General features: G+C 41.1%; 1 protein-coding gene across 6 annotated transcripts; it reads left to right on the top strand.

Annotated features, from left to right (window-relative positions):
* The first annotated feature begins 5210 nt into the window (after positions 1–5210).
* On the top strand, positions 5211–233680 carry LYPD6B (LY6/PLAUR domain containing 6B). Of its 6 annotated transcripts, XM_061135274.1 has the most exons (7): positions 5212–5296; positions 119934–120004; positions 200491–200549; positions 216742–216894; positions 219576–219674; positions 223640–223770; positions 229022–233680. In XM_061135274.1, the coding sequence occupies exons 4-7, from the start codon at positions 216780–216782 to the stop codon at positions 229184–229186; spliced, it is 510 nt and encodes a 169-aa protein (XP_060991257.1). In that variant the 5' UTR covers positions 5212–5296; positions 119934–120004; positions 200491–200549; positions 216742–216779; the 3' UTR covers positions 229187–233680. The 6 variants fall into 6 exon arrangements, with proteins under 6 accessions (XP_060991258.1, XP_060991257.1, XP_060991260.1 ...); XM_061135275.1 differs by lacking the exon at positions 119934–120004 and having other exon boundaries at positions 5211–5296; XM_061135277.1 differs by lacking the exons at positions 5212–5296; positions 119934–120004 and adding an exon at positions 99441–99459.
* Positions 233681–246108: the final 12428 nt, after the last annotated feature.

Below are 246108 nucleotides of genomic sequence, written 5' to 3'. Positions count from 1 at the left end.
CTCACTTTTCCTACTGCTCCACCCTCTTTTTCTTTTGGGGAAAGTCTGCTCTTAGGCTATTTCATGGGGAGAGAACCTCCTGAGAACTGCAGTGAGGGGGGTTTGAGGCTAGTTTCAATCTCTGTGCCTGACGGCTGTTCCTAGGACTCCTGTAAGTATTCCACACGCAATGTCCTGACACTAGATCATGAGTCAAGTCTATTCAGATTCTCAGCAATTATAGCTAGTGCTAAGAGCCTACAACCCAGAAGCATCTTTGTAGGAGCAACATATAGGAGCAGCTGACACCTCCATGCGATGTACTCAGAGCCTGCTGCAAAAATGTGAGCATTCATCAAGTTTTCTGCAAAGATTTAAGCACCTACTTTGTACTCAGCATTGTTTTCAGAGCTGGACAGAGGTGGTATATTACACAAAAATCTTCATTTTCTTAGAGGTACATTATAAACCAGTGAACAGCACTTTCTAAAATGATTTGGTACATTTAAATGCTATGAAGAAAACAGAACAGGGTGCTGTGATACTACATGGCTTGGGTGGTCAGGGATGGTTCTGTGCATGAGGGAAGGAGCCAGCCTTGCAAAGATCTGGAGACAAATCCAAACAGAAGAAACAGTAAGTGCAAAGGTCCTGAAGCAGATTTTGCTTGGTGTGTTCATGGTACTAGAATTCTGATTTTACACTAAGAATTTTCTCCACACTGGTATTTCAGTTCCTTATTTAGCAAATTAAAAAGATAAGTATGTTTGTGTCAACTTCAGAAGTAAGAAGTAAATTTAGAATAATCAAGATCCTCTTTGCTTAGTTTACAAATACAACAACAAAGGCATTTGGGCATTTTTGTAGCCAACAACTCTGTAAGCAGACACATGCATTTGTGGTCCACGCTTCAGTGCTCGCTCTGAAACCAAGCCAAAGAGGGCGAGCTCATCCCCAGCTGATACGTTTTAGACAGCCAAGCGGATTCACACTGATCCACAGTCCTCCAGAGGGTATAAGACAATACTGAGGGACATATACGTAAGAGCTGACTTGCTGCCCAGCCTCAGGGTCTAGCAGAGGCCTGAGGGGCCAGCTCCGTCTTTGTACAGTCTTCTCCGGGAAATGGCACAGCCACAGCCAGCCATGTGGGAGATTTTTCCTGCTTGCCTTGTATTTGAGAGGTGTGCTCAGCTCACTTTGGGAAGGTTATTTCAACTTTTTGCTACATCAGGACTTTGTGATTGGTGAACATCAAAACCCCAAAGACATGCATGCATCCTTGGCTGCCCTTGGTAAGCACAGAGAGCAGCTCACCGGTCAGGACGAGAATATCCTGGGTTTTGTCTGATCCTTGTTGGGCTGACCTTTTTGGGCATTCCTGAAACATAGCCACTCTTGTTGCAGCTGCCGCCTGCCCTGTCCTTGCTTCAGACTCAGTCCTTGCCAAGATCAGTCCCCAAAGAAGCATGTCCCCTGTGGGCCTCACACACTGAAATGGCACCAGACTGAAGTCCTCTGTTTCAGGGTCTGATTAGCCTGTGGCTTTAGGAAATGGGACAAAACATAGACATTTTTGTAGGATGTCACTTGGAAGTGTTAGCTGAATAGCCTCAGCTGTTCAAATAGTAGCGCTAGATACTTCTTGTGTGGAGGGGGTGTGTGGAGGGGGATGGCTGGACTGAGGGATGTGGGTGCTGGAGGGGGTTGTCCTGGCAAGACAGGTTTAGGCTCCTTTAATATTTAAAGGGCTAGCCCTCAGGTAGTTGCACATGTTGTTTGTTCCCTGAGTGCTCCTTGTGCAAAGCTGGGTTGTGCAGGGAGAAGCATTTCTTTCCCTTGGTTTGGGTGGGGTGAGGGTTTGGCTGCCTGGCAGATGCGGGCTGAAAGGTGATTCCAAGGGAGCTGATCCCTGGGGCTGCTTCTCACCTGAGAGATGAAAAGGTTGGATGCTCTCAGTTTCCTAGGCTCACCTGTTGGTAAGTAGCACCTGAACTGCTTATCCCACAACCTCTCGGCCCTCCTGAATCGGACTCCTCGGGCGCAGTGATTTGCACCTTGAGCAGGCCTCCTGGTGAACCTCCTTCTCAAGGATGTCTGCCCTTTGTGAGCGTTCACAAGTCTTCCAGTCCTAAAACCGCTGGCTAAGTTTGGAAGTCAGTGATTCCTAACTGTTCTTGAAACCCAAGGCTTTTTGCAAATATAAGGACAGTTGTGGATACTCTCTTAAGGAAAAACTGTAAGACATAGAATACTGAGTCCAGGTTCAAGGTTTGTGATTCCTTGATGAATTCCCACTCTGAAGTCAAATGTCAGAAGAAAATCTAAGCACCTAACTAACATCATGACCAGCACAGAGTAGCTGCTCACTGAAGGTTAGCTATTCTTTTCATGTCTCCAGCTTCTTCCTATGATCTACTAGTATTATCTTTATTTCATAGATGAAGAAGTTGGAGCATAGTGAGATTCATAAACCATGACTGGATTTTAACCTAAATGGTCTGATTCCAGAACCAGTGAACTTAAAACTCTGGGTTACCTATTAAACTGATTCTCAGATTTGCCTGTTTGAATCCATGGTTCTTTCCGATCCTAGTAATTCTGATCACTTCAACACCTCGCCCATGTTAGTTGTAATTAATCGAGCAGTTATTATGTGCCGGGAATTATCCTAGGTACTTTATATGCATTGTTTCTTTGAAAAACGTGCACAGAAAATGGTGTACATGTTAATATACACACTGAGTGCTATATAAAAGTAGGAAAAATTAGGAAGGTAAATATATCCCAAGGTTCAGAAAATTGGAATTATTTCCTCTTTGGATAGTTTCTCTTCCATTATACTATCAAAGATCTAGAGATGGAAAAGAACCTGAAGATTTCCTAGTTCAGGTATCATTTTCCTGGGGATCACAGCTATTCGTAAGGATTAATTTAGTTTAGATTCTCCAGGAGTCCATCAATGGTCTGGTCTTTCTTTTCAGCACTATAATGGCTAGCGGATATCAGCTGGCTCTCTTGGCACTGCCAGGCTGAGCACCATTTATTGAGCAGGTGCTTTTGTGGGCCCCGTGCTCATGTACTTCATATACGTTCTTTCATTTAACCTTACAATGGTATCAGCTTGTCATATTTTGGATACCCCTTTCAAGTAAAGAATTTAAAGCAGAGAGCACGTCTGATTTCATGCATACACATTTCCCAAGTAGAAATGCATAACTGAGGAAGATGCCTAGGGCTCCTCAGCAAGCCCAGAGGGGTGAGAGAGAGAGAACAGGAACACCAGAGTACAACTTGCATTTACTTTCCTGATGATTCTCAGGTTAGCCCGGGTGGCATCACCTACCAGGTTGGCCCGGCCAAGATCACACACACAGTGGGAGGATCCTAAATCACAGGGGATCACACGCTCCACTGACTGAAACTGACATGCAAGAAGGGCTGGGTCCATGTCACGTGGCTGAGACCCAGAGGGAATCCTGGGCTCAGCCTCACCTAATAGGGCCAGTGGCTGTCCCAAGGGCAGGACCATTCACAGTCCCGGGAGGGACACCAGCCTCCCCACCCACCACGGAGGGAGTGCAGCTGGGGGAGAGCCCACTGGGTGGGCCATCCTCTGTGACTTTTTTCTGGGTTGGGCTTGCCCAGTGTGAAGTGGCCAGCCAGGCCATACCACATCTTAAACACCCATCTGTGCAGGACTCACTGATGAAGGGACATGGGGTCCAAGCCTTGAGAGTGTTGAGCTTATTGTTCCGGGGAGGGGTGGCCTTGACCTCATCTTAACAGCCTCCAGTTATGGCTTCTGAGGTTTAATGTGCAGTCATTGAAGAATATTGAAATAGTTACAGGGAGGAATAGTCTCTATACAACTTTAAAGTTGTACAGTGTTTCCTGTAGTGGGCTTGAAATGGATTTCTTTAATGAGTCTGGAAATTAACATGTTAGTAGCAGCATCACACATCATCTCCTGTGTGTTTGTGTGTGAGAAGACTATTCATTTGTTCAATGAAACACTTAAGAAATATACCACATTATTTCTATCCTATTCTGACATGTCTTTGTTTTTGAAATTGTCAGGGCCTCAGTAAATACAAATGGCTCAGGTCACACCTGACCTTTGAGAAGCCAGGAAAGGCCATGGATTGGAGAACTCAGAGCAAACCCAAGCCCCCATTTCTGCAGAAGGTCAAGACTTCCCATCCACAGGTCTCTGTAGCCCATCAGGGCCCCCCGACTCAGCTCTGCTATCAGCTGTGGGATGTCAGGTCAGTCGCCCAAACTGAACAGGGCGGGCCTGGCAAGACAGCATTGTATGTCCGAGTTCCTCTGCCTGTAACATCTTCAGGGGGTAAAGATTTTCTCGACAGCTTCCAAAAGTGCCCCTAGGACCTTTGCAGACCTCCCACAAGTCAGCTTCTGGACTGGCACTGGGAGGGAGGTAAGCAGTACAGAGAGGATGGGTGGTCTGGAAGCCAGGCATCTTGATTCTGGGCTCTCTGACAAAGTGGGAGGGGGGACGCTGGAGCAGACTCTGGCCTGGGGGGACCAGTGAGAGGCTGGTCACGCCTCAGTTATTCATCAGCCATTAACTGAGCACTTGCTCTGCCCTTGGTTTGTTCACCTCTTAATGATTCATCATGGACAGGAGAGTTTGCTGCCCCACCTGGGGCTTACAGTCTCCAGGTGGGGAGGACATCACTATCTGAAATGACCTTATTTATAGTTTAAAGCCATTATTTAAAAAGGGGGGAGAATCATTTGAAGTGGGGATGGGAGGGCAGAACGGTTAGAAAAGGCCTTTCTGAGCTCTTCCAGTTCTGAACTTGCCCTTGGCCCCCATCAATTTCACCCTGAGGCTCTTGGTTCTTGATTTCTACAGCCCACAAGAGAAGGACTGGCCTCTCCTTTTCATGTTTAGGGGGTTCCGGCTCCCACGCTCCGTGATCCATTTCCCCAGAGGGCCAGGCTGTGTGGAAACGGGCCGGGTCCTGGCTCCCCGCCCCTCCCAAGCACTAACTGTCCCAGGAGTCACTTATTACGCGGCCGCCCGGGCCCCCTTTCCACCTCGCGGAGGATCTCCAAGGAGCCCACGTCCCGGGCTGCCGGCAGCGGGCGGGGCCCACCTGTCCCGGCCCTGCCCCGCCCCTTCCCGGGCGCCCCAGGTGGCTCGGGGCGGGGAGGAGCCGCACCCGCCGCGTCCCTCCTGCGCGGCCACACCAAGGCCGGCCCGCCGCGAGCGCGCTCTGCGCTAGGACTGGGATCAGAGCCGGGAGCCGGGCCGGCGCGCGGAGGCCCGGCGAGCGCCGCGGCGCAGGTGAGCGGGACAGGCGCAGCGCGCTGGGGGCGACGGGCCCCCAGCCTGGTCCCTGCGCGGCCGCGGTGGGCGATGCGGGCGCCCCTCCCCGGCGCGCTGGGGGAGCGAGGGCGCCGGGGTCGCGGCACAGCTGAGGCGTCGGGGTCGCGTCGCTGCCTGGGGGCGAACAGCTGCGAATATCTGCCCGGGACCCGGGCTGGGGTGGGCGCGGGGACAGGATCGGGGCTGCGCGGGTCTCTGAGCGGCCCAGGCGGCGCGGAGGCAGGGTTTGCAGGGTGCTGGTGGGAAGAGCAGAGGGGCCGGCTGATGCGGAGAGCGCGGAGCTGGGCGGGGGGTTCGGGCCGCGGGGGAGCCCGCCTCTCCCTCTGCGGCGCTTCTCGGGCCCGCTCAGGTGCCGCTGCTCCTTCTGCCCGGGTCTTTACTTCTGGCGCTGGTGTTGAGAATCCGACAGACAACTGGGTTAGTTACCTGCGGCTTCCAAAAAAACTGGGTATGCGAGGCTGCTCTGACTGCAGGGGGCCGAGGTTGTCAGGGTCCATCCAGGTCTGTGTCCTGGGGCGCTGCCGGTGTTGGGGTGGAGGCGGAGGGTTGCGCTCCATCTCCCAGGCCCTGGCCATCAGAGTGATAAAGTGGACAAAGTATAGAATTTAAGTTCTAGTTACTAGCAGTATGACCTCGAGCAAGTTACTTAATTTCGCTGATTCTGTTTGCTCAGAGGTAAGAAGGGTATAATCATCACAACAGTGAAGTTGTAAGATATTTCTAAAATCCATAGTAGGTTGCTTGATGAGAATTCTCTCCATTTTTTCCTGTATCTAGTTAATGTAACACTTTGTGCCTCCCAGAGGTTCAAATTCATTTCTGAACAGAAGAGAAACAGAGAAGGTTCAGATTACCCTCCTTTAGGAGGAAAGGCGGTGATGATGGTGTGTATTTTGTTCATGGCTAGGCCTCCTCCAGGCTATCTTAGTTCCCACCACCATCCTAGAAGCCAAGTTTTGAGAAGTGACAGCGCACAGGTCCTGAATGTAGAAGGGATGGAAACAGTTTGCTTTCAACATTATTGACTGTATTTGTCAGAATTCTTTTCTTTGGGTTGTGTTTTAGTCACTTGAAAATTGCCTATGCTATATTGGAATTGATTGGGTCACATAAATGAAAAGGCTGAGGGTTTCATCTGCAGGCATAGCTTGATCCAGGGCACACATAAGGTGGCATGGCTTTCTCGTTCTTTCCTACATATCTTAGCTCTTTTCCCCCCTGTGTTGACTGCTTCTTAGTATGGAGTGATTAAAAGCACTAGCACCTTCAGGCTTATCTCTTCTTTTGTGGGAGGGGTGGGGGGGATGTCTTTCTCTTCTTCCATCTCCTCCATCCTAACAGCAGGTCTTACCGATATACTAAACTAAAACTGGGCCAAGCCATCTCCATGGACAGGGAGTGGGTTTTCACGATAAGAGTGGGTACTTAGCTCAGGTGCCACTATGATAGACAGCTCCACCCCAGCTGCCCGGGATTGGGCAAGGATAGTTTCCAATGAGATGTCTGACTTCCAGGCAGATAAAAATAGGACCTGTTCATTGTAGAGTCTCAGCCTTTGCTCACCACCACCTAAAGGAAGTCTTTGGTAGAATATAGACAGCCTGTGTGCTATATTCCATCTGTCAGTTGTCAAGGCTTATCCAAGGCGTGGAAGGCATCCTGCATATTCATCCTTTGATTTCTTATTTTGTTGTTTGCTTGTTGGTTCGTTCATTCATTCAGCATTTAGTAAGTGCCCAGTGTATGGCAGGGCCTCTGCCAAGGGTGAAAATGTTTGCTTTTGAGAATTTCACAGTTTAGTTGGAGAGGCAGATGTGCAGATAACAGAGTCTGTGACTGTTTAACTATCTGGGGACAACCAAAGCCTTCCCAAGGAAACAGTAGTTGAGCTCTGAATCGGAGATAAGTAGAGCTGCTCTAGGAGGAAAAGTTGGAGGGACTTCCCAGGCCAAGTGGTGGGTACTCTCTGTTGTAAGTAACATTGTTTAGGTTATGTGACTGTTTGCTTAAGAAGTCTAGAGGTGGGTGGTTCAAAACAGCCACAGTGTTGGGTTGGCTTCTTGAAGATTCTCTAGGTTTCTGCCCTGCCACAGGGTGATTGGAGCGCCATCATGCCTTCACATGCTAATGTCTAAAACAAAAAGGGACAGAGAGGGCTTGCTTCTCAGTGATTAGACAACGGAAGTCATAATTTCTCAGAAGTTCCCTATGTCGCTGGCCAGAATGGTCATATGTCCTTGCTCAACCATCAATGGAAAAGGAGGCGAGGGTGGCTGTGATTGTCGTGGCCAAGCTGTGCTCTGGAGCTGGAGGAGGGTCACCTTCCCTGAGCACATCGGTGCCCATATCTGAAAATCAGAATTCTGTTAGCCAGGCAGAAAATGAAACTGCCTGTCAGGCTGTTAGGTAGGCAGTCATCTGAGTCTCCCAGAGGTGGTGACAGATGATGAAAGACATGGCCTTGTGGGCAGACAGGAGAAGCTCAGGACAATAGGAGGCGTCTAGGGTGTGGCCGAGGGAGGGAAGGGGCTGAGGTTGGAGGCGCAGGTAGAGACAGGAGAACCACTCTGGCCATCACTAAGAAGCCTAAATCTCGGTCCCATCCCTCAAAGAACTTAGGCTTAGAACCTGGTGAAGTGTTTGAATCTTTCATGCTTTCACAGTGACGGCACCGGTGGCTCACTCTATGGGGTAACTGGGTGGCTTAGGGTGGAGGAGTTTAGGGAGGGGCTGAGTACAGTTAGAAAAAGCCTCACAGCTGGTTCTGCTGTGCCTCCCACCCCCCAGCACCCTGTCACCCTCTCCGCATCCCATATTGGGGCCATCTGCTCTCAATCATGACTTTTCAGTGTTGCTACCTGTCTTCCAACTAACAGCTGGTATTTGGTGAAGATGAAGTTAGCGGTAGGTCCTGGATTAGAGAACGATTCTCTTGATGATAGTCCAGTGAGTAGATACTCTATAACTCTGTTCAGTAGGAAACCAGCCTCTACTCTCCACTTCTTTTGGAGCATTTCACCTGTTTTTGAAGCTTGAAGTGAGCTGCTGTTTGTTTCATTTGACACGGTGGACACGGTGGGCGTTTGGTGTTAGATTGGGCCACCGGGGTGCTCTTTTCATGATCCTTCATCCTCAGTATCTACTTAGCATAGAACTTGACAGAAAGATCTAGTCACTAATCCTGAAAGAAAGGAGGGAATGGAAGGCAGCATATTTTGTTGTTTCCATCAGCAGTCCTGCCCAGGATCCCTGAAAGAGTGTGAGGGGATGAAGTAGAGAGATGCCTTGGGCAGTCAATTCATTCACACATATTTATTGAACACCCACGGTAAGGCAGACACTGCTCTGGGGATAAAAAAGAAAAGGAAGTATATGAGAAGGACAAAGTCTCTGTTCTCGTGGAGCTCACACTTTACTGGACTGAGATATATTTGTTTTGTCTCCTGTGTCAGATGATGAGAAGTCCTAAAATGAAAAATAAGTTATGGGAAGACTGCAGTAGTAGTTGGCACCAAGCTGTGCAACAGTGCTGGAACTCATCAAGGTTTAGTATCTCTCTGGTTTCCGGCAGAGAAATACGACTTGCGCAGGTATGGTGTTGGGAAAAAAGACCTTCAAGTGGAGGAAGAGGATTATATATTGAATAACTTGATCTTAAAGAATTTCTTTCATGCAGAATCTCTTTGTTTGCTATACCTCACATTATCCCCAAAACGTGATTTTTTAATGACTTACAAAACATGGTGCCAAGTGACGAAATAAGTGAAGAAATATGAGCAAAGGGAAAATAAGGGTCATTTCTTTCATCATTGTGTTCCATAATTGTTTAGATTTGGTAGCAGGGGAAGAAAGAAGTAGGGTGATTAAAAATGATTCATACTCAGGGTTCATTATTTAAAAGGTGACAGTGTAAAGTTTTGATGTCCCAACGTTATAACTCATTTGGGTGTGTGTGAAAAGAGCTAGTTTTATTTGATAGGAAAAAAACAGTCTCTTTATTAAAGTTGTGCATGCAAATTATCTTCTGAGTTCAAAGAAAATTAATAGAATTGTTTTTAAGGCCAGTTTAAAGTGCCCAAAGGTTAACAGAGATCAAAAGCATAATTCCAAAATTAAAGCAATATAGTATAAAAAATTAGTGAGAAGTTGAGTTTAGTCTGATTACTAGCTGGGAAAAGTATACAAATTCAAATAAAAATTTATAAAATAGAAGTGTTATGCAAAGGTAATTTTGATTACCTATTTTTATTGGATTGTTTGTTTTCTTATTGAGTTTTGAGAGTTCTTTACATAATCTTGGCTTCCCTAGTGGCTCAGATGGTAAAGAATCTGCCTGCAATGCGGGAGACCAGAGTTCAATCCCTGGGTCAGGAAGATCCCCTGGAGAACGAAATGGCAACCCACTCCAGTGTTCTTGCCTGGAGAATTCAATGGACAGAGGAGCCTGATGGCTACAGTCCATTGGGTCACAAAGAGTCAGACGTGACTGAGTGACTAATACTAATACTACATAATCTGGATATATATCTTGTGTCAGAAACGATTTTCAGAGATATTCTCTCATCCTGTGCCGATCTTTTTATTCCTATAACAGTGTCTTTGTTAGGCAAAAGTTTTTAAACTTTGGTAAACCAATTTATTAGTCTTTTCTTCTGGAAGTTTTCTACTACATTTTCTTCACAGTTCTGTGATTTACATTTAGGTGTAGGATTCATTTTGGGTTAATTTTTGTGTAGCATGTGAACTGTGAGTCAAGCAATTTTCTTTCATAGCACATGGAATTCTAGTTCTTTCAGCATCATTTGTTGAAAAGACTATTTTTTCCCTATTGAGTTGTCTTGATATTTTGTTGATAATCAGTAAGGTATAATCAAAGGTTTATTTTTGGATTACCAGTTTTATGCCATTGATCTTAATACCTACTTTATACCACCACTACACTGTCTTGATACTGTGATTTTATAATAAATTTTGAAAGCAGGTAGTATAAGTCCTCCGATTTTATTCCTTTTCAAACTCATTACGGCTCTCCTAGTTCCTTTACCTTTTCATGTAAGTTGCAGAGATCTACAAAAAATCCTGCTGGGATTTTGAGTGGGATTGTGTTGTATCTGTAGATTCATTTAGGAGGACATCTTTAGAATATTGAGTGTTCCAGTTCATGAACACAGTATGGCCTATCTCTTTATTTCTGTTTTTATTTTTCTATCAGCATTCAGTAGTTTTCAGGATATAGATCTTTCACATGTTTTGTTAGATTTATACTTTGTTTCACTTTTGATATTGTTTTTGTTGCTCATATACAGAAATACAATAGATTTTTGTATGTTGACATTGTATTCTGTTACCTTGCTAAAGTCAATTATTGTAGGAGGTTTATTTGTAAATTCTTTGGGATTTTTTACATATGAAGTCATATCAACTGTGAATAAAGACAGCTTTATTTCTTCCTTTCCAGTCTGGTTGCCTTTTATTTCTTTTTCTTGACTTAATCAACTGGTTAAGAATTCTAGTTGAATGTTGAATAGGAGTGATGAGAGAGAATATCCTTGTTTTGTTTCTTATAATAAGGGTGAAATAAATTTTCATGATGAAATATGGTGTTAGCTGAGTTTTCCACCTGAGGTTAAGGAATTTCCCTTTTATTCTAGTTTACTGAGTTTTTATTATGATGGATTTTGAATTTTGTTGAATACTTTTTTTCCCAACTGTTGACAGGATCATGTGATTTATTCATATTCACTGTGGTGAGTTACACTGATTGCTTTTCAACTGTTGAAACAGCTTTGTGTTCCTAGGATAAATTCTACTTGATTGTGATGTATTTTTGGAAGAGACTCTGTAGGACTGCTATTTCTTCCTTCAGTGTTTGGTAGAATTTATTAGTGAAACCATCTTGGCCTAGAGTTTTCTCTGATGGAAGGTTTTTAAACTACAAATTTAACTTCGTTAGTAGATATAGGACAATTCTGGCTACTCAGTTTTTCTTGATAAGTCTCAATAGTTTTTATTTTCCAAGGAATTGGTCTTCTTCACCTAAGTTGTCAAACTTATGGATATAGAATTGTTTGTGGTATTCTCCTATTATCCATTTAATGTCTTTGGGGTCTGTAGTGATGTTCCCCATTTCATTTCTGATATTGATAATTTGTGTCTTCAATAATTTTCTTAGTCTGTCTAGAAGTTTATTAACTTTATTGATCTTTCAAAGATCCAGACTTTTTTTTTTTTGGAGGCTAATTACTTCACAACATTTCAGTGGGTTTTGTCATACATTGATATGAATCAGCCATAGATTTACACGTATTCCCCATCCCGATCCCCCCTCCCACCTCCCTCTCCACCCGATTCCTCTGGGTCTTCCCAGTGCACCAGGCCCGAGCACTTGTCTCATGCATCCCACCTGGGCTGGTGAAGATCCAGACTTTTATTTCATTGATTTTGTATCTTTTTCTGTTTTCTTTTTTTCCTCCAAGCTTATTTATTTTTAATTGAAGGAAATTTTATTTTCAATTTTATTGATTTCTCTTCTAGTTTATTTCCTTCCTTCACCTTGCTTTGGGTTTAATTTATACTCCTGTTTTCTTAAGGGGTAGGCTCTTATTACTGATCTGAGACTTTTCCTCTGTTTTAATATAAGCATTTAGTGCTATAAATTTCCCTTTAACCACTGCTCTAGCTGCATTCCACAATTTTGATATGTGTATTTTCATTTATTTAAGTTAAAATATTTAAAAATTTTCTTTGAGAGTTCCTCTTGACTCATGTGTTATTTTAAAGTATGTCATTTAATTTTCAAGTGCTTGGGAATTTTCCCAAAGTCTTCCTGTTACTGATTTCTAGTTTAATTCTATTATTATCTCATAATATAATTTGTGTGATTTTTATTCTAAGTTTGTTCACATTATTTTATGGCCCACAATATGGTTTATGGTGAATGTTCAGTTGAAAATAATCTGCATTCTTATTGCTGGTTAGAATATTTGGGAAATATTAAGTTGTCTGATAAGGTTGTTCAGGTCTCTTATGTCCTTATTGACTGTCTACTACTTTTATCGATAAGAGAAGCATGTTAGAATCTCCAACTACAGTTGTGGATTTTAAAATTTCTTTCAGTTCTATCACTTTTTGATTCATATATCTTGACCATTTGTTCTTAAGTGCAACTTTAATAATATAATAGCCAGTTATTTTACCAGTGGAAGCAAGTTTATTCAGAAATAGCCTGAGGAATTGCAGTTCAGGATATGTGAACTATGGTGGGTCATATGCAAATACAAAGAACATGGAAAGGGAACTTGCTTTTATAGGAAAAAGCAGAAACTTGGAAGGGGCTGTAATTACCAAAGAATTTTTTTGTTGTAAGCTGAGAGTCAGTTGTATGGAGGCTTCTCATTGGTTGTATTGCTATAGTCCCTGACTGGGCTGTCCTCCAGAGCAAAGTTTTCTTGTCTCTGCTGTATAGTAGTCAACACCTTCCTGTTTGGAGTTAATTTATGATGCATGGTAGGGAGTGAAAGTTCCCCCTACAGGTCTGTCTCAACTCCAGTTTTAGCTGTGCATGCTAAGTCTCTTTGTGGCCCCATGAACTGTAACCTACCAGACTTCTCTGTCCATGGGATTTCCCAGGCAAGAATACTGGAGTGGGTTGTCATGCCCTCCTTCAGGGAATCTTCCCCACCCAGGGATTGAACCTGCATCTCTTATGTCTCCTGCATTGGCAGGTGGTTTCTTTACCTCTAGTGCCCCCTGGGAAGTCAGGTTTCTTTAATTCCATAGTGGAAACACTCTTAGGATTATGTCCTCTTGGAAAAGTGATCCTGTCCTCATTATGTAATATTCCTCTTTATTCATGTTATAACTCCTTGTTCTGGGATCTACTTTGGGTGTTGATAATATAGCTACTCCTGCTTTCTTTTGCTTAGTGTTTGCATCCATATCTTTTCATGTTCTTTTTTTTTTAAATATATTTTTTATTTGGAGGAAAACTGCTTTACAGTGTTGTGTTGGTTTCTGCCATACAACAACTCGAATCAGCTGTAATTATACACATATACTTCTTGGCCTCCCCACCTCCCTGCCCCTGTCCCACACCTCTAGGTCATCACAGGGCACTAGGCTAGGCTCCCTGTGTTATAAAACAACTTCTTACCAGCTATCTATTTTACACATGATAGTGTGTGTATATATATATATCTATGCTACTTTTTCTATTCATTCCACTCTCTCCTTCCCCTACTGTGTCCACAAATCCACTCTCTATATCTGCATCTCCATTCCTTTCCTGCAAGTAGATTAATCAATGCCATTTTCTAGATACCATATATTAATATATGTGCTAATATATGATATTTGTTTTTCTCTTTCTGACTTACTTCACTCTGAATAACAGACTCTAGGTTCATCCACCCTACTATAACTGCCTCAAATTCATTCTTTTTTATGGCTGAGTAATATTCCATTGTATATATGTGCAACATCTTCATCCATTCATCTATCAATGGATGTCTAGGTTGCTTCCATGATGTTTTCTTAATTTTAACCTGCCTGTGTCTGTATATTTAGACCTCTGATAGTTGGATCTTCCTTTTTAAATGAATCTAACAGTATCTGTCTTTTAGTTGGTGTGTTAGACTCTTCATATTTACTGTGGTGTTAATATGGCTTAATTAAAAACTTACCACCTTGTTAGTTATTTTTCCATTTGTTCCATTTTTCCCTACAACTTGAGCATTTATGTTTCTCTTTTATCTCTACTTCTTTTTTATGCTTCTTCAACATTTTTAGTGATTGCTTTGGAGTGTTTATATTTGTATATCCTTAATTAGAGTCTACTTTCAAGTAATATTACACTCTTTCACATGTAGTCTAAGGACCTTGCAGCAGTATATTCTGAATCCTTCTTTTCCATCCTTTGTGCTATTATCATCATCATTTTTCTTCTATGTGTGCTGTAAGCAAAACATTGCTACTATTTTTGCTTTAGACTAGGTGTCAGCAACCTTTTTTGTAAAGGTCCAGAAAGTAAATATATTGGTCTGAGGTCATATCTGGTCCATATTCTGTGTTCCTCTTTTCTTCTTAAATAACACTTTGAAAATATAAAAATCATTCTTTGCTCATAGGTCATACTAAAACAGACTTTGGTTGCCATTTCCTTTTCCAGGGGCTCTCCCCAACCCGGGGATCAAATCTACATCTCCTGTGTCTCTGGCATTGGCAGGTGGGTTTGTTATCTCTGAGCTACCAGGGAATCCCTAAAATAGACTTTGGGCTGGATTTGGTTTGCAGGTTGTAGTTTTCTGACTCTTGCTTAAAACATTCAGTTACCTTTTATAGCAGTTAAAAATAAAGAAGAATTGTATTTGACTTTTGTTTATTCTATTTCTAGCACTTTAAAATAGATCCAAGTTTCTGTCTGACATCATACTCCTTCTGCCTATAAAACCTCAGTATTTATTGTAGTGTAAGTCTCTTGGCAATAAATTCTCTCAATTTCTGTTGGCCTATTGCAGTTATTTCTTGTTCATTTTGGAAAGATATTTTCCCTAGGTAAAGAATTCTGGGATGACACTTTTTATACCTTTCAGCACTTTGGAGATGTTGCTTCATTTTCTTACCTGCATACCTTCTGACAAAGTGTCTTCTGTAATTCTTGTCTTTGTTCCTTTGTATATAATGTTTCATTCCCCCCCACTTTGAGATTTTGTTTTGTGTTTAGTTGTCAGCTGCTTTAATACAGTATGCCTGTGTGTGTGTATGTGTACACATGCATGCACATGCTTGGTATTTATCCTCCACAGTGTTTTTGAGCTGCTTGTTTCTGTGGTTTTGTATCTGTCATTAATTTTAGAAAATTCTCAGCAATTATTTCTTCAAATATTTCTTCTTCTTTCTCCTTCTGAAATTTTGACTACACCTACATTAGGACTTTTGGTATTAGTCCACAGCTATTGGACACTTTGTCTTGTTTCTACTGTTGAGAGCATTCTTCATTTCTGTTACTGTGTTTAGCATTCCAAGCATTTCCATTTGATTATTTCTTACAGTTTCTGTGTTAAAATTATACATTTGATCTTTCATGTTGTCTACCCTCTTTTCCATTAGAATCTTTGACCATTGATTATGGTTATTTTAAATTTGGTGTGTCTGAGAAAAAGAGACACAGATGTATAGAACAGACTTTTGGGGTCTATGGGAGAAGGCGAGGGTGGGATGATCTGAGAGAACAGCATCGAAACATGTATATTATCAAGTGTGAAACAGATCGCCAGTCCAGGTTGGATGCATGAAGACAAGTGCTCGGGGCTGGTGCACTGGGATGACCCAGAGGGATGGGATGGGGAGGGAGGTGGGAGGGGGGTTCGGAATGGGGAACACATGTAAATCCATGGCTGATTCATGTCAATGTATGGCAAAAACCACGACAATATTGTAAAGTAATTAGCCTCCAACTAATAAAAATAATTGGAAAAATAAAAAAAAAATAAATTTGGTGTGTCTGATAACTTCCCCATCTGGTTGGGAGTTGACTGGATTCGAAATTTGTTGTGGGTGCACTTCTCCTCAATGCCCCATAGACTCCAGCTTCCTCTAGTGACACCTTGAGTTTAGAGTTGGGGCTGGTTTGCTGCAGGGCTTGTCTCCCTGTTTCAGCATCAGCCTCAGGTCTTCCTTGTGCCCTGTGTCTCAGAGCGGTCCCTGTCTATGCTCTTTCGTCTCCCTCAGTAGGTCCCCATTGGTATTTGGTACTTGTGTCCAGGTGCATCTGCCTCGGGTAAGCAAGTGCTCGTCCTATCTCCTTCTTCAGGTGCCTGGTTCTCAGGTTCTGGGCTAGTTTGTTACCCTGTGACCTCAGCTGTCTAATAGACTCAAGAGAGTCGTGAACTTGCAGTTTATCTGTTTTATTTGTAAGCATGGGAGTAATGCTCTTTTCAGCTTTCTGTACCTGGAGAAGAATCTAAACCCTTGATTTGATGTTTTCTGTCCACTTGTTTTTATGATCTTCATGTACAATCTTGGTGCTGTTTTCCTTCCCTCTGTGCTTTATAAAATGTAATTTTTACATTTTACACATATAAATCAGTAGTTTGCAACTTTTACCTGCGGAACGTGACACAAAATACAAATGTTGGGCCCCAGTGTTTTAGTTGAGATATGTTGGGATCCAAGCGTGGGTATCTTTTACAAGTTCCCCAGGTGATTCTGATGTACACCTAGGCTGAGAGCCCTCAGTCCAAGTACCATTTACAATGTTTCCTTTCACAGAGGTACTGTTGCAATAAAAATAACCAAATGGAATTTCACCTCTGTGACTTCATGGAGTTGTTTCCCTTCTAACTGTTCCTTCAGTGGTAATTAAGGGCCTGTGATCTAGACTTGACAGTCTCATACATGGGGCGGATACTTAGAATTCTTCACATTTAACTTTCCACCAACGTGAATATCCTCCTTGACAATCTATGGCTTTGGCGCTGCTTGGAGTCTTGCAGAGGCTGGAAGCTGTCTGCCATTCGCAATAATAAACCCTCTTGTGAGGCAGTTTCACTTGTTTGAGGTTTTCCTTCTTTTGAAATGTGTCTTTCTAATAATATTTGTCTAATTCAGACTTTGCAAACTGTTAAGAAATCCATTTGTGTGACCCAGTGCACATACCTTTGTGTACGTACACACATGCGCACTCACATTTATGACAAGCATTTTATGAAACAGCACTTACTGCAAGTGTTCTACCTCTAAATTGACCTCATGGCCCCACTATGGGTTGTTTCTTGTAGTATGAAAAATGCTTACTGAGCCCATCTTCCATTAGACAAGCTTCCAAAACTTCCATGACCACTCTTCTGGCTCCCCAAAAGTTTTCATGTGCCCGGTGTAGTACTGGTTCTCTCAGCTGTGTTCAGCTTCCTCACTGCCCTGGCCAGTGTCCCACACTAGGTGGACTTCAGTGTGTGGTGTCTTCTGCAAATGAATGGCCTAGTTCAAAGGTCAGGGCTGTGCAAGTGCCAGATCAGTTCAGAGTAGAGAAGGTCCCTTGTTGTTCCATAGATAGCATTTCACTCCCATGGCCCAAATTCACTGGGATGTAAATTGAAGCCATCTCTTGAGGAACGTTGTTGATGGCTTTTCTTTGGAGCTTATCCAAAGTCTTACTTTCTTTTTTTTTAATGTTAATTACATGTTATTCTACATATGGGTCTTTAATTTCCAAGAGACTGTGAACTCCTTAGATTTCAAGAAGAATATTTCCTTCTTTTTCTCCATAGTGAACAGCACACAAAATTTCGTTTGTTCAATTATTCTTAGAAAACTGTGTTCCCAGTCAAGAAATTTTGGCCTTTAGCACTATTGCTTTGCTCACAATTATGCTACCAATTTTATCTTAACTTACCAAGGGGTCTGTGGACAAAGTGGGAATTAGATAAACTTGTCACCTTGGTACTCATGCACGAGACACTGTAGCAAGTCTTGGGTGAGATGCCCAATATGTCACAGCCTACAGCCTGACTGGGGCCACATGCCATGCATGATGTGTCAGTGAGCTGTCTAGGGTTATGTTCTCTTGGAGGTCACAGGTGAAAGAAAGGTCACACTACTGGTCAGGAAAGTCTTGATTTTGACCTTGAAGATAAGCATCAGGCATATGGAATGGACAGTATTTGGAGGTGGGGAGGATTTGGAGGGAGAAGAACACGATGTTAATAGTCTCCCAAATTCTATAACATCTTAGCTGTTTCATGGGGTGACTTGGATCTGTAGGATCTGGGAGAAACTGTAGGTAAGATACAGAGGGAAATCTATTTTACATTGTTTCTGTACGAAGGATAGACAGCAACAGAAGGTAACAGGCTCAACTTCCCTCACCCTTGTCCCCAGTGTCTGAATCCTCAGGGACACTGACGCTGACAGATGTAGTGTGGAGGGGCTTCTTGTGTTCATCTTTCCAGGGGCCACCTCAGGCCTGGTAGTTCAGCTCTGTCTCTCTGTGGCTTCCATCAGCTTTTGGAGCAAGCATCCACAGCCACTGACCTAATTTTTTCTACTTTATCTTCTCAGAGGGCTCTTAAGAAACGTACATTCTTAAAGTACATCACATGTACCACTGTTTGTGATCCACTGCACCCATGAGACAGTCTTATGGGTATTCTTGTGAAAGTGACACCATCAGCATACTGCCTAAAAGCTGGATATTCATCATTGATGCCTTATTGAAAACATCTCATTCATCTTGAGACTATTTTGCTATGGTAGATAAATAGAGATGGGAGTACATTATGAAGAAACAGGCACTGTGTGTGTGGTATTTGTCCCTTAGTGAGCAGTGAGAAGTTCAGTTCTTAAGCAACTACAGGAGTCATTAGAACAAAGTGTACATCATACATTTCTCCTAGAATCCAGTGCCAAGATGGTAGTTTATATCCTGGGAAGAACTGATAAATCAAGCAGTGAAGACTTATATAAGTCTTCATTTCTTTCTGTGCCTTGGCAGTCAGGAGGCCTAGAGCTAAATGTGAAAATACTCAACTATCATGATAATTTTATTTCAAGTTCTCAGGACAAAAATTTCCTGTATTAAATCATATTTCATCTTTTTAAAAACAGTAACTTTTTTTTCTTATTACCCCAGTCATACATGTTTATTATAGAAAATGTGGAAAATAACAGATTTACCTCCCTCATCAGATATTTTTCTGCCCTATAGTAGCTGACTTTGTTTTAATCTTTTTCATTTTTGCTAGGCATATGTGTGTCTGTATTTTTTTCTTAAAAAATGAAATGATACCTCTTGGTGGTGGTTTCATTGCTAAGTCATGTCCGACTCTTGCCATCCCATGGACTGTAACCCACAAGGCTCCTCTGTCTATAAGATTTTCCAGGCAAGTATTTTGGAGTGGTTGCCATTCCCTTCTCCAGGGATCTTCCTGACCCAGGGATTGAAGCCGGGTCTCCTGTACTGCAGGCAGATCCTTTACCAGCTGAACTACTAGTGAAGCCCAAGCATATGTATGTATGTATTTTTTCCTTAAAAAATGAAATGATCCCTCTTACACTCTATTAAAGCTTTAAAAGATGTAACCTTTGTAAACAGCTTCCATGTCATTAAATACTCCTGCACAGCCTTATTTTTAACAGCTGGTGTAATACTCCACCATAAGGCCACATTTTGGACTTTTAGCTTAAAGTTAGCCTTCTACTCTCATAAACAACTCTGTCATGTATGTTCTTGTAGGTAAACCTCTGAGCATATCCACAATTATTTCCGTAAGGTATTTTCAAGAAATGACATGGTTGCTTTAAGGGCTGTAATATTCTTAAGGCTTTAGATATGTATTTCCATGTTGTTGTCCAGAAAGCATGAGCTAATCACCTAAAATTTGAGAATGCCTCTTCCCTAAGTCTCTTGCAGTTCCAAGGTGATGATTTTTTTTCAGAATTTGTCAGGAGGCAGAATTCTGGCTATGGCCACATGAGGAAGCTGCACATCTTCTTCCCCAGAAAGCAACTCTACATCTGGACAAAATTAGCAGAAACAGCCATTCTCATCCCTCTGGTACCCATCCATCACACCACATCCATCTGCGAAGCTGCCCCGCCCTGTGGTGCAGAGGCGTTGTCTCAGCAGCGGAGGGTCAGCAGGGGAGGGCCCGCCCTTTGCTGCCCAGATCAGAGGGACTTGCTCCATCTGTGGTGGGTGATGCCTGCTCCCAGCGAGGGTTTCTCCAGATCCCTTCTCCCTGTCAGTTTACTTTGAATCTTAAAAAAAAACAAACAAACAAAAAACCCAACCAACAGTATTCTTTTATCTAAACATTTTTATTTATTACCGGAAAAGTGGAAAATAAACACAAAGAAATGTAAAAGCATCTCTAAGGCCTCTTGGTGTGTATTCTTCTGTATCGGCTCATTTCAGTGGAACTTTCTGCAGTGAAGGAAATGTTCTATGCCGTCCAGTACAGTAGCCACTGTTGTATGTGCTTACTGAGCCCCTGATGTGGCCAGTATAACTGAGGATCTGGATTCTTAACTTTTGTTAATCTTATGAATTTAAATATGCACATGGACTAGTGGCTATAGTTTGGGCTGTCTAGTTCTATTATTTCTATAATATGGGGGCATGAATACATACATATATAGTTTAAAAGCTGGAATCAAGATTGCAGGGAGAAATATCAACAACCTCAGATATGCAGATGATACCACTCTAATGGCAGAAATTGAAGAGAAACTAAAGAACCTGTTGATGAGGGTGAAGGAGGAGAGTGGAAAAAACTGGCTTAAAACTCAGTATTAAAAAATTAAGATCATGGCATCCAGCCCCATCACTTCATGTCTAATAGAAGAGGAAAAGGTGGAAGCAGTGACAGATTTCCTCTTCTTGCCCTCTAAAATCACTGCAGATGGTGACTGCAGCCATGGAATTAGAAGATGATTGCTTCTTGTCAGGAAAGCTGTGACAAACCTAGACAGTGTGTTAAAAAGCAAAGGCATCACTTTGCTGACAAAGGTCCATATAGTCAAGGCTATGGTCTTTCCAGTAGTCAGTACGGATGTGAGAGCTGGGCTATAAAGAAGGCAGAGTGCAGAAGAGTTGATGCTTTTGAATTACTGTGCTGGAGAAGACTTTGAGAGTCCTTTGGACTGCAAGGAGATAAAACTAGTTGATCTTAAGGGAGATCAACCCTGAAAACTCACTGGAAGGACTGATGCTGAAGCTTCAGTACTTTAGCCACCTGATGCCAAGAGCTGACTCATTGGAAAAGACCCTGATGCTGGGAAAGAGTGAAGGTAGAGGAGGGTGATAGAGGATGAGATGTTTGGATGGCATCACTGACTCAATGGACATGAGTTTGAGCAAACTCAAGGAGATATTGAAGGACAGGAAATCCTGGAATGCTGCAGTCCATGGAGTCGAGAAGAGCTGGACATGACTTGGTGACTGAACTGCAGCAGCAGCAGCTACGTAGTTTAAAAAAACAAAAATACGATCATACTTCATATTGTATTTTGTATCCCTCTTTTTTCAGTTAACAGTTTATCAATAAACATCATTTTCACAGGTGACTCCTTAAACTGAATGAATGTGCCATAGTTGGCTTAACAAAATCTCTGTTGTGCCTTCAGGGTATTTCCAGTAATTTGACACTGTAAACAACATTACAGATAAACTTTAGAGCTAAAGTTGTGATTTCATAATTATTTATGGAGGATAAATTCTGAGAATTTATCAGGTAAATTTTGATACTCTTTTCCAGACCCCTCTTCTAAGAAATTCTGCCAGTGAACATTCTCACCAGCATGAAAATATGTGAAAATATCTCACTGTTATTACTGTTAATTGTAAATTGAGATAAATACACGTGCCATAAAATCCACCCTTTTGAAATATATACACTTCAGTGGTTTTTAATACATTCACAGAGTTGTGCAGCCATCACCACTATCTAATTCCGGTATGTTTCTAAGACTCCACAAAGACATCTCATACCTATTAACAATCACTCCCATTCCCTCCATCCCTCAGCCCCTGGAAATCTCTGATCTACTCTCTAGCATATGGATTTGCATATTCTGGACATTTCATATAAATGGAATCATCCAACTCAATATTCAGAAAACTAAAATCATGGCGTCTGATCCCATCACTTCATGGCAAATAGATGGGGAAACAATGGAAACAGTGACAGACTTTATTTTCTTGGGCTCCAAAATCACTGCAGTTGGTGACTGCAGCCATGAAATTAGCAAATGCTTGCTCCTTGGAAGAAAAGCTATGACCAACCTAGACAGCATATTAAATAGCATATTAAAAAGCTATGACCAACCTAGACAGCATATTAAATAGCATACAAAATAGCATATTAATAGAGAGATTACTTTGCTGACAAAGGCCCGTTTAGTCAAAGCTATGGTTTTTTCAATAGTCATGTATGGATGTGAGAGTCAGACCATAAAGAAGGCTGAGCACTGAAGAATTGATGCGTTTGAACTGTGGTGCTGGAGAAGACTCTTGGGAGTCCCTTGGACTACAAGGAGATCAAATCAGTCAATCCTCAAGGAAACCAGTCCTGAATATTGACTGCTGCTGAAGCTGTAATACTTTGGCCACCTGATGTGAAGAGCTGACTCATTTGAAAAGACCCTGATGCTGGGAAAAATTGAAGGTGGGAGGAGAAGGGGATGACAGAGGATGAGATGGTTGGAGGGCATCACTGACTCAATGGCCATGAATTTGAGCAAACCGCGGGAGATGGTAAAGGACAGGGAAATCTGGCATGCTGCAGTCCAAGGGGTCACAGAGTTGGACACTATTGAGTGACAGAACAATAAATATGCAGCCTTTTGTGTCTAACTTTCTTAGCATAATGTCTTCAAGATTTAAGGTTCATAAACCAGTACTTCATTTTTTTTATGACTGGAAAATATTCTATTGCATGGATAGACCATGTTTTGTGTATTCATTCATCTTGATGGAGCTTTGGGTTGTTTTCATTTTTTTTTTCCACTATTGTAAATAATGCTTCTACGAACATCCATGTACAGATTTTTGTGTGGACATGTTTTCATTTTTGTTGGGATATATGCCTAGGCGTAGAACTGCTGGATTATGTGGTTAAGTCTATATTTGACTGTTTGAGGAACTGCCAGACTGTATCCAAAGCAGCTGTCATTTTGCATTCCCACCAGCAATGTGTGATGGTTCCAACTTCTTTACATCCTCCTCCACACTTTTTATTGTCCATGTTTTTGCTTATAGCCATCTTAGTGCATGTGAAATAGTATCTCTTTCTGGTTTCAATTTGCATTTTTTCTGCTAATGATGTTGAGTATCTTTTATGTGCTTATTGGCCATTTATTTATCTTCTTTGAAGAAATGTCTATTAAAATAACTTTGCCAAATTTATTTGGGTTATTTGTCTTTTTATTTTAGAGTTGAGAGAGGTCTTTATATATTCTGGATACCATACCCTCATCAGATGTATGATTTACAAATATTTTCTCTCCTTCTGTAGGTTATCTTTTCATTTCCTTGCTAATATACTTTGAAACACAAAAGTTTTAATTTTTATAACATCCTATTTATGTTTTGTTTTCCATTGTGCTTTTGTTGTCATATCTAAGAAACCACTGCCTAATCCGAAGTCACAAAAGTTTACTTCTAATAGTTTTATAATTTTAGCTTTTCCATTTAGATATTTGACCTGTTGTTATTCAGTCACTAAGTTGTGTCTGACTCTTTGTGACCCCATGGACTGTAGCCCATCAGCCTCCTCTGTCCTCCACTATATCCCAGAGTTTGCTCAAATTCATGTCCATTAAGTTGGTGATGCTATCTAACCATCCCATCTTCTGTTGCCCCCTTCTTTTGCCTTCAATTTTCTCAGCATCAGGGTCTTTTCTAATGAGTTAGCTCCTCACATCAGGTGGCAAAGACTTTAGAACTTCAGCATCAGTATTCAGGGTTGATTTCCTTTAGGATTGATTTGGTTTGATCTCCTTGCAGTCCAAGGGACTCTCAAGAGTCTTCTCTAACACCACAGTTCAAAAGCATCAATTCTTTGGTGCTTACCCTCCAGTATGATCCAGCTTTCACATCTGTACGTGACTACTGGAAAAACCATACCTTTGACTAGACAGACCTTTGCCAGCAAATTGATGTCTCTGCTTTATAATGCGCTGTCTAGGTTTGTCATAGCTTTTCTTCCATGGAGCAAGTGTCTTTAATTTTATGTTTGCTGTCACCATCTGCCATGATTTGGGAGCCCAAGAAAATAAAATCTGTCACTGCTTCCACTGTTTCCTCTTCTATTTGCCAAGAAGTGATGGGACCAGATGCCATGATCTTAGTTTTTTAAATATTGAGTTATAAGCCAGCTTTTTCACTCTCCTCTTTCACCTTCATCAAGAGGCTCTTTATTTCTTCTTCACTTTCTGCCATTAGCATGGTATCATCTGCTTATCTGAGATTGACGATATTTCTCCTGACAACTTTGATTCCAGCTTGTGATTCATCCTGCCTGGGATTTCACTTGATGTACTCTGTATATAAGTTAAATAATCAGGTTGACAAAATACAGCCTTGTACTCCTTTCCCAATTTTGAAAGAGTCCATTGTTCCATGTCTAGTTCTTACTGTTCCTTCTTGACCAGCATATACAGGTTTCTCAGGAGACAGGTAAGGTGGTCTGGTATTCCCATCTCTTTGCAAATTTGCCACAGTTTGTTGTGATCCACACAGTCAAAAGCTTTAGTGTAGTCAATGAAGCTGAGGTAGATGTTTTTCTGGAATTCCCTTGCTTTCTACATGATCCAGTGAATCTTGGCAATTTGATCTCTGGTTCTCCTGCCTCTTTGAAGCCCAGATCATACATTTGAAAGTTCTTGGATTCACGTACTGCTGAATCCTGACTTGAATAATTTTGAGCATTACCTTACTAGCATATGAAATGAGCACAATTGTACAAAACTTGAACATTCTTTGGCGTTGCCCTTCTTTGAGATTGGAATGAAAAACTGACCTTTTCCAGTCCTGTGGCCACTGCTGAGTTTTCTAAATTTGCTGGTGTATTGAGTGCAGCACTTTAATGGCATTGTCTTTTAGGATTTGAATAGCTCAGCTGGAATAATTAAGCTGGAATTCCATCCCTTCCATTAGCTTTGTTTGAAGTAATGTGTCCTAAGGTCCACTAGCATTCACACTCCAAGATGTCTGGCTCTAGATGAATGACCACACTATCGTGGTTATTGGGTCATTAAGGCCTTTCTTATATAGTTTTTCTGTGTATTCTTGACACTTTTACTTAATCTCTTCTGCTTCTGTTAGGTTGTTACCATTTCTGTCCTTTATTGTGCCCATCCTTGCATGAATATCCCCTTGATATCTCCAATTTTCTCAAAAAGATCTCTAGTCTTTCTGCTTCTATTGTTTTCCTCTATTTCTTTGCATGTTCATTGAAGGCCTGCTTATATCTCCTTGCTATTCTCTGGAACTCTGCATTCCATTGGGCATATTTTCCTCTTTCTCCCTTGCCTTTTGGGTCTCTTCTTTTCTCAGCTATTAAGCCTCCTCAGACAACCACTTTGGCTTCTTGCATTTCTTTTTGTTTGGGATGGTTTTGGTCACTTCCTCCTACATGTGTTATGAACCTCTGTCCATAGTTCTTCAGGTACTTTGTCTACCATATCTAATCCCTTGCTTGAATCTATTCATCACTTCCACTGTATAATCATAAGGGATTTGATTTAGGTCATACCTGAATGACCTAGTGGTTTTCCCTACTTTCTTCAATAAGCCTGAATTTTGCAATAAGGAGCACATAACCTGAGCTACAGTCAGCTCCAAGTCTTGTTTTTACTGACTAGGTAGAGTTTCCTCATCTTTCACTGCAAATAACATAATCAATCTGACTTTGATATTGACCATCTGGTTATGTCCATGTTTAGAGTCATCTCTTGTGTTGTAATTGTATACATTTATTATCAACTAATTTTTTGTAGAGTTCTATTCAGATGGTGACTGCAGCCATGAAATTAAAAGACGCTTGCTCCTTGGAAGAAAAGCTATGACCAACCTAGACATTACTAGAAAAAAGCAGAGACATTACTTTACCAACAAAGGTCCATCTGGTCAAAGCTATGGTTTTTCTAGTAGTCATGTACGGATGTGAGAGTTGGACTATAAAGAAAGCCGAGCACCAAAGAATTGATTCTTTTGAATTGTGGTGTTGGAGAAGACTCTTGAGAGTCCCTTGGACTGCAAGGAGATCCAACCAGTCCATCCTAAAGGAAATCAGTCCTGAATATTATTGGAAAGACTGATGCTGAAGCTGAAACTCCAGTACTTTGGCCACCTGATACGAAGAACTGACTCATTGGGAAAGCCCCTGATGATGGGAAAGGTTGAAGGTGGGAGGAGAAGGGGACAACAGAGAATGAGATGGTTGGACGGCATCACTGACTCAATGGACATGAGTTTGAGTAGGCTCTGGGAGTTGGTGATGGACAGGGAAGCCTGGTGTGCTGCAGTCCATGGTGTCGCAGAGTCAGACACAACTGAGCAACTGAACTGAACTGATGACAGTCAACAGAGGAAAGAATACACTTGTCCACAGATGGTGCTGGGACATGCAAAAGAATAAATTTGGATCTCTAACTCACATTGTATACAAAAAGGTCTATTTTGAGGTAATTTTTGTATATGGTGTGAGTTAGGGATCCAAATTTGTCCTTTGTGCATGTAACTATCCAGTTGTCCCAGCACCATTTGTGGACAAGTGTATTGTTTCCCCCATTGATTTTCATAGCACTCTTATAAAAAATCATTTGATCATAAATATATGCAATTACTTCCATGTTCTAAATTCTACTCTGTTGATCCCTATGATCTATCCTTATGTCACTGACACACGGTTTTGATTGTTCTTGTTTTGTAGTAGTTTTGAATTCTGAAAATATAAGTCTTCTAACTTTGTTCTTTTCTCCCCCCCCAAGATGCCTTTGGCTATTCTAGACCTTATATTGCTATACAAATTTTGGGATTATTTTGTTAATTTTGGCATTAAATCCAGTGGGGATTTTGATATTGATTACATTGAATCTGGAGATGAATTTGGGGATTAATGCATTTTAACAATATTATCTTCTCGACATGAACATAGGATGTTTTTCCAGTTATTTAGGTCTTCTTTAATTTCTTTCAATGATGCTGTTAATTTTCAGTGTTCAAGTATTGCACTTCTTTTGTTAAATTTATTACTGAGAATATTATTCTTTCTGCTGCAGTGTAAATGAAATTGTCCTAGTTTTATTTTTGGATTTTCTATTGGTATTGCATAGAAATACAATTGATTCTTATGTTTTGATTGTGTATCCTGAAACCTTGCTGAAGGTTTTCTTATTTATGGGCTCTAATGATTTTTTAGTGAATTCATTAGAATTTTTATATACAAGATCATCTAAAAATGGAGATAGTTGTACTTATTTCCGGCAGAGATTCCTTTTCTTTCTTTTTCTTGCCCAGCTACCTTGGCTAGAAGTGACAGTACAATGTTGAATAGTAGTGATGAGAGGAGACATCTTTGTTTTGTTCCTGTCTAATGTTCCTGGTTAATGAGATGGTTAATGGTTAATGAGTATTATTTATGCTTGTTTTTGATAATTGTTTTTATGTTCTAAGATTCTGAGTGATGGAGCAGGAGTTGCTGCTTGGTTCCTCCAAGGGGAGGAAGAATAATAGATAATCAAAACAATAAAATCACACAATAAACATTCCCTTTGTCCTGTGCATTGGAAGGCTTGGCATAGTAGTTGCTAGAAAAGAAGCGTTTTAATTGAGGTGTTTATTCATGTAACATCTAGGTACCAAGGCGTTTGATTAAATTTTTTATTTATTATTATGTATGCATTCAATATTTTAAAATAAAACTTAAATTTTCCTATGATATTTTCTACCCTATATTTCTGCAGTTTTGGTTTCCCACTGTGAACTTCAGGTACCGTGTGGGATCACAGGGATGAATTAAACACAGGCTGTGCCCCTAGGGTGCTTGTGGAAAAGTTTTTTGAGGGAAGACAGGAAACAGGAAGTTTAATATTCTGGCAAGTGGTTTCTATCGCAGGGTAACCTGTCGGAAGAGGTGAGCTTCACCGTTAGTATTTTTGGATCTTAGTTTTCTGATGGAACATTCACTTTCTACCCTATAGAATCAAAGAATTTTGGAACTAGAGGCTTGTAAACCCTTTTAGTAATATCTGACCTCATATTTTTTTAATAGGAAGAACCTCTTACCTTATTCCACAATTCCTGTTTTCTCTTATCAGCAGTGAGCAACTCTTCTCCCTCTGAAATGTTTTATCGCATACACAGACACACACGAACGTACACGGGCATGCTAAGTTACTTTAGTTGTGTCCAATTCTTGGTGACCCCATGGACTGTAGCCTGCCAGTTTCCTCTGTCCATGGAATTTTCTGGGCAAGGATAGTGGAGTGGGTTGTCATTCCCTTCTCCAGGGGATCTTCCTGGCCTAGGGAAGGTCTCTTATGTTTCCTGCGTTGGCAGGCAGGTTCTTTACCACCGTGCCACCTGGGAAACCCCACCGATGTATACGTGCACAATAGTTTCCATAGAGAGGCAATTCTTGTTCAGTCCACTTCCTGGCTCCATCTGTTGTGTCTGGTTGGGGTAATATAACACCAGCCCCCATGTTCATCTTCAGGGTGACTTGTCTAGGATTCCTGCTTCACTTTGCCCTTGAAGACTACTCAGCATTGTCCTTCTGATAGGTGTTGATGACGTGGAATTGACAAGGACAGGGACGTTATCTGACTCCAAATCTGAATGACCCAGAGGTTATGGGAGGTTTCCTGTCCTGTTTAATTGTACATTCAACATTTTTTTGTAAAGAGCATACTCCATCCATTTTAAACTTGTCAATTCGGAGGATTAACTAGGACACATATAAAGACATACCCATTTGCTTACTGTAAAGTCATCTTTCTAGAAAAGGATGCAAGTGGTATTAACAAAAGCAATTAAATAGACACATGCCTTAAAAATGTTTACAGAGGCTTTTAAAAAATGTCAATTCAGAATGGTAGGGAACATGTGTTTCCACTTGGCTATTTAAAAGAAACTTTTAATCTAACTTATTATATATTATTTATTATTACAATTAAAATAACGTGTGGTTACTTTTTATCATTCCTCTGGTAAAATGGAATGTGAAGCTAATGGTCTTAGACTACAAAAGGAAATGAATTGTCCCTACAAACCTTTCAAGTTTAATTAACTTTCAAGCAAATATGAAGTTCTGGTTTCCTCTTTTCTTTTCTATTACAGTGTGTTTCTTTTTTTTCTTTTTGATTATGTTAGGGTAAGATAAGGATGCAGGAGTGCTTTCTTGTTCACACTGTTACTGTGTATGATACAGTAGCCATTTCCATCAAAAGGGAAGTAAGAAAATAACTACTCTGTTTGTGCCTCCTAAGCAGTTTGTAAAGTCCCCTCTAGTCCCTGTGATTAAATATTGGCATCTCTCCTTGCAGGCTTCTAAAATGAAATTTAAAAGTGGAGCAAACAGCATTTTAAAACCTAGCACATATACTGTGTAGGGACAAATCCAGTAAAGAGAAGAGTCACAGCACTGCAGGCAGTCCTTTGATTCAGTGCTGTAGGAAATGCTACTGAGAGGGAAATGGATGGGGCAGGGGAGCTTGGGAAGTTTCAGGCCATTGAAAGGCTCTGATGACTTGCCTATGTTGGGGGCAGTTGGGCGGGGGAGTAGCAGCATGGGATGGTAAAAACAGAGCTTTGCCTCTTGTGTGTGACAAATGCATCAGTAAGGCATGTTGTCACTGAGTCCCTCTTTACCTCAATCTAAGCCCTGGAGTGGTCTGGATCTTGCTCTGGGGAGGGTGTGGAGGGCCCTTCCTAGAAAAGGGACCGTGTGGAGGAAGGAGTGGTTGGTCGGGAGTCAGGAACTGGAGTCCTGAGCTTTGTCCTTCTGGCTTCCATGGCCCTGGATGAGTCACCTTACTCTCTGAGCTGTGGTTTCCATATTGCAACGTGCAGGGCTGATCTAAGTTCGTGATTCTCAAACCAGGTCCCCAAGCTGCCATCAGCCAGCTCCGAGGCTGTTCCTGGGCCAACACTGGGGTTCCTGGCCCTGCCCGCGGAAAGGAGCAGCCTTCGCTTCCTCTCTCGTAGCTGTGCTTCTGTAAGCTGTTGTTTGAACAAAGCCGTGACTGGAAAGTGAAAATTATTAGGTAGTCTGATCTCGAGGATCTTCTTGTTCTTACATTCCAGCTGTCTCTGTGACACCCTGTCCCTGCTGAATGTGACGGGGGTCAGGAACACCCATTATCCTGGCCTCCGCCGTCTTTGCCAGGAAACACCAGGGACATGTATCTTCAGCAACAGAAACACAGCTCATTAGTGAACGTGAAGCTGCAATGAAGAAAGGAGTCTGTGTTTGCGGGATTTCAGCCTCTGACTCGCGGACAGAGTAGTTCACTCTCAGTGGATTTAGTTTTCCCCTTTTCTCCAAGTTTGGGGCCCGGCTCCTGGACGTGGCCACATGGTGTTGAGGGCAGCTGCAACCTGTACCCCTCTATCCTAGTCAGCTTTCTGCAGGTGCTGTCTGGGTGCTGAGTCCTGGCCTTTACTGGTGTCTCTGAGGTTAAGGCAATGACAGCCACCTACATGTCAGCTGCAAGTTGGGGGTCTGAGCGCTGGGCCTCTCTCAGGAGTCACTTGCTTTTCTTCCCTTGTGTCAAGTCATCACTTATCTGGTTTTGTCTTGAGATCATTCTCCTTTCACATATTCATTATGTGACTCCCTCTGCAACAGACTTTCCTTTCTTTCTTTTGAAATGATAGTACGTGTGCTCTTGTGTTGCCAGGACTGAACGTCTAGGGACTAGGCCTTCAATTTCCCTGCTGTTTCAAGCAAATATCATGCCTTTTGTTACTTATCCCAAGACAACCTGATGAGAAGAGAAGCCTATGAGGAAGGTTTGGCAGAGGAGACCATCATGATAGACCTATTTTAATTGACAAATATGTAGCTGGAGACCCAGGGGTTTTGAGCAGTTTGACTAATGTTTATGAGGAATGAAGACGTGTTGTTCAAGAATGAAAATTTGGACATTGTGTCTCCATATCCATTTCTCCATCATGTTGTGTTCCTTTCACTGTTTTGTAACTTAGCAGACTCTCCTTAAGTTCCCTGATGAGAGCATGGGGCTTGCTGAGCATGGGGCTGTCAGAAGTGAATGAACCCAGGCGCTGCCCTCAAGGGGCATGTGGCCAGGCTCGGGCAGGAGCTGAGTGGTGACAGCCCACAGTGGTCACTGCACTTTCAAGAAGGTCCTTGGTGTTGGGGACACTCAGGATGGGCAGTCACATGCTCCTGGCTGGGGCAGGAAGTGTTCTTACAGGAGGTGCCCCAGAGGGATGACCTTGAGGTGCTCCAGAAAGTGGGGGATTCAAGGGGAGGCAAAGGACTTGGTAGGCTTGGTCAAGTGTAGGAGCCCAGAGTTGTCATTGGGCCAACCTTGAGGGAGAGATGAGGAGGGGGCAAGAACCTGGATGGGATGAGCAGAATCAGGCTGGGAAGGATCTTGGATACTTGACTCTTCTGCCTGTCAGTTTGGGTTTTACCCCTAGGGCATGGGAACCCAGAGCAGAATGTCAGGCAGACTGGAAAGTATGGGAGGAGGTTTGCAAGGTCATTGAGCATCAAGTTAATAAGCAAGGGCTCTTGGTGCAGGTGACTGGGGTTTGACACCTGCCTTTACTACCTTCCAACCATGGGCAGGTTACTTAACTGTGTCTCTGTTGCCTCATCTGTCAAATAGGAACAATAGTCCTTTTTGTCTGATAGGGTTCTTGTGAGGAAAAAATAAATACATCCACCTTTTGGGGCTGCCCTGGTGGCTCAGTCAGTAAAGAATTCGCCTGCAGTGCAGGAGATGCACATTCAATTCCTGGTTTGGTAAGATCCCCTGGAGAAGGAAATGGCAACTCCAGTATTGTTGCCTTGGAAATCCCATGGACAGAGGAGCCTGGTGGGCTACAGTCCATGGGGTCACAAGAGCTGGACAGGACTTAATGACTCAACCACCACTAAACCACAATACTCTTACCAAAATGGGCCCTTCAGTTCAGTTCAGTTCAGTTCAGTCACTCAGTCAGGTCCTACTCTTTGCAACCCCATGAATCGCAGCATGCCAGGCCTTCCTGTCCATCACCAACTCCCGGAGTTTACTCAAACTCATGTCCATCAAGTCGGTGATGCCATCCAGCCATCTCATCCTCTGTCGTGCCCTCCTTCTCCTGCCCCCAATCCCTTCCAGCATCAGGGTCTTTCCCAATGAGTCAACTCTTTGCATGAAGTGGCCAAAGTATTGGAGTTTCCAGCTTCAGCATCCGTCCTTCCAATGAACACTCAGGACTGATCTCCTTTAGGATGGACTGGTTGGATCTCCTTGCAGTACCAATACTGTTACCAAAATGGGCCCATAGTAAGAACTTATTAAAATGTAGTCATCATATTTTGGGCAAGGGGACATACCATATTTGCCATGAGCAGTTTCTTAGACTGTGTATCAGTTAGCTGTTGGCATAATAATGCTGGGTAACAAACATAACACAGCAGCTGACAACGGTGATTTACTGTGACTTTTGCAGTGGTGGGTTGGCGGTGGAGCTTGGCGGCTCCACCTTGGACTTCACTTAGTGGCCAAACCTCAAGCCGTGGCCCTGACTGGGCCTGCAGGTTGGTTCATGTCTGCTCCATGTGGGGTCCAGGCTGAGGGCAGCTGTGGTCCCAGGGTAGCTCCTGTCAAGGCTGTGGCAGAGCTAGAAAGGCTGAGAGGAATCCTGCGAGACTGCTTAAGGCCTGGGCTACCTGCATCAACAGCGAGTCCAGGCCAGCAAGCCCAAGGTCAAAGGGCCAGGGATTCTGATCCTTGTTGGTGGGAGGAGCTGCAGGGTCTCTTGGGAAAGGCCATGCCCACAAGGTCTGGGGGCCAACAGTGAGGAGCCATCGGTGGTGCTGGCATTTCCTCCTAATGCAGCTTCTAGAGGGGAGTTTCCCTGCAGGGTGAAGCAACACTCCCTTGGACAGGGTGACCCCAGGGGCCTGACTTCAATTACTGTCCTTCCTGCGCCTGTCCCAGCTGCAACCTTCAGGCTTTGCAAATGCCTGCTTTCTCCTGCTTCTCAGAGTCTCAAGGAAGCCTGCACATTTCAGAGAAAATGTACTGATGTGGGTTTGAATCTTCAAAGTGGGGATGAGCACAGGCTGCAGTGACCCTTACTGGAAGGAGCACTGGGCAGCCTCTTGCAGACTCACCAGGCTGTGATGACCTCCACCAGAAGACTTACTGCTTAGACCCAAGAATAAAATGTCTTCGCTTACATATGTTTTTAGATGTCTTTCTCCCAGTACAGTTGAGGAATTGCGTCTTTTTCTGGTGTCCCTGGCATTTGCTTTCTACTCCCTGGGGACCTCCTGGGGGGCGTGCCTGGCTCTCCAGTGTCCAGCCCTGGGCAAGTGCTAGGAGGCAGGCAGGGAGAGGCAGCACAGGCAGGATGGGTTAGTAGGTAACTCTGCCTCTTTCTCCAGTCTCCTCGGGGCTTGGGAGGAGGATGGGGACAGTGGTGGGAGGAGCTGAATGTGATTGCTTTGCCAGTTTGTAAGATAATCCCTCCTCTTCCCTGGCCTCCTTATGCTGCATGACAAAAGTGTCCATTCTTCTCCGACAGAAAAGAGAGAAGCAGAGAGGACAGTGTTATAGTTGGAGTTTCCTATTTTATATATGAGACAGTATCGTAAAGTGGAATATCACATTTCTTAATATGCTGTTCACTTATTAGATAAAAAAATTAAGCAAGATCTCTAAAACTACACTTAATAGTTAAGCGTAATGTTAAATTGAGCAATTTTTTCAAAGATGTGGAAGAAATACATCCTAGGATTTTTTTTTTTTTTTTTTGGTAAGAAAAACAGCACCAGGTATATTATAACAGGTGACATATTTAATAGTGAGCTTGGAGAACATTAGATGGTCAGTAACTGTACTTTTGATGGTGATGCTGTCTCTAGTTCATTTTTGGTGGAGAAGATTAAAAGCAGAGAATGGCAGGCTGAGCACTGCCATCCAGTGCCTTGGTCCAGAGGAACCTCCCAGCCATTTCTTTTCTGGTTGGAAAAGCAGCAGGGAATTGAACCAGGAAAGCTCAGATTCTAAAACCAAGCCATGTATGAACCTTCAAGGTTATAATTTTTTTTTTTTTTCATACAGTGGTTGCTTCTAAAAGACCCAATTCAAAATAGTTACTGCAAGAATAGACATGCTGAAATCCTAATGGTGCAATTCTGTTTTGTTGAGTCAAAAAAATAGGGCTGGATAATGACGAGTCCTAGCTATGCAAATGGAAAGAAAGATCATCATGGCTTGTGCTTCAGGGTGTGAACTGATGGCAAAAATCTGTCCACATTACTGTGTAGGGGAGATGAATTCAGATGAAAGCTGTCAATGATAATATGTTGTTTTTCTTTTTTTCTTCAAGCATCACTTATGACTGAGATGCTAAGATAGTTGATCCATTGGCAGCCTTTCCTGAGTGTCCACTGTGGGTAAAGCTCACATAGAGGTCTCTGCAATGATTGTACTTGAGTCCCTCCTTCCTTCATTGGCGAGTAGATTCAGGCTTGGCTTTCCAGAAGCCGTGTCCTGATGGGAATGGCAAGGTGCAGATGTTAGAACCTAAAACACAAGAGCCGATTTACATAGTACACACTATGTATGGTAGGTTTCTACTAGATCTGGAGGAAAAATCAATAGAATAAAAATCCATGATTCGGAATCTTGACCAGTTAAACAATGAATTCTTGGGCTTCTTTTATTTTTCTCAGGGCAAGGGTATTATTTCCAGGTGTGTCAGGGTTAGAATAACATTGCCACCCAAGAAGTAACCCCTTCCCATAAAATAAGCAGAGAATTCAAACAGTTGGTGACTCAGCTGCCATATACTTATATACCCCACAATTACATACTCAAAGCCTTGTACTGAATGGGAAGAACTGATTTTAGACAGAAATTATGGCTCAGTTGACTGATGCCCCACTGAAGATGAAATGGCTTGATGATGTCTTGATTTGCTCATAATCTCTTACTGAGATTTCTTATAAAACTCTTATGTATATTTGGATTTTTACTTTGAGGTTCTTGTACTTTAAAAAGTAAATTGGAATAATTTCCTGACTATAACTCAAATATGCTAAAATTTCAAAATAAGGCAATGAGGAAGAATTATTTAATAGATTATTTAATAAATGGTTTGGATATAGTAAGATATCAATTGGACCTTCGCCAAATGTAAGCTCTGGAGAGTTGAATATTGCAAATCAAATGATGGAAGCACTAGCAGAGAATAGAATGTTTATTAGTTCTGCACAGGAGTAACAATTTTCATGGCTTTAAAGCAAAAGAAGCAACCTGTGAAGAAAAAATGAGCAAATTTGAATATGTTAAAATTTAAAACTTCTGTACAAATGAAGAGACAACATACTGGGAACATTGACATTACATTTTTGACATACCTATACTCAAATGTACTAAAAAACAATTGGAATTCTAATAGATGTAAAATACAATTGGTCCCATTTGTTCAATATTTTTCTATGCCCACATAGATTTACAAAAAATCAGGTTGTAATGAAATTTTTTTTTTTTTTGTAATGAATGTTTTGTAACCAGCTTTTCTCTTACTAACTAGTCTTCACAGTTTCCAGGGGTTGCAAAATGTTGCATTGGTCAGGAAGTAACAAATCAGTTTTACTTCATTGTTTTCAGGGCTGGATGTGAAGGTTACAGAAATCTAATTGAAGGTGACTTTTCTATTGTCTCTTCTATTTATGAAGCTCTTGTCTGCTATGGGAATGTTAGTTATGGAAAAATACATCCCCTTGTACTGTACAAAGAAGCACACTTGATACTGTTTTTATCAACAGTTTTTAGGAAGTGTTTGCCACTGAGATCTGTTTTAGCGAAAGAGGAAGTATCATTTGAGGTCCCATGCTTTTCACAACATATCATCAGCTGTCTTTAAAGGCCGTGGTAAAAGGAACATGTTAATTACCGTTCCTGTGAGCGTTTCTAGGGTAGTGATGACTGTAGTGTTATATTAGGGCTGTCTGTCAAGCATGTCATTCCCTTATCTTGCTTTTATAGCAGAGGAAATAAAGGCACTAGAGAAATGTCTTTGAGGTCACACAACAAGTTAGCAGCAGATAAACATTAGAACCGGCAGCTCCAGAATTCCCACTGTGTGTAATTAGTTCACTGCAGGCAGGAAATGGCAGCATGGGGAATAAATGGCAAGTGTGGTGTTTGGGGACCTGGAGGCCGCTGGGAATTCTCTGTGCTCTTCTGAATGGTTAATTAAGTTAGTTTCTTTCTGAGGTTCTCACTGCGTTGAACTGGGAGGCCTCTCAGGCAGGCGCTTTACTCCTTAGGGTGAAAGGAAACACTAGTAACCCTCTAGTGTCTTGATGGCAATGGCAACCCACTCCAGAACTCTTGCCTGGAAAATCCCAAGGATGGAGGAGCCTGGCAGGCTGCAGTCCATGGGGTCTCGAAGAGTCGGACATGACTGAGCGACTTCACTTTCACTTTTCACTTTCATGCATTGGAGAAGGAAATGGCAACCCACTCCAGTGTTCTTGCCTGGAGAATCCCAGGGATGAGGGAGCCTGGTGGGCTGCCGTCTGTGGGGTCGCACAGAGTCAGACACGACTGAAGCGACGCAGCAGTGTCTTGATGAGCTAGCCAGGTGGAGCATATTGACTGTGGGGTTGGGAGGCTCAGTAGTTTCTTGGGCCTTTCAGTCTCCTCCTGAGGCCTTTTGGAGTTTCTCAGTGTGGTTTTGTTCTGGAGCTCCTAATGGAGCGTGAAGATGGGAGTGAAAGGGCAGAAACTGTTCTCTTTACAAGTTCCCTCTCCTTCCCACAACTCCAGGATCCAGAGCATCTGGTAAGCACTTGGTTGGCTTGTGGAGGGAATGCTTGTCTTTTTTCTTTTTTTTTTTTTTTGTCTCCTTAAGGAGAGAGAGATTCAAAATCGGTGTTCTTTGTCCTATTCTTAGGCCTGTGACAAATCATTGTAGGAGACAGTGTGGTGTTTGGAACCTCCACCAAGAAGTTTGGTATGGAGAATTCTAGGGAGTCCAGAGGCAGTCTACCAAGTTGGAGTCAGAGGCTGGCTCCATCAGATGCTCTAAAAAAAGCTCCTCAGATTTTGGGAGTCATGATGGTGTTAATTTCATTGGCCCCCTTTTAAGGCCATGACTAAGTATTTAATCAGCAAGGGCTGACTGGAGAGAGAGAAATCTGTGCCCCTGCTTTAAAACTTTGAAGGAAGGTGGTATTCAGAGTTCATTTCTCTTCTGTCCACTCTGAAAGGAGCTTGGCAGGCTTCCTGAGGCTCTGCTAGCTTCGCATTGCACCCACCTCGGCTGCTCAGAGCGAGGCCGAGTGATTGGCAGATTAGTATCACCTGACAGCTCCTTTGACCTGCTCTCACACATCATCTAGGTGGTTATTCTGTCTCCTCAAGTTTGAGAAGCACTGGTATGTATGGTGTTAAGTTGTTTGACTTGGAAATGTAATTTGATTAGTGGCCAAACCTTTCTTCCTGATTTTATTATGTATTTATACACTTATAAGTCTTAATAAATAGTCCTTTGACATTTTGGTAATTTAAGCATCTTTTTGTAAAAAGTTGTTTTTTATTTTAAATTACTACATTCATTTTAAAAGCTTCAGAAAATACAGAAAAGTGAAAAGGGCAACTTACCCTCAAATATACTTACTCAGAACATTTTATAAAGGTAGGTTTTCTTTCTGTTTTTTTCTGTGCACAATTTTGAATAACTTGTTTTTCATGGTAGACATAATACATAATCCTTGAAGAAAATCAAGAAACTAGGAACAAGCATAAAACAGAATGGAAGGCATCCTGTTTATTAGGTTTTGGAGTTTTGTATAGTGTAATCAAGAGGTGCTTCCTAGTCTTTGCCTCTATCCTTTGGTTTTAGAGGATCTTTTCAGAAAATGTTTTTAGTTCTTACGCTACTTAAAGGTTCAGTTTCTTATTTCAATTTGATAAAATTTTAGAAGATGCTGGGGTAATCACCAGTGTCTCAAATACTTATTTTTATGGTCAGAACAGAGAACTTTTTTGTGCAAATGAAAAGCTTACTTGACTCTTCATCCGGGGGTGGGGGTGGGGGGGGGCGTGCTCTTTGGTATATGTGAATCTTTGACCAGAAACTTCCCTGTGGGTGGAAAAGCCTTCACTGTTGAAGGATTCATAATCACACTGGAGGATAAAGGATGGACCAGTTAGATTGCTGATCCCTAGAGAAAGTTCTTCTTTCTTGAGTCAACTGATTAGAGCCTTCTAGATGACTGGAGAACACTACTGCAAGGAAGCAGATTTTTGTTACCCGGACTTTTGGCTGAGACTGGAAAAATGCAAGAAAATGAATCTTTGCCCAAATCTCTACCTTTTTCGGTAGTTTGAGAGAAATCTAGGGTATGATTTTGAATGTCTGTAGAGTAACTGGCTTCAGTGCTTGAGGTAGGCAGGGGACATCTGGTGGTGATTTTCTCTGTAACATCTTTGCCACACTTGATTTTGGAATACGTCATTGCCCTCGGTCATGCAGACTGCATTGTGTCAAGTGAAGAATTCACTGCATTTTAAACAGTTTTATTTTTATTTGTTATTGGAGTATAACCGCTTTACAGTGTTGTGTTAATTTCTGCTATACAAGGAAGTGAAGCAGCTATATTTTACACATATCCCCTCGCTCTGGAGCCTCCCTCCCATTCCCCAGGGCCCCTTCTAGGTCGTCACAGAGCTCTGAGCTGAGCTCACTGTGATAGACAGCAGCTTCCCACTAGCTGTCTGTTTCACACATGGCGGTGTATATATGTCACTCCTAATCTCCTAATTCATCCCACCTCCCTCTCCCCTGCATGTGTCTGTTCCCTACATCTGTCTCCATTCCTGCTTTTCAGATAGATTCATCTGTACATTTTCCTAAATTCCACATGTATGCATTACTTTATTTGTTTTTCTCTTTCTGACTTACTGCATTTTTTTTTTTATGTCTGTGAACTAGACTATTTGCTCAAGTCTGGTTGTTCCATGAATAGTTGATACAATATACACCCAGAGGAACACAGTGCTGAAACTGAAAGTAACAAGTGTTTCTAAATCTCAAACTTTACTTCTTTCAGAGAACATTAAAAAGAGATTCAGTGTTTATTTTTTAAAATTCCAAGTAACATCTCTCAAAGTTCTCTCCCTTCTCTCCTGCCTCACACTTCCCTTTCATCTCTCCTCAACACTCATTTTCACTCCTCTGATCCACACCTTTCTGGAGTTCTTAGTCACTTCTTCCCTGTAGTTTTTCACTCTATAGATCACTTTAGCCCCAATGACTGCTTTACTTTGAAAGAAGTTCTTCTGAAAACTTCCAACCAAGAAGAGTTATGAAATAACCCAGCGACAGGAATTTGTCCTTTTTTGTGGGCGGGGCAGTGGTTGTGGCCTCAGCAGAACCTGAATGGGAAGGATTGTGACTACTTAGTTATTAATAATAATAGCTTTAAAAAAAATTTGTTGCTGTTATACAGGTTCCAGGTATGCCCTCTAGTCCATACTTGTTGCCTTGGCCAAACTGTGTGTTCTTAAGAACAGTGGAGTCACTGCAGTGAGTTGTGTAGAATTTCTTATGAATATTTGTCCATTAGAAAACTAAAGAATTTGAAAAAGAATAGATACAGGTATATGTATAACGGAATCACTTTGCTATATACCTGAAACAAATGCAACTTTATTAATCAATTGTACTCCAATATAAAATAAAATTGAAAATGAGAAAACTGTGTATATGATGCCTGAAACTGGGCTGGTCAGGACTGAGTGGAATTGGAAGATAGCAGATCTGAAGGTCCCACCCCCAAACCCTGTTGCCACAGATCTTAGCTGATAGCATCTTATTCTTGTTGAGAAGCTGGTTGGGCAGGAAAGGGGTGTGGCCTGGATACTGCATTAGCCAGCTTGGCATTTAAATTTGCCAAAGAGTTTGATGTATTGCAACATTTAAAAACATGTCCCTGTGGTAAATTTCAATGCTTCAGTCTCCTGTAATTCCGCATGTTATTCTTTTTAACCAGTTTGACTTCTTTCCATAGCATTGGTGCATGTCCCGTCACTCATGGCGCTGAGCTGTATTCTCTGTTGTGATGCCTGGTCCCAATCCTATAAAAGCTCACACTCAGAGCCGCAGACCGTTTCCATTTTTATTAATAGGAGCTTAAGATTTTTCCCTAGGCATATGTTGGCTTGCTGTATAATTTTTTTCTTTTTATAGAGGGCAGGCTGCTCTCTTGAATTATGCAGATACAGATTCTTGAAGAAATAACCACTGGAGAGTTTTGAGGAAGTGAAAATTAGATGGAAGGGTGGTCTTTCTGTGATTGATAAAAAGGCCTATGTGTGAAAGCAGGGTTCAGAATGGTGCTGTTCCTGCTCCTCTGGCATCTTATTTCCTCGTCTCTCCCTGTGAATGTCAGTCTCCAGCCACACTGGCCTCTGTGGTGCCCGCAACATGTTGCCCATGCCCTGTCATAGAACCTGGCATTTGCTCACTTCTGCCGGAAATGCTCTTCCCCATTGACTGTGAGCCTGTCCCCCTCACTCTCTTCAGATTTAAATATGAGCCTCTCATTGAGGACATCACCAGTTGTGCATCCGTTAATTTCACTCCCTCCCTTTGGCCCTTTGACAGTTCATATCCAGCCTCCTTGTTTTGTTTTCCGGGTTTTTTCCCCCCTTATCACTTATCAATACCTAACACGATATACATGTTGCTTATTTCTCTTGTTGATCTCTCTCTCTGTCACTGGATTAACCTTTCTGAGGGCATGGTAGGGTGTATCTCTCTGCTGTTCCTGGTGCTTAGATTCCTGCCTGGACCATCATATAAATACAATGCCATATGAAGTGCTCAATAAATAATGGCTGATAGGAGGTGGGAAGGAAGAAAGGTTGTGAATAGCTCTTGCTGGCTTCTGCCTGTCATAACTGTCCTCCCCACACCTTAGACAGCCCAGTGTCAGCTAGCCCACTCCCCACACAGGACAGTGTGTGATTTCCAGGTGCATTGGGAGGCTCCTGGGTTCTGGCAGGCTTCAGGGTCAGTAACCATAGGAAGTAAACTTTCCTTAGTGTTTGGTGTACGGAGGCGCGTCTGTGACACTGGTTCTGCTGTTTCATACATTTCCAGGAAGTCGACAGTTGGTAACAGAGGCAACCTGATCGATTTCTTGGAAGTAAAGACAGCATATTTGCTATGGGATAGGTGAATGGACTCTTTGGCACTGGGATTCCTTTATCTTTTGTCCAAGGATAAAAAGTGTGTGACGTACTTATCATTTAATCCCACACCTGGCATTAGCGGTGGTGATAGGTGAGGGGGTATGAGGAGAGGGACTTGTAAACAGTGATAAGATGATGGGAGTGTAAAACTCGGCTTTTTACCTCACAGGAGGGTCTGCTGGGGTTTTGCTGATTCCAGAGTGATATTAATTAACTGCGCAAACATTCTGTTCCAGATAAGACTGTAATAGTTGCCTGGGGGAAAATTCTTTTGAGTCAATATTTGTTTGATCTTGTAGAGAGTATTTTGGCTCTACTCTAGCAAAGTTCCCATAATAGATGCCATTTTTAGGGATTTGCCATATTTGCACACAAGGTCAGTCCTGGAAGAGGTTAAAGGATTGAATCACTGTCTAAATAGAGGGTCTCAAGGGTTTCAAATGAAACTTTAAACATGGAAATCCTTTGTTTCCATCACTTGACAATAATTATTAAAAACTAGTGGTAAGTACTCTGGAGGAAAATTTAAAAATCCAGACGTAAGATGTTGGCCCTCAATTTGCTTATACCCTGGCTGTGGGAATAAGAGTTTAATTAGTATATGTGGTACAAGATACTTAAACTAAATAACAGGAATAATGGCTCTGATTTATTGGCTAATAAACAGCACCGCACCATCCTAGTACTTCCCTAAGCATGAGCTGACCCGCTGAGTCCTCCCACTGAGGCAGGTGCTGTTGGTCAGTATGGAGTTCGCGTGGAATAGACAATGCTGAGGGGTCTGGAGGAAGGGGAGAGTGGGGAGCAGAGACGTGAAGGAGAACCTTCGGGAAGAGGTCTCTCAATGACTGGGAAACAGATGGCTGTGGCATGGGAAGAAGGAAAAGCGCTTGATGGACTTTTGTTGGTTTTCTCTTTTATTAATACCTTCTTTCTCTCTGGGAGGTTGTCTTACCCTTCCATGACTCTCAGCACATGTGCTTCTGGTGAAGGGCACATGAAAGGCACACAAATATAGAACGCAAACATACAGAATGTCAGTGTGATAAGTGCTGTGAAGAAGAAATACAGGAAAAAGGAGAGCATTTGAGATTTAAAAAGGGTGGTCAGGGAAGGCTAACTAAGACATTTTGGTGAAGTTTGAAGGAGGAGAGAGAAAGAGCTATGAAGGCACCTGTAGGCAGAGCCTTCTAGGCAGAGGGAATAGCAAGTGCAAAGGCCCTGGGGTGGCCACTTACTCAGGATCATCAGAGGCCAGAGACTCAGGAGAATGGCAGCAAGCAAAGCCTTTAAAGGCAATGCACGCCTGGCTCCTTCTGGTTTTGGTAATGAAAACACATATGCTGGACCGTTGCCAGAGTCCTCGGGCCAGGGCTATGATGTGTGGACTCCTTTCAGCCTGGGTTTGCCTGTGTCTGATCGTTCCCTTTGGTCCCTGAGGCTGACCCACTCAGTTATAAGCAGAGGCTGTTTCCGGGAGGATGGGGAACTGGGCTGGGGGATGGGGATCCAGACCAGGCAGGGCGAATGGAGGAGGAGGCAGATGTCAGGGATCTGAAGAAGCCTCGATGGAACACGAAGCAGCCTGCTCTAAGGAGACTCAGTAAAGAGCAGAACCAGAACAAGCATTTAAGGGCTTAGGGATGAATATTAATTAACAAGTTGCAAAGGCAACAAGCGTTTTCCAAGTCTTATAGCTGAGACGTGACCAAGTTAAGTAAAGAAGAACGTGTCTGCCTTGGAGACCCCGTGAGGGCACAGGTGGGGCTGGGTCCATGTGGGTTAAGTTCAGGTCAGGTGGTCAAGCTAATGTTTGCTCTAAGGGTCAGCCACAGGGTCACCAGTGTGAGGACACACCCATGCACACACTCATGTACACACATTCTCACCTGTTCAGTCTTTTGGTTTCTGTTTTCAGTTGTTGTCACTTCTGTGTCGATCTGAAACACCAACTTGAGTGCTGTTAAAAGGAACCATTTCAGTGCCAAGGGGCCCAGTTCTCAAACTTACAAGAGGTTGAGGTACTGGAAAGTTTTCTGCAATGAGAACCTACTCACTAGGGGTACATATACCACGTGGAAGCTTTTCTGAGTCTTCTGTGAATCAAAGCATGCTATTGGGCCCCTGTGGTGCTGGAGAAGAGTAGCGGGGTTGAAAAATGTTATTTCAATAAAAATATAATATTGGTATGATCATAGAAGGCGATTAAACTGAGGCATGTTCCTTCTTTGAAGATAAATGCTAACAAAGTAAGTGGTCTCCCCGGCTTAACCACTTAGTTTCTTGGGAAATGGATAAATTTAACATTCTGTCAGCTTCCAGAATATCCTATGCAATGCTTTAAACTTTTATAATATAATTTATTTTCTGAATAGGTAATTGACTCATGTGATTCAACATTTAAAAACTACAAAAGTATATCATTAAAAACCTTTCCTCCACTCCCTCCTTCTTGCAGATTGATTGGTTCCTTTCTCAAGGCAATTCATGTTACCAGTTTCTGATCTATTTTGTTAATAAAGAATAGAATGTGCTCAACCTGTGTTAATATTAAGGAAGAACAAGGTGACTTTTCTCTTGTTAAGAACCTTCTACTGAATAAAACAAAGTGTGTCAATCAATCATTTATAGTTGTGTTTTTGAAACTTTTATTGTAAGTCCAATAATGACAAAGTCCTTATGTGCTGAAGTCTGTATTTGTTACTCAGATTTTTTGTTCCTCAGGGCTTCCCTGGTGGCTCAGAGGGTAAAAAATCTGCCTTTAATGCAGGAGACCAGGGTTTGATACCTGGGTTGGGAAGCTCCCCTGGAGAAGGAAATGGCTTACCCACTCCAGTATTCTTACCTGGAGAATCCCATGGACAGAGTAGCCTGGCGGACTACAATCCCTGGAGTCGCAAAGAACCAGACATGACTGAGTGACTAACACTTTCACTTTTTTCACTGTTTTGTTCCTCAAACCAGCAGCGGTAACAAGCACCTGAGAGCTTGTGAGAAAGCAGAATCTCAGGTTCCGCTCCAAACCTCTTTGGTGAGAGTCAGTGTTTCATACATGCAAAGTGATTTTGAAGCATCTGAAGGTTTGAGAAGCCTCTGCTGTGTCTCATTGTCCCAGCATTGGCCTCAGGTAGCAGGGTAAGAAGAGGTCTATGTTTGAGTGAAGAAAGGGCTCATGTCTTCATGGCTGATTCATGTCAATGTATGACAAAAACCACTACAATATTGTAAAGTAATTAGCCTCCAACTAATAAAAGTAAATGAAAAAAACAAAAGAAAGGGGAGAGATGGTCCTCATGTAGAGCTCTGTCTTCACCTTATTCTGAGGGCTCTGTTTTTTTTTTTTTTTTTTTGCTTAAGTTATAGTGGCTGATCTTTTCTTAATTTGCCACAAGATTAAGTTACTATGTAAACTTTTTGTGCTTTGATTTTTAAATTCAGAAGTCTTTCTTCCTCCTTTTCTCACCGGCTCCTCCCTTATGAAGGGATTATGTTCTTAATCCTTGGCATTTGCTGTTTACTTCCTTCTGGGGCCTTGCTGAGCTAAGTGAGTAAGTAATAAGTGAATGTTAATGGGAAAATGTAGAAACAGCCAATCAGATAGAGATTGGCATGTTCTGGTTTGATGGGTACATGTTTATGGTTGTGGTTTTATGTTAGGCTTTGCAGTGTGTTTGTATACTTTATTAATTTTCACAATTGTGAGCACCTTAGACTTCATGTATATGTGCTAATCTCAGTGTGATGGAGCTAGTTAATGGGATTCTGAAAAAACAATTTAAATTCCTTGAAGGTTGTCAACCTTCTCTTGGAGGAAAGAAAGGAGGAAACTCTTTCGTGTAAACGGAGGAGTTCTTGTTCACTTGCTCAGTCGTGTCTGACTCTTTGCAACCCCATGGACTGCAGCATGCTGGGCTTCCCTGTCCTTCACCATCTCCTGGAGTTCAAACTTATGTCCATCAAGTTGGTGATGACATCCAACTATCTTGTCCTCTGTCATCCCCTTCTCCTCCTGCCTTCAATTTTCCCAGCATCAGGGTCTTTTTCAGTGAGTCAACTCTTCACATCAAGGTGGCCAAAGTACTACAGCTTCAGCTTTGGCATCAGTCCTTCCAATGAATATCCAGGACTGATTTCCTTTAGGATTGACTGACTTGATCTTGAAGCTCAAGGGTCTCTCAAGAGTCTTCTCCAACACCACAGTTCAAAAGCATCAATTCTTTGGTGCTCATCCTTCTTTCTGGTCCAACTCTCACATCCATACATGCCTACTGGAAAAATCACAGCTTTGACTATATGGACCTTTTTTGGCAAAGTAATGTCTCTGCCTTTTAATACACTGTCTAGGTTTGTCATAGCTTTTGTTCCAAGGAGCAAAGGTCTTTTAATTTCATGGCTACAGTCACCTTTGCCCCCCCACCCCACCCCTACCCAGGATGATTTTGGAGACCAAGAAAATAAAATCTGTCACTGTTTCCATTGTTTCCCCATCTATTTGCCCTGAAGTGATGGGACCAGATGCTTTGATCTTAGTTTTTTGAATGTTGGGTTTTAAGCCAGCTTTTTCACTCTCCTCTTTCACCTTCATCAAGAGGCTCTTTAGTTCCTCTTCACTTTCTGCCATAAGGGTGGTGTCATCTGCATATCTGAGGTTATTGATATTTCTCCTGGCAGTCTTGATTCCAGCTTCTGCTTCATTCAGTCCCACATTTAACATGATGTACTCTGCATATAAGTTAAATAAGCAGGGTTACAATATACAGCCTTGACGTACTCCTTTCCTAATTTGGAACCAGTCCATTGTTCATGTCTGTTCTAACTGTTGCTTCTTGACCTGCATACAGATTTCTCAGGAGGCAGGTAAGGTGGTCTGGTATTCTTATCTCTTTAAGAATGTGCCACAGTTTGTTGTGATCTGCCCAGTCAAAGGCTTTAGCACAGTTGGTGAAGCAGGAGTGTTTTTCTGGAATTCTCTTGCTCTTTCTATGATCCAGTGGATGTTGGCAATTTGATCTCTGGTTCCTCTGCCTTTTCTGAATCTAGCCTATACATCTGAAAGTTCTCAGTTCACATACGGTAGAAGCCTAGCTTGAAGGATTTTGAGCATTACCTTGCGAGCATGTGAAATGAGTGCAGTTGTACATAGTTTGAACATTTTTTGACATTGCCCCTTCTTTGGGATTGGAAATGAAACTGACCTTTTTCCAGTCCTGTGGCCACTGCTGAGTTTTCCAAATTTGCTGATGCATTGAGTGCAGCACTTTAACAGCATCATCTTTTAAGATTTGAAATAGCTCAGCTGGAATTCCATCACCTTCATTAGCTTTGTTCGTAGTGATGCTGCCTAAGACCCACTTGACTTTGCACTTCAGGATGTCTGGCTCTAGGTGAGTGCCAGACAACCATCATGGTTATCTGAGTCATTAAGATCTTTTTTGTATAGTTCTTCTGTGTATTTTTGCCATCTCTTCTTAATATTGTCTGCTTCTGTTAGGCCCATACCGTTTCTGTCCTTTATTGTGCCCATCTTTGGATAAAATGTTCCCTTGGTATCTCTAATTTTCTTGACGAGATCTCTAGTCTTTCTCGTTCTATTGTTTTCCTCTATTTCTTTGCATTGTTCATTTAGGAAGGCTCTTTTATCTCTTCTTGCTGTTCTTTGGAACTCTGCATTCAGAAAGATATATCTTTACTTTTCTCCTTTGCCTTTCGATTGGAGTAGAGAGCAGAAATGAAAATTTCTTAAAAAAAAAAAAAAAAGATTAAAAAAAAGAAAATTTCTATGATGGGTGAATCTGTAAACTAGTGCAAATAATTTGAAATTCGCTCAAAACTTGTGGAAAATTTATAAAAAGAATATTAGAAAGTAGGTCGTAGGACTATATTGTTGTTAAATGCTTTAAAAATGTTTCTAATCACTAAAGGTTTTACCTTCTAAAAAATAGGTAAGATAAATTTGTGACGTCATTTAAAAGCTAATGCTAGAGTGGAGGATGATCATCTGATACACCATCCAGACCTTGGATTGGGGCTGAAAACTTGACATCCTAGAAATACTTAGGACTTATAAATAAAATAATTTTCATACAGAAAAAAAGCTAATGCTAATGGGATACTTTTTTGAATGTGTTATGGCAGAGTTGGAGGATGAGTGATGTAGAAATAAAGTAAATACCTAACAAACCCTGACTTGTTAAAAGTGAGACAATTAAGCCTAAAACTTCCAGGGCAGTTCTACTACTGATGTGGGCAGGAGGTGTAAGGGAGGAAGGAAGCCAATTCAGGAGAGAAGTTTCCAGAGAAGAGTGGTTGAGGGGAAGAAAGTTTTCTGAATATGGGAGAGAACCCCTGAGACAGTGTGATGGTGAAAACTTAAGTTATTTGAGCATTTGGATGATTACTCACACCTGCAATAATTCTAACACTAGAAATCTATTTTCAAGGAACTCTCTGAAATTAAAAATTTTTGGCATAAAAATGTTCTTTAAAGTATAATTCATAATAAAAATGGAAAGTGAGTTTTCTAGCAGAGAGGGAATGGATGAGTGAATTTTAATATATCCATAGGATGGGATGTTTTACAGCTAAAATAATGATTATGGCATATTCTAAATTAGGTAAGAAACAAGATAAAAACAGTTTGGAAAAATGACAGAAAGGAGGTTTGATGGTGGTTGTATATTTGTTACAGGGTTAAAAAACCCATTCTGGATCTAAAAATAGGCCATAATAAGCATATATTACTTGAAAAAGTGTTGGAAAAAATCCTTTTTCTAATTTTTAAAAAAGAGCAAAGATTGAAATGAACAGAAATTTGTTGCCTTTATTTAGTGAGGATATTATGATGATTTAAATTTGAGGTATTGAAGGCGTTTCTGTATATTCCTTAGCAATGTCATGTCAAGGTTAAGGTGTGCTGGGGTTGGAGTTGGTCATACAGGGAGGAGAGGGAAGGAAGGAATTCTTCGTGGGGAGAAGTAACACATTCCTAACCTAGAGTTCACACAGTTTGCAGGCTTCCCTGACCCTGTATGTGAGGCACTCACACTTTGTGGAGATGACAATCAGTGCCTCTGGCTACAGGTGGCCAAGTGGCTGGCTGCCTGGAATGCATGGACGGCCATGGACTACTTGGTGACCAGTGTTCTGTTAAATGCCACAGGACATTTCTAATTCTCCTGAAGTCCCTTGCAACTTTGTAAAGATAAGGCAAGAGGTCCTGCTGCGGCTGCACCCAGACATAAGCAGCCCCAGTGACGTCTGCAGGAAGCTCTGGGGACTCTGAAACCTACCAGCCTTCCAGCAGCGCAGGGAGGTGCGGGCTTGGATCTCTGGCTTGCTTTAAATAGCCATCTGGACATAACAGATGAACCCTGAAAAATATGTTCCCTTCATGTTTGGAAACTATCATATTTCTGTGTGTTTGGATTTTTCTTAAAGACAGTGTGACATATAGTAAGAAGTGGTAACTATAATTAAAAAAAAAAATTTTCCCAGGACTGCACTAGAGCCGGAGAAGGCAATGGCACCTCACTCCAGTACTCTTGCCTGGAAAATCCCATGGACGGAGGAGCCTGGTGGGCTGCAGTCTATGGGGTCGCACAGAGTCGGACACTACTGAAGCGACTTAGTAGCAGCAGCAGCACTAGAGCAGCTTCTCAAAGGAGGTTTTAAAAGTGATTTTGAAGGGAGTGGCTTTTAAGGTTTTCATCCTTTTTCATGTATCTTATTCTTTAAAGTCGGTGAGTTGAGCACATCCACATGAACACACGCAACTATAATTGCTCCGTTTCTGAGCTCACCTGAGCCGCAGTGAAAGATCAGCACCATTAGCACAGCGTGTAAGCCTCTGTCGTCAAAGTGCTGGATGTCTTTTTAGTGGATAAAATGCAAGTTTAATAATGTAGAAACTGAAGTTAGTCACACTGATGTCTAGCTTTCAATTCATCATTTGGCTGAAAGTGACTGGATTTCATTGAGAAAGAAGAAAAGGTGGAATGGCATGAAGTCCCAGCAGGGTAGCTTTGGGCTAAAACTTGAGTTGCTGCTCCAAGAAGAGCTGAAGAGGCTGTTAAAGAGGCTGCTCTGAACTGCTGAGTCCTCACCTGGAGCAGGAAACCCTGGAATTCACATGAGGATGTGACTGTCAGCACTGTTAGTTTGCTGGTGGGCTGATGCTATCAGGTCACAGTACCACAAGGTCAGGCCAGAGGAGGGTCCTTGAAAGCCACAGGGTATCTCAAGTATAGAGTGGCAGGAATGCTGCTGGCATCTCTACTTCCCCTGGGAAGGTGTCAGCATGCCTGGATGGAGGCCTGTTTCCTGTCATAACCCGATCTTCATCTCTGTTGGCTTTGCTTCCCTCTCTGTTCATGACATGCTTTACTCAGATCCCCTCTGAGCTTGCTGGAGGGCATACTCCTTTCTGTAAACCAGTAATTTGAAATATGGACTTGTCAGCCAAGATATTGGGCTTCCCTGGTAGCGCTAGTGGTAAAGAATCCTCCTGCCAATGAAGGACACATAAGAGACGTGGGTTCGATCCCTGGGTCAGAAAGATCCCCTGGAGGAGGGCATGGCAACCGACTCCAGCGTTCTTGCCTGGAGAATCCCCATGGACAGAGGAGCCAGGTGGGCGTTAGTCCAGGGGGTCACAGAGAGTCAGACACAACTGAAGGAACTTAGCATGCATGCACGCAGCCAAGATAATAAGTGCTGTTTCTGGAAGTAATCTGGTCCTGTGAAGAGTAAGTCAGTGACCCTGGTTTTCTCAGTCCACCCACTGGTCCTCTTTTGAAGTTGGTGCACACGTGAAGGGGAACGCTCCTCCCAGTCCATACACCATACCCAAGAGGAGCCAGAGCCCAGCCTCTGGTGCTGACTTCAGTGATAGTCATGGAGGTCTGGCTAATTTCAAGACTCAGAAGAACAAATAGAAATTTCTAAGATGGTTGTCACTAAAATTTCTCCTTTAAAGACCAGCAGACTATCACCACCGTGAGTTAACTCTGAACTCTGGTTTGAGAGCTTCACTCTAAAATCTGTGAGGGCTTTTAGACAGGGCTGGTGTCTATTTTGTTCACCCTGGATCTGACTTTGAATGGGTGGACTGCATCCAGCATGTGGCACGTGCTCAAATGTGTGACTTTCTATTTCATAAAATCTGACTCTAGCCATATTTTTCCAGCTACTATTAAATACAATCTAGATATTACTGATATTTGTTGTAGTTTGAATTTTAGCCATAACTGGCACACACCAGAGATCTATTAGTAAACTATACCCTAACATTGATTGCTTTTAGAGGGTCATTTTTATTTTCTGTGGTTGCATTTGAAATGAACACCATTGTGCAAGCTCTTTGCTGGACTGATGCTTTTGGAACATGATGTAGATTAATTCTATATGAAAGTTCAGAGGTGATTCTGAACTGCTAGGCTCCCTGGAAGTCATAATACTTATTAAAATGCCATTTCTATTCACTTTTTTTTCTTGCATCATTTTCAGTCCCTACATTCTTTTTAGCAGATTCAGCCCTTTGAAAAGTAATTCATTCCCTCCTTGGAGATTACAAGTCTCAGCACAGGTATGCTGTGTTGGCTTAGATTTGCAGGGGGCGGGGGTGGTGGTCACCTTTGGGGACACATTAGGCCCCTTTCTCTGTACACAGGAGCCCCCCTCGGCCCTCCCAGACAGGAGTTAGCAAGCCTTTAGGAAAAGACAGTTCGCCATTTTTTCATGCCTTTACTTATTACGACTTTTTGGATCACTTTTCCTCTTGATTCCTGAGTTCTCATCCTGGCCAGTGAGGGCCAATACAGCATTCTGCATTATTTCTCTGTACTTGTTTCTTCATCTCCAATATAAGGATAAAAGTGCCTTGTTCACCAACATTACCAGACCTGGGCTCTGTAGATGTGTTAGTTGGCTAGGGCTGCCAGAACAAAGCCCTAACCCAGACTCAGGACTTTAAACAGCTCACAGTTCTGGAGGCTGGAAATCTGAGGTGGAGGGGTCAGCAGTTCCATGCTCCCTTGGAAGACACCAAGGAAGGATGTGTTCCAGGACTCTCCCCAGCTTATCATGGCACTTCTCTTGGTACTTCTCATGGCACTGTGACTCCAGTCTTTACATGGCATTCCCTGTGTATGTGTCCACGTTTTTCTATTTATTTATGTTTTTTTAAAGAAACTTTTTTATATTGGAGTAAAGTTGATTAACAATGCTGTGTTAGTTTCAGGTGTATAGCAAAGTAATTCAGTTACGTACATATCAATACATATATCTATTTATCAAATTCTTTTCCCATTTAGGTTGTTATTAATACATACTATTGAGCAGCACTCCCTGTGCTATACAGTAGGTCCTTATTGGTTATCCATTTTAATGTAGCAGTGTGTACATGTCAGTCCCAAATTCCCTAACCATCCCTTCCCTCCACCCTTCCCGCCAGTAACCATAAATTCATTCTCTGTGAGTCTGTTTTGTAAATAAGTTCATTTGTAGCATTTCTTTTTAGATTCCACATATAAGTGATACCAAATGATACTTCTGTCTCTGTCTGATTTCACTCAGTATGAGGATCTCCAGGTGCATCTATGTTGCTGCAAATGACATTATTTCATTCTTTTTAATGGCTGAGTAATATTCCATTGTGTATATGTACCTTCTTTATCCATTCCTCTGTCTATGGACATTTAGGTTGCTTTCTTGTCTTGGCTATTGTAAAGAGTGTTGAAATAAACATTGTGATTCATGCATCCTTTCAGACCATGTTTTTCTCCAAATATATGCCCAGGAGTGGGATTGCTAGATCATATGGTACTATGATTAGTTTTTTAAGGTATCTCATACTGTTCTTCACAGTGTCTGTGCCAATTTACATTCCCATCAACAGTGTTGGAGAGTTTTTTATATTTTTTTCTTTTTATAAGAATGCCACTTGTTATTGTACTCAGGTCCATCCTACTCCAGTATGTGAAAGTGAAAGGTGAATTTCGCTCAGTCATGTCCTACTCTTTGTGACCCCATGGACTATCCAGTCCATGGAATTCTCCAGGCCAGAATACTGGAGTGGGTAGCCTTTCCCTTCTCCAGGGGATCTTCCCAACCCAGGGATCGAACGCAGGTCTCCCACATTGCAGGTGGATTCTTTACTAGCTGAGCCACCAGGGAAGCCCAAGAATGCTGGAGTGGGTAGCCTATCCCTTCTCCAGTGGATCTTCCCGACCCAAGAATCGAACCAGGGTCTCCTGCATTGCAGGCAGATTCTTTACTAGTTGAGCTACCAGGGAAGCTTAAAGTGAAAGTGAAAGTCGCTTGGTCATGTCCAACTCTTTGCGACCCCATGGCCTGTAGCCCACCAGGCTCCTCTGTCCTTGGAATTCTCCAGGCAAGAATACGGGAGTGGGTAGCTGTTCCCTTCTCCAGGGGATCTTCCCAATCCAGGGATCGAAATCAGTCTCCTGCACTGCAGGCAGATTCTTTACTGTCTGAGCCACCAAGGAAGCCAAAGAGACATATTTTCACGAAGGAACTGGGCAAAGTTGTGAATATTTTGGTGGTGGTGGTTTTTTTGCTGAGTTGTGTCTGATTCTTTTACCCCTTGGCCTGTAGCCTGCCATGCTCCTCTGTGCATGTGATTTCCCAGGCAAGAATACTGGAGTGGGTTGCCATTTCTGTCTCCAGGGGATCTTCCCAACCCAGGGGTCAAACCGGAGTCTCCTGTACTGTTGGCAGATTCTTTACTGACTCAGCTACCTTTTGACTGCGCCGGATTCTGGTCACTCCAGTGTATAACCTCATCTTAACTAATAACATCCACAATGGCACTATTTCCAAATAAGATCACATTCTGAGGGCTAGGGGTTAGGATTCCAGCATACAAATTATGGAGGGAGACAGGACAACCATAACAGTAGCGTTAGATATGATTGTGAATAGTGAAAGGTCAGATAGGTCAGATAGGATTGTGAATAGTGAAAGTCTCTCAGTCGTGTCCTACTCTTTGCGACCCCATGGACTATGTAGTCCATGGAATTCTCCAGGCCAGAATACTGGAATGGGTGGCCTTTCCCTTCTCCAGGGGATCTTCTCAACCCAGGGATCGAACCCAGGTTTCTGGCATTGCAGGTGGATTCTTTACCAGCTGAGCCACAAGGGAAGCAGATAGGATTGGGAGGTTTGAAGTAACAGATCTTTCTTGCTTTTATAGAATCTGATATATTAGGAAAAAATGCCAACCTGGGACACACAGGTTTGCTTTCTGATTGGGACCTTTCTTATAAAGACCAGACAGAAATGAACTTACGTGGAATTTTTTTGATTTAATCCTATTTTCATGTCAGAACCTTAGTACCATCTTGGTCCTTCCCTGAATTCAGCAGCTGCCATGCAAAGGTGCAGGGGCTGGGGTTGGTGCGGTACACAGATGATGACACAGGGGCTTTGGCAGCATGCTGCTGGGCCTTGTTTGCTTGCTGGCTTTTTGGAGATCCCAGATAGACGATATAATAGAGGATCAAAGGCCTTTGATCCTCGCCCCAGTAGTTCTTGCTAATGCCTGCAGATACTTGTATAGCTATTGCAGGAACTGTGTCTCATTTCACTTTACACATGGACTTGAGATTAATTCCTAATTGCCTTGAGCTCTCACTTTCTTTGAGTGGATGATTTTACATAACACCATTTCTGAGGTTGTTTCAAAAGTAGGAGTCAGAGATCTCTTGGTATAGGAATATTCAATTGTCTTCATATTTGTTTATGAAAAATATAATTGACATACAACTTTGTATTAGCTTCAGGTGTGCAACATGATGATTTGATATTTGCAAATATATAAAAAATGATTTTGTATATATTGCAAAAATGATCACCATGGTAGGTCTAACATCTGTCCCCATACATAGTTACAGAATTGCTTCCTGTGATGAGAAACTTTTAAGATTTACTTTCAGTGACTTTTAAATATACCCTATACTATTATTAATTACAGTCACCATGCTGTACATTACATCCCCATGACATTTTTGCTGGAAATTTCTATCTTTTGACTCCCTTTAACTCATTTCACTCTTGCCCTACCTCTGGCAACCACCAGTCTGTTGTCTGTATCTGTCAGCTTGCTTGCTTGTTTTTTTTTTTTTTTTTCGCTTGCTTGTTTTTTAAATTCCACATGTAAGTGAGATCATAGAGTGGTTTTCTTTCTCTAACTTACTTCACTTAGCATAGTGCTCTTGAGTTTCGTCCATGTCACAAATGGCAAAATTTCATTCTTTTTTAGTGCTGAATAGCATTCCATTATATATGTATATATGTATGTATGTACATGTATGTGTGTGTGTGTTTGTGTATGTATAATCTCACATTTTGTTTGTCCATTCATCCATCAGTGACTGCATAGGTTATTTTCGTATCTTGAAAGAAAGTGAAAGTGAAGTCTCTCAGTCATGTCTGACTCTTTGCGACCCCATGGACTGGAGCCTGTCTTCTCTGTCCATGGGATTTTCCAGGCATGAGTACTGGAGTGGATTGCCATTTCCTTCTCTTGGGGATCTTCCCGACCCAGGGATCAAACCCAGGTCTCCTGCATTGCAGGCGGATGCCCTACCCTCTGAGCCACCAGGGAAGCCCCAGAACCAATTCAACTGTCATCAATCCCTTCCCTGCAAGTTTCAACAACTGGTGAAGATTGACTTGTCACTGGATAGGAGACGGGAAGTCAACCCAAGCTTCATCCCAAACTCTCATACCTCTCACCTACTCTTCAAGGCCCCTTTCATTCTTCCTACAAAGCACTCACTCTCTAAGAGCTTAGATCTCTCTCCCCTTTCCCTATGAAGTTGGTCTAATCCTGAATTCCTTGCCACCTGGGGGAGTTACTAAGCTTCTCTGATAGCTCAGTTGGTAAAGAATCCGCCTGCCATGCAGGAGACACTGGTTTGATTCCTGGGTTGGGAAGATCCGCTGGAGAAGGGATAGGCTATCCAGTCCAGTATTCTTGGGCTTCCTTTGTGACTCAGCTGGTAAAGAATCTGCCTGCAATGCGGGAGACCTGTGTCTGATCCTTGGGTTGGGAAGATATCCTGGAGATGGGAAAGGCTACCCACTCCAGTATTCTGGCCTGGAGGATTCCATGGACTATATAGTCCATGGAGTCACAAAGAGTTAGACAGGACTGAGTGCCTTTCATTTTCATATTTTGGCTGTTGTTAATAATGCTGCATTTAACATGGGGGTGAGTGTTGGTATCTCTTTGAGTAGCAATTTCACTTACTTTGGATATGGAGATATACCCAGAATGGAATTGCTGGATGTACAGTAGTTCTATTTCAAATTTTTTGAGGGACCTCCATTTTGTTTTCCATAGTGGCTGCACAAATTTACATTCCCACCAGTGTTGGAGGAGGGCTCCCTTCTCTCCAAATCTTCTCCAACACTTGCTACATCATTTGTTTTCTTTTTTCTTTTATAATAGCCTCACATCTAATGGATGTGAGGTGATATCTCATTGTGGTTGATTGTTTTCACATTTTGAATTAAACTTTTGAAGTCTTACATACATACGAAAGTACACACAGAAGAACACAGTCAGTGGATTTTCACGTGCAGAACATTTCTATGTAGCCAGCACCCATATGAGGAAATGGAGCCTCACCAGCCTCTAGTGACAGTCCTTGTCCATGGTGCCCCTTCCTAGTTACTATTCTCTTCAAAAGTTACCACTGTTACATATGGTAACAGGTTACCATTTGGTAGAATAACTAGTGGAAATTTGCTATATGACACGGGGAGCTCAACCCAGTGCTCCGTGACAACCTAGAGGGATGGGATGGGGTGGGAGGTGGAAGGGGAGGTTCAGGAGGGAGGGGCCATATGTATACCTATGGCTGATTCATGCTGATGTATGGCAGAAACAAACACATTATTGTAAAGTAATTATCCTTTAATTAAAAATAAATGAAAAAGTTATGAGAAAGAGAAAAAGAAAGTCACCACTATTCTGAATTCTAACAGCCATTAGTTATTTTTGCTTGGTTTGAATTTTATTATATATACATATTTTAAATATATTTAAAAATTAAAATCCAAATGAATAAAGTATACAAGTAAATTGTATCAATATATAGCCACATTATATACTCTTTTAGTGTCTGGCTTCTTGTTTTCATCATATGAGATTTCATCCATGCTGTTGCCTGTAGTTTGCATTTATTCTGTAGGGGAAGAAGAAGAATTTTCCTTCAGTTCTTAGCTGAGACCCCTGTATATAAAAGACAGGTTAACAAGAGAAAAACAACTTAACATGTGTCCCTCACATATATATGGGTGATACCAGGGAAAATCTAGTAACTCCCCCAGGTGGCAAAAAACTCAGGATTCGACCATCTTCATAGGAAAAAGGGAGAGAGATCTAAGCTCTTAGTGGAGAGTGAGTGCTTTTTAGGAAGAATGAAAGGGGCCTTGGAGAGTAGACGGGAGGTATGAGAGTTTGGGATGAAGTTTGTTTTGACTTCCAGTCTCCTCTCCTGTGATAAGTCAGTCTTCCCCAGTTGTTGAAACTTGCGGGAAAGGAATTGATGACAGCTGAATAGGTTTTGGAAACTCTTTCTTTAGGCAGATAAGGGAGTTGGAGGAAACGTCTCTGTGCATTTTCTCTTTTCCAAGTGCCTACAGCTCAAAATTACCAATATACCCAAGTGACACCTTTGGAGTGGCATATCCTGAACGCCTGTGGTCCTGTTTTGGCATGCTGTATTCTGCTCCTCTTCAGTTCTAATGGGTGTCTTATAGTCCAGGGTTCCTTCTTATTAGTAAAATATACTGTCTTCTGTGTAGTTACCAGGTAGTTAAATATTAGAGTCAGTCACTAAAGCCATCCTTCTTGTTTTTGTCCATGTTCATGTGATTCAGCTGCCGACCTCCAAGATTCGATATGCCTTCCTAACTTCCTTGATGTTTGTAGGTCTTTTCCCTCCTGTATTCTATCCCGCAGGATGTTTGAGGCTTAGTTTTCTCCACCCTCAGTAACCACCTGCAGTAATGGTGAAGTGAAGTGAAGTCGCTCAGTTGTGTCCGACTCTTTGCGATCCCATGAACTGTAGCCCACTAGGCTCCTCCGTCCATGTTGAGGAGGGAACAAATGCTCTAGTCTTTAGAAGTTTCTAGAGCCAGTGTGTGAAGAGAGTTGTGAATGATGGCAAGTGACTGATGAGGGGTGACCTGGGAGGAACAGCTAGGTTGATGATAGGTATTTGCTTACCTGCTTTGATTGCTGGATGTCAGGAAGTCAGCTGTGATGTTTGACGGTGGTACATTCTTCCTCATGATAAATGGTTATGGAGGCTGAGACCTGAAAGACTGAGGGGTGATTCACAGTAACGGTTTTTAGGAAAGAAATACTGAACCTCCTCCCACCTCCAATATCAATTCCCATTTTTTCAAGCAAAGAAGACTCAGCCTTATGAATGTGAGTACTATTGCAAATTACTTTTAGCCTTTGCCTATGCTGAAGGTTTCAGTCAGTCCTGGATAGTAGTACTTAATGATGATGTGATAAAGTTTGATGGCTCCTGTAAATCCACACATCAGGGTACATAAGGCACTTGGTGTCCGGCACTTAGTAAGTACTCAAGAACTGTGGTTGTTGTAACAATTATTGGCAATGATTTGGCCTTTTTCTTGTGCCAGCTGAGGGCCCATGCTCGCTGGATTCTGTTGCGTGGTTAATCATTACCAGCTTGTTAGGCAGCCGGAAAAGCTTGTCAGCTGAACCTGGCTGGATTCAGCCATAACTCAGGCCTCCCTTTCTGCCTCACTGCTTGTAGGAAATAAGGAGCTCAGGGTGTGGAGCAGCGTTCTCCCTGGCTGCCCGCGTGCTCCCAGCTGCACCTCCGGAGAGGAAAGCCAGCGCCGCACACACAGCAGAGGCTCCTGCCGTCAGATGAGAAAGCTGCTGAGAACTCGGGTCCCCACGCCGGAGTCTGGAGACGCTGGACCAAGCGCCCTTGAGTGGGGGTCCTGTGGCTCTGTAGGGCGTGACTGCAGAGCAGTTCTCTTACAAAGAGAAAGAGCTTCTGTGTTCCCTGCCAGTATGCTGCCCCACAAACAGCATTCTCCTCTATCTTCTCTTCTCAAGTTTCAGACATTAGAGCATCTCACCCCTGAAAACTTCAGAATGCATCTCCTAAAAATAGGGACATTTCTCCTTCCTTTCAGTAGGACAATAGAACACCTAAGAAAATGAACAGTGATTGTTTTGCCATCAAATATCCAGTATTTTCAAATTTCTGTGTTTATTTAAAAAATGTCTTATAGTGTTTTTTCAACATTGGGATCTAATCGAGGTTTATGAGTTACATTTGCTTATATCTTTTTTAATAGTCTCCACACCTCCTCCTTTAATGTTTTAGGGAGTCTAGGCTAGTTGTTTTGGAGAAGGTCCCATATTATGGGTTTCTTGATGATTTCCTCATGTATCATGGATTTATTCTTTAGTATGTATATATAGGTGGCACAGTGGTAAAGAAGACGCCTGCCAATGCAGGAGACATAAGAGAGGCCTGGATTGGGAAGATCCCCTGGAGAAGGAAATAGCAACTCACTCCAGTATTCTTGCTTGGGAAATCCCATAAACAGAGCAGCCTGGCAGACTACAGTCCGTGGGGTCACAGAGTCAGTCACAGCTGAGCATACACACACACACACACACACAGGGTGTGTATTTCTTTTAAACAGGAAGTTAGTTTTAAAAGTGTGAGTAGATTTCAGGTTAAACATTACCTTAGTCCGCTTGCATGCTAAATCACTTCAATTGTGTCTGACTCTTCGCGACCCCATGGACTGTAGCCCACCATGCTCCTCTGTCCATGGGATTTCCCAAGCAACAATACTGGAGCTAGGTTGCTCTAACAAAATTACTGTAGACTGAGTGGCTTATAAACAACGAAATTTCTCATAGATCTGGAGGCTGGAAGTCTGAGATCAGGGTTCCCCCATGGTTGGGTGGGCATCCCCTTCTGGGTTGCAGTAGGCCTGCTTGTACCCTACATGGCAGAAGGGGCAGTGAACTCTGAAGGGTCTCTTTTGGAAGGGCACTAATCCCACTGTGCCCTTGTGATCTAATCATCTCCCAAAGGCCCCACCTCCAGATACCATCACCCTGAGGAGGAGGTCTCAACATAGGAATTTTGGGTGTGGGTAGAGACATTCAGTCTATAGCAAATGGCCACCAGAACTATTTCATAGATGATGCTGTGAGTTTCATATCACATACCTGTCTTGCTGTCTCAGTATTACTGATGCAGAGCTGGTGACTGCAGGGTCTTTCCACCAGAAAAGTGTATTTTCCTTTGTAATTGGAATTTGTGGGCTGATTTTTGTGCAAACATCCTGTTTCCTAAAAATTTTTAAACCAAATTTTTACCTTCCTTTGATTCCTGCCTCAGCCAGCTGTTACACTGAAAGTATTAATGCTAAATGGAGATTTGATATTCTTTTGTTGTTTCTATATTGAGCTGCTGGCATTCAGCGGTAACGAGTTTTCCTTACTCACCATTTTCCTGAGTATCACTGTAGATTTGTGGATTTCTGATGGCCATTCTTTTTGATCCTCTGGATGACCTTCATGTTGAAAGGTTCATGGGAAATTGAGGTTGTTAGTTGACAAGTTCTGCTTGTGTAAGAATGATAGTGTTGTGGTTTAGTTTCCTAACTTCAGGCAACTGGCTTAACAGTTGGTTAGGTTCAGAGGATTTAGGATGCTCCAGCAATGGGGGTGGGTTTGTGGGGTGGGAAAACGTTAGTTCTCTTTATGAACCAGCTCTGTTTGGGGTGGTTCTAAAACTGTAGAGCCTAAGAAGGGATTTAATGCTGAGTATTGCTAGAGCAAGGAGGACAGTGAGGCATTCATTTAGTAACTCTTATGTTAAGGTAACTGAAGCTTTTTTCTGATTTGAAGCATTATCCTTTGCTCCAGCTTTTCTGTCACTAACGTGGAAGAAGAATGACCCAGGACTAGAAGGCAGTGCTGTCCAGAAGGCTCATCAGTGAGGACTGGAATCACCAAAGGCGTAAAGTTAGACCATCAGTGCCTCTCGGTTACTGCAGGCAGCCAGAGAAAGGCCCATTAAAAACAGCTCCATCAAAGTCTAGGAGGTTGCCAAGGAGCTGTGCTCAGATGGAGGTCTGGGCCTTTTGAATGCACAGATGCACCTTAGGGGAGGTGTTTTGATGAGGGTGGAATGTAGCTCATTTTCCTTCCAAAATGAAATGTTTCCAGAATATACTCCCCTGCCTCCATACACATAAGCACTTCTCCATTGTTAAACAGTCTGCCCATGTATGGGTATATTTAATGATTTTAAAGCCAGAGGAGGCTCCATCTAGAAAATGGAAAGGAGCCATCAGTTCTCTCCCTAACAAGAGAGGCAAGGATGAGGCAAGTTAGTTTGGGGTTTGTGGATGTTGAACTTCTTTGTTCGCAGCCCTTCCCTCCCCAGTTGGCTCCTCCAGACCCAGGAGGGGAAGAGGAGTCACAGGAAGTGAGCAGAGTGGTACCATGCGTGTCAGGGTATCACAAAGTGATAACTTGTTGAGAATCTGGCTCTTCTTTCTCTCTCTATTTTTTCTTAGAGTGTTGACTCTGACCATGGCTGGCCTCCTTTCAGAACTAGGACAAGTACCCTGTCCTAAGGAAGGTATTGGTTGAGATAGGAGTGCCTTGCTGTTTATACAAGTATGTGTATGAGTTTGTGAAGCCTGCCATCACAAAGTACTGCAGGTTGAGTGGAGTGAACACCTACCCAGGGTTCTTCTGAGACCTCTCTCCATGATTTGCAGGTGACCGCCTTCGCCCTATGTCTTTATGTCATCTTCTGTTTCTGTGTTTAAATTTCCTCCTCTTATAAGGACACCAGTTATACTGGGTTAACACCTACCCCGATGATCTTGTTTTAACTTAAGTGAAGTGAAGTGAAGTTGCTCAGTTGTGTCCGACTCTGGGGCCCCATGGACTGTAGTCTACCAGACTCCCCTGTCCATGGGATTTTCCAGGCAAGAGTACTGGATTGGGTTACCATTTCCTTCTCCAGGGGATCTTCCCCACTCAGGGATTTAACCCGGGTCTCCCGCACTGTAGGCAGACGCTTTACTCTCTGAGCCACCAGGGATAGTCCTTGTTTTAACTTAATTACCTCTTTAAAGACCGTATTTCCAAATACAGTCACATTCTGAGGGACTGGGGGTTTGGACTTCAACCTATGAATTCATATATGAATTTTATATCCCATAACAGTAGATATAGAAACACATCCTAATATCTGACTTGAATATTAAAAATCATCAATATATTTGTAATTTAAAAGCAAGCTTCCTGGATGCTGCTTTAGCATATGACTTGTCCTTTTCCCTTCCCCCAACAAAAAATGCCAGAAGTAAGAACAAGAGCACAGTCATCTACAATAATTGAGTTTAGTGGAGGAAAGTACTTAAGTGATGCTTTCCTTTATGTCTGCATCTCTTATTCTGAATTCAAGTTTTAGGTCTGTAAGGAAAGGAGCAATCAGTCATGATAGACACTACTCTGTCATAGTCCTCATATACTTCTTTGAGCAGATTGTACATTGTTGTACAGGTACTCCATACCTGTGCAAGTCTTGCTACAGTTTGCTCACTCACTAACACATCTTCAAAGTCACGTGGTGGCAGCTGTCAGCATTGGAACCTTGGGCCCAAAGGAGATTCTGTAGTCTCTCTATCTGGTGCCACCTTTGTCAGAATCACATGTGGAGCTTTAAACATGCTCATCATGGGCCCTCCACTGTATCTGGTACATCAGTGTCTTTGGAAATAGGGCCTGGGAACATGCATTTTAAACACATGCATCAGGAAATAATCAGGCAGGTAGAATTGGAGAACTACTGTGCTGTTGGCCGGACTTGCAAATCTGCACCACCATGAAGTGCTCACAGTCATTTCATTTGTTAGAAGCCACTGTTTCTAGGTAAATAAGTTAATGCTGTGGCTTCTGGCCCCTGCCATCTTCCTTCCACGTTTGGTCTCATTAGAACAGAGTCGAAATCTCCTTGTCCTCAAGTCCCCTACTCTGCGCGTTTGGAATTATTATGTTTAATTTGGTGTCAGGTGTCTCCTGGGATCATGCTTCTTTGTGATGGTGGGTAGCTTATAGAACCTTGTATGACATCTAGGAAACAGACTAACCATATGACACAGAGGTTTTGTTTGAAATGCTTAGGACCAAGGTCATTTGGAGACATTTGTCTAATTATCTGTGGTCTGTGTTCAGTGTAGACTAGATTATACCATCCCAGAATATGCTTAACGTGGCAGGGGAGTAAAACATGAACAGATAAATTAGCAAGTGTTCTTTTGTTGAAAGCTGATCTTTTAGTTTCCAATTCTAATTATGTGAGCATGTCGTCTTTTCAGTTTGAGAATTTCTTCTTTGGACCATTGATTCCTTGGAAAATCCTGATGTCCAGGAGCAAACCCCAGCCGCCTTGCCTTCTCTCCTGCTGCTTGCTGGTGGCACCCATCCCCCTGTTTACAGCCTAAGAACATGATCACTGTGGTCAGCTTGACCACACACGTCTCTCTTAAAAGTTTGTCTTCTAGGTGGAAGAATTTTTTTAAGCAGTGTTCCACTTTGCACAATGCATGAAATAATATTAATAAGTTATAAATTGAACCTTTGATGTTTAGAACCATAAGCAGTGGTTATACAAAGTGTAGTGGAGTTGGCAATTTAGCAAATTTTCATGGTAGTCATAAACTGTCAGGGCTGTCACAGAAAGATGAAGACTGTGATATTCTCCTATTGAAAGAAAGTTAGTCACATCAAATAGATAGTTTGAGCCTTTGAAAAGACTTGGAGAAACATTATAGTGTGAGTGGTTAAGAGCACAGTTTTAGCAGTGAGAACTGAACAGACCTATGACATACTTCCTGGGTGTTTTTAGAGGAGTTGTTTACCCTCTTAAAGGCTGTTTCCTCTCCTTAAAATGATGATAATAACAGTTTCTAACATAATAAGGATCAAAAGATACAATTAATGCATGTAGTATAGTGCCTGCCATGTTATTAGGGTATTTGTGTGCATTTCATGATCCTATGAAGGTTATTTTTAATACTGAGATAGTTACTTGGCATGATGCATAACAAAAATAGAGAACACTGTAGTCTATTAGTTCACCTTCAGTTGTATATAAATCTAATAGTAATCCAACTTGGAGTTGGTTATTGTATTTTGTTACAGGTTGAAAGTGGCTAATTGTCAAGCTGCATTGAGGATGGTGAGGCTGTGTCTGAATGCCAGGGTACTTGCTGGGGTGTTTATACAGGTTCTAGAGGGAAGATTGGAGACATCCATGCTGTGCATTTGCCATACGTCATAGCTAAGCTCTTTCATCAGTACTATTTTCTTCCATACCTTTCTATACTAGACAGAAACAACTGGTTCTATAAGATAATTAAAATAGTTAAATCTGATGTTAATATTTTTTCCTGTGTGACCATCCATACTGTATGTATTTATGGTTTGGATATATTATACTTCACCAGATAGAGGAGAAAATTTAAGGAAAGCTTCATTTTGCATAAGTATAGAGGAACTAAATTAACTTCTGCTGTTTATTAACAGTTCCTTTTTTTTTTGTTAGTTTTTAATTGTTGCTGTGCAGTCTTGCCTGTCCTGCAGCTTCTAATACTTTTAAATTATGTGTTTCAAATATTTGAGTTGTTTAACAAAGCAATAAAAAATAAATCTATTTAAAAATCAAAATTGCTTAATTGTACAGAGGCTAGATGAGTGCATATTTTTAAAAAAAATTTTAATTTTGGCTACACTGGGTCTTTGTTGCTGCATGCAGGCTGTCTCTAGTCGTGGTGAGTGGGGGCTGCTATCTAGTTGTGGTGCATGGGCTTCTCATTGCTGTGGCTTCTCTTGGTGCAGAACACAGGCTACAGAATGTGGGCTCAACAGTTCTGGTGCTTGGGCTTAGTTGCCCTGTGGCAGGTGGAATCTTCCTGGACTGCAGATGGAACCTGTGTCCCCTGCATTGGCAGTCGGGTTCTTAACCACTGGGCCACCTGGGAAGTCCGATGGGTGCATATTTGGAACACTGTTGCAGCCAATCACATTTATCTTTTATAGGTGGGGGTAGAAATCTCGATCCTTTATGCACATATCCTACCTCACTTTCTTCCTCCACAAAATGCACCTAATGGTGTGTGGTGGGGCGTGGAGATGACTTGATTCCATCAACAGAAAATCTGTGAGTCTGCATTGATATGTATATTGCATTGATATGTATATTGATATGTATATTGATATGTATATTGTGGTGAAGATTTTGTGTCATCATAAGATGTTGAATTAATAATAACAGGTGACATCCTGAGAAAAAGGACTTTATGTTTCAGAGATTCATGTCCTTCAAAGGATGAATTCATATAACCAACCTAAGGTACTAAAATAGCATAGACTTACATGCAATTAAATAGGCATTTTTAGCAAATGGACTGATTTTCTGAGAATGGTTCAGATATAATTTCCAACTGTCTAGTGGGTCATAATGATTTACATGGCAAGTGAAATTATTGTGGGCTTAAGTAGTATGATTAAACCAGTCTTTCTGGATCACTCTTTTTCATTTTAAACTGCACCCCTCCAACCAACCACACCCCACCCCCCCACAAGCCAGAAGTGAGAGGTATTTACAGAATTTTAGGAGTAGAAATGATCCTTACTAATGTTGTTGGTACTTGTTCATACAGAATTGTTCATATTAAACAGACTTAAATTCTACATACATGACTTCCACAGAGGAGCTCAACAAGGCAGAGTAGAGGGATGTGGAGCTCACTTCCCTCTTCAAATATATATATATAAAACATATATCTACATGTGGAGCAATTCTCACAGAATACCTACTGAAAGCTTACAGATCTCATACAACCAAAGCTGTAAGAAAGATCTCCACATTACTGAGTAGGATGAAGGGGAAAAAAAGAGGAAGAATGGGGAGGGAAACGGTGCCCCTGGGTGGGAGCTGTGATGTAAGAAATGTTCCATCACTCTGGCTGGGAGATCTGCTGAGACAGTAAGGGGGCTTCCGAGCCTGGAGAGGAGAGTGTGCGAGCTTGTCTGCAGTCCTTCAGGGTAGAGGAACACCAACACAGATGGTCCTGGCCTCATCGAAGCTCTTCCCCAGCCTGAGACGCATGCTTGCTGATGTGTGCAGTGACAGGGAGCTGAAACTCAGGCTTCAGTGGATAGATGGTGGCGGGGGTGGGGGGGGGGGCGACTTGATTTGGCTGTGCAGAGACAGCCCAAAGTGCCTACAGTGTAGTGCAGACTGCAGCTGGGCGCACATGCAGGATGGGGTGCAGGTCTGTTGTAAGAATCCCATCGTCAGCATGGAAGGGACCGGACGTGGTCTGCCATGGCTTCATTGTTGGTGTGCTTGTAGCGGGGCATGGGTCTGGCCCCAAGGGTTCTGTGAAGTTTGTGGGCTCACACACACATACACACGTGTGGAGGGGGACCTGAAATCTGAACAAGTTACTGGCAGTCCCACTGTGGGTGCCAGGATGTGGCTACAGTGGGTTCTTGCTCTGGTGAATTTGGAGACTGGGATCATACACCCACATGTCTAAGGCCCTTTTGAGTCAATTGTCTGCAGGTCGGGGACATGGCTTCTGTGGGTTTCTGTGCCAGTGGTTTTGTGAGTGCCATGTGTGCCTAAGGGGCTTCCTAGCCAATTACAAGGGACCACAAGCAGAGGTCACCAGTGAGGGTGGTGCTGGCAGCAGTAATCTTTGTGGGCAAGCACAGCAGGTGGCAGGTGTCATCAGAGAACCGCATGTCCCAGTGGACACCTCCTATGGAAGAACGTGCAGCAACTTCTTTCTCAGTGGAGTCCTCCAGGTGTGTCTGCCTCACACCACAGCTTAGAATCAGATCTTCGGCTTTTACTCCAGCAAACAGAGAGCAGAGTCTGCCTCTGATAGGGTGATGATAACTGGAGAGCAAAGAGGAGGACCTGCCCAATATCCAGTGTAGGATCTGGTCACCATAGCACCTCTGTCAAGGGGAAAATGGCCAGGACACCCTTAAGAAAGAAATGGCATACATCTATACCAAATTCATTGGACTCAAGCAGGCTATGCAGGGATGTTCTCACATAAAAACAGCCCTTCAAGGTGAAAGTAGATAACTATTTATCATAGAAAAATTGAAGAAAAGTGAAAATGCAGAGGAACCACTCCCAATTACAAGAACAACAGAAATCCTTTGAAGAAACATGGAATGAGACAGACCTTTCCAGTCTACCAGATTTTGAGTTCAAAAAGGAGGTGATAAAAATACTGAAGGGATTAAGAAAGGCTATTCTGTAAAGAGGAGCTAATCAAAGTTAGACAAATCAATCACTGAGATAAAGTGATCTAAAGACTATAAATAGCAAACTAAATAATGCAGAAGAATGAATAAGTAGTCTGAAGGGTAGAATAATGGAAATCACCCAGTTAGAGGGGCAAACAGAAAGACAGATGAAAAAAACTTACAGACATATGGATCAATGGAACAGAATAGAGAGCTCAGAAATACACACACACACCTACATAAATTAATCTTCAACAAAGGAGTCAAGAATATACCATGAAGAAAAGATAGTCTTTCAGCAACTGGTGTTGGAAAAGCTGGACAGCTATATGTAAATCAGTAAACTTAGAACACTCCCTCACGCCATACACAAAAATAAACTCAAAATTGCTTAAAGACTTATATAAAAAACAAATCATCATGAAACTCCTAGAAGAGAACATAGGTAAAACGTTTTTTGGCATAAATCCTAACTGTTTTCTTAGCTCATTCTCCCAAGGCAATAGAAATAAAAGTAGTAATAAATGAATAGGGTATAATCAAACTTAAAAGCTTTTGCACAGCAAAGGAAACATCAAAAAAGTGAAAAGACAACCCGTGGAAAGGGAGAAAATGTATTTGCAAACAATTCAATCTACAACATTTTAATTTCCAATAATATACAAACAACTCATACAGCTCAATAACAACAATTAAAAAAATGGGCAGAAGACCTAAATAGACAGTTCTCCAAAGAAGACATACAGATGGCTGATAGGCACATGAAAGATTTTCAGTGTCACTAATTATTAGTGAAATGCAAATCAATCAAAACTGCAATGAGGTATCATGTCACACCAGTCAGGGTGGCCATCATCAAGAAGTCTACAGAAAAATTCTGGAGAGGGTATGGAAAGAAAGGAACTGTCCTACCCTGTTGGTGGGAATGTAAATTGATAATAGCTACTAGAGAGAATAGTATGGAGTTGGGCTTCTCTTGCAGCTCAGTCAGTAAAGAATCTGCCTGCAATGCAAGAATCTGCCTGCAGTGCAGGAGACCCAGGTTCAATTCCTGGGTCCAGAAGATCCCCTGGAGAAGGAAATGGCAACCCACTCCAGTATTCTTGCCTGGAAATTCCTGTGGACAGAGGAGCCTGGTGGGCTACAGTCCATAGAGTTGCAAGAGCTGGACACGACTAAGTGACTAAACCACCACCACCACCATAAAAAAACTAAAAACAGAGTTACCATATGATCCAGCAATTCCACTCCTGGGCATATATCCAGAAAAGACAAAAGCTCTAATTTAAAAAGATACATGTACCTCAGTGTTCATGGTAGCACTATTTACAATAGCCAAGACATGGAAGCAACCCAAGTGTCCATCAACATGCATGGAGAAAGAAGATAATGGCATGTGTGTGTGTATATACACACACGCCATGGAATGATCAGGATTCGGTTCAGTCACATAGTAGTGTCTGACTCTTTGTAACCTCATGGACTGCCATACTGGCATATATGGTATTCCATACACACCATGGACTATTAGTCAGCTATAAAAAAGGAAATCATGCCATTTGCTGCAACATGGATGGACCTAGAGATTATCATACTAAGTGAAGTAAGACAGAGAAAGACATGATATCACTTATACATGGAATATTAAAAAGTATACAAATGAATTTATTTACAAAAAGACTCACAGGCGCAGAATGCATGTATATGGTTATCAAACAGGAAATGGATATATTGGGAGTATGGGATTAACAGATGTACACTACCATATATAAAACAGATTAACAAGGATTTGCTATATAGCACAGGGAATTATGTTCAATATGTTGAAATAACCTGTAACAGAAAAGATTCTGTAACAGAAAATGTATATATGTATAACTGAATCATTTTGCTGCATACCAGAAACTAACACTACATTGTAAATCAACTATACTTCAATGGAAAAAAATTTTTTCTTTTTTTTAAAAAGGAATGAAGGTCTACTGTGTATTATTCTGGGATAATCTCCATTGGTTCCTGATGATCCCCATGCTTTAAGTGCTGTGGGTCATTTCTTTAAAGATCAAGTTTAGGTTCTTTTCCTTGGATTTGATATTTTGAGTTGCACATGGCTAGTGAGGATTCATTATCTAGATAAGACTGGGTCTCTTTCTTTTTCTGTCTCTTTCTGCATTTATATTCTAACATTTTCTTCATTATTCCAGGCTCCTACAATTTGTAATTTTCTCTTTCCCATAGAACATTTTTACACTTCTTGTATTTATTGTGAATTTGCATTTTGTTTTACTTCTTCAGCTGTCTGTGAATAAGTAGATTTTTCCCAACTTACGGTGGCTACTTAATTTTTTCACAACTTTTTTCTCAGCTACACTAGTTTGGTGATGCATTTTATCCTTCTCTTACTATTTTGAGACTCCTTTACATCAACTTTGTCTTTCTAATTATATTAAAACAAGAGTTTTCTTGACTTGTTTTTGCTCCTATTGTATTCTAATGCAATATTACTTTGGTCTGGAAAAGTTGATAGAAAGTTGTAGAGCAATAAATAGGTAATATAAATATGTGTAATGAATAAGATTTCCTCTAGCAAATAAGAAAACAATTATCTACTTAGTTATCTAATTTAATTATTTTTGGTCCCTCTGTGTAAATGAATAGACATAGTAAAATAGTACATAGATCAAATCTCTTTTGTCTTCCTTTTTAAATATTCAAGCAAAGATCTGAATGCCAGCATGCAATTTCACTAAATATATATGAAATATGTTTGGACATAGGAATGATTGGACTCTGGCTCCCATGAGGAAAAATTGAATAAAGCCTTGTAATTTCACTTCTGGAATGCCAGGGACATAAGATAATCTGGGGAGCATATTTTGCCTGTAAAGATCATAATTAGATTTGCCGAACCAACTGTGTATCCAAAAGATTGCCTGAAAAGTACTCCTGAACCTCAGGCAAGAAGAAATGAATAGTTAGACTGCTACCCTGGGGTTAACCACTTAGGGAGTGAGTTTTGTACATGCTGCATATTAGAACAGGAGAGTCATTACACATTTCCCAAAAGACTGGAATTCTTTGAGAATACTCGTTAATTCTCAGATTCTTCTTTGAAAAGAAGAATGAATAAAAGTAGATTTTACTTTAAACTTAAATTATTTAAGATGAAACATTTATAGACAATAAGAACATCGGTACCATTTGCATCCCTATTTTCATGTCTTATCCTTCAGTTCAGGTCAGTTCAGTCATTCAGTCGGGTCCGAATCTTTGCGACCCCATGGACTGCAGCACACCAGGCCTCCCTGTCCATCACCAACTCCCAGAGTTTACTCAAGCTCATGTCCATCGAGTCAGTGATGTCATCCAGCCATCTCATCCTCTGTCGTGCCCTTCTCCTCCTGCCCTCAATCCCTCCCAGCATCAGGGTCTTTTCAAATGAGTCAACTCTTTGCGTGAGATGGCCAAAGTATTGGAGTTTCCAGCTTCAGCATCAGTCCTTCCAATGCATACCCAGGACTGATCTCCTTTAGGATGGGCTGGTTGGATCTCCTTGCAGTCCAAGGGACTCTCAAGAGTCTTCTCCAACACCACAGTTCAAAAGCATCAATTCTTTGACACTCAGCTTTCTTTATGGTCCAACTCACATCCATACACAACTACTGGAAAAACTACAGCTTTGAGTATATGGACCTTTTCTGCTAAAGTAATGTCTCTACTTTTTAATATGCTATCTAGGTTTGTTGTAGCTTTTCTTCCAAGGAGCAAGTGTCTTTTGATTTCATGGATGCAGTCACCATCTACAGTGATTTTGGAGCCAAAGAAAATAAAGTCTGTCACTGTTTCCATTGTTTCCCCATCTATTTGCCATGAAGTGATGGGACCAGATGCCATGATCGTAGTTTTCTGAATGTTGAGTTTTAAGCCAACTTTTTCACTCTCCTCTTTTACCTGCATCAAGAGGTTCTTTAGTTCCTCTTCACTCTCTGCCATAAAGGTGGTGTCATCTGCATATCTGAGGTTATTGATACTTCTCCTAGCAATCTTAATTCCAGCTTGTGCTTCATCCAGGCTGGCATTTCGCATGATATACTATGCATAGAAGTTAAATAAGCAGGGGGACAATATACAGCCTTGACGTCCTCCTTTCCCAATTTGAAACCAGTTCATTGTTCCACGTCTGGTTCTATCTATTGCTTCTTGACCTGCATACAGGATTCTCAGGAGGCAGGTAAGGTGGTCTGGTATTTCTCTCTCCTTAAGAATTTTCCACGATTTTTTGTGATCCACACAGTCAAAGGCTTTGGCATAGTCAATAAAGCAGAAATAGATGTTTTTCTGGAATTCTCTTGCTTTTTCAATGATCTGACAGATGTTGGCAATTTGATCTCTGGTTACTCGGCTTTTTCTAAATCCATCTTGAATATTTGGAAGTTCATGGTTCACTGCTGAAACCTGGCTTGGAGAATTTTGAGCATTATTTTGCTTGTGTGTGAGATGAGTGCAATTTTGCAGTAGTTTGAGCATTCTTTGGCATTGCCTTTCTTTGGGATTGGAATGAAAACTGACCTTTTCCAGTCCCGTGGCCACTGCTGAGTTTTCCAAATTTGTTGACATATTGAGTGCAGCACTTTCACAGCATCATCTTTTAGGATTTGCAATAGCTCAGCTGGTATTCCATCACCTCCACTAGCTTTGTTCATAGTGATGCTTCTTAAAGCCCACTTTACTTCGCATTCCAGGATGTCTGACTCTAGGTGAGTGATCACACCATTGTGATTATCTGGGTCGTGAAGATCTTTTTTGTATAGTTCTTCTGTGGATTCTTGCCACCTCTTCTTACTATCTTCTGCTTCTGTTAGGTCCATACCATTTCTGTCCTTTATTGAGTCCATCTTTGCATGAAACATTCTCTTGGTATCTCTAATTTTCTTGAACAGATCTCTAGTCTTTCTCATTCTATTATTTTCCTCTATTTCTTTGCACTGATCTCTGAGGAAGGCTGATCCTTGCCAGTAGATAAATAGAACTTAGTTACAATGAGGGGGCTTTAGACCACTACTATGTTGTGGTTGCTTTATTTGCTTGGCATTGCTTAGGTATACTTGTCAAAGGACTTTTAAGGAGGATGGCCATTATCAAGTAGCAATTCCAAAAGAACCTACCAGACGATGAGAAATTAATCATATCTTTTTTTTTTAAATTTTTAAAAAAATTTATTCATTCATTTATTTATTTTTGACTGCACTGGGTCTTTGCTGCTGCACGAAGGCTTTCCCCAGTTGCAGTGACTGGGTTACTCTCTAGCTGCAGCAAGCAGGCTTCTCATTGCAGTGATGTCTCTTGTTGCAGAGCATAGGTTCTAGGGCACATGGGCTCAGTAGTTGCAGTACACGGGCTTAGTCGCTCGGAGGCATTTGGGATCTTCCTAGACCAGGGACTGAACTCACGTTTCCTGCACTGGCAGGCAAATTCTTTACCACTGAGCCACCAGGGAAGCCCGAGAAATTAATAATATCTTATGTCATTATCCTGGCTGCTTCTACAACTTTTAATGCTCAAGAATTTGTTTTAGAAGATTATGGCATAACACCATAGCTGATCTATTAAGATAAAGACTGAAGTTGAGGACTTCCCTCGTGGTCCAGTGGTTAAGACTCTGTACTTCGCATGTAGAAGGTGCAGGTTTTATCCCTGGTCAGGGAATGAAGATCCCACATGCTGCACAGGGTGGCCAAAGAAAAATACAAAAGTTGGAAGGACCTTTTCCTTTTTTATGACATTCCATATGATTCCATTTTTGTTGTTCTGTCACTAAGTCATGTCTGACCGTTTGCTACCCCATGGATGCAGCACACCAGACTTCCTTGTCCTTTACCTTCTCCCAGGGTTTGCTCAAACTCATGTCCATTGAGTCAGTGATGCCATCCAACTGTCTCATTCTCTGTCTTCCCCTTCTTCTCCTGCCTTCAATCTTTCCCAGCATCAGGGTCTTTTTCAATGAGTTGGCTCTTCACATCAGGTGGCTGAAGTATTGGAGCTTCAGCGTCAGTCCTTCCAATGCATATTCAGGGTTGATTTCCTTTAGGATTGATTGGTTTGATCTTACAGTCCAGGAACTCACAAGAGTCTTATCCAGCACTACAACTAAAAGACATCAACTTTTTGGTGCTCAGCCTTATTTATGATCTACCTCTGACTTCCATACATGATTACTGGAAAAACTGTAGCTTTGACTAGATGGACCTTTGTCAGCAAAGTGATGTCTCTGCTTTTTAATACTCTGTCTAGGTTTGTCATAGCTTTCCTTCCAAGGAGCAAGCATCTTTTAATTTCATGGCTACAGTCACTGTCTGCAGTGATTTGGGAACCCCAGAAAATGAAATCTGTCACTGCTTCCACTTTTTCCCTATCTATTTGCCATGAAGTGATGGGATTGGACGCCATGATCTTAGTTTTTTGAATGTTGAGGTTTAAACCAGCTATTTCACTCTCCTCTTTCACCCTCATCAAGAGGCTCTTTCTTCACTTTCTGCTGTTAGAGTGGTATCATCTACGTATCTGAGATGCATATCATCTGCATCATCTGAGGTTGTTGATATTTCTCCCAGCAATCTTGATTCTAGCTTGTGCTTCATCCAGCCCGCCATTTCGCATGATGTACTGTGCATATTAGTTAAATAAACAGGGTGGCAATGTACAGCCTTGTCATACTCCTCCAATTTTGAACCAGTTAGTTGTTCCATATAAGGTTCTGACTGTTGCTTCTTGACCTACATACAGCTTTCTTAGGAGACAGGTAAGGTGGTCTGGTATTCCCATCTCTCTAAGAATTTTCCACAGTTTGTTGTGGAATCCACACAAAGGCTTTCACCCTGTCAATGAGGCAGAAGTAGATGAGTTTCTGAAATTCTCTTGCTTTCTCTATGATCCTATGAATCGTTGGCAATCTGATCTCTAGTTCCTTTGCCTTTTCTAAAGCTAGCTTATACATCTGGAAGTTCTCAGTTCATGGACGGTTGAAACAGCTTGAAGGATCTTGAGTAATACCTTGCTAGCTTGTGAAATGAGTGCAATTGTGTGGCAGTTTGAACACTCTTTGGCATTGCCCTTCTTTGGGATTGAAATGAAAACTGTCCTTTTTCCAGTCCTGTGGCCACTGCTGAGTTTTCCAAATTTGCTGATGTGTTAAGTGCAACACTTTTACAGCATCATCTTTCAGGAATTGAAACAGATCAGCTGGAATTCCATCAGCTCCGCTGGCTTTGTTCTTAGTAATGCTTCCTATGGCCCACTTGACTTCACACTCCAGGTTGTCTGGCTCTAAGTGGGTGACCACACCATTGTGGTTATCTGGGTCATTAAGACCTTTTTTGTATAGTCCTTCTGTATATTCTTGCCTCCTCATTTTAATCTCTTCTGCTTCTGTTAGGTCCTTACCATTTTTGTCCTTTATCATGCCCATTCTTGCATGAAATGATTCCATGCTCCCAGATAAATACAGTTGAAGGCATTTCATTCACAGTGAAAATTAATGTGTGTGTGTGTATCTCTAGCTGGGCTTTTACCCACCAGTTGGGAATGTGGTTAAGCACAGTCGTGCTTTAGTGATTTGTATGCCCTTGGGTTGAATATTGAAAATGATTTACTTTTAGCTAATCTGGTTAATTATTGCTCTGTGTTTGATGTTGCAGGCATTAGATTCCGTGAGGTGGCAGAGAGAGACTGAGAGCCAAAACATGAATGCGGTGATGTGAGAGAGCCCAAGTCAGAGACGTCGGGGTTGTTAGCAGGAGAAAGAGGCACACACAGATGCGAGGAGGGGAAGGGAAAAAGAGGGAAGGAGGAAGAGAGAGAGAATATGCAAAAACAAGCATCAGCAGGGAGGGAACAGAGAGAGAGAAATGGAAGGTTGGGAATCTGGTGGAGGAGGTCTTTGTTACCAATACAGCTTGCTAACTTCCTGTATTCCCTCTTGGTGAGTGATTATGGAGCAAATATAAAAGTCTGTTATATGCTGTTTCATAAGCAGAAAACCATTTGAGTGAGAAGTGGCAAACTTACCCCTACGGGTTAAATTTCTTTGGTTTCCACTTAGTCCATGCTTTCAGATTCTGAACTCGGGTCCTGAGCTGTGTTAATCATTACTTAATATTTATATGGGAAATAGGGTTACCCTGATGCAAGTCCCAGTTTCAATCAGTAAGTAATTATGAAAATTAGTCTTAAAAATATTGTGAAGGGGTCTTGCTTTCTAGGCAATAATTAAGCCTCTCAGCCATCCCTGGGTGGTTTTTTTTTTTTTTTTCTTCTAGTTATTTTTTTTTGTCCCAAACTTAGTTTCTGCAGGTGGGAAGAGAGAGCAGGTTGCTGCTGAATGAGGGATTCATTAGTTGAGGTAGGTAAAGTTTCTATCAAGAGAAGGAATGAATGATCAGGATATTTTAAAGCTAAAGAAAATAAAAAGAATATCCTACTTTCTTCTGATGAAAAGAAAGTTTTTTTTTTTTTTCATGTGAACAGAACTTTTAAAACTCCAGGTGTTTTCATGGGAGTGTTTTTGATCTCAAAACATGGAGATAAATCTCCATCTTCAGTGGGAGCCAATTAAAAATGCTTGGCAACTTTAGTTTCTGGCATTTAGCAGGCAGGTGCTCAGAAATAGTACCAATAATAATAATAGTAATAATAATAATTAGCAGCATCTATAAAGTGCCATGGTGGCTGATCATTATTATATAAGCAGAGCCGATAAGTCTTATAGGCATGCTGCTCTGGTGGCACCAGGCGTCATTGCCATCTGTTCCCCCCGGGGAACCTGGGGTTTTAAAGGTTCTGTTGACACTTTAAAAAAAATTAAACTTCCCCAAATCATTGGCTGTTGATCCATCAGTGAGAAATACAAGTGAGCTTGAATCTAAATATCAGTAGCTTTCTTGGGCTCCTCGATTATTTAATTATGTACCCTATATGATTTTTAATGCACAGCCACAAAATTTATTTAATGAGGAAAGAAAAAGGAGTCTAATATTTTTAAATTCTTGAGAAAAGTACTGCATTTTCATTACTTTGAGGCAGTATTGTTTAAAGATCTTGCAAATAAAAATTGTTTTATTTGTTGCATTTTATTTATTTTGCTGTAACTTTGCCTTTTGTTTGCTTTTTGAGGGTGTTAGCATAGGAGGGTGGAAACTCCTAGGAGTTAAAAGACCCAGTCTTTTTTTTTTTTAATTTATTTTTTTATTGAAGGATAATTGCTTTACAGAATTTTGTTGTTTTCTGTCAAACCTCAACATGAATCAGCCGTAGGTATACATATGTCCCCTCCCTTATGAACCTCCCTCTCATCTCCTGCCCCATCCCACCTCTCTAGATTGATACAGAGCCCCTGTTTGAGTTTCCTTAGCCATATAGCAAATTCCCATTGGCTATCTATTTTACATATGGTAATGTAAGTTTCCATGTTATTCTTTTATTTTATGTTATTCTTTCCATACATCTCACCCTCTTCTCCCCTCTCCCCATGTCCGTAAGCCTAGTCTCTATGTCTGTTTCTCCATTGCTTCCCTGAAAATAAATTCTTCAGTACTATTTTTCTAGATTCTGTCTATATGCATTAGAATATGATATTTTTCTTTCTCTTTCTGACTCACTTCACTCTGTATAATAGGTTCAAGGTTCACTCACCTCATTAGAACTGACTCAAATACATTCCTCTTTATGGCTGAGTAATATTCCATTGTGTATATGTACCACTTCTTTATCCATTCATCTGTCCATGGACATCTAGGTTGCTTCCATGTTCTAGATATTGTAAATAGTGCTGCAATGAACAATGGGATACATGTGTCTTTTTCAATTTTGGTTTCCTCAGGGTATATGCCTAGGAGTGGGATTGCTGGGTCATATGGTGATTTTATTTCTAGTTTTTTAAGGAATCTCCATACTGTCTTCCATTGTGGCTGTTAATTTACATTCCCACCAAGAGTGCAAGAGTGTTCCTTTTTCTTCACATCCTCTCCAACACTTACTGTATGTAGACTTTTTGATGAGGCCTGACCGGTATGAGGTGATATCTCATTGTAGTCTTGATTTCCTTTTCTCTAATAATAAGCAATGTTGATCATCTGAGCTAAAAGACCCAGTCTTGATGCTGTCCCTCAGTTATTTCCTTTGTGAGCAGGTGCCAGTGTTTGTACATCCTGAGTTTCATTTTGAATTCTTGCTACATAGATTTTCAGAGGTTTCCTTAACGTTTATGTTCTCAAACTGATATGGATCCATGTTGTTCCTTGCGTGAGTCATATGGCACATGACCAAAGGGAATTTTAAAATGAGTTTGATTTCTTGCATTGCTTCTGTAAATTAAGCTTATCTATTGTAAGAGTATGAGCTGAAGAAATGAAGCTTTTGAACTGTGATGCTGGCGAAGACTCTTGAGAGTCCCTTGGACAGCATGGAGATCAAATCAGTCCATCCTAAAGGAAATCAACCCTGAATATTCGTTGGAAGGACTGATGCTGAAGCTGAAGCTCCAGTACTTTGGCCACCTGATGTGAAGAGCCAACTCACTGGAAAAGACCCTGATGCTGGGAAAGCTTGAGGGCAGGAGGAGAAGGGGATGACAGAGGATGAGATGGTTGGATGGCATCACTGACTCAATGGACATGAATTTGAGCAAACTCCAGGAGATAGTGAAGCCTGGTGTAATGCAGTCTATGAGGTCACAAAGAGTCAGACACGACTGAGTAATTGTACAATAACAATGATATTTTATTATTGTAACAACTCATACAATAACAACAATAGTATGAGTGCTTGAAACTTGGAGATACCTATGGATTGATCATTGATATATACGCAGACGTACATATATCTAGTGTTTTTCTAGTGTTTTTTTTTTTAATCATGCTGTTTTCAAAGTGGAATGTTTAAGACAAGTATGAGATGACGGGATGTTGATGTACTGCCAAATCCTGCACTTTAACAAGGCCTTAATGCCTTTCCCACATATTGAACTGTCAGAGCAATGATCAGTGACTTAGAATGCCTCCTGAATTCCTGACCAGCTGCCAAAACAAGTGCTTAAGTAAATGTTTCCTGATGTCTGATGACCATCAGTGTCCCCCGTATCCAATGGTTATGAGCTGAGATTTGAAAGATGTAACTGTTTGTACTTCAGTGAAATCTATGAAGAAGCTTTGTTGTTGTAGTCCACTGGATGAGGGAGAGCAAGTAAAGCCCTTCAGAGGGACAGATGCACTTATCTTTACATCTGTTTCTTTAGAGACCACAGTGGGTCTCTGAACTGCCTGATGACTGTCATGGTAGCATCATACCAGTACCAGGAGGAGATATGCCCTGTTCTAAGATCCCTCCAAGCTTGGAACCCCCCAGTAGAATCCTAAGACTGTTGGATACCATATCTCTGAATAACGATGTGAGCCCTGGTAACCTGGATGTAGTGGAGCCCATCTCAGACTTTCCCCAGTTCTCCAAAGCTCTGTGTGTGGCACCAGGGGCAGTGCCTGGTCTAGGACTGCTTGTTTCTTGTTATGGTGGCTGATCTGCAGGAATACAAGTCTTCAACCTCAGTCAGTTCAGTTCATTTCAGTCGTTCAGTCGTGTCCAACTCTTTGCAACCCCATGGACCGTAGCTTGTCAGGCCTCCCTGTCCATTGAGTCAGTGATGCCATCCAACCATCTTATACTCTGTTGTCCCCTTCTCCTCCCGCCTTCAATCTTTCCCAGCATCAGGGTCTTTTCAAATGAGTCAGTTCTTTGCATCAGGTGGCCAAAGTATTGGAGTTTCAGCTTCAACATCAGTCCTTCCAATGAACACTCAGGACTGATCTCCTTTAGGATGGACTGGTTGGATCTCTTTGCAGTCCAGGGGACTCTCAAGAATCTTCACCAGCACCACAGTTCAAAACCATCAATTCTTCAGCACTCAGCTTTCTTTATAGTCCAACTCTCACATCCATACATGACTAACGGAAAAGCTATAGCCTTGAGTAGACAGACCTTTGCTGGCAAAGTAATGTCTCTGCTAGGTTGTCTAGGTTGGTCATAACTTTTCTTTCAAGGAGTAAGTGTTTTTCAATTTCATGGCTTCAGTCACTATCTGAAGTGATTTTGGAGCCCAAAAAAATAAAATCCGCCACTGTTTGCACTGTTTTTCCATCTATTTGCCATGAAGTGATGGGACCAGATGCCATGATCTTAGTTTTCTGAATGTTAAGCTTTAAGCCAACTTTTTCACTCTCCTCTTTCACTTTCATCAAGAGGCTTTTTAGTTCCTCTTCACTTTCTGCCATAAGGGTGGTGTCGTCTGCATATCTGAGGTTATTGACATTTCTCCCAGCAATCTTGATTCCAGCTTGTGCTTCTTCCAGCCCAGCGTTTCTCATGATGTACTCTGCATATAAGTTAGATAAGCAGGGTGACAATATACAGCCTTGACGTACTCCTTTTCCTATTTGGAACCAGTCTGTTGTTCCATGTCCAGTTCTAGCTGTTGCTTCCTGACCAGCATACAGGTTTCTCAAGAGGCAGGTCAGGTGGTCCGGTATTCCCATCTCTTTCAGAATTTTCCACAGTTTATTGTGATCTCCACAGTCAAAGGCTTGTGGCATAGTCAGTAAAGCAGAAATAGATGTTTTTCTGGAACTCTCTTGCTTTTTCGATGATCCAGCGGATGTTGGCAATTTGATCTCTGGTTCCTTTGCCTTTTCTAAAACCAACTTGTACATCTGGAAGTTAACGGCTGAAGCCTGGCTTGGAGAATTTTGAGCATTACTTTACTAGCATCTGAGATGAGTGCAATTGTGTGGTAGTTTGAGCATTCTTTGGCATTGCCTTTCTTTGGGATTGGAATGAAAACTGACCTTTTCCAGTCCTGTGGCCACTGCTGAGTTTTCCAAATTTGCTGACCTATTGAGTGCAGCACTTTCACAGCATCATCTTTTAGGATTTGAAATCTAGGCACTTGTAAAACTTTATTTTCCCAGAGACTGAAAAGAGAGCTAGCATTCAAGGTGAGATCACCCTTGCTGGCCCAGCATTAAAGTTAGACCACTTGTAAGCTTGTTAGCACAGCAGCATGATAGTTAATAGATAAGTGGCTACAGGTTTTGATCGCGGACTGCCTGCTCAATTCATGCAGGCTGTGTAGAGCCATTCTCAGCAGGAGTGGTCCTCTGTTACCGAGTCCAAGCTCGTTCTACTCATCGCACAATAAGCCAATAAATCCCAGAGACTGAGGTATTGAGACACGGAATATGACTTTATTCAGAAGGCTGGCTGACCGAGAAGATGGCACATTAGTGTTTCTGAATAACCATGTTGTCGGGGACTGAATGCCATATTCTTTTATGGATCAGAGTTGAGGGAGGTGAGGAAACAAAGTAAAAAGATCGTTTAATTCTTGCAGATATCTCCTTGAATGGTGAACCTTGGGCCGGGGGATGTGTTCGTTTCACTTCCTCACAGTCCTCTACAGGTGGGCAGGCTCAGGTTATCTCCTGAGTCAGGCCATTATGTTTGCCCCTAACAACAAAAGGGGCAAGATAAGGGTTAAGGTCACAGAAGCAGATCCAGTATGAATTCAGAATTAACGCTTACATCTCCACTGTTTCAGTGCTGTTCTGAATGAGGGTTTGTCCTCATTTTGTTCAGTGTGAGGAATTTCACATTTTTGCTCTAAAGAGAACCATTTATACCTGTTCTATTTCCTGTTAGGAAAAGATTGACTGTTGATGTCTGCTAGGGGCTACTGGGGAGGGATGGGGTGTGGTGGAGTAATTCATAGTCTAAACTGGATGATACTATATTTTAAAGTTACATTAAAGTTTAAAGTTATAGGGCTTCCCTCGTAGCTCAGCTGGTAAAGAATCTGCCTGCAATGCGGGAGACCCTGGTTTGATTCCTGGGTTGGGAAGATCCCCTGGAGAAAGGATAGGCTACCCACACAGTATTCTTGGGCTTCACTGGTATCTCAGGTGGTAAAGAATCTGCCTGCAATGTGGGAGACCTGGGTTCGATCCCTGGGTTGGGAAGATCCCTTGGAGGAGGGCATGACAACCCACTCCAGTATTCTTGCCTGGAGAGTTCCATGGACAGAGGAGCCTAGTGGACTACAGTATACGGGGTCACAAAGAGTCGGAAATGACTGAGCAATTAAGTACAGCACAGCACCTAAAGTTATAGCCTCTTTTCCTGGGGTTCATGTATAATGCCAGAATGTTTCTCAACTCAGTGTTCCAAATTGTCTCTTTCAGTTCTGGTTTCCTCAGTGTGTATGCCCAGAAGTGGTATTGCTGGGTCATATGGCAGTTCTATGTCCAGTTTTTTAAGAAATCTCCACACTGTTCTCCTTAAGCCAGCCTTTTCACTCTTTTCTTTCACCTTCATAAAAAGGCTCTTTAGTTCCTCTTAGCTTTCCACCATAAAGGTGGTGTCATCTGCATATCTGAGGTTACTGATATTTCTTCCAGCAGTCTTGATTCCGGCTTGTTCTTCATCCAGCCTGGCATTTCACATGATGTACTCTGTATACAAGTTAAATAAGCAGGGTGACAGTATGCAGCCTTGACATACTCCTTTCCCAATTTTGAGCCAGTCCGTTGTTCCATGTTCAGTTCTAAATGTTGCTTCTTGACCTGCATACAGGTTTCTCAGGAGGCAGGAAAGGTGGGTGGTATTCCCTTCTGTCTTTCTTTTTAAAATTTTAAAAAATGTATTTATTTCAATTGGAGGCTAATTACTTAACAATATTGTAGTGGTTTCACCACACATTGACATGAATCAACCATTGGTGTACATGTGTCCCCCATCCCGAACCCCCCTCCCATCTCCTTCCCTATCCCATCCCTCAGGGTCATCCCAGTGCACCAGCCTTGAATCATGTATCATGCATCAAACCTGGAATGGTGATCTATTTCACGTATTGTAATGTATATGTTTCAATGCTATTCTCTCAAATCATCCCATCCTTGCCTTCTCCCACAGAGTCCAAAAGTCTGTTGTTTACATCTGTGTCTCTTTTGCTGTCTTGCATATAGGGTCATCGTTACCATCTTTCTAAATTCCATATATATGCGTTAATATCCTGTATTGGTGTTTTTCTTTCTGACTGACTTCACTCTGTATAATAGGCTCCTGTTTCATCCACCTCATTAGAACTGATTCAAATGCATTCTTTTTAATGGCTGAGTAGTCTTTCATTATGTATATGTAGGTATTCCCATCTCTTTAAGCATTTTCCGCAGTTGGTTGTTCCAGGTCTTCACTGCTACTCATTTTCCTTGATTCACGAGCTGATGCAAGTTTGCTACTTCTATTTTAGCTGAATTAGTTTCTCTGCTTCCTTCTCTAGAAATTTGTATTCAAAAGTGGCCTTTTGGGTCTTTTAAAAGCAGGTCGCAGTTGGTGTCCCTTGGCTTTGGCAGAAAAAAATGCCAGGACTGGAGACATCAGGGGTTTGGCATCGGAGTCCTTGCTTTTTCCCAGTACGTCTCCCTACCCTGTCACCAATGCGGAGTGTGTCCTTGGACTAGGCTAGAGGACCTCATAAGAGACTTACCCTTCAAGGACAGTGAACTTGTTAATATGCCTTCTTCTTGGACAAGCTTAATTCCTTCTTACTACCCTCTCCCATGGGACTTTATGGACCTTTATTTATATGGACTTTAAAAATAGTGGCTTTGTGTAAGCTATTGTAAAGTGAAAGTGTTAGTCACTCAGTCATGTCCCACTCTTTGCAACCCCATGGACTGTAGCCTCTGTCCACGGAATTCTTCAGGCAAGAATACTTGAGTAGGTAGCCATTTCCTTCTCCCGGGATCTTCCCCACTCAGGGATCAAATCTGGGTCTCCCACATTGTGCAGATTCTTTACCGTCTGACCCACCAGGGAAGCCCAAACTATTGTAAAAGGCTAAATGAATTCATCTTTGAACTTAACATTTTAGAATCTTCCTTTTAGAATCATCATGCAGGCTTGGCTGTGAGTTACCCAGAATTTGGAGTGTAAATAGTGAAACAAATATAGATCTGCTGCCTGTCTGTGCCAGTACTAACTGAGGCCCCTCTGGCCACCCAGCTCTTTGTAGCATTTTTAATCGGCACTCTCATTGCTGGAACCAGCCCTTGTCAGTGTTCTAATTTTTCAGGGCAGAGCTGTGTCTTCAGAAAGAATCCATTGACTTAAACAATAGACCTTCTTGTCAGTTCTGCTGCTTTCAATAATTTACCTTGACTTGAAGTTCATTAGTGTGTGCCGTTGGCAAAAGAGGCATACCTCCAAACTCAGCTAATTACTCAGCTATTCAGTAGCAGCATGACTAAGTAGAGCCTAACCATCTCCACAAAGGGGGCTTCTCTGCCAGAGCCAGCCTCAAATGTAGTAGGTGAGTGAGACAGGGCTAGCATCGATGAGCCCAAACAAGAGGAAATGTAAAAGTTTGAAGGCAAATGTTAGTACATCCATTCCCCCCCCAGTATATTCCCCTTCCACATTGCTGTGGAAGTACTGCTGAGCCACTGCCCAGCCCAGAAGCTGGAAATGCAACGGAATTGGGGTGGAGTGGGGAGCGGACACCAGAGAGCCCTAGAAAGTCAGGTACTGAATTTCGAGTTTAGTAGTGACTGGTGAAAGTGCTGAGGCTTAGCGCACGCTTGGCAAACCAGCAAGTATAGTCGTGCCTGTTGTTCACTGCACAAGGGCGCTGAGCCAGAGGGTTAAGTGGGGTCAAAATCCAACCCTGGCTCTGTCTGGCAGAAGGCTGTACTGGCCTGGAGAAAGGGAGGCCTTGTTCAAAGGCTGGCATAGACACTGTCCTCTTACCACGGCGTGCGCACACGGGGCTCATCTGCTTTCCCTAATCTGCTTCACGGTGCTCGGTGGGCTAGTAGGAGCTGCACTGCTCATCCACAGTCCTCAGAGCGCGCCAGACTTGTGTGAGCTCTGAGTCCATCTTGACCTCAGGGGTCTCCCGAGGAGAGGGGTTCTCAGAGATCCTCGAGGGCACGAGGAGATCTCAGGTGCACACGGCAGCACATGTGAGAGGTCATGTGTGCTGAGTCGCTCAGTCGTGTCCAACTCCCTGCGACCCCGTGGACTGTAGCCCACTAGGCTCCTCCGTCCATGGGATTCTCCATGCAGGAATGCGGGAGCGGGTTGCCATTTCCTCCTCCAGGGGAGCTTCCCCAACCAGGGATCCAACCCAGGTCTCCTGCTTCGGCAGGTCAGTTCTTTGCTGCTGGGCCACGAGGGACTACACATGTAAGAGATCATTCCCTTTGGACTCTCAGTCCTGCTCACTACTCAGGAAGAAGATATCAGGGTGTTGAAGAGGACTGTCAGCAGGCTTCCTTGAGGGCTCAGCAATAAAGAATCAACTTGCCAATGTAGGAGACACAGGTTCAATCCTTGATTCGAGAAGATCCCACATGCTGTGGAGCAGCTAAGCCTGTGTACCACAACCAGTGAGCCTGTGTGCCTAGAACTTGTGCTCTGCGATAAGAGAAGCCGCTGCCACTGGGGAGTAGTCCCCGCTCGCTGCAACTAGAGAAAAGGCCACGCAGCATCAAAGACACAGGACAGCCATAAATAAGTAAATTATAAAAAGATAAAGCGCTGTCGGCAAGTGCTGGAGATGCCAGGCTAGCCACCCAGCCCCATGAGAGCTAAACTTAGACCCGGAGACCTTTATGCATGTTGATAGCATTTGTTGTATTTATGTTTAGAATATTCCTTTATCTATGCCATGGGACCCTGGTTTCCTAAAGAAGTGAAGTAATGCTTAAAATATAAGTAAATATATAAAGAAATTGCTTTCTTCATTATTTTAGTCAAATCTAAGTTGTCACTGGCATGGACTGAATTTAGGAAACAGATTTAGTGTGATGAGACCAAATATGAGAGCGAAGAAGAGAGGCCTTTTCAGAAACAATAATATAGGTTTCTGACAGATTCTAACAAGAGAGTAGAAGGAAGCATTTGCACTGTTGCTGGGGCGATTTGGGTTCACATGTGCAATGTGTGTTAGCGTGTACTTGTTCCACAAACGAAAGTTGAGAGATTGTAGACTGAATTTCAGAGGGTGGGACTGGAATATGTAGGAGAGCCTGGAGCTATTTTGAAGTCAAGCAATTGACCCAACATTTTTTTCTGAATGGAAGAAAGCCAGAAAGTTCCAGAAGGGAAACACAGCTATTAATTGAGATTTGATTCAAAGGTCTCCCTTCCTGTGTCCCTCACCTTCAGTCTCTCTCAGTCTTTCTCACACACAAGTGCACTCACATTTATACACACACCCCAACCCACCAAAAATTCAAATCTGCCATTTCCCTGGTAGGAGAATTTCCTGTAGAAGCGACAATGTAAAGTAACAGGCGTGCCGTGGGGAACTACAAAAGCATGGTTCTTAGACTTCTTCAGGTGAAAAACCATTCAGCTCTTGGCATGAGCATGACTGAGATAACTGCAGTAAAAGCATTGTTTGGTATCCAGTGGCAACCATAATTTATGTTTACATAAAGGGAAAAAAGTATCCTCTGATATAATCTCAGAAAACTGCTGCCACAGGCTTTTGAAACAATTAGACTATTTCACAGAGCATTAAGCTTAACAATGTCAGTCTGTTCCTAAGAGCTCTTCAAGAAAATTTTTGCAATGAGGTCAAAATTTAGCTTGGCAAAAAAGAAACCTCAAAAGGCAATCTCATCCTTCTTAAATTTTTTTTTAAACGGCTTTTTTGAGATATAATCAATCTAAAATAAACTATTTAAAGTATGTACTTTGCTCATTTGACATGTGTATTGGTGAAACAGTCACCATAGTCAAGAAAATGAACACATTCATCTCCCCTAGATGCTTTCTCTTATACCTTGGTAATCCCTACCTCCCACCTGCCTCTGTCCATCCCCTTCACAGGCAAGAAAGTGCCTCTGTCACTGCAGATTAGTTTGTCCTTCCTGGAGTTTTATATTAAGAGCACTTATATACTCACTTTTATCTGGCTTCTTTCAGCATAATTATTTTGAGATTCATATACATTGTATCTTAGTTCATTCCATTTTAACTACTGAATAACATTCCATTCAGTAGTATGTATGGGTATGCCACAATCTATTTATCCATTCATGTATTGATGGTCATCTGTTGGGTTGTTTGTAGCTTTGGGCTATTACAAATAAAGCTACTATGAACATTTGTGTACAAGTTTTCGTATGGATATATATTTTCTTTTGAGTATAAGGCTAGAAGTGCAGTGGCTGGATCATGTGGTAGTTGTATGACTGAGTAATAAATTATTGAATGTTTTCCAAAGAGTTATACCATTTTACATCCTAAACAAATGAGAGTTCTGCTATTTCCCATGTAAGAGAGTTCCAGTTCTTCTACATCCTCGTAAACCCTTGGCATATTAGCCATTTTCTCTCTTTGTGGTTTTAATTTGCATTTTCTGAGTAATGACACTGAAAAGTGAAAGTGTTAGTTGCTCAGGTGTGTCTGAGTCTTTGTGACCCCATGGACTGTATAGTCCACAGGCTCCTCTGTCCACAGGATTCTCCAGGCAAGAATACTCGAGTGGGTAGCCATTCCCTTCTCCAAGGGATCTTCCTGACCCAGGGATTGAGCCTGAGTCTCCCACACTGCAGGCAGATTCTTTAATGTCTGAGCTACCAGGGAAGCCTATTGAGAATATCCTTTATGTATTATATAGCATTTATGTATCTTCTTTCATGAGGTGTCTGCATATTTTAAAAAATTGGGCAGTTTCCTCATTCATTTTTGAATCTTTTTATATATTCTGAATGTGCTTTAAAAATCTTTCGAAGAACTGAAGTTTTAAATTTTATGAAATCCAATTTAATTTTTTTGGTTTAGGTGTTACATCTAAGAATGTCATCTTTGCTTAACCCAAAGTCACAATTATTTTTCCTACCTTTTTTTCTAGAAGTTTTATAATTTCAAGTTTTACATTTTGATCTATGATCTATTTTGAGCTCACTTTTCTCATATGGTGCATGATATGGATCAAAATTCAACTGTTTGCAAATAGGTACCAGATGGTTACAGCATCATTTGCTAAAAAGTCTGTCCTTTTCTCCATGGAATAGCCATTGCATATTTGTCAAAAATTGCTTGTTTATATTTCTGTCAGTATGTCTATTTAACTCTGTTTCATTGATCTGTGTGCCTATGCTGTTGTGATTACTGCAGCTAAGTCTTTAAATCAAGCAGTTGTTTTTGTTTTACTGGGTACTTTTTATTTACATATGAATTACACAATCAGCCTGTCACTTTCTATAACAAGGCTGTTGAGGTTTTAATTGGGTTGTATTAAGTCTATACCCTGGAGAAGGAACTGGCAACCCACTCCAGTATTCAGCCTGGAAAATCTCATGAACAGAGGATCCTGGTGGACTACAGTCCATGGGATTGCAAGGAGTCAGAAATGACTGAGCACGCACACACGTGTGCACACACACACACACACCACACACACACACACACACACACACACACACACACACACCCAAGTTTATAGACTGATTAGTGGAAAATTACAGATTTAATAATATGGGCTTCTCAAGTGGCTATGAACAAAGCTAGTGGATGTGATGGAATTCCAGTTGAGCTATTTCACATCCTGAAAAATGATGCTGTGAAAGTGCTGCACTCAATATGCCAGCAAATTTGGAAAACTCAGCAGTGGCCACAGGACTGGAAAATGTCAGTTTTCATTCTAATCCCTAAGAAAGGCAATCCCAAAGAATGCTCAAACTACCGCACAATTGTACTCATCTCAGACGCTAGTAAAGAAATGCTTAAAATTCTCCAAGCCAGGCTTCAGCAATGCGTGAACCGTTAACTTCCAGATGTTCAAGCTGGATTTAGAAAAGGCAGAGGAACCAAAGATCAAATTGCCAACATCTGCTGGATCATCGAAAAAGCAAGAGAGTTCCAGAAAAACATCTATTTCTGCTTATTGACTACACCAAAGCCTTCAACTGTGTGGATCACAATAAACTGTGGAAAATTCTGAAAGAGATGGGAATACCAGACCACCTGACCTGCCTCTTGAGAAACCTGTATGCAGGTCAGGAAGCAACAGTTAGAACTGGACATGGAACAACAGACTGGTTCCAAATAGGAAAAGGAGTATGTCAAGGCTGTATATTGTCACCCTGCTTATTTAACTTATGTGCAGAGTACATCATGAGAAATGCTGGGCTGGAAGAAGCACAAGCTGGAATCAAGATTGCCGGGAGAAATATCAATAACCTCAGATATGCAGATGACACCACCCTTATGGCAGAAAGTGAAGAGGAACTAAAAAGCCTCTTGATGAAAGTGAAAGAGGAGAGTGAAAAAGTTGGCTTAAAGCTCAACATTCAGAAAACTAAGATCATGGCATCTGGTCTCATCACTTCATGGAAAATAGATGGGGAGACAGTGGAAACAGTGTCAGACTATTTTTCTGGGCTCCAAAATCACTGCAGATGGTGATTGCAGCCATGAAATTAAAAGACACTTACTCCTTGGAAGGAAAGTGATGACCAACCTGAATAGCATATTAAAAAGCAGAGACATTACTTTGCCAACAAAAGTCCATCTGGTCAAGGCTATGGTTTTTCCAGTGGTCATGTATGGATGTGAGAGTTGGACTGTGAAGAAAGCTGAGCACCGAAAAACCAATGCTTTTGAACTGTGGTGTTGGAGAAGGCTCTTGAGAGTCCCTTGGACTGCAAGGAGATCCAACCAGTCCATCTTAAAGGAGATCAGTCCTGGGTGTTCATCGGAAGGACTGATGCTGAAGCTGAAACTCCAGTACTTTGGCCACCTGATGCGAAGAGTTGACTCATTGGAAAAGACCCTGATGCTGGGAGGGATTGGGGGCAGGAGGAGAAGGGGACGACAGAGGATGAGATGGCTGGATGGCATCACTGACTCGATGGGCATGAGTTTGAGTAAACTCTGGGAGTTTGTGATGGACAGGGTGGCCTGGCGTGCTGCGATTCATGGGGTCCCAAAGAGTCGGACATGACTGAGCAACTGAACTGAACTGAACTGAAGTGGCTCAGACAGTAAAGAATCTGCCTGCAATGTGGGAGACCCAGGTTCAATCCCTGGGTTGGGCAGATTCCCTGGAGAAAGAAATGGGAACCCACTCCAGTATTCTTGCCTAGAGAATCCCATGGACAGAGAAGCCTGGTGAGCTGCAGTCTGTGGGGTTGCAAAGAATTGCACACGACTGGGCGACTGAACTGAATTTTATTTGTAATGTCTTGATCCATGCTTTATGTAGAAATGTTTAGTTCCCAAGCATTTGTTTAGTTTATAAATATTTGGGGGTTTCCCAGAGATCTGATTTCTACTCTAATTCCATTGTAGTCAAAACTATGACTTGAAGTATTTTAAATCTGTTTAGGCTTGTTTTATGGCCCAGAATATGTTCTATCTTGATAAATGTCCCATGAGCTTGTGAAAAAGTGTGTATTCTACTTTTGATTGGTGGAGTATTCTATAATTGCCAGTTAGATCAAGTTAGTTGATAGTATATCCTTACTGATTTTCTGTCTACTTGTTCTACCAATTAATGAGAGAAGAGTATTGAAATCTCTGGTTATAACTATAGATTTGTCTGTTTTCTGTTGCATTCCAATGAGTTTCTGTTTCATATATTTTGTAGCTCTGTTAATAGGTTCATAAACATTTAGGATTCTTATGTCATCTTGACTAATGACCACTTTATCAAATGGCCATTTTTAATCTTGGAAATATTTCTTTGTTCTGAAATGTTCACTATTTGTTAACACTGTCACTCCAGTTATTTATTTATTTATTTATTTTAAATACTGGGGCTGGCATGGTATATCTTTCCCCATTATTTTGTCTTTAATCTGTTTGTTTTTACATCTGAAGTGTGTTTCTTATAAGCAACATGTTGTTGGGTCTGTCTTTTTCATCTGGCTGACAACCTTTGACTTTAATTTGGGCTGTTGAACCACCTATATTGAATGTGATTATTAATATGGGTCAGTTTAAGTTTTTGATCTTATTGTTTGTTTTCTAGTAATACCTTTTTTCCTTGTTCCCCTTTCCTGATTTTTATGGATTCTTTTGAAGTTTTAAAAAAACACTGCATTTTACTCACTTTGCTGACTAATTAGATATATCTGTTTTATTTTAATGGTTGCTTTAGAGATTATTATATGTCTTCAACTTAGCCTAAAGTGGTATTTTTCACTTACTGTATAATGATCCTACAGTAGTATACTTTCATTTTTACTTATTGCCCCAGCTTTTATGCTACTTTTTCATGCATTTTATTTATCTGTGCAAGTAAAGAAATGTATATGTATATATAAGAAACCCCACAATCCATTTGATATTGTTGTTTAAATAGTTATTTATTAAAGAGATTTAAATAATAAAAAATATAGACAGCAGTGCTGTATTATAATCATGAAACTTGGTAAGAGATGAGAACTTAAGTATCCCAACCACTAAAATAAATGGTAATTATGGGAACTTTGCTGGCAGTCCAGTGGTTAAGACTCTTGTTTCCACTGCAGGAGGTGGGGTTCAATCCCTGATTGAGGAACTAAGTTATCACATGTGGCACAGTGTGGGGGGAAAAAGATATGTGATATGATAGTGGTACTAATTATTGCTACAGTGGTAATCATATCACAATATACAAATGTATCAAACTAACATATTATATGTCTTAAATTTAACAGTGCTGTATGTCAAATATATTTCAATTTAAAAAAAAGAAAAATTTTGGATAATGTATTTAGCCATATACTTCTGGAATCTTTAATACATCTGTGCAGATCTATACTTCTGCTTGTTTTCACTTTTCTTCTGTTTAAAAGACTTCCTTTGACAATTTTTTAGTGCTTTTGTATGTCTGAAAAAGTTTTTATTTCCCCTTTGTTTTTGAAATATATTATTGCTATGTATACAATTTTCTAGGTTGATAATATTTTTCCTTTCAGAACTTTAAAAATACTCAGTTATCGTCACACTTGCATGGTTCCTGATGAGAAATCTACTGTCTTGATCTTTGTTCCTGTGTACATAATGCAGCTTTCTTCTTCTGGCTACTTTTAAGATTTTCTTTTATTATTTATTTTGAGTTTGATCATTATGTGTCTTGCTATAGTTAGTATTCATGTATCCTGTCCTTGAGGTTAATTGAGTGTCTTAGAGCTGTCAGCTTATAGTTTGCATCAAAACTGGAAAATTTTTAGCCTATATTTCCTCAAATATTTTCTCTGTCCCCTACCCTCATTTCTTAAGGGAACTTCAATTACATACATCTTAGATAACGAAGTTGTTTTTCAGTTTATCAATGGTCTTTCCATTTTAAAAAATTATTTTTTCTACCTTTGTTTCATTTCAGGCAGTTTTAATTACTTTGTTGTCAAGTTCCTTAATTACCTATAGGGAATCTCAGACTTAGCTTGTCAAAACTGAACTCTTACAGGTGAGAGATGGGGAGGAGAGATGAAATTAAGAATGGCATCAAAGTTTTTTTTTTGCTAGTGCTTGCCCCTCCCTCCCCCCTTACCAATAAGAGAAATGAAGTTGTCATTTACTGGAATGGAAAAGACTGGGAGAAGAGAATCAAGAGTTCAAGTCTGAGTGTTTGAGGTTTTCTTTAAGTTGTCATGAAGGCAGTTGGACATGTAGGTCTGGAGTTCATGGGAGAAGTATGAGCTGAAACCTGGGTTGAGAGTCATCAGCATATAGGAAACATTTAAAGCAAAGCCTGGATGAGATCACCTAGGGGTAAGTATAGATGGAGAATGAAAAAAGGCTGGGAATTGGGGTTATCCAACATTTAGAGGTCAGGGTAGATGAGGAAGAGGCGTTAAAGGAGATTGAGCTCTGGGATCCTTGGGGCCTGCAGCCAGACTCTATGAACCAGCTTTGCCTTCCGGTAGTCTGGGATTGGAGAAGACAATGGCAACCCACTCCAGTACTCTTGCCTGGAAAATCTCATGGGCAGAGGAGCTGAGTGGGTTGCAGTCCATGGGGTTGCGAAGAGTCAGACACAATTGAGCGACTTCATTTTCACTTTTCACTTTCATGCATTGGAGAAGGAAATGGCAACCCACTCCAGTGTTCTGGCCTGGAGAATCCCAGGGATGGTGGAGCCTGGTGGGCTGCCGTCTATGGGGTCGCACAGAGTCGGACACAACTGAAGTGACTTAGCAGTAGCAGCAGTCTGGGATTAGCCCCAGAATCTGGCTTCACCTGCCAGTGGTGGGCAACAGCCAGAGCCTTCTGGACTCTGACTTCACCCAAACATGAGCCAGCACTAGCTCTTGGGCCTTCTCAGGTTCTACAATGAGCTACCTCATGTTTGGCCCCACTAAACTGCAGCCAGCAGCATCTGTACAAGGCAGGGCCTGGAAACCAATCAGATGAGGGGCCAACCAAACCTACCAGACCATCCACATAGTCTGCCACAACAGAGAGACCCATGTAGCCTCTTGGGGAAAACCCCTAGAGCTTGGGTGATGAGAGGGGAGTGCATTACTGGGATGCATAGGACATGTCCCAGAGAAGGCCACTTCTCCAGGATTGAGAAACATGACTAAATTTCCACACACATAACCATACAAATAGCAACTTAGACAAAATGAGGCAGTGGAGGAACATGTTCCAGTTGAAGGAAAAAGAAAAACCCCTAGAAGAACTAAGCAAAGTGGATAGGCAATCTACCCGAGAAAGAGTTCTGAGTAATGATAGTAAAGATGATCAAAGAACTAGGAAGGAGTGAATGTATAGAATGAGAAGTTAGAAGTTTTTAAAGAAGAGTTAAAAAGGTATAAACAATAACCAAACAGGGATGAAGAACACAACAACTGAAATGAAAAATATACTTGAGGAATCAATAGTAGACTAAATGATACAGAAGAATGTATCCGTGAGCTGGAAGACAAGAGTAGTGGAAATCACTGCTGCTGAACAGAAGAAAAGAAAACAGAATGAAAAGAAATGAGGACAGTTTGGAGACCTCTGGGACAATGTCAAATGCTCCGATATTCACATCATAGTGTGATCTCAGAAGGAGAAGAGACAGAGAAAGGGCCTGAGAAAATAGTTGAAGAGATAATAGTTGGCAACTTCCTTAACCTGGAAAAGTTAAAGTCAGCCAAATATAGGAAGTTCAGAGTCCCACCCACCCAAAGGAAAACACACCAAGACACATTGTAATCAAAATGAGAAAAATTAAAGAAAGAATACTGAAAGCAGCAAGGGAAAAGCAGCAAATACCATACAAAGGATCTCCTATAAGGTTTGTTGTTGTGTTTTGTTTAGTTGCTAAGTTGTGTCCGACTTTTTGCAACCCTATGTAGCCTGCCAGGCTCTTCTGTCCATGGGATATCCCAGGCAAGAATATTGGAGTGGGTTGCCATTTTCTTTTCCAGGGGATCTTCCTGACCCAGGGATCAAACTCATGTCTCCTGTGTTGGCTGGTGGAGTCTTTCACCACTGAGCTATCAGAGAAGCCCTCCTATAAAGCTATCAATTGACTTTTCATCAAAAACTCTGCAGTCCAGAAGGGAGTGGCATGATATGTTTAAAGTGATGAAAGGGAAAACCTTTTGATACAATCAAGAATACTCTACCTGGCAAGGCTCTAGTTCAGATTTGACAGAGAAATCAAAAGCTTTATAGACAAGCAAAAGCTAGAAGAATTGAGCACCATCAAACCAGCTTTAGAATAGTTGTTAAAGGAACTTCTCTAGGAGAAAAGAAAAGGTCACAATTAGAGATAAGAAAATTAAGAAATAAAAAAGCTCATCAGTAAAGGCAAATATACAGTAAATGTAGAAAACTGTCCGCACCCAAAGTTAGTAGGGAAGTTAGAAGATAAAAATAGTAAAATCATCTATATCTACAATAAGCAGTTAAGAGATACACAGAACAATTAGATATAAAATATGATACCAGAAACAGTAATCATGAGTGGAGGAGAGTACAAATGCAGGGTTTTAAAAATGCATTTGCTATCAAGACATCAGAAACTTAAAACAATTATATATATATACTATTTATATATATAGTATAAAAACTCCACAAACCAAAAATCTGTAATAAACACTCAAAAAAGAGATCCAAACATAACACTAAAAATAATAAATCACAAGAGGACAGAAGAAAAACCTTTGACAAATTCAACATCCATTTATGATAAAACCTGTCAACAGAGTGGGTGTAGAGGACACCTACCTCAACATAATAAAAGCCATTTATGACAGACTCACAAGTAACATCATAGTGAATGGTGAAAAGCTGAAATCATTTCTCTATGACCAGGAAGAAGGTAAGGATACATACTCTAACCATGTTTATTCAACATAGTATTGAAAGTTCTATGTTTAAAAATTAAACAAGGAAAAGAAAAGAAATCCAAATTGGACAGTAAGAAGTAAAACTGGCACTTTTTATGGATGATATGATATTATACATAGAAAATCCTTAATACACCACCAGAAAACTACTAAACTCATTAAAAAATTCAGTAAGGTTGCAGGATATAAAATTAATATACAGAAACCCATTGCATTTCTATATACTAACAACAAACTATTAGAAAGTAAGAAAGTAATTCCTTTTACCAATTCATCAAAAAGAATAAAATACCTACAAATCATTCTAAGGAGATGAATGAAAACTATAAGACACTGATGAAAGATAGCAAGGACAACATAAACAGATGGAAAGAAACCACATAGATTAGATTGTGTTCATAGATTAGAAGAATTAATGTTGTTAAAATGACCATATTAACCAAGACGGTTTATAGATTTAATGCAATTCCTATCAAAATATCAATGGCATTTTTTTTTATAGAACTAGAACAAAGAATTCTAAAATTTGTATGGAAACACAAAACTCCCCAAATAACCGAAACAATCTTAAGAAAGAACAAAACTGGAGATTTTGCACACCCTGATTTCAAACTATATTATAAAACTACAATAATCCAAAAAGTATGATACTGCCACAGAAATAGACAAATCAGTGGAACAGATCAGGGTTTGTTTCTGGGCTCTCTTTTCTGAGAGAATAGAGAGAGTTTAATTCTGAGAGAATAGAGAGCCCAGAAATGAACCCTCATTTACATAGGTGATATATGATGAAGGAAGTGAAAATAAAATATTGAAAGTATAGCCTCTTTAGTAAATTTTAATGGGGAAACTGGGACAGTTACATGCAAAGGAATCAAATTGAACTACTTTCTCTAAACAAAAATAAACTCAAAATAGATTAACTAATGTAAGGCCCACAACCATAAAGTTTCTAGAAGAAAATACAGGCAATATACATCAGTCTTAGCAATATATTTTTATACATGTCTCCTCAGGTGAGGGAAATAAAAATAAAATTAAATGAATGAGGCTACATCAAACTCAAAAACCTTTTGCACAGCGAAGGAATTGCTCAACAAGATGGAAAGGCTTTCATTGAGTGGGAGATTTTTGCAAGTGATATATCCAGTGTATCCCATAGTGGGTTAATATCCAAAATATGCAAAAAGCTCATACTATTCGGCATTAAAAAGAAAAATCCCCCAAAGCAACCAGATGGCCAACAGGTACATGAGAATATGTTTTTCATCACTTAATAAGGAGGGAAATGCAAATCAAAACCCCAGTGACATACTGCCTCACACCTGTCAGAATGGTTGTCATCAAAAAGATAGCAAATAATAAGTGCTGGTAATGATGTGAAGAAAAGGGAACCCTTGTGCATTGGTGGTGGAAAAATAAATGATGCAGTTTCTGCGGAAAACAGTATGGAGATTCCTTTACAAAATACAAATAGAGCTACTTGTCATCCAGCAAGTCCACTCCTGGATATTTATCCTAAGAAAACAAAAACACTAGTTAGAGAAGATACATGTACCCTTGCATTCAGCATTATTTACAATAGTGAAGAAATGGAAGCCACCTAAGTGTCCATTGACCGATGAATGAAGTTGTGATATGTGTGTGTGTGTATGCAGAATAGAATATTACTCAGCCATAAAATGATATCTTTTCCTAATTTTCCTTGTTATGACTTCTTAGATACAACCATCATTTAAAAGTGGACATTTAATTACCAAATACACGAGTTCTTAAGGTATCTTTGATATTAATTTCTCATTTTGCTATTTCTCACTTAAGTGCTTTCTTCTCTGCAAACACCCTCTGTTGAGTTTTCAGCCTTCTTACTTGACCAAGGCTTTTAATGGCTAAGTCAAAGATCTCTCTTGGTAAGTGTCACATTGCACTTGAAAATATGTGGGTTATTTTCAAATATCTTTTGATATTGATTTCTGACATAATTCCACAGTGATACAAGAACAGACTCGGTATGATTTCAATACCTTTAGACCATGAAAGTTTTGCACATTGTTTTATGTCCCTGGATATGTTCCAGTGTCTCCTAGTTTACAGTCAAGTTCCTATGGGAACTTGGAGAGAATTTGTATCCTACTGTTTTGTGAAAACTATATAAATCTTAATTATGTTGAATTGGTTCATAGTGCTTTTCAGGCCTACTGTATACTACTTTTCTGTATATTCGTTGTGTTAAATTTTGAGAGTTTGATACTGTAGAAAATAAAGGGCTTATAATCTTAAAAAGAATGATATCTTGCCATTTGTAACATGGATGGACCTAGGGTCTTTTTTTTTTTCATTTATTTTTATTAGTTGGAGGCTAATTACTTTACAATATTGTAGTGGTTTTTGCCATACATTGACATGAATCAGCCATGGATTTACATGTGTTCCCCATCCCGATCCCCACTCCCGCCTCCCTCTCCATCCCATCCCTCTGGGTCATCCCAGTGCACCAGCCCTGAGCACTTGTCTCATGCATCCAACCTGGGCTGGCGATCTGTTTCACACTTGATAGTATACTTGTTGCTAAGTGAAATAAGTCAGAGGAAGATAAATACTGTATGATTTGACTTATGTGTAGAATCTAAGAAAGGGAACAAATGAGCAAACATAACTAAACAGAAACAGAGTTACAGATACATGGAACAGATAAGTGGTTGCCCTAGAGGAGGGAGGTAGGAGGAGGAGAGAAATATGTGAGATTAAGAGGTATAAACTTTCAGTTACAAAATAAATAAGTCACGGTTATGAATTGTACAATGTGGGGAATATAGTCAGTAATTATGTAATATCTTTATATGGTGACAGATGACAGACTTATCTTGATCAATTTGAAATGTATAGAAGTATCAAATCACTGTTGTATACCAGGAACTAACCTAGTTTTATAGGTCAATTATACTTCAAAAACAAACAAACCTATAGAAAAAGAGATCAGATTTGTGGTTAACCAGAGGAGGGGGTGGGAGGAAGGGAAACTAGATAAAGGTAGTCAAAATGTGAAAATTTGCAGTTGTAAGATAAATACTAGCGGTGTTATGTACAATGTGATAAATATAATTAACACTGCTATATGATATATAAATTGAGAATAATCCTGAGAGTTCTCTTCATAAGAAACAAATAATTTCCTCTATGTTTCATGTTGTATCTGTATGAGGGGATGAATGTTCACTAAACAATGTGATAATCATTTCATGATGCAAGTCATTATGCCGTACACCTTAAGCTTACCACAGTGCATGTGTGTGCTCAGTCGCTAGTGCTGTATGTCAATTATATCTCAATAAAACTGGAAGAAAATATTACTACTTCCATTAAGTGTTACTGTTAAATTTAAATGGGATAGCATATGTTAAGTTCCTGGAGATTAGTAGGTTCTTGGTCCATTGTTGTTATTCCTCTTATCTTTCTGTGTTTTCCAATGTTTTAAAGTGGACAAACTATACATTTTTTTCTTGTGTCATTAAAAGTTAGAACCACTGGAAACGGACTGGGACAACAGACTAGAGGCTTGAAAAGAAGGTGGTGTTGGTCCTGGTGTCATTATTTTGTGTCCCCTTTCCCTTTCAGAAGTGGAGGATACATTATATGATCCCTCTATTTGAGGAATGCAGAACCTTTCAATGTTTTCATAGAACTCTATAGTGCTCCTGGGTGGTTTTGCTGAGAGTTGTATTTTAGGTTGGGAAATAGGATGGTGTTCCAGTGAGATTAAAAGAATATCCAGGTTAACTTCCAGTTTTAAATTCTGCCATGAAGTTGAGAAAGATAAATAACTTTGAGGATGGGAAGACAGACCCTTCCATAGTGAAGTTTTCTGTCCTGGTTAAGGGGGCAGTGTTATGTATGGTTTCCTGTTATAGGCCAAGGGGAGTCCTATTAGGTAAAGTATGTTGCAAACTCTATTCAAGTGTATAGTCCTTTCATATGTATTATTCCATTTGACTCTCAACATATTCTCTAGTGTTTTTTTTTTTTTAAATAGGAAAATAGCTAGTAAGTGATCTGGGACTAAAACTCATATATCCTCATATTCATTCCCTTATGACACAGATCTGGGAGCCTTCTCTGTTCTTGAGGTAGGGCTTTTACTGACAAGGAAAAAAAGTGAGTTTAGGTGGTTTCTTGGAGTGAACTACATGGTTACTTTTCCAGGAGATCAATTAACTTTGCTATATAAGGTGTCTTTGCTATATAAGGCATTGAGAAGATGTAGGGTTTTGGACTGAAAAAGAATCCTTGTTCATTTCCAAGATGGAATAGTAACTGGTTGACTACTGTCAGATTTGGGTGTGTACCCCAGGTGGCGCTAGTGGTAAAGAACCCCGCCTGTCAGTGCAGGAGTCATGGGTTTGATCCCTGGGTCTGGAATATCCCCTAGCGGAGGGCATGACAACCCACTCCAGTATTCTTGCCTGGAGACTCCCATGGACAGAGGAGCCTGGCAGGCTATAGTCCTTAGGGTCACAAAGAGTCGGACATGACTAAAGCAACTTAGCACTCACAGCATGCATTTTTCTTGACTCTAGAAATTTAATTCCTTTCTCTTTCACTCAGAAAACACAATAAAGCAAAGGGAAGGAAAGCTGTGGGCAGAATTGTTAAAAGAGGTTCTTCAAGGGGTTGACCTGATAGCATCTGAAGCTGTTACTTAGTACCTTACTCACACTCCAACTTCTAAATCAAGGATTACAGAATAGAATTTAAGAATTGAAAGGAAAAATAAGAGCTTATGGCTAATTGCTCTTTCAACTCTTTTTTTTTTTTTTTATGAATATACAGTCTTTGGAGAAAAGTCTTATAAATAATTCTTTTATCTCAATGCCAGGCAATATTTCATTTTGATCTAGGAATCCAGGGTTTGGCTATGTATTTCTTTTTGAAAAATGTTAGCATTTTTTGCTGCTGAATTAAGTAACTACTTAAAGAAAAAAATCCCTACACAGCTCTTTCCTGCTGTCCTAAAACCATATCAAGACCCCACATAGCTGAGAAAAGGAAATTGTACCCTAAGGCTTAACACAGAAGTCATCAAGGCTGTTCTCTGTGAAAGCTCAGCTGTCAGCAGCCTGGAAATTAGGACTGTAGGGAATGTTGAAATTTAAAGTTCGTTTTTAACATGAAGGGGGTTCACACAGTGCTACTTTAAGGGCTAATCTTCAGTGACAGATGCAGAGAAAGAAGCCTGAAGTGTTATTAGGAGAACCCAAGCCTTCCATCCTAAGTAAGCCCTGTTGACTTTCATTTTAGGTGTCAGCCAATCATTGCCAAGAACACGTCTGAAGAGACTGATCCCAGCTATTTCAAAGGGCTATCTTTTATGCAAGGTACTTAGAGAATCATGTTGTGTTATACTCTGTGGTATGTATTATGTATACCATAATGACCACAGATATCAATGATGCTAATGATTTTTTTCCCCAAGTTAAGCATAGAGTTGTGGAAACAAAGCTCATATTGTTGGGAGACTATCCTTGTTACAGTGAATTAGATATTGCCATTAACTAGATAAACTGTTTAAACTTGTTTCAATTTTCACATCTATAAATGGAGCTTCTAATAACTTCTCTATATACTTTGTTGGGATGTTTTCGTGGTCAAATGGATGATTCGATGTCAGATCCTTTGAGAAACTAGCCTAGCCTCTGTCTATCCTACATTGCTGATGATTTTCCTCATTCATCATTACATTTTTACTTACAGTTTGTCCATTTAGACATTTTACATTTTTATGTAATCAAATATGTTATTTTTTTAGGCTTTTGAAGTTAGTGTCAGATTTAGGAGATTAGCTTATGATGTGTGATGTAATGATGCTTAAAATGTGAAAGTAGTGTCTGTTTTAAAGCCACTTTCTCATGCATAGGAGGGATGTGTTGTTTATCTACATGTTCTTTGGATTATGTAGCTTTACAGTGAAGGGGCCACATTATTCCAATTCATATTATTGCCAAATTACCCTTGGTAGTATAATAATAATCTATTGCAGTGTAACAGAGCTTTCCAAAACTTAGTTCCTTAAAACACCAACAGTCATCTATTGTCTCTCATGGTTTCTGTGGTTCAGGAATTCTGAAGTGGCTTGGCTGGGAGATTCTGTATGAGGGTTTCTAGTGACATGGTAGCCTGCTGTTGGCCAGGGCTGCAGTGATCTGAAGGCCTGACGGAGGCTGGAGGATTGATGTCTAAGGTGACTCATAGCTGCCAGCTGGTGCTGGCAAGTTGGTCCCTCTTCATGGAATGACTTGAGTGTCCTTACGACACGGTGTCTGACTTTCCCTAGAGCAGGTGACCAAGGCAGACACTCCAATGTTTTTTATGACGTAGCCTAAGGAGTCATATATTATCATTTCCACCTAATTCTATTAGTTGTGTAATAAACCAGCCCTTGCTTCAGTGTGTTTGTGTTGGAGGAAGGGGAGAGCACTGCTAAGGATGTGATTACCAGAGGTGAGGTCATTGAGGGCCATTGTGGAGGCTTGCTCCCACAGCAATCAAGGAGAATTATTTATTCAAGTATATATATATATTTTTTTTTAATTATTTTTATTGAAGGATAATTGCTTTACAGAATTTTGCTGTTTTCTGTCAAACCTCAACATGAATCACCATAGGTATACATATATCCCTCCCTTTAGAACCTCCCTCCTGTCTCCCTCCTCATCTCACTATACTTTTAAATTTAGAAAACTGGAAAGCCGGATACTTAGCACTGGGGTTTATCCATAGTCCTGTTAACCTTACAGTCAGATAGAAATGAGATGGATGAGGTTTTGCAGACTGTTGGCAGGGAAAGAGCCCTCCACGTAGAAGGTGTCCAAGAGCGCACTGATGTGGTACTTCTGGTATACTTTCTGGGACTAACTTTGTTATTCTTGATATTCTACTTCATTAAATTTCTATGATTCCAGATATTTTGCAGAAAATAAATCAGGAGCAAGACAATGTTTGACAGTAAAATAGCTGCTAATAACAGCAATATGTTTTATTTACTGAGTGTCTGCTACATGTCAGACTCTTTTCATGAGTTACATCTTATCTAGTCCTGCCAATAGTCATTGATGGAAGGTGATATTATCCCCATTTAAAATCTGACACAACTGACGCTCATAGTAATTCATCTAAGGTCATGTAATAGGTAGGGCTTCCCAGGTGGCGCTAGTGGGAAGGAATCTGCCTGCTAATGCAGGAGATATAAGAGATGCTGGTTTGATCTCTGGGAAGATCCCCTGGAGAAGGAAATGGCAGCCCACTCCAGTATTCTTGCCAGGAAAATCCCATGGACAGAGGAGCCTGGCAGGCTACAGTCCATGGGGTCGCAAAGAGTAGGACATGATTGAAGCAGCTTAGCATATTCACAGCACATGTGTAATAGGTGGTTAAGCTGAGACTTGAACCCAGGTGTGTCTTCTCCAAAGGTTGTGGTTATTCTATTACTTCTCACCATATCCCATTGATATATTATAAACACACACATACAGAAAATATATAGCTGAGAGTTGAAAAACTGTAGAGGTGTGTGTTATCTAGAAGGATTTGTCAAGGGTAAAAGATCTAGGAAAATGTAATTCCAGATACAAAAGCACTTTGAAAAAGAAAAGTGCTTTATAAATGTAAGTTGGCAGTGTTATTAATATTATTCAGCTTGGAGAAATAAGAAAATGAATCATGTATAATTTCTCTATTTCTTCTTCAGTGAAATTATAGCGGAACACCTGCCCATTAATCCTTACCCTGTTAAAACAATAACTGCCTATGCAGGTAATACATTGGAATTAATGTGTAATTAAAGAAAATTATCATCCACTTGGCTATGAAATAGGAATGGCAGTATTTCAAGTTGATATATATTCTAGACCAATAAATGTTTTAGACTAGGAAACGCTACTAAAATGTGTAATTCAGGAAGATATCAAATCATCATTTTAAAATTAAAGCATAAAGAGCTTTATGCCTGTAAAAGCATTTTGTTGTAATGTTGATATGGTGTCATATTTGTCTTCAGCACAAAGACATTGCCTTTTTGACAACTGCTATTTAAAGAAAATACACCTTGGCAATGGGGATAGCATGTTTCTCTTGGATTTCTCCTCTCTCAGCATGTTTGTTGGTGGTATTAGCACATTAATAGTGAACTGAGATGATAGTCTTCAGGTAGGGGATGATATGTAACCCTCGTTACAGCACCTTGGCACCCAGCCCACAGACACCAGCAGCTAGAGCCCTGATTTCATTGTGAAAGGAGTTAGAAGAATTTGAAGAAGGTCATGGCCATCAATCTGTTATCACTCTGCTAGATAGAATCTCTTTAAGGAGGAGTGTGAAACATATTTTAAAACATCCGATGAAGGCCCCCAAATGACGATGTTCATCTTACTGGTTTCTAATGAAACTGCTCAGTCTCTGAAACAGAGCTCACAAGGCCTGCCCCACAGAATTTGAGAAAATGCCTTCACTGTACATTGTCCCAGCTAGAGTCAGCATATACAGTCACTGTATACAGTGAGGTGGGTTGTTATTGTTCAGTTGCCGAGTCATATCCGACTGTTTGTGACCCTGTGGACTGCAGCACGCCAGGCTTCCCTGTCCCTCACCATTTCCCAGATTTTGCCCAAGTTCATGTCCATTGAATCAGTGATGCCATTCAACCGTCTCATCCTCTGTTGCCTTCCTCCTCTTCTGAGAAGGCACAGGAAAGCAAAAAACATTTTTTAGTCCTTAGGTTTCATTGACTTTGCATTCTTGTGAGTGGGACAGTAGTCAGTCCTATTGCAGAGGGAAAAAAATGGAGCCTGAAGTTCAGTGCTCTGCTCAAGGTTGTTTGTTGATTGGAGAGCAGGATAGAGGCTGGAGGAGCCTTGATCTCCCAGGATGCTCCTCTCTTGTCACCAGGTGTAGCCATGAATCTGAGTATTATGCCCTTTGTTTTTCTTCTAAGGATATTTCAGAGAAGAAGTAGGATTTGAATCCTCCAACATGGGATTTAGTTTTGTGAAATTTTATCGAATGTTTATATGTGTGTTCAGGCGTGTCTGACTCTTTGTGACCCAATGGACTGTAGCCCACCAGGCTCCTCTGTCTGTGGAATTTTCCAGGCAGGAATACTGGAATGTTGTTGCTATTTTCTCCTCCAGAGGATCTTCCCAACCCAGGGATCAAACTCACATCTCCTGCATTAGCAGGCGGATTCTTTAACTCTGCTCCACCTATGAATGTTTAGGCGAATGCATATTTGTTCTTACATAATTAAAATTCAGATGTTCAAATCTGTTTTGCTTACTATTGTTTGCTACTACAAAATCTTAATTATAATAATACATCATGGTAACATCATAATCCATCAAGTTCATTTATCATAATTCAACTGTTGCATTACTATTAGACATCTAAGGTTGTTTCCAAAATTTCCTCTGCTGTAGATGAAAATGTAATCAACTTTGTCATGAATATAGCTTTTTTCCTCCCTAAATTCCTGTTTTTCTTAAGCTAAAATTTTCACTATGAACTTACAAGGTCAAGGCCAGTTTTACAGTTTATTTGATTATCTTCCTAATAGATGGTGAGTGCTTTTCTCATAGATGATGTGATTTTTTTTTTAATCTTGATTTTTGAGAGTCTAATCTTCACCTAGAGGTTCATATAGTACTGATTTGTCTGACCAGATTTAATGATTGTATCAGTAATGATCCCAGCAGGACACACGAAATTCACCTCATTGGTTCGAATGAAGAGAATTAAGTGAAGGGCGGCTCATAGAAGTGTGTGTGAGGTGAGAGAACCAACAAGAAAACAGCAGTGGGAAACCGTGGCCAGCCCTGGACTCAAAGTGTTTCGTGAGCACTTAGAGCTGCAGTGGAAGAAGCGAATGCCTGCTGGGTCTGTGGAGGGATGCAGTTTCCAGCAGCGGTGATGAGGATGTGGGGAGTGGAACGAAGCACCCCAGCTTCCCTCACCTCCCTTGCTCTCATCTCCTACCAGGGCTTCCATTGGCCCAACCCGGCCAGAAGTCAGCTGATGCAGGAACTGGGGTGATTCAGTTTACAGGGGTTGCCCTCCCAGGCCACAGAGCAATGTAAACAGTGGATCTCAGGCTAGTGGAGGCAAAGATGCAGATAACGAAAAACTAACACAATGGTGGGAACTTTCTCTCAATGGCACTACGGGGCCTATTTTGTAGAATCTCAAGTTTGGATTATGTTTCATATCTCTCTAAACTATCGTCTTATGGAGAACAGTATGGAGGTTCCTTAAAAAACTAAAAATAGAACTACCAATTGGGACCCAGCAATCTCACTACCAGGCATATACCCAGGGAAAACCATGGTCCAAAACATGTACCCCCGGTGTTCATTACAACACTATTTACAATAGCCAGGGCATGGAAGTAACCTAAATGTCCATCAGGAGAGGAATGGATAAAGAAGATGTGATGCGTATATACAGTAGAATATTAGCCACAAGAAAGAATGAAATTGTGTCATTTGTAGAGATGTGGATGGACCTAGAGACTGTCATACAGGGTGAAGTAAGTCAGAAAGAGAAAAACAAATATTGTATTTTAACACATATATGTGGAATCCAGAAAAATGCTATGAGCCACCAGGAAAGCCCAGAAAAATGGTACAGATGAACCTACTTCCAAGGAAGGAGTAGAGACGCAGACGTTAAGAACAAACCAATGGACAGAAGGGAAGGGGAGGTTGGGATTGATATATATACACTACTATGTATAAAAACTAACTGATGAGAACCTACTGTATAGCACAGGGAACCCAATGTTCTGTGGTGAGATAAACAGGAAGGAAATCCAAAAAAGAGGGGACATATGTGTACATATAGCCGATTGACTTTGCTAGAGAGTGAATGGTAGAAACGGACTCAACATTGTAAAGAAACCATATTCCAATAAAAATTAATCAAAAAAAATAAACTGTAGTCTCTGAGAAAGCTCTTACATACTTCATTTTCTTTATTATGAAAACTAAGACACAGTGAGAGAGCATGGGGCCTCAGAAAGGGCACTCGGCACTTGTGGGGACAAGTCACATCTCTGCTGGCCTCTGTGTTTGCTCCTTGGCAATTTTTGTTATTATCTTATGTCAACTCTGATTTTATCCTATATCCTAGCTGTTCCACATCTCCTTCAGCACCTGACCTCACCTCTCATGGTTCTGATCCAAGCATTGTTCTTAGTTTCAAGGACACATTAAGGGCAGATTATTTGTAAGAACTTGGTCACGGCATTCCACAGGGCATTTCTTACATTGGAAGGTGAGTCTGAGCCTTTGTAGACCTTGGGGGTTTGTGATTCTTCCTTAAGAATTTTAAAATGTGGCTTCACTTTGGATGGCAGTAAAAATTTAGACATAATTCTATATTTTTGGATCTTATAACTAAGCCCTGTGACATGATTTTTGTGTCTCTGCCTGCCTTTAGGTTTTTGGTTTGTGTTCAAATTAGCGTCAAGTCAAACCAAAATAAATGTAGAATGCTCCTAAGAAAAGTCAGAGTTGAATTAATCTGAGGCCAAAGTACTATTTATATTTAAAGACCAAATGCTGACAGAGCAGGTTGATGAAGAAAGGTTTCACAGTCGTTCCAGTGGGGAAGGTCGTGGGAGAATACAGTCATTGCATTGAATGTGGAGGTAAATGCTTGCTGAGCTCAAAAGGGCCCCCTGCTACAGCACTCTGACCAGCACCACATAAGTCTTCATTTGGGCAGCAGCGTGGTTTCAGCAGAACATCATATAGTATGTTTTATTCATACTATTTGGAATGCTATTGGTTTATTTATGTACTTAGAAATTTTTATTGAAGTATAGTTGATTTACAATGTTGTGTTAGTTTCTGGTGTGTATATAAATATATGAATTCCTCTGCTGTAAATAGACTATACACTATATATAGTATATAGAATATATACTATATATACTATCACACACATATATAATTCTTTTTCAGCTTCTTTTCCTTTATAGTTTATTGCAACACACTGAATATAGTTCCTTGTGGTACACAGTAGGTCCCTGTTGTTTGTCTTTTTTATGTAGTTTGTATCTGTTAATGCTGAACTTCTAATTTATCCCTACCTCCTCTTACCCTTTCCCCTTTGGTAACCATAAGTATTTTCTATATCTCTGAGTCTATTTCCATTTGGTAAATAAGTTCATTTGTATCAGTTTTTTTAGATTCTGCATATAAGTGATATCATATGATACTTATCTTTGTATACTTAGTATGATAATCTCTAAGTCCATCCATGTTGCTACAAATGATATTATTTCATTATTTTTTATGGATGAGTAATAGTCCAGTGTGTGTGTGTGTATATATATAGATATATATATCCACCACATCTTCTTTATTCCTCTGTTGACAGGCATTTATTATAGGTAGCTTCCATATCTTGGCTATTGTAAACAGTGCTTGGGTGCTAATGGTTTTGTAGTTGGGTTGTATTCATTTCTACATGTGCTTTGGTTTGCATTGATTAAAGGTGATACATCTAAAGATTTCATCCTTGGTTTTATTTTGGTTGTTTTCTAAAAAACACACTAAAAACAATAGTCAACACTGGGAGATTTGAGGACACATTTTTCTTTTAAAATATCTGTATATAATTTAAGTTGGACAATTACTGAGTGGAGTAAAGTAAGAGGCTGGTAATCTCAGCCTCTGTGCACTGGATAAGGGAGAGAGGAAGGAAGGAATTTTGCAATCATCTCTTTTAACTCTGTGAAGACTTTATGAATCTTCACCCCAAGAATTCATGAGGTTTTGGTTTATTTAAGAGCTCATATTTAGAAGATACATCAGCCAACGGGATCCGTCTGGCTCATTTGCTTTGTGCTTTTTCAGTTTGGGTCTCTTTTATATGGAATTCAAGGGCCGTTCTTCATGTTTCTGCCATAACCAAGTATACAGCATGATGAAATCTTGTAAATATTTGCTGACTGATTTTTTAAAATATTACTTTCATTGGTTGAAAATATTAAAGATGTCTCTTAAATTCCTCACTGTGCTGCTCCTTCAATAATGTAGATTTTGAAAGCAGTACTCCTTGGGGTTACCAATACATAGTCCTCTTTGGGGCTGGAAGAAATACTTTTTAAGTATCAGTGACAGTATTTTCACTGGGCATTGTCTTCTCGCTGCGCATAGTAGATAGTTAACAACACTCAGGGCAACTACAGGCAAGTTGGAAAATCAGGAAATAGTGTGTTTGATATTAAGTTCACAGGTCTGTCCTTTAGGCAGGGGTTACAAAACATATTATGTGCTCTGTGATGACCTAGAGGGGTGGAATAGAGGAGGGAGGCTCAAGAGGAAGGGGATATACATATAATTATGACTGATTCATGTTGTATGGCAGAAACCAACATAACATTGTAAAGCAATTTTCCTCCAATTAAAAACTGGGGGGAAAAAAAAAAGCAAACTAAAAAAGCCCCACATTATGTAACTGAGGGGTCATATGATCCCGTGGGCAGGTGTGCATGCTGGAGTAGCCTGCTAGTCTCAGCTAGGCAACACCTTTTGTTCTTAGCAGCTCTCTAGGATAGAATCAGAGAAGGCAACGGCACCCCACTCCAGTACTCTTGCCTGGAAAATCCCATGGATGGAGGAGCCTGGTAGGCTGCAGTCCGTGGGGTCGCTAAGAGTCAGACACGACTGAACGACTTCACTTTCACACATTGGAGGAGGAAATGGCAACCCACTCCAGTGTTCTTGCCTGGAGAATCCCAGGGACGGGGGAGCCTGGTGGGCTGCCGTCTATGGGATCACACAGAGTCGAACATGACTAAAGTGACTTAGCAGCGGCAGCAGCAGGGTAGAATCACTTCTCATGCTTCTAAAGTTATGGTAACAGGGCAGTTATTAACTATTGTCACCACTCACTAATTCTTCAAATGGACTTCATCAGAGGGAGAGATAATCTGAATAATAGATAGTTTATAAATAATTTGGAGCTGGCATTGAAATGAGTCCTGCAGTTTCTTCCTTGTCTATTGACCTTTCTACTGTTTGCTTTAGGATTAAGTAAAAGGGAACCTGCATCCCACAGGTTAGCATTCCACTTACAGTGCTGCTCCTCTGAAACTCTCTTCCCACCTCCTTCTCCCCCTTTAAGTCCCATTGCCCAGGTTGTCATGAAACGTGATAAAGAAATGACCACAAGAAGCTTCATTAGGTTGTTTTCCTGAGTGCTGACCCTAATAGTGAAGAAGACCTCAACTAAATAACCAGGTTGCAAGGAAGCTTTTGAAGAAAGAAGGTATTGGCTATGATTTTTATTTTCCCATCAGGAACTCTGATGGGGGTGGATGAGGTCAGACTGCATCTAACAGAAATATTCCAGGAGGAAATTGGGCTTTCCCAGTTGAATGTAAACTTTTCTCTTCTCAATACCTCTTGATTGGCAAAACCCAGAAACTCAAACACATCCTTGCCTACCAGTCCTTGCAGTAACTTTACAAACCACTCATCTCTAAGCCTGTTTGCTATAGTCAAACAATGCCCAGCCCCTACAAAGCGCTCCACAAACATAGCCACACCCAGCCTGCAGGTCAGGGTAAGTGGATTACTTTGGAGACTGCTGAAAGTTTGGCAGCCCAGCCTCTCTGCCTTTCCTTCTCCTCCAGGCGTTTTCTTTGCTCAGGGCTCTTCCTCTGCTCTCAGGGAACCCACCCAGTTCTGACAGTTCTGTTCCGTCAGGAAATGCATCAGATCTGCTGGGCTCACCCCCAACCCCTTCCGGCCTAGATTACAACTAGGGAGAGCATGTCTGGGGTGTGAGGGAATGTTCAGGTGGATTAAGGCCATGCTCCTCTCCCCCCACTGAGAGTGGAGTTAATCAGTATCATAACCTCTCTTCCAAATGACACAGCACCTTAAAGTATTGTAACTCATCAGCCTCTCTTTTTTTCTGAGGTATAATTGACATGTAACACTATATTGGGGCTTCCCAGCTGACTCTTGTGATGGAGAATCCACCTGCCAATGCAGGAGACGTTAGAGATGCAGGTTCGATCCCTGGGTTGGGACGGTTCCTTGGAGTAGGACATGGCAACCCACTCCAGTGTGGGCTTCCCTGGTGGTTAAATGGTAAAGAATCTGCCTGCAGTGCAGCAGCCCTGGGTTCGATCCCTGGGTATAGACGATTCCCTGGAGTAGGAAATGGCAACCCACTCCAGTATTCCTGCCTGGAGAATTCCATGGACAGAGGAGACTAGTGGGCTACTGTCTGTGGGGTTGCAAAGAGTCAAACATGACTGAGCAACTAACACTTTGACACTTTTTATTAGCTTCAAGTGTACAACATAATGATTGGATATTTGTATGTATTATGAAATAAAAACACAGTAAGTCTAGTTGATATCTTTCCCTATACATAGTTATAATTTTTTCTCCTTGTGATGAGAACTTCTAAGAATTACTTTCTCAGCAGCTTACAGATATGCAATATAGTATTGTTAAGTGTAGTCACCATGTTGTAAATTACATTCCCAGGACTTATTTGTTTTATAACTGGAAGTTTGTAGCTTTTGACCTCTTTTGTCTAATACCACCACCCTCACACCGTCTCTGGTAACCAGCAGTCTGTTCTCTGTATCAGTGAGTTATCAGTCTCATCCCCTAACATAGTGTTACCTTGTGATCCAGCAATCCCATTTCTGGGCATATATCTGGGAAAAGATGAAAGGTCTGATTTCAAAAGATACATGTACCCTAATGTTCATAGCAGCTCGATCTACAGTAGCCCAGACATGGAAGCGACATAAATGTCCATCAACAGATGAGTGGATAAAAACATGATATGTGTATCTGTGTGTGTGTAAATAATGGAATATTATTCAGTCATAAAAGAATGAAATATTGCCATTTGTAGCAACATGAATGGATCTAGAGATTATTATATTAAGTGATACAAGTCAGAAAAGACAAATGGCATATGATATCATTTATTTGTGGAATCTAAAATATACAAATAACTTATTTACAAGGCAGAAAGAGACTCACAGACATAGAAAACAAAATTATGGTTACCAAGTGAAGTGAAGTCACTCAGTGGTGACTGACTCTTTGTGACCCCGTGGACTGTAGCCTATCCGGCTCCTCCATCCACGGGATTCTCCAGGCAAGAATACTGGAGTGGGTTGCCATTTCCTTCTCCAGGGGATCTTCCTGACCCAGGGATTGAACCCGGGTCTCCCACATTGCAAGCTGACACTGTAGCCTCTGAGCCAAAAAGTTACCTATATATTTACCAAGTTTTCTGTTTACCATTTCTTGCATTTCAGCATTTCTTTGGGTTCATTTTCTTCTCTTCTAAAGTATATCTTTTAAACATTTCTTTAGTGACGTTATGTTGATAATAAAGTCTCAGTTTTTGTTTAGAGTAAAATGTTTTTCATTCTTAAAAAATAGCTTCACTGGGATGTCTAGTTATTTCCTCCTAGCACTTGGAAGATAACTTCTATCTTCTGCTTCTGTCTTCTGACTTCAGTTGTCACTGGTTAGAGATCTCCTTTCAGCCTAATTGTTGAAATTTTTTGTGGCTGCTTTTTGTAATATTATTATTGTCTTTGGCATTCTGTAGTATTACTCCAATTATCTAAATGGGGAGTATTTTTAAATTATATCTTATTATGTGAATTATTTTATATATAGAATTATCCTGTGTCTAAGAATGTTAAACACTGGTAATAGAGGGTATAATTCTGTTTGCAGGCTTCCATGGTGGCTCAGAAGTTAAAGAATCTGCCTGCAATGCAGGAGACCAGATTCCCTCCCTGGGTTGCGAAGATCCCCTAGAGAAGGGACTGGCTACCCACTCCAGTATTCTTGTCTGGAGAATTCCATGGATAGTCCATGGGATCACATAGAGTCAGACATGACTGAGTGACTAACACTTTCACTGTCTGTTGTTTATTGTTTCTAGCCACTCTGATTTATGTTGCTTCATGTTTTGAGGAATATTTTTTTCCTGAGAATTTGTATTTGATTTAATTTACAGTAGTATTAAGGGCTTAAGTTGAGAGCTTTCCTCCAGAGAAAATGTGCATTTCTTATGTCCTGGAACTTGGGGGACAGGACGGACCTGGGACTACATAAGCTATTTTCATGAGTCCCAGCTTAATGCACAAGCCTCAGACCCAGCTACCCCAGCATATGGGGGGTGGGAGTTCAGTCTCTGATGCCAGAGACTGAATAGCATCTGCTCCCAGAGTGATCTTGACTAATGTATGTGGCTTGCCAGTTATGATTTTGAATTTACCTTAAACTTCTTCCCTGTTCCTCCCTCCCTTCCTTTGCTTTCCATTTTCTTCCCACTCCTTTTAAATATTTTCTTTACTTTCCTTGATGGTCAGAAATGCTTTATAAAGTTTGCTTTTCTATTTATCCTGGGACCTTGTAATATTGTAACAGGAGGACCTCTCAGAATATGGGATACAAGTAGGAAATCTGACTAATCTGTCAATAGGATGCCCCAGTTCCTTGATGCCTCTTGGGTATAGCTAACGTGTGTATAAGTGTAGGCTGATCCATGGAACTACTTTTGGCTTCTTAGGTATAACGGTGTGCTAATCACCTAGTGTTTCTCACACACTAACTAACTTATGATCTTTTTTTACTGCACTGATTACTCTGAGGTCGTTGGTTAGGAGTGTGTCTTCAAAATACAATACTACATAGGCAAATGAGTATTTTTTAAGGAAAAAATAGAATAATATATTTGGGGTTTTAATTTCTTTAAGAGGTACATTTTCATGTAACATATGCATTCAACTGATTTATTTATTTAAAAGAAAAGGACATAACCCATTTTTCAAGTTGCTCTTTCCACATGAATATGGTATTGCTAGCATTTGCTTCTTGAAAATCAGGTTTGTATCTTATTTTTCTTTTTAAATTTTTATTTTTTATTGAAGTTTTGTTGATTTACAATGTTGTGTGTCTGGTATACAGCAAAGTGATATATATATATATATATATTTATATACACACATGTATATATATGTACAATCTGACATATATGTATTCAGATATTTATATTTTTTTGATTCTTTTCTATTATAGATTATTACAAGATATTGAATAAAGTTCCCCATACTATACAGTAGGATATTTATTGTCTTACAAGATCCTAATTAATTAAAAGCTCATAATTTATCCCTCCCTGCTCTTTCCCCTTTGGTAACAAGTTTGTTTTCTGTGTCTGTGAGTCTGTTTGTGTTTTGTAAATAAGTTCATTTGTGGTTTTTTTTTAGATTCCACATATAAGTGATATGATATTTATCTTTCTCTGACTTCAGTTATATGATAATCTCTAGGTTCATTCATGCTGCTGCAAATGGCATTATTTTTTACAGCTAAATATTATTCCATTGTGTGTGTTTGTATGTATGTGTGTCTATGTATGGATATACACAGACATATCACATCTTCTTTATCCATTCATCTGTCAATGGATGCTTAGGTTGCTTCCATATCTGAACTATTGTAAATAGTGCTACTCTGAACATTGTACCTTTTTGAATTAGCTTTCTCTAGATATATGCCCAGGAGTGGGATTGCTGGATCATAGAGCAATGCTATTTTTAGATTTTTGAGAAACCTCCATATTGTTTTCCATAGTGGCTACACCAGCTTATATTCCCACCAACAGTAGAGGAAGTTTCCCTTTTCTCCACACCCTCTCCAGCATTTATTATTTGCAGACTCTTTGATGATGACCATTCTGACTAATGGGAGGTGATACCTTAGTGTAGTTCTGATTTTCATTTCTCTGATAATTAGCAGTGTTAAGCATCTTTTAATATGCCTATTGGCTATCTGAATGTCTTCTTTGGAGAAATGTCTATTTAGATCTTTTGCTCATTTTTGATTGTTTTTTTTATTGAGTTTTATGGGCTGTATATTTCAGATATTAACCCCATTTTTTGGTAGCATTACCTGCAAATATTTTCTCCCATTCTGTAGGTTATCTTTATGTTAATGGTTTCTTTGCTGTGCAAACACTTATAAGTTTGTTTAGGTCCCATTTGTTTATTTTTGCTTTTATTTCTTTTGCCTTGGGAGTCTGACTATTAAAATATTGCTACAGTTTGTCAAAGAATATTTCATCTACATTCTCTTCTAGGAATTTATGGTGTTATTTCTTAAGTATTTAAGCCAGTTTGAATTTATTTTTGTATATGCTGTGAGGGAGTGCTGTAACTTCATTGATTTACATGTGACTGTCCAGCTTTCCCAGCACCACTTGCTGAAGAGAGTATCTTTTCTTTGTTGTATATTCTTGCCTCCTCTGTTGAAGATTAATTGACTGTAAGTGTGTGGGTTTATTTTTGGACTCTATTCTGTTTCATTAACCTGTATGTTTATTTTTGTGCCAATACCACACTGTTTTGATTACTGTAGCCTTGTAGTGTTATCTGAAGGCCAGAAGAGTTATGACTACAGCTCTGTTCTTTTTCCTCAGGGTTGCTTTGACAATTCTGAGTCTTTTGTGGTTCCATATAAAATTTAAGATTATTTATTCTAGCTCTGTGAAAAATATTATGGGTAATTTGACAGGGATTGTATTAAATCTGTAGATTGCTTTCAATAGTATGGCCATTTTAGCAGTATTAATTTTTCCAATACAAGAGCATGGTATATCTTTACATTTCTTTGAATCATCTTCAGTTTCTCTTATCAGTATTTTATATTTCTCAGCATATAAGTCTTTCACCTCCTTGGTTGGGTTTATTCCTAGGTATTTTTAAATGTGATTTTAAAAAGGATTTTTTTTTAACATCCTCATTCTGATATTTCATTGTCATTGTAAAGGAGTGGAACAGATTTCTGAATGTTAATCTTGTATCCTGCTTCCTTGATGAATTTATTTATCAGTTCTAGAAGTTGCCGTGTGAAGTCTTTAGGATTTTCTGTATATAGCATCATGTTATCTGCATATAACGACAATTTTACCTCTCCCTTCCAGTTGGGGTATCTTTTATTTCTTTTTCTTATCTGATTGCTGTAGCTAGGACTCCCAGTACTGTGCTGAATAGAAATAGTGAGAGTGGGCATCCTTGTCTTGTTCCAGATTTTAGTGGAGGGCTTTCAGCTTTTCACAGTTAAGTAGTATGTTGGCTGTGAATTTGTCATAAATAGCTTTTATTATGTTGAGATATGTTCCCATTATACCCGCTTTGGTAAGAGTTTTTTTATCATGAATGGGTATTAAATTTTATTCAAATGCTTTCTCTGAATCTGTTGAGATGGTAATGTGATTTTTGTTTTTTCTTTTGTTGACATGGTATATCCCATTGATTTGAATATGTTGAGCCATCCTTGTGACCGTAGGATGAATCTGAGTATGGTGTATAATTTTTTTTAATGTGTTGTTGCATTTAGTTTCCTAATATTTTGTTGAGAATTTTTGCATCTATATTCATCAAAGATGTTGGTCTCTAATTTTCTATTTTTGGTAGTGTCTTTGTCTGGTGGAGGAACCTGGTAGGCTACAGTCCATGGGGTCACAAAGAGTCGGACACGACTGAGTGACTTCTCTTTGTCTGGTTTTGGTATAAGGGTAATGGTGGCTTCATAGAATGACATTCAGAGTGTTCCCTTCTCTTCAGTCTTTTGGAAGATTTTGAGAAAGATAGATGTAAATTCCTCTTTGTACATTTGGTAGAATTCCTCAGTGAAGCCATATGGTCCTGGACTTTTGTCTGCAGGAAGTTTTTTTTTTTTTGTACCTGGTTATTTAGTGATCTTTCTTGCAGCTTAGGTTGTATGACATCTTTTGCCAGTGTTCAGTAGGTATTCCATGAGAGCTGTTTAATATGTAGAGGTATTTTTCATGTATTTGCGGGGAGGAAGAGCACTCCATTTCTTATATTCTCTTATCTTGATCTCCCAGACAGCTTATTTTTCTTTTTGTATCTGGCTACACTTCAATTCAGTTCAGTCACTCAGTCGTATCCTACTCTTTGCGACTCCATGAACCGCAGCACACCAGGCCTCCCTGTCCATCACCAACTGCCGGAGTCTACCCAAACCCATGTCCATTGAGTCAGTGATGCCATTCAACCATCTCATCCTCTGTCATCCCCTTCTCCTCCTGTCTCCAATCCCTCCCAGCATCAGGGTCTTTTCCAGTGAGTCAACTCTTCGCATGAGGTGGCCAAAGTATGGGAGTTTCAGCCTCGACATCAGTCCTTCCAATGAACACCCAGGACTGATCTCCTTTAGGATGGACTGGTTGGATCTCCTTGCAGTCCAAGGGACTCTCAAGAGTCTTCTCCAACACCACAGTTCAAAAGCATCAATTCTTCAGTGCTCAGCTGTCTTTATAGTCCAACTCTCACATCCATACATGACTACTAGAAAAACCATAGCCTCGACTAGACAGACCTCTGTTGGCAAAATAATGTCTCTGCTTTTTAATATACTGTCTAGGTTGGTCATAACTTTCCTTCCAAGGAGTAAGCGTCTTTTAATTTCATGGCTGCAATCATCATCTGCAGTGATTTTGGAGCCCCCCCCCCCCAAAATAAAGTCAGCCACTGTTTCCACTGTTTCCCCATCTATTTGCCATGAAGCGACGGGACCAGATGCCATGATCTTAATTTTCTGAATGTTGAGCTTTAAGCCAACTTTTTCACTCTCCTCTTTCACTTTCATCAAGAGGCTCTTTAGTTCTTCTTCACTTTCTGCCTTAATGGTGGTGTCATCTGCATATCTGAGGTTATTGATATTTCTCCCAGCAATCTGGCTACACTTACCATGTGATAATTTTCTGGAATTGAATTACATTTTTCCAGGTAGCTTGACAGAGATCTGGGTAACTGTGACATTTTAGGGATGTACCTTCAAATAGCATTTGAAATCTCCTGATAGATAAGTCTTAATTAGCAGAGCAAGTTGTTTGGTTCACCTTATAGATCCAAATCATGGACTTTAGAGATATTTTCTGAAAACAGATTCCTTATTTTGGTTATCATCATTGGTACCACTTCTCCCTTTCTGTTATTGATGAACAGCTGCTGTAATTACATGAGCATCCCAGGATGGAGAGTGGAGGATAGAAATGGCTTTTATTTGTTGTTAAGGCAGTTTTGGGACTTCCCTGGCAGTCCAGTGGTTAAGACTTCACCTTCCAATGCAGGAGGTGCAGGTTGGATTCCTGGTTGGAGAGCTAAGATCCCACATGCTTTGTGGCCAAAAACCAAGACATAAAACAGAAGCAATATTGAAACAAATTCAATGAAGACTTAAAAATGGTACGCATAAAGAAAATCTTTTAAAAGAAATTCAAGGCAGTCTTTAGTGTTCTTGTCTTTTCTGGGTAGAGACCATTGAAAGAAATGTGTAAGGTACTCTGTTTCAAATGAACAATGGTAAGAGAATCTTTGCATGTGAAACACTTCCTAAATTTTGTCTTTTCAAAATGTCAGAATTTCAATTACGGAGACATTTTGTACTAACAAAATAGCAAAAAGATGTGTTGTAGAAAGTTAAGGATCTGCTCATTGCTCAGATGCTATGGACATGCCGCATCACTTGCCTTTTTTTTTTTTTTTTCTTGAAACGGCTTGACTTTTAATGTTGTGTAGTTTTCTAATACCCTTGATTGTACTCCAGAAGAAAATCTGGTGAAAATTATATAGGCCACCTGCCTGAACTTCACAAATGAGAGGAAGGGAGAACTCACAGGGGAGAACCCTTTGCCTTTGAATAGCAAAGGGCATCTGCAATTTTGAGGTCTACTGCATGCTTTCAACATATTGGGGATACCCTTCAAATACATGGAAGCCTCTGCTAGTTATATACTGGGGACATGCAAGACAAGAATAACCAAAATCCATATGTTTAGGACGGTTCTTTAAATTGATCTCTCCTAGACTTCCAAGGGACTTCCCTGGTGGCTCAGATGGTAAAGAGTCCACCTGCAATGCGGGAGACCTGGGTTTGATCCCTGGGCTAGGAAGATCCCCTGGAGGAGGGCATAGCAACCCACTCCAGTATTCTTGCCTGGGAAATTCTCATGGACAGAGGAACCTGGCAGGCTACAGTCCATGGGGTCACAAAGAGTCAGACACTACTGAGTGACTAAGCACAAGACTTCTAAGACACTAACAAAAAAAGAAAAATCTAAGAGTTACAGCATGTGAAATTACTTCAGAGCACGAATAATTTTCTGAACTTGAGAATATATAAAAAAAGAGCAAACAGGATGTTTTTTGGGAGTGTGGCCTGAAAGAATTAGGACAGGTGGCAGGCCTGGACTGACCTCTGTACATCTTTTAGGGAACCAGCCTTCAGACTCTACCTGAACTGCTCCTTTTGGGATGGATGCGGTTAACTCCTTCATACAAAGCTATAAATCACTAATAAGTTCCAGGGACTTCCTCCTCTTAGTTTTTAACCAGAGACAATCTTCAGTCAGGGGAACGCAGCTCCAATGTGTTAGAGCTTTTATATCTACTTGGTGGGGGAAGTTACCTTTTGAAGGAGGAATGGGGAGTATGAAGTGCTTTATAGAATCACAAGGCTTTTTCTGTGATGTTGACAGCTTCTGCAAATGTTGGTGCTCATGATGAAATAGATAAAGCTGGTAGATTCCATCCAGCTTTCTTTTCTTTCTGCTCTTCATCTTCAGAGCAGAGAACCTGTAGAATGCTTCTCTGCATACTTCATTTCTAACTCAATTCCTGGTGCAAGCCAGGAGCTCTATAAATCTTGGCTGTTGAATGGATTGGCTCAGGACCTGCCAGCAGAGCTAGGGTATCTGGGAAGGACAAAGAAAGAGACATTCAGACAGGTACCTAACTCAGAGGGCTAACATGCTGACCACAAAAAACATTGTCTCATTTTTTTGCCATGGTCTCAGAATCACTTTGCCGACTAAGGTCCACGTAGTCAAAGCTATGTTTTTTCCAGAAGTTATGTACAGATGTGATAGCTGAACCATGAAGAAGGCTGAGTGCCAAAGAATTGATGCTTTCAAATCTCTGGTGAGCTTCCCTTATGGCTCAGCTGGTAAAGCATCCGCCTGTAATGTGGGAGACCTGGGTTTGATCCCTGGGTTGGGAAGATCCCCTAGAGAAGAGAAAAGGCTACCCACTCCAGTATAACCTAGAGAATTCCATGGACTGTAAAGTCCATGGGTTCACAAAGAGTTGGACACAACTGAGTGACTTTCACTTTTCAAACCTCTGATGCTGGAGAAGACTCTTGAGAATCCCTTGGATAGAAAAGAGATCAAACCAGTCAATCCTAAAAGAAATCAACCCTGAATATTCATTGGAAAGATTGATGCTGAAGCTCCAATATTTTGGTCACCTGATGCGAAGAGCCGACTCATTAGAAAAGACCCTGATGCTGGGAAAGATTTAGAGCAGGAGGAGAAGGGGGCAACAGATGATGAGATGGTTGGGTGGCATCACCGACTCAATGAACATGAGTTTGAACAAACTCCAGGAGATGGTGAAGGACAGGGAAGCCAGGTGGGCTACAGTCCCTGGGGTCACAAAGAGTCAGACATGGCTGAGTGACTGAACAACAATGGCAGTCCTTCTTGACGTGGGTTTTCCTGTTGTGAACAAGGTGGCTTTTTGTTCTGTTTTTCCCTCCCTGGGCTTCTGCTTCTGCTTCATCAGAGGCCCTCACCTTTGATCCCAGAGCCTGGGTGCTGTAGGCCTTATGCTCAAATATGAGGAACGCACCTCTTCTTCTCTGTATTCCTTTGAAAGGCCTGTCGGGCCAGGACCCCGAACAGCTGCTCTTCTCCCTCCACATTTTAAGACAAGCCTTATATTTCTGTGCTTTGGGTTTCTCTAAGACACAGCCAGGACATGGTCCATCTGTGAGTCTCCCGCTGAAGACTTCGTTTTTACCACTCCCCTGACCTGTCCTCCAGCCCTTTCTTCTAAAATGGCAGATTTCCTGACGTATTTGCATTTGTATTGTTCTAGGGGGGACAAAACCTTTAAATACCTTTTTAAGGGGAGGAGAAGGAGGAAGAGCCAACTGTTTTAATTTGGACATCAGAGTGTTTTGGCTTCTGTCCTGTAGCCATTCCATAATGAGTCTTTATTTAGGCAGACATCCATGGAGTGATTAATCAAGGAGGGATGAAAGTTAGTCATCCGTCGTAGGTAGCTGGCAAGTTCTTTTTTATACCTGGAGGTAAAGTTCAAGGTGCTTGCTCAAAAACCAAGGGTTTCCACTTATGAAAAAGAGAGGGCGGCCTGGTCTCACTAAGTTATGTGTGCATATGTGCTCAGTTGTGTCTGATTCTTTGTGACCCGATGAACTACTGCAGCCCACCAGGCTTCTCTGTCCTTGGGATTCTCCACGAAAGAATATTGAAGTGGGTTGCCATGCCCTCCTCCAGGGGATCTTTCCAACCCAGTGATCGAACCCATGCCTCCTGTGTCTCCTGCATTGGCAGGTGAATTCTTTATCCACTGAGCCACCTGGTTATAGCAGGGCTGAATTAAGTGATTCTCTGGGGTTGGAAAGAGGAGCATTGCCGGTGCTCTTTTCTGTTCCTGCCACAGCTGAAAATTTGCATCCACTCTGTCTACATTCTTTGGATATTTCTGCCTGGGGACAAGAGGACACTGTCTAAAGTCTGGATCTTTCTTGTATCTGGTTTGTGGCTGGGAAAGGTTATTGAGCCTAAGGACCTCTTTAAGACTTGTCCCCTGCCAAAAGCCTCTTACTTATTATAAAAGCTTTTTATCCCCATTGTCTACAACATCAGTCATAATGATACCTTTCCATGTTCATTTGTTTAGATATGCCACACTGCTGCCTGCCTTTGGCAACCCTCCTGGACTAGGCTGCTTTTGTTAATCACATGGATGTTGTGAGTATTATGTTCCCAAGTGGATGCAGAGAAGATATTTTGATTGAACTACAAATCCTTACCGTATGAGCTACTCGTGCTTAGCAAAAACTATATTAAACAGTGGTGATCTGGAGTTTCATTAATCTTGGGGATTATGCTGCTTGCACATCTGTTAAATATTGTGATTTCTGTATCTTCCTGTAATCATATCGACTTTTTATGAAAGAACTTTTGATACTGAGCTATGTCTTATAATGTTGCAATGTAGAGGTGGTGGTTGATCTTAATTTGTGATCCTGAATTCATTTCATCTCAAGTACTTTTATGTTGTAGCTTCCTGAATGTTTTTAACAGGAATGTACTTCAAACAGCTCTCAGTCCTAATCTTGTACTTCTGTTCACTGAAGATAAGCAGCAATTTCTTTTTTTAAAAATTCAAATAGAGTTGATTTAAAATGTTGTTAGTTTCCAGTGTACAACAAAGTAATTCAGTTTTGTCTGTGTGTATATACACACATGCACATACATATACATACAGAGATATATGTGTGTGTATGCTTTTTCATATTCTTTTCCATTATGATATATTATAAGATATTGAATATACTTCCCAGTGCTATACAGTAGGACCTTGTTGTTTATCTATTTTTATATATAGTAGTTTGTATCTGCTGATCCCAAGCTCCCAATTTATCCCTCCCCCTCCTTTCCCTTTTGGTAACCATAGTTTGTTTTCTATGTGAGTCTGTTTCTGTTTTGTAAATAAGTTCATTTGTGTCATAGTTTAGATTCCACATATAAGTGATATCATATGATAATTGTCTTTCTCTTTATGACTTAATTCATTTAGCGTGATAATCTCTAGGTCCCTCCCTTGCTCCAAATGGCATTATTTCATTCTTCTTTAGGGATGGGTAATATTCCATTGTGTGTATATGTGTGTGTGTGTACACACACATGTTCTTTATCCACTTATCTATTGACGGACATTTATTTTGCTTCCATAACTGGGCTATTGTAAATAGTACTTCTATGGACATTAGAGTGCATGTAACTTTTTGAATTTGCATTTTCTCTGGATATAGCCCAGGACTGGGATTATTGGATCATATGGCAGCTCTGTTTTTAGTTTCATGAAGAATCTCCGTACTGTTCTTCATAGTGGTTGCACCAATTTACATCGCCATAAACAGTGTAGGAGGGTTCTTTTTTTTCCACACCCTCTCCAGCATTTATTATTTGTAGACTTTTTGATGATGGCCATTCTGACTGGTGTGAGGTGATCCTTCATTGTGGTTTTGATTTGCATTTCTCTAATAAGTAGCAAAGTTGAACATTGTTTCTTGTGTTGGCCATCTGTATGTCTTCTTTGGAGAAAGGTCATATTTAAGTCTTCTGCCCATTTTTTGATTGGGTTGTTTGTTTTTGTTATTGAGCTGTATGAGCTGTTCACATATTTTGGAAATTAAGCCTTTGTCAGTTGCCTCTTTTGCACATATTTTTTCCCAGTCCTTAGGTTGTCTTTTGTTAATTGTTTCCTTTGCTATGCAAAAGCTTATAAGTCTGATTAGGTCTCGTTTATTTTTGCTTTTATTTCTATTACCTTGGGAGACTGAACTAAGAAAACCTTGCTATGATTTTTGTCAGAGAATGTTTTGCCTGTGTTTTCTTCTAGGAGTTTTATGGTATCATGTCCTATATCTAAAAGTCTTCAAGCCATTCTGAATTTATTTTTGTGTATGGTGTGAGGGAGTTCTAACTTCGTTGTGGCAAACAGCAATTTCTCATTTTATTTCCTATCAGTTATCAACAGGTCTAAACAACTCTTAGTTGTGTTGCCAGGACTGAGAAAAGATGAGAAAGAGGGAGGGGGAAGAAAGACAGGTTGACAAAGTATGAGATAAAGAAGGAAGATAGCAGAGTGGGAAGGTGATGTAGGCTGCTAATCATTTGAGGGCTGTCAGTGTCCTGCAGTAGTTGAATGTTACCTGTTACCTGTCTGCAGGCCCCCAGAGAAAATGTGGGTGTGGGCCATGTGTCTGGTCAGTGGCACTTCTCTCTAAGTTTGATGACCGAAGGATGGGAGAGTTGTCAGCAATGAGGGCAACAGAGAGCTCGAGATTGCTGAGTCTTAAGTCTGTCTCTTAAGTGACTTGAATTGTTCTCACAGGAAATTGTCTAGAGTAAGACAGTGAGACACCCTGATGACCTCCATTTCAGACATGGCTCTTCTCTGGATATGATAATCAAACTCTTGTCTGTCCTGTTTTGTTTGATTTTCTGCAGCGTGGCTGATGGCTCACGATTCCATTTCTAGAAGAGGCAGCCTAACAGTATGGAAGGGACCTGTGATACACAGCTTTGCTCAGCCACATGCTATGTAATATGGGGCACGTCACTTCCTCTCTTGGTCTCGATTTCCTCATCTCCAAAGCACAAAGAAGAGGCTAAAATGATGCCCAGGAGTGCTGTCATTCTAGGAGTCTCTAATTCTGTGGATTTTTCTGAGATGCTTTTCTTTTTGAAGGAATTATTTTCATCATCAATCCTTTTGGCCATTCTTTGTGTTTTTTGCTCTCACTTATCCCCAAAAACTTTACTAGTCATACTGGTAGGCTGCCTTTTCCAGGCTTAGCGAGACACCCTGAGTGCAGCAAATAAAAGCAACATTCTAGGTGGAGTCCAGGCTTCCTGGTACACACTTACACTCAAAAGGTTGATGTGGAAATGAACTCACCTTCCATGTGCGATGATTTGATTTCCTTTGGGGTAAGGGGAAAGAAACTTGGAAAAAGTGTGTGGGTTAAGGACAAGTAGACATGATTCCTTGTGTCCTTTCTCCAGGAAAGGAATCAGATGCTGCTTGAGTTTTTCCATTCATGGCTCCGGTAGCTCCAGTGGTGCTGGGTAAAGCCTCATGTTTTGGCAGCCTCTTTTCTGCAGATGGAAACAAATTCATTGGCAGCTACACACCAAGAGGGAGAAAGGCTTCAACACTACTTTGGAGCTCCTTAGCAGGGAGAGTTACTGCTGAAGATGAGGACAGCTTATTTCCATCTTACCGATGTACAGTTTGTTAAATGCGCTTGGCCCTGCCCCATTAAATTAGCCTTCCACTCTCAGTAGCTTGTTGAAAGAATTGCAAGGGCTCTGCTTCATTGCTCCTTGGCAGGCAGTTTAGTAGAGCACTTTGGTAGCAAACGTCAAGCCAGAGTACTGAGGTTTAGAATTACGGCCTGCTTGAAGCTCCTTGGCTTCTGTGGACTGATGCTTTTATTTATTTATTTATTCTGAAATTTCTTTCTTTCTTTCCTTTTTTTTTTTTTTTTTAACTGTGGTCTGTCCCTTGTAGTGACAGAACCAAGAGCAACTCTGGGTCAGACAGTTTACTGCTTATTTAGCTGTAGTTTATGATTCTCTTTTTGTCGGTTCCTAGGTCTCCTGTGATTTTTCTTTGTATATCTGGGTTACTTCCTCTTTAACTAAACTCAGTAAGGGGTTTACAGACTCATATTTGGGAAGGTGAATGTTTTGGCTGCAGAGATTCTGAAGTCAAAGTAGCCTTTGTACCCATGGTACACTGGGGCTGTGTGGTCCATTTAGTGAGGTTCATGAATGCTATATAGTATCACTATGTGTGTGTGTGTGTGTGTGTTTAGTATCACTGTTCATCAGTGATCCTAGTACACTCCCCCACTTCTTTTGACTTAAGATATTGGAAACGGAGTTAGTATAACCATGTTTCATTTCAAAGACATAACCAGACATTCTCTTTGATTTCTGTTCCCTTTGAGAAACACTCAGAACATTTTTGGGAACCATGAAGAGTGGGCAGGTTTCAAAGGTGTCAAAACTGCTAAATCAAAATACATTCAATGGTTGATCTATACAGTAAAGGTTCTAGATGGGCTGCTTCAGGAGTAACAGAACTTATTGGAGCATTTGTTTTAATAGCTTTGGCTTTTTGTAGGATGTTCTTTGCTAGAGTAAAGGAGAAGAAGAGGTTGGGAAGTGTCCTTTCTACCTTCACTGTGCCTTGGTTTTTAGAATTGAGCTGCAAGGATGGAATGTGAATGAGCTAAACAAATTTTGAAAAACATTATTTATTTATTCAACAAATATTTATTGACATGACTTCTTGGTGTCAGGTGTTGGAGATATAGTAGTGAACTTCTAGGGCATATATTGTATTAAAGAAAGAGGGGAAACAAGTGTGTTTCTGGTGATAAGTGGTATGCAAAAATAGGGAGAGGAAAAGAGAGAAAAGAAAGAAGAAGAAAGGAAACTTCCTTCCCTTGCTGCTTTGGATTTATAAGCTAGATATTATCATTTTTACCACAGGTTTATGAGGTGGTTGCTATTAAATGGGAGTCATGTGTATGAAATATTTGTTATGGTATTTGTTGTTGTTAAGTATTATCTATTACATGGTATTCTGACTTTTTACAAAGTCACAAAAAAGACTCCAACCCACCAAACCCTTTATTGCTTCTGTGGTATTTGTAGGCATAGAAACTATTCCTTTGGGGATGGGAATGCTATGTAAATGTAAAATTGTTTTACTTCCCCTGCAGTTCTGATCACTAGAAAGTGTTCTTCTGAAATAAAAGCAGTTTGCTGAGGGATAGATTTGAACCAATGATAGAACTTGAAATGATGCCAGACACCCCATTCTCTCACAGTGAATGACGTGGCAGAGGGGAAGGTTGGTGGAGGAGGAGGCAAAGGAATGCACTGGTTTTGCATTAGCCAAATCTGGAAGTAAGCCAGAATCCATCTAGAAAGTGTAGAGTCCACCTCTGTTGTTAATCACCATATGCCAACCCAGAGCTACTGAATCAACACCTCTGGGATTGGTGTGCTAAACAGTAGTGAAGAGGCAAGGCTGAGATTGTGCTTAGTGAGAAGATACCTTCATATTTTTAAACAAAGTTACTTTGGAATCATGGAAAATATTCATGGCAAGAATGAACTCTTAAAAGCAGATTACTCCTAATTAGGTCTGGTTTTCCTGGAGACCTTGGTAATATCCTATTGTAAGCTGTGATTTTATAAATTTTGAGAGTTCCTTTAGGTTAAAAGGATATTGTTTAGTGACTTTTATGGAAAGATTGAAGACAGGAGGAGAAGGGGGTGACAGATTGGATGGCATCACTGACTCAATGGACGTGAATTTAAGCAAACTCCAGGAGACAGTGAAGGACAGGGAAGCCTCAGGGGCTGCTGTCCATGTGGTCGGAAAGAGTTGGACATGGCTTAGTGACTGAACAACTGCAACAAAGCTGTGTTTTTATAAAATTTGAGGGTTCCTTTAGGTTAAAAGGATATTGTTTAGTGACTTTTATTTGTATGTCTAAATATGCATATGTATGATTAAGTAAGTATGTATGTTTTTCCAGTCTCTTTCTATGAAGGTTTAAAATTATCTTTAAAGAAAAAAATAAAACTATCTTTAAAGAAGAAAATTAGAGACATCAGAAATCAAATGGGAGATAATTTACCAAGAACCAGAGATGATATCTTATTGCATATTTCAGTTTTTTGGGGTACCATCCTTGATTCTCCCTGCTTACCCCTGTATTTCCCCAGGCTGGATGAAGTACCATTTCGATGAGCTCTCAGATTATCCTATGTATATCTCAGTCACAGAAATGGTCCCTTCTTAATTCAGTATCTGCCCATGGCTTTCTGAAAAGCTGACTGTACCCTTGAGCTCTGAATAATCAAGACTTTGCATGATCCTTGACATGTAGTAAGGGCTCCATGTATGTTTACTGAATAGATGAATGATAAATGAGTTATTAAGATTTATATCTGGTTTGAACTTCTTGGTAAGCAAAGCAAAAAGAAAAATATATTGACTACACAGTTCTCATAGGCATATAAAACAGCATTATTTTTACAGTATATTTTTTCTTGGTGCTAAGTTCCTGAAAGCATCTGATGAAACATGATATAAAGATAAGATAGTAAGTTTCGAGAAGTGTTTTCAATATTTAATCAGCTACTTGTGCCCTGGACTATATGAAAAAATTACTTTAGTAGAGCCTAACAACTGGAGGCCAACTCCAGCACCTGGAGAACCTGGGTCTTCATTAGCCTTCTAGCAGATTAGCTGCTAGAGCATCACTTTCCCAGATGGCAGGGGGTCCATGAGAGAGCTTATTTTATGCCACTGGACTTTATTTTCATGATTGGAATTATTTAACAGATACTCTATTGAAAGATTTTATTGTGCTCACAGTCTCAGGCATTAAATGGAGTGTGTGAATTAAGGGAAAACATACAATAGAAAGCAAATGGTGAGGATGCTGCGGTCAGTTTAGGTCTTCAGCATGCCTGTGGGTTTTTCAAATTCTGTAAAAAACAAAAATTTTTTTTTTTTTGACCTTGCTGACATGTAGGCTTTATGAGAAAAGGATTATTTTTTTGGAAACAAAAGTGACTATCAGAATACAGGTGAGAATAAGCTAATAGATATCTGCTTAATTTAAAAATATTTTTAAACCAACTTCCTTTATGAAGAAGGAATAGTGCTAAGAAGTACAAAGATATAGTTGCTGAAGGAAAGGTTTTTTTTTTTTTTTTGTGATGTATGAGCTGAGACAGGAAAGAGAGTGAGGACAATTAAAAATTCTTTGATTCAGCAACATAATTATTATTTGAATGTTTTTAAAGAATGTATTTTCTTTTAAGTTGGATAATCAATTAGTGGAGAAAGACATTGAGTGGTTAAGGGTTTTGAATGTCGAGACAGTCTAAAAAGAAAGGACAGGAAAAAGAAATTTACTGAGTATCTACTTTTTTCCCAGGCAGCTCTAAAGAGTTTTTAGACTTTTTTTCTTTTTGTCTAAACTCTTGTGGTAATTCTGTGAGTCTGGAATGTAGACATTAAATAAATTGAGTTTGTACAGTTAGTGTATACATCAAAGCCCGGACTAAAAACCAGTTAAGTGTGTTCTAAAGTTCAAGCTGGTGTTAATTTTTTATATTAAACCTGTTCCAATGGCTTCCTATTTGCATGGAAGGGACTCACCGGGGCTTCAGAGCTTTACAAAGGTTTCATTCAAGAGTGCATCTGGCATTACCTGTATTGCAGAAATATCATACAGATACATGCATGTCTATACTTCAAGAATGTGTAGAATGCATTTGAAACCATTATGTCTAGAATATAAACTCAACAAGACCAGAGATTTTTTGGTGTATTTTTTGTGAGGTAACAAATTGCCTAGAACCCCATCAGTATAGCAGATGCTCAGTAAGTATTTGTGCATGCCAAGAATGAAAGAATCATGGTTCTTTGAACAAGCCTTGCTTTATTTCTATTAATAGAAATTTACCTGTCTCTGTTTTTCTTTTTATAAACAATACTTATACAGGCTACAAATACGTTCTTATACGTACTTCTTTGCATTTTAAATAAATAGAAAAATATTATATTTTTTCACTGTAATAGAGTCTTGGAAATGGATGGATTTCCTGGATGAAAGGAATAGATAGTTTAGATTTTGATATGAGGGCATTTTGACACAACGTATCAATGATATTATCTCTAATAGCATGTAAGATTATTATTTGTTTCACCTCAACCTGGCTGACAGGAGGAGTTTTCAGGCTTTTCCCTCTTAAATTTAAGAGGGAAATCTCATTAAATTTCGAAGTTTGGTAGGCTTACTGCTCTCTCACAATTTCTATTTATCTTTCTTAGAAGCTGATACAATACAGTGTGACTTCTTCTGTGTTGAGAGAGTATGTATGACGATACTACTCAATGAAATTATTTTTTTAAACCCAAATTATATTCTTTTTCCTACTCTCTGCATTCCTGTTTGAATATATGGACTCTGTCTTGTCATTGGTGACTATGTGCCTAAAGAGAAAAAAAAAAAGAAGTCTAGAATTGGTTGTATCTCATTAGCAAGTGCAATTGGATCACTTGGTGAGAAACCATGGATACATTTCTAAACCAGATTGACTGCTTGTGGGCATGATCTGTCGTTGGGAGCATGGGGTCCCTTGTTCTGGCCCAGCCAGCAATGCAAATGCCTGAGAGCCCATAGTATGTTCCTGTTGGCTGTTAAGGATGCAGAGAAACAGCTACTGTCTGACCTTGATTGTTGTCCCATAAGCCGGTGTGGGTGGGCTACAAATATGTTCTTATATGTATTTGTGCAACCAACAGATCTTTCTGTTACCAACCAGGATTCTTGGCTTCCTCGATCAATAAAAATTGATCAGAGGCCAGGCAGGAAATTCAGGCTAGGCCTCATGGGGGCCCTGCTGCAGCAGAGGGGAAGGATAACAAACAGCAGGTTCCCTTGCCTGCTCACTCCCCCAGAGGGCTGAGCTGATTCCTTACAAGGGGTGAGGTGGGGAGTGTGTCCAGGGGTTGGGTCAGAGGATTGGCATAGGTGGTGTGCCCACCCCTTTGGTGGTAGTGTGTGCAGGGGGTGTGTGCAAGTACTCTGTTTTTGCTCTTGGCTACTCAGAAGTGGCAGTTTTGTATCTTGTCCACAATTCGCCCCAACTACCCATGCACACAGTTATTTTTAGTCTCTTGCAGTTTCTCTGTATTTTGTTGCTGTAGGAGATGTTTGTGCAGGTGCAAGCACCACAGCAAAGGGTCCCAGGTCTCATCTCCACCCAGCAAGGAACATAGAGGGCACTGGCTTGTTGCTGGCCTCTGCTTTGCATGGGTTTGAAGCAGAGGACTTTAAAGAACTCAGAAGCATGTGTTGAACATTCTCCAAAACAATGCTTGCAGTCTGGATCTTCTGATGGGGTTAGTATTCTGTCTTATTCACACAAGAAAACTTTGTAAACAAGTATAGAGTTGACCCTTGAACAAGCTAGGTTTGAGTTGCATGGCTCCACTTGTAGGGGAATTTTTTCAATAGTAAGTAACACAATACTACATGATCTCTTGTTGGTTGAATCCACAGTTGGTTGAATCTGTGGCTGTGGAATCACAGACACAGAGGACCAACCCTAAGTTACATGCAGATTTTTGACTGCACAGAGGGTTGTCACCCCTACCCCCTTTCTCCTCTTTTTCTTTTTACTGGGTATTTTGTTTTTTTATTTTAAATTCTTATTTATTTAATTTTGGCTGTACTGGGTCTTTGTTGCTACACTTGGACTTTTCTCTAGTTGTGTTGAGCGGGGCTGCTCTCTAGTTGCAGTACGCGGAGCTCATTGCGGTGGCTTCTCTACAGATCACTGGCTCTAGGCGTGGGAGTTTTGGTAGTTGTGGCTTGTGGGCCCTAGAGTGTGTAGGCTTCAGTAGTTATGGCACACAGGCTTAGTTGTCCTGTGACATGAGGGATCTTCCCAGACCAGGGATCGAATCTGTGTCTCCTGCATAGGCAGGCAAATTCTTAACCCCTGGACCAGGGAAGTCCTCCTTTTTCCTGTCTTTGCTTAGGCTACCAGGAAGTTCAGAACCATAGGTAAATTCTAATAACTCTTTCATCGTGGCTTCAGTAGAAACATGCATGGAGCTCCTATTCCATGTCAAGTACCGTGAAAGTGCCTGCGGCTTCAGGTTGCGGCTCATGAAGGAATAGTTTCTTGCCTTCTCGAGCCCCTTGTTTTGGATGCTTGCCCTGGAAGAGGAGAGCCCAGCTTTTCCCATGGAACATAACCATCTCCATTAAACTTATTAGCACTAGAAAGGAGGTGGCTCATTTTCCTCTCAGGTGGAGACAAAGGCTGCTCTTGTCCCAGGTGAAGGGCCTTCGGTGACTTGATTAGTGCACAGGCTGGCCTCTGCTGATTTTCAGATGGAGACCATCAGATATCATCCGCCGCCTCATTAGGCTGACACTGGTCCTGCCCCCTCTTGTAATAATGTCACCGGAGCACTTAATAATCTTGGTAAGTGCTATAAGCATGCACTGCAGAGGTAACCCAGGGTCAGCAGCAACAGATGCTCAAAAAAGCACTTGTTTTCTCATCCCTGGCTCTGGTTAAAATATAACAAGGCAAGAGGTATAATAATCACACAGATTTAAATATTGAAGGAACAGTACTGTGGCCATATAGCTGTCTTTATGTCTGATACAAACTTGCAGGTTTTCAAGATTGAGGGGACCATGAAAAATTGGCTGATTGCCATGGACTTACAGAAGAGTTCATTTGTTTCAGAGAAGAGAAGGCAGAGTAGGGTCCTTAAGTGCTGAAAGATATATAAGATGGGCAATATTTATGAACTCTTCTTTTCCAGTGAGAATGGGAGAAATAAGCCTTGCATTGATTCAAGGAGTTATTAGATTAGACTGTAAGAAGAACTTGCGGCTAAAGATTGGAAAAGCCCATGGGTGGGGAGTGGACTAGGCTCCCGCCTTTTTTTTATACATTTGCGCATATGTGTATATGGTTGTCCCTGGTGGCTCAGTGATAAAGAATCCGCCTGCCAATGCAGGAGATGCAGGTTCGATCAATGGGTCGGGAAGATCCTCTGCAGGAGGGCATGAAACCCTCTCCAGTATTCTTGCCTGGAAAGCCTCATGGACAGAGGAGCCTGGCAGGCTGCAGTCCATGGGGTTGCAAAAGATGTAGACATGACTTAGCAACTAAATGACGATAATGTGTGTATATATGTATGTGTATGTGTACTACTTTTTAGAGTAGACAGTTATTTTCTTTATTGAAATTGGATTCCAGAAACTGTTTGTTGGGCTGTGCACTAATTTGACAAATGTATATCTAACCTGCCCTCAGAGAACCAGGGGATGTGGCAGGATTTGGACAGGTCATTCTATATTTTGTGGGTTACAAGGATGCAGTGGGAAGGGCTGGGAACAATGGAGCGTTTGTCTTGGTGCCACATAGCTGACACCGTCTTCTCTCTGTGGGTCAGAGCTGGGAGACTAGAGCCATAGGTGAGCTTGTGACTCAGTACTTCCCAGGATGTGGTTGTTGTTTAGTCTCTAAGTTGTGTCTGACTCTTTGTGACCCCGTGGACTGCAGCACGCCAGGCTTCCCTGTCCTTCACTATCACTCAGGGCTCCCTTAACCAAAGTGGGGGGGCGATGCCTTCAAAACAGAACAGTCTGGAAATGGCAAAGTGGAGAGACTACTTTCTGTCCCCATGATTCTCTGACACAGGTTAGCACCATTTCCCTCGTGAATGAAGCTGGGGGAAGGTAAGTGTGAGGAGTCCACTAGAGAGCTGAATTTGATGGGAGTCCAGGGTGTCCTGTGGAGAGGCAGCTGGATGCTTGGTCCTCAGGGACTTCATTAGACCTCATACACCTGCTGCTCCACGAGTGCTGAAGTCCCTCCCAGATGAAATAACTTCATCGAAGTCATACTGCTTTTAGAATACTTCTGTAGCTTTGGGGTTTTATTCCTCATACTGTTTGAAAAGATTTTCCCTAACTTTTACAATTGGATGGCCAGGAAAATAAATGATTCTGAACCTGTAACATATTAGCTTGGTGAATTTAAACAAAATCCATCACCAAGGCTACAAGTTCTTTTTTCCTTCGTGAGTCTGTTCTTTCTCCAGAGAGAACTTCTTTCCATTTGCCCTCTCTTTGAACACTGTCTAGGTTAAAAGACTAGAAAAAGCTTCAGTGTTAAAAAATAAACTTACAATAGATGGGGTTTGGCCAGAAGATAAAGAAAAAACTATGCTACAGATTTCCTGAAAATTTAATTTATGTCACGTACATTTATTTAGTGCCTACTGTATACTTTTAGGGACTGGTGAATAGCAGGAAACCTTGCCATCAATGCTAGAAGGGGCTTACCTTCTAGCATGGGAAGTAAACAAATACTCATGTTAGGTAGTGATAAATGATGGGAAAAGTAATAAGGGTAAGGGGACCTCAGCAAATCCATGGAGTAAGTCATGTGACTGCCTGGGGATGTGCTGCTGGAGTTGGTGGAAGTTGGGGGTAGGGTGGGTGGGACCATCCCAGGAACCAAGAATAGCACCTGCCTTGAGGAAGGGCTGGAATTTCCCTGGTTTGTCCTATGGGAGTAGAGAGGGAAGAGAGATCAGAAGGTAGCCAGAATTTATTAAGCTGGTTTGCCATGAAACGAAGTAGTCTTTCATTTGTTTGCACTGCTTTTGCCCTATAGTTTTTGACTGAACACTTTCACGTGTACCAGTCAGGTAATGAGCCTCTTGAAAACCTTGTTGAACGTGTTTGCTGGTTTAATTGCACAGACATGTTAGACCCGATAGTTCATCATTAAAGGAATTTAAAGGGAATGTGCAAAAGAATTTGGAATATCTGCAGTTTATTAGGCTTCTCACTAGAGACTTCATTTTATTTAGATGCTGTATTTTAAATGAACGAATAAAGTGACTAGAGGCTTTTTGCCTGTTTATTATTTGAATAGTAATTCATAGAACATGGTAAAATGCAGATAATTTCTTTTAGTTAAAATAAGTCTTCCCTGTCTCACAGTGCTTACAGAAGCAGCCACTGCTAGCAGATTCTCTTAGCACAGTATTTTTCAAGAATGAAAATAAAGACCCTTTTCCTTGTAAATAATAAGTGATCATGGCTATATACATTGTTTCACACCTTAAACATTTTAGAGCTCTTCAGTGTCATAAACATGGCACTGTCTCATTCTTGTTACTACTGAGTTATCTGAGAAGACCACAGTTTAATCCTTCCCACATTAATGGACATTAAAGTTTTTGTATCTTTTGCTATGGCAGTCATTAATGAAAGTCCTTGTATATCTTCTCTTGCACATGTGTAAGTGTGTTTGTGTAAAAAATTCCAGGAATGGATTGGTGGGCAAGGAGGAAATGCGTATTTTAACTTTTGATAGATATTGCCAAATTATGACAACTAATACTCCCACCTTGGCCAGGAGTCCATGTTTTCTTACGTCCCAAACAACACCTTGTGTTACGCTTCTTTTGTGTTTGCAATATAGGCAAAAAAATGCTGTTTATTGTAGTTTTCTTTCTTTTTTTTAATTTCTCTTAGAACAAAGTTGAATTCAGAGATGAACAGTATTGCATTTTGGTCAAGGAAGGATTGTCTGTGTGACCATGATTCTTTGAAATATGTGGGGACTTCTTGGAAATCTAGTACCTGGTTAAATTTATAAATTGTCCTATGTGCTAAAATAAGAAAAAAGAATGTGAAATCTCTTTGTTGGGAGCAGGGTTTTGAACGTATTTTTGGATTTGTCTTGATGGTTAAATTGTTCACATTTTCTGTCGCCCTACTGGTGTTTTTCTCGTCTGTTCTCCAGTCACTTCTTTTAGAAGAGAATATCTCTTACTCAGTTTTTCCAATTGTCGTTATAGTCAGCTTTCCCTTGACATTTTTGTAGATGATTGTTGTTTAGGAACATTGCAGTTATTTCTTTCTGATGCATTGCATGCATGAATTGCTCCTTTTTATCTCTGATATTAATATTGCTACACCAGCTTCTTCTCTTTTTAGGTGGTGTCTGGCATATCTTTCGTTTTCTGTGTTCTTTCTACATTCCTATCATTTTGTCCTGTCCTAGAAATGTCATTTGAAAACTGCATAGATGAATCAGATTTGTAAACCCATTCAGCATTTTGTATTCTAATAAATGAATTTCATATGTTCGTACTTTTTGAATTACTGGTGTATTTGAATTTGTTTCTGCTATGTTATTCTGCATTATGTAAAAACTTTTTTTCTATTAAGAATAGCTCCTGTATTCTGTTGAATTAATCAAGTTTTCTGTTATTCTTTTTTCCCCCCTCCCTAATTAGAAGCTGCGTTAGTTTTCTAAGGCTGCTGGAACAAAGTGTCACCTTCTAGGTGGCTCAAAACCACAGAAATTTATTCTCACAGCTCTGGAGGCTAGGAGTTTGAAATCAAGATGTCTTCAGGGCCGTGATCCTTGGAAAGCTGTAGGGGAATCCTTCCTTGCATTGTCCCAGTGTCTGGTGGTTGCTGACAATGTATTTAGTATTTCTTGGTTGGCACCTGCATCACTCCAAACCCTGGCATCCTGATCACATGATCTCCCAAGGGTTTCTGCAGGGTTTCTGCTCTTATCTTTATTATTTCCTTCTGCCTGCTTGCTTTGGGTTTATATTGCTCTACTTTTTCTAGATTCTTGGTATGAGAGCTAGAGTATTGCTTTGAGATATCACATTTTTAATGTTTTCGTTTAGTGCTATACATTTCCCTCTCAGCACTACTTTAACTGTGTTCGACTTATTTTGACCTATTGTATTTTCATTTTCATTCAGTTTAACAAATTTTAAAATTCCCTTTAAGACTTTGACACATTTAGAAGCGTCGTTTGGAGTTTTACCTGTTACCCTTCCGTTATTGATGTCTGGTTTGATTCATTGTGGTTGGAAAATACGCTCTGGCTGATACAGATTCTTACAAATTTGTGGAGGTATGTTTCACGGTCCATGTTGCCTCTTTTGGACAGAGTTCCATGGGCATTTGGAAAGAATGTGTTTCTGCTGTTTTGGGGCGGAGTGTTGTATAAATGTCTATTACTTTCTGTTGGTTGCTGGTATTTTTGTCATATTTTTCTATATCCTTGCTGATATTCTGCCTGTTGTTCTATTAATTGTTGACAGAAGGCAATGGATTTTTTAAAGTCTTTCTCCTCAGAATGCATTCTTCCTCTCTGAAGACCAAAATATTTTCTGAGTTCATAAGAAGCATTAATTACTGATTGATCCATCAATAGACCATGGTGGTTATGTGTCCCCACTGTCCCCTCCTTATATCTTTAACTCTTTTTTAAAAAATAAATGTATTTTATTTATAATTTAAATTTTTATTGAAATATAGTTGACTTATAATATGGTATCAGTTTCAAGTGTACTGCAAAGTGATTCAATTATCTGTATGTTATTTTATATATAAATAATATTTTACACTGTATATTATTACAAAATATTAAGTACAGTTCCCTGTGCTATACAGTAAATCCCTGTTGCATATCTATTTTATGTATGGTAGTTTTATATGTTAATCCCATTACTTCTATTTTATTCTTCCCTCCCTCCCTTTCTTCTTTGGTAACCATAAATTTTTCTGTGTATGTCAGTCTGTTTCTATTTTCTATATATATTCATGTTTTAGATTCCACATAAAAACGACCATATTTGTCTTTTTCTGAATTCACTAAGTATAATATTCTCTAGGTCCATCCGTGTTGCTGCAAATGGCAACATTTCATTCTTCCTTTTATGGCTGAGTAATAATCTGTTGTGTGTGTGTGTGTATGTGTGTGTGTGTGTACCAAACCTTCTTAGGCCAATTCTCTGTTGATGGACACATGGGCTGCTTCCATGTCTTGGCTACTGTAAATAATGTTATGAACATTGAGGTGCATTTTTCTTTCCAAGCTAGAGTTTTCATGCTTTTTGGATATATGCCCAGGATCGGGATTGCTGGATCATTTGGTAACTCTGTTGATTAAGGAACCTCCATGCTGTTCTCTGTTGTGGCTGCACCAGTTCACACCCCCACAAACAGTATAAGAGGGGGGGTTCTCTTTTCTCCACACCATTTCTAGCATTTGTTATTTGTTGACTTTTTAATGATGGCCTTTCTTTGAGTCCTCTATAGAAATGTCTACTGAGATCATCTGCCTATTTTTGAGAAGATTTTTCATTTATTTGATATTGAATTGTATGAACTGTTTGTATATTTTGGATATTAATCCCTTGTCAGTTTTCAAATATTTTCTCCCATTCTGTAGGTTGTCTGTTTTGTTGATGGTTTTCTTTGCTATGCAAAAGCTTTTAAGTTTAATTAGGTCCCATTTGTTTACTTTTGCTTTTACTTTTTTCAACTTGGGAGATTGACCTCAGAAAACATTGATATGTTTCATGTCAAAATGTTTTGGTTATGTTCTCTTCTAGTAGTTTTATGGTGTCATGTCTTATATTTAGATCTCTAAAGCATTTTGAGTTTATTTTTGTGTATGGTGTGAGAGAGTATTCTAATTTCATTGGTTTACATGTAATTGTCTAGCTTTCCCAACACCTGTTGAAGAGATTTTTTCTTCATTGTATATTCTTGCCTCCTTTGTCATATTTTAATTGACCTAAGTGCATGAGTTTCTCTCTGGGCTTTCTGTCCTGTATTTTTTTGTGTCAGTATCACACTGTTTTGATTTCTATATGTGTGTAGTACAGTCTGAAGTCAGGGAGCATGATTCCTGCAGCTCTGTTCTTCTTTCTCAAGATTGCTTTGGATATTTGGAGTCTTTGTGTTTCCATACAAATTTAAAATTCCTTTGTTCCAGTTCTGTGAAAAATGCCATTGGTAAGTTGATAGGGATTGAATCTGTGTAGACTACCTTGGGTAGTATTATCAATTTAGCAATATGGAGTCTTCCAGTCCAAGAACATGGTATATATTTCCATCTCTGTGATCTTCAATTTTCTTTTATCAGTGTCTTATAGTTTTCATAGTACAGGTCTTTTGACTCCTTAGGAAGGCTTTTTCCTAGATATTTAATTCTTTTTGCTGCATTGGTAAATGGAGTTGCTTCCTTAATTTCTCTTTTTGATATTTTATTATTTATTGTTAGTAAATAGAACTGCAACAGATTTCTGTATATTAATTTTGTATCCTGTAAGTTTACTGAATTCACTCATGAGCTCCAGTAGTTTTCTGTTTTTGACTTCAGGATTTTCTATGTATAATATCATGTCATCTGCAAAAAGCAACAGATTTACTTCTTTTCAATAGACTCCTTTTATATCTTTTTTCCCCTCTGGTTGCTGTGGCTGTTTTCCAAAACTGTGTTGAATAAAAGTGGTATGAGTGGGCCTCCTTGTTTTGTTCCTGATCTTACAAGGAATGCTTTCAGCTTTTCACCATTGAGTATGATATTAGCTGTGGGTTTGTCATATATGGCCTTTATTATGTTTAGGTAGGTTCCCTCTATGCCCATTTTCTGAAATTTTTTTTATTATTATAAATGGATGTTGAATTTTGTCAGAAGCATTCTCTGCACTTATTGAGATGATCCTATGGTTTTTATTCTTCTATTTGTTAATGTGTATCACATTGATTTACAGATATTGAAAAATCCTTGCATTCTTGGCATAAATCCCACTTGATTATCGTGGAGGATCCTTTTAATGTATTGTTGGATTCAGTTTGACAGGATTCTGTTGAGAACTTTTGCATCTATGTTCATCCTTGATATTGGCCGGTAAGGTACTTTTTCTGTGGTATCATGGTGTGGTTTTGGTATCAAAGTGTTGGTGGCCTCATAGAATGAGTTCAAAAGTGTTCATTCCTCTGCAACTTTTTGGAATAGTTTTAGATGGGTAGACATGAATTATTCTCTAAATGTTTGGTAGAATATACTTGTGAAGCTGTCTAGTTCTTGATTTTTGTTTGTTGGGAGTTTAAAAAATTACTAGTTCAATTTCCATACTTGGTCTGTTCATATTTTCTATTTCTTCCTGGTTCAATTTTGGGATACCCTACCTTTCTAAGAATTTTTCCATTTCTTCTAGGTTGTCCATTTTATTAGCATATAATTGCTTGTAGAAGTCTGTTATGATCCTTTGTATTTCTGTGTTGTCAGCTGTAACATTTTTCATTTCTGATTTTATTAAATTTTGCCCTCTCCCTTTTTTTTCTTCATGAGTCTGGATAAAGATTTATCAGTTTTGTTTATCTCTTCAAAGTATCAGCTTTTAGTTTCATTGATCTTTTCCATTGTTTTTTTGACTATTTCCTAGATTTTTGTTCTGATCTGTATGGTTTCTTTCGTTTTATTGAATTTGGGTTCTGTTGATTCTTATTTTTCTAGTTGATTTAGAAGTAAAGTTAGGTTATTTGAGATTTTTCTTGTTTCCTGAGGTAAATTTATATCACTATAAACTTCCCTCTTAGAACTAGCTTTTGCTTTGTCCCATATGGTTAGATCAATTTGTTTTTGTTTTCATTTGTCTGTAGGTATTTTTTTTATTTCCTCTTTAATTTTGTCAGTGAACCATTGGTTGTTAAGTAGCATATTATTTACGTCTTATTTTTCCATCTCCTTATTTAGTCCTTCGTCTGGAACATATTCTTCTGCTGCCTCATTTCGTCTGAGTTGCTATTTGTATTTTTATGTGTATGATAGGCCAGTTACATTTCTCGATCTTGGAGAAGTGGCTTTCTGTAGGAGATATCCTATAGATCTAACAGTGCACTTCCCTCTCATCACCCAAGCTATATGCTCTAGGGTTTCCCTTAAGAGGGCCACATGAGGCCTTCTGTCGTGGCAGACTGACTACGTGGGCAGTGTGTGGTCGGTTTGGTTGGCCCCTAGCCTGATTGGTTTCCAAGCCCTGCCTGTGTGGATGAGGCTGGTTGCTGTTTAGTGGGATTTGGTTATAAGGTAGTGGGTGCAGAACCCTAGGGGGTCCTAGGGCTAGTGCTGACTCACTAGTGGATGGAGTCAGCATCTGGAAGACTCTGGGGCGTTGCCCACCCACTGGCAGGTGAAACCAGATCCTGGGATTAGTGTCAGTCAACTGGCAACAGAGCTGGTTTCTGGAGTCTGGCTGCAGGCCTCAGGGGTTCCAGAGCTCATTGGTGCTGGGATTCTGGTTTCTGATGCAGTTGGAGATGGGGTCCTGGGTGCCTTGCAAGTTGTGTTGACCTGCTAGTGGGCAGGGCCAGGGCCCAGGTGGCCCGGGATAGGGTCTGGTCTGTGTTGGTGGACTGGGCCCACAGGGTGTAGGGATCATAGTTTTTTTGTTTCTGGTGTCTGCCCTGTGGTCAGTGAGGTGGTCTAGAGACTTGTGCAGGCCTCCTGGTTGGGGGCGCCTGCCCACTTCTGGGCAGAACTGAGACTTGGCCCTCTAGTGAGCCAGACTGTGTCTAGGGGTGTGTCCAGAGGCAGGAGTGGGCTCAGGAAATCTTTATGCAGCCTTTTGATGGTTGGAGCTTTGTCTCCCACCTCTTCTCGCTAAGACCAGCAGTTAGGTCTGGCCCAGGCTCCTATCAGAGTACCGTTTTGTGCTGGGTCCCGGTGCACATGAGATTTTGTGTGTACCCTTTAGAAGTGAGTCTATTCCCCTCAGTCCTGTGGGGCTTCCACAATTAAGCCCCATTGACCTTCAAAAGCAAATGCTCTGGGGGCTGGTCTTCTTGGTGCTGGAACCCAGGTTAGGGAGCCTGGTGTAGGGCTCAGAACTCTCCTCCTATGGGAGACACCTCTACAATTTGATTATTCTCGTTTGCTGGCTCCTCACCTGGGTGGTTTGGGAGTCAACTATATAGTGATTCTGCTCCTCCTTCCCAACTCATTGCGGTTCCTTCTTTATATATTTAGTTGCAACTCTTTTCTGGAATGTTCCAGTCTCTTTCATCAGTGGTTGTTCTGCATCTACTATGACTTTTGTGTGCTTGTGCAAGGAGGTAAGCTCAGGGTCTTTTTATTCTGCCATTTTGGCTGCTCTCCCACCTTCTGTGTCATTTCATCTGCTCCTCATTGCTTTTAAATTGGTTTTTATCTCAGCAATTGAATTGCCTTCTGCATCTTTATATGTTCTAGTTTCTTTTTACTGTGATCTGCATTTCTATCGATAATCTTTCTTAATACCTTTAGCATTTTTATTACCTCCTATTTGAACTCAGTCTAATAAACTTGAGATTTGTTTCATTATTTGTTCTTCCAAGGGCTTTCTCTTGTTATTTTACTTGGGAGTAGTTCCTTGACTTTTTTGTTTTACTTAACTGTTTCTCCTCAATTCAGGGACAGAGTAAGTTATCTACTGTGGTTTTTGAACAGGTGTTTTTATGTGGGAGCATTCCTATGTATGAACAAATTCCAGGAGATAAGGGAGGGCAGGGAAGCCTGGCATGTTGCAGTCCATGGGGTCGCAAAGAGTTGGACACAACTTAGTGACTGAACAATAACATTCCTGTGTAGACCATGTGAGTCCACTTTGTTAGTTCGAGGGGTGGTGTGGCTGCTGGCCACATCTTTCCGCAGAGTGTGTTGGCCGTTATTCCCTTGACAGGGGTCGTGCCTGGTGTTGTGGTGATAGAGCTTGCCCTGCTCGGCGGGCAGGGCCTCTTTGCTCCGTGGCCACGTGGGGTCCGTTCCTCAGTCCGAGTGGAAGCTCGGAGGAGTTTGATCAGGCTCTGTTGCCCTCAAGCATGGGTCCAACCCCAAAGGAGGTGACCACTGAAGAAAGTCAGGCCCATGTAGTCACAGTGAAGCTACGTGCCACCCGGGCAGGTGTCGGTGCTTCTGCCCAGGAGCAGCCTAGGGTCATCCCCCTTTCGCCTCTGTATTCATCCCAGACCGAGTGCCAGGCTGTGATGGGTACCGGGCTGCGGCTTGGGCACTGGCTGCAGGAATCAAGGCGGGTGTGCTGGGGACCCGGACTGCCTCTGTGGAAGGTCTCTCCCGGGGCTCTGTCCATCCATCTCCCTACTCTGTCACTCGATTCCCTTCCCTGTCCTTAACTTTTCACAGCAGAACTACCGTACACATTTCAGCTGCTCCAGACATGCACAGTGAATTACAGCTTCTGGAGGAAGAGAAAACAGTAATGATTTGAAATTCCCACACCTGTACTGCTGTAATAAATACTTAACTGATCTCCTCACATCCAGGCTCGGTTTACTCGAGCTTTGTCTTATAGACTCACCCTATAGACTCACCCCTGCTGCATGTTAGAACCTCCTCGGAAGCTTTTTAAAAAATTACTGATGTTTTGGCTCACACCCAAGACCAATTAAAGTAGAATCTCTGCTGGCATGGCTTTGGGCATTGTTCTTATTAAGAGCTCCCTGGGTGAGTTCACTGCCCAGGCAGGGCATTGCCCGGCCAGTCTCCCCAAGTGTTTATGGAGCACCCACAGTCCGCAGGCCCTGTGCTGGGTCTGGAAGGGCACAGCTGAGGAAGGTTTTTGCATATTCTGAGGATGTTGTCCCACAGCATTTACTGAGGGTCTTCACCTTCAACTCAGTTAATATTTTTTAATTGGTTGATACAGTCCCAGAAACCTGATAAGCTGCCTAGGGTAGGAGTCAAAAAACTTAAGAATGAGGAGGGAGGTGGAGGACGGCAGCCTAATATTTAATGAGGGAGAAAAAGAGATTCTTCATTCTTAATGTGCACTTCTTAATTTTTGCCTTGTTCACCTTTGCTGTACTGTGCTCAGTCGTGTCTGACTCTTTGTGACTCCCTGGACTGTAGCCTACCAGACTCCTCTGTCCATGGGATTCTCCAGGTAGGAATACTGGAGCGGGTTGCCATTTCTTCCTTCAGGGGAGGGAAGCCCCTGGACCCCCAAATATACTCTATTCTTATTGCCTGCATTCTCTTGGATGAAAATTTTCAAAAAATTTATGTTTTCCTTACCCGTGTAATTGTAAACTACATATGTTAATTATATTCTTTAGGGATTACTTCTGTTTTTAAAAGTTAATAAAGTTTTTTGTACTATTTATTTATGACCTCTGTTGCATGCACTTTTAAAGTCATGGTGATGGTTTTTCCTAGTACAGAGTAGCAGTTCAAGAAATACTTTTCTTTTTTTTTGGGCCATGCTGCATGGCATGTGGGATCTTAGTTCCCTGACCAGGGACTGAACCTGTGCCCCCTGCATTGGAAGTGTAAAATCTTAACCACTATACAGCCAGAAAAGTCCCAATACACATTTTACATTAGAATAGTTCTAGATTTTAGGAAAAGTTGAAAAAATAGTACAGAGAGTTCCTCTATACCCCAAACCACTATTTCCACTATTATTACCATCTTATATTAGTGTGGTACACTTGTCACAATGTATCAACCAGTAATGACACATTATAATTAACTATATATATTTTTCACATTTCCTTAGTTTTCACCTAATGTCTTTTATCTGTTCCAGAACCCATCTAGGATACCACATTACATTTACAGATTTTTTTTTTTTTGACTGCACCGGGTCTTAGTCGAGGCATATGGAATCTAGTTCTCTGACCAGGGATTGAACCCAGGCCCCCTGCATTGGGAGCATGGAGTCCTAGCCACTGGACCACCAGGCAAGTCCCCTACAGACTATCTTTTATTTTTTTGTATTCACGAATCAATTTATTTTTCAGCGGTTTGTTAATTGGTAGCTTTCTCTCTTATAAGACAAGAATATTGACATACTTTAATTCCCCTTTGTTTTTCCACTCCAACTTCTTAGCTAGTGTTATGTAAATTTTGGTTCCAACTCTTTTTTTTTTTTTTATTTTGGGAAAGTTTTTTTTTTTTTTTTTTTCAGTTACTCATTTTTTTTTTTTTTTTTTAATTTAATTTTATTTTTTTCCAGTGGGTTTTGTCATACATTGATATGAATCAGCCATGGATTTACATGTATTCCCAATCCCGATCCCCCCTCCCACCTCCCTCTCCAACTCTTTTTAGGACTGTAAATGCTAATGAGGTTAGAATTCTGGCAAGGACATTCAGTGAGAAATTTCTGTTCTTGGTCTGCCTACGTTTAGGATATCAGTGAAAACCACAGGTCTATCAAGTTTTAGCTATCCATTTGATGATTTTTGAAATTTGTCTTCTGAAATTGCAAAATGATGTTTTTCTCAAATCACTCCACCTTTACTCCAAAGACTGGCCAAGAAAATCATCTGTGAGTGGCAAAAACTTGTTTCAGTCTCAGGAGTTTCTCAACAAAGATATCTCCATCCAGTTGTCTCTCATTTGGGGAACATAAAAACAGACTCATCATGAGATGCAATAAATAACACTGACAGAGTTTAATTGTTTTTTTTTAAATTGCAATCATAACTAATTAAATACTGAGATGTGAACAGCTGCACAAGAATATTTAACAGATTTCTTGGAGTCATCCCCACTTTCGATATGACTTTTGAAAAGCCTAGCTTATGGAAAGCTGAGTGAGTAGTTATCTTATATTTTACATTAGAAAGTGAGAAACCAACCTGAAAACTAGCAAGAAATGAATTGGCAAGTCTTCGTGAAGATGTCGTCTAAGGTCAGTCTTGAAAGATGAGTAGGATCCTTTCATTCAACCTGCGTATATTAAACTTCCATTACTATGTTAGAACTTGGACCCCAGGGTGACTTTTGCCTCTGAGGAGCTTATAGTGTGGTGGTGGTGGGAAGTGGGGATGGACTGATTCATCGGTGGTTAGTGCAGCGGCCTATGGCCGAAGCCAGACTGTTACCTGGTTTGGTATGACCCATGAGCTGACAGTGATTTTTACGAAGCAAAGAGGCAGCAGGGATGAGTAAGGGACTTTCCAGCCCTGCTTTTTTTTTTTTTTTTTTTTTTTTAGTGTTTCTAGCCTAAGTGGAGCCCCTGTCTAGCCCTTTAGATAAAGCCCTAATATTTTATGGTTAGAATCACAGCATACCCAAGGGGCTACAGAAACAGAGGAGGGACAGCTAACTATGACTGGGGAGACCAGAGAAGTCACCCCCAGAAGAGGAGATACTATGGGAACAAATATCTGATTGCGCTTGCTGGGCCTTCAAATACCAGCTGTCAAGTTGTCCATCCTTGATTTTTTTAAGATTTAGTCCTTCTTTCATCTGCTCCTTATAAAACATGACTTTGGTTGCTGAACTTATCATTTCCACTGGCTGTGTTCCCTGTAGATGGGGCTTCAGGGGTTCTGTGGACCCCCTACATGGATACACATGTACATTTTTCTGGGAGAAAGACAGGTGGCTTTCATCACATGCTCCACAGTCTCCATCATTCAGAAATTTTGGAAGCACAGTTTTAAAGTGGGTGTCTTTAAAATCGGGACTGTTGATGGTGGTTTCCGACCAGTGCAGAGTTAAGCAGAGGGGTTATGCGTTTCCCTCTTACTGGTCCAGGCCCAGATGCCCAGGGTCTTTGCGCTCAGAAGATGTTCACTGAGAGGCTCCTCTCAAGGTTTTCTGTGCTTGGGCTGCAGGAGTGGTTGCTTCAGGGACACTGGAAATATCAGGATATCTGCCTGGATGTTTGAGAGAACAGGGTCTGAGAGAAGGACTAAGAGGCTAACAATTTATTGGAAAGATGCGAGCCCTGGGTGATGCGGGCAAAGAAGAGGAGACTGCTTTACTGCTGGCTGACCCCTTTAAGCAGCTGTGAGGTGCCATATCTGTCCCTCAGCCACTTACTCTTGGCTCCACACTTCTCTGGGAGGGCTGTAAGAAGGGGCCACACCTCGTAGTAGCCCCTCGGAGAGAGGAAGGAGGTTGAGGTGCCAGCCTCACTTGTGTCTTCTTGTCATGTCGGTAAAGCTAATTCTCCCTCACTTCAGGGTACTCTCCCCAGCCTGCAGGGACAGCTTGGGGAGCTGGATCCCATTGCACTGCAGGGCTGGAGTCTGGTCTATCCAGAAGCAGAGGGGCAACCAGGCAGAGGCGGGAAAGACCATTAGAAGAAAAAGAAATTTAGAGAAGTGTATCAAGGAGTCAAAGGTGCAGGTTTGTTTCTATCAGTAGGAGGTAGACCTCTGAAGAAACAGCAGGTGTCAGGTTGGGGCAGGACCATCTTGGCAGAGGACACAACTGATCAGAGGTGGAAATGGAGGGAATAGGGAGGGGAGAGTAGTCCCCCCAAGATTGTGTATCACGCTTTCTTCTCTGCATCCGTCTGATACTCACTCAGCTTCTGTTCTGTGCCAGTGGTGATGTGATGAGTGAACAAAAGCAGATCTTCTCTCACAAAGCTTAAAATCCAGTGTGGGAGACAGAGAGTATGCACATCATCACACTGGCAAATGTGAAATTTCAGCTGTGTTAAGAGCTCCTGGGAGACAGCTCTGAGAGCCTCTGTTAGATGGATTTAAACATGGTGAGAGAGGTCAGATAAGACGTCCTTCTAATTTTTTATTGGAGTATAATTGCTTTACAATGTTCTGTTAGTTTCTGTTGTACAACAATGTGAATCAGCTGTATGTATACATACCTCCCCTCTCTCTTGAACCTCCCTCCCACCCCTCTAGGTCATCACAGTGCCCTGGGCTGAGCTCCTGTGTTATAATAGCAGTTTCCTCCAGCTCTCTATTTTACACATAGTAGTGTATATATGTCAGTGCTACTCTCCTGATTTGTCCTACCCTCCCCTCCATGTCCACATGTCCATTATCTTCATCTCTATTCCTGCCCTGCAAATGTATTCATCTGTACCCTTTTTCAGACTTCCCTGGTGGCTCAGACTGTAAAGAATCTGCCTGCAATGAGGAAAACCCGAGTTCAATCCCTGGGTTTTGAAGATCCCCCTGGAAAAGGGAATGGCAACTCACTCCAGTATTCTTGCCTGGGAAATCCCATGGATAGAGGAGCCTGGCAAGCTATAGTCCATGGGGTCACAGAGTCAGATACAATTGAGTTGGACACACACACATACCCTTTCTCTAGATTCTGTATGTGTGCATTAATATAGGATATTCATTTTTCTCTTTCTGACTTGCTTCAGTCTGTATGACAGATTCTAGGTTCACACATGTCACTACAAATGACCCAATTTTGTTCCTTTTTATGGCTGAGTAATATTCTCGATAAGGCTTTCCAGGCCAAGTGGCTCATGACCTGAAATAGAAAGGACTGGTGGGAGTTAAGGGCAAGAGCAAGAAAAGGGAAAGCTCTTTTGGTTGGAGGACAGACACTATGTCCAAAGACTCTGTGGTAGGCTGGAACTTGGCACGCGTGAGTGTCAGAAACCAGGCCAATGTGACTGACCCAAGGAGAGCACGTGGGACACGAGGTAGGTGTCAAGGGGCGGGCTTCAGACTTCCATGCCAGAACTGGGGATGTTGGAGCCCTTCCCAGCAAACACCAGATATTAACAACCCCAAGGATAGCTGAAGGACAGGCAACTCCAGGAAAATCTCTGCAGCACCAAGCTAAAGGCAGTAGAGACTTTGGGGCTGGTAGCTGTGAGAGGGGCTTCCCAGGTGGTGCTAGCGGTAAAGAATCTGCCTGCCATTGCAAGGAGACACAAGAAATGTGAGTAAATGTGAGTTCAACCCCTGGGGCGGGAAGATTCCCCTGGAGTAGGAAATGGCACCTCAAAAAGACCCTCATACTTGCTTGCTGGCCCCAGGAACATTTTTAAATGTCGCAGAGCTTTTTCTATTATTTTTTAAATTCATTTTTTAATCGGAGGAAAATTACAGTGTTGAGTTGGTTTCTGTGGTACAACAATGCAAATCAGTCATAATCACATATATATATGCATACATATATATATGTGTGTATCCCCTCCATGTTGAGCCTTCCTCCCATCCCGCCCTCATCCCACCCCTCTAGGTCATCACAGAGCACCAGGCTGAGCTCCCTGTGTTCTTCAGCAGCTTCCTGCTAGCTATCCGTTTTACACATGGTAGTGTACATATGTCAATGCTACCTTCTCAGTTCATCCCACCCTCTCCTTCCCCCTCTGTGTCCACAAGCCCGTTCGCTATATCTCCCGGAGCTTTTTTTTTAAAGACTATTCTCTTTTCAGATTTTCTAGCAACACTCTCACCTGGGGCCTGAAACTCAAGGTGCATGCATGGGAAGCTCTAGAACCGAACCGAGCCTACAGACCTCCTCCTGGGCGACGTCCCACAGTGGCAGTGCTGGGGGCCGGTCAGGCAGAGGGCTGTCCCACACAGTCCTGGGCCAGGACTCCTCGTAGGAGGACACACAACCCCGGTCCTTGGTGTTTGCCCCGGGGATTGACTCACCTTCTCTTGGAGCAATGTCTGCCCTGCCTCCAGGTGCTTTGCAGATAGCTCTATGGCCCATAACTCTGCACACTTCAAACAAAACACAAAACAAAGCAGGGACCCCACAGTGAAGCTATTTCAGAAAGAACTTTTATCGGTCTGACTACCAAGTTACCTCTGGCTTGTGATAAACAGAATAATCCAACTCATTAACCTGGGAGAAAGTATCTCTGAAGGGCAGGCTTTCGGTATCTTGAAAAGCTTTGAGAGGAATTTAAGTGTATTCTCATTTGGCAGAAAGTTATGTATTGTGATTACCTTCAGGCAGAGCAGATTGTCTGATGTGACTGCAAGAAGCCTTGGGATTGGGTAGAGCAGCCTTGGCTGATTACTAATTTATTCATCTGAGCGTGCGTGCGTGCATGTGTGTGTGTGTGTGTGTGTGTGTTTCAAGTCAGAGATGGTGGTTGTCTTGTGTTCTGAACTGTGAGTAGTTTTGATTCTTTTTTCAGAATATTTTAAGAGTGCTGCAAGAGCAGACCTCTCTGGACCCGTTTATCTATGTAATTGTAATGCAGGAGAAATAATAGGGGAATATCTAGATACAAAACTCCAAGTCCTCATGGACTCTGGAATGCTTGGCATTTTTCCTTTCTAAACTGGGCAGCTGCCTGTGAGAAGCTGATTTAACATGTCAAATCTTGGATATCCCTTGTAAAAGTTCTTAGGCACACTCTTGCTTGGTAATTCTGAACTGTGGGAAAAGAAGTGCAGGACTTCATGAGTGGATTTGAACAAATTGGAGGAATTTAGAAAGAGTCATAAAAGTGATTAAGGGTTGGAGGGAGTGACTGAAAAGAGATTAAAGGAGTGAAATGCGTGCCTTGGCCAAACTACAGATGTGGGAGAAGCAGAGGGCAGAACACTTAGAGGATCATAAAATGTTGGGAGGAAGTGGGGCGGATTCAAGGCTCTTAACTTCTTTTGGGGTCACGGGCCCTTTTGCAAATCCAGTAATAGTTCGGAACCTCTCTTCAAAGAGCGCCCAGGCTCACATAGGCTTGGTTTGCCTGTTTCTTGCTCTTCATTCTTGGCTCTAGACATGTTGGGTTCCATATGAGTCTGGAATTACCACAGCTTTTAATTTTTCTCAAGACAAATTAGAAATACAGATTTTTATGTGAATTTTTTTCACGTAAAGAAACAGTACTGACCAAATTAAATGCCATTCTGGGCCATTGTAGCCTCTAGGTTGCCATAACATCTTTGTCTTTTTTGTTGTCCCTGAGTTCCTTGTATCTGTTTATCTGTTTAGTTGGTTCCACTTTTTCACATGGAGACTTTCCTCAAAGGTCTGATGATCCTGGCTGTAAGTGGGTGGGACTTTCCTGTAGGTGATAGATGGTGAGTATATATGGGTGTTTCTTTGGGGCACTTAGTTTTTCCGGAGAATTGCCCAGTCTCCCAAGAGAGGGAGCAGTGAGGTGGGGTATAAAGGGGGACAGGGGAGAGAGAAGGTCTGTGGTTCTGTAGCTGGGTGCTGCTGTTGTAGGAATGGGCATTTGAGTATGTGGATTACTGATAATCCACCACTTGTCAGTATTATACTTCGTCCCACTGCTCCACTGTGCCTGATCCCTTTGAAGCCAGAGAACCCCCTTCTTGATTTTTATCCAAAGGGTGAAGCCCTATTTTTGTAGGGTTGGATGTCTTGCTGTGCAGAGCTGGGGAGAGGCTCTGGAGGCCGGAGTTGGCCTGACTGCTTTTAAACAATCTTTTTTTAACCTGAGAGCCACACTTGCCCTCTTGCTACCTAGTCTTCAGGTGCTGAACCCTTCAGGGATTCTGCAGAACAAATTAGTTTGTTTCCTGTTGGTATCCTACTTATATCCTACAATAACTTGGTAGGTTATTGGTAGAGCAAAGAATATCATAAGCTAAATCCAGTTCAGTTCAGTCGCTCAGTCATGTCTGACTCTTTGTGACCCCATGAATCGCAGCACGCCAGGCCTCCCTGTCCATCACCAACTCCCGGAGATCATTCAAGCTCATGCCCATCGAGTCGGTGATGCCATCCAGCCATCTCATCCTCTGTCGTCCCCTTCTCCTCCTGCCTCCAATCCCTCCCAGCATCAGGGTCTTTTCCAATGAGTCAACTCTTCGCATGAGGTGGCCAAAGTACTGGAGTTTCAGCTTCAGCATCAGTCCTTCCAATGAATACCCAGGACTAATCTCCTTTAGGATGGACTGGTTGGATCTCCTTGCAGTCCAAGGGACTCTCAAGAGCCTTCTCCAACACCACAGTTCAAAAGCATCAATTTTTCGGTGCTCAGCTTTCTTCACAGTCCAACTCTCACATCTATACATGACCACTGGAAAAACTATAGCCTTGACTAGACGGACCTTTGTTGGCAAAGTGATGTCTCTGCTTTTTAATATGCTATCTAGGTTGGTCATAACTTTCTTTCCAAGGAGTAAGCGTCTTTTAATTTCATGGCTGCAATCACCATCTGCAGTGATTTTGGAGCCCAGAAAAATAAAGTCAGCCACTGTTTCCACTGTCTCCCCGTCTATTTCCCATGAAGTGATGGGACCAGAGGCCATGATCTTAGTTTTCTGAATGTTGAGCTTTAAGCCAACTTTTTCACTCTCCTCCTTCACTTTCATCAAGAGGCTTTTTAGTTCCTCTTCACTTTCTGCCACATGGGTGGTGTAATCTGTATATCTGAGGTTATTGATATTTCTCCTAGCCAAATTAGTTGCCTTTTATTTTCCAAAATCTCTCTTCTGCAGTTAGCTCCTGCTAGTTCTTTTTTTTTTTAGTTCTACCACTTTATTGCTACCAACCCATTTCCCTCCACCCTCGTGCACACATGCTCAGTCATGTAATCCCATGGACTTCAGCCCTCCAGACTCCTCCGTCCATGGACTTTTCCAGGCAAGAATACTGGAGTGGGTTGCCATTTCCTTCTCCACTGCTAGTTCTTTAGTAAAGAAAAATTCAGTTGTTTTAACCAAGAATCTTTTTAGTGGGGATTTGGGAAGAGAAGGACAGTATATTATAGTCTGCCATTAAAAAAAAGTTGAAATACACAAGATTCGCAATATTGTGTTTAAGGGATACAGCAAAATGATTCCTTAATTTTTTTCAGATTATATTCCATTATCAATTATTATACAATATTGACTATAGTTCCTTGTGCTATACAGTGAATCTTTATTGCTTATCTATTTTATGTATAGTAGTTTGTATCTGTTAATCCTATGCTCCTAATTTCCCTCCCTCTCCCCCTTGGTAACCATAAATTTGTTTTTTATGTCTGTCAGTCTGTTTCTCTTTTCTGTATAGATTAATTTGTATTATTTTTAGATCCCACACATAATACGTGTTTCTCTGTCTTCACTAAGTGTGATGTTCTTTAGGTCCATCCATGTTGTTACAAGTGGCAATATTTATTTTTATGGCTGAGTTATATTCCATTGTATGTATATGTGTGCATATACACACCATATCTTCTGAAGACAGTTGCCTCTTGGTGGGCACTTGGGTTGTTTTTATGTGTTGGCTATTGTAGATGGTGCTGCTACGAATGTGAAGATAGGCACAGAGATTCGAGCTGTGCAGTTACAAGCCAAGGAATGCTAAAGGTTGCCAGTAGCCTCCAGAAACTAGGAAGAGGTTGGCATGGAACACATTCTCTCTCAGGGCCTTCCGAAGGCATCGACCTTGCTGACTCCTTAATTTTGGTCTTCTAGTCTTCAGAATGCTGAGAGAATAAATATCTGGGTGTTTTTTTTTTTTTTTTTTTAAAGCCACTAAATATGTGGTAATTTGTTATAACAGTTCAGGAAACTAATATAGTTATGTTCAGATTTTAAAACAGAGGACAGGAATTTGCTGACTTTAAAGCTCTCTCTGTAACCTTGCTATTTTGTTTGATCGTCTGAAAAGGTGGACATTCACTGTGATCATGCTGTTCCTGACATTACCTGGCTGGTGGCATAGACGGCAAGAATGAGGAGAGATTTGTGTTGTTGAGTAAGTTAGGCAGGTGGGTTTCCCTGGTGGCTCAGACGGTAAAGAATCTGCCTGCAAAGTAGGAGACCCAGGTTCGATCCCGGGGTCAGGAAGATCTTCTGGAGAAGGAGATGGCTACCCACTCCAGTATTCTTGCCTGAAGAACCCCATGGACAGAGGAGCCTTGTGGGCTACAACCCATGGGGTTGCAAAGAGTCAGACACAACTGAGTGACTAATGGTTTCACTTTCAAGTGAGGCAGATGCAGTCGATTTGCTTCTCTGTAGGGAAAACTATTTCAAAAACAAAAGCGAAAGTGAAAGTCACTCAGTCTGACTCTTTTCGACCCCGTGGACTAGAATTCTCTAGGCCAGAATACTGGAGTGGGTAGTCTTTCCCTTCTCCAGGTGATCTTTCCAACCCAGGGATCAAAACCAGGTCTCCTGCATTGCAGGCGGATTCTTTACCAGCTGAGCCACAAGGGAAGCCCTCAAAAACAAAAAGCAATCAGTAATTGGTCCTTTATCATGTTCTGTCTTACGTCCAACAGTATCTCTTGTTAAGTCATTCAGTTGTGTCTGACCTTTTGTGACCCCATGGACTGCAGCATGCCAGGCTTCCCTGTCCTTCACCATCTCCCAGAGTTTGCTCAAACTCATGTCCATTGAGTCAGTGATGCAGAGAGATTAGAATTAGATTCCATGTGGACTCTTAAGATGCTCACAACTCAATAACTGAAAACAAAACCATTAGCAAGCTAATATATAATCAATTGGTAAGAGGTGTAGAGAAGATTGAACTGGATAAGGAACCTCAGTTTATCTATTAGTTGGATACTTGATTTTTTTTTTTTTTTTCCCTTGAGAATTCATCACTCAGTTTCAGGCTCTGTGACAAAGTCACTCAGTAGGGTATGTCCCTGGATCCCACTAAGGTCAGATTACTCCTTGGCTTGAGTCAAGGCGTGTGCTGACTGCATAGCAGGGCGCTGGCATTTGTAGGCTGAGAGATCATCCTTTCTTCCCCCCTTACCTCAGTGCTTGGAAAATGCAATGCAGCTGGCAGAATCAGCAGGGGTGGGAAGCACAATCAACCTCCAGGATTGGGAACGGAATAAATTAAAGTACTGTCTTATCTAAATGGTTTGACAAGTTCCCGTTTGCCTGGCTAATTGCATCAGTCCGCTCTCCTTGCTCCTCCAAGGCTGGGATTCTCAGGCCAGAGTGTTAGCAGCTCCTGCCCTGGAGTGTGTCCCAGCCTATTCCTACAGCCTGGAGGGGACCCCGGGGTTTTATCTGCTGACCCCAGGAGTGCTGCAGGGCCCTTTTCTTAATATTAGATTTCACAGTCATTCCTGGATACTTCCCTGCAAAGCTGTGCCTAGCTTGTGTTGACTTTAGGGAGGTGGGCTGAGCAAGACTGAGGAGCCTGGGGAGATCAGTGAAGCTGGGACCCTAGGACTGGCTAGACGAAGCCTTGTGCTCCTGCTATCCCTGTGACTTACCCCCAGCAGTCTATCTTGTTAGGATTCCCTCTGAGTCTAGCACAGGCCCCTTCAAGTCATAGCTCCCGGAGCCAGATCTAACATTGGGCAATTGGCCAAACATGGAGAGTATGGAAATCAGACACAGTGTTCGTGGCTCCCAGCACTAACAAAGCCCATCACTTAACTCTCCTGGATGAACCTTTCCAGTGAAGGAAAAAATAGTTAGTGCAAACTGAGTGTTAAGCCAACTGCTAGTCCTTTTGTCTCTGATGATCTCTGCCTCTGAACTTGCTTCTGTAATGTGTGAGGCGCTTAGGCCCCCAACTCTGCCTTTTCTCTTTAGGAAGAAGAGGGAACTGAGATTGCCCAAGGTGTCTGAGCCAGCTGTAGGGATTGAGGCAAGAGAAAGGAGGACTCAGTTTCTGGGAAGAGGATCCCAAGGATGCTGTTTGCAGGGCAGCCTCTAGTGAGCACAGAGCATTTGGGAGAAGCAGAGGAAATTCCTGTGATATGCAAGTCAGAGGCCTTGGGGCAGGCAGCGGCTCCCTCTTTGGGTGCAGGGGTCTTCAGTTTATTTGAGAGATGGTCCTGTTTGTCACTCTCTTTGGATTTAGAGATTACCCATTGGGGGTAAGGACATGGATGACAGTGAAGTCCTTGACAGGGGTGGGGGACAGTGTCCCTGTGACTTTTACAGACTCCTGCCTGGGAATCCTGGCGCTCTGAGGAGAAAGACAAGGGATTAGTTACCTAGGCCTGCCATAACAAGTCGTGCAGGTTTGGCGGTTTAAGAGCAGGCATTTATTTCCTCACAGTTGTGGAGGCTGGAAGTCTGAGATCAAGATATTGGCAGGATTGGTTTCTTCTGAGGCCTCTCTCCTTGTCTGGTAGATGGCCATCATCACGTGGCCTCCATCCTGTCCTTGTCTGTGTTCCGTATCCATATTTACTCTTGTCAGAACTGGGTCATATTGGATTAGGGCCCGCTCCAGTGGCCTCATTTGAAGTTCATCACTTCTTTTAAGACCTTATCTTCAAATACAGTCACATTCTCGGGTTCTGGGGGTTAGGACTTAAACCAGTGAGTTTTGGAGGGAGGGGGACACAATTCAGCCCAGAACAGAAGCAAATTGGCATTCTACTAAGTTTAATTTTATAACTACTGGTGAACCCTAGTTGTCTTATTGGGGTTCTTACCTTTGAGAATGGATTCAGGCCATGGGACATTTTTTTTCTTTGAGGGTGTGTGCACATCAGAAAGGCTTGAATGAACTTAACCTTACTTAGATGTACGGAATGAGTATCAGATAAAATCTTAGTACTCAGTTGATGCCTCTCATCCATTTCCAGAGTGTGTATTACTGATACCCTAAGAAGAGGGGTTGAGTAATTACTTGGGGTGGAGAGCTGAGTATGTTCTTATTCAGGAGTCTCCTGATTAGACAAATTTGAGATCCATGCTATTAAAATCTTCATTCAGCCTGTTGGGGACTGGCTTCTACAACCTATGGAAATGTCTCTTGTTTTAGAGACAATGGATTCTTTACCTATGTACTAAAAAAGAACAATCTTTCCAGCATTTATTTTGTTTTTATCTTAAAAAAAACAAAACAAAAAAACAACCTCTTGCTCTCAAAGTCAGTCTTAAAAAAAACATACAGGAGGAGCTCAAGGCTGGATTCTCTGTAATTTTCTCAAACAGCTTTTGTGTAAATGACATGTTCCTAGCTAACTGAACACAGGAGTTGCAGATGAGCTTAAACTCAGCCAAGTGGTAATAGTCTGGGATGACAGCAGATCCTCCCAGCTGAGAAGTTTATGCTGTACAAAGTAGCCTGCATCAAAGTGGCTCTTGATTTTGCTGGCAGTTCCCTTGCCAGAGTGTGAAAATGGTTGTTTTTTTGTCAGCTTCCTGCAAACATCGTTTGATGACTCTCACTGAGCCACTTCTGTGAACTCAGGGGTACAGTGGCATCCCCTTCATGCCACATGCGCCTTTGTGCACTCTGAAGGTGGGAGCCAGAGCTGCGTGCAGCTTCTCACTTCTCCTTTCAATACTAAGATGTCTTGCTGCAGAACTGTGTTCTTCTTGGGACCCATGTCTCCATGCAGAGATTGGTTATCTTATTTATGTCCCCTAGAAATGAAAAGCTTCTGATGGATGGCAGGCAGGTGAGGGGAAGGATGTGCTTTTATAGTTGACTTTGTCAGAGTATTTCATCTGCAGAGATAGAAAGCAGAGCCTCGCAGTCCTGCAGTTTCTCTGACTTCTTCATGTTTGCTGTTTTGATGGCTCATTATCAGTGGGGTCAAGAATGACACGTTATAAGCTTTAGGCACCATGATATGGAGAGTTGCGGGGTACACTGGCCACAGAGTGAGGACGTTTTAATCTCATGTCAACTTTCAACATGAAGAATGTTAATTAAGATTATAGTGAGGGATTTATTTAAACCTCAGGGAAGGAAAACTATTTAACAGACTTCTGTTTTCTCTTGGCTGCTACTGACTTTGAAGCTAGGATTTATACAGTCATTTGGCTCCTTGCAGAATAGCTGTTCTGCCTCTTACACACTGTTCTTAGAATAGAGTTAATATTTAAAAAGTCGAGACTTTGTACATTATATTCGATCATTGTTGGTGGTGGTGGTTTAGTTGCTCAGTTGTGTCCAACTCTTGTGACCTCGTGGACTGTAGCCTGTCAGGCGTTCAATCATTATTTGTTGAATTAGTTATATAAAATAGTATATATTTGTAACAAAATAATATTCAGCCATAAAGGAATGTGAATGAACCTTGAAAACATTATGATAAATGAAATACAGACACAAAAGTACAAACATAGTATGATTTTACTTTTATGAGGTACCTCAAATAGGCAAATTCATGGAGACAGGAAGTAGAATAATGGTTACCATGGGCTGGGGTCAAGGGTATAATGGGAACTTTCTGTTTAATGAGTATGGAGATTCCATTTGGGCTGATGAAAAAGTTCTGAAGATGGATAGTGGTGATGGTTGCACAACTGTGAATGATTTAATGCCACTAAATTATACTTAAAAACAATAAATTTTATGTTATGTATGCTGCTGCTGCTGCTGCTAAGTCGCCTCAGTCATGTCCCACTCTGTGCGACCCCATAGACGGCAGCCCACCAGGCTCCGCCATCCCTGGGATTCTCCAGGCAAGAACACTGGAGTGGGTTGCCATTTCCTTCTCCAATGCATGAAAGTGAAAAGTGAAAGTGAAGTCGCTCAGTTGTGTCCGACTCTTAGCAACCCCATGGACTGCAGCTCCACCAGTCTCCTCCTGAGATTTTTCAGGCAAGAGTGCTGCAGTGGGGTGCCATTGCCTCCTCTGATGTTATGTATACATTACCATAAAAAAAGGTTTAAAAAAATTGATTCCATTGCAGGAAGAGCTTCTAAAAATGCAGAAATATAAAAATTTAACTTGCTACTTCTTAGACAGGTATTACCTGAGTTTATAAACCTGAGGGTAGTTTTTCTGTGGTTCTGCCCTTAATCAGCAGTAGAGACAACCTTTACTCCATGAACGGAGTAGTCATGTATGGATGTGAGAGCTGGACTGTAAAGAAAGTTGGGCGCTGAAGAATTGATGCTTTTGAACTGTGGTGTTGGAGAAGACTCTTGAGAGTCCCTTTGACTGCAAGGAGATCAAAACAGTCCATCCTAAAGGAAATCAGTCCTGAATATTCATTGGAAGGACTGAAGCTGAAACTCCAGTAACTTTGGCCCCCCGAGGTGAAGAAATGACTCATTTGAAAAGACCATGATGCTAGGAAGGATTGAAGGCAGGAGGAGAAGGGGACAACAGAGGATGAGACGGTTGGATGGCATCACTGACGTGATGGACATGAGTTTGAGTAGGCTCCGGGAGTTGATGATGGACAGGGAAGCCCGGCCTGCTGCAGATCATGGGGTCGCAAAGAGTCAGACACGACTGAGCAACTGAACTGAACTGAACTCCTCCAGTAATTGTAATTTTTCTCCTTAGCTCAGCCCAGATGATCAGATGGCTGTGTGCTTGGCCTCCTTTTTTGACTTTGCTCAATCACTTCTGCATGAATTGTGCTTTGGCCTCCTCTCTCAGACAGTAAAGAATCTGCCTGCAGTGCAGGAGACCCAGATTCAGTCCCTGGCTCAGGAAGATCCCCTGGAGACAGAAATGGCAACCCGCTGCAGTACCACCCCAGTGTTCTTGCCTGGGAAATCCCATGGACGGAGGAGCCTGGCGGGATACAGTCCGTGGGGTCACAGAGAGTCGGAAACGACTGAGGGACTAACACCTTCACCTCCCACATTATGGAAGGTAATCTGCTTTACTAAAAGTCCACTGATTTCATTTTGATTAAAATATAGTATTTGTATAATATTACACGTTTTACAGGTGTACAATATAGTGAGTCACAGTTTTTAAAGATTATACTCCATTTATAGTTATAAAATTTTGGCTATATTCCCTGTGTGGTACAAAATATCCTTGTAGCTTATTTTATACATAATATTAATAGTTTATACCTCTTAATTCCCTACCCCTATATTGCCCCTTCCTACTTCCCTCTCCCTACTAATAATCACTAGTTCTCTATATCTTTCTTTTTGTTGTGCTCACTAGTTTGTTTTAGATTCCACTTATCAGTAATATAATATAGTATTTGTCTTTCACTGTCTGACTTATTTCATTTAGTATAGTACCCTTCAAATCATCCATGTTGTAAATGGCAAACTTTTGTTCTTTTTTATGGTTAAGTAGTGTTCCATCGGGCTTCCCAGATGGTTCAATGGGTAAAGAACCCACCTGCAATGCAGGAGACACCAGAGACATGGGTTTGAATCCTGGGTTGGGAAGATCCCCTGGAGGAGAGCATGGCAACCCACTCCAGTATTCTTGCCTGGAGATTTCCATGGACAGAGGAGCCTGGCGGTCTACAGTCCATAGGTCACAAAGAGTCGGACAGGACTGAAGCGACTGAGCATAGCACAGTGTTCCATTGTGTGCATGTGTATGTTGTGTGTGTGTGTGTGTGTGTATATATATTTCACATATATATATTTCATACATATATTTCACACACATATATATATTTCATAGCTTCTTTATCCATTCACTTGTTGATGAACACTTAGGTTGATTCCACATCCTGGCAATTGTAAATAATGCTGCAGTGAACATTGGAGTACACGTATCTTTTCAGATTAGTGGGGAGTTTTTTTGTTTGTTTTTTTTGGCACTGGTGGATCATAATGGTAGTTTTATTTTAGGTTTTTTTTTTTAATTGGAGGATAATTGCTTTACAATGTTGTGTTTGTTTCTGCCATACAACAATGCAAATCAGCCACAGTTATATATATATATATATACCCCCTCCTTCTTGAGCCTCCATCTCCCCTTCCATCCCACCCTTGTAGGTCATCACAGAGTGCCAGGGTGGACTGCCTATGTTATGTAGCAGCTTCCCACGAGCTATTTTACACATGATAGTGTATATATGTCAATGCTACTTTTTCAATTTGTCCTACCCTTTCCTTCCCCCATTGTGTCCAGAACTCTGTTCTTTATATTTGTGTCTCCATTCCTTCAAATAGGTTCATCAGTACTATTTTTTCTAGATCCCATATATATGTGTGTAATACACATTATTTGTTTTTCTCTTTCTGACTTACCTCACTCTGTATAACAGGCTCTGGGTTCATCCATCTCACTACAAATGACCCAAATTCATTAATTTTTATGACTGAGTAATATTCCATTGTATATACATACCATATCTTCTTTATCCATTCATCTGTCCATCTGTCAGTGGACACTTAGGTTGCATCCATGTCCTGGCTATTATAAATAGTGCTGTAATGAACATTGAGAAACAAGTATCTTTTCAAACTAGTGGTTTTTTTTTTTCTTTTGGCTATATACCCAAGAATGGAATTGGTGGATCATATGCTAGTTTTAAGTTTTTGAATTAACCTGTATACTGTTTTTGCACAGTGGCTGCACCAATTTACATTCCTACAAACAATATAGGAAGATTCCCTTTTTTCCATGTCCTCACCAACATTTTTTATTTGTGTACTTTTTGATGAGTCCTTCTGACAGGCATGAGGTGATAGCTCATTGTGGTTTTGATTAGCATTTCCCCCAATGCTTACTGATGTTGAGCATCTTTTCAAGTGTTTGTTGTCCATCTGCATACCCTCTTTGGGAAAGTGTCTATTCAGTTTCTCTGCCCAGTTTTTTTTTCCCATTTATTTTTATTCGTTGGAGGCCAATTACTTTACAATATTGCAGTGGCTTCTGCCATACATTGACACGAATCAGCCATGGATTTACATGTGTTCCCCATCCTGATCCCCCCTCCTGCCTCCCTCTCCATCCCATCCCTCTGGGCCCTCCCAGTCACCAGCCCTGAGCACCCGTCTCATGCATCCAACCTGGGCTGGTGATCTGTTTCACCCTTGATAGTATACTTGTTTCAATGCTATTCTCTCAGAACATCCCATCCTCGCCTTCTCCCACAGAGTCCAAAAGTCTGTTCTGTACATCTGTGTCTCTTTTTCTGTTTTGCATATAGGGTTATCATTACCATCTTTTTAAATTCCATATATATGTGTTAGTATACTGTATTGGTGTTTATCTTTCTGGCTTACTTCACTCTGTATAATGGGCTCCAGTTTCATCCATCTCATTAGGACTGTTTCAAATGAATTCTTTTTAATGGCTGAGTAATATTCCATGGTGTATCTGTACCACAGCTTCCTTATCCATTCATCTGCTGATGGGCATCTAGGTTGCTTCCATGTCCTGGCTATTATAAACAGTGCTGTGATGAACATTGGGGTACACGTGTCTCTTTCAGATCTGGTTTCCTTGGTGTGTATGCCCAGAAGTGGGATTGCTGGGTCATATGGCAGTTCTATTTCCAGTTTTTAAAGAAATCTCCACACTCTTCTCCATAGTGGCTGTACTAGTTTGCATTCCCACCAACAGTGTAAGAGGGTTCCCTTTTCTTCACACCCTCTCCAGCATTTATTGCTTGTAGACTTTTGGATAGCAGCCATTCTGACTGGCGTGTAATGGTACCTCATTGAGGTTTTGATTTGCATTTCTTGATAATGAGTGATGTTGAGCATCTTTTCATGTGTGTGTTAGCCATCTGTATGTCTTCTTTGGAGAAATGTCTGTTTAGATCTTTGGCCCATTATTTGATTGGGTCATTTATTTTTCTGGAATTGAGCTCTCTGCCCAGTTTTTAACCAGGTTGTTAGTTTTTTGATGTTGAGTTATATGAGCTGTCCATATGTTTTGGATATTAACCCTTTACCAGTCAATCATTTGCAAATATTTTCTCCCATTCTGTAGGTTGTATTTTCATTTTGTCAATGGTTTCCTTTGCTGTGTAAAAGATTTTAAGTTTAATTAGGTCCCATCTGTTTATCTTTGCTTTTATTTCCTTTGCTTTAAGAGACGGATCCAAAAAATATTGCTCCAATATATGTCAAAAAGTGGTCCTCTTGTTTTCCTCTAAGAATTTTATAACTCCTGGTCTTACATTTAGATATTGATTCATTTTGAGTTTATTTTTATATGTGATGTTAAAGAATACTGTCTAGTCCTTAGCACCACTTCTTGAAGAGACTGTCTTTTCTCAAGTTTATATTCTTGCCTTCTTCATTGTGGATTAATTGACCTCAAATACATGGGTTTATTTCTGGGCTGTCTTTTGTATTTTATTGATCTATGTGTCTATTTTTGTGTTAGTACCACACTGTTTTGATGACTGTATCTTTACAAAGTGGGCTAAAGTCAGGGAGCTTGATTCCTCCATGTCTGTTCTCCTTTCTCAAGATTGTTTTGGCTGTTTGGGTCTTTTCTGTTTCCATACAGATTTAAAATTATTGTTCTCATTCTGTGAAAAATGTCATTGGTATTTTGACAGGGATTGCACTGAATCTATACATTGCCATGGGTAATATGGTCATTTTAACACTATTCTTTTGATCCAAAAAATGGTATATCTTTCCATGTATTCATGTGACCTTCAGTTGTGACCTTCAGTTTCTTTTATCAATGTCATATAGTTTGGAATACAGGTCTTTTTGTCCTTAGGCAGGTTTATTCCTAGGTTTTTTTTGATGTAGTGGTAAATAGAATTGTTCCCTTAATTTCTCTTTTGAATCTTTTGTTTTACAGTATAGAAATGCAATAGATTTCTATATATTAATTTTGTGTCCTGCAACTTCACTGAATTCTTCGATGAGCTCTAGTAGTTTTCTGGTGACTTTAGGATTTCTATATATAGAATCATGTCACCGACAGTGACAGTTTTACTTCTTCTTTTCCAATTTGGATACCTTTTATTTCTTTTTGTCTGTTTCCTGTGGCTAGGACTTCCAATACTGTGTTGATTAAATGTAGCTGGAATGGTCATCCTTGTCTTGTTCCTGATTTTGGAGTGCTTTCCAGCTTTTCACTGTTCTGTATGATGTTAGCTGTGAGTTTGTCCAGTATGACCTTTATTAAGTTATGGTAGGTTCCCTCTATACCCTCTTCCTGACCGCTCTTCCTGAAGAATTTTTTTTAAACATTCATAAATGGATGCTGAATTTTGTCAGAAGATTTTTCTCCATCTTTTGGAATGATCACCTAGTTTTTATTCTTCAGCTTGTTAATGTGTATCATGTTGATTTACAGATATTGAAAAATCCTTGCATCCCTGGAATAAATCCCACTTGATCATGGTATATAATCCTTTTAATATATTATTGAATTCAGTTTGCTAGTATTTTGTCGAGGATTTTTTGCATCTGTGTTCATCAGTAATACTGGCCTGTAGTTTTCCTTTTTTGTGGTTATCTTTGTTTGGTTTGGTATCAGGGTGATGGTGGCCTCACAGAATGAGTTTGGGAGTGTTCCTTCCTCTACAAATTTTTGGAATAGCTTCAGAAGGTTGGGCATTAACTCTTCTCTAAATGTCTGGTAGGATTCATCTGTGAAACTGTCTAGTCCTGAATTTTTGCTTGTTGGGAATTTTAAAATTACTGATTCAGTTTTACTAATGGTAACTCAACTGTTCATATATTTTTTTAAATTTCTTCCTGGTTCAGTCTTGGGAGAGTGTACCTTCCTAAGAATCTGTCCATTTTTTATAGGCGGTCCATTTGATTGGCATACAGTTGTTCATAATAGTCTATAATGATTCTTTGTATTTCTGTAGTGTCAGTTGTAACTTCTCTTTTTTTCTTTAGTTTTTGCCATTTTAATTACAGTGTGCCTTGGTATGTTCCTCTTTGGGTTAATCCTGTATGGGAATCTCTGTGTTTCCTAGGCTTGGGTGACTGTTTCCTTTCCCAGGTTAGGGAAGGTTTCAGCTATTATGTCTTCAAATATGTTCTCATCCCCTTTGCTCTCTCTTCTCTTTCTGGGACCCCTATATTGCAAATATAAGTGTGCTTGATGTTGTCCCAGTAGTCTCTTAAACAGTCCTCATTTCATTCTTTTTTTTCTTTTATTTTTTTTTAGGCCTCAGAGATTTCCACTACTCTTTCAGCTCTCTGATCCATTCTTCTGCAACATTTGGTCTGTTGTTGATTCCTTTTAGTATATTTTTCTTTTCATTTATTGTGCTCTTTATCTCTTCTTGGCAGTTCTTTGTATTTCTATCTCTTTGTTTAAAATTTCTAACTTCTCGCTGTGTGCATCTATTTCTCTCCTGAGTTCTTTGATCTCCTTATAATCACTACCCTGGACTCATGCTTGGGCTATTGGCCTGTCTCCAGTTCACTTAGCTCTTCTTCTGGGGATTTATCGTGTTCCCTCATCACCTGGAGCATATTATTCTGTCACCTTATTTTGCCTTGGCTGCTGTTTGTATTTTTATGTATCTCTTACATTAGTTATGTTTTCCAACCTTGGAGAAGTGGCCATTTGTAGGTGATGTACTGTTCATCCCAGAAGCACACTCTGCTCTTGTCATCCAAGCTATAAGCTCTAGGAGTTTTCCTTATGACGACAGTGTGGGTTCTTCCATTGCAGTGCGCTGTGTGGGCAGTATGGTAGGCTTCAGTTTCAGTTCAGTCACTCAGTTGTGTCCGACTCTTTGCAATCCCATGGACTGCAGCACACCAGGCTTCCCTGTCCATCACCAGCTCCTGGAGCTTGCTCAAACTCATGTCCTTCGAGTCAGTGACGCCATCCAACCATATCATCCTTTGTCATTCCCTCCTCCTCCTGCCTTCAATCTATCCCAGCATCAGGGTCTTATCTACTGAGTCAGTTCTTCATATCAGATGATCTTAGTTTTTTGAATGTTGAGTTTTAAGACAGCTTTTTCACTCTCCTCTTTCACTTTCATCAAAAGGCTCTTCAGTTCCTCTTCACTTTCTGCCATAAGGGTGGTGTCATCTGCATATCCGAAGTTATTGATATTTCTCCTGGCAATCTTGATTCCAGCTTGTGCTTCATCCAGCCTGGCATTTCTCATGATGTACTCTGCATATAAGTTAAATAAGCGGAGTGACTATATACAGCCTTGATGTCCTCCCTTCCCAATTTGGAACCAGTCTGTTGTTCCATGTCCAGTTGTAACTGTTGCTTCTTGACCTGCAAACAGATTTCTCAGGAGGTAGGTCAGGTAGTCTGGTGTTCCCATCTCTTGAAGAATTTTCCACATTTTGTTGTGATCCACACAGTCAAAGGCTTTGGTGTAGTCAATGAAGCAGAAATAGATGTTTTTCTGGAACTCTTGTAGGCTTGGTTGGTCCCTGGTCCAGAAACTTGCCAGGCTCTGCCTTGTACAGAGGCTTTTGGCTTCTGATTTGCTGGACTAGGTCATGAAGAGGATGACTGTGGAACTGGGGAGTGTCCTGGGGCTAGTGCTTACTTCATTCACTTCAGTTCAGTTGCTCAGTCGTGTCCAACTCTTTGCGACCCCATGAATTGCAGCACGCCAGGCCTCCCTATCCATCACAAACTCCTGGAGTTTGCTCAGACTCATGCCCATCAAGTCGTTGATGCCATCCAGCCATCTCATCCTCTGTTGTCTCCTTCTCCTCCTGCCCCCAATCCCTCCCAGCATCACGGTCTTTTCCAATGAGTCAACTCTTTGCATGAGGTGGCCAAAGTATTGGAGTTTCAGCTTCAGCATCAGTCCTTCCAATGAACACCCAGGACTGATCTCCTTTAGGATGGACTGGCTGGATCTCCTTGCAGTCCAAGGGACTCTCAAGAGTCTTCTCCAACACCATATTTCAAAAGCATCAATTTTTTGGCGTTCAGCTTTCTTCACAGTCCAACTCTCACATTCATACATGACCACTGGAAAAACCATAACCTTGACTAGACGGACCTTTGTTGACAAAGTAATGTCTCTGCTTTTTAATATTCTATTTAGGTTGGTCATAGCTTTCCTTCCAAGGAGTAAGCGTCTTTTAATTTCATGGCTGCAATCACCATCTGCAGTGATTTTGGAGCCCCCCAAAAATAAAGTCTGACACTGTTTCCACTGTCTCCCCATCTATTTCCCATGAGGTGATGGGACCAGAGGCCATGATCTTAGTTTTCTGAATGTTAAGCTTTAAGCCAACTTTTTCACTCTCCTCTTTCACTTTCATCAAGAGGCTTTTTAGTTCCTCTTCACTTTCTGCCATATGGGTGGTGTAATCTGTATATCTGAGGTTATTGATATTTCTCCTGGCAATCTTGATTCCAGTTTGTGCTTCTTCCAGCCCAGTGTTTCTCATGATGTACTCTGCATATAAGTTAAATAAGCAGGGTGACAATATACAGCCTTGACGTATTATTCCTTTTCCTATTTGGAACCAGTCTGTTGTTCCACGTCCAGTTCTAGCTGTTGCTTCCTGACCTGCATACAGGTTTCTCAAGAGGCAGGTCAGGTGGTCTGGTATTCCCATCTCTTTCAGAATTTTCCACAGTTTATTGTGATCCACACAGTTGAAGGCTTTGGCATAGTCAATAAAGCAGGAATAGATGTTTTTCTGGAACTCTCTTGCTTTTTCAATGACCCAAGTGGGCAAAAAGGATACAGAAGACTCTTGCCTGCCTATTGTTGGATGAAGCTGGTTCTGGAGTTAGTGCTGGACTACTGGGAGGTAGAGACAGATCCTGGAATCTGGTTGCAGAACCAGGGATTCCACAGCTGGAGTCAGACTTCTGGGAGGCAGGAGAATGCAGTTCTTGACACGGGTACAGGGTCCAGAGTTTCCTATAGCTTATGTTCACCTGCTAGTGGGCAGTGCCACAGCCCATCCGGTCCCAGGTCAGGGTCTGGCTTACTGGTGGGCAGGCTGAGTCTTCTGGTTGTGAGATTGTGTTTTCTTGCATTTGGTGGATGAGGCTGGTTCAGAGGCTAAAGCCAGCTTCCTAGAGTGTGGGGCCAGGGCCCAGTGGGTTCTGAGACTGATGCCTGCCTTCTGGTGGGTGGAGCTGGGTCCTGGGCCCCCTGGTGGTCAGAGCCACGTCCAGAGGCAGCTGCAGGCTCAGGGAATCTTAAGGCCGCCTGTCTGCTGGTGGGTGGGTCTGTGTTCCCACCCAGTTAGTAACTTGGCCTGAGGCGTCCCAGCACTAGTGCCTCTAGGCTGTTGGGTCAGGGAGGGCTGGGTGCTAGGAATAATAACCTATAGGGAAGATTCCAAAATGGTGTCCACCACTGCCAGTGTCCATGTGGTAGAAGAGACTCCCAGGAATGGCTGCCACCAGTGTCTGTGTCCCTAGGGCAAGCTCCAGTTGCCTCCTGCCCCTCTGGAAGACTCTCCAACACCGGCAGATAGGTCTGACTGAAGCTCCTATCAAATTACTGCTTTTGCCCCGGGTCCTGAAATATGCGATTTTGTGTATGCCTTTAAGAGTGATGTTTCTATTTCCTGAGTCTTCTGGGGCTTCCTAAATTATGCTCTGCTGGCCTTCAACACTAAATGCTCTGGGGGCTCATGTTCCTGGTGCCGGACCCCCAGGCTGGGAAGCCCAGTGTGGGGCGCAGGCCTCTCACTTGTTTGGAAGGACTTCTGCAATTGTAATTATTCTCTGGCTTGTGAATCACACACCTGGAGATACAGAATTGACTCTATTGTGAGTTCACCCCTCCTCACCCATCTACTTATGATTCCTTCTTTGTTTCCTTAGTTTAGAACTTTTCTGATAGGTTCTGATTTCTTTCATTGATGGTTTCTCTGCAAATAGTGGTGATTTTGGTGTGCTCACGAGAGATGGTGAGTTCAGTGTCTTTCTACTCAGCCATCTTGGTTGGTCTCCCTTGTTTAAATATATCTAAAAAATACCTTCACAGTGATATGGAGCCTGCTATTTGGCATCATAACCCAGGCAAGTTGGTTAAACTCATAAAATTAGCCATCACAGATAGGAATATAAATATATAATAGAATATCCTTAAAATTTGGTGTAATTGTTATTTGTCTTTTACACTTGCTTCAGTTCATGCAGAAAAATATTCCGACTCTCCCATCTCCTCATCTAGGTTCAAGTCTCATGTCATTATTTCATCAACTATCAGGGCTTTCTTCCAAGGCAGCGTTGGTTAAATGGCATAGAGTCTTCATTGTATGTGGATGTGTGAATGCTCTGACCTGCCAACATACCCTGATACAGGCCGGTGTTATACAGAGTTCTGCCAGCTCCTTGGTAAACAGCCATTTTTGTGGAGGGACTTGATGAAGTGTATGATTTCACCAATTATTACCATTTCCAATTAGCCAGGGTCCAGGTGTGTGTGAATAAAACCTTAGCTCATCCTCTTTGTAACCTTAACAGCCTCTACCTGACTTGATTCCAGAGCTTTCATGCATTAAATATTGTTCAGTTGATTATATTGTTGCTCTTCAGTCCTGGAAAGTCTTCAAATATCCGGGGACCTGCCTTCTGTTAGAAAATACTCCAGTTGTTCAGGAGTTAACTCATCCTTGAGGGTGGCTCTCCCCTTATCTCTTTATCTTTGAGAGGCTGATTACTTTATTTGGTCACAAAACTCTTCACTTTTGGAGAGAGGAGCTGACAACCTCCCTTGCTCTCTTCAGCTAAGAATTAGGTGATTACGGACAATGGTCAGCTTCTTGTTTGGGAACGCTGGGTTAGGTCAGCATCCTTGTGGACTCCTGAACATCTTGGGACTCTGTCTTTGACCATCTCCTCAGCAGTTTGCCAGGTTTCCTGTTCCATCCTAACCCTTTGCTTCTTACTGTCGTCCTGGGATTCAGAAGCCTGGTTTTGCCTTGTTAATTATATTTCTGATGAGCCCAAGGGAGGAGGGCTGATGCCTAGGGAATGGTTAGTGGTGAGACTTCTCTGCTTCCCATGATGCACTAATTTGATCAATTGAGAGAAACTTCCAGAATAACTGTCCCAGAGATGGGGGTGGGGATGTATGTGTGTTTGGGGGGAAGGAGAAGGGGTAGAAGCGGTGTTCAAAAGTGTTCACATCCAGCGAAGTATATTGGTAACTACTTGCTATTCTGAGTATTTGTAATTATAGGACATTTATATGTTCAGGATTAGAAGATATTTCCTGATCCAAAACAGGATGAGGGTGTGTCCCCAGCCAAGAAGAGGTGGCAGCATCCATGTGAGCATGTTTCAAGTTATGTGTTTTACTGATGATTGCTCTTTACCTCATTCATTTGGCCCTTTGGGTTTTAGGTGTGGTGTTTAATACACAAGTCAACCAGTATTGATTGATAGGTCTGTCTTCATTTTCCTGGTGAAAAAAACTGAATCTAACGTCTGGTTTTCCGAGGTCCAGGCTACCAAGGCCAAGGAATATCTTCTTGAGGCCTCAGGGACCTGAGCCTGCCTGGTCTACTGAGTAGTCACTGCCTGGCTGGGCTCTCAGCTCCCAGCCCAGAGGCCCTTTGCCTTGTAACCAGACCTCCCACCTTGCATCTGATGAGGGAGGGAGGCAGCCTCCAAAGGAAGTTGTCTGAGATTGTGAACTGATGGGGCCAAGGCCATGTTTACCCTTCCTGTTTCTTGTCTACAAAGAGCAGACTGAATCATTAGTGCTCATGTTTGTTAATGGTAATTACATGTTTCAAGTACAAAGCATTATTCTGTAGAATATTTACTAAGATGGTTTACTCCTTGCCTTTTTAAAAGGACCACATTGTACTACCCTAATTAGGTTCAAGAAAACAAGTAGGAATCTGCATAACATCATCACTTTTCTCCCTAGGGCATATTGGGTGGTGTGCAAGCTATTACTTGAACTTAAGAGTCTGCTATTAACCTGAAGAATATGAAGATCAGAGAAGTGATGTCCAATGAGACATACAGAGAGCATTGGGTTATCTCCCAAAGCTAGGCAACGTAATTTCTTTATAGTTACAGGTTCAACACAATGTTAGGAACACTGTAACGATGGTCATGATAATCATAATAATAATGATAATAACAGCAATAAAAATCATAACTCTAATGTGAACTGTCTCTATCTCCACCATCACAACAGCTAATATTGGTTGGCTCCTACTTTCTACCAGGCCCTAGATTAAGCATTTTACTTGCATTCTCTCCATCTGCATAGAATGCCAATTACTATGAGGAAGGTCCTATTAACATTCACTTTTTACAGTTGAGGAAATTGAGGTTCAAAGAGATTAGATGGGTGGCCCAAAGTTAGACCTCTAAGTCCCAAAGGGGCAGAACAAGAAATAACCCTCCAGATAGCACAGAACATGGTCCAACCTCGCTGCAGCTTTGACCCACGGGCCGGTGTTGTGGCCAGTACTCCTCTAGGTTTTCACACTTGCCCCTGCTCACCTTCTCTTTGCCCTTTGCCCCCTGCCCACCACCTACCATTGATATTTTGTGTCTTTTGCAATGACGCAGCCAAAACATTCAAATATATATAAATAGTTCAAGGTCGTTCAAGAATATTCGGGCTCTAGGGGACAGCAGAAGGAATGAAGAGTAAAAATCATGCAGTTTTAAAAAATCCCAACTCTGGAGTCACAAACACATTAGTGTGTCCCGCTGTGACTTTGCCTTTTGTAAATATCTTGTCCATATAGTTATTCTATATTTAAGTTTTGAATTTTAAGTTTAACATAAGTATTTTCTTAACACCTTTGCTCTCATAGTCCTATCTTTTTTAATTAAAAAACTGATTTGCTTATTTTTGTGCTGGGTCTTCATTGCGGTGAGGGCTTTTCTCTAGTTACAGTGAGCGGGGACTACTCTCTAGTTGCAGTGTGTGGGCTTCTCACTGTGGTGGCTTCCACTGTTGCAGGGTGCAGACTCTAGGGTGCGCGGACTTCATTAGTTGTAGCACACGGGCTCAGTAGCTGTGGCTCTCAGGCTTTCGCGCACAGGCTCAATAGCTGTGGTGCCTGGGCTTAGCGGCACGTGGGCTCAGCAGTTGTAGTTTGTGGGCTCTAGAGCTCAGTAGCTGTGGAACATGGGCTTAGTTGCTCTGCAGCATGTGGGATCTCCCCAACCCAGGGATCAAACCCTGTACTGGCAGGTGGATTCTTTACCACTGAGTCACCAGGGAAGCCCTGATAATCCTATCTTGATGACTGCTGAGCTATCTATTAAGTGCATATGGTTAGAGGGCTTTTAAGTCTGTGCCACAGGAGGTTGTATCCTTCTGTTGCTCCCAAGTGCCAGGTGCAGGCTTTTGCTCAGCATCCTGAGTGCTTGTTTCTGTCTGCTTCCAGGTGGGTTGGAATTGTGGGGTGTCTCTACCCCCTCACATTGTAAATAGCTTGTATCTTGAGAGGGGTCTCTATGGGGTTTGGCGGGAGTCCTACTGGCCTGGAGCTCAGGAGACCCAGCTTAGGTTTTGTATGAAATTAGCTGCAAGTCCTTCGGGTAGATTATTAATACTTCATCTTAGCGTCTCCATCTCTGGGCTACTTACATCTCGTCAGTGCTGTAATTGCATGAAATCAGGGGTTTTCTGCACTCTCTTGGTTTATAGCCCAATCAGTTCCAAATCGCTGCAGCAATTTTGGTAGGGCTCAGCTGAGTTATGCTGAGTTGCTTCAAGCAGAGAATTGGTTTTTGAGATGACCAGACCCGTGGGCTCTTGAAAGCTGCAGTGTCTTAGCTGCTTCAATTTGATTCTTGCCATTCCCACTTCTGTGTTCCCACCCTGCCAACTTTTCCCTCGGCCTACTTACCCACAGCATAGATAGTACAAAGTCTGTGCTAAACAAATGTGAGTTGAACAAATAAATATATGTGCAGACAAATGATCTTGGTCCTCGTTTAAAAATCTTTAGCACAATGGCTGACCTACCTCATCAAATTAATATGTAAGATTATTTCATGTAGATGCAATGGTCTTATTTGTAATAAACAGGGACTTAAGCTCGTGAGTCTCTCATAACATCTTTCAGAGCAATTTTCCTACAAACTTGATTATCGTTTCTTCCCTCGTGTTACAGGAAAAAAAAAAACAAAACAAAACGACACTGATTTGTGAGACTTTGTATTTTGTCCCCTGTATTGTAGGGTAAGATGGGTTTTTGTTTAGGTCATAGCAAAATCACAGCTTAGGATGTAATCATTGTCTCTTTTGACCAGCAGGAAAAATTAGAGTGTTTAGGGTTTCCTGCTTTCTTAGAGCCACAGAGCTGGGCCCATGAGGTGATGTGGTTTGTTCTGACTGGCTCTCTGAATCTTCCCTGGTGATACTAACCTTGAATTTGTTTGCTTGTGTCTTGAAGGCATCTACCCACATCATCGTACAATATCTAAGACTCCTAGAATAGAGGTGCTTCTAAGGAAGCCAAACCTTTGCATTTCTGGCCCTAAATTCTATCACAGACTAAAAGAAACAAACTTTTGAGTTCCCACTACCCTCCTTGGAAAGACTTAATTTGGGGTCCACCTCGGTGCAGACAACTTGCCTCCATCTCCCCAGATATCATTAATTGGTCTTAGTTTTCCCAAGCTGATGTGCTGACTGCAGTGGCCCCAAGTGGGTGGATGAGAGCTTGCAAGCACCATGTGGTGGTTGGTAAATCTGCTGGCAGATAAAGTGGCTTGGTTTTGTGCGTGTGTGTTTGTGTTTGACATGTCATTGATAATAATGCCTCATTTGTTTAGGCCTTTGTATCTGTTATCTATTGTGTAACAGTAGATACACAAACTCAGTGGCTTAAAACAACCACCATTGTATTTGCTTATGATTCTGTGGGCCAGTGATTGGGGCTGGCCTCAGCTGGGTGGTGGGTCTGCTAGTCTCCCATGCGGTCCCTGCCACCATATTCAGCCAGTGTCTGGGAAGTTGATATAGGACGACTCATCTCTGTCATATGCTCTCATCCTCCAAAGGTTCTCTCAGGCTCCTTCACAAGATAGAAGTGTCTGGTAAGAGGGTAAGTATTGAAGTAGCACAGTCTGTTGGCCAAAGAAAGTCATAGATTCAGCCCAGAGTCAAGGGGAGAGTGTTGAAAATAGACTCCAATTCTTGGTGGGAATAGCTGCAAAGGATTCACAGCCATTTAAAATTTATCTGGGCTCTTAACTTTGATATGAAAGCATTCTGAAATTAACATTACTTTATTTGACTTTAAGGGCTTCCCTGGTGGCTTAGTGGTAAAGAATCGGTTGCCAAGCATGAGATATGGGTTCAGTCCCTGGGTTGGAAAGATTCCCTAGAGAAATGGCAAACCATCCAGTATTCTTGCCTGGGAAATCCTATGGACAGAGGAGCCTGGTCGGCTATAGTCCATGGGGTCGCAAAAGAGTCAGACATGACTTAGCAACTATACAAAAACAACATTTGACTTTAAATCATCCTGGAATAGCGATAGTGTTGTTCTTGCATCTGAGAGCAGAGAAATTTGGAAAACAGTTCTTCTGTAGCATACCCAAGAGTATAAGAATAAAGATAATGATAATATCAGCAAATATTAATAATTGTTATTACTATATGCCAAGCAGTGTTTTAAGTCCTTTAAACATCATAATGCACTTGGTCATTATAGAATCTTATGAGTAGGTATCACTTTAATCCCCATCTTGGTGAGAAAACTGAGGCACAGAGAGGTTGAGAACTTCCCTCAATGTCATAAGGCTACTGAGTGGCAGAACAGGGATTTCTCCCCAGGTGGTCTGGCTCCAAAGTCTGTATATTAACCCCAAGTGCCTCTCAAGTGATGGAAATTAAATCTTCCTCTGAGAGTGCTCTCTTGGGCCATGTAATTTTTCTAGAGACAAGGGGATTGACTATTTGGAGAGGGACATTAGGTCTTTCTGGGTACACTCATGGGGCCAAAAATGGATCTAGTCAAAGGAGACCTTAATTGGACATAATAAAGACACCAGATCCCTGGAACAGAGAGTAATTCTCTTGGATGTGTATGGAGAGTGGGGAGTGTCTGATCATGGTATCACTCTGCTGTTTCTTTTTTTTTTTTTTTTTTGCTGGGAAAGGCATTGAGGAATGAGAATATTTAATGTTCTTGCCAGTCTTTTGGACAGCCTCTTGTTCTTAGATTCAGGTAACCAGAAAGCTTCAGCTCCAAAGAAAAGAATGTTGTGTTTACTTAGCTTTTTGTTTAAGGACTACCCCTGAGAAATCTTTTTTATACAGTGTTTGTCCATCTCCAGGTGGTACCAGGTGGTTTACCTGAGGGAAGAGACACATTTTGTTGAATTTGTAAGGCCATCCTCACAGCCATGGATTAAGTGGTCCACAGCACCTGTATCTTAAGTCTTGAGCCTGCAGCCCCTCCTCAGTGTGAGTAGTGTATCTGTGAATCAGATTTTTAGAGCCAGGATTACACTGGAGTCTCAAAGTGGTGATTTCTCACTTTGTATTTAGCACCAGAACGGGGGAAGAGACCACAGTGTAAGACTTAAGAGCAGTCATTCTAGCCATCTGACATCTCCTCTCCATTAGATCCCATTATTGTCTCTTGACTCCACAACTAGCCTCCTGCTTCTGATGTCCTGGTCCTCCTGTGGTGACTCATGTTATCATCAGTGCCCGTTTCCACTCCTGAGAGGCATTTGCTATTAATATATCTTCTGCATAGATGAGAACCTGCATATTCACCCCAATGGACTCGAGTAGAAACTGAGTGGGAAGCTAGGCAATCTGGATGGGCACAGCCTACCAGAGCAGGCAGGAAGTGGGGACGGACTGGGGAGACCCACACTGTGGCTGCCCCTCCCCTTCGAGCACGTCTCACCTTCCTACCCCGGGAACTTCTTGATTGTCAAGTTCAAACTCCTAGGGAAGCCTTCCCCATAGCAGTGGAACCTCTGTTAACCTTTATCATTTTTTTCTTCAGTTACTCTTGAAGAGTTTATGATCCTGTCCTGCATTAAGTATTTTTTCTTTTTGGATGCTTACATCCTATTTTTCTTATTCAAACCAGCTGGAACAGTTGATCCCCTAGCATAGAAACAAAACCCTGCCAGGCAGGTCTCTACAGGAGAAATTCTCCAAGCAGTGCTTGGCTGTTGGAGATCAGAGCTGAATAGCTCAGACTGCCTTTAAGACGGAATGAGAACAGAACACAAGCAGGAAGCTGCTTTTGTTTCCGAGGCCTTTGGGGCTTTTCTTTCCTGGCCATAAACCTAATTGCTTCCTGGGATGGACCTGGTCAACAGATTGGTATTCCTTCAGCTCCCTCATGTCTGGTCAGCCTGGAATACCAAAGCCTGCACCTTCATCAGTGGACAGGGTTGAATACCATTGGTTGCCTTTGGCTCTTGCTGGCATTGCCTATTTTGGGGATTGGCAGTGCCCAGGAGATGGACACCAGCATGTGTGTGGTGGGGAGGCAGGTGAGAGGCACAGCGGTGAGCAGGATGAGACTGTACACTTCACACACTGGGGTCCACTCTGTGCTCTTGGGCACGCTCAGATGGGCCTGCTCCAGAAGGGTGGTATTCATCTTATCCCCTTAGAGGATGCTTCAGACGTGGCATTTCCTTGAATTTACTCTAATTTCGAGTCAACCTGGAATTGCTAGGTTTCATTGTTCCCCTTTCTGGTTGGTTTTATGACCAGTGTTGCAGGATGACAACCCCTGAAAGTTTGTGTAAGCTCCCCTTTCTTTTCCCAGCAGTGAAGATGATTGCTCAACAATAAACATAGAAAGGAAGTTTAAAAAAAAAAGAACTTTGCTCTAGGCTGGCTCTTGGCAAGGAAAGCTGAGCTGGCAAAGGCAGTTCCTAAATAGGATACATATTCACACGCCCCACAGTCTAGGGCTTGTTAGCAACTTTCTTATCCTGTGGCTCTTTCTGGAAAGGTGGTTATCACCAATCCAACCAAAAGATAGCATTTCAAATTTAACCCGAAGTGGCTCTTGAAATTTCATCTTCAGGAAGTCTTTCTAGAAAAGAGATGAAAACTTCCTCTGTGTCTACACATGTCAAGCCCATGCACAATTCTCTGGTTCTCACCATGGTGACTTTCCATATTTAACCTGGGAACATCGAGTCCTTTCCACTAAATAGCTATGTTTCTCCTGTTTGTTGAATGTGGGTCCATCCTAGGATAAACCAGGGCAGAGCTGGTTATTCTGGGATGGCAGATCTGTGCTGACTACCCAGGATAGCACCACCAGATGGACAGTGAATGAACGTGTTAGAACAGTGAGGTCACCCACACCATACACTCTGATCACAGGGGCCCAGTGTCTCTTCTGCATTTAAACTTCAGGTATACTTTGGTCCCAGGTGGCACTAGTGGTAAAGAATCCACCTGCCAATGTAGGAAATGTAAGAGACATGGGTTCGATCCATGGGTTGGGAAGATCCCCTGGAGCAGAAAATGGCAACTCATTTGAGTATTCTTGCCTGGAAGAGTCCATGGGCAGAGGAGACTGGTGGGCTGCAGTCCATGGGGCTCGAAGAGTTGGCCAGGACTGAGTCACTGAGCACACACATATTTTGATCAAGTGTGTGGTCAAGCCTTTTTACTGAAGTTTACTTTGGAGCTTCAGCAATAAATCCAATTAGATCACACATGGTATCAACCTATTTGGATTTTATCCCATAGAACTCAAATAGGAGGCAGTAATGTAGGTGGTTGCTTGCATCTATTAAATTAGTTTAGTTTATATATTTTTATTAGTGCCTTCTTTGTAACTAAATGATATTCTAAAATTTTAAGTGAAATATGTTTGACATATAACTGTAAATTTAAGGTAGCTCAGATGGTAAAGAATCCACCTGCAATGCAGGAGACCCAGGTTTGGTCCCAGGTTGGGAAGAGCCCCTGGAGAAGGGAATGACAAGAACCACACCAGTATTCTTGCCTGGAGAATTCCATGGACAGAGAAGCCATGAGGTCACAAGGAGTCAGACCACACTGCATGCCAAGCATTTTCACTTTTCCCCCCAAAAGGGTAAATTAGAGTAAAGCAGTATGGAGAATAGTGGGGAGAATAAGATTAATTAGGGAATGAGAGTGCCTAGTGCACTTCTGGATTTGCTCTCTGGATTGGTAACAACTCTGAAAGGGAAAGGTTTTCAATCTTCAAGTCTTTAAAATGGACTGCCATGGCAGAGGCTTTTACTTTTGCTCTTTCGCATGTGTTCACCCTATTTGAATAAGACATTGTCTTAGTTTTATAGAACGCATTCCTAGCATAGCCAAGGCAGTGACCACAAGCAGAGAGCCAGGTGGTGGTCCTCTAGGATTTTTCTCCACTAAGGTTACAGATGTTCTCGCCTCCATCTCTGCCCATCTCCTCCATCTCTGTGATCACTCGGGGCCTAATGGGGAGTTCTGTGGAGAGGTTGCCTGGAATTGTGGGCTGAAATACAAACTTTAAATATCGAGTTTTAAGATGTGAGGGAGGAAAATGACATTGATTTATTTGTTCTTTTCTTGGCCAGCCTGAGAAACCTGTCCCATCAGGTAATCAACAACTGCTTTTATCCTAACTAGTGACTTCAAGAGGGTGATTACTCACCCCCTCATTACTGTTCTCTGAGTCATCCAGGCTGGCTCCTGTTGGTTTCAACTGAATAAGAATCTTCAGGCCGTGGACTCTAGGGCCAAGGTGCCTGTTTAGTAATGTGAATTACAGACACAGGCCTTGGACACGGAACCATGGCTCGTTCTTCTTCTTTTTTAAAAAAATTTTTATTTTTGGTTGTGCTGGGTCTTCGTTGCTGCACACGGGCTTTCTCTAGCTGTGGAGAGTGGGGGCTACTCTCTAATTGCGGTACACGGGCTTCTCATTGTGGTGGCTTCTCATTTTGGATTACGGGCTCTAGGCAAGTGGGCTCAGCAGTCGCAGCTTGTGGGCTCTAGAGCTGGGTAGTTGTGGCACACGCGGCCTAATTGCTCTGCGGCATGTGGGATCTCCCCAGACCAGGGATCAAACTCGTGTCTTCTGCATTGGAAGGTGGATTACTACTGAGCCACCAAGGAAGCCCCATGGCTCATTTTGAAAAGATATTGCGTAAGTTCAGGTTTTTAGTTATGTGTTTATTTGAGGAATTGTATTGTCCAGTATCATCTAAGTGACCATCTTAATAATCAACATAGAATGATTCTGTGAGCAACCAGGCCCTCCAACCTGCCTGGTGATGATATAAAGGACAAAGATATGGTTATGCAAATGGATGGTGACTTGGGGGCATCTCATGCTGGTATCTTCTCAGAAGTGCTTTAGATTGACCACTCTGTATTAAGGGGAGGTCTTAGCAAAGTCTCTTGAAAGCCTTGGCCTTGTTGTGATGGTGCTGGGAGGGCTTTGACACGTAGGAAGATGTGTGCTATTATGGGTATGCTGAAAGGAAGCCAAGATCATTTCCATTTTACAGATAGCCCCCGTCCCCTGCTAAGCCACTGTCCTCAGTACTATTCTTGGATCATATTGTATGTGATTTGGACAATCAATCTGAGAATAAATTGTCTTGGGCCAAATTTGGATGTATGGGTAGTTGAAGAGATTAATATTGATTGGCACATGTGTTTAGTTACAGTTCATTCCAAAGCTCAGTTTATTTCCAAGTTTTTAATGTTTATGTTCATCACAGACCTAAAGAAACTTAGTTTTGAAGGGGAGCAGTCTTGTAAGACTTAGTTGAGGCATCACATGTTCCTAGGAGAGCTTGACATGTTTTGAAATAGAAAAGGAAAAGGCAAATCTTGGGATATGCATTTATGGGTTAGTTGAAAATCCTACCCCTTTTACAGTTTCTTACCTAATCCTTCCCGGGTTTAAATAAAATCAACAGTTGCTTTTACAACAGCTATTCTGTCACTGTTGTCTATCTCCAGGCACTTGAACTATATCATTAAACAACATCAGAATTAATCCAAGGCCCTTTAGACTATAGACTGAGCTGCTTGGGGCAGGAGCCTTTCCTTCTTCATCTTGAATTCCTAGGACTGAGAAAAACAAGGACTGGGGAAAATGCCTGTTTTATAAGCAGGCATATGTGAAATAGAGAAATGGCAATAAGAAATGCTGTGATCCTGAAGTGCTGGTGGATTGGTGCCTTGTCCTCTAGGGCCTGTGTCTGATGGGAACCTGGGTGAAGGTGGGAAGCAGCTGCTCTGAGGGTCTTGGACAGGCCTCAAGGAAGGCACTAATAATGCAGGTCACTTGGCGGGTTGACTTTTACCATCCTCCATGATTCCTGTGTTGAAATAGGGGGGCTCAGCCCAGACAAATGCTAAGGAAACAAAACCAACTCTTTTATTACTCTCTCCAACATTTATAGCCAACTCTTATTCAATGCCCTTATCCTGGAGCCATTCTGACAGTCATTTTAATGATTTATTTTCTTTTTCACAACCAAAAAACAAATAAAATATTTTATCACCTTTTGGGTAGACTTGATGTCTTTCTCTTCATTTCATCACTTTCTGGGTCTATAAAATTCCCCCTACCTTTCAGTTTTTATAACACAAGGGATAGGAATTCTGTATTTTTCATTCTTTATGTGAAAAAAAAAAAAAAAACATTTTTTCAGTCTGAGGATTTTTTTTTTTGGGGGTCCTATATCCCCAGGCTGTTGTTGTTGTTCTGTTTGGTGGAGGGAGAGGGTTAAGGAAAGGGGGACAGAAGGCCACGTGTTTGCTGAAATATGTGGATGCAGGGAGAGATTTTGAATAAGAATATATATTTTCAGTGCTGCTCCCCACTATGGGGCTGTTGGAGCCTTTGGTGGTGAAGAAGTGGTTGTGCTGGTTTAAGAGGAAAATACTACTGCAATTTGCTCTGTGGTTTCTTTCCCAGGATCTACGATAAAAACCAATGATCTGTGCGAGAAGCCACAACACTGTGATTACCCTTCTCCACTCAGAATTATATGTCTTCACCCTAAGCTTCCTGCATTATAACTCACATAGGCTTTTTTTTTTTTGGCTCTTTGCCCCTTTTTGCTTATTTCTGCCTCATTTTCCATATGCCTCTTTACATTAAGGTGTCAGACGAGTCATCTTGAGCCACAGAAGCTAGGCGGCCACATGTGTGGCTTTTTCAGGACAAAGCTCTTCTCAGGTTATTCTCAATCTGAGTTGATGTAGCATGAGATTGTGTCAAGTTCAGCAGTGCAACTCAGTGATCTGAGATGTCTATCTCCTGCCCTCTGCTCCCTTCACCATCAGCTTTAATGAAGACCATAGAATTGAAAGGGTTTTGGGGGTCTTTTTCCTCAAGGATAATGATCTCAAGTGCGGAAATGCATGTGATAGCATCCTCATTGGTGGTTACTCCTCCATCCTCTCCTTGAATGATTCCATGGGCAGGGTGCTCCTCAATCTCAGGCAGCCCATTACCTTGTCAGGCATTTAAAAACTTGATCCCAAATAGGTCTCCCTGCAGCTTTTATGAAGTCATCCTCTGAAATTACTTTCTCCTCTCCAGTGATTTGTAAAGTTACTAGTTCAGGTTTAACTCTCAATCTCCCCCTCCCTTCACTAAAGTTTTCATTTCTCTGGCCAAACAAGTGTAGCTCTCTCAAATATTATAATTTAGGCAAAGTTTTTTGACCTCTCACCATCCTGGATATTTTGTTCTATAGGCCGCCTAATTAGAAGTGGATGTTGTATTCCAGAGGTGATCAAGACTCATGAAGAGGAATTTTACTTGACTGAGATGTTGTGATCTAAAGATGAGACTCAGTTGTACATTAGTTTCTTTAAGCAGCCTTTTTTTGTTGTTCAGCCGCTAAGTCGTGTTCAACTCTTTGTGACCTCAGGGATTGCCAGGCTCCTCTATCTTCCATTATCTCCTGGAATTTGCTCAAAACATTTGCTCATGAAGCAGAAGTAGATGTTTTTGTGGAACTCTGTTACTTTTTCTATGATCCGGTATGTTGGCAATTTGATCTCTGGTTCCTCTGCCTTTTCTCAACCCAGCTTGTACATCTGGAAGTTCTCACTTCAGAGACTGTTAAAGCCTAACTCGAAGGATTTTGAGCATTACTTGCTAGCATGTGAAATGAGCACGGCTGTGGTAGTTTGAACATCTTTCACATTGCCCATCTTTGGGATTCGAATGAAAACAGCAACACCATGTATATAGAGCTTCCCAGGTGGCTCAGTATTACCAAAAGAGTTGGATATGATTTAGCGACTAAACAACAACTAAATATGTAAAATTGTAAGTCTTTATATTTATATATATATTCACACACGTACATATATATCTTATCTATCTATATTTTTATAAAAAATCATGTGTGTATATGATGTGTATGTGTGTGTGTATATATATGTATATATTGAATGACATGGTGTTTTTAGTTACTATAAAATTCATATAAATTAATTTGTCTAGTAAGGTCGTGGTTATTCTCTGCCTATGCTGTTGATAATCTAAACCAAAATATATAATTTTATATTTAGTGTTGTGTAGATTTCAGCTTCATGATATAATGTGTCAAGAATTTTTTTCTGCCATGAAACAGTAGCTGTCTTTCCTGGCTTTCTGCTCTCAGTAGGTTTCATAGGAAATCTTATCTTCATTCAAGTAGCTGATAAAAACACTAAAACAGCATAAATAAAGACAGAATTCTGTAGTACTACCGGAATGTTTAGGGTTGCAAGTGAAAGTGTTAGTCACTCAGTCATGTCCAACTCTTTACGACCACACGGACTGTAGGCCACCAGGCTCCTCTGTCTGTGGAATTCTCCAGACAAGAATTCTGGAGTAGGTTGGCATTCCCTTCTCCAGGGGATCTTCCCAACCCAGGGATTGAACCTGGGTCTCTTGCATTGCAGGCAGATTCTTTACCATCTGAGCCACTAGTTTGTCTATAAAAAACATTATTTGGCAGCTCATGATTTGCTGTTGTTCCTATAATGATAAAGAATTTTATGTACTGAGTTGCCAAATCCAGGTCGTGTGTGGAATTTCACTGATTTAATAGCCTATATTAATTTAATAACCATATCACAAAAGGAGAGATTGGTTTGGCTATATTTTACATTACTTTACCCATCCTAGACCTTACTAATCACTTCTTTCTTCTCTCTTTGCTCATAGACCAACTGTTTACTAATCTGCACTTTTGTTTATTCAAATTCAAAGAGGTTTATTTGTGAAACTTCAGTGTCTAGTACAGCACTCAATATATGTGACATAGTTCTTGCCTTTAAAAAGATTATAGTCTAGTGAAGGAAAGAGATATATAACTATAATTACTCTGTTGATAATATATATATATATGCACATGGATATTTATGTTACTTATATAATAAAGATGGAGTTTTATAAACACAGTATAGTAAATAACACCTAGTAAAGATATGTCCAAAAGATCATGGACAAATGCAATTTGGGCCTTGCAGAATAAGGAACTAATAGTTTTGGAAAGGATAGAAGCCATTCAATGCAAGGAATAAAGTCTTCAAGGATAAGGGGCCTGTGCCTAGATTCCAGACCCTGGCCTGCCTGACAACATGACCTCCAGATTCCCAGACCTGTGGCTTGCACTTGGTCATGTTAACTGCTGTTCTGTTTTGTTGTTGCCTTTTCCTTAACTATCAGACTCACAGATTTCTAAACAAAGTCTGATTTTTTGGTTTTGGGGCATTTGGTATAACCAGGTGACTACAGGCAGTTGACAGGACCTGTCCGGTAGCTGCCTACATTCTAGCATGACAAGCCTCCCATAGATACTGTGGAAAGCAGTGGTGTTATGACCCTAAAAGTTGTCACATGCAACCATATAGGATTCATGTCTGACAAACTTTAAAATTAGGTAGTGCCTCTGTTTTAAACCAGTAACTCTACTGAAAAGATACCTTTCCCCATCCAGATATCCACTATCCTCATGCCCTAGGACATCAAACCAACATTACTTTGAAATATCTCATCTCGTTTCATCCGTAGTTGAATGGTTCGGGAAGATTTGAAGTGGATCAATTCAGCTGTGTTTGCATTTTCTAGAGCATGAAAAATGGTGTTTCACTGATTACCTGTGGAGATTGAGGAACCATTTGTACAGCCCAGTGTCTTAGATTGCGGGTGGAATTGGTAGTTAGAGAAACAGCCCCCAAGCATGGGAGCTGAATAAATTCAGTTCATGCTGCACAGAGAGAATAAACCTAGAATAACCACAACGGTGTTTTCCTCAAACACATTTCCGACCATTCCTCATTTGCTGAAGAAGAGCTTTTGTTTTTCCACGTTGGCCCTATGTTTCCATCAAACATGTAGCCAGTTGGCTAAGATAGTAACTTGCAAAGCTGGCTGGAATCCTGCTTTTAGCATCCTGGCAGGAAAGAAATGTTTGTTATAGTTGGGCGCCTTAGCTGTTCTTCCATCTGGCCGTTTCCTCCTGTCTCTCACTCCCCTTCACCTTGTTTCTTCGGGAGCCAGCAGTGGCATTAGCGGTAAAGAATCCTCCTGCCAATGCACGAGATGTACAGGAGAATGTAGACGTGGATTCGATCCCTGAGTGGGGAAGATCCCCTGGAGGTGGGCATGGCAGCCCACTCCAGAATTCTTGCCTGGAGAATCTCACGGACAGAGGAGCCTGGCAGGCTACCGTCCATAAAGTCACAGAATCGGACATGACTGAAGCGACTTGGTGTGCGCACATGCACAGTGCTGCTTCTTATATGGAAGTGTGATGTGTTACTCGTTCAGGTGTGTCCAGACTCTGTTCGACCTCTTGGACTGTAGTCCGCCAGGCTACTCTGACCATGGAATTTTCCAGACAGGAATACTGAAGTGACTTGCCATTCCCTTCTCAAGGGGATCTTCCCAATTCAGGGATCAAACCTGGGTCTCCTGCATTACAGGAGCTTCTTTACCATCTGAGCCACCAGGGAAGCCTCTTTACTGTCTGACTCATTCATTTTACATGAAAAATGGATGTAAATAACTAAGGGCTATGAAACAGATTATGCATTGCATTTTGGCTGAGAGGGTGGGCATTTTGAGAGTCAATAGCAGGAAGCTTTGCAGTGAGTTCTGCACGGGGTTGGAAGAGATGGCTAGTATTCTGTGAAGAAATCTCACACCTGTCAAGCACTGTGTTACTTGCTTGCAACAAGCTGCTCCAGCAGGCAGTCCTCAGAGTCTGCTTACAGGACTGAGAGTGATTCAGCTGAATCTGCCACCTGAACAAGAATAAAGCTCACATGGTGTCAACTTCTTATGCTACCTGGCCCTATTCTTTGCCACAATCAAAAGTTAACCTAAAAAGGGAACTAACATTTATTGAGCACTTACTGTATGCCAGGCGTTGTGAAACATACATAATAGTTCACCGAATTCTCACTCTTTCTTATTTACTTCTTACCATGCTGAGCACCAAAGAATTGGTGCTTTTGAACTGTGGTGCTGGGGAAAACTCTTGAAAAGTCCCTTGGACTGCCAGGAGATCCAACCAGTCCATCCTTTAGGATATCAACTCTGAATATTCTTTGGAAAGACTGATGTTGAAGCTGAAGCTCTAACTCTTTGGCCACCTGATGCGAAGAGCTGACTCATTGGAAAAGACCCTGATGCTGGGAAAGATTGAGGGCAGGAGAAGGGGATGACAGAGGATAAGATGGTTGGATGGTATCACCGACTCAATGGACATGAGTTTAAACAAACTCCAGGAGATAGTAAAGGGCAGAGAAGCCTGGTGTGCTACAGTCCATGGGGTCACAAATAGTTGGACATGACTTAGCGACTGAACAACAACAGTCTTGAAAGTTTACCATCCTGATTTATAGATAAGGAAACTGAGACTTGAAGAAGTTTAGCAACTGGCTCAAGTTAATCAATTTCTGACAGTGATGATCAGACCCTGAGTTCAGGATCTAAATAAGGTTTCACTGACTCCAATTAAATCCAGTACACCAAACCTTGAGGAAAACCTGTGTTCTTCTGGGGGTTAGAGATATAAGTACTCAGGCTGAGAAACAACTGGGCTTCCAGCACAGCTTTTTATATAGAATGTGACATATAGACAATGACTTGTTCTTTATTGCCATCCAATAATGTCAAAGCTTTATAGAAATTGTAAGATATTGTAATGACAGCATCTTGTCACTGCTGTGACCTAGAGGTCAGTGTAAAATTAACTCAGTTTTCTATCATTCTGCCCCCTCCCAACCCTCTGAAAGACCAAATAGTGCAAACTGTATGTGCTGTCCTTTTGTTCTTTAACGGTTAAGTCATGTCTGACTCTTTTGTGACCCCATGGACTGTAGCCCACCAGGCTCCTCTGTCCATGGGATTCTCCAGGCAAGAATACTGGAGTGGGTTGCCATTTCCTCCTCCAGGGGATCTTGCCAGCCCAGGGATGGAACCTGCGTCTCCTGCATTGGCAGGCAGATTCTTTACCACTGAACCACCGGGGAAGCTCATGGGCTTGTCCTCTAGCCTATGACAGACACAGAAGTGACTGAAACCATGCAGAAGTTGTGCCCTGTTCACAGAGCAGAGTCTGCGAAAATTAAAGACCTCTGCATTTCCAACAACTTCAGACAGACACTGGCAGCTGACTCAGCTTGCTTTTCAGATTTTTTTCTCCGTTTAAAGTTGAGAAATGCCTTTAATGTTTTCCTCCTGATGATAATGCATTGTAGATAAGATCTTCTAAGTCAAACAGCTGTTTTTTGAGGTCCTGAAAGCCTGTCGAAGGTATTCATTTTCTTTCTGAACACATGGTGTATCCCTGCAGTTACTCAAGCCAGTAGGTCTTGTCAATAAATCCACCAAAGCCCAGGCCGGTCTGCACAAAGCATACTTTACACCTTCTCCAACAGGATGAAAGGCAACATTTTAGAGCTTGGTACAGTGGACGTTATCTAGCTCAAGAATAAAAGTGTACATCTATCAGTTTTCATTCTTGCCTGTCTGCTGCAGTGGTCAGAAGATTATTTATTGTTCCTTCATTTGTTGTTGTTGTTCAGTTGATCAGTTGTGTCTGACTCTTTGCAACCCCATGAACTGCAGCACACCAGGCTTCCCTGTCCTTCACCAACTCCTGGAGCTTGCTCAAACTCATGTCCGTTGAGTCAATGATGCCATCCAACTATCTTGTCCTCTGTCGTCCCCTTCTCCTTCTGCCTTCAACCTTTCCCAGCATCAGAGGAAGTGAGTTTTCTAATGAGTTGGCTCTTCGAATCAGGTAGCCAAAGTATTGGAGCTTCAGCATCAGTCCTTCTAATGAATCTTCAGGACTGATTTCCTTTAGGATTGATTAGCTTGATCTCCTTGCAGTTCAAGGGACTCTCAAGAGTCTTCTCTAACACAACAGCTCAAAAGCATCAATTCTTTGGCACTCAGCCTTCTTTATGGTCCAACTCTCACATCTCACATACATGACTACTGGAAAAACCATAGCTCCTTCATTAGCTAATTTGTAAATACCCACGCGTGGGGCCAAGGAAGGAGAGTCCCAGACGTGCTCTGTGATCTCAGAACCACTGACTACTGGTGGGCAGGAGAGAGAAGTGCATGCTTGGAAGCCCACTTTCCTGTCCCACAATGATGCTTGAGTGCTATTCGTTCAGGAATAATCTAAAGGGAGGTTTGTGCATACAGTTACCAGCCAGGGGATTTTCTCCTGACATAATTATGGGTCTTCCGGGGGATTAGAAAGCTCTGCAGTTATGCAGATGACTTACAAAGGCAACAGGAGATATTTTACTACTCAAACCAAGTCGAGCTATCTCAGTAACCCAGCAGCTAGCTGACAGTGCCAATCACTATTGTAAAATCAGGAGCTTTTGTGTTAGTGAATTGCTTGTGAAACCCAAAGAGCTGGGTAACTATTTTAAGGAGATTTTTATATTTCTGACAGAGGTGATTAAAAAACAGGCTCTACTGCTCATATCAGCAGATAGACTGCAGACATCATATTTCGCCCAGATTGCTAACTAGGATACAGTTCTATTTGCAGTGTTGGTGAGTGCTGGAAAAGTCATTTTGATTTGTCATTTGGTAAACTGGGCATTCTGAATATGAAGGAGTTAATCAGTTCACAGAGGGCTGTCATTAATCCATAACTTACAGGCCCTTTTGGAAATGTCTTTTGCCACTAGTGTCATTGCAGGCAAAGTCACAGTCCCCTCAGAATCCTTCATCCCAAAATGGTCCCTTCCAGTCCTGCCAGGGGTGAACTCAGCTTGCACTGTTGGTTTGTATATCATCTGTATAGACTCCAATTTTCCTAAATTTACAGTCAGGAGCATAGTTAGTTTAGGAGTTTTTTTAATTAGATGAGATAATTCACAAAACTGGTAAGAAATCTTTCAACCTAAGTTAAAATGGAAACAGCCATATCTTCAGTAGAAATTGTCTGTAAAATTCTGCCACCTTTGTTTATTTTTCTTAACAGTATGGAGAGGAAATACCAGAGTTGAAAGTCTGTCCCTTAGTAACTGGCAAAAAGGTGTGTTCTGGTCTCCCTAACTTTTCTCTGGGTATATTTAATCAGTGTTTGCTGTCAAAGAAGAGAAATGTCTAGCTTCAGCAAAGACGCTTTGTCCGTCTCGATAAACATGGCTAAGGTGACAGCAGGCCCTGTGTGAGGAAGTGAAGGGAATGCTTTTTTTTATGACTGGAATGCAAAAAGACTGATTTACTAGGGACTCTGCCGGGCTTTTCTCCGTAAACTTCCTGATTCAGCGGGTGATGCAGTCTCAGGTACCTTATGTGCTGTTACACAAGTGAAACCAGCAGATTTAATGACTCTGTGCTTCTGGGTCATAATTCTTTGGTAACAGTGAGAATCTCAAACCTGCAGCACTCCTTTATCTTCCCCAGGGCACAGACATTTCTCTTTGTAAGGTGGGGTTTTGTTTTGTTGTGTCTTTTTGCCTTAGTCTCCAAAAAGACTATAGTGGGGAAAAGAAATAAGCCAGTCTTGAAATATGAACGAGTCAGAGAAAAGTTTTAACCAGACTCTTGCCTTATTAGAAGCTCCCTAAGAGGCTTAATGTGGGAAGAAGCTCGAGTAGGCATCAGTCCCGCTGTTCTAAGGCCAGCCTGCTGAGCATGTGCAGGGGCTGTATCCCCGTCGTGGTCCCTGCCACCTGTGTGGGTCGGTTTAGGGCACTGGCTTAGGCCACAGGCACAGTAGAGGACTGGGTGGGATCCTGGCCTGGGGCTTCAAAGTACATTAAATGGTTTTTGCTTTCTGAGTTCTCAGTTGCCCAGTTCCTCCACCAGCCACCCCTGGCTTTATTGAGGTGAAATTGACAAAATTGTGTTAAAGGTGTATAACATGGTGATTTGATATGCATATACATACATATTGTGAAATGATTACCACAATTAAGTTAATTAACACCTCCATCACCTGATATAGTGACCATTTCTAATGGTGAAAACACTTCTTAAAATTTGCTTTCTTAGCTAATGTCAAGTATGCAACACAGTATTATTAACAACAAGTCACCATGCTGACCATTAGACCCCAGAGCTTATTCATCTTATAACTGAAAGTCTGTGTCCTTTGACCAGCACCTCCCACTCCCTCCACCCCCAGCCCCTAGCAACCACTATTCTACTCTCTAGTTTATGATTTTGACTTTTAAATTCCACTTTTAAATGATAGTGATACACTAGTTGTCTTTCTTTCTTTCTTTGGCTTATTTCACTTAGCGTACGGCCTTCCAGCCTCATCCATGTTGTCACAAATGGCAGGATTTTCTTCTTCTCTTTTTTATTTTATTTTTTTTTATTTATTTTTATTATTATTATTATTTTTTTCCAGTGGGTTTTGTCATACATTGATATGAATCAGCCATGGATTTACATGTATTCCCAATCCCGATCCCTTCTTCTTCTCTTTTTTAATGTCTGAATAATATTCCTTACATATGAACCCCAAATATATATACTACACTTAAAAAGAATTCATTCATTGGCTGACAGACTTAGATTGGTTTCATATCTTGGCTATTATGAATAATGCTGCATTGAACATAGGGGTGGGTGCAGATATCTCTTAGAAATACTGATTTCATTTCCTTTGAATATATACCCAGAGGCAAGATTGCTGGATCATATAGGAGCTCCATACTGTTTTCCATAGGAGCTGCATCTTTACTATCACACCAACAGTGGACAGGGTTCCTTTTTCTTTATGTTCTCCCCAACAATTGTCATCTCTTGTGTTTTTGATTGCTAACTATTCTAACAGGTGTGAGGTGATATCTCATTGTGATTTTGATTTGCCTTTCCCTGATGACTAGTGATGTTTGTGCTCACTCAGTCATGTCCAACTCTTTGCAACCCCCATGGACTGTAGCCTACCAGGCTCCTCACTCCGTGGGATTTTTCCAGACAAGAATACTGGAGTGGGTTGCCATTTACTCCTCCAAGGGGTTTTCTTGACCCAGGGATCAAACCCACATCTCTTGCATCTCCTGCATTGGCAGCCAGATTCTTTACCACTAGTGCCACCTGGGAAGCCCCTAGTGGTTTAGCACTTTTCATGTACAACAGAGGACGAGGTGGTTGGATAGCATCACTGACTCAATGGACATGAATTTGAGCAAACTCCAGGAAATGTTGAAGGACAGGGAGGCCTGGCGTGCTGCAGTCCATGAGGTCACAAAGAGTCAGATATGACTAAGCGACTGAACAACAACAAATGTACCTGTTGGCAATTTGTATGTCTTTTTTTGGAAAGTATCTCTTCAAGTCATTTGTCCATTTAAAATTGGATTATTTGGGGTTTTTTGCTGTTGAGTTGTATGGGTTCCTTATATATTTTGGATCTTAATCCCTTATCAGATACTGGTTTACAAACGTTTTCTCCTGTTCAGTAGGTTGCCTTTTCATTTTGTTGATTGTCTCCTTTTGCTGTGGAGCCTTTTCAGTTCCTAGTTTAAAGTATTAATAGTTATAAATGCCCCTCAAGTGGCCTCACTTGCCTGTGATCTTGGGCCAGGCCCTGCATCTCTCTGTCCTGTCTTCCTCATCTGTTTGTGGCTAGGATTGGACTGAATCAATGACTTTTCAGTTGTTTTAAGCCATGGAACTCCTTACCCATATGAAATTTTGTGAAATATCCAAATAAAAGCAATTTTATAAAATCAGACCTATTCTCAGTTAAGTGTAGGTGAGGGATGCAGAGTACCTCCCACCCTATTCAAGTCTCCTTCATCTGTTGGAGCTACAACAGCTTGTAATCAGTTCAGCCTGATAATAGCCTAGCTGAATGCAGGAAGTCAAATGAAAGCCTAAAAATGCAGGTAATTTTACCTTTGTCAATCCTAAATGCTTGAGACAGCCTATTTTATAAGCTTTATGTCAACCAACCTAAAATGACTTAATCCATCATAAATTTCTAAGCACCAGTCATCCTCCTTTTATATGCCCTGTTCTTGTAACCGGAGTATTTTTAGCTTTGCTGTTGTTAGTCACGTGCAAATGAACTGGGTGATAAATTCTGTAAAGCATGTCCATCTCAACATTTTAGAACTATGCCAGGTCATTCCTCCCCCCAGCCCCCTGCTCCTGAATTCCAGAAACTCAGACTGTTTGCCTCCCTACCATCCACTCTTCTAAGCCCCTGCTGCTGGAACACCATGTCCCCTTTCTTAACCTCTATATTGTCTCCTTCCAAAAAAATAGCCTCTTTGCTAGAAAGATGAAAACTCAACTCCTGATTTCAACTTTCTGCAAATTCCATGATTATTTAATTTTCCTATCAAGTTGTATTTCCTACTTCCTTCTAATATACATCTCCTTTCAGTAAGTTGTTCCCTCCCAATTCTCTGCCTCCAAGCCCATGGTCATGTTCTTTGCCTATTTCTCTCTTTTTCTTTCCCCATGAAGACCCCATATCCTTTCTGTTGCCTACCAATACCCTTTACAGCTCACCTTTCACATCCTTCCATGCTCCTTCCTCTTATTCAGTGGTACTTAGCAAAGAAGCAGCGTGATGTGGCACCAAGATTACAGAACAGAGAGGCAATGCTAATACTACTATCCTGGAACTCTGCCACTTATTTGCAAGGTGCCCTTGGCTACCCTGGACTTCACAGTTTCCTCGTCTATAAAATGAGGTTAATAATGCAGTATCTCCCTTGCCTACCTCACCATCTGGTCATCAAAATCAAAAGAACTATTGTATGTGAATGTACTCTATTATCACTTACTGTACCCTAAAGCACTTTTTATAATTATTAATCATCTCTGCCCTGTTCTCACTGTAGTCATTTCATGTGTGATATCTAGTCCCAATAGTTCTTTAGGTCAAAGACTTTTCTTAAATATAAAGTATAACTCCATTTCAACTCTGTAGTGGTCATCACATTGCTGACCACACAGCAGGTACTTCATATGGATTTAATAGAATTTTGATCTCTGGTGTTTCCCAAGAACCTACTATTTTGGATGTGCTGGCAATAGTGGTCATTTAATTATCAGATGGTTATTTGAATTTCTGGCATCTTCCCAAAGCAAGATTGAAATTCTAAGGATTTAAAAATGGATGTGGGAGACCTTAGAAGCAGGGTTGAATAAGTGGTTTGGGTGAGATACTCTCTTGAAAATGAACTCAAGGTAGAACACAGTTCTTGGACCAGTTGTAATGAATCTGATAGTTAATCATCACTACAGCTTGTAAAAATTCTGTATGTGTTATTATAGTTCCCTGTGCCGTACAGTAGGTCCTTGTTAGTTATCCATCCTATATATGTGCTGCACTAAGTCATTTTTAGTCGTGTCTGACTCTTTGTGACCCTATGGACTGTAGCCCGCCAGGTTCCTCTATCCATGGAATTCTCCAAGCAAGAATACTGGAGTGGGTTGCCATTTCCTGCTCCAGGGGATCTTCCCAACCTAGGGATTGAACCCACATCTCATTATGTTTCCTGTATTGGCAGGCAGGTTCTTTACCATTCCCAGACTCCTAATTTATCCCTCCCCTACTTATTTCTCCATTGTAACCATAAGTTTGTTTTTGATATCTGCAAGTCTGTTTCTATTTTATAAATAAGTTTGTATTATTTTTTAAGATTCCACATATAAATGATATCATATGAAAGTAAAACAAAACAACAAAAGAACTTCAAAAAACTCCATAGATGCTCACAACGGACAGGGAGAAAGTGCCAGTAAGTGAGGCTGCCTCTCAGACTCTGAGGACTACACCACATTTCACTGAGGAGACTGCTTCAGTCTAAAACAGCAAAAGAGCCCTTTGCTGGCTTCAGCTGATGACACATTTTAGCAGTCCACATGAATTTGCATCCAACTTTTCCAAATCAAAATAGGAAACAGGTTCTTATATTATGTCCATTGTAAGAGTCAGGGCTCTCGGTGCTCAGTAAGGTGATGGCAAATGCTTCGTGTAAGTGAAAATTGTTTTATTTTGAATCATACAGAAGTATACCATTTCTAAAAGGTATCTAAAGTGCCTTCAGGAAAATAAGTTAAACCTGTTGTGACAAACTCACCTTGGAGGACAAGGACATACTGGGTACCTCTGACTACACTGGACATTTCATTTGTAATGAGTAAACTGGTCATCAGTAAAACTTGATTTTTCCAAGCTTGTCATACCTAGTGTACCTTATGCTTCTGGGAGAATTGAACTTTGTTGGAAGGGTGAAGTTTCTGAACTGAGAATGGGGACATGAAGGCTCTGAAGTTTGCTGGAAAACAGTGCTAGGCTACCCAGTTCCTAGTTCAGGATGTGGACACCGAGCCTCAGCATGCTCCCCGTCAGACCACAGGTGGCAGTGTGTCCACCCCCATTCATTTATTCTGGTGATACCTGTGGAAAGTCACAGCCAGCATCCTTCTTTTTCTCTTGTTAAGAAAAAAACATTTTTTCTCTAGACATTTCTTTTGTTGAACCAAACTAAACATATGTAGATTTGTTCCTTGCAGACTTGCTTATTTCTAGGAGACTCCCTACAGGATTTCAGCATACATAATACACTTCCCTACCTACTACAAGCTACAGGGATCACTAGAAATCATTTTATAAAAGTAAGTGGAGCAGAGTTAGTAATACTGCACAATCCAGTGTTATCTATAGCAACCTTCACCTATTTGCCATTTGTGCATAAACTGTCTTCGTCACTGTATTCAAACTTTAGGGCATGGACCCTGTCTTACTTAAATTTTTATTTCTAGCTCCTCATATAGTGCATAGTAGGCATTCAAGAATGCCTATTAGAGTAGCATTGACATATATATATACTACCAAGTATAAAATAGACAGCTAGTGGGAAGCTGCTATATAGCACAGGGAGCTCATCTCAGTGCTCTGTGATGACCTAGACGGGTAGGGTGGGAGGAACGGGGATGGAGAGGCTCAAGAGGAAGGGGATATATCTACACATATGGATGAGTGACGATGTTGTACAGGAGAAACTAATGCAACATTGAAAAGCAATTATACTCCAATTTTAAAAATATAATAAATGAAAAAGAGGTGTGTGTGTGTGTATATATATATATATTTGTGTTTACATATATATGTGTGTGTGTGTATATGTATCAGTTTTCCGTTTAAAAAGTTTGTTAATATTTCCTCAGCTAAGAAAAACTCCAAAGATAAGTTTGGATGGATGGTGCCAAACATGACACTTCTATTCCAGTGCTCAGCATAATCACTCACACAGAGGAAGCCAAATCCATGGACTACATGGTGTGGCACTGCCGTGGCTGCAGGACATTGCCAAATTTTCTTTGGTCTGTTTTGCAGGGCCCCGGAGAAGGCAATGGCACCCCACTCCAGTACTCTTGCCTGGAAAATCCCATGGACGGAAGAGCCTGGTAGGCTGCAGTCCATGGGGTCGCGGATGAGTTAGACATTACTGAGCGACTTCACTTTCACTTTTCACTTTTATGCATTGGAGAAGGAAATGGCAACCCACTCCAGTGTTCTTGCTTAGAGAATCCCAGGGATGGGGTTGCACAGAGTTGGACACGACTGAAGTGACTTAGCAGCAGCAGCAGCAGCAGGGCCCAGTGAGCCCAGACCCAAAGGAATTCTAGTGACAGTGCTGTCTCAACTCTGTCTTGAACTACCATTGCCAGAAGGTATAGGAAGTTAAGTAGAAGCCTAAGCAGGGCTGACAGTATTTTAATATACAACCACATTGTAGGTCTCAGTAAGATATTAAGTTCTGAAATTTTCCTTGAAGGATTTCATAATCAAATTAAATTTGTGAGAGTGTTGGTTATTGCTCCCACTGCTGTTTTCTCAGAGCAAACTCCTGATTCTATGTCTGTTTGATAGTTTTCTCCTGTATTTCAATTGCAGCGTTTAACTGTTTTAAGTTAATGGTGAAAACTCACTAGTATTTGCTATAAAATATGTACTAAGAGCTTGCCTTGTCTTTTCAACATTCTTTTTATTGAATTATAGTTGATTTACAATGTTATGTTAGTTTTCAGATGCACAACAAAGTAATTCAGTTATTTATATATATTCTTCTTCAGATTCTTTTTGACTATAGATTATTACAAGATATTGAGTATGGTTCCCTGTGCTATACAGTAGATCCTTGTTGTTTATTTACTACACAATAGTAGCTGTTAATCTCAGATTCCCAATTTATCCCACCCGCTTCTTTTTTCTTTAACAACCAAACTTTATTTTCTATGTCTGTGAGTCTCTGTTTTGTAATTAAGTTAATTTGTATAATTTTTAAAGATTCTGCATATAAATGATATCTTGTATTTTTCTTTCTGAATTCACTTAGTACAGAAATCTCTAGGTCCATCCATGTTGCTACAGATGGCATTAATTCATTCTTTTTTATGGCTGGGTAGTATTCCCTTGTATATCTATGCTACGTCTTCTTTATCCATTCCTCTGTCAATGGACACTTAGGGTGCTTCCATGTCTTGGCTATTTTAAATAGTGCTGCTGAGAACATTGGGGTGCATGTGTCTTTTTGAATTAGAGTTTTCATCTTTTCTGGAGAATGCCCAGGAGTGAGATTGCTGGATCATGTGGTAGCTCTATTTTTAGTTCTTTAAGGAAAACAGTGGCATTTGTGGTAAAGAACCCACCTGCCAGTGCAGGAGACATAAGAGATGTGGGCTCGATCCTTGGGTCAGGAAGATCCCCTGGAGAAGGGCATGGCAACCCACTCCAGTATTCCTGCCTGGAGAATCCCATGGATGGAGGAGCCTGGTAGGCTACAGTCCAGAAGTTTCCTAAGAGTCGGACGTGACTGAAGTGACTTAGTGCTCATGCACCCTCATTTCAGTGTGGTATGTGATATGTATATCCCCTATGCAAGTGTTTTATTATCAGATCCACTGTCCCATCAAGTGCCCCTTAAAGGAAAAGGTGACAGTACTTTTTATACCTCCTTTCTTCATTCCACAATATTCAGCAAACATTTGGGGCCCTGCTCTGTGACAGTCCCATTGCTGGAGATGCAAGGATCCTCCTACCTTCAGGGAGCTTAAATATGATGAGAGAGGGAGACAGATACTGCCTGTGGGCACACCTTCTTCTTCCCATTGAAGAATCTGAGGCCTGATGAATGGTTGCCTGGGCTGCTGGGGCATTCAGGGCTGACAAGCAACATTTATCAGTGGACTGAGTAAAGACATATCAAAGAGAATAATTGTTCAAGTTTGGGGCTTCAGACCCTAATGTCACATTAACCTGGAAAAATAGCAGCAGTGATTGCCATCAGCTGACACACCACCCCCAGATAGGGTGGGTGTTTTAGGCAGGCCAGGCCTCCTGTGAGCAGAGTCAAGAAAATATCCCTAATTAGAGTAGCTCCCTGAGCTGGTTCATAATTTGCTTAATCACACTCACTTCACTAAACTATGGTTTTGGTTTTAGGGGGGAAAATGCAAGGTTTGGGGAAAGGAAGCAATTAGAGTGAATTCAGACTGATCCTCCTCCCTAGTCAGTTTGGGATTGGCAGAAAAGACAGCAAATGACATCAATGACCAGGTGTAAATATAAGGAAGCTGATTTGGAAAATGGGTCCTTTGAGTCTTGTTTGGGTGAGAATCATTGAGATCACAAAAGAAAGCAGCTGGTAAGTTCCAGAAACCTTTTTTATGACAGCCTAGAATATGAATAATACACTAAATGGAGTGTAGTCCATATATTTAAATATTTATGTTCAAATGACTGTCATTTTTTAGCCTGCTCTGCCATGGTCCCATGACTGGATACAATTGCTTTTAAATGATCATTTTGTAGATGCTTGAAAGACATTGTTCAGAAGATGAAAATCATAGCAAAGCAAACAAAGAAAATGCAGAAGAAACCATTAGAAACCAAATATATCCATCCTGGCCAACTCTATTTAAGAAGTTTTGAAGGCAGTTTAGTTGTAGGGATTAAGATGGAGGAGTTTGTAATTGGACCTGAATTTTAATTCTCTTTGTGATTTACTAGTTCCGTGGTTTTGAGTAAGTTACTTTTCCTGTCTTTAAATTTCAAACTCATCTGTAAAAAGGGGATAATAATAGTACCACTTCACAGAGGTGTTGTGAGAATTAAATGAATTAATGGTGTTCAGTGCCTGACACCCATAATCCCTCAATAAATGTTAGCTTAAAAAAAGGAAGTTGTCCTACATGAGGGCTCATGGAGGAAACCATTAGCAAAGCATTGGAAAGTCTGACCTCTGAGAGCAGCATCTGTGTTTTAGGGAATGAAGCTATGGTGGTGAATAAAACAATGCTGGGCATGTGGTAGTGCTCTGTAAATACTGATTGAATAACTGAAAAAATGAGTTGTGTGCATTTACAGTGTATAAACTGGATTATTCTATGAAATTAACATGTGCGTTTTAAAGGAAGAAAGTATAAGGCAAGAAGTAATGGGTGACAATTTTGAGTGTGGCAGAGATATATTTCAAACTTTTAGCCAGGAAAATGTTTATCCTGTGATTTCCCATTAGGGATGCAGGATCTGATTTCCTTTTCTTCTCTAAGATGAGATGACCTGGAGGAGCTGTTTGTAACATTCTGGATGGTGTCCTCCTGACTGTCCACCCTCCACTCCTATCCTCTCCAGTTTGCATGATGTTATGATGAGCCACTGCTGGGGAGAACAGGCACACATTGAAACTGATTAAGGATGTTCTTTTCTCCCGTTTGCTTCCACTTCATAACCCTGGGGGCTCAGACGATAAAAGAAGCCAGCCACCTGCAATGCAGAAGACCTGGGTTCTATCCCTGGGTTGGGAAGATCCCCTGGATGTGGGCATGGCAACCTATTCCAGCATTCTTGCCTGGAGAATCCCCATGGACATAGGAGCCTGGCGGGCTGCAGTCCATGGGGTCGCAAAGAGTTGGACACGACTGAGCAACTAAGCACATGGCACTCTAATATCCCTTTGTGATGGAAAAGGGAAGCTTGGAGGTGCCCGATCCCAGATCTGCATGTCTGTTCTTGTCTGTGAGCTGGCCCAACCCGGTGTCTCTTCTGAACTCCCTGGGGAAGCGGTGGGCTGGTTGGTTCCGCCCCTGTCTGTGTGTGGTGTCTACCTCTGTGCCCCGTGTTCCAGGCCTCACACAGAAGATGGGGAAAGGGGTTGCTAGTCTCTGCCTAACCCTTGCCTGAAGCCATTTCTAAGACAAGACGTGATGAACAAATACTGTCTTTGGAAGAAGATGTACAGATTTGCCAGGGAGAGAATGTAGGTCTGGGACCTCCTGGCTACAGGATCGTATAAATCACTCAACACTAGTAAAGTCAAAGTTTTGAAAGTAAATAATTTCCATTTGTACCAGAGCTAACTAGTCTAAGGAAAATGGTGACAGAGATGCATTCTGTAACTTCTCAGGCAGCCCTGGAAGTCTGGCTCCAAAGACAGAGTTTTCAACATACTCATCTCTAAGATGTTACAGGTAGGCAGCTCATATTTACTGAGTTTGCACTGTCTTCAGACATGATTCTAAGTGATTGTGATGTTCACTCACTCCCTTGAGGTTGTACTTTTTATTATCTCCTTTTACAGTATGGAAACTGAGGCACAAGGCGGTTAAGTGACTTGCCCAATGTTAGCACTAACTCTCAATACTTGATTCAACGTGTGAGGAAACGGAAATGCTGAGAAACAGGCCACGAGCTAAATATTTAACTTGTTACTCAGCTAAATAGCAATTTCCCCCCTAACTGTGTGCACAAGGAACCATTGCATCCTTTCCTATGGGAGTGGGTTATAGAGCCCTCTTACCTCTGAAGCCGTCATGTGGAGATGGGGAGTTGCTGAATTCTGAGATTTCAGAACCTCAATTGGAGTCCTGGAAGATAAGCCATTTCTCATAGTTCAAAGAGCCTAACAGAAATTGCTCTTTAGGGGCAATAAACAATGTGGGCTAATGAACATAAAAAATTTTTGTTTGTGCTTGTCAAAATTCTGTATATCATATAAGGTAATTATTTTTTGTGGAACATGCTTTTCATGGCAGTTGTGCATTTTGTTATACATCTTAAAAACTGGTTTACTATTATCTTCTGCATTGTTGTTGTTCAGTTGTTCAGTCATGTCTGACTCTTTGTGACCTCATGGATTGCAGAACCCCAGGCTTCCCTGTCCTTCACTATGTTCTGGAGTTTGCCCAGATTCATGTCCATTGAGTCGGTGATACTATCTAACCATCTCATCCTCTGCCGCCCTCTTCTCCTTTTGCCATCAGTCTCTCCCAGCATCAGGGTCTTTTCCAATACAGTTTATTTAAATCTTTCTAAATGTGGAATCTGGGGTCTGGACTTTAGGAATGAAAAAGTTAAAACGTATTGGCCTGCAGTGAGAGGGATGTGTTGCTAATAGTCAACAATCATGGTAGATTCAAATGGATAGACCACTCCTGTTCTGCTGGGCGGCAGTGCTTCCTGGCTGTCATCTCCCTTTCCTACATTCTTAATCCGCTGTCATATTGCAGACAACTGTGACTGTGTTCTTATTAAGATCTCAGGGGCTTTCCCAGTGGAATTTGCAAAATGTAATTAAGATGGTGACTTGTCTGGGACTCCCATCCCTACCACTAAATGATAGCATTTTTACTTGGCTCTGAAATGTTTTTGTATCATTTGCTGTTTGGATTTACAAAGTCCCTGGTTCATTTAGAGAGAACTGTTGAGCTTTAAATGTACAGTAGGTGCTTATCCATAAACTATAGAGCCACTCAAACCCTGTTGTAATTTAAATTTTGAGTAATTATGCATTCATGTTGATCAAAACTCAAAACAATGAAATGAGATGTGCTTTGAGAAGTCTCCATCCCACTTCTGTCCTCTTATTAGGTGTATTAGTTACCCCTGTCCCTCCACCTACAGGTCATCACTTTTATCAGTTTACTATAAACTGTTCCTGAGTATGTTTATGCATATAAGCATAAATACATATAGTAGTTTTTGTTCCCTTTCCAACACACAAAAATGACACAATATTCATATATTTGTAAGTATCTCTATTCATATATATGTGTGTGTGTATTTATATATATATCCTAGAACTTTTTCACAGCAGAATATAGGGAGTATCTCCTTTTTTTTTGGCTGTGCTATGCAACATGCAAGATCTTAGTTCCCCAACCAGGGATGGAACCTCTGCCCTCTGCAGTGGAAGTATAGAGTCTTAACTGCTGGACCGCTAGGGAAATCCCATTTTTTTCAAATGGCTGCATCATATTCCATTTTAAGTGTATATATATGTATACACCACCCCCCCCCACACACACACATACTCTTTTGATGGACACTTAGGGTTTTTTTCCAATCATTTGCTATTATAAACAATGCTCCAAAGACTATCATGGCAGTATATTATTTTGCATGAAAGCAGACCATCTGTAGAAAAAATTCCCAGAAGTGAGATTTTGGGTCAAGGGTAAATGCATTTGAAATTTTAATAATGTTTCCAAATTGCTCCTTGGAGTCACATTCCCATCAGCAGTGTATGAAAATGACTGATTTCCTATGGTCTCCTCAAAAGAGTATTAGAAAACATTTTTATCGATCAGACAAGTCAAAATCTGGAATTTATAAAGTATAGTTTTAATTTATACTTCTTCTATTTGAAAAGATGGCCAGCTTACATCATGTTGTTTAAAGGCCATTTTATTCTTTTTTTCCACAAAATATCTATTAATGTCCTTCACCATTTTTTCTGATGGGTTGCTGATAATTTTCTTACCAATTTTCAGTAGCTCTTTACATGTTAGTGAGATTATCCATTGTTTTGTCTGTGACATGAGTTGAAAATATTTCCCCAGGTTATTTGCTTTTTTTAAATGATTTTTTTTGTCATACAGAATTTATTGTTGCTTAATGCAATTGAATTTTCAAACTTTTTAATACATTCTAAGTTTTTAATCATAGTCAGAATGGCCTTTCCCCGCTCCAAGGAAGTCATTTGTATTTTCTTATATTTTTAAGATATTTTATTACAGATAATTTTAAGCATAGACAAATTAGAGAAAATAGTATAATAAGCCCCAACTACCTGTCATCCAACTTCAACAATTAGGGATATTTTACCAATATTATTTCATCTTATTCTCCCACACATTTTGAGAATAGTTAAAGCAAACCCCAGATATTATATTTTCTTTGTAAGTATATCAATATATATCAATGACATGTCAAATTTTTTAGGATATAACTTCTATTTTGTTATTATACCAATGATTCCTTAAGATTATTCAGTACCAGTCTGTGTTCAAATTTTCTTTTCTGGAACATTTATGGCTTTCTGTGTGTGCAGTATGAGGTATGTATCCAGTTATCCCAATTCAGTTTCTTAAAGTTTATTCTTATCTTACTGGTTTTAGATGCCATTTTTTTCCATATACCAGACTCTCTTGTGTATTTCAGTCTGTTTTCCAGACTTTCTATTCTGTTCCATTTGTCTGTTTACTCAAATGCTGCTGCTGCACTGTTTTAATTACTGTGGCATTAGAGCATGTTTCATTGTCTTTCTGAACTAGTCATTCCCCAAATGAAATAGTAAGTAATCTACTCCAATTCATGCTATGTAAAATGGCAGAAATACACAGTCCAGCCTCCTCGGATCAGGGATGGTTCTGGTGACTTAGAAATCAACAAGGAGTGGGAGTAGAACATGTGAGCATAAATCTGGTCCCTCAGGAAAGTAACAGTAATCACACTGTGGGAAAGTAAATAGTAATAACATAAAAGCTGGAAACATGGGACGGGTCCTCATCTGGAGCTAGGAGGAGGAAGCAGAACTGGCAAAGCAAAAAGGACATGGTTTTGGTGGTTGAAACGTGCTTCTCCCTTGGAAGCAGATAATCCTGGTTCTCTTTGGCAAAGTCAAAAAGGCCAGTGGTAGAGGAAGTTGCAGTATTTGCTGTGTCCCTGCCCTGGGAAACCCATCAGAGACATAAAGCGTGCTGAAGAGCCAAGAGGGCCTGGCCCAAGTGTGTTGGGGAGACTGCCATCATTGTGCTCTGGGAAGTTCACAAACCTGAACAGGTGATAACCCTGAACTCCAAGGCTGCCTGTGTGCTGGCTTGTGCCTCTGAAATTGCAGGAGTGAACCTTATTGTCCCTTTCTCAGGAAAAGGACGAAGATGTTTTATTCTGAACCCTCTTTCCAGGAGACAGTATTAATTCTACCTAACAAGATACCTTTACTGGAAAGTATCTGAGAGAGGACTTCTAATATGAGTTATTATGGGAAGAGACATCTGAAGTATTTAGCAAGGGCACAGTTTCTTCTTGTGGTTTAGTTGCTAAGTCATGTCTGACTCTTTTTGACCCTATAGACTATAGCGCTCCAGGCTTTTTTGTCCATGGGATTTTCCAGGCAAGAACATTGGAGCAGGTTGCCATATCATACTCCAGGGGATCTTCCCAACCCAGGGGTTGAACCTGCGTCTCTTTTGTCTCCTTCATTGGCAGGGAGATTCTTTACTACTGAGCCACTGGGAGGGTATACCATAATACCTTTTTTTCCTTTTGAAATGCATGTATCTGCTGGACTCTGCACCATCACAAAAGTCCAGAGAATGATAAGGTGGTCACAGCACAAGGAAAAGGCCTGGATCCATAGTGAGTAGAAAGACTGAACCAGGATGACTGCGTAATGACTTCTTCCCTGGCAGACACCCTTAATAACCTTTGACAGAGCCAGTAACCTCTTCATCCTCAATTTCCTCCTTATAACCTGCAAGAGAGCATACCTGCTTACCTCACAGGGATATGGGGAACTCTAATTAGGTTCTGATGGGAAAGTTCTTTGCTGATGAGTCATGATATAGTGACTGTGCTAATCTGAGGCTGCACGGCCATGAATTGCCCGCCGCCCAGACGCAGATGCCAAAGGGTAAATGGAAATCGGTCATCATCAGAGTCAGGGGAGTGGACTTTTCAAACTGAAGGAATGGGTGAAGTCATCCTTGTTCGGGCATACTCAACAGTTCCTTACTGAGTGCAAATGGCAGCAAACATCTGTGGTGGGGGCAGGAGGAGGTTAGAGAGGAGTGGCAGGCCTTGAGGTGCATGCCCCGAGCTAGCTGCTGGAGTGGCTGTTGGCCTCCTCGGAAGACAGTAGCTCAGATTTGTGACTCTTTGGACCAGAAGTCACCTTCGCCATCAGTGGTGTGAGCTGGGCGCTGGTTATAGTCGGCTTCACATTCCAGCATGGTTTAAACACTAAGAGTCATCGGGGCTCCCTCAGCCCCCCTCACTTCCCAGATGCCACTCTTACCAAATCCCTAAGCTAGCTTTCTCTCTTAGGTGTTCCTGTGAAAAGAATCTTTGTGTTCACTAACAAAAGGGGAAAAGAAAAGGGACCCCTCTTTTGGCCTCTTTGACTTCTGTATTTGCATGAAGCTGAAAGTACTTTCAAGGTGTGCTTTATTTTAAGCACACGGTAAAAGGGCCTATTTTAGGCATTATCATAGAACACTGTCTCTGCCAATGAGGAGTTTTATGGTCTGGAAATTGGTACAGAATATGGATGAGATCTCAATGTACATTTCAAGCTGAACTTTTTTTTTTTTTTTTTTAGGTGTCCTTGGGTGAGAATAGGAGGAAGTGAAAAAGGAGAAGAAGAGAAAATTAAGAAGGGTGAGTACAAGTAGATTTGGAAGGTGAATTAAACGGCTTCTCTGGGCAAATGAGGCTGCCAAGACCATTATCCCAATAGGAACTTTTTGGACTGTGGAAGGTGAGAGGTAACCAGAGAAAAATCAGAGGAAGTACAGGAGAAAGTCCTTAATTTAAGTGAAAAGCCCATTGTCACATAAAAATAGTGTTGTTTATTGAAATACAAGATTTTAAGGAAGGAGAGTAGGGCAAATCATAATTGCGTTAATATGGAATTCTGGTTTTCAGTGAATTCATTTTTATTTTAATTTTAAAAATATAGTTTTTAAAGGTTACTTTGCATTTATAGTTATTAGAAAATATTGGCTATATAGCCCTGTTGTACAACACATCCTTGAGCCTATTTTAAACCCAATAGTTTGTACCTCCCACTTCTCCCCCCATGCAGCCCCTCCCACCTGACTCCACTTGTAACCATTAGTTTGTTCCCTACATCTGTGAGTCTGCTTCATTTTTGTTATATTCACTAGTTTGTTATATTTTTCAGAGTCCACATGTAACTGATAGTATGTATTGTATCTTTCTGGTGTATTTCATTTAGTGTACACCCTCTAAGTCCATCCATGTTGCTATAAATGGCTAAATTTTTATTTTCTTTTTATGGCTGAATAGTATTCCCTTATATGTATGTGCCACTTCTTCTTTATCTGTTCATCTGTTGATGGACACTCAGGTTGCTTTCATGTCTCAGCAGCTGTAAATAATGCTGCTGTGAACACTGAGGTGCATGCATCTTATTCAATTAGTGACTTTTAAATTTTTTTCAGTAATACCTGGGAGTAGAATTGCTGGGTCACATAGTAGTTCTATTTTTAGTTTTTTGAGAAACCTCTATACTGTTTTCCACAGTGGATGCACCAACTTACATTCCCACCAACAATGTATGAAGGTTCCCTTTTCTCCACATCCTCACCAACATTTGCTATTTGTATTATTTTTGTTGATAGTCATTTTGACAAGTGTGAGGTGACATCTCATTGTGCTTTTGATTTGTATTTCTCTAATATTAGCAATGTGGAGCTTCTTTACATGTTCCTATTGGCCATCTGCATGTCCTCTTTGGAAAAATGGCTATCAAGTTCTCCTCATTTTTAAATTGGGTTTATTTTTTTATATTGAGTCCTTTGAGCTGTTTATGTATGTTGGTTATTAATCCCTTATCAGTCATGTCATTTGCAAATATTTCTTTCAGTAGGTTGTCTTTTTGTTTTTCAGTTGTTTCCTTTGCTGCACAAAATCTTTTCAGTTTAATTAGGTTCCATTTATTTTTGCTTTTATCAACTTTAATTTAGGAGATGAACCCAAAAAATATTGCTGTGATTTATATCAAAGTGTGTTTTGCCTATGTTTTCTTCTAAGAGCTTTTGGGTTTTGGTCTTACTTTTAGGCCTTTAATTCAGTTTGAGTTTATTTTTGTATATGGTGTGACAGAATGTTCTAATTTCACCCTTTTAAATGTAGCTGTCCAGTTTTCACTTATTGAAGAAATTATCTTTTCTCCATTGTATGTTTTTGCCATCTTTATCAAAGTTCAAGTTGATTATTATTGATTAAGTATGTGGGTTTACTTCTGGACTTTCTGTCCTATTCCACTGATCTATATGTTTTTGTGCTAGTACCACACTGTTTTGATTACTGTTGTTGTTCAGTCACTCAGTGATGTCCAACTCTTTGTGACCGCATGGACTGCAGCATGCCAGGCTTCCTTGTCCTTCACCATCTCCGGGAGTTTGCTGAAACTCATGTCCATTGAGTTTGTGATGCCATCCAACCATCTCATCCTCTGTCGTCTCCTCCTCCTCCTGCATTCAACTTTCCCAGCATCAGAGTATTTCCAATGAGTCTACTCTTTACATCAGGTGGCCAGAATATTGGAGCTTCAGCTTCAGCATCAATCCTTGCTATGAATATTCAGGGTTAATTTCCTTTAGGACTGACTGGTTTGATCTCCTAGCAGTCCAAGGAACTCTCAAGAGTCTTCTCTAAACCACAGTTTGGAAGCATCAGTTGTTTGGCTCTCAGCCTTCACATCCAACTTTCACATCCATACATGACTACTGGAAAAACCATAGCTTGGACTATTTGGACCTTTGTTGGCAGAGGATTGTCTCTGCTTTTTAATACACTGTCTAGGTCAGTCATAGCTTTTCTTCCAAGGAGCAAGGGTCTTTTAATTTCATGACTGCAGTCACCATCCACAGTGATTTTGGAGCCCAAGAAAGTTAAGTCTGTCATTGTTTCCCCATCTATTTGCCATGAAGCGATGGGACTGGATGCCATGAGCTTAGTTTTTTGAATGTTGAATTTTAAGCTGGCTTTTTCACTCTCCTCTTTCACCTTCATCAAGAGGCTCTTTAGTTGCTCTTAGCTTTCTGCCATAAGGGTGGTGTCACCTGCATATCTGAAGTTATTGATATTTCTTCCGGCAATCTTGATTCCAGCTTGTGATTACTGTAGCTTTGTAATACAGTCTGAAGTTAAGGCATGTGGTTCCTCCAGCTCTGTTCTTCTTTCTCAAGATTGTTTTTGCTATTTGGGATCTTTTGTGCTGCCAGCAGCAGTATTCATGGGTAGAATGTTCCCCATCATGGCTGTGACTAGTGTCTATATCCCCTAGGTGAGCTGCAGGTGCCTCCCATCTCTCTGGGTGACTCTCTTAAGACAAGCAGGGAGGTCTGGCCCGGGTTCCTATCAAATTACTGCTTTTGTCTTAGATCCTGGTTGTATGTGAAATTTTGTGTAGGCCTTTTAAGAGTGAAGTCTCTATTTCCCCCAGTACTGTGAAGCTCCTGAAATTAAGCCCTGCACGACTGGATTGACTTAGCAGCGGCCTTCAAAGTCAAATGCTCTAGGGCAGAGGTCTCCAGCCTCTGGGCCACAGACTGGTACCTCCTGCCAAATCAGCAGCAGCATTAGACTGGAAATAAAGTGCACAGTAAATGTAGTCATTTGCACTTGAATCATCCCAAAACTTCCCCCCTCCCCTGCCAGTCCATGGAAAAATTGTCTTCCATGAAACCAGTCTCTGGTGCCCAAAAGCTTGGGGACTACTGCTTTAGGTGATGATCTTCCTGATGCAGGACCACACAGGCTGGGAAATTGCACATGGGGTCCAGAATTTTTATGCCTTTTGGGAGAACCTGTGCAATATAATTCTCCAGTCTGGGGGTCAACCCACCCAGGGGTATGGGATTTGATTATATCTTGAGTCTGCCTTTCCTAGTTATCTTGTTGTGGTTCCTTCTTTATGTCTTTAGTTGGAGAAGATCTTTTCTGGTGGGTTCTGGTCATTTTTTATGGATGGTTGTTTTGCAGATAGTTGTTGTTTTGCTGTGCTCATGAGAGGAGGTGAGCTCAGGGTCTTTCTACTCCCCCATATTTCCCCCTTCCTCAGTGAAATGTTTATGTTTAAATAAACTTACATTTCTGTGTTAGGTTCTATGATGTAGTTAAGAGTACAGCTTTGAATACACTAAAGCTCCCATGGGCTCCAGTGCTTTGTTCATCAAAATGTGTCCATTTTTCTCAGCTCTTTTATTAAATAAGATTCAGGAATTTCACCTCCCTCTTTTTCTCATTTCATGATGTTCTTCAGTGATCGTAGGAGCAGAAAAAAGATGCATTTTGGTGGACTTATGATATTTGCATGGGATTATAAAATATTTTTCAGCTAGATTTTTCTTGTTAATATTCTCATTTTCTTTCTAAAGCCTTCATTCTCCCCTTGATTGGTTTGTAGCATAAATCCAGTTGTAACAGTTGCTGTTATACTCTCCTGGTAAAGAAGTATTGTTTAGTCACTGCAGCTATTCCTACAACACCTGACACTTTGGTTCAGTGTGACTCACTTTCTGGTGTTTTGAGACTAGATTCACAGCTTCGTCAGGGTCCTGGAAGGGACCAGATGGCAGGTTCAGACTGGTGTTATTTGAGAGAAAGAATAAGGGGCTATTTACAGTGGTTTGGGCTAGGTTTAGGGTATCAAGAAAGGATAGTCCCAGCCTTCAGAGATAGCAACAGAGAAAAGCCATTTCTCTCCTACAGGCCTGAAGCTGTGAGTTGCTCAGTCATGTTCAACTCTTTGCAACCGCATGGACTGTAGCCCACTAGGCTCCTCTGAGCATGGAATTCTCCATGCAAGAATACTGGAGTGGGTAGCATTTCCCTTCTCCAGGGGATCTTCCCGATCCAGGGATTGAACCTGGGTTCCCCTGTATTGCAGGCAGATTCTTTACCAACTGAGCCTCGGATAAGAAAAAAATGGTTATTGGAACCTGGGAGAAGGTAGCTATGAAGTTAGGGACCTGACAGCAGCTGAGAGACATGATGACAGCCTGGCAGGGAGTGAGTCAGGGGAGTAAACACCTCAGTCTCACTCTCTGTTCACTCTCCAGTCTGCCAGTTTCTGCCATTGGCCAAATCAAACTGAGAGCCCGTAGAAAAGGGAACTGTGTGCCTGGTCATCATAGCTTGGCTTCCCAGGGCACAGATCAGGGTGGACAGGCTGGATGGTGGGGCTGGAGGAGCAAGAGATGAAAGCCCAGCAGGGCTCAGTCCCTTTTCACCCTTTTAGGATAGCTTGGGAAGATCATGTGGTCGGAACATATTTAAGGCCCAACCTAGTATGTGTTGAACCACATGTGAATACACTAGGCCAGCGATGGGCAGAGCTTTAGTTGTTGAAAACAGAACTCTCACAATCTTCATCTGTTCACCTAAAATCTAAATGAATAGTCAACATGGAAATGGAAATTCTGTAGGTGGAAAAGATGAAAAAGCTTTTTTCTTTTTTTTTTTTAAAAGGTAATGCCTATGTGTGTGAGGCATTTAGAGACCTTTAGCTCATCTCTAAGCAAGAATTGGAGCTGCAATTCCCTCTCCAGTGCTCAACAAGGAAGGGCAATCTTGTATCCCCAAACAAACCCCAAGCATTTTCCAGGCTGGAGACTATTCCATGGGGTGGAGTAGACACAAAGTTTTCATGAGGGAGAAATATTGGAGCTGAGCCTTTTAAAAAGAGAGAGAAATACAAAGTATTTCTTTAAAGAAGAGTGAGAAATACAAGCACAGAATCTACTGCTCTTTTTTTCTTTTTTTGAATTTTTAAAAAATTGCAGTCTAATTGCTTTACAATGTTGTGTTAGTTTCTGCTGCACAACAACATGAATCAGCCATATGTATACATATATCCCCTCCCTCTTGAATTCCCCTCCTACCCACTCACCATCCCACCCCTCTAGGTCATCACAGCGCACCAAGCTGAGCTTACTGCTAGTTACCGGTTTTACACATGATTGTCTATATATGTCGAGGCTACTCTCTCGGTTGGTCCCACCCTCTCCTTCCCACACCACAGTGACCCCAAGTCTCTTCTCTCCATCTCCATTCCCATCCTACAGATAGGTTCATCAGTACCATTTTTCCAGATCTCATATGTATGCGTTAATATCTGATATTTGTTTTTCTCTTTCTGACTTATTTTACTTTGTATGACAGACTCTAGGGAGCCTGTTGCTTTTTAAGGCACACTTTATGAGAACCGCTTTTATTTATGAGCATAGACAAAAATATATAGATTTATCAGAAAGCAGGTAAATGAAAATGCTCCACTGAGGCCTAAATATTGTGCTCACATATATTCTAGAGTAGTTTTCTTTTTATTTTTTTTTAGAGTAGTTTTCTTAAAACTCATCTTCAGAGGAGTTTTACATTCTTCTCTCATATATTCTTAGATAATCACAGCATTTGAGAGCTGAAAATAGGTGTATTGAATTTGTCTTAAATCTGGCCAGATATGGTATAATCTTAATCATACTGGCTGGTATGTAATCCATTGAGGAACCATAAATCTCCAATTTTAGATTTTTTTTTTTAGGAGTACGGTTACATTATAATATTGTGTTAGTTTCTGCTGTATAGCAAAGGAATCAGTCGTACATGTACACATATCCCCTTTTTTGGATTTCCTTCCCATTTAGTCACCATAGAGCATTCAGTAGAGTTCCCTGCAGTATACAGTCCTTGTTGGTTATCTATTTAAAACATAGTAGTGCATGTCAGTCAATCGCAATCTCCCAATCCATTCCACTCCCTTCTAATTTTAGCATTTAGTACTTATTTAATAGTTTGATAATTAAACCAACAATGTATAGGGACTTAGTCATTCTCCTTTAATTCCCACAACTTTGTGCAAAATAGATAATTAATATCTCTGTTTTACTGATAGGAACCTCAGTCTCAGAGCAGTAGAGGAATCAGCCAGAGGTGGCAGGTCCAACTAATGGCAAGGTCAGAATTTGCTCCCAGGCCTGATCGCCTCTAAAAGCCATTCTCCCCGCACTAGACTAGGCAGCATATACACTTGACTTTACCTTTGTAGGACTATGAACCATTGCTTAAATGTCATTTTTCATGATGCAATTAAAGCACTATTTAATGTCTATAATTTTTCAATTTTCTCTGGGAATATAAAATTATGCACATATATATCTTTATGTGTACACTTCCTTCTGCTCCAAGTGGTAATAGTGACAATTTATAGGGCAAGTGACATGCTGTAACTTTGTTATATATGTAGAATGCAGAAATTTTTTTTTTTTAATTAGAATTGCTTTTATAAGCTTGTTACCTTCCAGAGAGTTCTTTGAATAATCTGTTCTGGAATTTGTGATTGTGCAAAAGTTAGCATGATATTCTTTTGCCATTGCATGTAGTTTATTGTTGGTTTGCAAATGGCCTCCTGTTTTAGAATGATAGCCATGAACATGTTCTTGTGCAATACCATTTTAGATATAGGATCAGGAATAATTTGAGCTAGTACTATAAATCATGGTCCGTGACATAAAGCCTCAGGACAGAAGAAAGACAACAGGACAAATGCATAGCAACAGTTCTGCATCCTAGAGCTTTCCTAAATGAAAGATAACTGTGCGGATGCTGAAAGCAGCTGACGTGATTGGTAATACAGTCTCTTACACAGAGTTCTCAGGGCTTCCCAGGTGGCGCTGGTAGTAAAGAACCCGCCTGCCAATGCAGGAGATTTAAGAGACGCAGGTTACATCCCTGGGTGGGGAAGATCCCCTGGAGGAGGGCTTGGTAACCTACTCCAGTATTCTTGCCTGGAGAATCCCATGGACAGAGGAGCCTGACAGGCTATGATCCACAGGATCACAAAAAGTTGAACATGCCTGAAGCGACTTAGCAAGCACACATGCTCAGGGTCACTTTGTCATAGCGCTTAAGCAGTTATTTCATTCAAAAGATATGTATGTACATCTGCATATATGCACATACATATATATATGTATACATATATGCAGATGTACATATATACACACATATCCAGATGAAATTATCATGTAAGATTTCTGTTTTGTTTTTTGTTTTTGTTTTTTTCATTTATTTTTATTAGTTGGAGGCTAATTACTTTACAATATTGTAGTGGTTTTTGCCATCCATTGACATGAATCAGCCATGGATCTACATGTGTTCCCCATCCCGACCCCCCCTCCTGCCTCCCTCCCCATCCCATCCCTCTGGGTGTTTTGATACAGATATTCCATCATGTTAGAATATATACAGAGAGATTCAAATGAGACACACATCTGTATATATGCTTTATTTATACTTTATTTCTATGGTCATTTTTCTGTGTCTGCTGAGGCTAAGAGCAGTCAAAAGTGCTCGCCATCACCTGCATGTCTAGTGACCTTGAAAGCTAAATTTTCTCAGTTGAGTTCTGTATGCCATGTGTTAGAGAAGGCATCTTTTGGATTGTTCTCCTCTACTCAATTATAGAATAATGGGTCCTTAGCCAGCTGTTGGACATTTCAGCCTAGATTTCTATTATGAGAACTTTGATTGGTTATTAAAAGACATGAGTTCAATACAGCAAGCATGGATGGGGAACATGAAAACAATGTCTTCCGTGTGAAGCCTCTGGTTGCCACTCCGTTTACATCCGTGCAGTTCTGCTGGTGGCATGGCGCGTTAACAGCACCAACACCTCTGTGCCTGCAGCTCTCTTGAAGAGGTTCTGTCCAGTTATTCTGTCTTCCTCTCAAATTTAAAGACATCTCTCTTGCACAGAAAAGAAAATAACATCCCTCATTTGCCTGCCTGACAGCAGAAATATCTTTATAAAACTGCCTCAATATTATGCTTTTGGCTTTTTTTTTTTTAAAGAAATGGCCAAATGAGGGATGCATCTTGAGCTCTTCAAAACAAATTTCAGGCATTATCTGCATATTCTTTGGTGCTCTCTGTAGAAAAATGCATAGGGCCCATTAATTTGAGAATTAAGGACTAGGGAGTTTTCTGTTTACAAATCATGAGAATTTGTATTCCACATATGTCTCCCTTGGCTTCTGGGTGGTACAGAGCAGAGCGTGACATACAGCAGAGGAACGCCATTCATACAAGGGGTTAGTATCTTTATTTTTCCTTTCATCCAATATGGTTTTTACACCATATTTTTAGAACCTTAATGCATAATTGACTTGGCATAGGCCTCTTAAAAATCACTTATGGAAGCAAACTGTGTAAAAATTATTCCACCCATGTGAAGGATACTTTTAGATATAATCAATTAAAATATTTTATTAGGTCTCTACCAGTTGTCCAAATAGTTCAATGAAACACGACAAACCAATCTTGATCCTTTTTAAAAGGAATCCATTTTCCAAGTCTCAAACATCTAAGCTTTTAAATATTGTTCTTTTGGAGTTCTTACTGTCTTATTTCTCCAGTGTCATGAACGCCTTCTCGAAAAGACGTAAAATTATGTCTTGGACAAAAATGCGGCTGAAATGCTATTACTTTGGAACTATCTTTTAGCTATTTCTTAAAATTTAAATCCCATTTAAACAGATTTCTTTACAATTGATTAGACTATTTCTTCACCCAAATTACATACTTATGGGCCCTGTATTAATTCACAATTAGATTTAAATTTGGTTTGCATAATGAAATGCTTTTAATGTTAGCACAGTTTTAGACAGTATCTTGTACCACATTGCATGTAGTAGGAAAAGCTCCCATCTTAACACTGTAAAATGCACACCTTTGTGTTTAGAAATGAGATACTCAGTTCTGTGAGTTTTTGATCCTGTGTTTGATGAGATTTTTTGAAATATTTTCTTTAAAAGAGAACAGCGGAATCTGAAATATTATGGTAATATTGTATTTCATTATGACTTTTTAGGGCATAACTAAAAGTCTTCATTAATATTCTTCCCCTGAAATCATAGAACATTAGAAGTGAAGGAACCTTGGCAGTCATTCATCCCAGCTTTCCACTTGGTTGCAATAGAGAGAACTTCAGAATCTTCTTGAGAAATGAGTGCACAGAACTCCACACTGTACCAGATTTGGTCCAGGTGGTATGGAATGGAGTTAGACAGTTATATCCCTTGATCTGATCTCGAGTCTGCTAATATTATCTGAAGAAGCCTCGGGGGAGGAAAGGAGAGGGAGAACAAGTCTTAAACATCATCTCAGTAAAATAGGCATTACTTATGTAATTGCACTCAGTCCACACAATTTAGAAAATTTACCCACGTGACTCTAAGCCTCACTTGTCTTACTGGCAAATGGGGACAGTACTTCTTAACTCTTTGGTCGCCTGATTATGAAATGTAGAACTAGAATTTTATCCTGTTTGTTGTTGTTCAGTCGCTAAGTTGTGTCCGACTCTGTGACCCCATGGACTGCAGCATGCCAGGCTCCCCTGTCCATCACTATCTCCTGGAGTTTGCTCAGATTCATGTTTGTTGAGTCAGTGATGCTAACTAACCCTCTCATCCTCTGCTGCCCCCCTCTTTTGCCTTCAGTCTTTCCCAGCACCAGGGTCTTTAGGTCTTCCTGAATCTAAAGCCCATTGTTTCCCCCTCAGAGATAACTATTAATACTTGGCATTCATAATTCACCAGTGGCTCACATTAACTCTTGGGCTTCAATAATGTGTGACAGCACAGGGACTGTGTCTCTTACTCACTGTTGTATATAAGTGCTTAGCACAGTACCTAGTATGAATGCATGACTTATAAAACTGCTGCTTTCAAGATTTGGACAAGCTATAAAGAGAGGTCAAATCATGATTCCATTTTTCCCTATGGAATGTTTTATGCGAGAGTAAAATCCATGGTACTCCATGGAGATTTTTGTATTTTCAGATAAAGATGATGGACTGAGCATAAGCTAAAATTCTCTCTTGTATTTTGCTTCAGGCACATCGAAATGCTAAATTAAATATCTTTAAAATTAATATTTAAAATTGGGTGGGGCGGGGGCGGGGAAGAATGATCCAGGTACTGGAAACAGAGAATCTGTCAGAGAGGGTCAACTCTGAGCCGCAGGAGCCAGGCTTTCATTGCCCAGGTCAGGTCCCCTCAAGGAAGACAACTGAAGCAGAGTCTCAGCCTATACAGCCCATGAATCGTCTTGCCAAATTTCTCGGGAACCAGAATATCGCCGTTGGTCAAGCTCTCTTAATAGCTGGAAACAAGTAGTACTACCCTTGTGATAGACTGTAAAGTTTCCTGGCAAATTTCTCCTTTTCTGAGGAGTGTTTTCATCTTTTCCACTGTGAGTAAAATAGCACTCATGTTGCATTTTCTCTTTGCCTTCTATTCTTTTTACAAGGAAAGGCAGGCCCATTAGGTTTGCCATTAAAGTGTCTTAGTGCAGATAAGTGATGCTTGCAGGAAGGTGTGAATGCGGGTGTTGATAGGCATGTTGGACTTAGGAGAGCTGCTCCCCTTAAATTATCTATTGTATTTGTTTTATTGGCAGTGGAGGTTGGCCTGGCGCTTGCTGACTTATTGTTAGCAGTTGTATAAGCTGTGCTGGTGTTTACCACCTCTGCTTGGTCTTGGGCTTCAAATCTCCTTTTGATCCCATCATGTCTTTATCATCTTTGGATGCCCTGCCAGCTCCTTATTGCCCATAGTTTTTGTCTTACTTGCTAAGAAAGGTGCTCCTTATAATAGGTCATAGCTAATGATGTTCATTCTGTTCCAAAACATGTCTATTGAATATCTACTATGTGCTGAGTGTGGACCTAGGGGATATAAAAGTGAGGGAGGTCCTGTTCCTATATCAGAAGAGCTTGAGGTCAAGGGTGTGCCATTCCTGAGGCCTGCACGTACCCCAGGGAAGCTTTAAAATGTTGCATATAGGGTGGGATGATGACCATGGCTGGGACCTGGGAGATGGTCATGCTTCTGGACCATGAGCCATGTACGTCCATTACTCCCAGCAGTAGTGGGCCAGTCTCACATGGAGTTTCCTAAATTTTCACATCTGGCTACCTGCCATTCCCCGAGTGCCTGAGAGTTGCCTGTCCCTGCTATAACCCTACAGATGTGCCTTGCAGAAATCCCTTCTCTTGGCAAGGAAGCACACTGCATTCTGGAACAAGAATGAATATACTTTCCAAAGAGAGGACTCCTAAAATAAAGACCAGCTCCAGAGGTGAGAGGTTTCTGACAAGGTCTTCTATCTGAGAAAGATGGATGATGGTGATGAGCTCTGTTGGGGGTTGGTGGGGTGGGGATGTTTTGAGCCACCTGTGGGTTTGAGAGTGTGGACCAAGTACCTAATGTCTATGTGAGGCTTTGTTAGTGTCAGAGTAAGAAAACATCTAAGTTACCGGAAGCTGAATTATAATGTCTGTATCCTAAGTCAGAGAGCAGTTGTTGTTAACTATTATGTGTAGGTCTTATCCCAGGGGGAAGTTATATACCGACATCATATTGCAAACAACCTTAAGCTCCTCACAGGTCCTCCTCTCCCACATGAAGAACTCTGCTCTGTGTGATAGTCCTAGAGAAAGTAACAGACTGGTATAGTCTAGCTTGTATTAAAGATTTCTTTTCCCTTTCTGGAGCAGAATACAAACTCTGCTATAACCTTGTTCTGCAAGAAAGATTGCAACAAGAGCTTACTCAGCAAAGCCTCAGCAGATAAATTTTAGTTCAGAGACTCCATGAAATGATTCCAAATGTGAAACTACTTTCAGATACTATAATTTAGTCATTTGCTTTTTCATTATCCTAATGTCTTTGGGTTGTGAAAAATAAAACAGTCATGTTAACACAAACCTATACACTGAAAAAGAGATAAATATAGGTGCTATGGGAAAAGCAGTATGTAGTACAGATTATAAAACATGCTCTGGAAAATATGAGATATTGTTATTTGGTGCTTCCCTCATTTGACAGGTAAAACCCTTGCAGTTTTAGAGGATCTTGATAGAATACGAGTATGCTGTTTTAACTCCAGCTAGTATATTGAAGCAATATTCTTGTGGCCTAATTTTCCACCATTATCAACTTTTGTGCTAGAAGAAACTGCACGGACACGTTTTGAGGGTGTGCTGTGTTCCAGGCTGTGTGCTAGGATCTTTGCACATATTGCCCCTGAACCCCCACTGTGTCCTCAGTTATATGCTAGTAATGAGACTATATTCTCTACAGCGCTTTTTCCAGGAAAGGAGAAACCACAACACAAATCTAATTCTTAGGTTTGTTGTTCCTTCTGTTGTTTTTAAGTCTTCTATGAGCCATCATATCATGTGTGATGTCATCCAGAAGAACCTTTTAGGTGTATCTGAATTCTTCCTTCCTCTGTGTTCACTGTTATTTGTATTCCTCTCTTCCCGGAGCTAGAAATAGGACTAGGCATTCTGGACCAATTACTACTTTCCAGAGACAAAGCTTTCTTGAGAGTAGTTTTCAAAACTAGATAATCTAAAACAGAACAGTTTCTTGATTCTGCTGGATCTGAGATCCTTGCCAAGGCCTGGAAGTGCCTGTGTAGTCTGGCCTCACCAACTCTGGCTTTGTCTGTTCCCCCATCTCTGCATGCTCTGGTCACACTAGCTGCTTTCTGAGTTCCCCCAGTGAGGCACCCTTCTTCTGATCTAAGGACTTGGTTTCTTTTCCCTTGATTTTTTGCTTGGACATGTTCTTATCAACATTTAATTCACCTGCATAAATGTCACCTACTCAGATGTACTGGGCTCACCATATATGTTAAGCAGTTCTTCCTGTCCACTGACATATCACCTTATCATGTTCCCTCCACAGAATTTACAATAGTCAGAAATTATGGCCTTTTCCATATGTACTGCCTGTCTTCTCCCTCTAAAATGCAAACTGCCAGAGAGTAAAGACTTGCTGGGGATCCAGTGATGAAAATGTCTGTTATGTACTAGGTGTCAGTAATGGTGGTGTTTTGAATGGATGGGCTTTTGTCTGAGATTACGTGAGGAAAATTAGGGGTTCTTACTTGTGATTCCAAAGTACTTGGTGATTTATTCATAATAGTAAATGCTTCAGAATTAGCAAAATGCTGAGCACATAAGTAATGAGATAGATAGATATGTATTAACAAATTTGTATACCTGTATGAGGTAGGTATTATTATTATTCCCACTTTATAGATGCAAAAATGATGGTACAGAGAGGTTGAAGAACTTGTGTTAGGTGCTATACAGATGGTAGGTTTGAAGGCAGGTACTTGAGCTAATGCTCTTTACCACTGAATAGAAAGTGCTCAGTGAATACAGTTTTGACCGTGTGCCCAGCACTGGCTGAGTTCTTTCTATGCATGATGTCACTCAGCCCTCACGTCCATACTGTGAAGTAGGGACTGTCATTATGCCTGCTCTGGAGATGGGGACGCTGAGGCTTAGGAAACAAGCAACTCGTCTCAAGTCCCATAGTTGTCACTTAGTGATGCAAACGGGACTTGGATATAGATAATATGAACGCTGTGATCTTATGCATTCTCTCTATATTACAGGGGCTTCCCAGGTTGCTCAGTGGTAAAGAATCTGCCTGCCAGTGCAGGAGACGTAGATTTGATCCCTGGGTCGGGAGATCCCTTGGAGAAGGAAATGGCAACCCACTCCAGTATTCTTGCCTGGAGAATCCCATGGACAGAGGAGCCTGAGGGGCCCCAGTCCATGGGTCACAAAGAGTCAGACACGACTGAGTGACTACACCACCACCACCACCACATTTACAAGAGCACTTGTGAGTTGCTCTTAGAACACAGTCATGTTTGTGAAAGAGGGGTTAGTCTCCCCTACTCAGAGGGTCTCCACTAGTGTAACAAAGAGGGTACCCATTACTTGGCTACAGATTTATAATGGATATGGAATAGTCCAACTCAGAGAAAGAAATAGGAGAAGCGGAGTTTGTGTCAATATAGCCACTTGTTTGTAAGGAATTATAGAGTTGGTTAAATGTTCATCTTTTTAAGAAAGAGCATAACAGTAGGATTTGGAAACCTAGTATCTGTGAAATGTCAATTGTGATTTCTAAAATAAACAAGGGCAGAATGAGATACATATTTGTATATCACTATACAAATTTTGGACTGAGCGGAGATGCAGTGTACAGTGTTTAGCATTATTGTTTTGTGAAACTTGCCAAGTTTTTTGACCCTGAGTCCTTCCTTAGGGACTTCTCTCAGAGGCTGAGGCCAGCTGTAGGGATGGTATGATGTCATGGGTACATTTTGTCTAATGTTCAGCTTATAGGTAGGCATTATTAACCCCTTATGCAAAACCAGTATACTCAGAGATGGCATAAAATCCCTTGAAATTATGCACTCTTAATCTTAGCTGCAGGGAAAATATACATGTCAGGGATTATGCTTAAACATGTGGAGATCATTATTTTTTTTCCTGTAGAAGATTCCCTAAACCCACTGAGACCTATTGAATCAGCAAGAAGACAGGTTCAGCCATTGTCTTTGAACTCTAAGATTCCACCATTTTCACAGAACTTGTATTACAAGTGCTCTTATGCACGCAGTTCTATGTGATCCTATCCAAGCCTCTACTGGATGGTCACAATGACCCAGGGTGTGGGCAGGCTGGGTGTTATTAAACCACTTTACAGATGAGGAAATTGAGGTTAATAGTCTAAAGAGCTTGCCCAGGGTCAGGCCGCTAATAAATGGCAGAGCCAGCACCTGAACCAAAGTCTTTGGACTCCAAATGACTTCCTTTTTCTGCTGCCCACGCCTTCCCCTTGTGAAAGAGAACCTGTTGGTGGTGATGTTTCAGGCTCTGAGCATCTCTCCTGAAGGTTTCCTTACTAGAAGGTCTGCTTCAAGAGGGTAGGATCTGTGGGCTTACGATGAAACACCTAACCGAGTGCTGTGTGCATACCACTTTCCCTGGGTTTTGGCCCTGCCAACTTTAAGTGGCTGAAAGCAATGAGCAGTGTCTGTGGGCCAGAACTAACATTATGTGTGTGGTTTTCAAACAACTGTTACTCGATTCCCTTGAGAACCTCCTGGCCACTCCCCTTGCTCCCGGTGAGACAGGATACAGGTGGGGACAGCCTTTCACAGTGACTCTCATTTCTCTTCTCAGCGTCTGTGTGCTCTGGGACCAGTAGAGACTTTGTTTCTCAAACTGGTTGCCCTTTTACTCACGGTCCTCCCTACTGTTCCAGCTTTTATTGTGTCTTCCAAGTTCTGCAAGAATTGCAAAATTCATCAAGCGTTAAGTATTGACTCAGGGACTGGAATTTCAGAGAGGTGGTTCAGCAACTTCAGTGGAGCAACCCGTTGAACCAAACTGCGATTGTTAAAAGATCAGGTGACTTAGCACAAAGTCACCCAGCCGGCTCTGGCTGAGCAGTGATGGAATGGGGTGCAGGCAGGTCAGTACTGCTGCTCTATCTCTTGGGACCTAAGCCACCAGGTGTCCTGCAGAGCCTGCCCAGTAGAAGGTAGCAACGGCTTAGCTTTCACCTGACAGGGAAGAGTGCATTTAAGTCACAGGTGCTGGCTTTGTAGAACAAGTAGATGGTTGAGTAGGTTTAAATAATCAAGCTTTTTCAAAGAGAAGCCAAACACTCCTCATGGGCTTCCCTGATGGCTCAGCTGGTAAAGAACTGCCTGCAATGTGGGAGACCCGGGTTTGATCCCTAGGTTGGGAAGATCCTCCCCTGGAGGACGGCATGGCAACCCATTCTGTATTCTTCTTGCCTGGAGAATCCCCATGGGCAGAGGAGCCTGGCAGGCTACAGTCCATGGGATCGCAAAGAGTCAGACACGACTGAACAACTAAGTACACAGCACAGTGATGTATAAAACGCAGATAAACTCAACTCGCCTCTTTTCACCACAGGTATATGAGTGTTGGACTTCCCCACACCTGGGGTCAGAATGCTGCTCTTCTGCCATGCCCTCACTGTAGCTGTGGTCCAGACCTTTATCTTCTCCGAAAACCGGGTGTTTGCCAAGAACATCAACTTCTATAACGTGCGGCCTCCTCTTGATCGTAAGTAGTGGTTGTCACCATTGTCCATGACATGGGATCAGAATAACTAAAATCTCTGTCTCCCTGTAGTAACTTTGCTGATTCTGGAACATTTGGTTTATATCGAGCATAAATTGGAAAGTCTTCATTACTTCCGTGGGTAAGGGTAACACATGGTGACAAATTTTCTCCATTTCTTTAAGATGGTTTGGCTTCCTGCTGAAGTCTTAAAAGGGTTCATGTTTAAAATAATTTTCTGAACACTGTCCCTAAGAATGGCTCAGCAGGGGAAATTCAGTGTTCTTTGCTGATCTCTTGGAGAAGGATTTTGACTGTAGGAAGATTCTGCATAAATTATGTATAAAATCTCCCCTCCTTTCTCTCTCTTCAGACAAGTAAAACTTCTCTGATATACCTTATAGAGAATGTGTGATAGATAAAAATAGTTTTAGAAATGTGAATGCCAGTGGTTCACAAACCTGGAAGGGTATCAGAATTACAACAAAAGCCTTTAAAATTACATATTCCTGGGTTTCTTCTCCAGAGATTCAGTAGTCAGGAGGGTGGGATGTGGAATTCCCTTTTTCCTCTCTTCTTTGTAGTTACACAGTCAGGTTTGGGAACCACTGTCTTTATACTCCTCCATGAGGAGTGTTCATACTCCTGTATGGTTACCATTCTGCACTTTGTGTTTTGTTATTTAGGACATTCAGTCATTAGTAAGTAGGTGTGTACACATATATGTACTACATAGCCATAGACATATACACACCACACACCTTGAACTACCATTTATTACAAATTTCTAAATTGGTAGCGATTGTATGCTTGATGGCTTAGCATAGACATCATTTTCATAAAATCTAAATTATTAACAAATTTTTAACCTTTTAAGCCTCATATAACTTTGTGATGAGCAAACTATTAAAGATATAAAATTAATACTTGATTATTATAGAAAATTCCAAAAAAGACTGGTAAATGTGTAGAAGAAGAAAATTTATTCAGCGTGAGCTCTTATTTACATTTTGGCATACAGTTGACCCTTGACCAACATGGCTTTGAACTGCTTGGGTTCACTTATATGTGGATTTTTTTCAATGGTAAATAGTACTACATGGTCTGCAGAGGGTGGTCTGCAGAAGGACATAAGGAGGGCTGACATGAGATGATGTGAGGATTTTCAACTGCATGTCCTTCTGTTGCTTTTTCTCTGTATATGTTTTTAAATATGTGATATACTGAGATCACACAGATTTAATTTCGCAGCTTTTAGTAGCTTTTATTACTTTATTTAAAAGCTTTTATAGCTTTTATTCCTTTACATTGTATTTTGAATACGTTTCCATGATTTTGAAAGTATCTTAATGTCTTACATTAAAAAGTGTTTTCATTCATACAGCTCACACAATCATAAACAAACTAAATGTTAATGCTTCACTGAAAATCTTTTAAAATGCATTTTCCATTGGCTAATGACCTTAGAACAGATCTTAGGAATTACTAAATCAAAAAGGTAGTGCTAAGTTTTACATTAACTATTCACCTACCAGCAATGAGTTTGAGTATTTTTAAAACTGTACTGAATTAGTAGGTGAAATGGATTTCATTATTTAATTCACTTTTATGCATAGGCAAAACTGAAATGTATTTGTGGTAAGTGTCCTCTGAGTTTTAGCTTTTGATAGTTTGCTCTTGGTTTATGCATCAATAATACCCTCCTCTGTATGTGAAATACCCACTGCTTTCTAATTATCATCCCAACTTGGGGTCAGGTTACTAGGATGGTTTGGGTTACCTTGATCTTTATTTCACTCTTCAAAAACAGGAGACTTAAATGTTTCACAAAGGGCTTTACACTCCAGTGTATAGAGAAATGTCAAATTTATCCTTTTGACTTCTTGCCCATCAAAATAACAAGATACAAGATAGAAAAAAGAAAGCATAAAGACAAAAAGAACATACTAGTTGTTGTCATTCCAGACTGCCAGCAGCTCATAATTCTTGTTTCTATAACACTCTTGCCTGAGCATAAGGGCCTGAGAATTACTATCATCCTTATATTAAATGTTACATTCCTGGTTGATGTCTAATGTAGGGATAATTGACATATCAAATGAAATTACTTGTTTGAAGTTAAGCCTAGCTGTAAAGCAAGTACATAGGGATGGAAACCAATGTGGTTTGATATGCCAGGGATCCTAAGAGAGATTTTTCATACAATCTCCTGTTTAACTTTTATTATACCTCTGCAAGTCATGGGGAGGGATCTTTAGGTAATAATAATAAATTACTTCTTAGTCAAAAGGGCAGAATTCAAACTCAGGTCAATGACTCCAGTTCTTTTCAGGGCCAATAATATATCAAAGTATTGGTCCCAATACTACCACCATCTTTGCCCATCCACTCAACCTTCACTTATTCCCAAATTGTAATAGAACAATACCATGGATATTTCAAAGTGGCTCTTGGAATCATCTGCGCTACTCACTCTGTAGTGTGTATTCATAGATGAAATATTCAAAGAAAAGGGGATAAAGAAAATGCCCCAAAGTCTGGCAGTTAAGCCCAGCTTGATAGAAATTGTAAGGATAATGACTTGTAAATTTTATTTGCTCTAGTAAAAGTTGCTAATTTTATGCCATATCTGATGTTTGAAATATTTAACTATATTGTTTCCCTTTGCATTTTTTTTTTTAAAGCTACACCATTTCCAAACAGCTTCAAGTGTTTTACCTGTGAAAATGCAGGGGATAATTATAACTGCAATCGATGGGCAGAAGATAAATGGTGCCCGCAAAGTAAGTGTGCTGAGTTTGGAACTCTTTTTGTGACCAGACCTCATTTAGATCTCTTTCAACTGGCTCTGAGCAAAGGCATCTTACGTGATGAGATTAGTAAATCAGCAGGCTGGTGATGTTCTACAGAAATCAGAGAACGTTTGACAAGACTATCCAGACATCAGACTAATCTGAGAGTACATGGAAACTGATGGCATAGCCTCAGTTTGTAGTTGTGTGTGCTTTGAGTAAGAATTTCTTAATTAATATTTACCAGCGAGAACAAATAGACCACAATGTTGACTAAGGCGTTCTAAGAATGTCAGAAATGTTTGATGATACCTCTAGAAAAGTCCTACTTACTGGCTAAAGCAAAAGAAGGTTTCTGTCCTCTTGAGATACACTGATGCTTAAGTGACTCATTCGTTTACTTGACAAACGTTTGAGCATCTTTTTAGTTTGTTTAGTTGTCTTGTAGATCCCAGTGTGTAATCCAGTACCTGGACCATATTAGGCACTTGGTAAATATTGACAGAATGAGTGGATGCCTTTGACTATGTAGTCAGGGAATCTCTGAGGAATATACATTTGCACTAAGACTCAAATGACCAGAACAAATCAGCTCTGTGGAGAGCTATAGGAAAAACATGCTGGTAAGAGGAACAGCAAGTGCATTTGGCTGCTTCAGTGAACAGGAAGGCTGGCTGGTGAGGCTTAGTGGAAGGGGGAGAAAGGATTTGATGGAGATAAGGACTGGGACATGCACGATCTTCTTTGTTTTGGTAAGAAGTTTAGATTTCATTGGAAATGTGTTGGGTGTTGAAGCTATAGAGTACAAGATGCTAGGTATATTGTAAAATATTGCTCTGGCTTCTGTGTGCAGAATGAATGGTTGGGGATAAGAGAAGAAGGGGGTCACCAAGTGGGCTCTTTCATTATCTTTTCAGGCAGCAGAAGATGGTCTTAGACTAATATGGTAAGAATATAGGGGGTGAGAAGTTGAATGACTTAATACAAACTTGGATGCAAAGCAGACAGGATGTGCTGATAGAATTGAAAACCTCTACTTAGCCTGATTTCCAGATAGTTCTGTATGTATTTTAGGATGCACTGTTTTTTTTTTTTTAAGGTTTTCAGATGTGAAAGGCCAACAAACTCTTCCAGGTTTAGCAATTACCAGCTTTGATCTTCTATTTCTATGAATCTTTTGGAAATTTCTGTATCACATTACAGCAGTGGAATAGCCCTACCTCTTCCAGATAATGCCAGTGGGTTGTGAGCGTGCTCATGCTCAATCGTGTCTGACTCTTTGTGACTCCATGGACTGCAGCCCATCAGGCTCCTCTGGCCATGGGATTCTCCAGGCAAGAATACTGGAGTGGGTTGCTGTGCCAGCCTCCAGGGGATCTTCCCCACCCCAGGATTGAACTCTTTCATCTCCTGCATTGGCGGGTGGGTTCTTTACCACTGAGCTACCTGGGAAGCCCTTGATGATGCCAATGGGTGGAACCAATTGATCGTAACACTGGAGACCTCTATAGGCCTGAAAATCTTATGCTCTAAATTAGACAGATGACTATGACATTTACATGGACAGTATTGTTCACTACTTCTTTTCAAGAATAATTATGAAGATATTTTTTTCTTAATGTTCTCTTACAGCTCTCAAGAGTGCATGACTGAATTGTGCTTTTGAATGCATGTATTCTTTTGGGGATTTGTTTCTACATTTTCACAGATGTTTATTTCAATGTTTGTGAGGTAGGCAGATGCCTCTCTTTATTATTGTGTGAGAGGGCTGGTAAAATTCTTTAACTATTTGCTTTAAATTTCCCCAAGAATTGGGGGAGGGGGGGAGGGTTTGGAACAGCAGTAGATTGGGGCATTGATGTCCAGCCTCTTTGTGACTATCACCCATTCTTTTGAATTTTACCAAATGCTGTTCAAGAGGAGAAGGGAGCAACCAAGGATGAGATGGTTAGATAGCATCACTGACTCAATGGACATGAATTTGAGCCAACTCTGGAAGATTGGGTGTGCTGCAGTTCATGGGGTCGCAAAGAGTCGGACATGACTGAGTGATAGAACAACGATAAAATGCTGTTTCTACTAGTTCTGTACATGTTCCAATTTGTACTTCATTAACCAAAGCCACTTTTAAGGGAACTTGCATGGGCATTTCTGGGTTTTAGAACTTCATCTCTGTTGAAACATGGGAGCAAAAGAAGGATGCTGCAGTTTTCTGCCTCCAAGAAAATGTCAGGGAGGGGAGATTGGGGTCTTCCCCATCCACGCTGAAAACCTGACTCATAGAGAGATGGACATGAGATGACCCTGCATTCCAGCGTGTGTGACTGTACACTAGCCAAGCCCCCCAAACAATAATCATCTGGAGTTCTGAGGCTGTAACTGCTTACCTTTCGCTTGTCGTTATCAAGGGGAGTGAGAGTCAACCATTTCTTGGGACAAACAGGCCTGTGGCTATTGTTCTTTGTCATCTCAGGTTTCCTTTTCACTTCATAGCTCTGCTTCTGCCATCAGCCAGTGGTGTTAAAAGACAGTCTCTAGGTAACAAACTATGACAAGAATGACACTTCTTGTTTTGTTCACCCCGGTTCTTACTCTGACTTTGCAGGGCTGCTTTAGCCTGTGTGACAGACTCCATGAACACATGCACCTACCAGTTTTCGATTCTTTGTCTGGAGTACAAATTGGAATGCCTTTCAGAACATGGAGTGGTTCTCTCCCCTCCTGAGTCCCAGCCCGCTGCTCTTGTAGAGGTGCTCTGCTGATGCTCAGCTCAATGCTGAGGATACAGAGAGGCACAGTCGTGTGCTGGTGGAGAGCACAAACCCTGGAAAACCACCTCCACGAGAATCTCACCTTCCATCACTTTCTACCCATGTGAGCCTCAGTGTTTTATCCGTGAAATGAGGATATTCCTATGACTTGTCTTAAGGCTTATTGTGAGGACTGAATGAGTGAATGCATGTTAGAGGAGTGCCTGACTGGTGGTACACACTTAATGTGCATTTGCTGTTGCTAACATGAAAGCTTACAAGTCTACCCAAATGCCAGTGCACTCACCCTTTTGCTAAAAAGAAAATGAGCTCAAAGGCTGTCACATGGCTTGTTCTTGTGACAGAGGCAGCTCTCTAAGTCCTGTCTTCTCAACTTTAGTTGAGTTTTCCTCCTCCCCGCCCCTACTTTTTGGCAACTGCTGCTTTAGTCCCTTCTCAGTAAACTAAGAAGCATTTCATTGGCCTGAGCTATCTAGAATAAGAGGCACAGAACTAAAGTAGAATGTCCCAGAATAGTGAGTGAAATCGCTTTCTTTGAGAGAGCTCTTTTAAGTAATAAAATGTGAATGGTTAAAGGTAACTTTGTATGAAAATGAACTAGCCAAGCAGAAGAGGACAGAGAAGGTAAGAGAGAGCTAAAGAGGAGGAGAAAATATAGAAATACTTTGGGGAACAATCAAACACGTTGGGAGGATTAGAGCCTGAAGAACTTGATGGGTAAGGAAAGTGCCTTGGCACATAAGTTGAAGCACCTGCTTTCACTCCAGTTTGCCACATGGCCTCTTAGTATATAAAGAAACAATGCAACAGGAAGGACTGTGGCCCACTTCATTTTTACATTTATAGTTTTCATTTTATTTTAGAGTTGCAGAACATATGCTTCAGAGGGAGAGAGAAAGATACTGACACTTTCTTATGAAATGAGCAGACCTGGAGTTTTGATGAAAGACTTGTTCAGTTTTTTCTCAGCTTTACCTTGCACCAGAAGATAACTGCCCATTTATATTCATTTTAAAAATATACATACTTCAGAAGCTAGTACCTATTCAGAAAAACCACCCAGAAACTTGAGCTCACTGCCATTAAATTTCTTGCCTAGAAACTTAAGGATTGTCCCGAATTTTAGTCATTTCTGAAGTGATTGGTCAAAGTTTCTTTCTTTTTTTTTTTTTTCCCCTTGCCTAGATACACAGTACTGTTTAACGGTACATCACTTTACCAGTCATGGAAGAAGTACATCCATCACCAAAAAGTGTGCCTCCAGAAGTGAATGTCATTTTGTTGGCTGCCACCACAGCCGAGATTCTGAACACACGGTAAGGAATGTGTGTGTAAAGTTATTGTCCTAAGGTTTCTTGATGGTGATGGTTGGCTGTATATAGAGGCAGGATGGATAAATAATATGTCAAAGGTATATACTTTGAGAGGCTGCCTTACACTGATACAGTGGAGATGAAAGAAGGTGAAGACTTTCTGTCCATCAAACAGTATCATTACTAAAAATGAATGACAATTCTCAGACTCCAGAGACCCTAGGGTCTTGACCTCGGACTTTGGGTGAGTAGCCTGAAGTCAGCACTGGAATTCCAAGAGTAAACCATCCCTGCATGAAAGGATGACCTGTGCTACAGAGCCCAACTTATGTATTTTGTTTATGGCCAGAAATCACCAAGAATGCTACACAGAGAAGGTGCAAAGAGGAAAATGGTGACACCTTTTACAAAGAAAACCTTGTTTCACTGCCTCTGCTTAGATGAAGTGAGAGTCTGAAAGATTAGTCCCAGCTTATTATGATTAACTACAGGTAACATTTTAGATCAACTGGTAGCTTCACTTTTCTCATTCTACCATTTTAAATGAGCATTTGACTCTCTTATATGTCTGGAATCCTGAAATGTTTGATAAAAAAATTACTTAACAGTATATTAATCTCATGAGATCTTAGAATTCAGTTTAGCCTATACATACATAAAATGGTCCTGACACCAGTGGCTTTTTTAAAAAAATGTTATTTTAGTATAGTTGATTTACAACATTGTATTAATTTCTGCTGTAGAACAAAGTGATTCAGTTATACTTTGTCATAATCTTTTCCATTATGGTTTATCACAGGATACTGAATAGAGTGCCCTGTGCTACACAGTGGGACCTTCTCATTTATCCAGTTTGCATCTATCCCAAATTCCCAATCCTTCCTTCTCCTACCCCCTTGGCACCCATTAGTCTGTTTTCTATGCCTGTGACTCTGTTTCTGTTTTGTAGATAAGTTTGTGTGCTGACCACTAGTGGCTTTTAGCTCTGGCTACACAGGGGAATCTCCTGAGGAGCTTTTTATAGGCTCTAGTAGCGGGGGTAGGCGGAGAAGGCAATGGCACCCCACTCCAGTACTCTTGCCTAGAAAATCCCATGGATGGAGGAGCCTGGTGGGCTGCAGTCCATGGGGTCGCACAGAGTCAGACACGACTGAAGTGACTTAGCAGCAGCAGCAGGGGGTGGGGTAGGGGTGGGCAGACTCAGACCAACTGAAACATAACTTCAGCGTGAGGTTCTGGGCATCAGTTTTTTTTTGGTAAGCTTCCCCAGGGTGATTCTGATGTGCGACCAGGGTTGAGAACCACTGAGATAGATAATTTATCTTACCTGGCCCTTCTGGAAGCCATTTGATGTAGATACTTTATCCTGAAAGCCTCTGTGACTGTCTGGGTTTATCAGCTGGAGGTGTTGTATTATGACAAGAGCATGCTTCTCTTGAGACAGCCTTGTGCTGGGAGAGAGCTGGTGTTTTTCACCAGTCAGCAGCCGGATTAGCAAGCCAGTGTCACTGTAAAGATAGGGATGAGGCATTAGTATAGGCAATAGAGTCATAATTATCCCCTAACTAGTAGTACTGAGAAAGAAAATCAATGACTAATCCACAAGGCTCCTAGCTTTCATTTTTGTTTCAGTGTTTCCCCTTACAAACCTTCAGAAGATTTGTTGACTCCATTAAACAGTCTTACTCCATTTGCCTTTCTCTTGCTTATGCTTGGGTTGATGCAGATAAATCACAGTTAAAGTGAAAAGACTCTCAAGATGGTTTTTACTTTGAGGTCAGTAGTGGGGAAGGGTGCCCAAGGGCCTGGATGACTCATAGATCAAAAACCAACTCAGTTCTGTCCTCAGAGCGGTTTCTAACCTCCTGATGTTTGCACTTTAGTTACTGTCTCACTGAAGTCACTTAAGAGACCCCAAGCCAGACGGGCTGCCCAGCCAAGCCCGTCCTAAATTCTTGAAAAGTTCCCACTTAGAAAAATTACAGTATGAAAGTTTACCTAGTAGGAGACAAGATGGTGGAGTAGAGGATGTGAGTTCACCTTTTCTTATGAAAATACCAAAAAGCACAGCTAAAAGTTGAACAAGCATAGACAAGATATGCTGGCACCTACCAAAAAAAAAAGATATCCTACATCCAAATTCAGAGACACAACAAGATGGTAGAAGAGGTACAATCATGATAAAATAAAATCCCAAACTGGCCACATGGGCAATCCACAAACTGAAAAACTATGAGAGAATTTCTCCCACAGGATTGAAAGTTCTGAGCCCCACATCAGGCTCCCCTGCCTGGCAAGTGGAGTTTGGCAATGGAGGAGGGGCCCCTTTGAAGGCCAGGGCTTCCCTAGTGGCTCATTGGTAAAGAATCTGCCTGCAAAGCGGGAGACCCAGGTTCGATCCCTGGGTTGGGAAGATCCATAGAGGAGGGCATGGCAACCCACTCCAGGACTCTTGCCTGGAGAAGTCCATGGATAGAGGAACCCGGCGGGCTACAGCCTATAGGTCAGCACAGAGCTGGACATGACTGAGTGACTAAGCAGCTGCAGGGGTGTTTGTCGTAGGAATTCCACTGGACTGGGGGAAGCAGAAACTCTGCTCCTGGAGGGCACACAGCAGGTCTTGTGTGCACTAGAACACAGGGGAAAAAGCAGGGACCGCTTAGGGGCCTGAGCCAGACCTACCTACTGGTGTTGGAGGGCCTCCAGCCTAGGCAGGGTGGGTGTGGCTCACTGCAGGGACGCAGACACTGGCAGTGGTAGTTCTGGGGAGCACTCACTGGCGTGAGCCCTCTGGGAGGTCACCAAATCCGAGAGAAATTAAAAACACAATCCCATTTACCATCAGATCAAAAAGACTAAAAATACCTAGAAGTAAACCTACCCAGGAGGCAAAGGACTTGTACTCTAAAACTATAAGATATTGATGAAAGAAATCTAAGAGGACACAAACAGATGGAAAAATATACCATGTTCTTGAATTGGAAGAATCAGTGTTGTCAAAGTGACTCTACTACCCAAGGTAATATACAACCTCAGTGCAATCCCTACCAATGGCATTTTTCACAAAACTAGAACAAAAAATTTATTTTGTATGAAGACACAAAAGGCCCTGAATAGCCAAAGCAATTCTGAGAAAGAAAAGCTGAAGCAATCAGGCTCCCCAACTTCAGACTACACTGCTACAAAACTACAGTAATCAAAACAGTATGATACTGGCACAAAGACAGAAATATAGACCCATGAAAAACCTAGAAATAACAAGATAGCCCGAAATCAACCCATGTACTCATGGTCAATTAATCTACAACAAAGGAAGTGAGAATATACAATGGAGAAAAGACAGTTTCTTCAAAAAGTGGTGCTGGGACAACTGGTCACTCACATGTAAAATAATAAAATTAGAATATTCTTTAACACCACACACAAAAATAAACTCAAAATGGATTAAAGACCTAAATGTAAGATTGGATACTATAAAACTTGTGGAGGAAAACATAGGAAGAACACTCTTGAACACAAATCACAGCAATATCTTTTTTGATCAATCTTTAGAGTAATGGAAACAAAAACAAAAAAAACCCAAATGGGACCTAATAAAACAAAAGCTTTTGTACAATAAAGGAAATCATAAACAAAATGAAAAGATAACCCACAGAATGTGAGAAAATATTTGTAAATGAAGCAACCAACAAGGGATTACTCTGCAAAATATAAAGACAGCTAAAGCAGCTCACTATATATATAAAAAAGAAAACACAATAAAAAAATGGACAGAAGACCTAAATAGACATTTCTCTGAAGAAGACATACAGATGGCCAAGAGGCACATGAAGAGGTGCTCAATATTACTAAGTATCAGAGAAATATAAGCCAAAACTACAAGATATCACCTCATACCAGTCAGAATGGCCACCATCAAAAAGTCTACAAACAATGAATGCTAGAGAATGTGTGGAGAAAAGAGAACCCTCCTACACTATGGGAATGTAAATTGGTCCAGCCACATGGAGAACAGTATGGAGGTTCCTTAAAAAAGCTAAAAACAGAGGAGCTTCCATATGATTCAGCAGTCCCACTCCTGGTCATATATCCAGAGGAAATCATGGTTTGAAAGGATATGTGCACCCCAGTGTTCATTGCAGCACTGTTTACAATAGCCAAGACATGGAAGCAAACTAAATGTACATCAACAGAGGAATATATGAAGAAGATGTGGCATATATATATATATATATATACACACACACACAATGGAATATTACTTCGACACTAAAGAAAAAAAGAAAAGATATAATGTCATTTGCAGCAATATGGCTGAACCTAGAGATCATCATACTAAGTGAAATAACTCACAAAGAAAAACAAATATATGTTATCACATATGCAGAACCTTAAAAAAATGATACAAATGAAGTTATTTACAAAATAGACTTTGAAAACTTATGGTTACCAAAGTAAAAAGATGGAGGGTAAAATGGAAGTTTGGGGTTGACGTATACACATTACTATGTTTTATTAGTAGATAGCCTACAAGGATTTACAGTATAGAATAGGGAACTCTGGTCAATATTCTGTAATAAACTATATATGGGAAAAGAATGTGAAAAAGAAGATACATGTATAATTGAATCACTTTGCGCTACCTGAAACTAACACAACATTGTTATTCAACTATACTTCAATATAAAATAAAAATTTTTAAAGACAACTTACCTGTTTAAGTATTCAGACATATTCTTAGTGGCTGCATAATATTAAAATGTTTATAGCTATAATTCATCTACTTCCCTATTAAGAATACTAGGCAGCTTTTAATATTTCTCTAGTCTAAATAAAAACCCACATAATCTTTGTGGTGCACATTACTAGATTGATTTATATAAAGTTCTTGATAAAGATTACCAAATTACTCCCCAGAAAGACTGAAGCAATTATATTCTCAGTAACAGTGTTTGAGAACTATGTCACGGACCCAAGCTCACATACATTTTGGAAATCTTTGTTAATTTGTTAGGCTAAAAGGTATATTTTCAAATTTATAATTTTTAGTCTCAAACAGTAAACGTTTAAATAATAAGATGGCCTTTTTCTCTTGTAAGTCATTACTCTTGAAAAATTTCGCACTTAAATGAAAATTTATATACTCAGATAAAAAAATATTCTGTCCTCAGAGCTAGAGAAGGTTTTTCTCTGACCCTCCCCTCTTCTTCCCATTATTCACTGGCTCTTCCCTCTCCTCTTCCTTTTGTAACAGGAGTGTAGGTCTTGCTGTGAGGGGATGATCTGCAATGTTGAGCTACCCACCAACCACACGAATGCGGTCTTCGCTGTGATGCACGCTCAGAGGACGTCTGGCAGCGGTGCCCCTGTGCTCTACCTACCGGTGCTGGCCTGGGCCTTCGTGCTGCCGTTGATATAAGGCCACCTTCCCGGGAGAGGCAGAGACCAGTCCTCTGAACACAAGCTAACCACTGTAAAATGAAAAGATTGGTCTTCCAAGTTCGCCAAGATTGAAGGATGCGCTTTGGACCTCACAGCAGAAGCCAGTTGTTTGCTTAGCTCAGATGCTCCTGCAGGAGGCCATAAGGAAGGGGACTTGGCAGGGACTGAGTGGTTATGTAGCTGTTAGGTTTCTTGATCAAAAGGGCTGCATTTTGTCTCTTCTGCAAGGAGGGTCCTGCCGGCATCTACCACAGGCAGGCTCGGTAGCCTGTGTTGTCCCCGCCAGACCAGACCTTTAGGGGAAAGGACTCCTTGACCTGATTGACTCCTTCAGGGGCTGCTGGAACAGACCCTCTCGATTCTGTGATTGGCTCAGAGTATTTCTGTGAAATCTAATCCTTCCCCGAAGAGAAAGCAGTTTCCCCACTGACGGTGTAGTAACGAGAAAGCCCACTATAGGAAGAAAACTTCCAGTTGAACTAATATGAAACCTATTTGCTAATTGTGGGGGGAAATAAAGCTTTTAAATTATAAGTGTAGAATGCATGCTTATCTGTTTCTTGGCTGACGTGGAGACCTCAGATGAAACATATTAAGGAGTGTCATAAAGGAGGCCAATTGAAGTTGATCGTGCACCACAGGTGCTATATTCTGGCTTAAAGTATACAGGTCTATGCCAAGGTGACTTAATTTTTTCTTTTGAGGAAAGAACCCTTCTAAGGATGCCAAATGCAAAATTAGTGAACTGAGAAGGTGAGGAAACCTCCCTGAGCAAGGAGGATGATACCTTATCACGTGATAGATCCTCAGAAGTAGCAGTGTAGGGACTTCCTTGGTGGTCCAGTGGTCAAGACTCTGGGCTCCACTGCAGGGGGCATGGGTTCCACCTCTGGTTAGGGGACTAAAATCCTACATGCTGAGCAGCATGGCTAAAAATTAAAAAAAGAAAAAAGCAACTTAAAGACAGAGAACCTGGCGACAGTGTCCCTCTCCCAGTCAACCTGTCTCAATGGGAGGGCCATCAAGAGAAACTTTCTAAATCCATGCTAAAATGTCTGGTCCCTTTGTCTTCTCTTTCATTCTTATAACACAGTCCTAGACTTTCAAAGGAGCAACTTCTGTTTCTAGAATCCTAATTTCTCGCCTTTACACTTTGGAGTGACCTTTAAACACTCTGCCTTTCTATGTATAGTGAGACGTTAGTGGAGTGTTTGTTGTTTTGTTTTTCAGTAGAACATCTACCATTAGAATGCTGAGTGCTCCATAGAATCCTAATGATGGCGTCTTTGCCACACTGGTTCAATCAATGGATCAAATACATCCCGCCACTCTTAGTCTGCCCAACTGTTCTAACAAATATTCTGTTGCCCACAAATATGCTGTTGCCCTGGTGGCTTCAACTCAAACATGTAATCCTCACAGTTCTGGAGGCTGGGAGATCAAGATCAAGGTGCCAGCAGACCTACTGTCTAGTGAACCCTCTTCCAGATTTGCAGACTGGTCTTTTCATATATGCTCAGGGCAAAGGGCGAAGAGTGAGCATAAGGATACTAATCGCATTTATGAGGACTCCACCTGCATGACCTAGCATCCCCCAGAGGCCCTACACCCAAATACCATCACATTGGGGCTTTAGGCTTCAACACGTGAATTTGGGCTTCTCTGATGGCTCAGACAGTAAAGAATCTGCCTGCAACGCAGAGACCTGGCTTCAATCCCTAGGTCAGGAAGGTGCCCTGGAGAAGGGAATGGGAACCCACTGCAGTATTCTTGCCTGGAGAATTTCATGGACAGAGGAGCCTGGCGGGCTACAGTCCATGGGATTGCAGAGTCAAACACGACTACCACCACCATGTGAATTTGGGGGAGACACAAGTATTCAGTCTGTAGCAACCCCCTATTTTTGTGAACAATTTTTTAGGAACACAGCCATGCCTATTCACTTATCTGTTGTCTACAGGCTTCCTTCTTGCTACAACACCAAGGATGAGTAGAGGCAGCTGAGAGTACATGGTCTGTGAAGTCTAGAAGGCCTGCTAGTTTGCCCTTTACAGAAACAGTGTGCTGACCCCTAACCTCTGAAATGGCAGAAGTACATCAGGAAAAAGCTGCTTGCTTTGCACGGGCTGTGGTGCTCATGGTGGTGACTTGGCGTCTGCAGTGGTTTACCAGATCAGTTTCCTTACACACATCCATGAATTTTTCTTCTTCATTTTGTCTGTCTGTCCTATTCCTCTGATTCAACTTCTTAGTGGTTATGTGCTATTGTCAGGTGCCGAGCTGTATATGTTTCTTCTCGACCTTGATGCACTGGGATTGTCTCATCTTAAAGCTCTCTACCTTCCAATAAAATAGGGAGGAGGCAGATGTCATTACCTCCCTGTCTCTGACCGAACCAGAGACTCACCTGGAAGCAGCAGTTTTGAAGTCTGATGTAGATTTATCTTGCCTTTCACTCAGCACCTTGAGGTATTTGAATTTTCATAGCTATGCTTGTTTGAAATTAATTATATATGACTTCAGTTGGAACATTTTAAGAGCATCTTTGGTGGATGTCTTTTTATTCCCTGGGGTTTCTTTTGTCTGTGAAGTTGATGAATTGTCTGGTAAAAAACCCTTAGCAGACAGTACTTCTTTTTCTTTCTTCTGTCTAGATTAATGAATTTTCCTGTGTGTTTTTTTAATTTTCTTTCCCAAGGAAACATCTTAATTTTCTCTTCTTCACCCCACATATGTTTTCATAGCTTGCCCTCCTAACCACCACTCCTCTAAGCATTGAAAATAGAGTTATCCTGAGCCAGAGAGAACACACAGTGGGAACAAACTGCAAAGACAGCCAAGTGAGTAGGGGTGCCAGATTTACAAATAAAAGCATGGGATGTCCCATTTAATTGGAATTTCAGATAATTTTTTAGTGTAAGTTGTTCATGAACTCATAAGTCTGGCTCATCTGAGGCAATGTTTTCAAGTCCTTGTAATCAGAATTTTCTGGCCAACTTCAAAATAAGACAAATTCTAAGGGCCTCCTGGAGATGTTGACTCAGGAGATGGGATGGAGCCCATGCCTAATCCCAATAATTAGATGTTAAAGAAGCAGCTCCCAGTTGACTGTGATGCCAGGTGTGTTACCCTTGATCTGAGAAGTTTACTCCTTCTTCAGAAGCCCAGTCCTTGGTCACATAATAAGTGCTGATGAATAATAAAGATGCTCACAAGTAACCTGGGTTGGAGTTGTGGTCTCTCTCAGTGTGGTCTCTGGACCAGCAGCATAGGCATCACCTGGGAATTTGTTAGAAACTCAAATACTCAGCCTCCATTCTAGACCCGCTGAATCAGAAACTCTAAGGGGTCACTTCTGGGTTTTAATAAGGTTTCTAGGTGCTTCTGATGCACACACTAGTTCAAGAACCACTGGACCAGAGAAGTGCTTCCTAAATGTCTTTGTAAATGAGTCCTTGGTGGGGGCACGAAAATTACTCAGGGAGTTTATATTTAAAGAAGAAAACTGGACTCACAGGCCCCAAATCCAGAAAATCAGATTCTTTCTGTTAGAGTTGAATCAGAAAATCGGTATTTTTAGTAAACTCCTCACGTGATCCTGACACATAGCCACTTTTGGAGCCACTAAACTAGAGAATAAGAGATGGGGGTGATGTTAGTGCACAGAAGCCCAAAACCTTTAACACTTGACCTTGAAATCCCTATGCATTATAAATGGACTCTATGTGGTGTCTCCAATGCAACTGTTTTAAAACTAGAATCCAATAATCTAATCAGAGTCCATTTGCATGGATATTTTTAGTCCATTACATAGTGACCTAGAATGGCCAAGTGATCCAGACCTCAGATTAATTTCATTTGCCCCCTAATGAGCAAGAAGATGAAAAGTACCTTGTCAAAATGTCCCGTGAGGACTGGGGTAGTGGAGGCAGGAAAGGAGAATATGTAGATTTGTTCTTATAAAAAAGACAAGGGGATTAGCTATGAATACAAGGAAAGTGTGAGGGGATGACCTGTCAAAGTTCCATTTTGAATACAACTACATTCTAGAATAAATCTTGAATTCCTGTCCATCATTCACTTTCTGAAAATTTAAAAAAAAAAAAAAAGTGGTAAAGAACACATATTTTCCCTGCTGTGTCTAAACTCTCTAAATCCAAAACCTGACTGAGGTTAGCAGCCAGAAATTACTGACATTGTCTTCTGTACAGTCTGCATTCTGCTGTGTCACGCGCTGTGTAAAACACATCTCATAAGACAAGAGAAAGAGGTGGGTTGGTTTCTTTTTCTCACTGGGAGAGGACTTAAAAGCTGTGCAAAGCATGAAATGAGCAGCATGAACCAGCATGGACTTGGAAAGTGAGGTGTGGTGTGGAATTGGGAAATGTTTCACAATTGAGAAATTACCCTTATGCACAATTCTTGTGGTGTGTCAATTGCCATCTTATAAAATTCTGCTCTGACCTTTGAATCTTGTACGTTTTATTTTTCACCTCATTGTTTGTCACCGACTCTGATTTGTGGAGGGTTTCACTGTGATTCTGGATATGTGCGTGTGTTGTGGGTGGGGAGGAGGCGGGCAAAGCACGCCAGAGGACAAAGGTGAGTGGATGCATGAAGGTGACACCTGTACCAACTGGAGAACAAATGGCTGTCCTAATGTACCTTGAGTCTGCCTTTAGGCATAGCTCCTCGCTGTGCCCCTGAAACAGTCTAGCATCTTCCTGGTATCACACACCTCCCACTTCTCCTTTGGCCTTCATAGTTCTACCTCCTTCCCCTGTCTTCTTCCCTCATTCCCTTGGCCTCTTCTATGAGATGCTGAGGCTAGAATCTGAACTACCTAGAGGGGTAATCCAGGATGTGAGCTACTCAAGAATGTAGACTCTGAAAAATACGGCTTTCATAGCTTGACTCCAGGAATACTATTCAAGGAGTCTGGGAATCTGCAGTTTGAACAAGCATCTACCTGGTCATGATTGTGGTACTGGGAGTCCTTAGGGCATCATCTTTAGAAACAATAATGCAAGGCTTCAGTAAAGGCTATAGAGGCTCAAGTAAGAACATCCACCACATAACTCCTAAACCTCCATTTCTGCACTTTTTTGGTGTATGAAAATTGGTCCCAGGGAAAGGGCTGGGATAAGGTGGAAGACAGTCTGGTTTGGCAGAGCTGCCCTATGTGGATGGTCCTGGGTTCAGTTCAGTTCAGGTTGCTCAGTTGTATCCAACTTTTTGTGACCCCATGGACTGCAGCATGCCAGGCTTCCCTGTCCATCACCAAGTCCCGGAGCCTATTCAAACTCATGTCCATTGTATTGGTGAGGCCATCCAACCATCTCATCCTCTGTCGTCCCCTTCTCCTCCCGCCTTCAATCTTTCCCAGCATCAGGGTCTTTTCCAGTGAGTCAGTTCTTCGCATTATGTAGCCAAAGTATTGGAGTTTCAGCTTCAACATCAGTCCTTCCAATGATTTCCTTTAGGATTAACTGGTTGGATCTCCTTGCAGTTCAAGGGACTCTCAAGAGTCCAGCACCACAGTTCAAAAGCATCAGTTCTTCAGCACTCAGCTTTCTTTATAGTCCAAATCTCACATCCATACATGACTACTGGAAAAACCATATCTTTGACTAGACAAACCTTTGATGGCAAAGTTGTGTCTCTGCTTTTTAATATGCTGTCTAGGTTGGTCACAGCTTTTCTTTCAAGGTGCAAGCATCTTTTTAATTTCATGGCTGCAGTCACTATCTCCTGTGATTTTAGAGCCCCCCAAAATAAAGTCTCTCACTGTTTCCATTGTTTCCCCATCTATTTTGCCATGAAGTGAGGGACCAGATGCATGATCTTAGTTTTCTGAATGTTGAGTTTTAAGCCAACTTTTTCACTCCCCTCTTTCACTTTCATCAAGAGGCTCTTGAGTTCTTCTTCACTTTCTGCCATAAAGGTAGTGTCACCTGCATATCTGAGGTTATTGATATTTCTCCCGGAAATCTTGATTCCAGCTTGTGCTTCATCCAGTCCAACGTTTCTCATGATGTACTCTGCATATAAGTTAAATAAGCAGGGTGACAATATACAGCCTTGACGTACTCCTTTTCCTATTTGGAACCAGTCTGTTGTTCCATGTCCAGTTCTAACTGTTGCTTCTTGACCTGCATACAGGTTTCTCAAGAGGCAGGTCAGGTGGTCTGGTATTCCCATCTTGAAGAATTTTCCAGTTTGTTGTGATCCACACAGTCAAAGGGTTTGGCATAGTCAATAAGGCAGAAGTAGATGTTTTTCTGGAACTCTTTTCCTTTTTTGATGATCCAACAGGTGTTGGCAATTTGATCTCTGATCCTTCTGGGTTTTCTAAATCCAGCTTGAACATCGGAAGTTCACAGTTCACGTACTGTTGAAGCCTGGCTTGGGGAATTTTGAGCATTACTTTGCTAGGTCCTAGGGAGGCCTAGACAATTGGGAGCTCCAGGAAACCAGGGCCTCTTTCAGCCAAGGAGGATGTCCAGGGTTCTGACCACTAACTGAACTCCCTATGAGTCATGGCTGAGTGAGTATAGTAAAAGCAACACAAAGCCAAGGGAAAGGCGAACTTGTTCACAGGGGCTAAGCAGAGAGGAAAAACCAACCCAATTCAAATATTCTTTAAAGGAGGATAAGCAACAGGGGTCAAACAGGTCCTGGAGACAGACTCTATCTAGGTTGCTGAGGGTCCCCGAAGACAGTAATACCTTTTAGAGAGTGATGTATCCATCAGGATGACCTCAACTATGAATAACAGAGGCCCAATGAAATTGGCATAAATTTATTGGCTCATACAACCAGAAGTCCAGAGGGAGAGTGGGATTCGGGGTGGACTTAAATCAGTGGTTCATTCTCTGCTGTTTTTTGGCTCCATCTCTCCAATGTCTCTGGTTAGGAGATGGTCACAGCTCTCCCAGACATCCCAGCTGGTGTCCAGAGAACAGACAGAGGGATGCTACTGGACATTGACCAGGAAGTAAAGATCTTCACCCAGGCCCCCAGCAAATTGCACCCAGGCAAGATGTGGTTGCTTTTGACTTAGTGCAGCTAAAAGGAGCTCAGTGTCCCCTTAGGCACGTGTGATGCATGACAGGAGGTAGATAGCTAAGCAAAATAGGAATTAAAGAGAAGGAAGGAAAAAATGGATCTGGGAGGGCAGCCAGAAAGGTCTGCTCCAGATTCCCACAGTCGGAAGCTGTGTCGGGAGGCAGTTGTTAAGGTGGCTGACAAAATGTTCTGGATAGAGATAAGCCAGCCAAGTCCTCTGGAACTGTACAGACTTGCCCTAACCACACAGTTAGTTGGTAGCAGACCCAGACAGAGAAACTCCCCTGTCTACTGCAATTTCTACCATGTTCTCTTTTGATTAATGTACATTGTAAATCTGCAAGGAGTGGAGACAGTATTCAACACTTCCCAAAATATTCTACAAGAGAAACTTTTCTTTCTCAAGCATCTGAATTCCACAGAACACACACTTAAATCAACACCACTTTGCAAATATAGAGAAGTATGGGGAGGGGGGGAAGCTGCAGAACTCAGAGGATGGGTAAGGAATTGACTCCTAAAATAAGGTGGTTGGTTAACACATGCCAAGTGCATGAACCTTGACTCCTTCAGAAACACTCATTTCTCCAAGAGCTTGGGCTCCATCCTATGCTTGTATAAATGACATCCTTGCGTCCATTATCCTCAGGTGAGTAGAGGCAGAAAACTGAGGTTTTTGCCCTTACAAAAAGGGCAAAATACTTAAAAAAAAATTATGTTCTCATATTATTACCTATCAGTTTCCTGAACTAATTTTGATCCCACTCATGGCAATTTCCTCCAGGTCCAAAGGGCCTGCTACTCCTTAAGACCCAACTGTAAACCAATCTGGAATGCATTGTTTTCTAAAGATTGTGTTTCCCTCTCTTTCCATATGCCCTTTGAAGGTAGTCACTGAAGTAGTCACTTGTTAGTTTAAATATTTTTAGATTTATTATGAAATTAACCTTGAGTCAGAAATGGGTCCTGAATACTACTTATCTTTATTTCAACTAATGCATTTAGACCAGAATTTCTTAATGGACTGAAGATGTCTTTTATCAGAGATATGGACATATTCTCAAGGAAAGTCTTTCTGTTTCTCATCCAAGAACAAAAAGATGAAGATTGAAGCTTCTTAGTGGTGAACACATGGCAGTTCAGAGAGGGCAAGGAAGCTTGCACCCCTTCCCATAGACTTGCCTAAGCATCTTTTATCATTAGCCACTTCCCGCTGGTCACAAAGCTCTGCCCATGTGTCAACACTGGGGGGAGGTTGTTATCCGCCCGCCTTGATGCCTTAACTTGCACCTTGGCCACTTGCTCACATGAAAGGAGGAGACAAGATGGCAGAGTAGAGTGACTTTAACTCACCTCCTCTCACAAAAACACCAAAATCACAGCTAACTGCTTATCAACCATTGACAAAAAAGACTAGAATCTACCAAAAAAAGATACTCTACATCCAAAGACAAAGAAGGAGAGCAAAAGAGACGGTAGGAGATGCATTTTTACCATGTAATCAAATCCCATACTTACCAGGTGAGCCACCCACAGATTGGAAAATAATTATATCACAGAAGTTCTCTCACAGGAGTAGGAGTTCTGAAACTGAGATCAGGCTCCTCAGCATAGGGATTCTGGCATTAGGAAGAGGGGCCCCTGGAGCGTGTGGCTTTCAAGACCAGTAGGGCTTGAGTGCAGAAATTCCACAGGACTCCTCAGGGGAAAACAGAGACTCCACTGTTGGGGGGTGCACACAAAGTTTCATGTACACTAGGACCCAGAGCATCAGACCTACCTGTAGGTCTTAGAGGGTTTGCTGAGTAAACAGGGGTTGGCTGTGGTTCACTATGGGGGCAAGGACACTGGAGGCAGAGGCCCCAGTGAAGACTCATTGGTGTGAACTCTCCGGAAGGTCGCCATTTTGGCACTGAGACTTGAGCCCACCTGACAGCTTGTAGGCTCTGGTGCTGGAATACCTCAGGCCAAGCAACAAGCAGGGTGGGAACACAGCCCAACCCATCAACAAACAGGCTGCTTCAAGTTATCCTGAGTATGCAGCCACTTCTAAACACACCCCTTGACGCAGCCCTACCCACCTGAGGGACAAGAGCCAGCTCTACCCACAGTGGGCAGACACCAGTCCTTCCTACCAGGATGCCTGCACAAAACCCTGGATCAACCTCTTCCACTAGAGACAAGAGGAACTACAGACCTGCAGCTTAAGAAATGATCACAAATTCAGAAAGTTAGACAAAATGAGACAGCAGAGATATATGTTTCAGACGAAGGAACAAGATAGAACCCCAGAAAAACAACTAAGTGAAGTGGAGATAGGCAATCTGACTGAAAAAGAATTTTGAGAAATGCTAGTAAAGGTGATCCAAGATCTCAGAATGGAGGCACAGGCAAAGAAGATAGAATATATGTTTACCAAAGAGCTAGAAATGTTAAAGAACAAATAGATGAACAATATAATAACGGAAATGAAAAAAATACACTAGAAGGAGTCAGTGGCAGGAAAATGAGGCAGAAGAAAGAATAAGAGAACTGGAAGATAGATTGGTGGAAATCACTGTTGTGGAACAGAAGAAAGAAAGAAAGAGAAGAAAAGAGGACAGTTTGATAGACCTCTGGGACAATGTTAAAAGTGCCAACATTCACATTATAGGGCCTCTCAGAAGGAAAAGAGAGAGAGAGACAAAGAACCTGAAGAAACACATGAAGAAGAAATAGCTGAAATCTTCCCTAACATGGGAAAACAAACACTCAATTCCAGGAAGCACAGAGACCCTACACAGTATAAACCCAAGTAGAAGGATACCAAGACACATAGTAATCAAACTGACAAAAAATTTTTTAAAAAGAAAATATTAAAAGCAACAAGAAACATACAAGGAAATCCCCATATAGTTATCAACTGATCTTTCATCAGGAACTCTGTAGGCCAGAAGAAAGTGGCATAATATTAATATAATTAGAGTGATGAAAGGGAAAAATCTACAACCAAAAATACTCAACCCAGCAAGGCTCTTGTTCATATTTGACAGAGAAATCAGACATTTTACAGATAAGCAAGAGCTAAGAGAATTCTGGCTGTGAGAGTTGGACTATAAAGAAAGCTGAGCGCCGAAAAATTGATGCTTTTGAACTATGGTGTTGGAGAAGACTCTTGAGAGCCCCTTGGACTGCAAGGAGATCCAACCTGTCCATCCTAAAGGAGATCAGTCCTGGGTGTTCACTGGAAGGACTGATGCTGAAGCTGAAACTCCAGTACTTTGGCCACCTCATGCGAAGAGTTGACTCATTGGAAAAAGCCCTGATGCTGGGAGGGATTGGGAGCAGGAGGAGAAGGGGATGACAGAGGATGAGATGGCTGGATGGCATCACCAACTCGATGGACATGAGTTTGAGTAAACTCCAGGAGTTGGTGATGGACAGGGAGGCCTGGCGTGCTGCGATTCATGGGGTTGCAAAGAGTCGGACACAACTGAGCGACTGAACTGAACTGAACTGAAGAGAATTCAGCACCAGCAGACCATCTTTGAAACAAATGCTAAGGAACTTCTCTAGGTGGAAAAGAAAAGGCCACAACTAGAAATAAGAAAATTACAAATGGGAAAGGCTCACCGGTAAAGGCAAACAATCAGTAAAGGTAGGAAATGACACACAAATATGATACCAAAATAAGCAATCATGAGAAGAGTATATATGCAGAATATTAGAAATGCATTTTAAATTAAGAAACTAACATTTTATATATATATTTATTTCTATATCAAAACTTCATGGTAACTGCTAACCTAAATCTACAATAGATACCCTCACAAGAAAGAAAAAGCAATCCAAACACAACTCCGACGATCACAAGAGAACAAAAAAGGAAGTGAAGAAAAAGGACCTACAAAAACAAATCCTAACAATTAACAAAATGGCAGTAAGAACTACATATTGATAATTATCTTAAATGTAAATAAAGTGCTCCAGCCAAAAGATACAGACTGGCTGGGTAAATACAAAAACAAGACATATATTTGCTGTGTGCAAGAGACCCACCTCAGATCTATGAACATATACAGGCTAAAAGTGAGAGGATAGAAAAAAGTATTTCATGCAAATGAAAATCAAAAGAAAGCTGGAGTAGCAGTACTCATATCAGACAGACTTTAACAAAGACTGTTACAAGAGACAAAGAAGGACGCTACATCATGATCAAGGGGTCAACCCAAGAAGAAAATATAACAATTGTCACTATATATGTACCCAACATAGGAGCACCTCAATACATAAGGCAAACACTAACAGCCATAAAAGGAGATACTAGCAGTAACACAATTATATACTAGCAGTAACACAAAGTAGGAGAATTTGTCACCCCACTTATATCAATGGACAAGTCATCCAACCAGAAAATCAGTAACAAAACACAGTCCTTAAATGACATATTAGACCAAATGGACTTAAATTGATGTATGTGTGTGTGTGTATATATATATATATATATATATATATATATATATACACACATATATACACGTACACACAGAGACAGAGTGAGAGAGTGTGCACATTCCATCCAAAAGCAGCAAAATACACCTTCTTCAAGTGCACATGGAACATTTTCCAGGATAGATCATATGCTGGGCCAGGAAGCAAACAGTAAATTTAAGAAAATCATATCAAGCATCTTTTCAGACCACAACACTATCCGATAGAAATCAACTAAAAGAGAAAAAACTATCAAAAAGACAAACAGATGGAGGCTAAAGAATATGTTACCAGACAACCAACAGATTGCTGAAGAAACCAAAGAGGAAATAAAACATGTAGAGACAAATGAAAATGAAAACAGCGATCCAAAACCGATGGGACACAGCGAAAACACTTCTAAGAGGGATGCTTGTAGCAATACAATCTTACCTGAGGAAACAAGAACTATCTCAAATAAACAACTTAACTTTACACCTAAAGCAACTACAGAAAGAACAAACAAAACCCAAAGTCAGTAGAAGAAAAGAAATCATAAAGATCAGAGCCAAAATAAATGAAATAAAGAAATAATAGAAAACAAAATGAAACAGTGAGATAAACTGATACACATTTAGCCAGACTCATCAAGAAAAAAGGGGAAAGGGCTCAAATCAATAAAATTAGAAATGAAAAGAAAAAAAGAGAGGACTTACAATGAACACCACAGAAATACAAAGCATTGTAAGAGACTACTACAAGAAACTACATGCCAATAAAATGGACAACCTAAAAGAAATGGACAAATTCTTAGAAAGGTACAATCTCTCAAGACTGAACCAGGAAAAAATAGAAAATATTAAGACCAATTTTAAGTACTGAAATTGAAACTGATTTAAAGCTCCCAATAAACAAAAGTCCACGATGAGATGGCTTCACAGGCAAATTCTATCAAACATTTAGAGAAAAGTTAACACCTATCCTTCTAAACTCTTCACAAAAATTGCATAGGAAGGAACACTCCCAAACTCATTGTATAAAGCTACCATCACCCTGATACCAAAATCAAAGATATCACAAAAAAGGAAAATTACAGGTCAATATCACTGATGAACATAGACAGAGAAATCCTCAACAAAATACTAGTAAACCAAATCCAACAACACATTAAAAGGATTACACACCATGATCTAGTGGGATTTATCCCAGGAAAGCAAGGATTTTTCAGTACCCACAAATTAATCAGTGTGATACACCACCTCAACAAATTGAAGAATAAAAATCAGATGATCATTTACATAGACACAGAAAATATTTTGACAAAATTCAACACCAATTTATGAGAAAAACTTTCCAGAAAGTGGGCATAGAGGGAACCTACTTCAACATCATAAAGGCCATATACAACAAACTCACAGCAAACATCTATTCTCAATAGTAAAAAACTGAAAGCATTTCCTCTAAGATCAGGAATAAGACAAGAATATCCACTCTTGCTAGTTTTACTCAACATAGTTTTGGAAGTCTTACTCATGAAAATCAGAGAAGAAAAAGAAATAAAAGGAATGAAAATTGGAAAAATAAAACTATCACTGTTTGCAAATGACATGATACTATACATAAAAAATCCTAACTATGCCACCAGAAAAATACTAGAGTTCATCAATGAATTTGGTAAAGTTGCAGGATACAACTTTAATCCTAATTAATTAATACAAAATTAGGTGATTAATACAACCAATGGATTAATACAAAATTCATACACATAAACCTGTTACATTTCTATACACTAACAACAAAAGATCAGAAAATTAAAGAAATAATACCATTTACCATCCCATCAAAAAGAATAAAATACCTAGAAATAAACTTGAAGCTCTATACAGTCAAGCAAAAGCAAGACCAGGAGCTGACTGGTTCAGATCATGAACTTCTTATTGCCAAATTCAGACTTAAATTGAAGACAGTAGGGAAAACCACTAGACCATTCAGGTATGACCTAAATGAAATCCCTTTTGATGATACAGTGGATGACAAATAGATAAAAGGGATTAGATCTGATAGAGTGCCTGAAGAACTATGGACAGAGGACCATGACATTGTACAGGAGGTAGTGATCAAAACCATCCCCAAGAAAAAGAAATGCAAAAAGCCCGAATGGTTTTCTGAGGAGGCCTTACAAATAGCTGAGAAAAGAAGAGAAGCTAAAGGCAAAGGAGAAAAGGAAAGATATACACATCTGAATGCAGAGTTCCAAAGAATAGCAAAGAGAGATAAGAAAGCCTTCCTCAGTGATCAATGCAAAGAAATAGAGGATAACAACAGAATGGGAAAGACTAGAGATATCCTCAAGAAAATTAGAGATACCAAGGGAACATTTCATGCAAAGATGGGCAAAAGAAATGGTAGGGACCTAATAGAAGCAGAAGATATTAAGAAGAGGTGGAAAGAATACAAAGAAGAACTATACAAAAAAGATGTTCATGATCCAGATAACCACAATCGTGTGATCACTCACCTAGAGCCAGACATCCTGGAATGTGAAGTCAAGTGGGCGTAAGGAAGCATCACTACAAACAAAGCTAGTGGAGGTGATGGAATTCCAGTTGAACTATTTCAAATCCTAAAAGATGATGCTGTTAAAGTGCTGCACTCAATATGCCAGCAAATTTGGAAAACTCAGCAATGGTCACAGGACTGGAAAAAGGTCAGTTTTCATTCCAATCCCAAAGAAAGGCAATGCCAAATAATGTTCAAACTACTGCACAATTGCACTCATCTCACACGCTAGCAAAGTAATGCTCAAAATCCTCCAAGCCAGGCTTCAACAGTACATGAACTGTGAACTTCCAGATGTATAAGCTGGATTTAGAAAAGGCAGAGGAAGCAGAGATCAAATTGCCAACATCTGTTGGATCATCAAAAAACCAAGAGAGTTCCAGAAAGAACATCTATTTCTGCTTTATTGGTTATGCCAAAGTCTTTGACTGTGTGGATCACAACAAACTGTGGAAAATTCTTCGAGAGATGGGAATACCAGATCACCTGACCTACAGTCTGAGAAATCTGTATGCAGGTCAAGAAGCAACAGTTAGAACTGGACATGGAACAACAGACTGGTTCCAAATCAGGAAAGGAATATGTCAAGGCTGTATATTGTCACCCTGCTTATTTAACTTCTATGCGGAGTACATCATGTGAAATGCTGGGCTGGATGAAGCACAAGCTGGAATCAAGATTGCTGGGAGAAATATCAATAACCTCAGATATGCAGATGACGCCACCCTTCTGTCAGAAAGTGCAGAAGAACTAAAGAGCCTCTTGATGAAAGTGAAAGAGGAGAGTGAAAAAGTTGGCTTAAAGCTTAACATTCAGAAAATTAAGATCATGGCATCCGGTCCCATCACTTCATGGCAAATAGTTGGGGAAACAATGGAAACAGTGAGAGACTTTATTTTGGGGGGCTCTAAAATCACAGAAGATGGTGACTGCAGCCATGAAAGTAAAAGACACTTGCTCCTTGGAAGAAAAGCTATGACCAACCTAGACAGCATATTAAAAAGCAGAGACATTACTTTACCAACAAAGGTCTGTCTAGTCAAAGCTATGGTTTTTCCAGTAGTCATGTATGGATGTGAGAATTAGACTATCAAGAAAGATGAGCACTGAAGAACTGATGCTTTTGAACTGTGGTGTTGAAGAAGACTCTCGAGAGTCCCTTGGGCTGCAAGGAGATCCAACCAGTCAATCCTAAAGGAAATCAGTCCTGAATATTCATTGGAAGGATGGAAGGACTGATGCTGAAGCTGAAACTCCAATACTTTGGCCACCTGATGTGAAGAACTGACTCACTGGAAAAGACCCTGATGCTGGGAAAGATTGAAGGTGGGAGGAGAAGGAGAAGACAAAGGATGAGATGGTTGGATGGCATCACTGACTCTATGGACACGAGTAAGCTCCGGAACTTGGTGATGGACAGGGAAGCTTGGCATGCTGCAGTCCATGGAGTCTCAAAGAGTCAGACATGACTGAGCGACTGAACTAAAATGAACTGAACGAGGCAAAAGTCCTGTACTCCAAAAACTAACACACTGATTAAAGAAATTGAAGAGGACACAAACAAATGGAAAGATATACCATGTTCCTAGATTGGAGGAATCAATATTGTGAAAATGACTATACTACCCAAAGTAATCTACATAGTCAATGCAATCTCTATTAAATTACCAATAAAATTTTTAACAGAACTGAACAAACATTTTAAAGAATTTGTATGGAATACAAAAGACCCTGAATAGCCAAAGCAATCCTGAGAAGGAAAAATGGAACTAGAAGAATCAGACTCCTGACTTCAGACTATACTGCAAAGCTACAGTCATCAAAACAGTATGGTACTGGCACAAAAGCAGAACTATAGATCCATGGAACAGGATAGAAAGCCTAGAAACAACCCCACACACCTGTGATCAATTATTCTGTGACAAAGGAGGCAAGACTACAGAATGTTGAAAAGACAGTCTCTTCAATAAGTGGTGCTGGGAAAACTGGATAGCTACATGTAAAATTGAAATTAGGATATTCTCAGCCTACTGAATCACACACAAAAAAGAATTTTACTTTTTGAAATTTATTAATGCTTATTTTTTTGCCAGTTTTTCTAAATATCCTAAGGAAATCTAATAATGACGTGTCAGATACAAAATTTTAAATGTATTTGTGTAGGATATAAGATCAATAGAAATTAATATAAATAGAAATCTATTCTATTTAAATTATTAATGACATCAATCAAGATACTCCTATTCTTATTTCCTCTGCACTTGATAAAATATTCTCAGAGAAATGTTAGTATGTCTCACTATGATTATATATTTTTTTCTTTTCCCTTATATTTCTTCTGATTTTTGCTTTACTTATCTTTGTTTCTTTGTTGTTAGGTGTTTAATGGCTTATGATGCCTATCTTCTTGATGTCTATCTTCCTTGTGAATTGTACCTTTTATCATTAAAAATATTAATCTTTGTTTCATTTAAAAATAAATATAAATACATTTAATAAAAAAAGTGAAAAGAATATTCTCAGCCCCTCACTGTCTGAGATGGCCTACACTCTGTCTATGGAATGTGTTTCTCTCTAAATAAATCCAATTCTTACCTAAAAAAAAGAGTATTCTCTAACACCATATATAAAAATAAAGTTAAAATGTATTAATGACCTAAATGTAAGACTGTACTATAAAACTCTTAGAAGAAAACATAGGCAGAACACTATTTGACATAAATTGCAGTAATATCTTTCTGGATCCACCTCCTAGAGTAATAAACAAAAGTAAACAAATGGGACCTAATTAAACTTAAAATGTTTTGTACAGCAAAGTAAACC

The sequence above is a fragment of the Dama dama genome, chromosome 33, assembly GCF_033118175.1.
Source record: "Dama dama isolate Ldn47 chromosome 33, ASM3311817v1, whole genome shotgun sequence".
Lineage (NCBI taxonomy): Eukaryota > Metazoa > Chordata > Mammalia > Artiodactyla > Cervidae > Dama > Dama dama.
The sequence above is the reverse complement of the archived record's forward strand: the minus strand, read 5'-3'. Positions and strand labels throughout refer to the sequence as shown.

Excerpts from the sequence above, each read along its gene's own strand:
- LYPD6B (XM_061135275.1), top strand. The coding sequence starts at position 216,780 with ATGCTGCTCTTCTGCCATGCCCTCACTGTAGCTGTGGTCCAGACCTTT. Across the intron at positions 219,675-223,639 it reads AGATAAATGGTGCCCGCAAA|ATACACAGTACTGTTTAACG; the intron begins GTAAGTGTGCTG and ends CCCCTTGCCTAG. Across the intron at positions 223,771-229,021 it reads GCCGAGATTCTGAACACACG|GAGTGTAGGTCTTGCTGTGA; the intron begins GTAAGGAATGTG and ends CTTTTGTAACAG.